Raw genomic sequence first — 236,342 nt, 5'->3', positions numbered from 1 at the left:
TGAGGACCGTGGGAGTGAGGACTCGGGGGTGAGCACTGTCAGAATGAGGACCGTGGGAGTGAGGACCCGGGTGTGAGGACTGTGGGAGTGAGGACCCGGGAGTGAGCACCGTGGGAGTGAGGACCGTGGGAGTGAGCACCGTGGGAGTGAGGACCGTGGGAGGGAGGACCGTGGGAGTGAGGACTCGGGAGTGAGCACCGTGGGAGTGAGGACCGTGGGAGTGAGGACCCGGGAGTGAGGCCCCGGGAGTGAGCACCGTGGGAGTGAGGACCGTGGGAGTGAGCACCGTGGGAGTGAGGACCGTGGGAGTGAGCACTGTGGGAGTGAGGACCGTGGGAGTGAGGACTCGGGAGTGAGGACCGTGGGAGTGAGGATCTGGGAGTGAGGACCGTGGGAGTGAGGATCTGGGAGTGAGGACCGTGGGAGTGAGGACCGTGGGAGTGAGGACTCGGGAGTGAGCACCGTGGCAGTGAGGACCGTGGGAGTGAGGACTGTGGGAGTGAGGACCGTGGGAGTGAGCACCGTGGGACTGAGGACCGTGGGAGTGAGGACTCGGGAGTGAGCACCATGGGAGTGAGTACCGTGGGAGTGAGGACTCGGGAGTGAGGACCGTGGGAGTGAGGATCTGGGAGTGAGGACCGTGGGAGTGAGGACCCGGGAGTGAGCACCGTGGGAGTGAGCACCGTGGGAGTGAGCACCGTGGGAGTGAGCACCGTGGGAGTGAGGACCGTGGGACTGAGAACCGTGGAGGGAGGACTCGGGAGTGAGCACCGTGGGAGTGAGGACCGTGGGAGTGAGGACTCGGGAGTGAGGACAGTGGGACTGAGGACAGTGGGAGTGAGCACCGTGGGAGTGAGCACTGTGTGAGTGAGGACCCGGGAGTGAGGACCCGGGAGTGAGGACCGTGGGAGTGAGGACTCGGGAGTGAGCACCGTGGGAGTGAGGATCTGGGAGTGAGGACCGTGGGAGTGAGGACCGTGGGAGTCAGCACTGTGTGAGTGAGCACCGTGGGAGGGAGGACCGTGGGAGTGAGGACCGTGGGAGTGAGGACAGTGGGACTGAGGACCGTGGGAGTGAGCACCGTGGGAGTGAGCACTGTGTGAGTGAGGACCCGGGAGTGAGGACCCGGGAGTGAGGACCGTGGGAGTGAGGACTCGGGAGTGAGCACCGTGGGAGTGAGGATCTGGGAGTGAGGACCGTGGGAGTGAGGACCGTGGGAGTCAGCACTGTGTGAGTGAGCACCGTGGGAGGGAGGACCGTGGGAGTGAGGACCGTGGGAGTGAGCACTGTGTGAGTGAGGAGCCGGGAGTGAGGACCCGGGAGTGAGCACTGTGGGAGTGAGGACCATGGGAGTGAGAACTCGGGAGTGAGCACCGTGGGAGTGAGGATCTGGGAGTGAGGACTGTGGGAGTGAGGACCGTGGGAGTGAGGACTCAGGAGTGAGCACCGTGGGAGTGAGGATCTGGGAGTGAGGACCACGGGAGTGAGGACCGTGGGAGTGAGGACTCGGGAGTGAGCACCGTGGGAGTGAGGACCGTGGGAGTGAGGACCCGGGAGTGAGCACCGTGGGAGTGAGCACCGTGGGAGTGAGGACCGTGGGAGTGAGGACTCGGGAGTGAGCACAGTGGGAGTGAGGACCGTAGGAGTGTGGACTCGGGAGTGAGGACCGTGGGACTGAGGACCGTGGGAGTGAGCACCGTGGGAGTGAGCACTGTGTGAGTGAGGACCCGGGAGTGAGGTCCCGGGAGTGAGGACCGTGGGAGTGAGGATCTGGGAGTGAGGACCGTGGGACTGAGGACTCGGGAGTGAGCACCGTGGGAGTGAGGACTCGGGAGTGAGCACCGTGGGAGTGAGGACCGTGGGAGTGAGCACTGTGTGAGTGAGGAGCCGGGAGTGAGGACCCGGGAGTGAGCACTGTGGGAGTGAGGACCGTGGGAGTGAGGACCCGGGAGTGAGGACTGTGGGAGTGAGGACCCGGGAGTGAGGACCGTGGGAGTGAGGACCCGGGAGTGAGCACCGTGGGAGTGAGGACCGTGGGAGTGAGGACCGTGGGAGTGAGGACTCGGGAGTGAGCACCGTGGGAGTGAGGACCGTGGGAGTGAGGACCGTGGGAGTGAGGACTCGGGAGTGAGCACCGTGGGAGTGAGGACCGTGGGAGTGAGGATTCGGGAGTGAGCACCGTGGGAGTGAGGATCTGGGAGTGAGGACCGTGGGAGTGAGGACCGTGGGAGTGAGGACTCGGGAGTGAGCACCGTGGGAGTGAGGACCGTGGGAGTGAGGACCGTGGGAGTGAGGACCCGGGAGTGAGGACCGTGGGAGTGAGGACCCGGGAGTGAGCACCGTGGGAGTGAGGACCGTGGGAGTGAGGACCGTGGGAGTGAGGACCGTGGGAGTGAGCACTGTGTGAGTGAGGAGCCGGGAGTGAGGCCCCGGGATTGAGCACCGTGGGAGTGAGGACCGTGGGAGTGAGCACCGTGGGAGTGAGGACCGTGGGAGTGAGCACTGTGGGAGTGAGGACCGTGGGAGTGAGGACTCGGGAGTGAGCACCATGGCAGTGAGGACCGTGGGAGTCTGTACCGTGGGAGTGAAGACCCGGGAGTGAGGACTGTGGGAGTGAGGACCGTGGGAGTGAGGACCCAGGAGTGAGGACCGTGGGAGTGAGCACCGTGGGAGTGAGGACCGTGGGAGTGAGGACTCGGGAGTGAGCACTGTGGGAGTGAGGATCTGGGAGTAAGGACCGTGGGAGTGAGGACCGTGGGAGTGAGGACCATGGGAGTGAGGACTCGGGAGTGAGCACTGTGGGAGTGAGGATCTGGGAGTAAGGACCGTGGGAGTGAGGACCGTGGGAGTGAGGACTCGGGAGTGAGCACCGTGGGAGTGAGGACCGTGGGAGTGAGGACCGTGGGAGTGAGGACCGTGGGAGTGAGCACCGTGGGAGTGAGGATCTGGGAGTGAGGACCATGGGAGTGAGCACTGTGGGAGTGAGGATCTGGGAGTGAGGACCGTGGGAGTGAGGACCGTGGGAGTGAGGACCCGGGAGTGAGGACCGTGGGAGTGAGCACCGTGGGAGTGAGGACCGTGGGAGTGAGGACTCGGGAGTGAGCACTGTGGGAGTGAGGATCTGGGAGTAAGGACCGTGGGAGTGAGGACCGTGGGAGTGAGGACCGTGGGAGTGAGGACTCGGGAGTGAGCACTGTGGGAGTGAGGACCTGGGAGTGAGGACCATGGGAGTGAGGACTCGGGAGTGAGCACCGTGGGAGTGAGGATCTGGGAGTGAGGACCGTGGGAGTGAGGACCGTGGGAGTGAGGACTCGGGAGTGAGCACCGTGGGAGTGAGGACCCGGGAGTGAGGACCTGGGAGTGAGCACAGTGGGAGTGAGGACCCTGTGAATGAGGACCGTGGGAGTTAGCACTGTGGGAGTGAGGACCCCAGGAGTAAGGACTGTGGGAGTGAAGACCTGGGAGTGAGGATCATGGGAGTGAGACCACGAACTGAGGACCATGGGAGTGAGGACCGTGGGAGTGAGGACCTGAGAGTGAGCACCGTGGGAGTGAGGACCCAGGAGTGAGGACCTGGGAGTGAGGACCGTGGGAGTGAGGACCCGGGAGTGAGGACCCAGGAGTGAGGACCGTGGGAGTGAGCACCGTGGGATTGAGGACCCAGGAGTGAGGACCTGGGAGTGAGGACCGTGGGAGTGAGGACCCGGGAGTGAGGATCCGGGAGTGAGGACCGTGGGAGTGAGGACTCAGGAGTGAGGACCGGGAGTGAGGACACGAGAGTGGGGAGCCTGCTCTCCTTCCCCTGCTGTGGGCCTCTGCGTCCCCTGTGAGGCCTCGGGGAGGTGCCTTCACTGCACCTCCCTGCAGACTCCTCAGCATGACCAGTGGGTGTTGAGCAGCCTCCCTGAGCTGAGAGAGGGGAGGAGGTGCGGGCCGCCCCTTCTGGGCCCAGCCGGGGAGGGGGCGCCAAGACCACCAAGGCCTCCCCGGTCCTCCAGGAAGGCGGGGCCACAGGCAGGCGCTGAGCCGCAGCCCTCCCCGAGGGGTCACGTCCAGGAAGCCTCCTCCTAGGCCAGGAAGGCCCAAGCCGAGGCCCCCCTCCCCGCGCCCTCCCTGCGCTAACGGGAAAGAGCCGCGGCACAGGCTTGACTCATTCCTAACATTTACAGAGGGTCACTTATTAGCCGGGGCGTCCCCGGAGGAGCTGGGGGCGTAATGGGTTCCAGCTGCGGCCGGGTGCCTGAGATGGGCCGCGGCCCAGCTGGAGCCGCTGCGGGGGTGCGAGGAGGGCCTTGGGCCGCCCCCTCTCCACCCGGCCCTCCCCCAACCCCGCTCCTCCCCTCCCCTCCCCCCACCCCAGCACAGGCAATGGGGGCGGGGAGGGGCCCGGGGTGGGAGGGGCGTCCATCCAGGGTGTGCCCCTGGGTCTGCTCTTGGCTTGGACCCCATGGTCAGCCGCCCCCTTGCCCGCGGAGGACCCCACGACTCCACCCACAGTTCTGCGGGCCGGGGCCACCTCCAGGTTTCGGTCTGTCCCAGGGGTCGGCTGTCCTCCAGTGACCTGGAGTACACTGGGAAAGCTCTAGAAGGCTCCTGGCAGCAATCTCGGCTGGTTAGAGGGGACAGCAGGGCTGGGCCTCAGCCTCCCAGAAGACCCCAGACCCGCCGTGGAGCTTGCCCGTGTCCCCAGGGCCTTCTCCCGGTCAGCTCAGCCTGCCTCTGATGACCCCGAGGAGGTCACAGCCCCCGTGTGACGCCAGCGGCGGGCCCTGCCCAGTGGGGCAGCCACCTCTTGCTTCATCACTGCCGCCCTCTGCCTGCGGCTGTATGGACGGGGAGGGCCTCCACCCTGAGGAACGTGGGCTCCCCGTCCGCCCACTCGGGGTCAGAGGGGGTCTCCCCTCTAGAGATGGGCGGGGGTCCCTGCTCTGCGGCGGCCAGCTCACTGCCCAGCCCCAGGCATGTCACCTGCCGTCATAACCTTGTGTTCTCATTTTTGAAAATGGGAGGGGGGTGTCCCAGGGACCCGGGTGCCGTGGCTCCGAGGAGGGTGGGGGTTGCTTCCCTGGGACCCCATTTTCACAGGCTTGAGGGGGCTCAGAGGCAGATGCCGCTGAAGAACAGAGAGGGAGGTCAGGCAGAGCAGGCTCACTGACCCCCTTGCTGGTGACCAGCATCGGGCCCCGAGGGGCCCCTCTGAACCAAGGGGCTGCACAGGCACGCAGGTCCACAGAGGTGGGGGCGACTTGCAAAAGGAGCCCCGCGGCTCCCGGAGGGCGGCGAGACTGCCCCACACCCAGAGCCCGGTTACGGAGACCCCTTGGGCCAAGGTGGGTCAAGAGAGGCCCAGTGGCGAGGCAGGGAGGGCGGCCAGAAGCCCTATCCAGGCACCCTGCGAGAGTGGGAGACCGGGCGGGACCTCGGCTCAGCCCGGACACAGGCCGCAGCCTCGGGAGAGGGGTGCAGGAGCCGGGTGAGTGAGAGTGTCCGACGGGTGGGGGGCCCGGCCGGCCGGGTCAGCGGTGGCGGAGCTGCAACAGTGCCACCGTGTGGCCGCGAGGGGCGCTGCAGGAGCTGTGGCTGCCCCGCTCCGGGGAGGAGGCTGGGATCCCTGCCCTGACCCAGAGGGGCAGGAACGCAGGGGCTCCCGTGTCTGTGGACAAAAGGGTGAAGCGACAAGGGCGGCGCCCCTCGAGGGTTCTCAGCACATTTATATCTGTTGTCTCGACCTGAAAGGGAAGCTCAGGGTCGTGCATCTACAGCGGCAGTAGCAGTGTCAGGACCGGACCCTGCCCTGGACCCCTGGACCCTGTCCAGTGGCCAGTGGGCAGGACTCCACCAGAGCGCTGGCCTAGGGTCTCCCCGCCTTGACGAAAGGGGTACAGCCTGGGGCCACCCCAACCCACTCTCCTTCTCCACCCCTGCCCCTCCCACCTTTCCTGCCCCGGGCACTCCTGTGGGGCCTCCTGCACCCCAGGGCTGGGCACAGCTTGATGAACACGCCCGAGGATGGGGCATCCAGTCAAATCCAGCCCCGGAGTTCTGCTTGCCCTCCTTCTGTGGCTTGGCCTGCGGCACAGAGGGCCCTGGGCCCAGGTGGCCGCCTGCCAGGCTCCATTTCCTTAGGAGAAAGAGCTTCTCTGTGTCCGGGATAACACCTGGCCCCCGCCAGGCGCGTGTCAGGGCCGCCCAGCCCAGGTCTCCGTGCGTCAGGTGAGCCCTCTGGGGCCCTGGGCGCTACCCCAGGAGCTGAGTCAGTAGTGTGGTCCTCAAGTAGTAACAAAGGAGCAGCCCTCGCCAGGCCTGAAACCAGGCATCGGGAAGGCGGGGGACAGCGTCTCGTTCATCTCTGCACCTGCACCCCCAGCCCCCAGCCCCACTGGCGCTCGGCGCATAAGCAGGCTCGTGGACACAGGTCAGCACCAGAATGACTGAAAACCAAGTCCACAGTCTGAATCACTAGCTGAAGAATGACTCGGATCAAGGACCCTGGGGAGGGCAAGCGTCCAGTCGATCTTGTTTGCTCCCGTGTCCCCAGGGCCCACTGGCTTCCTGGAGGAGGTGGTATTTGAGTTGGACCTTGAAGGGTAAGTAAGAGTCCAACAGGCAGAGGGGACACAGATCAGGTGTCTGGGCAGAGGCAGAGGCAGCGACGTGGGCTTCCAGTGTGTGTCTGTGTGGGGCTGGGGGTGGAGGATGTGGGGATACGGGAGAGGTGGCTGGTGACTCGAACTTCCACTGAGGACCGTGGGGCCCCATCCTCATTTCTGAGCCAGGAAGGGGGACGTGGCCCATCTGATGAGTGCAGGGGCCCTGGCTGCTGTCCACACAGGGCTTCGCCACACCCTGGCATTCTCAGACCCTCCCGGCTTTTGTCCCACGTATGGGCCCTCCCTCACCCACACTCTGGGAAGCCCCCAGACCACCCATCTCAGCCTCGTACAGATGGGGGCCCTGAGGCTGAGACAGCGGCATAACATGGACACCGTCAATGTGCCCACCCCCCAGGCCTCCTGCTGGCACCTCCTCCCCTCCCCTGGTGCCTTTCCCTTCCTCCCCTCCCCCTCAGGCACCCCCCAACTTTGGAATCTTAAACCAAAAATGAAAGGGAGGATGCAGGACACCGAGGGGCCCCCGGAGCCAACACTCGCTTTGCAGCAACTGGAACAGCCATTAGACTGGGACGCGCCTGCTTCTGAGCACAGAAGGGCCACGGGGGCGGTGGACGAGATGGACTGGCACTCAGCGGAGGGGGACGGTGGCGTGTCCTGCACAGGGGTGGGGCCTCTGCGTTTGCAAGGTCAGCGACAGAGCACTTTGAAGCTGCCTTGGGCTGGAACGACCCTCTGAACAGAGTCAGGTTCTCAGCTATCATCATTTTAAAAACAGTCAGGAGCCCAACAGGTCAAATACCAGGAGCAATTGTAGTAGTAAAATGTCCCAAGCCTCTCCGTGGAGAACTACATTGAGTAAAATTGGCAAAAACATAAATGGAAGAATAGATTCTGTCTGTGAATTGGAAGACTCGAGCCCCCTCAAACTGATCGATAGAGTCAATGAAATCCGAGTCCAAACTCCAGCAAGGTTTTTAGCTTGTAGAAATTAGCACACTGATTCAAAAATGCATATGGAAAAGTGTGAAAGTGTTAGTCACTCAGTTGTGTCTGACTCTTCACAATCCCATGGATTGTGAATCCGTGGGATTCACATCCGTGAGAATCCGTGGGATTCTCCAGGCAAGGATACTGGAGTGGGCTGCCATCCCCTCCTCCAGGGGACCTTCCTGACCCAGGGATCGAACCCAGGTCTCCTGCGGCTCCTGTACTGCAGTGGATTCTTTACCCTTGAGCCACCAGGGAAGCCCTGTGATATCCTTGTGTGTTCACCGTAATGGCTGAACAGGAAAACGACAGGAAATGCCAAGTGCTGGAGAGGATGGTAAGCTGCACTCAGGATCCCCACGCACTTTTGTGTGCATGCAACACTTCAACCAGAGGTAAAAAGAACATCCAGTGAGTTTTCATCTCAAAGGCCAGTTTCCACAACATGGGCCTCTGCTCTCAGCTCCACACTTTGTGGACAATGACTTTTCCAACCGGCCTCCTGTCCACCACACCCACCCACCTGCTCAACCGTCTACCACCATTTGTATGACTGTTCCTGTACAACCATCCCTTTATTCCTTCGTCTGCTAATCCTGAGCTCAGCAGACTCCATCTGCAGGCCAGATTCAGGCTTGCTACTTGTTCGTAAGTAAAGCTTTCTGGGAAAATCACCCCATCAATTTACACACACACTGTCCATGGCTGTCTTCATGCTCCAACATCAGAGGTGAGCTGTTGCTACAGAAACCTCATGATTTCCAAAGCCTAATATATAAATATGTGTACATATATATATTTACCTAGAAATTAAGTTTATTTAATTGCTGGCTAGAGAGCGGGGCGGGGGCGGGGAGAGAACTGCTGGATAAAATGCTCCTGTGCAGAGTGGAGGAAAGCGCTTGGTGCCTCCATGATGTGAGATCCAGCCCCATGGCTATCACCTGCCAGCCTTGGTCCCCCCCGAAGAAATAGGATGGAAAATTCCTACCTTGCTGGTGGTGGATTGGGGGGTGTGGATACAGGTGGTGAGGATGATATGGTCACAGGACTGGACAGGGTCAGTTTTCATTTCAATCCCAAAGAAAGGCTATGCCAAAGAATGTTCACACTACTGCACTATTGCACTCATCTCACACACTAGCAAAGTAATGCTCCAAACCCGTCGGAGGGCCGAGAGAAGTTACTCCACATTCAAGGTCAGGAGGAGCCGCCGTGAGTAGATACCCCTTGTCCAAGGTGAGGAGCAGCAGCTGCACTATGCTGGAGCAGCAGTGAAGATATACCCCACGTCTAAGGTAAGAGAAACCCAAGTAAGACGGTAGGTGTTGCGAGAGGGCGTCAGAGGGCAGACACGCTGAAAGCATAATCATAGAAAACTAGCCAATCCAATCACACAGACCACAGCCTTGTCTAACTCAATGAAACTAAGCCATGCCGTGTGGGGCCTCCCAAGATGGACGGGTCATGGTGGAGAGGTCTGACAGAATGTGGTCCACTGGAGAAGGGCATGGCAAACCACTTCAGTATTCCTGCCTTGAGAACCCCAAGAACAGCATGAAAAGGCAAAAAGATAGGACACTGAAAGATGAACTCCCCAGGTCAGTAGGTGCCCAATATGCTACTGGAGATCAGTGGAGAAATAACTCCAGAAAAAATGATGGGCTGGAGCCAAAGCAAAAACAACACCCAGTTGTGGATGTGACTGGTGATAGAAGCAAAGTCCGATGCTATAAAGAGCAATATTGCATAGGAACCTGGAATGTTAGGTCCATGAATCAAGGCAAATTGGAAGTGGTCAAAGAGGAGATGGCAAGAGTGAACGTCGACATTCTAGGAATCAGCAAATTAAGATGGACTGGAATGGGTGAATGTAACTCAGATGACCATTATTTCTACTACTGTGGGCAGGAATCCCTTAGAAGAAATGGAGTAGCCATCATAGTCAACAAAAGAGTCCGAAATACAGTACTTGGATGCAATATCAAAAACGACAGAATGATCTCTGTTCATTTCCAAGGCAAACCATTCAATATCATGGTAATCCAAGTCTATGCCCCGACCAGTAACGCTGAAGAAGCTGAACTTGAACGGTTCTATGAAGACCTACAAGACCCATTAAAACTAACACCCAAAAAAGATGCCCTTTTCATTATAGGGGACTGGAATGCAAAAGTAGGAAGTCAGGAAACACCTGGCATAACAGGAAAATTTGGCCCTGGAGTACAGAATGAAGCAGGGCAAAGGCTAATAGAGTTTTGCCAAGAGAACACACTGGTCATAGCAAACACCCTCTTCCAACAACACAAGAGAAGACTCTACACGTGGACATCACCAGATGGTCAACACCGAAATCAGGTTGATTATATTCTTTGCAGCCAAAGATGGAGAAGCTCTATACAGTCAGCAAAAACAAGACCAGGAGCAGACTGTGGCTCAGATCATGAACTCCTTACTGCCAAATTCAGACTTAAATTGAAGAAAGTAGGGAAAACCACTAGTCCATTCAGGTATGACCTAGATCAAATCCCTTATGAGTATACAGTGGAAGTGACAAATAGATTTAAGGGACTAGATCTGATAGACAGAGTGCCTGATGAACTATGGACGGAGGTTCATGACATTGTAAAGGAGACAGGGATCAAGACCATCCCCATGGAAAAGAAATGCAAAAAAGCAAAATGACTGTCTGAAGAGGCCTTACAAATAGCTGGGAAAAGAAGAGAAGTGAAAAGCAAAGGAGAAAAGGAAAGATATTCCCATCTGAAAGTAGAGTTCCAAAGAATAGCAAGGAGAGATAAGAAAGCCTTCCTCAGTGATCAGTGCAAAGAAATAGAGGAAAACAACAGAATGGGAAAGACTAGAGATCGCTTCAAGAAAATTAGAGATACCAAGGGCACATTTCATGCAAAGATGGGCTCGATAAAGGACAGAAATGGTATGGACCTAACAGAAGCAGAAGATATTAAGACGAGGTGGCAAGAATGCACAGAAGAACTGTACAAAAAAGATCTTCACGACCCAGATAATCACGATGGTGTGATCACTCACCTAGAGCCAGACATCCTGGAATGTGAAGTTAAGTGGGCCTTAGAAAGCATCACTACGAACAAAGCTAGTGGAGGTGATGGAATTCCAGTTGAGCTATTTCAAATCCTGAAAGATGACGCTGTGAAAGTGCTGCACTCAATATGCCAGCAAATCTGGAAAACTCAGCAGTGGCCACAGGACTGGAAGAGGTCAGTTTTCATTCCAATCCCAAAGAAAGGCAATGCCAAAGAATGCTCAGAAAAAGCAAGGGAATTCCAGAAAAACATCTACTGCTTCATTGACTACACTAAAGCCTTTGACTGTGTGGATCACAATAAACTGTGGAAAATTCTTGAAGAGATAGGAATACCAGACCACCTGACCTGCCTCCTGAGAAACCTGTATGCAGGTCAAGAAGCAACAGTTAGAACCGGTCATGGAAAAACAGACTGGTTCTCTATTAGGAGAGGAGTAGGTCAAGGCTGTGTATTGTCACCCTGCTTATTTAACATCTATGCAGAGTACATCATGGGAAATGCCTGACTGGATGAATCACAAGCTGGAATCAAGATTGCTGGGAGAAATATCAACAACCTTAGATATGCAGATGATACCACCCTTATAGCAGAAAACGAAGAGGAACGAAAGAGCTTCTTGATGAGGGTGAAAGAGGAGAGTGAAAAAGCTGGCTTAAAACTCAATATTCAAAAAACTAAGATCATGGCATCTGGTCCCATCACTTCATGGCAACTAGAAAGGGAAAAAGTGGAAGCAGTGACAGATTTTATATTCTTGGCTAATCACTGTAGATGGTGACTGAAGCCATAAAATTAAAAGATGCTTGCTCCTTGGAAGAAAAGTTATGACAGACCTAGACAGTGTATTAAAAAGCAGAGACATCACTTTGCCGAAAAAGCTCCATCTAGTCAAAGCTATGGTTTTTCCAGTGGTCATGTATGGATGTGAGAGTTGGACCATAAAGAAGGCTGAGCTCTGAAGAATTGATTCTTCTGAACTGTGGTGCTGGAGAAGACTCTTGAGAGTCCCTTGGACAGCAAGGAGATCAAACTAGTCAATCCTAAGGGAAATCAGTCCTGAATATTCATTGAAAGCACCGATGCTGAAGCTGAAGCTCCAATACTTTGGCCACCTGATACAAAGAGCCAACTCACTGGAAAAGACTCCGATGCTGGGAAAGATTGAAGGCAGGAAAAGCGGACGACAGAGGATGGGATGGTTGAATGGCATCATTGACTCAGTGAACATGGATTTGAGCAAACTCCAGGAGACAGTGAAGGCGAGAGGAGCCTGGCGAGCTGCAGTCCACGGGGTCACAAAGAGTTGGACGTGACTTAGTGACTGAATGACGACAACTGAGTAGCTAAACCAAACACAAAGCAACAACTATTGATGATCCCATTCATATGAGGTCCTGGAGTAGCAAAGTCTGTAGTGATAGAAAGTAGGATGGGTGCCAGGGCTGGGGGTGAGGTGGGGAGTTAGTGTTAGAAGGGTGGGTACCAGGGCTGGGGGAGGGGGTGGAGGGTTAGTGTTAAGGGGGCAGAGTTCAGTCTGGGAAGATGGAGAAACTTCTGGAAATGGTGATGGTGATGCTTGTGCACTGTCCATGTACTTAATACGGTTGAATGATGCACTCAGAGCAGTGAGAATGGTAAACTTTACGTATATATAGTTTTTACCACCATTTTTTTTTTCTGGAGAAGGCAATGGCAACCCACTCCAATATTCTTGCCTGCAAAATCCCATGGACAGAAGAGCCTGGTGGGCTGCAGTCAATGGGGTCACAGAGTTGGACATGACTGAGCATGCACACACACGTGTATATATAATTTACTACAATTTTTTTAAGGAAAAAATTTTAAAAAAAACAAAGAAGACTAAATCAATGAACTAAACATGTGTCTCAAAAATTTGAGAACAACAATCCAAAGAACTGAAAAGCAAAGGAAGAATAAATACATAAATCAATGAAACAGAAGAAATACCATACTATTTATGGTATTTGAAACAAATACCATAAATAGAATCCAGAGCCACCAGTATCATCTATGAAAACGGTGTCGTTCGGGGGTGACTGACTCATCCCAGCCTGCCGGGGACTCACTTGAACTTCACCCCAAAGTCCTGGGTCCTCGGGAACCCCCAGCACTGGGGGGTGGGAGGTTGCCCTCCCTCAGACTCTCAGACTTCAGAAAGCCAGCGAGACAACATTAGGAACACCTTCGGGCAGCAAATTTGAAAACTGACATAATAGACAAGTTCTTGGAAAAGCACCACTACTCAAGATGTAACTCAAAAGAAAGAGTCTGAACCTTCCTAAAACTTCTGACGGAATTGGGTCTAGAATCACAGATCTTCCCGCCCGGGGCTCCTCTGCCCATTGGCCGGCTTCGTCCGCCTGCTCTGGTCCAGACCCTCAGAGAGTCCAGCTCTAGGTGTGGGTGGGGGTTGGAAGGGACAGCGGCTCTGGCTGCAGCGAGCGGGGTGTCTGGAGCTCTGGGGGTGGGGGATCACCTTCAGGCCTCGTCCCACGTGAGCCTCCATCCCCAGGCCGCGCCTTGCCCAGGCCCCTTGGTTTCGGTCTGCAGCCAGAGGGCTGGAGGAGCTGTCTCTCCTGCCGCCCGTCTGGAGGCCTGTCTGGGCACCTTTGGCGCCCGCCCGCCCGTCTGCTCGCCCAGGAGTCATTGCCCTGAGATCTCAATCACCTCCGTGCAGATGACAGGTGCTGGCGGGTGGGCCGTGCACACCTGCCAGGGCTCCCCGCGGCTTTCAGGTGACAGCTTCCCGTGGGCGGCGGGAGCTGGGGGCAGCCTCGTGTGCCACGTACTACTGCCCACTGGTGGACATGGGCACCATCCTGTTTCTCCCTCAAACCAGCCTATAGCCACAGCGACTTCAACTCTCAAGCTCTACTTTCCTGGAATCCTGATGGGTGACAGGTTCCCCCTCCCAGGGAGGCGCTGCCTGGGGGACGGGGCTGGGAGCCGCCCTCCCTCCCCCGGGCCCGCCCCTGCTTGGTCGGCTGGCGCTCAGGACATCAGAGCGCTGGCCTCACGGGAGCCAGACACGGTCACCCCACCGGGGCCACCTTGTTAGCCTCGTGCGTCACCTGATTCAAATATCCTGCCGTTGTCCCTGCCCGTCTTGGGTGTGCACACAGGCGGTGACCCCACCATGTGACCTAATCACCAGCACAGCTGTGGGCAGTGACTCTTCCCCGGGACCCGTCTGCTTGTCTGGGCCGTGTCACCCCTACAGCATAGTTCTGAGCTTCTCATCAGTGGGTTAATAAACGGCTCTGAATCAGCCGGTTCCCAGGGCTTCACTGGGCTCCCCGGGGGTGAAGCAGGGTGGGGACGGCCTGGCTGTGGCAGCTGGAGCCAGGTAACCGTGATGAGGGGGTGTGGGGCTCCTAAGGGGCTGGGATGGCAGGGCTGGGCACCGGGCTGCAAGTCTGCAGTGAAGGGGGAATGTCGGGGGTGACGCCCAGTTGCTGTGGTTTTTGTCACCCAGGTGGGTGCCATAAAGGAAGACAGAACAGGACTTCTGGGACTCACGGAACAGCCCCTGGGACGGGCCACACCCACCGCTGGGCCCACAACTCTCCAGGAAGGCCCGCCGACTCCCACACTTTGCCACCAAGGCAGCAGTGAGCCAGACCCCAGAATGTTGGGGTGGGAGGGTCCTCATCTCCCCCAGCGTGCAGGCAGCAGCCCCGGGGCTTGGCGGGGGCGGGGGGCTGGCTGCCTGAGCTCACACAGCACAAGTTGGGGGGCTGGGCCTGGGTGGAGGCCCCCAGCCTCCCGTTCACCCTCCTCAGGCTCTGTCCTATTGGGGTCTGCACACGTGTGCACCTGTGTGCGCGTGTGCCTGCACTGTGTTCACGCTGACCACGTGAGCACGTGGAAAGTACCCCTTGCAGCTGGGGAGGTGTGGCCTTTCTGTGCAGGCTCCCTTCCCTCCCAAGGGGCCTTGCTAGAGGGCAGCCACAGCACTGACCTTGATCACCGCATCCAGCCCCAGCCGGGACCGCTCGGCGGAGTCCCCGTTGCCTGGCTCACTGGAGGCGGAACTCATCACGGGCTGGTGCACAGGACCCAAGAGAAAGCAGGGGCTCTGCGGCCTGTGACTCTCCTCCTGGGACCCTGGCTGGGCCGGGACTTCCGTTCGTGCACCGGCCCCACAGCCGGGCAGCACCTGGCTCCTCTGTCCTGGATGCCCAGCTGCCCCTCTGAGTTGGCAGGATAGTGTGGCTGACTGAACCCATAGGTGTTGCTGCAGCAACCGCGACGCTGAGGGCTTGGTTTCCCTGGAAACAGGAGGGCGGCTCTGTTGCCATGGGGACCAAGGAACGCTGTTGTCTGGAAGCCGATTCCCCGGAGACCTGGAGACGCCCTGGGTGAAGCTGTCTACCTGAGTGACCACACGGGGGGGAGGGGCTGGCCTGTCCCCCAGACCCCCACTTGCAGGGAAGGGCCCTAGCCCCCCGCTGGGTGGTTGCCCGGGAAGAGTTTTGTGCTTGGGGGCCACACACCAGGTGGGGGAGGCGTGCAGATCACCGGCCCCTCCTGATTGAGGATCATGAACTATGACATTTTCCAACCATCTGCAAAGGGACTTGGGTTCAGTGGTGTGATGCCTGTAACAGGTGGGCAGACTGAGCCTGCAGGGGGAACGGGGGAGCCCTTGGGTGTGCCTTCTGGAGGCTGAGTCCCCTGGAGCCCTTTCAGGGGAACCTGCCCCGGGGGTCGTGCGTGTGCTACTTGCCACGGGAAGTCCACCTCTCCCTCCCCTGAACCTTCCCGGGACCACACAAGCACGGGCAGCAGCTGACCCGTCAGGGGTGGTGATGGGTGAGGCCAGGCAAGGGGGGCTCAGGCCTGCCTCTGCCCCAGGGAGGGGGACTCGGGGGCTTGGAGGGCGTGACCCTGCTCTCCGGGGAGGGTTCCTACCTGGGGGCTCAACACGGGGTGCTCAGGCAGGGGGAGGACGGGGGCTGCAGAGGTCGGTGTGACCGTCACTGCAGACGCCTCGGACGAGTCCAAACCAGACTTCACTGGTCAGAAACGAGCCCAGGTGGTGAGCCTGGGTGGGTGGTGTTTTTCCTGCCCATGCCCAACACCCTCCCCGGCCTGTTCTGCCCCTTGAAGCCTCGTGGTGGAGCAAGCACCCAGGGGTCTGCGGTCCTCACCCCACCCAGGGTCCCCTCTGAGACGCCTCTCTGGCCCCGTGTGGCCATCCCCTCAGGGCTCTCTCAGGCCCTGTGGGCACCACCCAGGGCTTCCCTGCCCGGTGTCCATGCTGTGGCTTCTACCCAGGGCCATCAGTGGAGCAGGAGGGCCCTCAGGGCGGGGCTCAGCCTGGGGCCTGGGCATGGCCCCCAGGGAATGCTCTGGACTGAGTGGAGGGTGTCATGAAGGTGCCCACCACGTGGGCCCTGTGGGGTGGGCCGGGGGCAGCGTGGGGCCAGGGGGGACCGCGGCTGTCCTGACTCCCACCTGCGGACCCTGCGCCTCCCCCGGGTGCTTGGAGGGTGTCCCTGAACACTGAGGGCCGCACTGTGGCCTTGACCACCCCCGGCCCAGCCTGTGGCTGCCCCTGCTCTGTGCACGGGGGCTTCGGCACTGTTCCCGGCAGAAGCAGGGACCTCGCCGCATTGTCCTCGGCCTCCACTGCGTCTACAGCGACAGGTCACCTGCAGACTCCCCAGGCACAGTCCAGAGCCCCGGCTATGCTGGGCGCACGTGTGGATGGGGACCACAGGGTGAGGGGCGGGGAAGCAGAGGCAGACCTGGCTGGCCTTGCCTGGCCCCGGGGACACCAGAATTTGCCACCCTTGACCTAGACCCTCCCCAAGAGAAAGGGACCTCAAACTCTCAGCAAAGCGCTGACTCCCCTGTGCTCAGGCCACTCTGGCCCCCGGAGGGCCGTACGGACGGCGCAGGGGCGGGGAGGCCGCAGGCGCCATGCATGGCCTGGATGTGTCCTCTGAAGACGAGTCACAGGCAGCCCCAGGAAGGGCAGGCATCCCTGTCCCACCCTCGCGGCCTCCAGGCCAGCCCCGCTGTGATCGGCCTGGGATCTGACTGGCGGGGCTCCTCCGTGACCCTGTCCCCGGGCACCAGGCCTCCTCACGCCTCCAGCAGGCGTGTGTGGGATGGCCGGCGACTGCTCACAACAGGCATGGCTCCCCTGGCAGCTGGGACTCCGCCGACCCTGGTCTACGGCCTCTGGGGCTGTGTCCCCTGCAGTTGCTGGACAGAAACTGGCCTGAGAACCCTGCCGTGGCCCCAAAATGCAGCCCAGTCCTGGACACTGGGGCGCAGACTCGGGCACTGGCCGGAACAGCTGACCCTCCCGCTGCCTGGCGGCCCTGGCCGCTTTCTGTCTGTGCCTCCGGCCAGCCTGGCCCTCTGTCCACACTTGAGGCTGTGTGTAACGCTCTGGCGAGGCTGACGCTTAGGGACACTGCCTGCCAGCCTCTCGGGGTCCCCTCGAGCGGGCCCCGGGCCTGTGCGCCATGGGAGACGGGCCTCAGCCCCTCCCGTCTCTGCCCAGAGACCACCCACCAGCCCTGGTTTTCCAGGGGGTTCCAGCTGGGGGAGGTCCCGAGAGGCCCCAGGAGCAGAGCCCAGCTGTGTTCGTCCACTCAGAGGGCTGCTCGAGGGTGTTGCCGTGGGCAGGCTCGGGGGCTGGTCTTAGGGAAGGGGTGTAGGAGTGACTGTGGACCCCGCCTTCCAACACCCACTCTCGTGGGGTGGGCGCAAGGAAACATGATCGTCAGTTTTCTGCTACCTTTTGGTCACAACAAAAACATACCAAAAAGAAAAACAAGAACCCACATCTGCCTGCAGACCTGGAAGCAAGTTCTCCCCCAGCCCCTGCCAGGCACCTTCAGAAGAGAGCCGGTCGACTGTTGGGTCGGGCTGTGCAGTTGATGCCGCGTCCTGGGGGAGGGTTTGGAGGAGGAAGTGGCCCCCTGCTCCAGCACTCTGGCCTGGAGAAGCCCACAGGCAGAGAAGCCTGGCGGGCCACAGTCCACGCGGTCGCAAAGAGTCGCACAGGACTGAGCGACCACCAGGCACACGGAGGCGGGCTGCAGGCTGGCCCTGGGCTGACTGACCGGCCTGGATGGGAGCTGGGCCTCCCTGGGCCACCCCAGCGGCAGTCTGCCACTCCCTGAGCCTGAGAGGGCGTCTGCCGGGGCCCCTGTCTCACCCTCTCCTCCCCGCACCGTGACGGGGGCCTTAGGAGCCGCTCCTCTCCCCGCAGGCCTTGCCCATCCCCATCCGTCTGTGCCTGCCCGGCTCCCTTCCCGCCTCGGAAAGCTCCATGGCTCAGATGTCCACTGCCCGCTTGGTGGGAGCGGGGGTTACCTTCCTGGGGACTGTTGCTGGCCGGGCGCACGCCTGCTTCTCCTTGAGGGGTCCCAGTGTCCACAAGCACCCGGACGGCTCGCCCCCTCAGGGCTCTGCAGCCTCCATTGGACAGACGGACGGAGCCTCACACCCCAGTGCCCGCCCCCGCCCCCACCCGCATGGGCCTCTTGAGGCTGCTTCCAGACATGACAGCCGCCCTGGCTTCTCTGTGAACCTCGGGGTCGATTGGCCCGGCACCCCCTTGCACACCCAGTCCTGCGTGTTCCCTCTTGTTCACGCCAGAGCCGGATGCCCTGGGAGAAGAGGCCGCATCCAGGCGGCTGGCTGGCTCCTGGGGGCCGTTGGCCTACCCTCTGCCCACCATGCCCCTCTCGGCTGCCCATAGAGCCTCTGAGGCCGACGGGTGGTCAGGGGGACAGTGCCCGGGCTGCGGGCACCAGGGGCAGATCCAGGGACAGTGTGTGTAGGCGGAGTGCCTTCAGGAGACCAGGGGCTCAGCCCTGCGGGCAGGGCACCTCTGCACACGTCTGCTGTCTAGTCACGTGGTGGCCGGTAATACGGGGTGTGGCACGAATAGGCTGGAGCCGCGGTGATGCGGCGGAGGCAGGCCATGCCGGGTGAGGACTAGGGCCAGAGCCCGGCTCTGACCCCGGCCAATCGGAGGGTGTCCAGGGCACAACTGCCAGCAGTGTCCTTCCGGGGGCCTGGCCCCCCTCCTCTGCGAGCCCCTCGCCACCTGGACTGTCCGTCACCTGTGCTGAGGCCGCATGGGGGCCGCCGTTCAGGAGCCTGTGTGGGGGCTCATGTGCCCCTTCCAGCGCATGTGGGAATTCCTGAAATACGTGCTCCCGCGCTGAGTTACACTGAGAACTGAGAGGCGGAAGCAATACAAACACACGGGCCGACTTGCCCGGCTCCTCCCACCCGCAGGGAGCTCGTCAGACCTGCTGCGGGGCTGAGCATGCCTGCTCCCCTGGCTCCTGCGCCTCCGCGCTGTCATCTGCGGGCATGTGGTCCCGGGGTCTGCGGCTCCTCCATGGTCAGATGCTGCCCGCCGGAGCGGGCACCTGCTCCCTCTGTCCCTCGTCTCTCCCTGCAGGAAGCTCATGCCCAGCTTCCCGGGACGTCTGCCCCACATGCCCGCAATTCTTCTTGTTACCCAAGTGCCCGCTGCGTGAGCGCCTCTGGCTGCCCCGCGACTCTGAGGAGGCCCTCCCTGTCTGGGCCACGCAGAGCTTACTGTCTGCCTGGGCATTCGCCGCCCGAGTGGGGGCTCCAGGGAGAAGGGTGCGGCCTGAGCTCACCCTGTCGGGGGCCCCCCGTCCCCGCAGAGGTCTGGGAAAGTAGGGAGGCTGCCGGCAGCCGCGTGGGGCGGTACCTGGCGGGGGGGTTGTCAGGGACTGTCGGGGGACCAGCCTGCCTGAGCCGCTTGAGGGGATTGGGAGTGGTCAGGGGTCAGGCAGGCAGGGGCTGAGGCTCGGCCAGGGATGGGGGAGAAGGTTCCTGGGAGCGTGAATGCAGGGATGACAGCAGAGAGGCTCCCTGTCAGGCTTGTCTCCTGGAGGGCTGGCCCCGACAGCTCAGGGCCAGGGACCGGAGGCCTGGGGAGAGGTGGGCTGGGGTGGACAGCCTGCGGGGCGGGGGCAGATCCAGGACTCGCTGGGCAGAAGCGGGGCACCCCTGAGACTGGAGCGGGGCGGGGAGAACCCTCTGGGGGCAAGTTGGAGATGCACGTTGACTTTGCTGGGTACGCGGGGGTCTGCCAGACCCTGGGGCACATGGACCTGGTCGGGGGGTGCCGGGAGCAGGGGCACCAGCAAAGGGTGAGTATGGGCACGGGGAGGGTGAGGAGTGTGGCTGGCCAGCCTCCAGGCCTTCAGGGTCACTGGCCAGGGGCAGGGAGCCAGGGGCGGGGGAGCAGCGTTCCAGGAGGGCAGGGGCTGGTGTCCCGGGCGGGGAGGGCCCTTGCCCCAGTGTCCTCAGAGCGCAGAGCCCAAGGCGGCCTGCTGGGTATGGCATGGGCCTTCCTCGCGGCTCAAAGCTCTCGGCACTTTGGGTAGACAGGCGTCGCCAGATCTCCTGGGCGAGTTCAGGAGAGCTGTGAGGTTCATGGGAGGGTGATGCTGGAGCAACGTGAGAATCCTTGAGTCCCAGACCGTGGCACCAGACGCAGGCAGGGCCCTGTGCCGAGGGTCAAGTCGGGACAGAAGGGCCCGAGTGCCCCTCCCTGCAGGTCAGAGTCCTCCTGGCAGGTGGCGCAGGAAGCAGGCGGGATGAGCGGGGTGCCAGGAGGGCTGTGGCCCGCGTGGGCTTGGCCCCCTGGAGCTGCTGTGGGGGAGGGGCAGGCGTGCCCTGGGCTGACCCCGAGGACAGGGCCGGCCAGGGCTGAGGATTCAAATCTGTTTTCTCTTGACTATCATGAGCTGCCTCGTGAGGTGGTGAGCCCCTCCTCCCGGGAGGTGTGGAAGCGGAGAGAGCCCCATGGGGGCTGCAGCTTCTTAGAGGGGCTTCCAAGCACCAGGAATGGAGCACCTGATGCCAGTCCTGCCCACAGCATTGATATGGGCACAGCTCCTTGGGTGTCTCGGGCGGGGGCGGGCTGGGGGCTCCCCTGGAGCGCTGTAGGGACTGTGTCTCCCGATGCCTGGCCGGAGGAGGGCCCCATGTTCACTGTTTCCAGACGTTGCAGTGGCTGAAGGCAGGTGCACAGCCAGCCTGGCGGGGCCCGGGGTCGGCAGGGCAGTTCCCGATGCTGGTTGGGGTTTGTGAAGCGGCAGGCAGGGCTGGACCATGCTGGAGGAGGCGGCAGGGCGAGGCTTCCCAGGCCGGCAAGGCAGGCCCAGGGAGGCACCCTCCAGAACTGGGCTCGGTCCAGCACCAGGCCCCAGGAGTGATGGCACCTCTCGGGCCGAAGGGCAGGCAGGGGGGACGTGGGCCCTTCGAGGGTCCAAGGGCCTGGGGCTGGGCGCCAGGGGCTGGACACATGCCCTGCAGGGAGAGGAGGCAGCCGGTTTGGGCTCCCTGCTTTACGCGGGCACAGGTGCCTGAGGGGGGTGGTGTCCGGGTTGCCATGGAAACACAGCCTCGTGGCCTGGCCCTCAGAGAGAGGCTGCTGGGAGGTGGCAGCTGCAGTGGCCAGCTCCCACTGGGGGGTCCGGCGCGGCCATCAGCCTGCTCACCTCTCATTTGAGCAGCAGGGATGGCCCAGTCCCACCGGGTTCTGTGCGGAGGCCCACAAGCCCCTGTGGCTGCTGCGACGGGCATAAAGGGTGGAAACGGGGCACCCGGGACAGGACAACATGGGGAGGGGGGCCGAGCCGAGAGGGGCAAAGTCCCGAGCCTGGACGCGCCCTGGGCCTGAGCTTGGAGCCGCGGTGGCGGGAGGGAAGCCAGGCCCCGCCCGCCTGCGACATTCCTGATTGCTGATGCCTGACTCACCCTCACTTCAAAGCCTGGGCCCCATTCAGCTATTTAGCCACTGCACCCCGCCTGCCCGCCAGTCGCTGGTGGGAGCTGGCCCCACTTGCAGCAGGCACCTCCTCCCAGCCCATCCCGCGGGCTGCGCCCGTGCCATGGCCACGCAGGTGCCCCTGTGGCACCACTATTTGCAGGCCCTGCGCTCGCGGGCGGCGTCCCGGGCACAGGAGCACCAGCGTGCCGAGGACGTAGTACTCACCCTGCTGGAGCGGGTGCACGCCCTGGACCCCCGCTTCATCGTGGACTACTCCCGCGACCTGGAGGCCTTCCAGTTCGCCCTGCGCTCCTCGGAGAGCCCGCTGGACGTGGAGGTGCCCCTGTGGGTGGACGCCGAGGCCCTGGTGATTGAGGAGGTGGGGGCCGCCGAGGCGGGGGGTGGCCTGGGGTGCTGCCGCCTGGGCCTCCCCCGGGAAGCGGCCGGCCTGGAGCGCTGGAAGGCAGACGACGTCTTCGAGGCCTCCCTGGAGGGCAGCTCCAGGTGCTGCGGCCACATCGTGCCCAGCAAGGTCCTGCGGGTCCTCAAGGACCTTCTGGTGGCGGCCATCGTGTACTGCAAGCACCACCACCTCATCGCGCCAGGTAGGGGTGATCGCACTCTGCACGTGTGTGCAAGGACGTGTGACTGTTCAGTGTGTGTGTGTCTGTGTAATGTGGGGCTGTGGGATCTGAGTGTATGTGTGAGCACACGTGTGTCAGTGTGGGATGACAGGGTGGTGAGTGCATGTGTGTGTGTGTGTGTGTGTGTAGGTGCGGGACTGTGGTATCATGAGTGCATGTGTGAGCATGTGTGTGTGTGTGTAGGTGTGGGACTGCGGGATCGTAAGTGCATGTGTGAGCATGTGTGTGTGTGTGTAGGTGTGGGACTGCGGGATCGTAAGTGCATGTGTGAGCACACGGGAGGGGTGTGTGTGCCGGTGTGCACAGGCCTGTTTCTATGTACGCTGGTGTCCTGGCCCCGGGCAGGTTCTGTGGCGGGAAACTTTCCAGTGAGCTGGCTCTGGCCTCAGCGTCTCCCTGGTTGCCCCGGTGATGTGATCTGATGGGTGAGGGCCGCGAGCAGCACTCCGGACAGGCCCAGAAGTTGTGGGCCCCCTTCCAGCAGGGGCTGCCTGGACCTCAAGGGCGCTGGAAGGACAGCCCGGCAGGGCGGGGACCCTGGGTGGTTAAGTGCATCCTCCAGGGGGTCAGGGCCGAGGGGCAGGGCCTGGGAACCGAGACGGGGTGCGCTGCTTCCCCGGGAGGGGACAGGCACGAGGCACTTGTGGCTGTTACCTGGAGTCCTCTTGGCCTCACATAAGCGAGTGGGACGGCAGCCCCCCGAGGGGTGCTGACCTGCCCCGGGGCACCCAGCGTACGGAGCTCAGGTGTGACCGCACATCCAGGCTCAGGTCCTGCGGGTTCAGGGGGAGCCAGGTGTCTGTCTGCAAGCCGACGTGAAGGGGAGGTGCCCACCCGGCCCCCGCAGGCTTGCCTGCACGCTGATGGCAGACGCGCCCCCGCTGGGCAGGCGCTCCTGGGCTCAGCCCTGCCCACGTCTCATCTGGTCCCCCTCCGAGCCTCGCAGCGACCGCGGGCAGCTGGGCAGGGCTCTTCCCTTCTTCCTTTGCCCAGTGGCCAGGCCCCTCCTTCCCACCTGCTCTTCCAGCTGCGGGGAAATTCTAGGCGTTGCTTCTGACACTTGCCTTAAAAGGGAAGCGGCAGCCCGGGTGCAGGGGTTCAGGCCGCCCCCACCCTGGGAACCAGTGAGACCAGGAGGGCAGAAGTGGGGAGTGCCAGGCATGGTGGGTGCGGCTGGCTGCCTTCCAAGCCACCTTTCTGTGAACAAAGGCAGCTAAGGAAGTGAAACTGCGCAGGTGTCTGCATGACAGGGGCCTCCAACCACGCTGAATGGCGGGGGCGGGGTCCCTGAGCCCCTTCCCCGCTCACCTGGTCCGGCAACGGGCCCTGCAGGGGACGGAGTGGCCCCGGTGCAGGGCCGGGACCTGCTCTGGGTGGGGTCCCAGAAGGTGGCGCAGGAGCTGCCCCACTGGAGACTGTGGGGGAGGGGTCTTTGTTTCGGGGGTGGGGGGCATGCGGGCTCCTCCCTGAATCCCTGGGCCGCAGGAGGCCCGGGGCGGGCAGTGCCGACCGGGCTCACCAGCGCCAAGGGTGTCCTCCAAGGCACGTACTGGGGACTCCCTTTGGGACCTGATGACCTGCCCTGTGGGCCCCAGCTGGCCGACCCCTGGCCTCTGGCCTGGCACCCTCTCTGGGCAGCACTGGGAGGCCAGGGAAGACCTCTCCTCACCCAGGCCGCGCACAGAGCCCCTCCCACTGCCCTGAGAGCACCTGCTCTCTGCCGGGGGTGTGTGTTTGGGGGAAGGGACATGGAACGTCCCCTCCTGGTGGTCTGGGGCGCTTTCCAGGGCCGTGCGTGCTAAGCTGGGCCCTTGGGGTCTGGGGAGGAGGCGGGGAGTGGGAAGCAGGTTGGCTGGAACATGTGATCCATGGCAGCAGGAGGCGGGCTCCGGTGCCAGGCCTGCGTGTCTGCTGGGGTCCAGGGCCTCCGCCTGGATGAGGGTGCGCCCAGTCAGCTCCTCACCACCGAGGCTGCAGGGCCAATGGGTGCTCACCCGGGGCCTGGCCCTTCCTGGAGGGGGCTCACGGGCAGAGCCTGGAGGGGGCTCTCGGGTCACATAAGGGCACAGGGGTGGGAAGTGGGGAGCAGGCGGGTCTGATCAGGGCACGTCCAGCCACAGCCAGGCCCCTCGGGCTCTGGAGCTCGAATGCCAGAGGCTGCCCCCACCCTCCTGAGGACCCGACCTCCAGCAGCCAAGGGTGTCCTCAGCAGAGGGGCTGCTGTGACCTGCCGGCCCGAGGTTAGGGGCCCACGGGTCCAGGAAAGGGGTGCTGAGGCAACCAGGGGCTGAGGGGGCACTGGGTGTCCCGGGGCGTGGGGCGCAGCCTTAAAATCAGCCTCTTTGAGCCAAGGGTTGGCAACCTCCTCCAGACCCCAGAGACCTGGCAGCCTAAACAACAGAAGCACATTTCCTCCGTGTTCTGGAGGCTGAGGTCCCAGGTCATGGTGTCCGTGGCCTGGATTCCTGGGGGCTCCCCTGGACTAGAGATCCGCCCCCCGGCACCCTCCTGTGGGCTTTTCCGCGAGCAGATCCCCGAAGTCTGTTCCGTGAGCAGGTCTCAGTGGGTCAGGGCCCCCTCACGGCCTCCGTGTACCTCGCTGGAGGCCTGTCTCAGATGCAGGCACCGCCCGAGGCGCGGGGGTTGGGCTCCAGAGGCCGGCCTGGAAGCGGGGCTGGCTTAGCGGGTGGCCCCTTGCAGGCTCCCTGAGCGCAGACAGCCTGGCGGAGGAGCAGCACGGCCTGTCCCTGCGGGTGTCCAGCGGCTGGAGGACGCTCTGCTTCAGTGTGGTGCCCATGGTGCGGAGGAGGCTCAGGGTGCCTGCTCTGGAGGGGGCCCGGCTACTGCCGGGGTTCCCTGAGGGCGCCCTGCGACAGATCGTCCGCCAGGAGGCGGCCCTGGTCCCGGCCGGCGCGGAGCTCTGGAGGTAGGATGCGCTCCGGGTGTGCGGGGCCCCGGGGAGCCGGCGAGAAGGGGCGGCGGGTCACCCCACTACTCCCCAACTCCAGGCAGGGCGGCCTGCGGGGGTCCCCTGCCCGCCTCTGCCCCGGGCACCTGAACAGCGCTGAAGTTCCTGGGGTCTCGGGGATCCCAACAGAATGCTTGCCCCCCACTGCCGGCTCCTCGCCTGGGTGCTAGGAGACGGGGAGGCGCCCTCTGTCCCCCTGGGGAGGGGGTGCTGTCAGGCACCTGAGGGGGGACTCGGAACGTGGGGGGCTGTCCTGGGCGGCCTCCTCCACCACCCTGCCAGGCGCCTTCGCTTCAGGTGGGACAGTGGCGAGGGTTGGGGCCTGATCTGGGGCCGCAGCGCAGCTGGGCGGGCCCTCGTGGGAGGGCGGGCCCTCGTGGGAGGGCGGTCAGTGTCCAAGGAGAGGGATTGGCACTGGGCTCTGCCCTTCTCAGATGTGCTTCCCCCACCATGAGGGAGGGGACAGCCCCCACTTGGGCTGTCTAGCTGCGGGCGCCCCCCGACCCAGCCCTGGAGCTCTCACAGCCCCGCCTTGGGTTTTGGGTTCCCCCCAGGAGCCTGTCCTGCAGGGAAGGGGAGCCCCCCTCAGTGTCTCTGCGGGGATGTGGGGGCACAGGACCGAGGCTGAGCTCCCCTCAAACCCAGGGCTGGGGACTGGGTGCCGTCCTGACCTGACCCAGCCCCTGGCGTGCAAGGTTGTCGTTGCTCTGTCCACGTGACTCACCCCCAGCTCCCGGGGCAGGGGGACACTTGTAGGGATGTGACTTGGCTGCGGTAAGCAGAGCTCGCTCTCAGAGTCCAGCTGATTCTTGGAAGTGGATGACGATCGTCAGGCTGGTCGTGCCCTTCTGTGGTTCTCTGCCCTGAGGGAGTCCCAGCAGAGAGCCTGTGCGCCCCCCAACCAGGGCTCCCCAGCTGAGCCACCTTGCCCAGAACAGGGGCTGCATCCAGGCTGACCGCTGCCCACAGAGAGAAGAGAATCACTGAGCTAGGCGGAGTCACTTCTCACGAGTAAATGGGGACATGGCCTGTCCTGCGACCTACCCACCACAGATCAGGGCATGTAGGCCAATGACCATCCAGCATGGAGACCCCCCAAGAGGAGGGCTCACAGGACACCAGGTTCCACCTCTCCGGTCCACTCAGCGAGCACCTCTGGCATGTGATACCCACACTGTGGGCACTGCTGCAGGGCCAGATTCTGTGTGTGCAGCGGCCAGGGGAGGCTGGGCTTCCCAAACAGGGCCCGGAGTGGAGACATCACCTTGCCCAGCCGGGGGGCTTCACCCGGCCCCTGCCCGCCCACCCAGAGCCGCTGCTTCGCCCCCAGTGGGTCACAGTGGCATCTTCCTGTCCACACAAAGAGGGCCGGATGTGCCTGGGGGTGCCCAGCAGCCCCCCACGTCCTGGGCCTGAGCTTCTGCCTGGGAATGGGGCATTCTGCCCTGAGGGCCCATCAGGGGTGGTTCCTGAAAAGCGCAGGGGGCAGGCTGGGGGCGCCGGGCCAGTTCCCTGTGGCCTGGGCCGTCCCATGGGCTCAGAAGGCCGCAGAAGGGGGGCACCATCCTTTCTGAGGACAGGCTGGGCAGGCAGGCGCCTGGATGCCTGGGCGGCCCCCGTGCTGACCGCCTGCGGTGTGTCTGTCGGGCTCCAGGGTCTCCACTGACTACCTGCTCACCAGGCTGCTGGGGGCCCTGGGCTCGCTCCAGGGCCACCGCCTGGACAGCCTCTCCATCCTCGACCGGGTCAACCAGGAGAGCTGGCGGGACGGCGGCCGGAGTCCTGGCCTGACCTTTAGCCACCTGAAGGTTCGTGGTCCCCGTGCGGCCTCTCCCAGGCCCGTGTGAAGGGGGAGCAGCTGGGCTGGGGGCCTGGTGGGTGTGCGGCAGGGCGCCAAGCGACAGGAAGGGCCCCTGGCTGGCGGCTCGGGGTGGGGGAGGGGCAGGTGAGTCTATTCTGGTGGCTTTCAGATGGCTTCTGGCATCCTGGACTCACAGACGAGGGCAGGGACGATGTCACCGGGCAAGGCACTTTGTGTAGGGCTGCGGGGCATCAGTAGGAGTTCGTGCAGGACGGGGCATGTGGAAAAGGCCCAGAGGAGGGTGGGAGCCTCACAAGCCCCTGAACTTAACTGCAGGGAGAAGAGGGGTGTCAGGATGGGGGCAGCTGGGATGCCCGGGGAGGCACAGAGGCTGGGACAGGCGGGCAGGGCCTTCCCGGGCGTGGGCTGACCTGATGCCCCGCAGACGGTGCTGCTGTGGGCTGCCGCGCTCTTCCCCACACCCGAGGACTGGGCGGACCTTCAGGGTGCCGTGTACCGCCCGCTGGTGGTGCTGCTCTGCTGCCTGGCCACCAGGAACCTGCCGCACTTCCTGCACCCCGAGCGGAACCTGCTGCAGGACGCGGGCCTGGACCTGGGCGCCCTCTACCAGCGCGTCGAGCACTTCGCCAGCCAGCCCGAGGCTGCCCTGCGCATCCACGCCACCCACCTGGGCCGCAGCACCCTGCCGCGCGTCGGCAGCGGGCTCCGGGCGCTCCTGCAGCTGCCTGCCGGCGAGCCCGCCTACTGGGCCACTGCCTACTTCGATGTCCTGCTGGACAAGGTGGGTGCAGAGGCTGGGGGGCCGGGCAGGTGTGGGCTCACGTTGGGTAGGGAAGGAGCCCTGCTGCGCGACCCCCGAGCTGGATGGAGCCGAGGAAGGTGGAGCAGGCCAGTCCTCGCTGGGGCAGTGCAGCGGGAGCATCAAGCTGTGAATGCCCCCAGCTGCCAGGGACCTCGAGACAAGGGCCCATCTCTGGGAACCAGGCCGTCTGAGCCTGCCCACGGTGCCCCCAAACCGCCCCAAACCCACACTGGACAAATGCTCAGAGCTCTGCCTGCCCCCCCAGGCCCCGCTTCTCATAATGAAGTGCAGCTGCCCCGGGCCTCGTGGGGACAGCTTCCTGCTGCTTCCCTGGACTCGGGGGTCCCTCGGCCACGCCCACGTCCGAATGTGCCAGCCAGCTGCCCCTCCTCGAGCCCCCAGGCTCCACCGGCTCTGCTAGGTCTCCCCTCCCCCCCCCAGAGCCCCTCCGGCTCCTGCCCCCGAGACCAGTTCTCACCCCACCCTGAGAGCCCTCACAGGCTCCTCCCAGCGTGCGTGGGGGGCCAGTTCACCTGGGGGGCTTCCCTGTGTCAGGCCGTCCAGGGAAGGGCCCGGGAGAGAGGGCCCCAGGTGTGTCCACCTCAGGGAGGAGCACAGGTGAAGACCCAGAGGGAGAGACCCCGGGAGTGCCCGACGGCCCTGACGGTCCCCGACGGCCCCGACGGCCCGTGACCTGGCTGTCCCGCCCCACCCGCAGCTCCAGGTCTTCAACATCCAGGACGAGCAGCGGGTCTCAGCCATGCAGAGCGTCTTCCTGAAGACCAAGACTCTGGGTGCTGAGGATCGCTGAGCTGGGCGCCCGGCTCACTGCCCTCCGCCGGGTGGCACCACCCACGGAGGCTCCGGGAACGTTTGGAGGAGGGAATGGGCTTCACCTGGAGTGGATTTGGGGGTGGAGGGCCTTTGTCCCCAGGGACCACCTGCGCCTGTCCAGGGGATGCCCTGAGGGCGTCTGAGTGTGCTGGACAGTGGGTCTCGGAGGCCCCGGGTGAAGGTGCTGTGCGCTCCGTGTGACAGCATCAAGACCGGAAGCTGAGAGTCCTCGGGGCACCAGGAGCTCGTCCGCACCTGCGTCTGTGATGCCCCAGGTGGCGGGGTCTCTGCATCTGCCTCGCCTCCCTCACAGCACTGCTTGTGTCCAGCGGGGCGGGGACTGCCTGCTTTCTGCACATCTGCGTGGGGAACACCCCCTGGACACATAAAGAGGAAAAAGCTTGTGTGCAGACATCCTTCTCTGTCCCTGTGAACGACCCCTGCCTGCCCCCAGTCCTCGCCCGCTAATTCAAGAGGGAGCCGCAGCCCCCCGGCCAGGCCTGTGGCAGAGGCACCCTTGCTGTGTGCAGGGGCTTCTCCAGACAGCTGACGCCCCCGCCCCGCCCGTCTCAGCCCTCCCTGTTTGCCGTCAGCTCACTGCCGGCGGCCTGTGGCCCCTCACCCCGCAGGGCTGCCCACCCTCTGTGTGCCCCAGGCAGCGGGCATTCTCCAGTCTTCACTCTGCCTGGAAGCAGTGTGGCTCCTAAGTTCTGAGCCACAGTCCACGCCCCAGATCCTGAGAAGGTGGCTGCAAACCCCAGTGAGTCTGTGTAGCAGGCACCTGCCTGAACCTCCTCCGGAAAGTGGTCACACACACGCTGCGGAGAGGACACGCGGGCCTCTCTGAAGGTCGTGGGACCCAGAGCCTGAGCTGACACTAATAGGAGGGGACACGGAATGCCACCAGGCCCACCCCGCGCCCTGCCATGAGACGGGCAGCTGCAGACGGTGTTAACTTGGTGCAACCTGATTCGTGAGGGGTGCAGTGTCCAAGCCCACCCTGTGTCATTTCTCTGATGTTGAGGTGGATGTGGGGGGCGGTACTTAGCAGGAGTAAGAGCTACAGCGGCAGGAAAGGCCAAGCGGAAGCCGTTATAACCACCGACTGCCACGGCCAAGAGTCCGGCAGAATGTACCGAAGGCCAGTGTCAGGACTTAGCCCCACCGTCAGAGACCCCGGCTCACAGGGTGACCTCAGCTCAGAGGTCAAAATGAGACGCTCACAATGGGGCCCCGCACACCTGCGGGGCAGGGAGTGTTTGGGAAACCTTTGCACCTTCCTCTCACTTTTGCTGCGAACCTAAAACTGCTCTAAAAAGGGGTATGAAGATAAATTAAAAAATAAAAATTTCAGTTGGATCACGGTGACAGCAGGGGTTTACATAAACATGGCCAGGCCACACGCAGCAACCCAGGTCCTTCAGTGGGGCAGGCGGCACGGCCTCGGGGGTCGCACTGCCTACTGAGGGGGACTGCCACCTTTTCAACCCCACGTGGGAGGGAGTTCACAGCAGCTTGCGGTCACGTGGGAGAGGCACCGGTGTCTCATGGCATTGCCAGACTGGCGCTCACCCCCTGCTTGTGCCCCAACATAAGCCTGATGGAGCTTCATCGTTGGGACGACCTGTAGGAAGTCACGCGGGTTCACTGTACGGGTGGCGTCCTGGGGGCATGGGCTGGCAGTTCTGTGCATGCCCGCTAGTCACCTTCACCCCAAACCGTGGAGGAGAAGTGCCACTGAGCAAAACACTTGTGAGGCCTCTACTCTGAAAACTACATATAATTTTTAGAGACCTACATTAACGTTCATGAATGGGAATTTGTAATATTTTAATGGTTTCCTTTCATCTTGGTACATTTTTTTGTTGTTCAGTCACTCAGTCATGTCCGACTCCTTGCGACCCCATGGACTGCAGCACACCAGGCTACCCTGCCCTTCACTGTACCCCAGAGCGTGCTCAAACCCATGTCCATCGAGTCAGTGATGCCATCCAGCCATCTCATCCTCTGTCGTCCCCTTCTCCTCCTGCCCTCAGTCTTTCCCAGCATCAGGGTCTTTCCAGTGAGTCACCTCTTCACATCAGGTAGCCAAAGTATTGGAGCTTCAGCTTCAATAGATATATAGATTTAGTGCAATTCCTACCAAAATTCCAATAAGCTATTCCGAGGAAACAGACAAGATGACTCTAAAATGTATATGATTTCAAGACGTACAATAAAGCTGACTGAAGACAGTGTGGTGTGGACACAAGGAGAGATAAGCTCAATAATGCACAGGAAGAGTGGCAGACCTTCGCCTCTGGTCAATTGGAAAAGGGGCCACGCCAACCAGACAGGAAGGAAAGTCTGTTTAACAAACACTGGAACAACTGGGTGTCCTCTGGATAAAAGTGAACCTTGACCCCTTCCCCACTCCATGCACAGGATCACCAAGGTGGGTCATAAACCTCAACAGAGAACCTGACACCACGGGGTTTCTGGAAGAAAACCTGGGAAGGGGTCTTCAGGACCTCCGAGTGGACAGCACTTTCCCGGGGAGGAGCCGAACAGCACAGATGGTAGAAGACAGCCGGAAGAAAGAGGACCTCAGCTCTGGGGTTTCAGGCCCTCTGGCCTCTGGGCCCCTGTGCTCACCGCAGCCGCCCTGTGACAGGGTCTGGATCAGCGCATTAGCGCCAGCTCCCCTGGTAGCTGAGAGCGCTGCGGGCCCGCAGGCCTCAGGTCAGCTTGGGGCCCTAGCCAGGGCCCATTGTTGTGCCCAGCCCCCACCTGGCGAGCCAGGCCCAAGCCAGCCCTCCCCAAGACTCAGGGCTGTCATGGGGTGAATGCCCATCTCGACAAGAGCCAGACCCCGGAGCCTGCCTCCTGGAGGCTCTTAGGCACAGTGAGGACTGGGACGTGTGGACGTGGCCGTGTCCGACGGCAGCAGACTGTGGCCGGGCCTGGCCGGACCCTTCCCAGGAAGGACAGATGGAGGGAGCTGGACCCAAGCAGACACATAGGGAGGGGCAGGAGCTAGGGGCAGGGGGTTGGGGAGCCAGACTGAGGGGAGAGGGGGTCAGGGGAGCCAGGCAGGGACTGGGGCGGGGGATCGGGGAGCCAGGCGGGGGGGAGAGGGGGTCAGGGGAGCCAGGCAGGGGCTGGGGGGTCAGGGAGCCAGGCGGGGTAGGGGGAGGGGGTCAGGGAGCCAGGCTGGGGGGAGAGGGGGTCAGGGGAGCCAGGCTAGGGGGTAGGGGGATCAGGGAGCCAGGCAGGGGCTGGGGCAGGGGATCAGGGAGCCAGGCGGGGCAGGGGGAGGGAGTTGGGGAGCCAGGCAGGGGCTAGGGGCAGGGGGTCGGGGAGGCAGGCGGGAGGGAGAGGGGGTCAGGGGAGCCAGGCGGGGGGGAGGGGGCTGCAGTCCTGGGCCCCCCTCTGCTGCACACGTGAGCACAGAGCGGCCCAGGGCCGGCCCTCCCAGGCTCTCAGAGCCTGCAGGTCGCTGCGTGTGTGCCCGGGGCTCCTCAGGGTCCAAGTCCTGGCGGTGTGCTCCTGGGCTCTTGGTGCCCTGGCCCCTGAACCCATGGGCCGTGGGGCCTCTGTGGAGGTGGTGGGAGAGGAGATGTTTGCAGGTTCAAAATCTAGACCCAGACTGTGCAGTGACAGGGACCCCAGGCAGCTGACTGGCCCACACAACCCGTCCTCCAGCCCAGATCCTTCGGGCAACATTCTGCTCCCTGAATCCAGCCCCCCAGCTCAGGTGCAGTGAGAGGGTCCACTCCACAGTGAAGACCGATGAAGCCACTTCTTTATTGAACCTTCATAGGAGGCCAGGGACCTATGGGGGCGACAGCTCAAGGGGAGGTGCTGAGGGTCCATGCGGCCACACCCAGGATGTTCCACCGGGAGAGGACGGGCCGCCTGGGGTGGGGCAGCTGCCTGGGCTGGGCAGCAGCCGTCCGGTGCCCCCTGCAGAGTCTGTTCGCCCCGGGCCACCCGCCTGCTCCCAGGGTGGACGAGGGACAGACAGCCCGCTCACAGCTTGCTGCAGGGGCAGCGCTGCAGGGCCTCCCGCAGGGCCTGGGTCACTCGGTCCACGTTCTCCCGGGTGGCATTGCCACCCAGCAGGCCGATCCGCAGCACCTGGGGACAGGGTTGGGGGGGAGAGGTCACCCCTGGCGGGGGCCCTGGCTGCCACGACTGAGGTCGCGCAGAGCCAGCTGGGGTCCCCCAGTGCGGGAGGAGGGGCAGGAGGGTGCACTTGGGTGAGGTCACTCCCGGGTTCAGAGAAAGGTGTCCCCTCCTGCTGCCCTGGCCCTCCGTTGACCACTGGCCTAGGCCTGGGCCTGGAGCGCTCACAGCCGCAGGACCCTTACCTTCCCCGCCGAGGGCCCAAGGCCGCCCGCAATCTCGATGTCGTGGTGGTCCATGATGTACTTGACGATGTCCCTCCAGTCATAGCCCATGGGGACCACCACGCTGGTGATGGTGGGCAGCCGGAGTGCCTGCAGGATGCACGGGGCTCAGCCACCTCCTGACAGATGGCAGGCAGCGCCCCCTGCCCAGCCTCCGGAGGGGCGGCGGGGAGGGCCGGAGTATGGGGGCGGGAGAAAGGGCCCAGAGAGCGGGGTCCCACCCTCCCAGCAGCCACGCCCGTGGGCTGGTGCTCAGGGCGGGGCTTCCAGCCTCCAGGGACCCCCCGCCACCGCCCAGTGTCTGCTCTCTGGCAGGTCACACACTGAAGCTCGGGGTGTCTGGCTCATCCAGCACAATCCCCCCAACCCCTTCCAGGCTGGTGTCTGGCCGGGGCTCTGCGGGCCGAGGGGCATTTTCCAGCTCAGAGATCACCCACAACGACTCCAGGCAGGAGGCTTTGGGGGGAGTAGGGGCATCCACTTAAGTGTCCTGAGATCCAGAGGCCAGAAAACCATGACCGTGACCATGAGTATCCCCACTCCCGGACCCACATATCCAGATGGGGCTGGACAGGAGCTCTCCCTTCTCCCCACCCCCACCTGCTGCCCCCTGCCGCCCCCGCCTTCCCCCTGCCCTCTGCCCTCTGCCCTCACCCCCTGCCCCCGCTCCCTGCCCTCTGCCCCCACCCCCTACCCCCGACCCCTGGCCCCCACCCACTGCCCCCTGCCCCCATCCCCTGCCCTCTGCCCTCACCCCCTTCCCTTGCCCCCTGCTCCCCACCCGCTGCCCCCTGCCCCTGCCCTCTGCCCCGCCCTCCTCACCGGGTCCTTCACGAACAGCTGCAGGCCCAGCCCCTGCAGACACGCGTGCAGGTACTCGGAGGCCTCCTGGTGCTGCCGCCAGCTGTTCTCCAGGCCCTGGAGGGAGAGAGTGCAGGCTGGGGGGTGGGTTCCGTCCTCAGGGGCCTGAGTGGGAGAAGCTGGCTGGCATCCACAGCAGGGGAGCTCTGGCCTGGGGAGGGTCTCCTCTCCTGTCTTGGACACTGAGCCCCTTGGGAGCCCCCTTGAGTCGCAGGTTTAGGGCCCTGACTCTTCCCAAGGGCTGGGCCTGGGCCCCTCGGGGGGAGTGGGAGTAGTCTGGATGGGAAATAGCCTGGCTATTTCCCAGCCGGTGGTTGGGTCCTCCAGGCCCCGGGAGGGGGTGTGCACCTAGCCAGAGGTGGGGAGCTGGCCAGGTGCAGACAGTGCCCTCTCAGCCCCTGACCCCACAGGTGCTGTTCCAGGGGGCCCAGCCTCCCCTGCTTCCAGAGCTCACAGCCAGGGTCCCCCTCTGGAGACTCCCACCCCGAGTGTGTAGTCCCCAGCCTCTCGCGGCCACACATGCCGGCCCGAGGCTGGGACAGCCCTGCCCGCGGCTCAGCCTGAGTCTAGCCCGGCCCAGGGCGGTGGTGACGTGGGTAGACACAGGGCAGATGTGGTCGGTGGGGCACTGCAGCCTCACTGAGGCTGGCCGCGGCCCAGACCTCTCCCCGGCCACTGGGCTGGCCCCTGGGGGCTCTCCCAGTGTGTTTCTGGGCCTCTTGGGTCCCGAGAGTACGGACACTGCCCTGGTCACGGGTGCTGCCCTGGCAGCCTCATAGCCGCGGACCCGTGCAGGCACAGCCGGGCTCCTGGAGGGGGTCTCACTCCCCAGCCTCGCCCTGCGGGACCCAGCTCCAGGCTGCCTGTCTGCCCACTGCCGCACACCCCTCCCCGCACCTGCTCTGTCCAGGCTGCCTGTCTGCCCGCTGTCCCACCCCCCTCCCCCGCACCTGCTCCGCCAGGTGGGCCAGGCTCTCCCTCAGGCTATACAGGCTGACAACGGGGGTCGTGTGGTGGTACCTGGAGGGGGTACCGCAGAGGGGGCCCGGGTCAGTGGGCGGGGTGGGCAGAGCCTGGGTGTCCCCCAGCCCCGTCCCAGGGGAGCAGGGTCCAGTTTAGGGGTTATGGACTCGGAACCCGAAAGACAGGCAGATCGGGGTGGGGACAGGGCTCCGGGCAGGGGCACCGGCTGGGCTGCGGGGAGAGGTGGACGGCAGTGGAGGCCGGGCACTGGGTCCTGGCTGGAGGCAGGTGCCTTGCTGTGACCGCTGGGCAGGGCACAGTTCCTGGGGTCCCTGTCCCTGAGGGTCACATAAGGGGCTCAGGTTAAGATAAGGTCCCCTCACAGAGAAGCCTGGCTCACCCCTCCTTTTGAGAAGTGGGTGAAGCGGAGGCCCAGGACTGGGAAACCGTCAGGCCAGGTGCGAAGTGCCTGCAGGAGTGTGAGGACTTCCTGGAGGAGAGGGCCTCATGGAGGGGCTGGGGACCACACCTGGGGCCTTGAGGCCTGGGGGACCCCGGAGGGCATTTCAGGCCTGGCACTGGAGAGCCTGTGGCTCCAGCCGGGGTGTGGGGGAACGAAGCTGGGGGCCCCCTCCCTGTCAGTCCCTGTCCCCCCCACCCCCTCACTCACGTCCTGGGCTTGTCATCACAGCCCCAGAAGTTGGCCAGCCACTGGATGTCCAGGTAGAAAGAGACGGGCTTGGTCTTACGAGCATAGATCTTATTTCTGGGGAGAAAGAACCAGCAACAGTGCCCCTTCTTTCTCAGAAGTGAGCTGGGTCGGGGGGTGCTCAGGCCCCAGTGTCTGCGTTCAGGCCCCCGGGGGCCCAGCCTGTCCCTCGAGACCCAGGCTGGCACCCCCTCCCTTGACCCCTCCCATGGAGTCGCCCTTTCTGTTCTCAGGTCAGAGAGAATGGATGGGAAGGTCTGCTGGATGGTGAGTTCAAACAGAAAGATTGCGGAGGGGACCCAGGTTGAGGAAAGCATCCCAGAAACTTGTTTAGAAAACTGGGAAATGTGAAGGCTGCACTCGCCCTGGTCTCCAGGCTGCTGTTCTAACCCACAGTCCCAGGACTGCAGAGGCCACACGCCACGCTCCAGGCAGTCCGCCCATCGCAGGCCCGCCCCGCAGGCCCAGTCTGCAAGAGTGCCTTCCTTGATGTCTGTCCTTTGCTACTCTTCCTCCTGAATGCGAGGGTCTTCACACAAGGGTTGATGCTTTCCAACTGTGGTGCTGGAGAAGACTCTGAGAGTCCCTGGGACTGCAGGGAGATCTAACCAGTGAGTCCTAAAGGAAATCAACCCTGAAAATTCACTGGAAGGAATAATGCTGAAGCTCCAGTACTTTGGCCAACCTGATGGGAAGAGCTGTCTCATTGGAAAAGACCCTGACGCTGGGAAAGATGGAAGGCAAAAGGAGAAGGGGGCAGCAGAGGATGAGATGGTTGGATGGCATCAGCGACTTGATGGACATGAGTTTGAGTAAACTCTGGGAGTTGGTGATGAACAGGGAGGCCTGGCGCGCTGCAGTTCATGGGGTCGCAAAGAGTCGGACAAATCTTAGTGACCAAACAACACCAAAATGTGAGCCAGACTCCTCCGTGTGTCTCAAGCCTGAAGTCAAGGAGACACTCTCGGCAGCCAAGGGCCTATCTCCTCGGTCCTGAACAGGCTTTTCTCCCAGTTGCCTGGCCTGGCCCTATGCTAGACAGATGCCAAATGCATAAGACACATAGGTATACTGGCCCTGAGGTTTTCTCTATTTGTTCAGTACATTCTACAATGTTTGTGGCACAGTTATCTGTCTGTCCATTTATCTGTTTCAGAAATCTGAACATAGGGTCACCATATACTTATGCCCTGTGTGTAATGGTGAAATTTAAATCTGAATAATTAAAAAATAGTATACCCATAGACAATGACAGAGGGGAGACTGAGGCTGGAGGCCTCATCTCTCCCGGCGGCAAGTGCAGCCTTGGGGAAAAATTGTGAAGCTGGGGTTCACTGGAGGGGCCTAGGGGACAGCCTGGAAAGAGCCCACTGCCCCGGGCTGGGAGACCCCAGTCTCTCCGGCAGGCCTCTCCTCCCACCTGGCCTGTCCTCTCCATCCTTCCCTCCCCCCTAGGGGCCGTCTGGCCTTTGCTGCCAGTCCAGGCCTGGGTGGGGGCGGGCGGGGCTCACTCACGTGGCCTTGTCGCTGAAGGAGATGAGCGAGGTGCCTGGGGGCGCGTTCAGGACCTTCTGGGAGCCCGAGTACAGGACGTCGATGCCTGCAGGGGAGGGGTGCACGCTCAGGGGCCGAGTCCAAGGAGGGGGGGTCATGGGGGCCGCCGGGCCCAGCAGACGTCGGGGGGACCTGGGACCCACCATCCAGCTGTGCAAAATAGGGAGGACTGTGCTGTAGGACTAGACCCCTCCCCTGCCGGCCCGACACGTTCCAGGTGGGCTGAGCTAATCAGAGGGCCCCGCTCCCTCGTGTCTGTTTGGCGTGGCAGTCGCACGGGGCTGGGGTCAAAGTGCAGGCAGAGAGGGTGGGGGTGGCCGAGGCTGGAGGAAAGGTGATGCTCTCACATCTTGAGGTGCTCGTCCACGGGGCGCCCCCACAGCCTGGGGATTTTAAGATACGGGCAGCAGCAGCGGAGGGCGGTGGGCAAGCAGCCAGCTGGGAGGACAGAGGACCAGGGCCGGGATCCGAGCCCTGTCCCGCCGCCGCCTCCCTGAGGGTGGGGTCAGGGGGAAACTGAGGCCCAGCTGGATGGGGGCCCCAGGTCCCTGCCCCCACCCGCTCCTTCAGGGCTCTGACCCTCTCCAAGCGCTTGTCCTACAGCATGCCTTCCTCCCTCCCTCTCTCCCTGGGCTTGTCCCGGCCCACGGCCCAGCGAAGACAGAGGGTGTGGTCAGTATGGAGTGAGTCCTGCCCTGGGAGGAGCTGGTGCGTGCCCCACGGCCTGTGGAGACCGGGCCCCATGTGTGGCTGACGGACGTGTAGGCCCCGGCACAGGGCACAGGACACCAGTGAGGACTTCTGACCCTCACAGCCCACCGCCAGGCTGGAGTGGGGCGCGCACTCACCCTGCTGGTCCATGTAGATGGGGGCCCCGCCCAGGGAGGCCACCGAGTCCACGAGGAGCAGGCACTGGTACCTGGGGGGGGCATCAGAGAGCGGGACGGGGCTGCAGCCTGCCCCGAGGCGGGACCGCGGTCAGCCCCCGGCAGGGCGGCCGTCACACGGGGGGCTCAGGGTGGCCAGGCCCCCAGGCTAGACCTCGGGTCCCCACACAGGTACATGGGAGGGCCGGCCGGCAGTCTGCGTCCTGGGGGTCAGCTGGGTACTCTGAGCTCGCAGGCCCCAGGTCTGTGTGGGTCTAGGAACCTGGGCAGCACAAGGCTGGCCCTCTGTCTGTCCAGCAGCCCACTGGGCAGAAGTCCAGAGCGTGGGAAGGACAGAGTCTAGGAACAGGCTGAGCTGAACCTCTGACCCTCCTCCACCCCACACTTCCCGAGAAGAAAGGCACAAAGAACATTCCTTGTGGACCTCTGGGGGTCACAGCCCAGGTGACACTGCTGAGCTTGGCCCCCTGGACAGGACTCCAGGGGGCAGGTGGTCCTGGCTGGGTCTGTGTCCAGTGGCCCTGTGGCCCCATTGGAGGACAGCAGGTCTGCCAGGATGATCCTGCCTGGAGGTGGAGTTTCTCTCCTTTCACCTTGTGGTCAACTGTCCAGAGCAGGACTGCTGGTCCTGGAAGGGGACCCCGTGGAGGGGTGGGGGCCCTGGGGAAGCCAGTGGAGGGCGGGGGCTTCTCTGGGGCTCTGGGGTCAGGGCAAGGTGGGCAGGCCCTGGGCCCGAGGCTGCAGGGTCGGCCTCTAGCCCTAACCAGCATGGAGGGAGGTGGCACTCTGGGGACACCTGATCCTGCTCTCAGGCCAGAGGGCCCACCCAGCCTCTGCCCAAGGCCAGGAGGACCCCAAGAAGCCTGAACTCCACTCCACATGAGAGAGGCTGGGACAGGCCCGGCAGGATGGGGAGCTGGGCCTCCCCTATCACTTCCTGTGGGGAGGGGCCTGCAGCACCCCAGCCCACACCCGTCCTATCCCCAGCCTGGCTCTGAGCCGGGCTTGGCTCTGCCCCCAGCACTGCCACGCAGGGCCAGGCTCACCTGAGGGGCCAGGCTCACCTGTGGGGAAGGCTCACCTGTGGGGAAGGCTCACCTGAGGGGCCAGGCTCACCTGAGGGACCAGGCTCACCTGAGGGGAAGGCTCACCTGAGGGGACAGGCTCACCTGTGTGGAAGGCTCACCTGTGGGGCCAGGCTCACCTGAGGGGCCAGGCTCATCTCAGGGGCCAGGCTCACCTGAGGGACCAGCCTCACCTAAGGGACCAGGCTCACCTGTGGGGCCAGGCTCATCTCAGGGGCCAGGCTCACCTGAGGGGCCAGGCTCACCTGAGGGACCAGGCTCACCTGAGGGGAAGGCTCACCTGAGAGGAAGGCTCACCTGAGGAGCCAGGCTCACCTGAGGGACCAGGCTCACCTGAGGGGACAGGCTCACCTGTGTGGAAGGCTCACCTGAGGGGCCAGGCTCACCTGAGGGACCAGGCTCACCTGAGGGGACAGGCTCACCTGTGGGGAAGGCTCACCTGAGGGGCCAGGCTCACCTGAGGGGCCAGGCTCATCTCAGGGGCCAGGCTCACCTGAGGGACCAGGCTCACCTGAGGGGACAGGCTCACCTGTGGGACCAGGCTCACCTGAGGGGACAGGCTCACCTGTGGGACCAGGCTCACCTGAGGGGACAGGCTCACCTGTGTGGAAGGCTCACCTGTGGGGACAGGCTCACCTGAGGGACCAGGCTCACCTGTGGGGAAGGCTCACCTGAGGGGACAGGCTCACCTGAGGGACCAGGCTCACCTGTGGGGAAGGCTCACCTGTGGGGACAGGCTCACCTGAGGGACCAGGCTCACCTGTGGGGAAGGCTCACCTGAGGGGCCAGGCTCACCTGAGGGGCCAGGCTCACCTGAGGACCCAGGCTCACCTGAGGGGCCAGGCTCATCTCAGGGGCCAGGCTCACCTGAGGGGAAGGCTCACATGAGAGGAAGGCTCACCTGAGGGGCCAGGCTCACCTGAGGGGAAGGCTCACCTGAGGGGCCAGGCTCATCTCAGGGGACAGGCTCACCTGAGGGACCAGGCTCACTTGAGGGGCCAGGCTCACCTGAGGGGCCAGGCTCACCTGAGGGACCAGGCTCACCTGAGGGGCCAGGCTCATCTCAGGGGACAGGCTCACCTGAGGGGACAGGCTCACCTGTGTGGAAGGCTCACCTGTGGGGCCAGGCTCACCTGAGGGGCCAGGCTCATCTCAGGGGCCAGGCTCACCTGAGGGACCAGGCTCACCTGAGGGACCAGGCTCACCTGTGTGGAAGGCTCACCTGAGGGGCCAGGCTCACCTGAGGGGACAGGCTCACCTGAGAGGAAGGCTCACCTGAGGGACCAGGCTCACCTGAGGGACCAGGCTCACCTGAGGGGACAGGCTCACCTGAGAGGAAGGCTCACCTGAGGGGCCAGGCTAACCTGAGGGACCAGGCTCACCTGAGGGGCCAGGCTCACCTGAGGGGACAGGCTCACCTGAGAGGAAGGCTCACCTGAGGGGCCAGGCTCACCTGAGGGACCAGGCTCACCTGAGGGGCCAGGCTCACCTGAGGGGCCAGGCTCACCTGAGGGGACAGGCTCACCTGAGAGGAAGGCTCACCTGAGGGACCAGGCTCACCTGAGGGGCCAGGCTCATCTCAGGGGACAGGCTCACCTGAGGAGCCAGGCTCACCTGAGGGGACAGGCTCACCTGAGGGGCCAGGCTCACCTGTGGGGCCTGGCTCACCTGTGGGGACGGGATTACCTGTGACAGAGTTCCCCATAGCCATCAAGGGGCTGCAGCACGCCGGTAGATGACTCTCCATGGGCCAGGAACAGGAGCACCGGCTTGTGCCGGGCCAGCGCCTGGGGAAGGAGGTGACAGCCTGGGGCAGAGCCCGCAGGGGCGGGGCCTCCCCTGGTCTGCCAGCCCCTCACCTAAAGACTGTCCTGTGGGGGCGGGACGAGACCTACCCCCAGAGACTCCTGCCCCTGTACCCTGCCAAGGCCTGGGTCCTGACCTAGCTTTCTTGGGGAGCAGAACCCTCCTGGTCAAACTTCCACCTGCCCCCAGGTGAGGGAAAGCTTTCAGGGCCAGGCAGCTGGGCTCAGAAGACCCGCAGACCCGCCATGGCCCCCTCCCCGCCCTGGGCCGGCCCAGCTGACCGACCCCTCCCTGGGTCATTGCATCCCCCGTACCTCCTCCACCTCCTGCAGAGTGAAGTGGCCTCCAGGCGCCTTGATCATCGGGTACACGTGGGCTCCTGGGGGCAACGTGAGTGGTGAGCGCCCCCGCACACACGGGTGGGGACCAGCACCGGGGACGTGGCCTGCTGAGCAGCTGGGCCCTATGCGGGCCGTCCACACCAGCCCAGCCGCTGCCCAGGACAGGAGGTTGCGCTGTGCTTGGTGGGGCGTGGACGGGAGCGGGTCCCGCAGCGCTCAGTCCCCTGCTCTGGGCACCTACCCTGAGCCCAGCCAGGCGGGGGCACCCCTGTCCCCTGCAGCCCTCCCCACAGAGGAAGTACAGATCTGTGCAGGGCTGAGCTTCAGAGGGTGACAGAGGAGGGTGATAGAGGAGGGTGACATCAGATGGTGACATCAGATGGTGACAGAGGAAGGTGACATCAGACGGTGACAGAGGAAGGTGACATCAGATGGTGACATCAGACGGTGACATCGGAGGGTGACAGAGGGGGTCACAGAGGAGGGTGACAGAGGAGGGTGACATCGGATGGTGACATCAGATGGTGACAGAGAAGGGTGACTTCAGAGAGTGACAGAGGAGGGTGACATCAGACGGTGACAGAGGAAGGTGACATCAGACAGTGACATCAGACGGTGACATCGGAGGGTGACAGAGGGGGTCACAGAGGAGGGTGACAGAGGGGGTCACAGGGGAGGGTGACATCAGACGGTGACATCAGATGGTGACATCGGAGGGTGACAGAGGGGGTCACAGAGGAGGGTGACAGAGGGGGTCACCGAGGAGGGTGACATCAGATGGTGACATCGGATGGTGACATCAGATGGTGACAGAGGAGGGTGACTTCAGAGGGTGACAGAGGAGGGTGACATCAGATGGTGACAGAGGAAGGTGACTTCAGAAGGTGACAGAGGAGGGTGACAGAGGGGTGTGACATCAGGGGGTGACATCAGAGTAACCACGGCGTTTGGAGAAGGACTGAATGGATGAGGGAAACCTGAGTGGGCTTTGCCCTCTTTGGGGCCTGGGTGCTACAGGGAGGCAGTCCCTTGTCCTGCTCCCGTCTCGTCCCCCTGCACCCCATGCACAGCAGACGCCCAACCTCGTGTGCAGGAGACAGGGAGGCCCAGGACTGTCCCAGCTGCAGGGGAGAGTCCCAGCCCGGGGGTGTGGGGTGGAGGTGGGGAGCCCCAGGCCAGGAGGGCGCCCTGCCCAACCCGGGCTCCCCTTGAAGCCAGTGTGTAGACCGGAGGGGCCCCGGCGAGGGGTCAACACCCCCTCAGGATATCAGGGGTTGTGTGTTAACCTGGACCGAATGCAGCCACGTGTGGAGCTGAGCAGCCAGGAGCTTCACGATGTTTCCAAACCACGATCAATCATTAAACCCAAAGCACACTTGGGCTTCGACTTTGGTCTCTCTCTCCTGAAAATTTTACTCTGGACTGAAAACTCTGTCCATACCTCAGCATTTTGCAGCTCCAGAAACTGCTTCTGAGATTTTACGGGAGATGCAGCTTCTGGAACTTTGTCCTGTGACAGAGGGGGGGCCTGGCCCCTAGAGACCTCAGAGGTCTGGGGGATCCCCCAGATTTGGGCTGAGATCAGAGGACACCCTGCAGTCCTGGCCCCTCCATGGGCTCCGGAAATGCTGACCCCAAGTTCCAAGCGACCCGGGGATGGGGGCCCCTGGGGCATCGTGACGTCCACTTGGAGGAGGCAGCAGGCTGGCAGGACGTGAGGCATGAAGCGGGGGATGAGGGCAGCTTCCGCCTGGGGAGGGCCGGACCTGGGTGCTCCAGGCTTCACGCTGGGGTGGGAGGCCTCGGGGAAGGATGCAGCGAGGGGCCACGCTCCCTCTGCCCCATCTCTTACCGATGCGCTCCGCGATGTCCTGGGCCCGCTGCCCCCAGATGCCGCTGACCCCGACCAGGAAGGGGTCTCCGGGCTCTAGCAGGTTGAACAGGGCGGCCTCCAGGGCGCAGTGCCCTGAGCCGCTGATGGCCAGGGTGAGGGGGTTCCTGGTCTGGAACACATACTGGATGCCTTGCTTGATCTCGTCCATGATCTGGGGGTGGTGGACGCACAGGTCACAGCCTGCCCGCTTCCGCCCCCGGGAGGAGGCCACCCGGGGGACCGAGGCTGAGTCTTTGGTGACCTACCTGGTATACCTCCTGGTGCATATGTCCCAACGTCTGCAGCCTCCCGGCCGCCATGACACGGGCGGTCAGGTTGGAGGGGCCGGGCCCCAGCAGGAGCCGGCTGGGGATGGACAGCGGCTTGCTCAGGGCCACCGGGGGGGCCACCAGCAGCGAGCAGGAGGCCATAGTCCTCACCCAGCCTGCCGCCCTGTGCCCCAGGACCGCCCTGGCTGTGGTCAATGCCCAGAGCATTTCCCAGCAGCCCCTGTGCTGGATGACCGGGCACCGCAGGGCACCGGGGTGTCCAGGAGACAAGCCTGGTGGGGGGGTTTCCGCTCCACCCCCTGCCTTTGCTGTTGTCGTTGATACCTGACCGTTATCAATGTCTGTCTTGCGTGTGAAGGCCGCGCAGCAGGGGTGTTAAACTCCGAGTGTCTGGGGAGGAGCTGGCAAAGTCCAGTCAGCGAGAACAGGACAGAGCTGAGCGAGCTGGCCTCTGCCCTCCAGCCCCTCCCCCGGCTCTGTCCCCAGGGACGCCCAGCCCTGTGAGTCCGGCTGGACACAGGCTGCCCCCATGTTTTACGTATAGGACCAGAGACCCAACATTTCCAGTGTGGTGGGCCTACTGGCTGTGTTAAAAGTTGTCAGCCCCCCTGTGGTGCGGAGGGAGCGGTCACGGGGTGTGTGCCAGTGACGCTTGAGTTACAAAAGGAGCCGTGGGCCAGATTCAGCCCAGGGCCGTAGCTTGCTGACTCTCGCTTAGCTCTTGGAAAAACCCACTTTAGAAATATACATGTCCTTTCATGTCACTTCTTTTTTGATTGCACATAGAAGGGATGCCACACAAGATTTCTCCTTCTCTGTCTGTCTGACGTCACTCAGTATGACAATCTCTAGGTCTATCCGTGATGCTGCAAACAGCATTATTTCATTCTTTTTATGAAAGGAACGGCTGAGTAATTTCATGGCTGAGTAACATTCCACTGTATGTACGCACCACGGCTTCTTTGTTCGTTCATCTCTTGATGGACGTTCAGGTTGCTTCCGTGTCCTGAATTTGTGAACAATACTACGATGAACATCGGGCGCGTGCATCCTTTCAGACCATGTTTTTCTCTGGATGAAAGCCCAGGAGTGGGATTGCAGGGTCACATCATAGCTCTATTTTTAGATTTTTAGGGCACCTCCATACTGTTTTCCATAGTGGTATACCAATTTATATTCTGACCTCAGATACAGACTCACAGACTTAGAGAGCAAATCTATGGTTTCCAGAAAGGAAGGATATGGGAGGAATAGCTAGAGTTTGGGATTTACATGTGTGTGCATGCTTAGTCACTCAGTCGGGTCCAACTGTGTGAGCCCCCAGGGCCTGTAGCCCGCCAAAGTCCTCTGTCCATGGGATTCTCCAGGCAAGAATACTGGAGCAGGTAGTCATTCTCCTCTCCAGGGCAGCTTCCATCAAATCTGGGTCTCCTGCATTGCAGGCAGATTCCTTATCATCTGAGCCGCCAGGGAAGACCGGGATTTACCTGTGCACACTGCTGAGACCAGCGAGGCCCTCCTGCCGAGCACAGGGAACCCCGCTCAGTGCTCCGAGGCAGCCTGGATGCGAGGGAAGTTTGGGGAGAAGGCATACATGTATGCGGGTGGCTGAGTCCTTCGCTGCCCACCTGAAATTATCACATTGTTAATTGGCTATACTCCAGTATAAAATAAAAAGCTTTCTGAAAAGAAAAAAAGAAGTGTGTGAGTTCCACGTGCACACGTGCACACGTGCACACACGGACCGTGTGTCCTTCCTGACCCTTTGGAACAAGCATTTCCTCTGTGAGTCGACACCAAGGGTCCTGTTGCTCAGTCTCCACACACGTAACCAAGGGGTGCTTGCTGGGGAGCCTCCTCAGCCTCTGAGTCGGCAGCTGAGCAGAGTAAATGCAACCACGAGTGCCGCAGGAGGGGCCAGGCCCGGGTGAGGGCGGCCTGCCTGGCAGAGCCGCTGGTGTCCTGGGACCTCGCAGGAGCCCTGCACTGCGGGTGACCAGGCCAGGGAGGCGCTGACTGGGCGTCCTGTGAGCACACCCTGCTCCTTACAGACCGCAGAGGGCTGGATTGGAGCTTGCTGGGGGCTTCCTGTTCTGTGTTTCGGGATCTGACGCCGAGACCGCGTAACCAGGGAATCAGTCCAGCTTCCATGGAGCCTCCATGGTGGACAAGGAGGCAGCCATGCCCCCCGGGACCTGCACATGACCTTACTCCACAGGGATTCGCCTCTCAGCTCTGGGGAGACTGCATTCAGCACTTGCTGAACGTTTGTCTGCTGCCCTGGGGCAGAAGGACTCCACGAGCTTTAGCCAGGCTGGACAGTCATGGCCTGAGCCCCTGGGGGACCTTCACAGCCCTACAGGGGTGGGTGTACTGTGTCCCTCTGTTGGATGGAGGAATGGACCGAGGGGACAGGTCCTGAGTGCTGGGCAGACAGCAACTTAGGGCAGCTGCAAGGAAGTGGGCCAGGCGCCACTGCTTAGCCTGGTCCTGTCCTGCACAGGGGCATCCAGTGGGCACCCCTCCCTCCCCTGCTCACTCTCCTGACTCCTTCCCCGTTTCCTTACCAAGCCCTCTTTCTGGACTGGAACCCAGTCTGGTCGCTCCAACTGATGCAGCATCAGCAAGAAGAGAAGCAGAAGGCCCTGCTGGAACCAGCGGATGGAGTGGGTAAGGGGGGAGGGCAGAGGGCCTGGGCCGCCTCCTGGGAGCTGAGAGGCGAGACCCAACAGGCCTGAGCCCAGAGGAGGGGACACCCCCCAGGGGCTGCCAGAGGAGTTTGTGGGGGCTTCCGGGCTGGGTCTTGGAAAAGGGAGAGGTGGGTCCACCCCAGGGCCTGCCAGGAGGAGTGAACTGCGGGGCCCAGGCACAGAGGCACAAGCCCCTGAGGGAGCTGGTACTCTCAGGTCTGACCCTGCCATGGCCTCTGGGGCCTGGTGCCGGCCTGGGCCTCCGGGGTCTCAGGCGGGTCAGCCCTGCCAGGTCTAGTGCTGACCTGAGCTGCCAGACGGGGTCTCAGGCGGGTCAGCCCTGCCAGGTCTAGTGCTGACCTGAGCTGCCAGAAGGGAGGAGCCTTCTGCCTCAGGGGATCCCGGGTCACAGCTGTGTCCACCCTGGAGGTCTCCTGCCTGTTGGGAGCAGGGGGCCCCGGCCCACAGGGGAGCCCTCCTTGGCTTGGCTTCGGCCCTGGCCTCCTTGCCTGCAGTCCGTGAGGGCTTTGGGCTCTTTCTCTCGGTGACCGAACCCTGTCCCGCTCGGCCCACCCTCTGCCCACCTGGATCCACTCATTGGGCCTCCCCGACCCCTGCCTCTGGAACACTGCTGTCCTCACTGCAGTCTAACAGAGGCATCTGTGCCTTTGCATGTACTGTTCCCCTCCCTGGATGCTTGTCCCTGTGTTTGCTCAGCCCTCCTGCTCTTCTCTCCAAGCTGTGGCCAAGCCTCCCACCCAGGGAGTCTTCCTGTCTGGAGGTCCTCAGAGGCCTGTCACCTGTCGCAGGCCACGTGGTCACCCTGTCTGTGTACGGCCTCGGGTGGGACCCCTCCACGCAGTACTGTGGGTGCCCAGTGCAGCACATGGAAGCCTGGGCCTGGGGCTGCCCACCAGGCCTGGCTGGGGGTGGGTGGGTGGGTGCAGCCTGGCCAGGCCACCACCTACGTGGCAGGGGCGGGTCTCTGCCAAGAACAGGCACCCGGAGCCTGTGCAGTGGAGCAGCCCTGTGGTGACGCCACGTCCGCAGCTGTTTGTTTAGTCGTGACCTGGGAAGGGCCACAAGGCCTGGGCTCCGGAGACCATCTGTCAACTGTCCCCTGCCCCTCCCCTGGTCCAGCTATGCAGCTTCCTTGTGGTCAGGGTGCCCTGGGCAAGGATGCCAGGTCTCGAAGGGCCAGGAGCCCAGCGGAGGGCAGCGTTGGAGAAGCGGGACTGAGGGGCCCCCGGGCGCTCCATGCCCACCATGATGAAGGTGGCCAGGACACCCACGATGCCTGGTCTCGCCTGTCATCCCTGTTCTGTGGGTGCCGGGCGGGCAGCAGAGACCAGCCCCGGCCACGTGGTGACGAGGACACGTCAGTCACAACAGCAGGTGTGCGCGCAGAAAAACCATGCACTCCGCGGGCTTCCGGAGTGCCCGCCCCCTGATCCTTGGGGCCTCAGAGGGGCTCAGCCCTCTCCCGTCTGGGTCCCCGGGGCGCTGTGTCATTCATGAGGTGCTGGTGCCGACAGGACGGCTTTACCAGGAGGTAAAGAGAGACCTCGAGTAGCTCTTGTCATTCCGTGTTTGGGGCTATTTCCCACTGACATGTGGGCTGAAAACCCCGATTTGAGAGCGGGGATATGAATTCCACGGGCAGAGGAGCCTGGCGGGCCACAGTGCTTAGCACTGCAGAGTCGGACACGACTGAAGCACCTTAGCACGCTCACGTGTATGGATGGCTGAGAGTGGCTACAGGTATATGTACGGCGAGTCCCTCTGCTGTCCATGTGCAACTGACCAGCTATACACCAACATAAAATAAAAGGTTTTTAACACAGTAGAACCATGATCTAGGGTCTCCCAGGCGCCCCACCTTCTCACACCCCGGAACCCAGGAAGAGGCCCTTTGCGTGTCACACCCGCAGACCTCGGGGCATGGCGCCTGCTGGCTTCACAAAGGTCAGACGGGTGGACCCTGGCTTTGTAAATGGAGCACCGGCTCGAACCTCAGCTTCAAGCTCAGCGTGAGAGGAGGACTGTCGAAGCCCAGGACTCACAGTTTCCTGGAGGAGCACGGCAAGTCCCCCGCTGACTGGATGCGCACGCCTGGCGTTTCCTCTGAGTCACCATGGCGCTGGCTACAAGCCTCTCTGACTGTTTCCCTTTTAACTGGAAACTGCATTTTAAATGTGAGGTGAGGGGAAAGGGCTTCCCAGGTGGTACTAGTGGTAAAGAACCTACCTGCCTAATGCAGGAGACATAAGAGACATGGGTTCGATCCCTGGCTTGGGAAGATGCCCTGGAGGAGGGCATGACTACCCACTCCAGTGTTCTTGCCTGGAGAACCCCATGGACAGAGGAGCCTGGTGGGCTACAGTCCATGGGGTCGCAAAGAGTTGGACATGACGGAGGGACAAACACTACACTCCTGCTGCTCTTAGAACGATGGAGAAACACAAATAAGCAGGAACATTTACACACACGGCCTTCTCTGGTGGCTCAGGGGTAAAGAACCCATCTGCCAATGCAGGTAACAATCCCTGGTTCGGGAAGATCCCCTGCAGGAGGGCATGGCTACCCACTCCAGTGTTCTTGCCTGGAGAACCCCACGGACAGAGGAGCCTGGCGGGCTGCAGTCCATGGGGTCCCACAGAGTCAGACACGACTGAGCGACTCAGCACCCACAAGGTGAAGGGCCGCCCTGCCCGGGTGCCTGGGAGCCCAGGGACTGCACAGCCTCTCCAGCGCGTCCTCCGGAGGCCGTGAATGCAGATCCCCAGTGGGGAGGGCGCTGCCCCAGGGCGGGTGTCCCCTCGCCGTGGGCCCTGTGCCCCTGTGATCCTCCAGGCTGCGCACGGGCTGAGGGCAGCGGCCCACCGAGGCTTGAGATGTGGAGGGGCGTCTAGGACCCCAGGCTCTCCTGTCCAGGCTCCAATCCCCCGAACGCTGCCCACGCCCCTGCCCACCCCCGACCAAGCTGAGGAGGGGGGTGCTTGGGGGTACCTCCGAGGGCAACCTCCCCCGCAGTCTGGGGATGACCCCTGACCTCCGGAAAGCCTCAGAGTCAGAATCTCTGGGACTTGAGGGGATGAGTGCTGGCACTGTGGTGCCCACACCTGGCAGCAGCCCTGCAGCTGGCTGACGTGAGCTTTCCTCAGTGCTGGGGGAAGGGTTGGGGGGAGGGGTAGCACCCAGGACTACCCTCCTGGAGTCCAGTCTGAGTTCCCGGAAGAGAGAAGACCTCTGACCCCATCATCGGGACCCTGGGAACCCCACACCGGGGCTCTGAGTAGACTGAGAGGGCCCTGGAGAGGAGAGGCCTGGCCTCCTTCCTGGAGGAGGCGGCTTGGGGCGGGGCGCCTAGAGTCGCCTCCTCTGGGTGCCCTGAGCACCTGCTGGCCCCGCCTGGACCACGAATCAAGGATGCACTGGCCTCAGGGGCCACGGTGAGCAGGGAGACCAGAGCAGCCCAGCACACGGGTGCCAAGTACCCCAAGGCCCCTGGGCCAGGTCCCACCCTCTGGGCCGCAGGAGTCAGAATCTCAGGGAGTTTTGAGGCCCCCGCCACCCCCTGGGCCAGGACAGCCTCACTCTCCTTGCTGAAGCAACTGTGGGATCCAAGCAGGAAGGCTGTCCATGAGGACTTGCTGCTCAGGGCAGGACCACACGCGGCTCTGGGGGGCTGGTCCCACTCCCCGCCCTGTGCCTGCACCGCAGCTGGCATCCCTCGCCCCGGGAACCCCCGCCCTGGTGCTGGGAAACAGGCCCGGTCCACGCAGCTCCACACCCTCAGGTGCTCTCCCCCAGAGATGCGTTCGGGTCCTAACCCCAATGTCTGTGCCTCCAGCCTCCGGTCACTGCAGAGGTGCCAGGTAAGACGAGGCGGCACTTGGATGGGCCCCCTCTAGGGACAGGTGTCTTTACAAGGAGGGAGGTTCGGATACTCAGAGGCGGGGCCATGTGACCACGGAGGCAGAGGCAGCAGTGAGGCCACGAGCCGGAGGGCCGGGGAGGCCTCAGGGGAGCGTGGCCTCGGTGCTGGCCGTCCGGCCCGGCTCCGGCAGAGGGCACGCCAGGTTGCGGGGTCCGCCCCAGACGCTCAGGCGCCAGGAGCCCCCGGGCCCGGGGATCGCTCTCGGGATTTGCCGTCAACAGCTGCAGGTGCCAAGTGCCAGGGCACCGCCAGCCGCCGCCCTCAGAGCCGGGCACCCCAGCTCCCCACCGCGGGCTGTCAGTGCGGCCACTCCCTGGTCACCCCTGGCCTGGGCACAGCCCCTCCGAGGCTCATCGCGTCTCCTTCACAAGCCCTCTCCCAGCTCTACCGTCTCACACCCCCGGCTTAGCAAGCGCAGAAGTGGAGGCTGTTCTCCAGCCCCGGTGGGCTCTCAGCGGGCTGGGGAGGCTGCGGAAACATGCTGGCCCTCCCGGCAGGCCGCCAGCCCGAGCCAGCCCCGATCACAGCCCAGCTCTTATGGAAAGAGGTTGAGAAACGGCCCATGTGCCCTGGGACTCCTGCCCACAACACTTCCCCTGCCTAGTCTGACCTCACCAAGGGCTCCCTAAACTCAGTTATTTCTGGGGCCGGGTGAACCCTGTCAGGGCACCTGGGAGACCTCTGCAAACTCACGTCCTCCCAGGGTCTGGCCTCATCAGTCACCTAACCTCCCCGATCTGGACTGTCTTTGTGGCAGGGCATCTGAGTGCCCACATCTTGGGGGTTAGTGAGGCTCAAAAGACGTCATACGTGGAAGACAGTTTGCCAGCTGTTGCCGTGAATCAGCTCAGCCTGATGCGATGGAGAGCCTGGGGGACTCTGCTGTTCTCAGGAATTTTCCCAAGAAAATGAATTCAGTGCCTACCTGACACTCACGGGGTTTTTTAGATTTATTTATTCATTTTTGGCTACGCTGGGTCTTCATTGCTTTGCGGAGGCTTTCCCTAGTTGCGGAGAGCGGGGCTGCTCCCCAGTCGCAGTGGTCTGGCTTCTCACGGTGGTGGCTTCTCTTGTTGTGGGGCACGGGCTCTAGGCACGCGGGCTCAGTGGTGGTGGCCCACGGGTCCCGCAGCACGGGGGATCTTCCCGGACTGGGGATCAAACCCGTGTCCCTACACTGGCAGGCAGAGTTTTTAACACCAAGCCAATAAGAAAGCCCCCGACATTCACGTTTTAAATTGAATTTTAAAAGGTGAAAGTATTATGTGCTCACTGTAAATGATTCTTTAAAGGAATAAAATAAATTTAAAGCAAACGAAGCTTCCCTTTACGTGAAGGGAAGCCTGGCGTGCTGCAGTCCATGGGGCGCGACGGAGCGACTGGACTGAACTGAAAGCAAGTGGAACACCCTGCAGACACCCCATCGGCCCGGCTACTTTTATCCTCTCACACTCGTCTTGCCAGGCTTTTTCCTGCGTCACGGGGGTCATTTACTATACGTGGGTCTGTGAGTGGAGTTAACACGGAGAGCTCGTGGGTCCCTGATGGACGAGTCCAGAGAAGGCCAGGGCCGCCGCCGACTCTCACTCCCGAACCCGTCTGGCCATTCGGAGCGTCAGTCTCTCCTGCTCCAAGTTTCTTCTTAATGAACAGAAGAACCTTTCTTAAGTCTTTTCACAGACATGGAAGGGGCAGAGTGGATTCTCTAAATGACTGTGTGTCCAGTGAGCAGGTGTGTGTGATTCAGCAGCTAAAATCATTTACTCAGTGTTTCTAGCGTGAAGGCTTTTCGCTTCTCTCCTTGATGGGAACTGTTTTCCCCCTGCTGTGCAGTAAAGGGTTAACAGGCCTGCACCACCACCACCCCCACCTCCCGGGAGAGCCGAGAGCAGCCAGCCCGCTCCGGAGGGCAGCCTGTGAGGCGGGCCCTGGGCTGGAGTTCCCGAGGGTCCCCAGTGCCCTCGGGGAGGAGAGGGCCTTGCCGGCCCAAACGTCTCTGCAGAGTGAGGCTCCTGCCAGCCAAGCACCACTTCCTCTGGAGGTCTGGAACCTTCCCCAGGCACAGGTGCCCTTGAATCAGCCCCCCAGTAAAAACCCTGGGCGCTGCGTGTCTACTGGTCTCCCGGGAGACAGTACCTGCTGGGTGGTGGCGGGGATGGGAGGATGTCGCGTGTGGGGGGGCTCTGCAAGCTCACATCTGCTCCCCGACCCGTCCCCGCCCGCCTCTTCCTCTCACTGATGCTGCTTTGCATCCTTTCTCTGTCCTGAATCTGTGCTGAGTCCTGGGGCCCCGTAGCAAACGTAGGGGTGGTCTTGGGGACCCTGACAGAGTCATACTGATTTCTTTAAGCTCAGGCAGTCAAGTGTTCACACTGACAACTGTGCGGTTACATCCATGTTTCCGTCCTCTGTTTGGCAAACTTCAGCCTCAGTTCTTTCCCGTCCTGAGAGAGGTCCTGACGTTTTGTGCCCTTAATTCGTGTTTTTCTGTGTTCACCGTCCTTGACTGAGATCTTCTCTGTGTCAGCCGTATGAGAATAAACAACTATGAATAAGATGGTGAGGAAGCCCCCAGGCTCACGGCTCCAGCGTGCTGGCCCAGGGCAGGGGCAGGCTCGGCGGCGGGCTGTGGCCTCAGGGAAGTCCAGGGGGCAGCGGGAAGCAGGTCCAAGGTGAGGACGGGGGGCGGGCAGCTCTCTGAACCTGATGGAGAGAAAGGTTCACCAGGGCATGTGGACGGAGGGCGGAGAGGGCAGCCCCGGGAGCCGGCACCTCTGGGGTTATCCTGAAAGCCCTGCGGACGCGCAGAAGTCACCTGCAGCCCTGGCACTGTAGCGAAGAAGGTGCTCTGAGAGTCAGCCAGGGGAAGGAGGTGCTCCCCCATTACCTGTGTCTGCAGGGCAGAGGGTCCCCGTGTGAGCGAGCTTTAGGACCCCCAGACTGTCTGTGGCCAGGAACCTGCATTTGTGGCCGGAGACGCTCCGCGGCAAGCCCAAGGAAGCCAGGAGTCCCAGAGGACCCACAGGACAGGGAGGCTCAAAGCAGGTGGGCTGTGGTCAGAGGTCACCTGGCTGTGAAAGCCGGTGCTTGGGCCCTGCCCTGCGAGCCACCAGCCTGGGGCTGGGACAGCTGAGGTGAGGCGGCAGGCCTGGCCCACGGGGAACAGCGACATCAGGACCGAGGGGAGGGGACTGCAGGAAGGTCTAAAGAGGACGGGCCCCTTGCCCAAATCCCGCCCAGGGATGGGTCTGCTGCGAGGGGGTGAGCCCTGCAGAGGGGCTGGACACGCGCCCTACTTGCAGTGTAGGCACGGTCCGCAGGCCGTGCGCAGGCTGTGATGGAGACATGCGCAGGACAGTCACAGATTTAAAATATCTCCAACCTGAGTCACGGAAACCCGCCAAACTGACCCCGAAATTGGGCCCCTGGAACCTGGCTCCCACCAGCGCGCCGGCGCACTGCCGTCCATGTCTTCTCCGCCTCATTTCTCTGATCTGCACCACCACCACCCCCACGTTCTCTCATCTAATTTTCCTTGTTTCAAAGCAAATCCCAGACCTTATGTGATTTCACCCAAATCTCCCAACGTGCATGTAAAACATGGACATTTTCCTACAGAGCTCGATGCTGTTATTATATTTAATGTCACCTGTCTGGAGACAAATTTAACCTACTGTCCAAAAGATGACTTTTCAAAGGTGGTTTGTTCGAGCTGGGATTGAGACTGGCTCCTGGCGTCGCGCGCTGCTGGTTCAAGTCTGTTTTGATGGGTGAGTGCCTCTCAAGCCTCGGTGGAAAAGGCCTCAGTGGGAAGCTTGTCTACAAGGGGATCCTGACTCGGGGGGCTGGGTGCGGCCCGAGACTCTGCATGCATGAGAACTCCCTGTGTGGGGAGGGTTCTGCGTCCCCAGGCCTTGGCTGGTCGCCCCCTGTGCCCTGGCAAACTGGCCGGCCTCCTCTGCCTGAATCTCTCTCACTCACAAGCACCCCAGACCCCCCCAGGGCACAGCCTTCCTGCCCCAGGAGCCTCTGGGCAGGAAGCTCACCTTTCCCCAGGGTCTGAGGTTTGACCCCGCGAAGCGTGGGGTCACCTGGTTTCCTGCTGGGAAAGGTGAGACTGCCCTGTGCTCCAGGTCAGCAGCGGTCCCTACCGCGGGTTCCTGCCCTGGGACCCCAGCTCAGACCTTCGTCCGGGGTCCAGCTCCCAACCTGGACACCCCCTTCCTCTGCCCGGCCCTGGGGCTTCCAGGAAGGCCAGCAACTCCCTCTGTGCTACCCGGTCCCAGACCGGGAGGGTGTGAGGAGAGAAGACTGAGGTGCCGGCCTTCTGCTGACCTCCCCCTGTGCTCCTGCCCCCCAGGAAGTGAGTGTGGGGCGCCCAAGCTCCCGGGACTCCCGCCGTGGCCCGGGAGGCTGCAGACAAGGCTGGGGGAGGTGCTGGGGCAGCACTGGGACCCCGAGAGGCTGCCCACGCTCACGGTCCCTCCAGGAGCACAGGTGGTGGGGGTCCTGGGGGGACAGGGCCCCTCCTCTGCCGGGTCCATCCGGGAAGGGCTGAAACCCGAAGACCAGGCGTTGGGGGTGGGCTCTGGGGTTGCCTGTCCTCACTTCTCAGCACTTCACTCAGCCTATCCTGGCAGCCCTCAAGGAAAGCAGGCTTTTTATGAATTAGGATCCTGAGGCTTGGAGCCGGGACCTGACCTCCCCAGGGCAGTTCCATTGCAGTGGGGAATCACGCAGGGATGCGGAGGCGGCCGGGCTGACCCGGAGGAGAAACGTCCACCCGGACGCCGGCCAGGTGGGCCTGCAGAGGAGGCAAACGCTGGGGCATTCTAGGGGGGGTGTGCCATCAGAGCCGCAGCCTGGATCTCCCCTGGAGGCAGGCAGGCCCTCTGGCACCCCCACCTCTGCTGAGGCTCTGGTCCTCGTGTAGGGGGTGTGCTGAGCCAGGCCAGGGCAGCTCCTCCCAGCAGGCGGGACTGGGTGCGGCGGCTCACGTGGACGACTGGCCACCGGCGAGCTCTGCTGACCTCCCTGGCATTTCTAGGTGCGTTCTGCTCTTCCTCGCCCTGTCCCGCGCCCAGAATGTGGCTCAGACCACGAGGCCGCTGGCATCTCGCTCCCGGCCGCCCCGTCCCAGGGAGCTCACTGTCCTCCTGGAGCTGCCAGGTGCACGGCTGCCTCCGCTCACTGCCTCCCGGAGACCCCCTGCACAGGGCCCCCTCCAGGTCACCCACTTCCCCAGAGATTGCCCCTCAGGTGGGGGGTGACTGGGAGCCCACGGCCGCTCCACGAGCAGGCCTGAATGGACCGGAGACTTGGAGGCTCAGGGTGGAGGGACCCCAGCCGCAGGCCGCTCCTGGTGAGCAGCAACCAGCAGCCTTGCGGGGTGCAGGCTGGCCTCTGGCTCCCTCCCTTCTGCTCCTGAAAAACAGATGAGCAACAGATTGATCTCCAAACTCCTTCCTCCAAGGTCAGCCTCTCTCCTGCCAAGATCTAAGAAAAGATCTCATTTCAGCCACTTTGCTGCCAATTTTGTTTCTGCGATGTCATCTTCTGACCTCCGGGTGGGAGGAAACCCTCTATGAGCTGCGATTTCTCAGGCTGAAGCCCCTCTGCTGGAGTCGCCAGAATCCCATCCACAGGGTTGTCTGCACCAAAGGGGTCCCGGATGATTGATGGATTCTCTAGAAAAATAACAAGCACATCTTCATATGGAGAGACACACAAATTCAAGGGGAAAAAAACCAGACAAGAAGACACCAACAGCAGAAAGGGTGAAGATGAAGGACCGCTGAGCACTGAGACTCGGGGGCCTTCACTGAAGGGCCAGTAGAAGCGCCTGATTAGGGCAGGGGCTCCTGGGAGCCAGTGTGGAGCGTGGACGGCCACTGGCAGAAGGTCATCTGGACGAGCTCGGGGACGTGCTGGCAGTGACCCCTGCGGCCACGGAGCCGATAGAGGAAGTGGTATAGGATGGTATAAACCACACTTCAGCGGGACAGAAGCCGCTGCTGCTGCAGACACAGCCGCCCAAAGCGTGGTTCTCAGCCGGGCTGCACCCGGGAGTCAGCTGTGCGAGCCTGTCAACCGGCCTGGGCCGGACGCCTTCACGGCCACCCTGATTCAGTCAGCTCAGAGTCTCAGGCCAGCTCCTGGGGGCTCTCGTGCAGCCAGGAGGTCCACGGTTGTCAAGTGTCACCACAAAGGGTCAGGTGTCACCAGAGCTGCACCCTTGGGTCACACCCACCAGGGCTCGGTGAGAACTCGCTGCAGCTGGCTCGAGCAGAAAGAGGTGTATCGCGGGGTGCTGACCATCAGGACCTTCTCAAATTTCCAGGAATGACCCAAAGCCATGTTGCTGACCTGGGCCACCAGGAAGGGCCACCAGCCTTGGCAGTCTCTGCCTTCAAAACCCTCGTGAGCTCACAGGGTCAGCAGAACTTATATCACAGCAAGGGTTACACTGCGGGGCTCCCCTGGTGGCTCAGACGGTAAAGAATCTGCCTGCAATGTGGAAGATGAGGGTTCGATCCCTGAGTCAGGAAGATCCCCTGGAGAAGAAAAGGGCAACCCGTATTCCACTCCAGTGTTCTTGCCTGGAAAATTCCACGGACAGAGGAGCCTGGCGGGCTACAGTCCACGGGGTTGCAAAGAGTCAGACGCGACTTGGCGACTAAACAACATTATGGGTACACATACAATCTTCTGTGGCTGTTATAAGCATTTTCTTCTAGTTGGATCTTTTTTTCTTTTAATTTAACTCTGACTATGGCTAATTTTGCGACATTCAAGCTCTAGATTTTGAGGTGGCCCCATCTGTCAGGTTTGTGTGCTACGCTTTGTGGATCCCTTATGTTTTGGAAAGGTCTTCCATAGCCCAAGGAAATGAAAAACAGCATTTGTATTTTTTGTGGGACAAAAATAACCAGAAGTTGTCGTTCTTATTTTAGTTTTCGAGTCCATCTGGGATTTTGTGTGTATGTAAAGGGAGGAAGACACCTTATTTTTTTCTCCCCCAAATAGATCCTTTACTCAACAAACGTGGTTCAGAAAATAGACTGACTTTTCCCTATTTGTTTGAAGTGTGACCTTATCACAAGCTAAGTTCATTTATATCTGTTTTGTTTCATTTATCTGTCAGTTTGATTTATCTTTTGCCGGTATTGAGTTATTATCATTATTATAGCTTTAAAGTTGAGTTGCCATAAGGTAGATTAATTTCCCTTAGCATTTTTTCTTTTGCTTATTTCAATTTTTTTTTGCTGCTGCTGCTGCTGCTAAGTCGCTTCAGTCGTGTCCGACCCTGTGCGACCCCATAGACGGCAGCCCACCAGGCTCCCCGGTTCCCGGGATTCTCCAGGCAAGAACACTGGAGTGGGCTGCCATTTCCTTCTCCAGTTTTTCTTGCTATTCACTCTTATTGACTTTGCCTAGATTAACTTGAGGATGAATTTACCTTCCAAAAATACTCTTACGTTTTTAATAGAAATTACATTAAATTTGTAATACTCAGTCTTTCCATTCAGGAAAGTATTTTATCTTTCAATTACTCATATAAATTCAATATCTTCAATAACCTTTTTCGTTTTTTTTAAATAAAGAACTTGTCCATTTATTAATTTCTTCTTAGGAACTGATAAGTTTTTGTTGCTGTCGTGACTGGAACCTGTCTTCCATTACATGTTTATGTTTTTAAATGTTTTGAGAGGCTTCAAAACCCTTGTGCCCACCACTAGATTTAACAAATGTTAACATTTTCCTCCTTTGGCTTCAGATCCTGTTTTTTAAAACAATAAAATGTACTGATGCCTACAGTAATCAAGCAAGTGTGGTGCTGGAAAAAGAAGAGACCAATTAATCAGTGCAGCACAACAGAGTGTCTAAAAACGGACCCAAAACACACGGCCAGCGGTTCCTGTCGGGGGCCCGCGTGGCTGACCAGGGAGGGGGGCTCAGTGAGCATTGCTCGGACCACTGGGTATCATTTCAGGCTGCGTCATGAACCTAAAGGTAAAAGCAAAAACAACAAACGGGTAAAAGCTAGGAGGAAACATTCACAGACTTCATAGGCTGACTACACACGCACAAAAGATAAAGAGAACCTCATAAAGGTTAAATGCTTCTCCTCATCAAAAACGTCACCAAGAAAATAAATGGGCAAACCTCAAACTGGGAGGAAATAGTCGAGGTGCACAGGGTTGACAAATGAGTTACATCCATGTTACGTAAAGAATCTTGCAACTTAATAATACAGAAATATCCTGCTGTTGTTAATGGGCAAAGACTTGAACCAACTTCTCACACACACGCACGAAAACATACAAGTGGTCAATAAACGCATGAAAAGTTCTTATCGTTAGTCATCAAGGAGCGATCAAGGAAGATAGGATGGCTAAAATTAAAGAGGCTGACACTACCAAATGTCGACAAGGCTGTGAGGTAAGTGGAACCTCCTACACTACTGATGGGAGTGAAAATTTTACTGCAGTTTCTTGGAAAGTATATATATATACACACACACACATATTTTTATCTATGACTCAGCATTTCCCCTTTAGTTTCAAGAGAAACTAAAAATATATGTCCTCTCCAAAGCCTTGTACAAGAATGTTCAAGCTTTATTAATAATAGTCAGAGACTAGAAACCCATCAGCGGACTCTGGCAAACAACTTCCGCATAGCTATGGATGGCATCCCTACTCAACAGTGACGAGAGAGAGGCTGCTGATAGCTTAATAGCGTGCGTGAAGCTCAGAAATACTGTGCTGGAACCATCCAGACATGGAAGAGTACGATTCCATTTAGTGAGATTCTCGAATCAGCAAAGGAACCTCTGACACTAGGTATCAGCTCCAAGGTTGCATCTGGGGCGGGGAATGGACTGGGGAGGGACTATGTGTGAGAACCTTGGGAGTGGTGGGAAGGGGCCTGGCTTGCTCAGGGGAAACCAGCTGGCACACATGTGAGCATCCACCGTGTGTAACTCACACCTCGTTAACGGCCAAGCCATGAGTATCTCACGGACAGTCGGACAGTCGGAGCTTCTGATGACCCTTCCCTAGTCCCCTTCTCCTTCCTCCATTCCCAGAGGAACTCAACCCCAAGGTCAGTCAAACTAAACGCACGCCTCCGTAATCTTACTATACCTGTACGGATGGTAAAAAACAGGTAAAAGTCTCGTGTAGACAAACGCGCTTGGTAAACACTGGCTGTTTGCCTCTTTGACCCAGAGTGTTTGGGGGTTGATCCACGCAACTGTGAGCAGATCTGATCCATTCATCCTGACTGCAGTAGCACTTACTATGGGAGCACAGCACACTTCATTTATCCACTTGTCCACTGGTGGACTCGGGGGCTTCTCATTTCGGGGTGTTGAGCAATCCTGGGATGATCTGGCCTTGTGCTGGGGTAACACCCCGGGTGTCATCACTCACCTTCCAAACCATGGCCCCTGGCCCCTGGGGGTGCACAGACTGGGCGCTCGTAGATCTGAAGGCCGTGGGTGCTGTCGTTACTGCTGTAACTGTGAGTTTTGGTTGAGCACCTTTTCAAGTGTTTGCTGTGTCTGCTGGTCATCTGGCTTTCTCCCTGAGACTCCTTCTCACCCCTGCGTTCGCTCACACTTACAGCTGGAACTTTTTCTGGTTGATTTGCCATTTGGCCACCTTACTAAATTCCTTGTTTGTTTTCTTAAATTTTCTAAGTAGTGAAAATATCTCATCTGAAAAGTACACCTTTCTTGTTTTTCACACTTAGATCTGGCATTTGTTTTCTCTTATCTTTACACGAAATAGAAGAATCATAATAATACTGAACTTGAACAGCAACACCATCCATCCTTGTTTGATTTTTAACCTTTTTGGAAATATGTTGAGTTGTTCCTCCCAATATTTATTTATTCATTTATTCAGCCATTCATCAAATATTTTTTGGCCTGTACTTCATGCCAGCCACTGTTCTTGATTCTGGGTGCACAACCATGCCCAAGGCAAGCGAGACCCTCGACCATGGGAGCAGAGAGGAAGCAGACAAGAAAGCTGCAATGCAGAAAGGAACTGTGTGTGCCTTTGTTCTGTATTTCCCAAGGCTCCTGTAAACGTGTTATTATATTTTCATAATTTAAAAAAGAAAAAAATAAAGAAAACAAGTTCAGGGCCATGTAAATATCACATTGAAACCAGACGAGGTACCATGTTTGAGGTGCTTCCCGGGTGGCCCAGTGGTAGAGAATCTGCCTGCTAATGCGGGAGATGCAAGAGACATGGGTTTGATCCTGGGCTGGGAAGATCCCCAGGAGTAGGAAATGGCATCCCACTCCAGTATTCTTGCCTGGGGAATCCTGTGGACAGAGGAGCCTGGGGGGCTGCAGTCCGTGGGGTCACAGAGAGGTGGACGCGACCGAGTAACTGAGCATGCGTGCCCCGGGTGCGAGCGTTACGGAGGCTACGTAACTGAGCATGCGTGCCCCGGGTGCGAGCGTTACGGAGGCCACGTGTGATGTTAAGGTGTGATTTCTTCCTTCTTGAAGTTAGGAAGATTCATGCTATTCTGAGGTTAAGAGTGTATATCAGGAGTAACTGTTGAATTTTATCAAATGTATTTTTAGCATTGATCAATGTAACATGATTTTTCCTATTCTATACTATTAAGGCAATGAATTTCACTGTAAGTTTTCCGAATATTGAACCATCCTTTCATTCTTGGAACAAATTCTCCATGGTCAAGACCATTGTACGGTTCAACCCCACTTAGGATTTCTGCGTTTACGTTAGAAGGTGCGATCAGCCTTTAGTTCCCCTTTCATGCTGCTGTTGGCGTCAATCTCAGGACTCTGTTACCTTCGGAGAACAAACCAGTGATCGTGCCCTGTTTTTTTCTGCCTTAGATTATTATAAATAACACATGTGATGCTCCTGGAGGAGCTGGGAGGACTGGCCCGTGGAACAGTCCCTGACGTCCGACCCCGTGGGAGGGAAGTCAGACCGTTTACCGCGTCTGCCCTCCGACCCTATGACTGCACCGTCCAGGGCTTCTCCCCGTGCCTCAGTCCGCCCCGGCTGCTGTAACAGGGCACCGTAGGCTGGGAGCTTTAAACGGCAGGCACTCGCTTCTCATGGTTCTGGAGGCTAGAAGTCCACGACCAAAGTGCCGGCAGATCTGGAGTCCGGCTCTCAGACGCCCGACCGCTCCCGTGTCCTCACGTGCTGGGAGGTGAGAGGGGCTCCCTGGGGCCTCTCTTCTAAGGGCACTGACCCCCTTTGTGAGGGCTCCACCCTCGGGCCACAATCGCTTGCCCAAGGCCCCACCTCCTAATGCCACCGCATGTGTTGGTTACAATTTCAACATATGAATTTGGGGGGCATAAACATCCAATCTATATGCCTTATGAGAAAGTCTTGGTGGTTAATATTTTCTTAGAAAGCTATCAATTTTATTTCGATTTTCACTTTTTATATAAAGTGCATTTTAAACATTTTTTTCTGTAGTTATATTTTCTTCTCATTTTCAAAGAACCAATCATTTTTTTCTTTCTAAAAATTATTTATTTTCTATTTCATAACTTCAAGTTTTACCTTAATTTCTTTCTAGTGCTCTCTGCTGAATTCTGTTGTTGTTACTCATTATCTGGGCTTCCCCAGTGACTCAGAGGTAAACAAATTCACCTCCAATGCAGGAGATGCAGCCTTGATCCCTGGGTTGGGAAGATCTCCTGGAGAAGGAAATGGTAACCCACTCTAGTATTCTTGCCTGGAGAACTCCATGGACAGAGGATCCTGGCGGGCTACAGTCCGTGGGGTCACAGAGTCGGACACGATTGAGCCACCAAGCACCGCGCCGCACAGCCCGGACTAGTGAGGGTTCCCACAGAAAACGCTCTGGGGCAGCTGAGGCAGACAGTTCATGAAAGGCTATTTACTCTGGGCAGGGCAGAGCTAAGGACCCCCCGAGGGAGTGAATTCCAGGAGTCAGTGACGTTGGGAGTCTTTGCCAGTCCTGGAGGGTACAGGAAGGTTCCACACCAGAACCTGGGGAGGAAATCAGAGTCCTCAGCACGGGTGGCAGCCCATGTCCCACTTGAGGTTCTGAAAAGGAGACCCTGGGGAAACTGCCGCCCCTCGGCCCACCCTCTCCTCCTGTGCTTTCACCTCCTGTGGGACCCTCCCACTGGCTGGAACCAAAGCAGAGCCCAGAGCCGTCAGCCTCCAGGGACAGAGTGGGGAAGCAGGGGTTCAGGGTGCCCTGTACGCCCCTGGGCTTTGCCACGGCAGCCCTTCCCACTTGGAAGAGAGTTCCTGGGGATGGCCGTCTTCTCTAAGACTGCAAAGTTGCCCTGGGCAGGACAGTGTCTCCCCGCCCCCGCCGGCATTCAGCAGCAGGCGGGACACCCTCCTTGTCTGAACCCCAGAGCCCCTGCTCTAGCCCCCAGCCCTCCCCAGCTTTAGGAGCAGGCTGACAGAATCCTTGCCGTGCCACTGGGGAGTCCCAGCCTTCCCACCCCTGGCCTGCGGTGGGCAGTAGGAGACCCTGAGGACCAGCCCTCCTAACGAGCAACATGTCCAGGACATGGGGAGGGATACCCTTCCTGTGCCCTTGCCCCAAAAGCCCAGACATAGCTCAGAGCCTGAGGGGTCTTTGCAGATGTGGAGACGAGGGGAAACAGTGGAGGGGCCAGAAGGGGGGTGGTGGGGGTTTTGATTGACCTTTAAAAGGTCAGCATTTCCTCCTGCTCTGGGTCACGGAGGGAGTGGCTGGCAGCAGCTGGCCTGTGGACATGGTCCCCCACAATGGGCTCTGGCCCAGCCCAGCCGCCCGGGTGCCAGCTGCTGCAGGCCAGACACTGAGTCAGCAGCTTGCCGTCAGCGCACCACGCACAGCGCCCACAGAGCTGTCCACACGCAGGGCAGGTCCCCCCCGGGCCTCTCAAGCCTAAAGTCCAGGGCCTCGCCTGCCTCCTCTCCCATGGGGTGCGGGTCCCCCAGCTCTGCTCCGGGTTCAAGGTCTGGGACTCAGCACCGCCTCTCTCTTGCAGGTCGGTTCCCTTCTCCATAAAGTCTGACGACGCTGAGCCCTCCTCCCCATGCTCTGCAGTGACACGGGGTTCAGGGTGCAGGCTGCAGGTGCATTCCTGCAGATTCAGACCCCTGGGCTGCACCCCAGCCCTGCCCAGTGCCCAGGGAGGAGATCGTGGGTCCGGCTAAGCAATGCCGGACATAGGCGGTCACCCTATGAGCCTGCTTCCTACCACCCCCTCAGGGGCTGCCTGGCCCTCAAGAAGCTACTGCAGTCATGGAAAGAGTGTTCAGTCAGGGGTCTGGCTCAGGCTGACCCCAGGCACCCGGAATCCTCAGGGCCTTTCCAAGTCTCTCAGCCTCCATTTCTTCATCTGCAAAATGGGGCCGTCAATTGTGCCTCCCTGTGCAAAGGGGCCTGTGTGGAAGGAGCTCAGACGTGCACAGATATTCACAAAGACGCACTCTGCAAGTTCTGCATCGTAACATGAAGGCTGGCCGGGCCCAGGCCACTTGCACACTGAGTGGTGTCGGAACGTGGGCCTGAGACGCTGCCTGGCTGGCCATCCGTGTTTGCGGGTGCTCAGCCTCGGGCCGCCCTGGGGTCAGCCTGATGGCGAGTCCAGCCCCGGGCCTGAGACGCTGCCTGGCTGCCCGTCCGAGTCCGCGGGTGCTCAGCCTCGGGCCGCCCTGGGGTCGGTCTGCTGGGGAGTCCAGCCCTGGGCCTGACGCTCTGCCTGGCTGCCCGTCCGTGTCCGCGGGTGCTCAGCCTCGGGCCGCCCTGGGGTCGGTCTGCTGGGGAGTCCAGCCCTGGGCCTGAGACGCTGCCTGGCTGCCCGTCCGTGTCCGCGGGTGCTCAGCCTCGGGCCGCCCTGGGGTCGGTCTGCTGGGGAGTCCAGCCCTGGGCCTGAGACGCTGCCTGGCTGCCTGTCCGTGTCCGCGGGTGCTCAGCCTCGGGCCGCCCTGGGGTCGGTCTGCTGGGGAGTCCAGCCCTGGGCCTGGAGTCTCCGGCAGTTCTGGACCCCAGCCCCCTGTCTGTGCTGAGTGTGCGACGGGGTCTCTGCTGGGTCTATCCCGGCACCGAGGCCAGTGGCCAGTGTCTGGTCTCTACTCCATCCCCGCAGCCCTGCGGGTCACGTGGGAGTCCTGTCTGCACCGTTGCTGAGGTCCCTGGGTGCTGGCACAGGTGTTGCCACCAGCCTGAGGGTCTGTCGTGTTCTCCTGCCAGGGATGCATCAGACAGCCTGGTTCTCAGACGGTTTACACACTTGAGTGTGGACACACTGGCTTTGCTCTTCCCCGAATCCCAAGGAGGGCAATGGGTCCACTTTAAACACAACCACACGGGCTCGATAAAGGATAGAAATGGTAGGGACCTAACAGAAGCAGACGATATTAAGAAGAGGTGGCAAGAATACACAGAAGAACTGTACAAAAAAGATCTTCACGACCCAGATAATCACAATGGTGTGATCACTCACCTAGAGCCAGACATCCTGGAATGTGAAGTCAAGTGGGCCTTAGGAAGCATCACGACGAACAAAGCTAGTGGAGGTGATGGAATTCCAGTTGAGCTATTTCAAATCCTCAAAGGTGATGCTGTGAAAGTGCTGCACTCAATATGCCAGCAAATCTGGAAAACTCATCAGTGGCCACAGGACTGGAAAAGTTCAGTTTTCGTTCCAATCCCAAAGAAAGGCAAAGCCAAAGAATGCTCGAACTACTGCACAATTGCACTCATCTCACATGCTAATAAAGTAATGCTTAAAATTCTCCAAGCCAGGCTTCAGCAAAACGTGAACTGTGAACTTCCAGATGTTCAAGCCGGTTTTAGAAAAGGCAGAGGAACGAGAGATCAAATTGCCAACATCCGCTGGATCATCGAAAAAGCAAGAGAGCTTCAGAAAAACATCTATTTCTGCTTTATTGACTATGCCAAAGCCTTTGACTGCATGGATCACTATAAACTGTGGAAAATTCTGACAGAGATGGGCATACCAGACCATCTGACCTGTCTCTTGAGAAACCGGTATGCAGGTCAGGAAGCAATAGTTAGAACTGGACATGGAACAACAGACTGGTTCCAAATAGGAAAAGGAGTGTGTCAAGGCTGTATATTGTCACCCTGCTTATTTAACTTATATGCAGAGTACACATCACGAGAAACGCTGGGCTGGAAGAAGCACAAGCTAGAATCAAGATTGCTGGGAGAAATATCAATAACCTCAGATATGCAGAGGACACCACCTTTATGGCAGAAAGCAAAGAAGAACTAAAGAGCCTCTTGATGAAAGTGAAAGAGGAGAGTGAAAAAGTTGGCTTAAAGCTCAACACTCAGAAAATTAAGATCATGGCATCTGGTCCCATCACTTCATGGGAAATAGATGGGGAAACAGTGGAAACAGTGGCAGACTTTATTTTTGTGGGCTCCAAAATCACTGCAGATGGTGACTGCAGCCATGAAATTAAAAGACGCTTACTCCTTGGAAGGAAAGTTATGAACAACCTAGATAGCATATTTAAAAGCAGAGACATTACTTTGCCAACAAAGGTCCGTCTAGTCAAGGCTATGATTTTTCCAGTAGTCGTGTATGGATGTGAGAGTTGGACAGTGAAGAAAACTGAGCGCTGAAGAATTGATGTTTTTGAACTGTGGTGTTGGAGAAGACTTTTGAGAGTCCCTTGGACTGCAAGGAGATCCAATCAATCCATCCTAAAGGAGATCAGTCCTGGGTGTTCATTGGAAGGACTGATGTTGAAGCTGAAACTCCAATACTTTGGCCACCTCCTGCAAGGAGTTGACTCATTGGAAAAGACCCTAATGCTGGGAAGGATTGGGGGCGGGAGGAGAAGGGGACGACAGAGGATGAGATAGCTGGATGGCATCACCGACTCGATGGACATGGGTTTGGGTAAACTCCAGGAGTTGGTGATGGACAGGGAGGCCTGGCATGCTGCGATTCATGGGGTCACAAAGAGTCGGACACGACTGAGTGACTGAACTGAACTGAACATGAGACCCTCAGAGGATGAAGCGAGTGAGAGCTCAGAGCAGCGCGGGGTGGGCGGGGGGAGCGGCGGAAGGCTGCGTGGAGGGGCTTCCAGATGGGACTCTGGAGGATGGGAAGGCTGCAGAAACTGAGGGGAGAGCGTGACTTTGGGTGGGCCGTGGTGGAGCGGGGCAGAGGCCTCCAGGGGATCCACGGGGGCCATGTGGCCTTCCGCCGGAGAGGAGCACTCTGTGGACACAAGATGCACGGTCCAGATCGGGGAAACTGACACACAGGCCACCCTGGGGCCTGGACGCGCTGGAGCCAAAGCTGGGAAGAAAACGGTCTTGGCTGAACTGGCAGGATCCTGCCTGGGCACCAGCGTGTTGACTTGGAGCAAGTCTTTCCCTTTCTGGCCTCAGTTGCCTCTCACTGACTCCATGGACATGAGTTTGGGTAGGCTCCGGGAGTTGGGGATGGACAGGGAGGCCTGGCGTGCTGCGGCCCATGGGGTCGCAAAGAGTCGGACAGGATTGAGCGACTGAACTGAACTGAACTGAAAATGCCGTCTGGAACCCCACCGCGACGCAGCTGGAGCCCACAGAGCTCCCCACGAACGGGACTCACTTCCGCGTCTGGCTCGGTACCCCGAGGGCCCTGTCCTCTCAGGAGCAACAGCACCTGCATCCGCTGGGATGCTCGCTCCGCTCCCAGTGCCAGGCCTGACACGCCCCACCGTTGCTGTGGCAACCGCGTTCCCCTGCGGCACGCAAAGCCCGGAACTCGGCCTCCGGGGGTTGCCAAGGCAACCAGACAGCACCTCCAATGAGCGGGCCTCCAGTGAGCAGGGCCTCCAGTGGGGCGGGGTCTCCAGGGCCTGCGCCGTAAGAACAGCAGATGCTCTGTGGTCCTCGCCAGGCGGAGGGCTTGGGTAGACGAGGCCCAGGTTAAGACAGTGCAGCAGTTCAAATTCCACGTGTCCCCTCAAACTCCTCCAGGGCTCCCACCTAGCTCCATAGCGGCACATCCCACCACCCGCCCCTCGACTTGGCTTCTATTCAGGCAACTTGTCTTTTGACTCCATCATTCATTCATTCATTGTCTCTGGTTTCTGCAGATTTGGTCTTCTTTTTCCTATGGCAGAAAGTGAAGAAGAACTAAAGAGCCTCTTGATGAAGGTGAAGGAGGAGAGTGAAAAAGTTGGCTTAAAGCTCAACGTTCAGAAAACTAAGATCATGGCATCTGGTCCCATCACTCCATGGGAAATAGATGGGGAAACAGTGGAAACAGTGTCAGACTTTACTTTTTTGGGCTCCAGAATCACTGCTGATGGTGACTGCAGCCATGAAATTAAAAGACGCTTACTACTTGGAAGGAAGGTTATGGCCAACCTAGATAGCATGTTTAAAAGCAGAGACATTACTTTGCCAACAAAAGTCCGTCTAGTCAAGACTATGGTTTTTCCAGTGGTCATGTATGGATGTGAGAGTTGGACGGTGAAGAAAGCTGAGCGCCGCAGAATTGATGCTTTCGAACTGTGGTGTTGGAGAAGACTCTTGAGAGTCCCTTGGACTGCAAGGAGATCCAATCAATCCATCCTAAAAGAGATCAATCCTGGGTGTTCATTGGAAGGTCTGATGTTGAAGCTGAAGCTCCAATACTTTGGCCACCTCATGCGAAGGGTTGACTCATTGGAAAAGACCCTAATGCTGGGTAGGATTGGGGGTGGGAGGAGAAGGGGACGACAGAGGATGAGATGGTTGGATGGCATCACCGACTCGATGAACATGGGTTTGGGTAGACTCCGGGAGTTGGTGATGGACAGAGAGGCCTGGCGTGCTGCAATTCATGGGGTCGCAGAGAGTCGGACACGACTGAGCGACTGAACTGAACTGATTCCTCACTAAGAACTTCTCTCTACAATTCTGGAAAAGTCTAAGCCAGTACTTATGCAAATATTGTTTCAATACTCTATTCCTCCTTCTGAAATTTCAGGGATCCTTCTCAAGCACAGGTCACAGGCTGCGCCTCCTCCCTCTTCCCCAACCCCATTACCGACCCTTGGCTTTTCTGCTGAGCCACGACTTCACCTAGATTTTGGTTGCCCGCCAGGCAGGAGCCCCGGCCCAACCCTTTTCTTCCCAACTTTGCTCAGAGGACTCAATCAAGTAGGTTCAGGCCCCAAGGATGACCCGTGTTGGACAGTCGTTTTTCTGACCTTCCATCCTGCCCACAGAGTTCCTTCAGCTGGACTCCTTATCCACCTGAGTCACCTGGCCCCCTCTGCACCTGCCCAGTTGCTGCCCAGACATTACCATCCCCACCCGCTGTAGCAGCTCACCTTGATGTAGCCAACACCACAGTTTGTAGTTCCCTTTTGGTTTGTGTCACCTGGGTTGTTTTTCTTTCCTCTTTGCAAGGACTTGGTTTGTGTATTTTGAATTTTGTGATATACTTTTTTCTACAACATTCTTATGAGGCTAAACTATTTAAAATGACTATTTTTCATAATCAAAAATAGTTAAGCATCAGCAATTTTATATAACTTAATGTAGTATTTGGATGGACTGGGGCCTTTCTATGTTTCTCAGCCTTATGGAAGTCTACAGCTTTGATAAGATTTTTAAAACTTAAATGATTTAATGTAGTATTTATTAGTATTGCAAATGGTACCCAAAAAAGTGAAAAATGAAAATGGGTCTTAATGCCTACTCTTAGGTAGTGCCATTGACCTACAAAAATATGCCTGAATATGATGAGATCATTCAAACTACATACACAGGAATATATATATGAATGTACCCTTGGCTTCCCTCCCCAACAGTAGCCTCTGCCATGGCAAACACTGCTAACAGTTTCTTATGATTGGTGGGGTATATTATGCACACTCTCCTGTGCTCCTTTTAAATAATTTAGCAAACATCTTGCTGATGTTTCCACATCAGTGCATAACTTTTAAGACTCATTCTTTTCAGTAGCATCAGAGAAATCGCTCCTGTTCACCCTGATGCACTTAGCCAGTGCCCATGGGTGAACCCCTTGCTTATTTTGTTTCTTGGGGGAAATTTTCATATGTAGATACCTTAGGCAAATTTCTAGCCATGGGATTACTGAATCAAGGAGAGGGGCACCTTAAACGCAGACACATTTAGGGAACTTACACAGCTGGTGCCAACTGCAGCCTCAGTGCAGAGGGCTCATCTCCCCACTCCCTCACCACACAAGTGTCACCCAACATTTACGTTTCAGACAGTCCGCTAGGTCAGAAAAAATATCGCACGGTTTTGACCTGCATTTCTTTAAGTATGACTCTCTTCGCTTATTGAGCAATTTTCTTTCTGTAGCATCCCTTCATCCCTTCATAGTTCCTGGCCATTTCTCTGGTGGTTACTTACAATTTTTGCTATTAGTTTATAAAAGCTTTTTACTCCTTTAGGAAGTTCCTTTCATCGTCATATGTTTTGAAATATTTTTCCAGGGTGGGGTTGGTCTCTCGGCTTTGTTTATGATGTTTTGGCCATGTAGATGTTTGTTTTTTTAAATTATTGTTTTTATTAGTTGATGCTTAATTTTTATGTAGTCCTTCTGTCTTCTTTGGGGCAATCAGCTTATGCATCCTGATTTCTGCACACTGAGATGCTGAGTGCATCCATTCACACTGCATTCTGGTCTCCTAAAATGTCATTGTTACAGATAAATATTTACCTCGTTGGAAATTTATCTTGATGTTGTGTCAAGGGGGATCCAACTTTATATATTTCCCATATTATCCTGCACCAGTTATAAAAATCATCTATTTTCTTCAAACTTTTTGAAATGATGACTTTATCATAAACTTTTGATCTATTTCCTTTAATACTGTAATCTTTTTAATTATTAGAGTTTCATGATATGTTTTAATATCTAATTGGGCAAATCCTCTTCACTCTTTTTCTAACAAACTTCCTCCCTAGTCTTTCACGTCTGTCTTTTCTTTAACTTGAGATGGCAAGTCGTGTCCGACTCTGTGTGACCCCATAGACGGCAGCCTGCCAGGCTCCCCCGTCCCTGGGATTCTCCAGGCAAGAACACTTGAGACGGCGACAAATGTGTAGCTTTAATTTAGGAAAACTGACCTGCCCTCTTAGCGCAGAAGGCAGCGCAGCAGTCTCATAATTTAGGGAAAACTGGACCTTAAGCAATATAATTCTTCCTTTCCAAGAGTATACAATGCTTTTCCACTAATTGATCTCTTTTCATGGATTTTCGAAGTTTTCCTATGTACTTTCTTTATAAACAGGAAGCCTGTACATTTCCTGTTATTTCCGGGCGTTTTACCTTCCTTGGTGCTGCTGTGATTGGATCCCTCCATCATTTCCTGTTATTTCCGGGCGTTTTGCCTCCCTCGGTGCTGTGATTGGATTCCTCCATTATAAGCTCTAATTGGTTATGGTTTGTTTTTATGGAAACTGTTGTCTTCTTGGTAATAATTTTTCTTACCTTCCCATTAACATACTGTTTCCCATAGCTTTCCACTCGTCCCTGAAATTTTCTTGGTAGAGAATTACATCATCTGCAAATATTGATAATTTTGTTTCTTTTTTGCTTCAATGTTTTAACCTTTTTTCCCTCTTTATAATTGCACTGGCTGATACTTCTAAATAAACCAGAGACAACAGTGCACATCCCTCTTTAAATGGGAATGCTTTTGCTGCTTCACCATTACAGCTACTGTTTGGACTGGGCTTGCTGTGTGCCCAGCCCCGGACCCAGCACTGCACACACGAATCCTCATCACTGCCTTTTGAGGTTGGCACTGTTCTTATCCCACCTGCAGGAGAGGTGACAGACACAGGTGCTGGTGAACTTACCTAGAGTCGCACAGCTGATGAAGAATGAAGCCAGACACTAATCCTGGCTAGACTCTCATCCTCCAAGACCCTGAAGGGCTGCTTTTCCTCAAGTGAAAGAAGGCATCTTTTCCCCAAAGGGTGTAATTACTTGCTTTTTAACCAAAAAGTGGGTGGCCCTTTGGTCAAAAGCCTTTCAACATCTACTAAAATAATCCTATTTCTTTTTATCCTTTGACTTACTACAATGGTAGATATACTGATGGAGTCCTTAATACTGAACCATCCTTGCATTCCAGAAAATTTAGTCAAGGTATGGGATCATTTTAATGTTATTTAGATTGCAAGCTGTGTGTGGCTCCCAGTCTCTGAGGGTGGCCTCCTTTCCATAATGCAATGAGGTGAAAGCAAGGAGGTTTGTTATGCTGTGGACATTTCTGATACACAGGTCTGATGATTGCAGAACCTGTCTGCAGGAAGGAAGAAGGGCAGCAACCTCCAGCCAGAAACAGGGAGACTCCTTGACCTTCATTCTGAACCTGTCAAATTTACCTGATGCAGCCAAATGAATAAATATTTTAAAAAGAAATATTCAGATCTGAAGGAAATGAAAACATTGCTTATCCAAATTTTGTGAGACTCTGCTAAGGCAGTGCTGTGGAAGGAATTTTGTGGCTTTAAAAGGGTCAGAAATTTAAAAGGTTTACAAATGGTTTAAAGGTTCAAAGCAGTAGATATAAGAATAGTCTAAAATCTCAGTGAAATGGATTAATTCCTAGAAACATGCCACATTTGGCTCAAGAAATAGAGCACTTGACCAGAGGAATAAGTATGAAACAGAGGGAACGATAAAAGATCCTTCTCCTTGGGGCCCACATAGTTCTGCTGTTTCCACCAAAAATTTGGAGGAACAATAATTCCTCTTTTATGCAGGTAGTTCCAGGAAGCAGAGGCTCTCTGGGGCTTTGGAGGTTAGGGTGGTTGTATGTGCCTGCGTCCTCGCCACTTTCAAGGCCCAGGCCCCACAGAGGCTGCACGTGGAGGTGAAGCATCTCCCTTACGCGCCGGGTGAGGATTAAATGGTTAACTGAGCAAACCCTTGGGGTAGCGCCTGGCACCTGCTGGACGCTGCAGAGGCTTGGCCCTGGGGATGAAGGATACAGGCGCCAGGGGCTGCGTGGGAAGGGGGCGGCATGACGTCGCCGCAGTTCCGGTGGGTGAGCTGGCCGGAGGCTTTGTCAAAATTGCCCAGCGGCGGGGCTGCGAATGGAGGTCGGTGGCACGCGGAGATGCCAGTCTGTCCCCGATGACCTGCTTTCCGGCCGGGGGGCTGACGAAGGCTGGGGTTTGCCGTTGTGGACCAAGGGCCACCAGTGACTTGGTCTCAGCGAGCTGAGCTGCAGAAACAGGGTGTGGGGACGGGGGCGTGGGGGCGAGAGGATGGTGGGGGTCTCCACCCAAGGCATGACGGGAGGAGAGGCGGCAGGCCCGCTGGCCGGCCGGTTGCATCATCCCCGCGCTGAGGGCTGTCTGCGATGCTCTGGCCAAACGCCAGGAGCGATCGAAAAACCCACCTGTTACACCTAGGAGTCCGTGTCCCCACACCCCTCACACCCCCACGCCCCCTCCCCGAGCGAGGAGCCCACCCGAGTTTGTCTCTCTGCGTCGATGCGTTTGTGCTGCCGGCATCGCGGGTGGGGCAGGTGGAGATTTAGTGGTTTCACTCGAAAGGGGTCCGAGCTGGGGAAGGCCAGGCGCGCTGGGTACGCGGGCAAATGCAGGTGGGTGGTAGCGGGGCCTCGGGGTTGCCCCGTGAGCTGGGGGTGCGTTAGAGGAGGGGGCGGCGCGTCCGGGCTGGGCTGCGGGGCTCCCACCTCCCCACCAGGGCGCCGCCCGTCAGCGGTGATGTCACACCCAGGCCCCAGCCTTCTCCGGCCCCAGCCCCCTCCGGCCCCGCGGCGGCCGCGACGCCCGTCCCTCTCCCCGCGCGACAAACCAGCTGGCGGCTGGGGCTCGGGCGCCGCGCGCAGCCAACCAGCGCGGCGGGAGGGGCGCGGGGCGGGCCAGGCCGGGGGCCCGCAGCCGTCACGCGGTGCCGCCGTCAGAGCGCCCAGCGCAGCCGGGGAGCAGCAGCCGCTCTGCGCTCGCTCGGGACCCGCGCCCCTGCCGGTGCTCATGCCGCGCCGCCGCCGCCAGTGACGCCGGAGAGGTAGGGCCGCGGCTCGCCGGGCCTCCAGGGCCGCATCCCGCACCTGCGTCCAGCGCTCCCCGGGCGGGGAGCTCGCGTCCGGAGCCCCCGGCGCGGCCCCTTCCCTTCCCCAGACCCTCCCCCGCCCCTGCGGAGAACAATGGGGCAAATTCAGGGGTGTCCGCCCTTCTTGCGCAGCGAGGCACTGCCCTCTGGAGAGGCGCTTTGGTTGCGGCCCCGGCTGCAGGGCGACGCTGGTCTGGCGCGGGCGGGGTCGCTCCGGGGAGGGCGCAGGCAACTGGCAGCATCTCGATAAACCCTCCCGCTTCCCCGATCTTCCACTCGCTCGGGCTGGAGCCCAAACCCGGGATGCGGCCCGGGCTGGGTCTGCACCGGCGGGGGAGGGGATGGATGGAGCAAAGGGGAGAGAGGCGGAAGGGGCACCCGGGAGGGGGCGCGGCTGGCGCGGCCCGGCCGGAGGGGAGGGTGTCCCGGGCGGCGGGGCGCAGGCAGGGGCCCTGGTCCCCGGGGTGGGGGAGGGCGGATGCTGGAGCGGAGAGCAAAACGGGCGGGCGGGGGCTGCGGCGAGAGGGCTGGCCGCCGGCTTGGTGCGCGCCACTGGGACTGCCCAGGGCCCAACCTAGGTCGCGTCCTCCTCCCAAGAGACCCCTTCTCCCTTCCTGAAAGCCCCACGGTTTGGGAGGGCCCGCCTGCGGACACGGCTTGCATCCACGCAGCCGGCGCCCCAGTAACAGGTGTGGCCCGGCGGCAGGAGGGGAGGGGGCTGCGGGGCCGCGACGTCTCGGCTGGAGGCGCTCCCCGGGCGCCGGGGCTCGGGTGACAGGGGCGCCGCCGCGGAGCCCATTTGGCTCGTCCTTTAAGCCGCCTCTCGCCCTCGCTCTCCCGCAGACCCAGCAGGCATCTCTCGCGCTCGGGGAGGGGCCCGGACAGCATCCCGGCGGGGAGGGAGGGTCCGCCGTCTGCCCGGAGCTGGGTGGGCGGGGGGACCGCGGGCCGCAGGGCGGGGAGGGGGAGGGAAGGAGGGAATGCCGAGTCATGGGGCCCGCCGGGCGCGGGCGCGACGCGCGCCCACGTTCCCGGGAATGGGGGCTCTCCCGCCGAGACCCGCGGACCCCGCCCCAGGCGGCCGCCCCTCCCGGGGATGCCAGCGTTGCTGGGGTAGAAGCCCGTTAAGGCAAAGGGGAGGCGGTGGTGCGGGGAGGCCCGTGCGCGCAGGGCTGTCTGCGTCCTGACCCCGGGGAGTCGGCGCGACGCCCAGCGCGCTTCTGCAGCACCGCCGCCTCCGACCCCCGCCCCGCCCCCCGCTCTCGGGTTGTAAGGGGTCCTTTACGCGTGCCCAGCCCCCTGAGCGAGCCGCTGGGGTCTGGAGTGGGGGCGGGGGCCGTACCTGCGGCGGCCATTTTGCAGGTGTGGTTGGCCACCCGCCCCGGCTTTGGCCGCGGGGCGCGGGGTCAGGAATGAGGCGGGCGCGGCGCCTGCAGCGTCTGCGGTGTAGGGTGGAGGATGCTGCGGGCCGGGCCGGGTCTCAGGTCTGCACTTAACTGCGGTCAAGGCTCAGGAACCTTCTGGGGCTGACCGTTGCAAAGAGGCCACTGACTGGGAGCGGGAGATGGAGTGAACGAGGACAGTCCGTTTCCTGGGCTGTGAAGGCTGGTGAGGGGGCCGGGTCCCAGCCAGGGAGGGGCTCGAAGCTCATCGCGTGCTGCGCCTGGAGCTGAGGGTGGTGGAGGGCTGTCTGCGGGATGTGGTCCACAGGGAGACGGAGTCTCCGATGTGGAGTCAGGGTCCTCAGCCCCAGGGCTCCCAGGAGGCCCTCCTGAGGAGTCTCCGATGTGGAGTCAGGGTCCTCAGCCCCAGGGCTCCCAGGAGGCCCCCTGAGGAGGGCTTGCGGGTGCCCGCCACAGGCGCTGCCCTCCTGCGTGTCTTTCCTTCCGCCCACCCCTGCCCACAGACTGCCCTCCTGCGACCTCCCGCGGGGCCGGCCACACACAGCCAGGTGGAGGCTGGTGCATGGCCAAGCTGGGACTCAGCGGACGCACCGGGCAGAGGGGCCCCGGCCACCAACCTCGGCCCCCTTCAGTCCCTGGGTGTCACCGCTGCTGACCCAGGGCTGACCGCAGCCTTCGGAAGCAGAGCAGGGAGGTGGGATGGGGTTGGGGGAGGGACCAGGAATGGGGGACAGACCTGAGTCTGTGGAGGTGGAGGGGGAGGTGGAGATGGGGGTCCCCAGCCTCAGGAGCAGGCCCCCTCAGCTCAAATAGGCCAGCCAAGGTGGGTGAGCAGGGCGCAGGTCCTGCTGTCAGGGGACCGGGAACCCCACCCTGGCCTTTAGGACTGACTGACCAGTCCTTCAGTCCTTACCAGCCTGGAGGGGCCTGGCCTGCCTCCCCTGGGATGGAGAGCAGCTGGCTGGGGTCACCCTCGTGCCCAGTCCTGGGTGCTCCTCAGAGCGCTCTCCACTCAGTATTCTTAGGCCCAAAGGCCCGGGCTGCCCACCCCTACCCGGTGTGCCACCCGCACCGTCTCCCCTGCCCCACAACCGGGCGCCCCTCCGAGAACTCTGAGGGCCGTGCCCTCCCTCAAGCTCTCTGCGCGGCTGGGGTGCCCAGGCACACGGGCAGGCCGCTGGGCCTGTCCCCTTCGCTGAGGGGACCTTTCCCGCCTGGCGTCACCCGCACAGGCAGCCCAGGGTGGGGGGCGGCGAGATGGCAGATGGGTGATTGGCAGGCACGTGCTTCCTGCCCCACCTGCTCCAGCAGGTTTGTGTTGTAAGCCAGGACCGGAGCACCGCCAGGACCCTGGCTTCTGGTCCAGGGGTGACCCCAGGCTCCCCTAGCGCCCCCGGCCTAGAGCCTCAGGACCTCGGTGAAGGGGTCGCTGTGTTTGAGACGTTGGACAGGGGAGGGCACCATCAAGGTCAGCGGTCAGCGGAGGCCGAACCTCCTGAGCCCTCTGCGTTTTCCCCTAGCCCCGCTGCGGGCTTTGGCTCTCCCACCCACACCACCCGAGCTGGCTCCCCACCCCCGCCGCCCCCCTCCCCCGCCCCTGGCAGCCTGGCAGGTGCCACCCGGATGGAGGGGGACACACCGTCCGCTCCTCTCTAAAGCCTCCCGGGATTTACTCTCCTAATCCTGGCTCAGCTCTGGGCCGAGCCCCGCCCCCGGCCACGCCCCTCCACGCCACGCCCCCGCGCGGGCGCCGGTGGGCGGGGTGGCTCCTTCGGGGTCAGGGCTCCTGGGGGTCTGGGGGGGACGAGGGGCCTGGCCGCCTCTTCTCACTCCTCACTCTGCTCCGCATCGCCCTTGGGCAGACTGGAGCGCTACCCGGAGACACACTCAGTCACTTTCACACAGTCACACACACACACATTCTCTCACACAAACACCCCTTCACACACCCCCCCCACACACACTCTTACACTCACACCCACCCATCCTCTCACACACACTCTTACACTCACACCCACACTCACACACACTCTTACACTCACACCCACACCCACACACACTCTTACACTCACACCCACACCCACACACACTCACACCCCCACACACTCTTACACTCACACCCACACCCCCACACACTCTTACACTCACACCTACCCACTCTCTCACACACACACTCCCTCACACACACTCGCACACACTCACACTCTGACACACACCCCTCACACATGCGTGCACACACACATACACCGTCTTTCACACACACACACTCTGACACCCACACACACACTCACACTGTCTCTCACATACTCACACATACACACCCTCTCGCGCACACACTCACATACTCACACACACAGACTGCAGCCCTTACCCGGCTTGTTCCTCCCTGGTCCTCTTTCTCCCCAGGAGCCTCCACACCCACACCGGCTCCCCCCACTGCCCCGCTCCCGGGCTCCAGCCCCCTGAAGCCTGCGGTAAGCACCAGGAGGGCCACCCCAGCCCCTGTGGGTAGGTCACACGGATCAGGGAGGAGGACGTGAACACGGATGCGGGGCGGGCTGCACTGTACACCTCTGTGCGCCCCCTCGGCCTGTGCTCCCAACACCCAGACGGGCAGGCAGCGTCGCCCGCATTTTCCAGATTCCGAGGCTGAGGCTCCTGGGAAGGCCGGTGACCTGGGAACCTACCCCAGCTGCTTCTGACTCCAAAGACGGGGCTCTTGTAGTGCGTTCTGCCCCTCATTGCCACCCGCCCCCAGCCAGCGCGGTGCCAGCACGGAGCCTCACCAGCAGCTGGCAGGTGCTCAGTAGGTGCCGCTTTCTCGCTGGGCCAGTCGCTGCTGCCGGAGGATCCATTTCCTGTGGGCCCGGGGCAGCAGCAGCCACCGCTCTATGGGTGGTGGGGGTGGTCTCTGCGGCTCCCCTTCGGGCGGCCTGCGGTCCTGAGACGCTGCTCCAGGACGGGGGTGGGGCGTCGCCCAGGCCCAGCCCCCTGCAGACCCCTGCCCCGCCCAGCCCTCGTCCTGGCCTGGGAGGCGCCGATGATGCGCAGGGTGTCAGGAGTCCTGTGCCCCCCTCCAGGCCCAGCCCTGCCAGTAACGCTCAGTGGGCCTCAGCTCCCTTCTCCATCTGTCATTAGCTCAAGCCAGGAGGGTGAGGGGCAGGGCTCGACCATCGAGGCCCAAGATCTGTGGGTCAGTGGGGACCATGCTTCTGGGAGGCCTTTGTGGGGCTGGAGCACGCGGTTTCCCAGCAGCTCGTGTCACCGGTCCTCACGTCCACCTGCTTCTGGGGCCAGGGCTGTACCCTGGCCGAGGCCCCGCTGCCCGGGAGGATGGCAGCTCCAGACTGAGCGGTGATGTGGGGGCCAGGCCCAGATCAGGGCAGAGCTCAGCTCTCCCTAGTTACTGAATGCATTTCCTTTGTCCTCACCCTCCCCCAGCTTCTCAGTCACTCCCTCTCTTCTGCTGAGTGCCCTCTTTCCTGGCATCCTCGCCCCGGAAACCGCCTCCCTCCTGCTGCTCTCTGCATCCCCTGGGCTGGAGTCTCGGTTTGATGGGCCCCAGAGCGGCTGCTTTCTTGGCTTCCTGTATTGCTTTTGCTGGAGCACATCCTTGTGTGACTTCCTGAAAAGGGTGATGAGCCCTTGGCTGCTTGAGAGCTTCTTTGCTCTGTCCTCCCGCTGGGTCGCTGCTCCCTCTGGGGCCCTTCTTGTCAGTAACTCATGCTGAAGGCTTTGTCATCCTCACCTGCATCCTTTCGCTCAAGAGAAGTCTTCGTCAGCAACTTGGCTTTCCTCCCTGGATCTCTGAGCATCCTCTCTTCATCTGTGGATTCCTGACCAGCCACGTGGACGAGTTTGGTGTGGGTTTATGTGTTTATGGGTGTTCAGTGGGGCCTTTCAATGGAAGACAGTCTTTATTCTTCTGTCTGTTCACATTTCTCCCCTTTCATTTTTTCTGTTTTCTTCCTCGAGTTCATGCATTGGTCTTCAGTGTTCTGGTCTTCTCTCGTTCTGTGTCCTTTGTGTTTTATGTCCTATTTTCTGGACAATTTTTGGACTTCATTTTGGAGTTCTCTGGGGGAATTGTGTGTTTCAGCATTTACAGTATTTATCACTAGGAGCCCCATCTTCCCTGTCTCTGGGAGCCCCCGTTTCATAGCACCCTGTTCTTGCTTGGAGAAACATTCTGAGTAAGCTCAGAGAGGTTCTTTGTTTGTTTAGGTGTTTCTCTTTCTCGCAGGGCCTGTTCTCCGCTGCTTTATTTTATGCTGAAGCTGTTCCTCCCCTCATGCGTGTGGAAGGCCTTGGGCCATTCATGTTAGGGGCCCTGTTGGGGAGTCGATGTGTTCCCACTGTCTTGCAGGGGGGTGGGGTGCCGCTAGCAGGTCTGCTTTAGGTGAAAGGTTGGCAGCTGTGAGCCAAGCTGTGCCCCAGTGCCAGAGTCTGGAGGGCCGCGCCCACACAGAAGGCCTCGTCCTTCCTGGGTGTTTTCTCCCATTTCTGCAGAGGAGAACCTGCCGCTGTTCGCCCCCAGTGTTGGCAGCCCTGGGCCTCTGTGGGTGGGGGCAGGGAGGGGGGTGAGGGTCTCCCCACTGGTGTGGAGGTTCTGCAGGCAGACTTGCACCCAGGGCCCCTCTTCAGCCTCACTCCCCACTCCTGGGCCCATGATCCTCACGAGGGGAGGAGGAGGGCCTGTCCTAGCCACCCTGCAGACGGGCCCACAGAGACGGGCAGGGCTCTGTCCCCAGTGCTGACATGCTGGGGCTTCACGCCGAGGCCTCAGCATCAGTCGGTTGGACCCCTGACCTGGGGCGTCCCCACCACCCTGAATTTGGTGTCAGCGTTCTCGGAGCTCCGTTGTTTCCCCTGCTCTCAGCAGGGTGCCGGTCGTGGTCTCTGTGGGCTGACCTCACGGTGCACATTTGTCTGCTCCTCTCTGAATCAAGTTGTCGATTCCCCAGGATGCTTCATCCACTTTCACGTCTGGACAGCGCTCCTGTGTGACTGAGCGGTCTCCGGTCTGGGGTCAGTTAGGCACCTCCGTTCCCTCCCTCCCACCTCCTGCGCTCATGCACATCTCCAGTTGTACAGCTGCTGGCCACGGGGTCTGCAGCCTTACAGGAAATCGCCCTGTTGTTCTGAAAGTGGTTGAACCAACAAACTTTTCCCCCATGATCCCTAAGATCCTATTGTTATATCCTCACAACAGCTGGGGTTGCAGATGTTTTAATGTTGACCTGATGGCTGTAGTTTTAAACAATACTTTCTTAATTACTGTTGTGGTTGAGTATCTTGTCCTGTAAGGCAAGATGTTAGGTCCATGAATCAAGGCAAATTGGAAGTGGTCAAACGGGAGATGGCAAGAGTGAATGTCGACATTCTAGGAATCAGCAAACTAAGATGGACTGGAATGGGTGAATTTAACTCAGATGACCATTATATCTACTACTGTGGACAAGAATCCCTTAGAAGAAATGGAGTAGCCATCATGGTCAACAAGAGTCCAAAATGCAGTACTTGGATGCAATCTCAAAAATGATAGAATGATCTCTGTTCGTTTCCAAGGCAAACCATTCAATATCACAGTAATCCAAGCCTATGCCCCAACCAGTAACGCCGAAGAAGCTGAAGTTGAATGGTTCTATGAAGACCTACAAGACCTTCTAGAACTAACATCCAAAAAAGATGTCCTTTTCATTATAGGGGACTGGAATGCAAAAGTAGGAAGTCAAGAAACACCTGGTGTAACAGGCAAATTTGGCCTTGGAGTACAGAATGAAGCAGGGCAAAGGCTAATAGAGTTTTGCCAAGAGAACACACAGGTCATAGCAAACACCCTCTTCCAACAACACAAGAGAAGACTCTACACGTGGACATCACCAGATGGTCAACACCGAAATCGGATTGATTATATTCTTTGCAGCCAAAGATGGAGAAGCTCTATATAGTCAGCAAAAATAAGACTGGGAGCTGACTGTGGCTCAGATCATGAACTGCTTACTGCCAAATTCAGACTTAAATTGAAGAAAGTAGGGAAAACCACTAGTCCATTCAGGTATGACCTAGATCAAATCCCTTATGAGTATACAGTGGAAGTGACAAATAGATTTAAGGGACTAGATCTGATAGACAGAGTGCCTGATGAACTATAGACAGAGGTTCGTGACATTATACAGGAGACAGGGATCAAGACCATCCCCATGGAAAAGAAATGCAAAAAAGCAAAATGGCTGTCTGAGGAGGCCTTACAGATAGCTGGGAAGAGAAGAGAAGCGAAAAGCAAAGGAGAAAAGGAAAGATATTCCCATCTGAATGTAGAGTTCCAAAGAATAGCAAGGAGAGATAAGAAAGCCTTCTTCAGTGATCAATGCAAAGAAATAGAGGAAAACAACAGATTGGGAAAAACTAGAGATCTCTTCAAGAAAATTAGAGATACCAAGGGCACATTTCATGCAAAGATGGGCTCGATAAAGGACAGAAATGGTATGGACCTAACAGAAGCAGAAGATATTACGAAGAGGTGGCAAGAATACACAGAAGAACTGTACAAAAAAGATCTTCACGACCCAGATAATCACGATGGTGTGATCACTCACCTAGAGCCAGACATCCTGGAATGTGAAGTCAAGTGGGCCTTAGAAAGCATCACTACGAACAAAGCTAGTGGAGGTGATGGAATTCCAGTTGAGCTCTTTCAAATCCTCAAAGGTGATGCTGTGAAAGTGCTGCACTCGATATGCCAGCAAATTTGGAAAACTCAGCAGTGGCCACAGGACTGGAAAAGGTCAGTTTTCATTCCAATCCCAAAGAAAGGCAATGCCAAAGAATGCTCGAACTACTGCACAATTGCACTCATCTCACATGCTAGTAAAGTAATGCTCAAAATTCTCCAAGCCAGGCTTCAGCAATATGTGAACCGTGAAATTCCAGATGTTCAAGCTGGTTTTAGAAAAGGCAGAGGAACCAGAGATCAAATTGCCAATATACTCTGGATCATCAAAAAAGCAAGAGAGTTCCAGAAAAACACCTATTTCTGCTTTATTGACTATGCCAAAGCCTTTTACTGTGTGGATCACAATAAACTGTGGAAAATTCTGAAAGAGATGGGCATACCAGACCATCTGACCTGTCTCTTGAGAAACCTGTATGCAGGTCAGGAAGCAACAGTTAGAACTGGACATGGAACAACAGACTGGTTCCAAATAGGAAAAGGAGTACGTCAAGGCTGTATATTGTCACCCTGCTTATTTAACTTATATGCAGAGTACATCATGAGAAACGCTGGGCTGGAAGAAACACAAGCTGAAATCAAGATTGCCGGGAGAAATACCAATAACCTCAGATATACAGATGACACCACCCTTATGGCAGAAAGTGAAAAAGAACTAAAGAGCCTCTTGATGAAAGTGAAAGAGGAGAGTGAAAAAGTTGGCTTAAAGTTCCACGTTCAGAAAACTAAGATCATGGCATGTGGTCCCATCACTTCATGGGAAATAGATGGGGAAACAGTGGAAACAGTGTCAGACTTTATTTTTGGGGGCTCCAAAATCACTGCTGATGGTGACTGCAGCCATGAAATTAAAAGACACTTACTCCTTGGAAGGAAGGTTATGGCCAACCTAGCTGGCATATTTAAAAGCAGAAACATTACTTTGCCAACAAAAGTCCGTCTGGTCAAGGCTATGGTTTTTCCAGTAGTCATGTATGGATGTGAGAGTTGGACAGTGAAGAAAGCTGAGTGCTGCAGAATTGATGCTTTTGAACTGTGGTGTTGGAGAAGACTCTTGAGAGTCCCTTGGACTGCAAGGAGATCCAATCAATCCATCCTAAAAGAGATCAGTCCTGGGTGTTCATTGGAAGGACTGATGTTGAAGCTGAAACTCCAATACTTTGGCCACCTCATGCAAAGAGTTGACTCATTGGAAAAGACCCTAATGCTGGGTAGGATTGAGGGCAGGAGGAGAAGGGGACGACAGAGGATGAGATGGTTGGATGTCATCACCGACTCGATGAACATGGGTTTGGGTGGACTCCGGGAGTTGGTGATGGACAGGGAGGCCTGGCATGCTGCAATCATGGGGTCGCAAAGAGTCGGACACGACTGAGCGACTGAACTGAACTGAAGGCAAGATAAGGATCTTGCCTGTTCATATCTTTTTGCCTATTTTTTCCTTTTTTGTCTCTTTTCTTCGAGTTTGTCTGTTCTCTGCATGTTCTGCTCGTGAGTCCTTGTTGATCATATGGCTGGGTGGATGGACGTCTCCTTTTAATGGTATCTTGATGCCTGGACTTTTCCTTTTGGCATCTTCCATGGGCTTAGAAGTCCTTCTTAAAGGCGAGCATGTTTTTTTCCGAAACTGTATTATTCACATTTAAATCTTCAGTCAACGTGGACTCTGGGTATAAAAGGGGATCTCATTGTGTATTTTTCCATATGGCTGGCCAGTTGTCTTAGTCTGTCCAGGCTGCTGTAACGGAACAGCAGCACAGGCTGGGGGCTTACAAACCACAGAATCTACTTTCTCACGGTTCTGAAGCTGGAAGTCCAGGATCAGGGCACCAGCGCGCTCAGGGTACAGCATGGCCAGGTTCTGGTGAGAGCCCTCTTCTGGGCTGCAGATGGCTGACTCACTGTGCCTTCACAGGGCTGAGAGCACAGACAGGAAGCAAGTCCCGCTGGAACTTTCTAAGGTCACGAGCTATAACCTCCCATGAACTGTAACCTCCCAAGCGCCCCGCCTCCTAATGCCATCACCCAGAGGGTAGGATTTCGACATAGGACTTTTGGGGGACACAGGCATTCAGTCCATGACACCAGTTTTCTCGACTCCCCTTTCTCTTCTCATCAGCCTGCAAAGCCTCCTTTATCTGATGTTAGAAGGCTGTGTGTGCGGGTCTGCTTCTGGTGTCCCCTCCGTTACAATTGTGGTGACTTACTTGTCCCCATCACCTTGTGTTAACTCCTTCAGCTTTATATGAAGTCTTGTTGTCAGTGGGACCTGTTGCTCTCTGCCTCCTTGTGTTTCTTCAAGCTTGTTATTGGTATTTGCAGTATTTTACTATTTAGAAATTCTTAGAAGCAACCGGTTCAGTTTCACACCAAAAAAAACCCACCTGATTTTGTTTGAAGTTACATTTGAATGTTTTGATTCATCTGGGTGAAAATACACATTTTTAAGATATTGAAATTTCCTTTTTATGAACAAATTATAGCTCTTCATTTATTTAGATTTTCTATACCATATGATGTCTCCTTTGTTACATTTATTCCCATAAACATTTTTTGTACTTTTGGTTGTTCTTTAAATGATACCTTAAAAAATACTTTTTAAACTCTTTGTCTCTAGTGCATACCAACATGACTGGTTCCTAGCAATTTTGCTGACCCTTCCCACTAATTCAAATAATTTGTCTATGGATCCTCTTGATTTCCATATAGATAAGCAGATGGTCTGCATATAATGACAGTTTGTTTTATTCTATTCCAGCCCATCTTTTGCCACTGTTATTCTGTCTTCCCGCCTTATCACTCTGGCAAGAACCTCTGCTACAGTGTTAAACAAAAGTGGTGATAGTAGGTATCCTGAACTTGTTCCTGAATTTAAAGAAAATGTCCCCAATATTTCAGCATTAAGTATGGTATTTGGGTAGATTTTTAGTAGATACGTATTATGAGACTGGCTTCCCCAGTGGCTCAGTAGTAAAGAACCCACCTGCCAGTACAGGAGACCCAAGTTCAATCCCTGGGTCGGGAAGATCCCCTGGAGGAGAACATGTCAACCCACTCCAGTATTCTTGCCTGGAGAATCCCTTGGACAGAGGACTGGTGGGCTACAGTCCATGGGGTCGCATAGTCAGACACAACTGAAGCAACTTAGCACACACACATTATGAGATTAAAGTTTTCTTTTATCCTCACATTGCCAAGAGTTTTATCATAAATGGGTTTTGAAAATTATTGAGTACTTCTTCAGTATCTATGGAGAACTTCACTTAACCTATTTTTCCCTTTAATCTGACATGTGGTGAATTTTATTAATAGCTATCCTAGTGTTAAGCCATTATATTACCATACTGGTATTCCTGAAATAAACCTATCACATTATCCTTTTTATTTTCTGTTTGACTTTCTTGCTAGATTTTGAACTTTTGTATCTTATGTTTATCAGGGACATTGGTCTAAATCTTAATTTCTCAAATTTTCTTTATCTGATTTGATACCAAGGTCATTTTAGCCTCAGTGAATGAGTTAGGGATATAACCTTTTTCCCGCTGTTTTCCTCCCTCCTTCTTGTTCTCTTACATAGTTTGTATAAGATTGGAAATATCTGGGTGTTTTTGTATGTATGGTAGAACTCACTTATAAAAAGTGTCTGAGTCTTCTGATTTTCTTTTGGTGGTTAGAATTTTAAACTATTGAATCTATTTCTTTAATGGTTATAGGAAAATTCAGGTTCCTACTGAGTTTTTCTCCTAGTTACAGATCATCTTGTCCTCCATCTTGCTGTGTATAGTCATCGCCTGCAACTTGGCACATGTGTAGTCATTTTAAAAATTGAATTCGAGCCATTTCTACATTGTGGAGCATCTGAGTTATGCTTTCTTCTAAGAAAAATGTTGGCTTTGTTTTGTTAGGCAGTTAAATTGTTTGAAGACTTATTTGATCCTTCAAGGCCTGGTTTTCAGCTTTTCTAGAACTACTCTAGGGTAGATGTCACTCCAGGGATAGTTAAGCCCACGATAAACTTGATTTATTTGGGGTCTCTACTGAGTGGCTGGGCATCTGGGATGGAGGGATCAAAAGAATTGTATTCTGACTGGTAGAAGCACAGATGTCTGCTGACTTTGAGCTTTGGGAATTATTCAGCCTTCTTTGCCTGGACCACATGGGCATGGACTAGTAATCTACAAGTTTCCCTCGTGGCTCAGTGGTAATAAATCTGCCTGCCAATGCAGAAGATGCAGGTTCAATCCTTGGGTTGGAAAGATCCCCTGGAGAAGGAAATGGCAAACCTCTCCTGGGAAATCCCATGGACAGAGCAGCCTGGCAGGCTACAGTCCATGGGTCAAAAAGAGTTGGACGGAACTGAGTGACCAAACAACAATAGTAAGACTCAAGTGAGTCCCTAGCGGATTTCTGGAGCTCTGTTACCAGTTAATGCTTCCCCTTCCGGACTCTGAGCCACACATTCCAGCTGCTGCCACCTACCCAGACTCTGACCTTCATCTCCTCAACTCATCAAAGTTGACAAGCTGGTCAAGAGCCCCCTGCCAGTGCCTGAGGTCTGTAGATCACCTCCAGGCAGACCTGGCGATGGTAGGGCTCATGCCCCTGTGTTTCCTTGCTGTCAGAGCCTTTGGGTCATGTCTAAAAACAGTTATTCACACCTGCTTTGTCCAGCTCACTGGCTGTTGTTTACCATGGGAGGTTGAGTGCGGTCCTTCGTGGCTCGGCGGGGAAGTGCTGTCAGTTTTGCTGGTAGTATCTTCATGATCATATACGACTACGTTTATTTGTAACTCTGCAAATAAAAAACTCTGTGGTTTTTTCTTTTGTGTGTTGGTTATTTGGATGTTGGGACTTCCCTGGTGGTTCACTGGTTAAGACTTGACTCTTCCACTGCAGGAGGCATGGGTTTGATTCCTGGTCAGTAAACTAAGATCTGGCACGTCTTGTGTCATGGCCAGAAACATCTTTTTTAAAAAAGTTTACTTTTGAAAATTTCTAAACATATGGATTTGTAATGATCTTTTATTGATTTCTTGATTTAATTGTATTCAAATTACATGATCCATTTGATACAGAGTCTACATGGTAAAATATTGTAAATGTTCCCTATGTTTTAGAAAAGAATGTGTTTCTCTAATTTTTGAGGGCAAGAGAGAGCACATGTGTTCATTAGTTCATGATTATTATGTTGTTCAAACGGTCTCCATCCTTGTTAATTATGTGTCTGCTTGGTCTGTCAGTTAGTGAGAGGTGTATTAAACCTCCTGCCATGATGAATTAATGAACTGTTCCATGTGGCATGGCCCCTAACCTTGGCTTTCTGGTTTCATCATTTTGTCTCTTTGGGACCATTCTGGGTAATTTTTTCCTGACATTTTCCAGTTCATTAATTCCCTGTTCAGCTCCATTTAATTTGCTGATTAACGTCTGCTAAACTTTAAAATTTAAAGGATTACATTTTTTAAAGTTCTGCATGGTTTATCCCCCATATTTTACTGCATTCTTTTCCACTCCTGCTTATTTCTGTAAACAGTTTGAGTGCACTTATTTTGTGATCCGAATCTGACGACTGAGGTTCTTGAGCGTCTAATTCCGGTTTTCTTTACCTTTTCCTCTTGACTCTCATGGTGAATTTCATCTCGGGTGCTGGGTAGTGTGTCACCGTGAGCACCCATTTGATTGATCTTCATCTCTGGGAATGTTGGGGCCCCTAGGGAGGAAGCTCTTCTTGAGGAGGGTTTGTATGTGCTTTTGTGAGATACTTTGGCTGCAAACACCTGAGACTATTCTGAGCTAATGTCTCGGCCTTGGGCTTCCCTGATCACATGGGCTTTGTGAATTTTAGATCCAAACCTGCGTGAGGTCAGGTCTGTGGCCTCAAATTCTCAGAAGCACTGGCTTTCTCACCACAAGGGGCTGAGGGCCATTCAGACCAATTTCCATGTCCCTTTGATGGCCGATGGCTTTTCCTCACTTCCAGAGAATCCAGCTTTTTGTGACACTTGGTTCCAGTTCTGACTGCCTGTCTTTGAGGACACACCTTCCATCCCCCACTCAGCAGGTGAAACCCACTTGTCTGCATTTCTGGTGCAGCTTCCTCCCGGGTGGGCTGGTGGGTGGGCTCCCCACTTCCAGCCCCTTCCTTTCTCCTCTTTTCCAGAATTCCATTCTTTATTCTGATGCTTGTTATATATCCCAGATTTCATGGTGATTTCTAATGGGAAGATATCTCATCCATCATACTGCCAGAAATGGGAATCTTTCATTCACCCTGTTCCCCCATTATTTTGAAATAATTACTTAATGAACAAAACCAATTTTTGTTTTCATGCACCTGGTACTTGCCAACCAAGGTGAGCTAGCTTTCTCTCTCTCCTACTTTCCCTGAACCTCTTGATTATTTTAAAAATAATTTTTAGGTTAAATATGAACGTCATTTAGAAGAGTCAAATATATCTACAAGATCCATTTAGAAAATCAGCATTTTTGCTCTCTGTGCCCAACCACTTTCAACTCCCTTTAGCCGTTTTGTTCTTACTGTTGCTATTTAGCTCTTATTGCTAAATAACGTGCTTATTCCACTCATTTTTGGCCTGTTTTAGAAGTTACATAAATAGAATTATATAGAATTTAGTGTTTGGTTTGTCGTTTCTAATTTATCTTCTCTTCCTCCTGAAATGCCACTGAAATAACTGTTGTTGTTCAGTCGCTAAGTCATGTCTGACTGTGACCCCATGGACTGCAGCATGCAAGGCTCCCCTGTCTTCCACCATCTCCTGAGTTTGCCCAGATTCATTCATTTCCAATGAGATGCTGATGCTATCTAACCATCTTATCCTCTGCCAACCCCTTGCTCTTTTGCCTTCAATGTTTCCCGGCATCAGAGTCTTTTCCAATGAGTCAGTTCCTTGCATCAGGTGCCGAAACATTGGAGCTTTAGCTTCAGTATCAGTACTTCCAATGAATATTCAAGGTTGATTTCTTTTAGGTTTGATTGGTTTGATCTCCTTGCAGTCCAAGGGACTCTCAAGGGTCTTCTCCAACACCACAATTTGAAAGCATCAATTCTTCAGTGCTTAGCCTTCCTTATGGTTAGTTCAGCTCTCACATCTGTACATGACTACTGGAAAAACCATGGCTTTGACTACGTGGAACTTTGTCAGCAAAGTGATGTCTCTGCTTTTTAATACACTATCTAGAGATAAACTAGGAAGAACTATGGACGGAGATTAGCAACATTGTACAGGAGGCAGTGACCAAAACTATCCCAAAGAAAAAGAAAAGTAAGAAGGCAGAATGTTGTCTGAGGAGGCCTTACAAATCGTTGAGAAAAGAAGAGAAGCAAGCACAAAGGAGAAAGGGAAAGATACACCCAACTGAACACAGAGTTCCAGAGGACAGCGAGAGGGGATAGGAAAGCCTTCCTAAGTGAACAACACACACACAGACACACACACACACACACAAATAGAGGACACAACAGAAGGGGAAAGACGAGAGATCTCTTCAAGAAAATTGGAGATACCAAGGGAGCATTTCATGCAAAGATGGGCTCGATAAAGGACAGAAACAGCAAGGACCTAACAGAAGCAGAAGATATTAAGAAGAGTTGGCCAGAATACACAGAAGAACTGTACAAAAAAGGTCTTAATAATCTGGGTAACCACTATGGTGTGGTCACTCACCTAGAGCCAGACATCCTGGAGTGTGAGTCAAGTGGGCCTTAGGAAGCATCACTACAAACAAAGCTAGGGAGGTGATGGAGTTCTGGCTGAGCTATTTCAAATCCTAAAACATGATGCTGTGAAAATGCTGTACTCAATATGCTAGCAAATTTGGAAAACTCAGCAATGGCCACAGAACTAGAAAAGATCAGTTTTCATTCCAATCCCAAAGAAAGGCAATGCCAAAGAATATTCAAATTACGGTACAATTGTGCTCATTTCATATGTTAGCAAGGTAATGCTCAAAATCCTTCAAGGTAGGCTTCAACAGTTTTTGAACTGAGAACTTCCAGATGTATAAGCTAGATTTAGAAAAGGCAGAGGAGCCAGAGATCAAATTACCAGTATCCGATGGTTTGTGGAAAAAGCAAGGGAATTTTAAGAAAACATCTACTTCTGCTTTATTGACTACACTAAAGTCTTTGACTGTGTGGATCACAACAAACTGGAAAATTCTTAAAGAGATGGGAATATCAGATCACCTTACCTGCCTCCTGAGAAACATGTATGCAGATCAAGAAGCAACAATTAGAACCAGTCATAGAACAACAGACTGGTTCTCAATTAGGAAAGGAGTATGTCAAGGCTGTATATTGTCACCTTGCTTATTTAATTTCTATGCAGAGTACATCACAGGAAATGCCAGGCTGGATAATCACAAGTTGGAATCAAGACTGCCAGGAGAAACATCAACAACCTCAGATATGCAGATGACACCACCCTCATGGCAGAAAGTGAAGAGAAGCTAAAGAGCTGCTTGATGAGGGTGGAAGAGGAGAGTGAAAAAGCTGGCTTAAAACTCAACATTCAAGAAACTAAGATCATGGCATCCAGTCCCATCACTTAATAGCAAATAGATGGAGAAAAGGTGGAAACAGTGACAGATTTTATTTTCTTGAGCTCCAAAACCACTGAGGATGGTGACTGCAGCCACAAAATTAAAAGACGCTTCCTCCTTTAAAGAAAAGCTCTGACCAACCTAGACAGCATATTAAAAAGCAGAGACATCACTTTGTCAACAAAGGTCCGTCTAGTCGAGGCTATGGTTTTTCCAGTGGTCATGTATGCATGTGAGAGTTGGACTATAAAGAAAGCTGATCCCCGAAGAATTGACGCTTTTGAACTGTGGTGTTGGAGAAGGCTCTTGAGAATCCCTTGGACTGCAAGAAGATCCAACCAGTCAGTCCTAAAGGAAATCAGTCCTTGATATTCATTAGAAGGACTGTTGCTGAAGCTGAAACTCCAATACTTTGGCCACCTGATGTGAAGAGTCTATTCATTGGAAAAGACCCTGATGCTGGGAAAGACTGAGGGCAGGAGGAGAAGGGGACGACAGAGGATGAGATGGCTGGATGGCATCACCGACTCAGTGGACATGAGTTTGAGCACGCTCTGGAAGACGGTGGAGGACAGGGAAGCCTGGTGCACCGCAGTCCATGGAGTGGACACAAGGATCCCGACACAAGTCAGCAACTGAACAACAGCAGCAGTCCTACGTGTGCTTCTGCCCTGCGTTCACAGTCTGTGCCTGTCAGGGTTTCCAGATCAGGTCCTGGTGTGGTTGCTGAGGCCCGTTCTCCCAGGGGCCCGAACGCTGTCTCCTTGGCACCTGAGACCATGGGAGAATTCTCTTTGATTTCCAGAGGCTTTCTGCTTGAGTTCGAAACTTCCGCCCTTCCTGCCTTTGGAGTTTGGCAAATGTCTTAAGGGGAGAACTGACCATTTGTTCCATTTAAGTCTCTGCTTCTTTCTCCTGGGATCTTGGCCTCTTAAGTGTTGTTTTTCTCCACCAAAAAGCTCTGCAGGTTCTCCATCCCTCAGCAACGGCTCTCTGCATGGGAAGACTCTGGACTCGCAGCCTCGTGCCTGTGACCGGAATGCAAAGCGCTGGGGGAGAATGTGCTGGGGAAGTCATCCCCTACCCCACAGCAGCCCCCTGGAATCTCCGCCCGCCAGTCTGCATGGCTGCTGTAGCTCTTAGATTCCTTCAAGCAGATTTAAAGACCGTGCGCAGCTCCTCCCATTGTGAATGCCGGGGCGGGCGGGCGGGGCGGGGGAGACGGAAGCTGGCGTCTTCCGCCAGCGTCCCCCACCTGGACGCACAAGCCCTCCTTTGTTTTTCCTGTTAGGTGCCAGTGCTCGGTCTCCCCCCAGGGCCAGGAGCAGCGTCTGCTGTGTGTTCTTGTAAATGCTTTCCCAGACTAAGCTCTGGCTCTTCTTTCTTTAGCCGGTGGTCCAATACCAACCCTATCCCATCCTGCGACCCTGCTTTATCACTGCTGGGTTTTGGGTGTGTCTGTTTGCGTGTGTCTGTGGCCCAGCTTCATGTTCTCCACTTTCCTCTGTTCTCGCGTCACCCCTAGGCTCTGGGAGCTGCTGCCTTTAGAGTAAATACGTAGCCGGTAGGTGTGCTCCCCTCTTTCTCCTTCTTTTTCGAAACTCTTGCCAAATTTCACTGAAAATCCTGTTGGAATATTTTGCTTATTGGAATTGCACTGAATGAATATAGCTAAATCTGGGGAGAATTTTGCAATATCAAATTGAACACCTTTCATGAATATTTTCTTTGTTTCTAATTATCACCTGTTTTAGGACTTGGGATCACGTATTCAAAGGACACAGCCTTTACGTTTAAGGCATAGGGCCTATTGCTGAAAGTGTATTAGAATCCTCATCCTAGTTTGCATTCTCACTAGGAATTCACCACCTTGTTCTACTCTTCCCAGTCCAGCCAGAATGTCCTAAGACTTTTCTCAGTTTCAAAAGTGCAAAGATTTTCCCGCATAAGGCAACATGCATTCTCAGAGAGGCGCGCCCTCCGGCCCACGCTGGATGGCCGTTCATGGATGTAAGAAGGTGAGAGAGTTGAAGAAACATCTGTGGGGTGTGGATGGAGGCGCGCGCGTGGCTGGAAGGGGCTGCGGGGTGGGGCTGGCGTGAGTCCAGCCCCCGAATTCAGCCCCCACCGCCTGGGCTTTCGCTCGCATCCCGAGCTTTTGGCCTCGGGTGTTGGCCGGCCTGGTGCTTTCTCGTCTCCCTGTAGCCTTGGATGAGCTATGTTGCCTGAGAGGACAGACCTGCTCCTGTCCAGCCTGTTCTGGGGAGTCCTGGGCACCGAGGAGCTGGCCCTGGGAGTTTGCGGGATTGACCCCAGCCCTGCCCATGCCCTCTGCTGTCAGTAGAGAGAGGGGCACCTGGGTCTCGCAGCCCCTCCTGCTCTTGGTCCTGGGTCTGTGCACAGAGGTGCCCCCCCCACCGCCATCCTGGAAGGGGGTCTTTTGGTCAGACTCTCCAGAGGGCGATGATTGCAGGGGAGGCTGAAGCAGATCTTTTCAGAAGGGGCGGTGTCATGGGCCCTCAGTGTGGGAGGGTCTCAAAGAGGCCCCAGGCCTCTGCTCTACTTGGATGCCTCTGGTGACAGGGGGCTCAGGCCTTAACGGGCATCAAGTTCATTTCAGACAGTAGTAGGGGAGCCCCGGCAAGTGAACGACTGAACCACGGCGGCGAGCAGGAGCCCCCAGAACTCCGGGCTGCCTGTTTCCTGGAGCTCCCGGCCGTTGCTGCGACCAGCAGCTCGCTGTCCTTAGCCTGCTGTCCCCCCTTTCCTGGGAGCCCCTCCTCAGCCCCGAGTCCCCGCGGGGGAGCAGCGATGCCGGCCACCACTGGCCTACAGCCCTGGGGAAGCCACTTTCCCCGGAGGTCTGGGACCCCAGGGTGAAATCACTTTGGGATCAACCTCCTCAAACCGGTCATGGAGCAGATGGGTAAACCGAGGCCCAGGGGCTGAGTCACACAGCTGAGATAAGGGCGGGGCCGACCCTGGCTGGGCCCTGCCCCACTCCCTGGGGTGCTGGCCCCGAGCCCGGCCTCTCTGTGGGTCTCCAGGCCTCCGTCTCCTTCCTGGCCTTTCTCTTCGGTTTGTTCCTGAAATATCACCAAAGTCACACATTGCGGACGCGGCATCAAGCTCCGTGGGGGCTGGGGGGTCTCTGTGAGAAGCAGCCCTGCCAGTGCCCCGGCCCCGGAGTCCCCGTGTCCTGGTTTGTCTGCTCCATTTACTCCCCCGGGACGGTCAGCTTGTCCGCGCCGTCAGTGGCCCCTCGGCACTCAACGCCTCTCCCGTCTTCCTGCCGTGCCTCCTGTGTGTTGATTAGTGTAGCGTGTTGTTTACACAGCGGGACTGGTGAACAGTCTCTCCTGCGGCTCGAGTGCACTCTGCTTGTGTTTGCCTGTAACATTTGTTTATCCGGCTGGGCTGGGCCTTGGGTGCTGTCTGTGGGCCTTCGTTCATCACGCGCATCTTTCATTGGGGCCATGGAGCCTCGAGTTGTGGCGCTCGGGCTTAGTTGCCATGTGGCGTCTGAGATCTTAGTTCTCTGACCAGGGATCAAACCCTCATCCCCTGCACTGGAAAGCGGATTCTTTCCCTGTGTACCATCAGGGAAGTCCCTACATTTTCCTTCTTGTAGAAGATTTTATCAGAAATAATTGACAGCTGAGGCCTGGGTTCATCACTGATCTCTGATCAAACCCTCTGAAGGACGCTTCTCTGCATGTGAGAGCACCTCCGGCCTTGCAGCGTCGTCTTGCCCCTGGGTGGGTCCCCTCCACTGCCCTCTGATCAGGGGTGTCCCCCTCCAGGCGGCCCCAGGGCCCTCCTGGGACCCCTTCACCCCAGCCACGTCTTCCTCACCTGTGGAGCACAGGTTCCCACCTCTTGCAGAGTCTTCCTGGGTCTCCCTTCCACGCTCCCCCGGCTGTGGTTTGCCTGAGCTCAGAGCTCTGGGCTGAGCATTGCTGCCGTTCCTCCACAATCTGACAGTGTTCCTTCCTGCAGGGGCCATGAGAGGACGGTGCCGTTCTGAGTCTCCCTCCTCTGTGGCCTGCCTTGCTCTCTGCTATCTTCCCTTTAGCCCGGAACTCTTCAAAGTTCACCATTCGCTGCAGTTTGTGACTTCTTATAGCAGGTGGGGTAAGGGAAACCTCTGAATTTGGAAACTCATGACTGGCAATGCTGGAAAGCTTTCTTGAATTATTTCTTTAATAGTTTCTTTTCATTGATCCTCAAATTTTATTTCTCTTCTTGCATGGAAAATTACTTAATTTCCAAGCTTTTCGTTTACTTTTAAAGGTTCTGTTTTCGTATTCTTAATTTCCAAGAACTCTTTCTTACTCATTAAAAGTTCCTTTTAAAAATAGTATCCTTCACTTGCTCATGGATGAGTAACTTTTCTTCCTGAGAATATGAATTACAAAGTGTTTAAAATCTGTGGCTCAGAAGGTAAAGACTCTGCCTGCAATGCAGGAGACCTGGGTTCCATCCCTGGGTTGGGACGATCCCCTGGAGGAGGAAATGGCAACCCACTCCAGTGTTCTTGCCTGGAGGACTCGACGGATGGAGGAGCCTGGTGGGCTGCGGTCCGCGGAGAGTCGGACGTGACTGAATCTCCCTATTGTGCTCCTTCTCGTTGTCTTAGTTTTCGTGTGTGCTCACTTCCCTGGTGGCTCAGACAGTAGAGCATCTGCCCGCAACGCGGGAGACCCCGGGTTTGATACCTGGGTCAGGAAGATCTCCTGAAGGGAATGGCAGCCCACTCCACAACTATTGCCTGGAAAATTCCATGGATGGAGGAGCCTGATGGGCTACAGTCCATGGGGTTGCAAAGAAGGGTGTGATCCTGCTCAGTCTCCCCTGGCGGCCAGCACGCTAGGGGCCCCGCAGCAGGAGCAGGAGGCTGGGGTCCCCCTGCCGGCCATCTCACTGGGCTCTTCACACCCACCCTCAGCTGGTCCTCAGAGCCCCAGGCTGCACAGAGCCTCAGTCTCCCCGAGGGTAGCCTCTGGCCTCCTGCCTGGTGGTGGCGGTGGGGTTGGGGGGCACGTCCTGGATGTTCACTGGTAGGGGTGGGGGTCTCAGAGTCTTCATTACTCTGCTGGAGCTAACAGCTGCTGTCACAAAGTAGCACAGACTGAGGGCTTAGACAACAGAAGTGTATTGTCTCCGAGTCTGGAGGCTGGATGTCCCGGACCAAGGGGTCAGCAGGCTGGTTCCCTCTGAGGCTGTGGGAGAGAACATTGCCTGTGGTCTCCTGGCTTCAAAAAAATTTTTTCTTGATTTATTTTTGGTTGTGCTGTGTCTTTGTTGCTGTGTGGGCTTTTCCCTAGTTGTGGCAAGCAGGGGTTACACTCCAGCTGTGTTGCGCGGGCCTCTCTCTGCAGGGCACGGGCTCTAGGGCACGTGAGCTCAGTAGTGGTGGTGCGTGGGCTGACTTGGTCTGCCATGTGGGACCTTCCTGGACCAGTGATCAAACCGGTGTTTCCTGCACTGGCAGCTGCCGTCTCCTGCACCCCTGAGCCACCAGGGAAGCCCTGTCTTCTGCCTCTGGGTGGTTTTCGCCCGGTCCTCAGCTGGCCGGCCCCGTCTTTTCTTCACATGGTGCCCCCTCACGTGCATTTCTCTGTTTAAGTCGCCTTGGACAGTCCCACTCAGTCAGTGAGCTCCAGAGGCACCTGCAGTCTTTGCAGGTCCCGGAGTGAATTAGCTGCTTCTTGTCAGGCTGCCGCTTTCTCAGGCTCCTCTCATCCCTTTGACTGTCTTTCCTAAAACTCGGGGCCTTTCTCGCCCACAGCCGCCCCCTCCGTGTCTCCTCCTCGTGGACTGGTCATCCCAGTAGGTGTCACCGGGGCTGGACCAGAGGGGGTTCCATTGCCAGAAACGCCTGCTCCGCCTTTCTGGAAACTGTTTCTAACTCACATCTCCCTCTTCCCCAAGGTGTCTCCCTTGCTTGCCGGGGCTCCCACCGCTGCCAGGAGTGACCCACAGAGGCCGCAGAGATGGCCGGGGCCTCGGTGAAGGTGGCGGTGCGCGTCCGCCCCTTCAACTCCCGGGAGATGAGCCGCGAGTCCAAGTGCATCATCCAGATGTCAGGGAGCACCACCAGTGAGTACCGTGCGCGGCCCCAGGGCTCCCTCGTCCATTCCATGCATGGTTTCCTGAGGCTGCAGGAACAGAGGCCACAAATTGGGTGGCTTAAAACCACAGAAGTATATTCTCTCGCAGTCGTGGGGGCCAGAGTTCAAACCCGAGGTGCTGACAGGGTGGGACTCCGGGTGGCAGTGGCGGAGGAGCACTCTTCCTGCCTCTCGCAGCCTCCGGCCACGGCACGCCTGCACGCCCCTCCCCTGCTCCGTCGTCACGGGGCTTCTCCCCTGGGTGTCTGCGTCTTTGGATGGCCTCGTACGGACACTGACCGCTGGATGGAGCAACCCGGATCCAGTGGGACCTCATTTCAACAGCTATGTACATCTTCAGAGACCCTGTTTCTCCCACTGTGAGGTTCGGGGGAGACGTGAATTTGGGGAGGGTACTTTTCAGCCTAGGACACGAGGTTCTTGATTTCTCATCTTGTGTCTGCTCGTTCGTTTTATTTCTAATTGTAAGTCATCTCAAACCTTTCTGAGAAGTAGGAGGCATGGGGTCAACAGGAAGGTGTAGTGAGAGAGAGGATGGCAGTGCTGAGAGGGTCAGCGTGGCCTCCGGGCCCCTCTAGTGCACACACCCGGCTGCCGGAGCCACAGAGGACTCAGCCCCGCACCCCCGCACTCTGGGGCCTCTCTGCTGATTTGGGGCTTGTTGGCAGAAGAGTGGACAGAGAGTGTGCTCCCGGGGAGAGGGGACAGAGCATGTGCTCTCAGGGAGAGGGGACAGGGCGCGTGCTCCCGGGGAGAGGGGACAAAGAGCGTGCTCCCGGGGAGAGGGGACAGGGCGTGTGCTCCCGGGGAGAGGGGACAGGGCGTGTGCTCCCGGGGAGAGTGGAAAGGGCATGTGCTCCCGGGGAGAGGGGACAGAGAGTGTGCTCCCGGGGAGAGGGGACAGAGAATGTGCTCTCAGGGAGAGGGGACAGGGCGCGTGCTCCCGGGGAGAGGGGACAGAGAGTGTGCTCCCGGGGAGAGGGGACAGGGCGCGTGCTCCCAGGAAGAGGGGACAAAGAGTGTGCTCCCGAGGAGAGAGGACAGGGCGCATGCTCCCGGGGAGAGGGGACAAAGAGTGTGCTCCCGGGGAGAGGGGACAGGGCGCGTGCTCCCGGGGAGAGGGGACAGGGCGCGTGCTCCCAGGAAGAGGGGACAAAGAGTGTGCTCCCGAGGAGAGAGGACAGGGTGCATGCTCCCGGGGAGAGGGGACAAAGAGTGTGCTCCCGGGGAGAGGGGACAGGGCGCGTGCTCCCGGGGAGAGGGGACAGGGCGCGTGCTCCCGGGGAGAGGGGACAGGGCGCGTGCTCCCGGGGAGAGGACACAGGGCGCGTGCTCCCGGGGAGAGGGGACAGAGAGTGTGCTCCCAGGGAGAGGGGACAGGGCGTGTGCTCCTGGGGAGAGTGGAAAGGGCGTGCGCTCCCGGGGAGAGGGGACAAAGAGTGTGCTCCCGGGGAGAGGGGACAAAGAGTGTGCTCCCGGGGAGAGGGGACAGGGCGCATGCTCCCGGGGAGAGGGGACAGGGCGCGTGCTCCCGGGGAGAGGGGACAAAGAGTGTGCTCCCGGGGAGAGGGGACAGGGCGCGTGCTCCCGGGGAGAGGGGACAAAGAGTGTGCTCCCGGGGAGAGGGGACAGAGAATGTGCTCTCGGGCAGAGAGGACAGGGCGCGTGCTCCCGGGGAGAGGGGACAAAGAGTGTGCTCCCGGGGAGAGTGGACAGAGAATGTGCTCCCGGGGAGAGGGGACAGGGCGCGTACTCCCAGGGAGAGGGGACAAAGAGTGTGCTCCTGGGGCGAGGGGACAGGGCGTGTGCTCCCGGGGAGAGTGGAAAGGGCGTGCGCTCCCGGGGAGAGTGGACAGGGCGCGTGCTCCCGGGGAGAGGGGACAAAGAGTGTGCTCCCGGGGAGAGGGGACAGGGCGCGTGCTCCCGGGGAGAGGGGACAGAGAGCGTGCTCCCGGGGACAGGGGACAGGGCGCGTGCTCCCGGGGAGAGGGGACAGAGAGCGTGCTCCCGGGGATAGGGGACAGGGCGTGTGCTCCCGGGGAGAGGGGACAGGGCGCGTGCTCCCAGGGAGAGGGGACAGAAAGCGTGCTCCCGGGGAGAGGGGACAGGGCGCGTGCTCCCGGGGAGAGGGGACAGGGCGCGTGCTCCCGGGGAGAGGGGACAAAGAGTGTGCTCCCGGGGAGAGTGGGGAGAGAATGTGCTCCCGGGGAGAGTGGAAAGGGCGCGTGCTCCCGGGGAGAGGGGACAGAGAGCGTGCTCCCGGGGATAGGGGACAGGGCGCGTGCTCCCGGGGAGAGGAGACAAAGAGTGTGCTCCCGGGGAGAGGGGACAGGGCACGTGCTCCCGGGGAGAGGGGACAAAGAGTGTGCTCCTGGGGAGAGGGGACAGGGTGCGTGCTCCCGGGGAGAGGGGACAGGGTGCGTGCTCCCGGGGAGAGTGGACGGGGCATGTGCTTCCGGGGAGAGGGGACAGAGCACGTGCTTCTGGGGAGCACTCAGCTGCACCCAGACCGAGAAGCAGGGTGTTGCTGACACCTGGAGGCCCCCCTGCCCTGACCCACCCTCACCCACCCCAGAGCAGGCATCTTTGCTTCTCACACTGGGGACCAGCGGGCTCGTTTGGGGCCCCGGAAGTGGAACCAGTGTTTGGGTCCCCTCCTGCTGATCAGGAGCCCAGCCCCACGCTTAGTGTCAGGTGGGAGGGAATTCGTGGTCCTCCCCCGGCTGCGTGGTTGGCGGGGCTCGGCGGGCAGCTTGCACCCAGAGCTGTCGCCCGCAGCTCTGTGGTGGAACCTGCAGCCAGTGGTCCTCAGGTTGCAGGAGGAGGATGGGGAGCCCTGGGGGTGGGAGGTGGGGTGGGGGACAACTTCTGTTGTCCACAGGGTTGGAGGGAGGGTCTGCCCCAGGGGAGGGGCACTCGGGGCGGATGCTGGCTGCCTCCCAGGGCTGAGAGGGCTGAGGATTCGGGCATGGCTGGGGGTATCTTGGGGCACCCCTAGGCTCTGTGGAAGGGGGTTCTGGGCTGGGGGTCTTTGCAGGAGCCCTGGGGCATGTTGTAGAGGCCCCAGTAGGAGCCTGGGAGGGGGCAGTGTTGAGCATGGCACCCAGGTACGTCAGGGGCTCGTAGCGACTCTCATGAATGGTGTTGTCTCCACTGGGTCCCCAGAAGCAGACCTGAGGTGAGGGTTCAGGTGCTCTGGTCACACGGTGGGGTCACAGACGCTTCGAAGGGGCGTTGCTGAGCAGGTGGCTGCCACGGGCGGTAGGAACAGGGCCCAGCTTGCTGGGACCTGTTAATACAGGACGCACTTCTGGGTGTCCTGCCCAGGAAGCTGAGGTCTTGTCCAGCTACTGCCCCCATGCGGGCAGAGGGTCTGTCCAGGACCTGGCTCTCTTATATCTCCAGCCTGGCCCCCATGTGGGTCGGGGTCTGTCCAGTCTGGCCCCCTTGAGGCTGGAGAAGGTGCTACAGCAGGGACCCTATTTCTGTAAGGTCATAGGTCACATTCTAAGGTTCCGGTGGACATGAATTTGGGGAGGACGCTGTTCAACCCAGGCCACTGCCTGTGGCAGGGTGGACGCCTTCAAGGCCAGGCCCTCCAGCCTGCCAGGCCCCACAGGCCCTCACCCAGCCTGGCCTTCCTGCCTGCAAGGCTGGACCCTGGCTAGCTGGGCCTGCTGTGTGTTTCAGGGAATGGACTGCTGTTCTGGAAGGTCCACCAGGACCCTCCTGACGGTCTTCTCTGCCCACACATTCCCTGCTAGTTGCACAAAGGCTCTTGTTGACCAGCAGCTCATGTACATTCTCAACACCCAAGTCCTCAGAGAAGTTGGCCCACTTTCCATCACTATTCTAGAATGTTCTGGGCTCCAAAGAGAGTGAGACTGGGCCTGGGAGACCACAGACAGGAGCATGGCTGTGGCCAGGAGGTGGTGACCTGGCTGCGGGCTTGGGTATTGGAGGAATGGCTCGGACACATGGTGTCAGAGGCAGGGCCCTGGTCAGCAGCCGTGGCGAGGAGCTGGGGGCCCACTGTCACTGGCCGGCCCCAGGCCAGGATGCCCTGGACGCTCCCTGCCTTGAGCTGCCTCTCCCCGGGGCCCACCTGGGAGGTCGAGACGGGCTGTCCACTTGCAGGGCCACACGGCCTCCTTTTCTGCCTTGAGCCCCTCAGGGCTGAGGATGCTCCCGTAGCACAGGGAGGGAAAGGAGGCTGGGCGGGGTCCGGTCAACACCCCTCAGCACCCGGGAGGAGAAGGTGGGGGGTCCCTTCACACTCATGTTGGAGTGGACATCACTGAGCCCCAGCCTGCCCCAGGCTCCACTCCCAGCGTCAGGCCTGGGGAGCAGGACCGAGGCCCTCACTGCCCTGGGGGTGACATTCCAGTGGGGACACAGACATGGAGCTAGACGGGCCAGGGACAGGGGCCATGGCTGGCGGAGCGTCGTGGGGGCCTTGCTGGGCAGGACGACTCCTCCTGCTACCCGGAGGGCCCTCCTGACATGAGCCCGATGCTGAGAGAAAGTCCCCCAGACCCCTGACACTGATGTTTCTGTCTCCGTCTCAACGAGGCCGCTTCCTAAATCTCACAGGTGGTGAGCAGTGGCCTGTCACTAAACTAGCCCCTCACTTGCTCCAGCACACACACACACACACATGCACGGGCATACACACACACCCTCTGTTTGCCCATTTCCGTGGTGTAAATACTGTCCTTGCATCAGTTCCAAGCCCCCCAGGGTTTAACCACAGGCTCACGGAACTCCTCAGCGTTGAGCACACGCTCCTAGAAGGAGCAGAGGCGGCTCCCGGCGTTTGGGGTCTTCAGACTCTGAGAGAGCGGCTCATCCTGGTTCAGCCCCTGCCCTGCTGTTCCTGCCCTCACGGCGCCTGTCTTTGTCCCCCTGTGTGCCCACGGCAGGGGCGGGGGCGCTGAGTCCCCCACTCGACAAGCCGAGGTCCCAGCCCCTCCTCGGACCCTCAGGAGGAGGAGACATGAGGCTACACGGGAAGCCCCCCTCCCTCCACCAAATCGCCTCGGTGCTGGGGGGTGGGTGCTGCCACGTCCCCCTGGCCCAGGGAGGTCTCCCTGGTGAGGGCTCAGAGGCGTCGGTGGAGAGCAGGCCTGGGCTGGACCCTGGGGAAGGCCGTCCTGTCTGGAGCCCAGGACTGTCTGTGGTGGGGACACCACAGGACCCCGGGGTCAGAGCATGGTGGGGTCACAGTCACACCACAGACCCTGTGCCAGCGGGAGGAGGGGCAGGTGACAGCAGATCCACAGCCAGAGCAACTCTGCCCGGTGGTCTCCCTGGCGGGCTCCCCACTCACTGACCCTGGCAGCGGGCTGTCCCCTGCCCACCCAAGGTTCCTTGAGCACATCTGTGCCCTGGGTGGGCTGGGGGCTCCAGTGCGGGCAGACACCCCAGTGCCCGGACAACGTCAGCACCGGGGGGGCAGGGGTTGTGGCTGGCAAAGGAGAGGGGACTGGGTGGGGTGGGGAGACAGGGTGGGCTGAGCTGGGGTGCTGGTGGGTGCCAGGGCCTGTGTGCGCTCGGGGGGCGCTGTGATTGTTGTTTCCACGGCGCCGGCATTGTCTGTGCCGAGGTTCCGGCGGCCGCGTCCCCACGTCCAGCAGGAGTTGAAACCCGGGCAGCCAGGTCTCCTCTCAGCCTCGCTCCTGGAGGCGGCATGGATGACGTGACCCCCTTTCGGCTCCAAAGAAAGGGCTGTGATGGTCAGTCACCTGCTCCCTCCTGCCGGCCTCCCAGGGGTGCCGAGTCGTCACCTAGAACTCCTCAAACCTGAGGCCTGGGGCCCGGAGCTGGGTCAGCCCTGGGTACCGGGATTCTGGTAACACCCAGGCCGTGAGCAAGACCTTCTGGAGAGCACCGTGAGGGGCCTGCCTGCCGAGCCGGTCAAGGCCAGGGTGGCCAGGGCTGGGACGCAGGTCCCAGTGTCCCAGGGCTCCAGAGCAGAGTGCCGCAGACGGGGCGGCTTAGACACAGGTCCCGAGGCTGTTGAGTCCCGGATCAAGGTGTCACCAGCTTGGACATCAAGGTGTTCCTTCTGAGGGGAGGGGAATCGACTCCCCACCTCTCTCACCTCTTTTTATTGCTGTTCAGTCGCTCAGTCGTGTCCGACTCTTTGCGACCCCATGGACTGCAGCACACCAGGCTTCCCCATCCTTCACCATCTCCCAGAGTTACTCAAACTCACGTCCATTGAGTCAGTCATGCCATCCAACCGTCTCATCCTCTGTGGTCCCCTTCTCCTCCTGCCTTCAATCTTTCCCAGCATCAGGGTCTTTTCCAGTGAGTCAGCTCTTCACATCAGGTGGCCAAAGTGTTGGAGCTTCAGCATCAGTCCTTCCAAGGAGTATTCAGGGTTGATTTCCTTTAGGATGGACTGGTTGGATCTCCTTGGAGTTCAGGGGACTCTCAAGAGTCTTCTCCAACACCACAGTTCAAAACCATCAATTCTTTGGCGCTCAGCCTTCTTTATGGCTCTCGCCTCTAGTTCAGCTCAGTTCAGTCGCTCAGTCGTGTCCGACTCTCTGCGACCCCCTGAATTGCAGCACGCCAGGCCTCCCTGTCCATCACCAACTCCCGGAGTTTACCCAAACCCATGTCCATCGAGTCGGTGATGCCATCCAACCATCTCATCCTCTGTCGTCCCCTTCCCCTCCTGCCCCCAATCCTTCCCAGCATTAGGGTCTTTTCCAATGAGTCAGCTCTTCGCATCAGGTGGCCAAAGTATTGGAGTTTCAGCTTCAGCATCAGTCCTTCCAATGAACACCCAGGACTGATCTCCTTTAGGATGGACTGGTTGGATCTCCTTGCAATCCAAGGGACTCTAGTGGTTTCTGGAAATGCTGGTGTCTCCCGGCCTGGAGAAGCGCTGCCCCGGTCTCCACCTCCGTCTTCACACGGCCTCCCCCACGTGTGTCTGTCATGTTCCCCTGTTGTAAGAACACCAGTCCCGTGGGATCAGGGCCCATCCAACTCCAGTGCAACCTCCTCCTTAACCACTGTCACCTGCCAGCACTGCTTCCAAATAAGGTCACATCCCGAGTCCTGGGGTCCGGACTCCATGTGTGAATTCTGAGGGGGGTCAGGACTCGGTGATGTGTGAATTCTGCCGCAGGGGTGGGGTCTGCTTTCTCAGTGAGAGTTACAGATCACCCAGGACACGGGCTGGTAGGGCAGGGGGTGGGGTCCTGGAGCTCAGGAAGGCGAGGGCCCCAGGCGCTGGCAGCTGAGGAAAGCCAGTCCGAGGGGTGGGCAGCATGGCCTGCACCTCCAAGTACAGGGAGGAGGGTGCCGCGCTCCTCAGATGGGATGCCGTGGTGGGGAGCGGTCTGGAGCCCTCGCCCACTGGGACGGCCCGAGTTCCTGGTGGAGGTGAAGCCCCAGGGAGGCGTCTGTCCCTGGCCAGGTGGGCCCTCAGGGGTCCTCGGGGTCCTCTATCAACACAGGCATCGGGGGTTCAGACAGTGTCCCAGGGGGCAGGGGCCTCAGTCCCTGCTTCCCGGCCACGGCAGACACGCTGCCAGCTGAGCCCAGGCCTCCGGGAGCCAAGGCCCGTCCAGGGTGTGGGAATCCTGGGGGGCTCCCGGCTCACGTGGCAGGCCTGCGAGCGGTATTGCTTGTCCCTTGATGAAACAATATTTCATGAGAGCTGCCTCCTGCCAGCCCAGGTGTGGCTGGTGGAGGAGGGGAGTGGGGGGTGACCTGAGCAGAAGACAGCCCCACAGACCCCGAGAGCGGACACGCAGGCCCTGAAGGAGCAGGGTTACGTGGTGTCCCCGCGGAGGGACAGCCTGCACGCCCTGGACACGGACGAGCACACGAGGGTGACGGGCCCCAAAGCAGCGGGGACGCGGCTGTGACTGATGGTCTTCCGGGCCTCCTAGGGCATGTGTGTGCAGAACAGACGTGAGAGAGCAGGGCTGGGGAGGCGGACAGAGTGTGGACCCGAGGGGAGGGGAGGGGCCGCGGGCTTGCACTCTGACCCAGTGTCTGCACAGAGGGACCGCTCTGCACTGCCTTGGTGACGGACACAGGGTGGGCAGAGATGGCTTATCTGCCTCGTCCCCGCCCATTTCAGGGAGGGTGGGGGCTGGATTTTCTGGGGCTAGAGGCCTCTGAAGACCCTGCCTCCCTGCTCTGGGGTTCCTGTCAGGCATGTCCAGGGTCAGTGTGTCCTTTCAGGGCAGCGCTAAACATTATGTTTGTCTCCCTCCCCGCAGCCATCGTTAACCCCAAACAGCCCAAGGAGACGCCCAAAAGCTTCAGCTTTGACTACTCCTACTGGTCACACACCTCGGTAAGCCCAGGGCTGGGGTTCCGGCGGGGTGGATGCCAGCTCCGCCCTGCTCGCTGTGTGACCCTTGGCCAGTCCTTTGACCTCTCTGAGCCAGTGGGGCGAGGGACCCACCTGCTCCCTGCAGGGCCGATGTGGGAGGTGTGGGCCTAGGTGGAGGCCCGTGGGGAGGGCCTGCTTTCCTCAGTTGCCTTGTGCATGAAAGGTCACTCTGAGCTGCCACATGCACTGTCCCCTGCTGCAACAGGGACCAAGGGGCTGTCAGGCCACCAGGGGCAGTTTCCCAGGGTCTGAGATGTACGTCCACTTGCCCACCGGCCTTTGCTCTTCCCCAGACATCCCAAGCTCAGTGTCCGAAGCTGAGCCTGCCCACCTGACAGCAGCCTGCCCACGCCCTCCACTGCACTTCCCCTGGGAGCCTGGGAGACCTCTGGGCTTTTCACCCCTCCCACCTCCTCCATCCGGTCCACACCCAGTCCTGCCATCCCCCAGCCCCCTCCATCCTAGAAGGCATCCAGGCCCTCCATCCCTGGGCCAAGGCCCCCTTGGATCACATCGGAGAGCCTGGTCCCAGGGCTCCCCATTTCACCTTCCAGCCCCTCCTCGCCCACAGTCAGGGTACCCCCGGTCCTGCCTAAAGTGACCGCTGTCTTCAGGACAGGGTCCAGGGGCGATAGCCCAGCCCATGGGCCCCTACCCTGCCGCCTCTCCAGCCCCACCTTGTCACTCCACGACGCCACACCAAGGTTGGTATCAGGCACCACGTCATGTACTCCCACCTCCCATCCTTTGCACATGCTGTTCCCTCTGCTGAAACGCTGAAAGGCCCTAGCCTGACGGCTCCTCCTACCGCTCCCTCTGGAAGCCGCCCCCACCCCCACCGCGAAGTTATTTCCCCTCTCCAGGTGTCCTGTGAGGGGGTGGGTGGGCAGGCGTCCTCCCCACCGCACTGGCCCTGGCCCCCAGAGGCCCCTGGTGCGATGCGGGCGCTCGGTGAACCTGGCGGGCGGAAGGCTCGGCACCCCAGCCTCCTGCAGCTGCTTCCCTCTCGTCCTGCAGCCGGAAGACATCAACTACGCCTCGCAGAAGCAGGTGTACCGCGACATCGGCGAAGAGATGCTGCAGCACGCCTTCGAAGGCTACAACGTTTGCATCTTCGCCTACGGACAGACTGGGGCTGGCAAGTCCTACACCATGATGGGCAAGCAGGAGAAGGACCAGCAGGGCATCATCCCGCAGGCACGAGACGGGTGGGGCGGGGCGGGGGCGGGGCGGGGGCCGGGGGCGGGGCCTGGGGCGGGGCTGGGAAGGGCAGAACAGGTACCCCGGAGAGCAGGGACCAGGAGGGAAGGTAAATCAGGAGGAAGGTAGGGCCTAAGCTGGAGGCAGCATGGGGCAGATTGGCTGTGAAGAGGCTGGAGACCCAGATCCATGGATGGGGAGCTGCGGGAGGGGCCCAGCCCTGGTCAGCACCCGCCATGGTCACACCCATGACAGGAAGGCTGGGACGGCTGCTGGTGGGGGCAGCCTTTCCCGGGGAGACCTGTGAGGGCTGGTGATCCAGGCAGAGAGAGCTGCTCAGGACAGGGGGTGCCCGCTAGGCAGGCAAATCTGAGCTGGTCAGTACTGGACTTGGTCAGGGAGGGGAGAACTCCAGGTGGTCTACAGCATGGTAGGTCCTCCACCTCACACAGGTGAGGATGGCGGGAGGAGCAGGAGAGGATCAGACATCAGCCGGGGGACCCCTGAGTTATCAGAAGACAGTGGCTGCATGGCTGCAGGCCTTCTCAGTGCCTTTAAGGTGGCCTGTGAGGGTGTGGGAGGGGCTTGGGGGGCAGCGTCCTCGCTGGGGTGCAGGGGCTCAGCACCTCGAGAAGCAGGGCTCTGGAGACAGCCCGGCCTCACGTCTGCCCGTGTCCTGTCCCGGCAGCTCTGCGAGGACCTCTTTTCCAGAATCAACGACACCACCAATGACAACATGTCCTACTCCGTGGAGGTAGGGCTCCCCACCGCCTGTCCCTTGGAGTATGGCTTTTCGGACCTAAAGCCACTCCCCCCGCTGGTCTGTGCCCTTATCTTGTCATTCTCGCATGTATGTTGCAAATATGCCCGCCGCACGCTGGACACTAGAAGGGGCAGTGTTATCTCCATGGTGTTTATTGAGCAGCTACTCGGAGCTGCATGGCTTGGGCTGGGCTGTGGCCCAGGTGGCCCCAGTGTGACCTCCCTGGGCCAGCCCCCAGCATGGCCGTGGGTGGGCAGGGCCAGGCAGCTGGGAGTGGGCTGATACCTCTACTTACACAGTCCAGCAGGGGCCCTGGTCCCAGCGGGTGACTTGAGCACATGGTGTACCCTGTTTCCCCCACCTCGGGGGTCCCTGATGTCAGCTCTGTCCTGCAGGTCAGCTACATGGAGATTTACTGCGAGCGTGTCCGTGACCTCCTGAACCCCAAGAACAAGGGCAACCTGCGTGTGCGGGAGCACCCACTGCTGGGCCCCTATGTGGAGGACCTGTCCAAGCTGGCAGTCACCTCCTACAATGACATCCAAGACCTCATGGACTCAGGGAACAAGGCCCGGTGTGTGTGGGTCACGCGCCCACTGTCCCTGCCCACCCCATCACAAGTGCAGCCTCAAGTCTCTCCGAGGGAGACGGGGCCTTGGGTCGCCTGTTGGTGTCCTCATGGGGCTTGTCTGGGGCCCCCATTGGGCCTAAGGTCATTTAGGGCACATGCCAGCCTGCGAGGGACCTCCAGCTCACCCAGTGCAGGGGACACCGTCCCCTCCATGGGGTCTGCTCCTCCTAGAGGGTCTGGCTGTGGCTGCCTCAGTGGGACCAGGCTGTGAGGCCCAGCTCTGCCTGCTCCGGGCGTGTGGAGAGGGTCAGCCGCAAGGCACTGCCAGCCACAAGCTATTGGTCGCCATGGCTGCAATGCTCTGGACCTCCCAGCCCAGAAAGGTCTGCCCTGGTTGTCATGGCAACAGCTGCCCGTCTGCTACCCAGGGGCTCCTGGGAGGGTGAGGAAGCCTGGGTCGGCAGCCAACACCGGCACTCGGTCATGGGCCTGTGGGGGCCTCTCTGTGCAGAGAGCTGTCAGGCAGTAGCCCAGCCTAGGGGCTTCCCCGGGGGCTCTGCATGTCAGTGGCATTGGATCCAACACTGGCCTCTGGTCAGGCAGCCTCAGGCCTTCTCCTGTAGCAACTGGCGTGGGATGTGACAGTGGACCCCTCTTTCCCTTCCTGGGGGGCCTTTCCACATCACTGCCCACAGACCACTGCCCCAGGCATTGAGTGAGCAACAGCTGGGCTCTGCTGAACCCCTGGAAGCCGAGAGACCCCCCCAGTCAAGACTCCCCGAGTGCCAGGCTCGAGCTGGGGGCTGCAGGAGCCACCGTGGACGGGGTGGGCAGATGGCGTGGGCCCTGCCCGAGCTCTGACGAGACGGCCCCGGCAGATGTCTCGTGTCCTCGCCAAGCAGGCTGGCACCCCCAGCGGCCCTCACGCCCGACTGTGGGCGCCAGGTGACCGTGTGTGGCTTCTGTTCCCCAGGACGGTGGCGGCCACGAACATGAACGAGACCAGCAGCCGCTCCCACGCTGTCTTCAACATCATCTTCACGCAGAAGCGCCATGACGCAGAGACCAACATCACCACGGAGAAGGTGAGCCGGCTGTGAGGCGGGGGCGGGGCGGGGCGGCCGGTCAGGCGGATGTTAACCTCAAGCTGGAGGCCAAGCTGGGTATCAGCCGCAAGGTGCAGGCGGCGCCTTCATGGGGCGCTGACTGTCCACCGCCCAGCTTGGGCCTTGGTGAGAGGCCGGCCAGGCCTGAGAGGCCACCTCATCTCGGCCTTTGGTGCCACCTGGGTGTGGATGGGACTCAGCTGAGAGGCCGTGACCTTAGATCAGCCTCCTGCCAGGCAGTTATGGCGGAGACCACGGGGCCCGGGAAGAGTGTCCCCTGGGCTGCACAGCAGGACAGCCCCACTGCCGGGGGACACCTCAGGGCCCTCACAGGGCGGAGGTGAAGGCCTCGGGTTGAGTGAGTGCCCGTCACAGGCTGACCGTGGGCCACGGTGCAGGCTGGGGGCACCCCCCCAGCTGTGGGCACCAGCATCTGTGAGCACAAAGGAGAGGTTGTGCTGAGCACTCCGCCGTGCCCCCTCACCCCAGATGCCTCTCCCACACGCCCTGGCCTTGTGAGTGGACCAGGACAGGGGCCTTGTCTCCTGGGGCCTTTATCCAGACACACTGACCAAGGGTGCTGGATGCGGCGGCAGGGCGGGCGCCCTCCGTGGCCCTGACTCTAAGCGTCCTGTTTTCTCTGACTGCCCCCACCCCCTGCCATCCAGGCCCTGTTCCCTGGACACCTCGGCTGCCTCCTCTGGACAGGGTTCTCTCAGGCAGCTCCCTGGGGTCTGCAGAGGGGCCCCTCGGTCCCTCATGATGCCAGGGTCACCTTGGCCTGGCACCATCCTCCCGGGAGCCTGGGCGGGCAGGAGTGCAGAACTGGGCCTGAGCCAGCCTGGCTGCGGGCTGCCTGCTGCTCCTGCCCCTCAGGCTCTGGGCACTGGGCGAGTCCTGCCTGCAGCCTCCGTGACTCCAAAGGGCGTGGGCCCCCCCAGGAGCATGTGGCAGCCCATCCAGGCTGGGCGAGTGCAGGGGTCCCTACCCATCGCTGGGGCAGCTCTGGGGGCAGCTGAACAGTGGGGGAGGGGCTCCTGGAACTGGGTTCAAATCCCAGTGAACCTGGCCTGCGGAGTGGGTGACAGTGATGGTGGCGGGCGGGGGAAGAACAGCCGGCACGCAGGGAGTAGCAGGGCGCTGGGTGCAGGGGGTGGGGCGCAGCCTCCCAGGGGAGGTGGCCTTGCACGGCAGAGCAGGAAGAGCTGACGGTGGAGGACACTGGATCGGGAGGCTGGGCCCTGCAGGCCGCACCCAGGGGAGACGGGCCCCATTGGGCATTGCAGCTCCCACGTGTGACACCTGTGTCCTCACAGGTGAGCAAAATCAGCCTGGTGGACCTGGCTGGGAGTGAGCGGGCCGACTCCACGGGGGCCAAGGGCACGCGCCTGAAGGTAGGGCCAGCCCCACAAGGGTCTGCACCTACCACCACCGACTGGCCAGCGGGGCCTGACGCCCGGGTGGTCTGAGGGAGGGGGAGACCGCAGCTCAGGGGACAATGGACCGACATCCAGTGGGGGCGGCCACAAAGGGTGGCGGGACAGGGAGTTGATTTCCTGAGCCCCCTTTGGTCCTGCCATCGTGGGGTGGGGAGGGTGGGAGGGTTCAAAGTCCCCCAGGCCAGGGGGCTGGGCGCTGGGCCTCCATCAGGGCAGCTCAGCTCAGGCCACCTGACACCCAGCTGCATCATCCCTGTGCAGGAGGGAGCCAACATCAACAAGTCCCTGACCACCCTGGGCAAGGTCATCTCTGCGCTGGCCGAGATGGTGAGTGGGCCCTGGGTGCTGCGACCTGGTGGACGGGGTGGGGAAGGGGGACGCGGGAGTGGCCACTTGTGCAGGCCCTGTCCGTGCTGTGGGGCTGGGCTCACGGAAAAGCCGCAGAGTGTGGGGGACAGAGTCCCCAGCTGGAGGCAGAGCGGGACCCTGTCATTCCCCGGAGCCTGTGAGACTGGGACAGGCCATCTCCCTCACGGGCCCTGAGGGTGACCTTGGGCTGTGGGTGCTGTGACCCTGGGTGCCCCCCAGGCTGCCCGTCAGGAGGAGCTGAGACCCTCTAGTGAGGGCTCGGCCCGGTGGAGGATGTGGGGGGTGTGTGAACTCAGATTCCCCTCCTTCCTGCTCTGAGGGCTGAGGGCAGAGCAAGGGCCGGCGGCCATGACGGGCAGCAGTGGGGTGTGGGTGGGTATGGGCAGAGCTGGGGCCTTCACCCCAGGCCCAGAGCTCTGTCCTCAGACTCTGTCTTTGCTTTTGCAGGATTCTGGGCCCAACAAGGTAAGCAGCGCTTCCCCTCTTCTGGGGGAAGGTCTCAGCGCTTGGTGGGGAAGGGGCAGGCCGTGGGAGCCCAGGACACAGCAGCCCTGCTCGGAGCTGGGCCGGGGTCCGTGAGCAGAGAGCGGGGCAGATGAGAGATGGCAGGAGACTAGGAGATCGTCGTGAACTACTAGGGACAAGCCCAGGGATGAGCCTCATAAAGGGTAGGACTGGGCTGTGAGGGTGACCCAAGTGGGAGCCTCTTGGCACGGCCGGGGGGCGTCACCGGAGAGGCGGCCCCAGGGCTGGGGCCTGGGGGTCGTGGAGGAGCCGGGCGGGCAGGCAGTGCCACCGTGCGGTGGAGAAGCCCTGAGTCCTGAAGCGTGAGGTGGGAAGAGCTCGGTATGGTGAGGGGAAGTGAGAGGACACGGGCGTTAGGACTGTGAGAAGGCAGGAGAGGCACCACAGGAGGATCTGAGAGGAACTAGCCCAGCTGTGTGGGTACCGTGTGGATGTGTGAGAGGAGCTGTGAGAGGAAGTGCGTGCCTTAGCAGGGGGTCCCGAAGTGGGTTGTGAGGAGCTCTGTGAGGAGGGGGAGCGAGCAGGAAACCGGGACGCTGTGTGTACACCTGTGAGGAGCCGTGAGCGGCTCTGGGGCAGGTGTCAGGCCCTGTGGAGAAGTGTGAGGAGATGCAAGCACGACTGTTGAAGAGCTGTGAGTGAGTGCGGATCGTGTTGGGGGAGGAGACGGAGGGACTCTGGGAATCGTACGGAGCTGTGTGAAGACTGAGAAACTACGCGTGGAGGGTGTGGGAATTGTGTGCAGAGCTGGAAGTCTGACACGGTGTCTGTGGAACCGTGTGAGGAAGCGTGTGAAGCTGCAGCTCAGTGGGAACTGTTGCGAAGGGTCTCTGAGAACCATGGAGAACCCGTGAGAGGAAACAGATAAGGACCCGCTGTGTGAGGAGATGTGTGAGGAGAGGTGAGGGGATGCGTGAGGAGGGGTGAGCCTGTGTGTGAGACGGTGAGAGAGCCCTGAGGAGCTCAGACCGCTAGGAACAGGGGGGACGGTGTTGGGAGTGTGAGGAGGTGTGAGGAGATACGTGAGGAGGGGTGAGGAGATGCGTGAGGAGGGGTGAGGAGATGCGTGAGGAGGGGTGAGGAGATGCGTGAGGAGGGGTGAGGAGATGCGTGAGGAGGGGTGAGGAGATGCGTGTGGAGGGGGTGAGGAGATGCGTGAGGAGGGGTGAGGAATGTGTGAGGAGGGGTGAGGAATGTGTGAGGAGGGGTGAGGAGATGCGTGTGGAGGGGGTGAGGAGATGCGTGAGGAGGGGGTGAGGAGATGCGTGAGGAGGGGGTGAGGAGATGCGTGAGGAGGGGTGAGGAGATGCGTGAGGAGGGGTGAGGAGATGCGTGAGGAGGGGTGAGGAGATGCGTGAGGAGGGGTGAGGAGATGCGTGAGGAGGGGTGAGGAGATGCGTGAGGAGGGGTGAGGAGATGCGTGAGGAGGCGTGAGGAGATGCGTGAGGAGGGGGTGAGGAGATGCGTGAGGAGGGGGTGAGGAGATGCGTGAGGAGGGGTGAGGAGATGCGTGAGGAGGGGTGAGGAGATGCGTGAGGAGGGGTGAGGAGATGCGTGAGGAGGGGTGAGGAGATGCGTGAGGAGGCGTGAGGAGATGCGTGAGGAGGGGGTGAGGAGATGCGTGAGGAGGGGGTGAGGAGATGCGTGAGGAGGGGTGAGGAGATGCGTGAGGAGGGGTGAGGAGATGCGTGAGGAGGGGTGAGGAGATGCGTGAGGAGGGGTGAGGAGATGCGTGAGGAGGGGTGAGGAGATGCGTGTGGAGGGGGTGAGGAGATGCGTGAGGAGGGGTGAGGAATGTGTGAGGAGGGGTGAGGAGATGCGTGTGGAGGGGGTGAGGAGATGCGTGAGGAGGGGGTGAGGAGATGCGTGAGGAGGGGGTGAGGAGATGCGTGAGGAGGGGTGAGGAGATACGTGAGGAGGGGTGAGGAGATGCGTGAGGAGGGGTGAGGAGATGCGTGAGGAGGGGTGAGGAGATGCGTGTGGAGGGGGTGAGGAGATGCGTGTGGAGGGGGTGAGGAGATGCGTGTGGAGGGGTGAGGAGATGCGTGAGGAGGGGTGAGGAGATGCGTGAGGAGGGGTGAGGAGATGCGTGAGGAGGGATGAGGAGATATGTGAGGAGGGGTGAGGAGATGCGTGAGGAGGTGTGAGGCTGTGTGAGACAGTAAGAGAGCCTTGAGGAGCTCAGACTGCTAGGAACAGGAGAGACGGTGTTGGGAGCATGAGAAGGTGTGAGGAGATACGTGAGGAGGGGTGAGGAGATACGTGAGGAGCTCAGACCGCTAGGAACAGGCTGGGACGGTGCTGGGAGCAGCAGCATGTGTCTCTGTGGCTCCTGAGGGGCCTGGACAGACAAGGGGGAGGCTGAGGAACGTGCTGGCAGCTCCCCGATTCCAGTCTGAGCAGGGGGGCCCAGGGTCTGGGGGGAGAGGCCGTGACGGCAGACCCAGCCCTGAGCCCTGGGCAGCCAGCCCCCGTGCCCCGTGCGTGCCCCCCGACCCCACCTCAGGTGGGCTCGGGGCTGACCTTGGACATCTATCTCCCGCAGAACAAGAAGAAGAAGAAGACAGACTTCATTCCCTACAGAGACTCGGTGCTGACCTGGCTCCTCCGGGAAAACCTAGGTGAGGACTCGCCCGGCCTGGGATCTGACACCCCCCCGGGTGCCACCTTCGCCCCCGCTCTGTCCCGGAGGGCGTCCATCCTTTCCTGGCTGAGCGGCGGGTCCGGGGGCTCCTCCTGGGGGACCAGGGAGGTGTCAGCGGTGGGTTTACGCCACCAGGCTGGGGGCAGGTGGCCCTCGGGGCTGCAGACCTGTAGCCCCTGTGTCGGTGCCCCCGGCTCAGGGCGGTGGTGCCCTGACTGCCACAGGGACTTAACTTCCCCCCGTCTGGTGACCCCTGGGAGCCCTGCTGGCTGTCCGGAGCTGCCTTGCTTCCCTGGCCTCCGCTCCAGCTGAGCTCTGAGCCAGTGAGATGGAGATGGAGCCTGAAACACCCCAACACCCATGTGTTCCACCCAAAATGGCCTTGGGGTCCTCCTCGCCTACACTTACAGCAGGGTGCGGGGGTCTGGGGGACTGACGTCCAGAAGGGTAAACTGGGTCCCAGGTGGCTGTGGACAGCTGGGGCTCTGGGGCCTTCCTCGGCTGCATGGCTACCAAGGGGCGTGACCCTGACCCCCAGAAGCAGCCTGGCTGGTCTCTGGTGTGGGCCACAGTGGGTGCAGTGCCAGGCCTCCTGGTGCAGAAGAGGGGAGTGGGAGACGGGGGGAAAGTGCCCCCCAGTGGGGGAACACGAGAGTCACAGGAGTATGTGCCCCTTCGCCTGGCCTCTCCCCCGGGGCCACACCCAGGTCCCTCCCCAAGGTGGGCGTTACACCCCTAGTCCTTCACACTATCAGCCTGCAGTCCCTCGGGGGGCTGCACCCTGAGAACGCGGCCCCGGGACACAGGTCCCTGAGGTCGGTGTGTCCAGAGCTCCAGCAAGGGCAGGACAGACAGCAGTCCTGGGGCTGCCCCGGCCCTGGCCCGACAGGACCCGCTGCCCAGAGGAGAACGGAGTCAGATGGTTGGTTTCCTCACACCCTGCGTGTCCTGACGCTGCATCTGGGAGACCCGGGCCGGGAATCTGATGGGAAACACACTCCAGATGACAGGGACCAAAGTGAAATCTTTAATGGACAGAAATGGTCCTTATCCACTAGTAAATGCCGTCAAACCCCACAACGTGCCTCTTTATCATAGGGATGGGGGTGGCTGCTTGTTGTAACGTGACCCCAAACGTGAGAAAAACATTTTTTTGTGTAGAAGACAAGCCAGCCAGGTGCCCGGCTCTGAGATCTGAGAGGGAGGCCGGCCCCCTGCCGTCTGCTCCCTCCCAGTGGCCCGAGGAGGGGGCCTGGGGGAGGTGGGGGATGGGACGGGTGGGCGGGGCTGACCCTCGGCGGGGACCACCGGGTCTCTTCCCACAGGCGGGAACTCCAGGACTGCGATGGTGGCGGCGCTGAGCCCCGCGGACATCAACTACGACGAGACGCTGAGCACCCTGAGGTGTGTCCCGAGGGGGCTGCGCTGGGCGGGAGCGGACCCTCCAGGGCCTCCACGGGGGGCCAGCTCCGCCGGGCCCCTCGAGGCTCCCAGGACTTCACGGGCCTCTTTCTGTGTCCCACCACTTGTGGCCTCGAGTGACCCCGGACCCTCGAAATGAGGCCGGGAGAGCAGTGCTCTGGGCTGAGTGGTTCACCCCGACCTGCGGGCCATGGAGCCACCAGGGGTCTTGAATGAGCCCCTGGGGACAGGCGTGTCTGCAGGTCCCGCTGGCCGGGGTACTGCTCAGCGGCCTGGCTGGGCACTCTCACCTCCTAGCCAGGAACACGTAGGGCTGGGGTGCAGGTTAGACTGCTCCGTGCACCCCGGGGCCACAGGGCCAAGTGGGAAGGGCTCCCCATGGGGAGAAGATCCCCCCATCCCTTCCCCTCCTGGGGCCTTGGTTTCCCCAAGTGCTGAGCCCCTATAAGTCAGTGCCCCTGCAGGTGGGTGCAGGCGGGGCTCCTGGTACCCTCGGCCGCCAGGCGCACAGCCCCCAGCCTCCCTTGCCCCCCCCAGGTACGCCGACCGGGCCAAGCAGATCCGCTGTAACGCCGTCATCAATGAGGACCCCAACAACAAGCTGATCCGAGAGCTGAAGGACGAGGTGACGCGGCTGCGGGACCTGCTCTACGCCCAGGGTCTGGGCGACATCACAGACAGTGAGTGTCTGTGCCCACCTGTCCCCGCCGGGCAGTGGGGCTGCGGGCCCCGGCTCCTTCCTGGGACCACCACCCGCTGACGGCGGCCCTTCTGGCTCGAGGCCCAGGCTCTGCTGTGGGTTCTAGGGCTGAGTGGCCTCTGGGTGGGGGGCCAGGGTCCTGGCGGGGCCTGCGGGGCTGCGTGTTCGGGTTTGTGGCTGGCCTGAGCAGGCCAGCAATGGCTTTCCCGGAAGCCGCATGGGCAGGCGGTGCCGGGCCATCCCCACGCCCGCCGAGGACCACCGCCCTGCCTGAGGCCTGGCCTGGGACACGCCCTCTGGAGACAAACCTGCTCTTCTGTTTCTGTCTCTCCCACGCCTGCCCCGTAGCCAGCACTGTGCCCGGAGGACGCAGATGTGTGTATCCCCTGCTCTCTGCGCTCCCCGCTTCCGCCAGCCTGCGGGCGTAGGCAGCACGGGGCAGGCGCACCCCCTCCACGGCCTTCCCCTCCTCAGGCCTGGAGGACCAGCGTCCTCTCGCTCACGCGCCCTGCGGCCGTGCTCCTGGCTCACCCCCGTGTGTGCTGGGCGACTGAGGCAATGGGGAGGCCCGGGGCAGCCAAGGCCTCTTGAGGCTGAGCGTGGCCGAGGTCAGGCTCTGACCCCCGTGTTCCTAGAGGCCTGGGAAATGCTAACCGTCAGCAGAGGCCAGGGCAGCTCGGTGGCTGTCTCCGTCCCGGCCTCCCGGCTTTGGCCTCCCTTGACCTCGCCCAGCCCAAGCCCCCTCCCTTGGAAATGCCAGGAGTCTGACTGCTGCCAGGCCCCTCTGGGCTGCATCTCCCACTGGCCCTGGGCAGGGGCAGGAGCTGGGTGCCCCCTCCCCACCCAGGAGCCGCAGGCCACCCTTGGCTTCCCGGGCACCCCGTGCTGCCTTACGTTCGCCGCTGCTCTGCTGTATGTCTGCTTCTGCCAGGAGGGTCCCGGGCACCTCCCGCCCCAGGGGGTGTCACAGCCCCGCTCCCCAGCCGTGGGGGTCTCAGAGCAGCGTGTGGGGTGGAGGAGCAGGGGCCCCCTCAGAGGTCCCACAGCTCACTCTCTGCCAGGGCGCTCAGTGGGGTGGACAGTGCAGCCCGGCCCCCACAGCTCAGGGTCGCAGTGGGTGTGTGGGGTGGTGGAGAGGGTGAGGATGAGCGTCAGGGCCTGGGTTCAGGGGGCCGCCGGGTGGGGGCAGCAGAGGGCGGTGGGCAGGAGGGCGGGGCGGCGGGTGAGGCCAGGCTTGGTGAGCGGGTAGAGGAGCGGGGGCCCCAGGTGGGGGTGGGGCGGGCAGCCTTGCATGCGCTCGCCCGGGCGCCCGGCTCCTGGTCCCTGTGTGCTGCCTTCCCCTCACCCATCTGCTTTTTCCCAACTTGGTCTTTCTTTTCTCTCCTCCCGTCTGTCTGCCCCTCTTCCTCCCATAGACGTGTCCGACCTTGAGAACAATAACCGTAACCGTGGCGGGGTGGAGCTGAACCCAGCCCCTGACAATCTCTCCACAGTGACCAACGCCCTGGTGGCCCTGAGCCCCTCGTCCTCACTCTCGGCCCTGTCCAGCCGCGCCGCCTCCGTGTCCAGCCTGCACGAGCGCATCTTGTTTGCCCCGGGCAGCGAGGAGGCCATCGAAAGGCTGAAGGTGAGGCAGGGCCGGGCTCAGGCGGTGGGCACAGGGCCGAGACCCCTCCTCTCAGACCGTCGCAGGCAGAGGGTCAGAGGCGGTTTGAGCAGGGCCAGGGGACGTGGCTGCATCCTGGCCCCGGGCCCGCTGGTGCCCGCCCAGGGACCCAGGGCTCCCTGCCCAGGATCGCGGGGCCCATCTGCTGACCGGGGCGGGCAGGCGTCCCAGGGCCTCTGCGCCCCCTCCCGGGTCTCCGTGCTCGCACCCGCCCCGGCGTGGCGGCCCACCCCCGGCTGGCCACAGGCGAGCTGCTTGTAGGGTTTTGATTACTGGCTTCCTTCAGCAGATGGGCACTCGGTGCCGGCTGTGAGCAGTGGACAGTGAGCCCGGACTGTGGAGCCTGAGGGGACTGAGGGGACAAAGGCACAGGGGCCCGACCCGGGCTGATGAAGGGGCGTGCGGTCACCTGGGGCGTGGGGCCTCCGTACGCTGTGGGGACCCAGCGGAATGTGGGTTCCAACTGGGGTGTGGGATTCCACCAAGGACGTGGGGGTCCCACCGGGGCTGGGGCGCCGGGACGGGAGCGGGAGACGGGGCGGGAACGGGAAGCATCGTCCGTCTCAGCATGGTTGGGGACACCTGAGCCTCGGAAGCAGTGTCTGGACATCTTGGCGCGCTCGTTCCTCTCCCAGGTGGAGTCGGCCCTCCCCTCTGTCCTCTGTCCTCTGTCCGCAGGATAGACGTGCCTCCTTTGCACATGTGACCCTCAGCCCTTCACCCTCATCTTTTAGACTTCGTGCTGCCTAGATGGACCGGAATTGGGGTGTTGGGCCCCGCAGACCTGGCTACTCATCTCCCCTTTGCCTGGCACCCAAGCCTCTGTCCACTGCCTGCCCCCTGCCCTGACCTCACTCGTTTCTGTCTCCCTCCCCAGGAGACAGAAAAGATCATCGCTGAGCTCAACGAGACCTGGGAGGAGAAACTGCGGCGCACGGAGGCCATCCGGATGGAGAGGTGGGGGGAGGGGGCTGGGGGCCAGGCCGTCTGATGGAGAGGAGGGGGCTGGGGACCAGGCTGTCTGATGGAGAGGTGGGAGGAGGGGGCTGGGATTGGCCCGTCTGATGGAGAGGAGGGAGGTGGGGGCTGGGGGCCAGATCGTCTGATGGAGAGGTGGGGGCTGGGACTGGCCCCCCCGATGGAGAGGTGGGGACTGGGGACTGGGGGCTGGGGACCAGACCGTCTGATGGAGAGGTGGGAGGTGGGGGCTGGGGACCAGGCCGTCTGATGGAAAGGAGGGGGCTGGGGACCAGGCCGTCTGATGGAGAGGAGGGGGCTGGGGACCAGACCATGTGATGGAGAGGAGGGGACTGGGGACCAGACCGTCTGATGGAGAGGTGGGGGGAGGGGGCTGGGACCATCTGATGGAGAGGAGGGGGCTGGGGACCAGACTGTCTGAAGGAGAGGAGGGGGCTGGGGACCAGACTGTCTGAAGGAGAGGAGGGGGCTGGGGACCAGACTGTCTGATGGAGAGGAGGGGGCTGGGGACCAGACCATGTGATGGAGAGGAGGGGGCTGGGGACCAGACCGTCTGATGGAGAGGTGGGAGGAGGGGGCTGGGATTGGCCCGTCTGATGGAGAGGAGGGAGGTGGGGGCTGGGGGCCAGATCGTCTGATGGAGAGGTGGGGGCTGGGACTGGCCCCCCCGATGGAGAGGTGGGGGCTAGGGACTGGGGGCTGGGGACCAGACCGTCTGATGGAGAGGTGGGAGGTGGGGGCTGGGGACCAGGCCGTCTGATGGAAAGGAGGGGGCTGGGGACCAGGCCGTCTGATGGAGAGGAGGGGGCTGGGGACCAGACCATGTGATGGAGAGGAGGGGGCTGGGGACCAGACCGTCTGATGGAGAGGTGGGGGGAGGGGGCTGGGACCGTCTGATGGAGAGGAGGGGGCTGGGGACCAGACTGTCTGAAGGAGAGGAGGGGGCTGGGGACCAGACTGTCTGAAGGAGAGGAGGGGGCTGGGGACCAGACTGTCTGATGGAGAGGTGGGGGGAGGGGGCTGGGACCGTCTGATGGAGAGGAGGGGGCTGGGGACCAGGCCGTCTGATGGAGAGGTGGGGGGAGGGGGCTGGGACCGTCTGATGGAGAGGAGGGGGGTGGGGGCTGGGGGCCAGGCCGTCTGATGGAGAGGAGGGGGCTGGGGACCAGACTGTCTGATGGAGAGGAGGGGGCTGGGGACCAGACCATGTGATGGAGAGGTGGGAGGTGGGAGCTGAGATTGGGCCCCCCGATGGAGGGGTGGGTGGAGGGGGCTGGGATTCTGTGCCCGCTCTGGGGTCTTGCACCCAGGGGTGGCCATGTCCAGTGCAGGACATATCTGTCCCCTCTCATCCAGTGACCCCGCCCCTGTCACCAATGGCCCCACTGACCTGATCCCCCATCAGGGGACCAGCCCCTCCAAGGGGCACCTGAACTCATAGACCAGATGAAACCCTGTGGGTGCTGACCCCCTCACTCTGTCCCCAGGGAAGCGCTGCTGGCCGAGATGGGCGTGGCCATGAGGGAGGACGGTGGCACGCTGGGGGTGTTCTCTCCCAAAAAGGTAGGAGCCGATCCGTTCCCTTGGCCGCCCCAGCGTGGACAGGGATGGGGGGCCTGCAGCCCTGGGCAGCTGTCAGCTCCTGGGAGCAGGGAAGCAGGCTCCGGGACCTGGCCGCGTTCACCTGCAGCCTTTCCTTCCCTGTGTGGCCCCTCGCCCTACCCCCTGTTCACCGTGAGATGTCTTTGTGGCCAAAGGACATCAGAAGGTCACTTAGCTGCCTGAGGAGTGGGCTGGGCCCCTTAGGTTGGGGTGAGACCGGGCTCCTGAAACAGGGGGAGCCAGCACCACCCCCAGGAGCCTGCAGGGCAGGGCTGGGGGACATGAGCCAGGAGCCAGCTGTCCTCTTGGAGATTAAGCTAAAGTGAGTCTAGCCTTCCCAGCAGGGACTCCTCTTCTGCACCTAGCCCGGCTTGTCTGTGGCCTAGGACCTCACATGGAACCAAGCCCCAGCCCCTGTTCCATAGCTCAGGTGGGGCAGAGCGCGAGCACTCAGGAAAAGTCTCTGTGATTCTAGGACCTAGACCCACCCTCCCCTGCCAAAGACTGCCAGACCCTCAGAGCCCTTAGGAGCCGCGCTTCAAGCACGGAAGTCTTCCTGGAGGCAGTGGCAGTCCGCGCCGGCCCCAGCACAGGATTCCTCAGGCCCTGGCCCTGCCACTTTGCTAGCGACAGAGTGCCTGGCAGACTTTTTATCCCACAAAAGCGCTTCTGTGTCTGCCTGTCTTAGAGCTGGTGGCACGTGAAGCCAGTGCTGTGCCGTTGGGGCCCCAAGGGAAGAGAGCACGGGGCACCCATGTGAGGGCTTATCCCTCAGGGTGGCTGCTCCCTGGGGACAGGGCCGGGCCCCTCAGGCTGCGTCTGCGCCCCGCCTGCTAGCTGGGGAGCAGCATGTGCAGAGGCCCAGAGGCAGGAGGGAGGGTGCCTGGGGAGCAGTGGCGCCCTGGAGGTGCTTCACATCTGTCCAGATGGACCTTTCGTTTTGTTTGGGATTCACTGCCCGTGGCGGGGGCGCCCCGTCCATGAGAGAGATGCCCTGTTCATGAGAGGGGTGCCCTGTCCCTGGGGGGCGTCCTGTTCATGAGAGGGGCACCCTGTCCCTGGAGGGAGGTGCCCTGTCCCTGGGGGGCTGCCCCATCCCTGGGGGGCTGCCCTGGGAAGTGTGCAGAGCTGGGGTGCACCTGCCCTCAGGGCACCACTTGCACAGTCTTTTGGCTTTGTTGGTGGCAGAGGGATTTGCTGGTGGCCCAGGCCTGGACACTGCCCAGGAGGGGGCTGGCCCTGGAGACCCCCACAGACGTCTCCTCTGGAGACGTGCAGGACACCCTCCTGGGAACAGGGTGGCTGGAGATGGCCTGTCCTGTGTCTGATGATCAGGTCTCCCCGACCTTGCGCTGAGTACTGGGGGCCCCAGGGCTCTGTAGTGAGGGTGTGGACAGCTGGCCCCAAGGAGCCAGATGGGAAGCAGGAAGCTGTCCAGCCTTGCCTTGCTGTGGAGTCCTTGCCGGGACGGGCTGGAGGTTGGAAAGCGTTGGGGCCCAGAGACCCTGAGGGAGAGCAGAGGAGGAGGGTGAGGTGGGGCAGAGCCCGCTGCGGCTGCTCTGGGCATGGGTGGGGGGGGCAGTGCTTAGGCAGGACCGTGGCGGAGGCGCTCACCCTGGCCGTGACTCGCGCTCTGGTAGACCCCTGGTCAAGACAGGCGGGGGGCGTCCGAGCCGGCTGGCTCACAGCCTCTCTGCTCCTCGGCCTCCAGGGCCCGAGCCTCCCTGCCGGGCTCCTGGGGCCCCCTGGGGCCTCAGCCCCGGGGTTGGGATGGGGACCTGCGGTCCTGTTTTACGGGAGGATCGGGCCCGGGCCCCACAGAGCCCAGGCCCGCCCTGCACGTCCAAGCCCGCGTGCCCTCAAGTGCTCAGAGCTGGACTCCCAGCCCCTCTGGAGATCCAGCGCCCCTGAGTGCTGCCCCCAAGAATCTGGGGTCCCCATCAGAGTCTCCTCCTCCTGTCCTCGGCCAGGCTGGGGGACACTGTGTCCCCTGCGAGGCCGGGCCTAGGGCTGGCGGTGGTCTGGTCCCTGGGAGAGAGAGGGCAGCGGGCGGCCAGGGCCAGGCTCCTGCCCTCCCTAAGAGAGGTGACCCCCTGTCTCCCCAGACGCCACATCTGGTCAACCTGAACGAGGACCCGCTCATGTCCGAGTGCCTGCTCTACTACATCAAGGATGGGATCACCAGGTGGGGGCCGGCGGGGCACGGCGAGGGCCGCGGAGCCCGGCCATCTGCTGGTGGCGATGCCACGGGCCCCTCTGGGCGGTGCGGCTCCCGTGGCCGGGCCGTGTCGGGGGCGTCCCTTGCACCCCTGCTCATGTGCTCTCCAGCCGTCCCCTGTAAGGGCTGGGCATCCAGGAGGCTGTGGGGGGCGGGGGGCCCGGCAGGTGGCGTCGCGGGTGCGCTGGGCCGTGGTGCTGACGGCCTGCTGCACGCAGGGTGGGCCGGGAGGACGCGGAGAAGCGGCAGGACATTGTTCTGAGCGGACACTTCATCAAGGAGGAGCACTGTGTCTTCCGGAGTGACTCCCGTGGCGGAAGTGAAGGTACCGCCCTGCCCCGCTCCCACTGGGTGCTGCTGGGCATCTGCCCCGGGGGCCCTGCTTGGTCAGTGCCCCCCCCAGCTTCCTAGCCAGTCCTGGGAACCACCCCTATTCTAAAGGTGCTTAGACAGTTGGGCTGGGGACCCGGGGCTCCCTCCTCAGATGGGGGGCCAGTTGGTGGGTTCACGGGCGGGAGAGCACTGGGCCCAGATCAAGGGGACCACCGTCCTCAGGCCGCAGCTTCCCGCGGGCTGGGAGTGGCCATCTGTCCATCGCCCCGGCCGGCCTGCCCTTGGGTCTCCGTCACCACTGCCGGTCTTGAGCACGATCCTTCCTTTGCGGGGAGGCACCTGCTGTCACAGTGGCCACGGCCCCCAAGCTCAGTGCATGCTCCCTGGTGGGCGTCCAGCCAGCCTCAGGGCTGCAGACTAGTGATCTCTCCATGATCAGGCCACCTCGGGGTGGTGGCCGTAAGCTGTGTTGAGGACATTGGTTCTCCCAGAATTCTGTCCCCAAAGCTCTCCCTGCCCTCGGGGGGTGGACACAAAGCCAGGAGGGGCTCTGGGACTCCAGGACCGTCCCTCCTGGAGACACCGCAGGGCGGGGTGGGCGCCTGGCACGGCCTCCCTGGCTCTGACTCGAGGCAGAAGAGCCTCCCTGCTGGGTGTCACCTCCCTCGCCTGGGAGGGGCTGAGATGCCCCTCCGGCTTCTTTGAGGCCCAATCGAGGTGCTACAGGGAGGAGGCGCCTGGTGGGGCCACACTTGGGTGCCAGGTGGCCATGTGGGTCGAGCCCCCCACCCCCCACCCTGAGAGCTTGCTGGACTTAGGGAAACAGCCAGGGTGACAGCCCCTCACGGTCCTCCTCTCTGCCCCTTGCCTGTCCTGTAGCTGTGGTGACCCTAGAACCCTGTGAAGGGGCGGACACCTATGTCAACGGCAAGAAAGTCACAGAGCCCAGCGTCCTGCGGTCAGGTACAGTGGGGGCGGGGGTCGCCCCACTCCCCATGCCTGTGCACCCCTGCTCCCAGACTGTGCAGCTGCAGGCACCTGGCCAGCTCGCAGGCGCCCCGGCAGCACCGTAGGGTCGGAGGCGGTGGGGCAAAGGCTGTTCTCGGCAGCACTGAGGCGGAACTCCACGAGGGGCCCTATCCCAGAGCCCCGGCAGGATGGAGGGGAGCCTTGGTAGGGCAGCCAGCGGGGCATGGGCTGCACGACCCCCGCACCCCGGCCTCCTGACTGGGCCTCGTGCCCTGGTGTTATAAAACATGCAGGAGGAAGATGTATGTACATAGACACACACGTGTATGTACTGCTATATCTGTCCGTCCATCTACCGAGAGACTTATTCTATGTAATTGGCTCGGGAGGTGGTGGGGGCTGGACAGATGGGTCTGAAATCTGCAGGTGGAACTTTCTCCTCAGGGACATCTCTGTTCAGCTCTTAAGGCCTTTTCCCGAGGGGCAAGGCCCTGGTGGGTGGTCTCCTTTCCTGAGGTCACGTGATTGGAGGTGCCACCCCAGCTACAGATGTCCCCGCCCCAGCAGCGCCTACATCAGTGCCTGAGCGCACCGCTGGGCTCTGTACCCCAGCCGAGCTGACACGTGGACAGACCGCCATGTCACTGTGTCTGATGACTCTGCTGAGAACGAGGGCACTCTCCCTCTGCCCCAGCTGGGGATGCAGAGGGGACACCCCCAGCCTGACGTCCAGACCTCTCTCACTGCTCCAAACGGCCCTCTCTGCCTTTGTGGTCCTGGGATGCTTTGAGGGGGGACGCACCACACATCCTGGACTCAGGGGCCTTGTGGGGCCGCCCATGGCTGGCGTTCTTGCTCGATTGAGCCAGGCAAGGACAGGTCCAGAGAGCAGTTTCTGTCTCCCTTGTCGCTTCAGGATCGGTGCCTGCAGGCTCAGGACAGGGCCTGGGCTGGGAGGGGAGCGGAACTCGGGGGCTGGAGGAGCTGCCTGCAGGCTGGGGGCCTCTTGTGGGGAGTGGGACTGACCCGGGTTTGCAGGCCCCAGAGTAGAGCTGTGATTCCTGGAAAAATTCAGAAGGAAACGAGGCGGTTCATAGAGACCCCTGCCTCCAGGCAGGACAATTCTGGGACAGCCAGCACTGCCCTGGGGGCACTTGTGTGCCGGGGAGGGTCCTGCCAACGGGTGGACCCTGGCTCTGGAAACATGCCGGCCCCTGCTCTGCTGCCATCCAGGGCACAGCTGGGAAGGGAAGTGCCAGCAGAGGGGCCACACCCAGCCCTCAGATGGGGGGGTGCCAGGGCATGGGGCAGGAGGCCAGGCTGGCCTGGGGGTGGCACTTGCGGGGTTGTGGAGAGGAGGGATGGTGGAGACAGCCCACGACTGTTAGCCAACATCACTGCTGCTGGGAGGGGTGGGGCCCAGGAGAGGATCCGGTTAGCATGAGGAGGCGCGTTCAGGTCCTGGTGGGGGAGGAGGCCATCCCGCGGGGGGCAGGTGAGGGGGACGCTGGGCAGAGGAGGCAGTGGGCTGGCTCCAGACAGCTGGGGGCCCCCTGGGGAGGGTGACGCTGGGACCCCGGGTGGATTCCTCCCCTTTCCCCTCCCCTCCTCCGAGGCCCCCCAGACCAAAGGTTCTCCAGCTCCGGCCTTGGCCCTGTCCCCCAGGAAACCGCATCATCATGGGCAAGAGCCATGTGTTCCGGTTCAACCACCCCGAGCAGGCACGGCAGGAGCGCGAGCGCACGCCCTGCGCAGAGACACCGGCCGAGCCCGTGGACTGGGCCTTCGCCCAGCGCGAGCTGCTGGAGAAGCAGGGCATCGACATGAAGCAGGAGATGGAGCAGAGGTGGGCAGGCTGCCCCTCCCGGCCCCCACGCCGGCGCCTGCCCACCAGCACTCATCTGCCACTCTTGCAGGCTCCAGGAGCTGGAGGACCAGTACCGCCGGGAGCGCGAGGAGGCCACCTACCTGCTGGAGCAGCAGCGGCTGGTGAGGCGCCCCCCACCCCGGGTCCCCGCTCCCCACCAGCCCTTCGCTCAGCCTCAGGAGCTGGAGCTGGTGGGGCCGCGTCCGGCGGGGAGGGCCGCAGGGGGCTGGTCTCCGCATGGAGCCACAGGTGCCACTTCTGTGCCCAGGACTACGAGAGCAAGCTGGAGGCCCTGCAGAAGCAGATGGACTCCAGGTACTACCCCGAGGTGAACGAGGAGGAGGAGGAGCCAGAGGATGAAGGTGAGGGGTCGAGTCCGGCGCCGGGTCGGGCCGGGCCAGCCCGGGCCAGCCCGGGCCAGCCTGGGGCTGGGGAGGGGTCTCCCTGCGGAGATGGACCTGGACCTGCAGGGGACTCCCTGCAGGTCGGCTGGTCCGCACCTTCGCCCCGGGACCCCCGGTCTGCAGGCAGGATTTAGGAGGCTGTGCTGCAGCAGGAAGGCACCTGTGCACACGCACACACACACGCGCAGTTCTGGGGCAGGCAGCCTGGAGCATGAGGAGGACGGTTCAGGGTCCCGTGCGGGCACCTTGCGTCCATCTGGCCGGTCCTGCCCGACGGCAGCTAGTGCTCCTCCCGGGACAAGGTTTCTGCTCCATCTCGGAGCGTTTCATTGGGCGGCCCACCGCTGACCGCAGCTGCCAGGGCCAAGGACCGCCCGCAGGCAGGGTTCACATCCAGCTCGGTCTCCAGTCAGCTGGTTGGCCCTTTGCGCGGATGAGACCGGACCGCCCTTGTCTGGACTCGTCTACCGGTGGGGGGGGTCGGGGGGGAGGTGCCAGGCCGCAGCCCATTCTCCTGACCCCGCCCCACTGCTGGGGCTCCAGGCTGACCCTCAGGCCCTCACGCTCACTCTGGGGGCGCAGCGGCCGCCGTGGGGCCCGAGGGCCCCTCCCTGAGGCAGGTCGCCCTGCCCGGCCCCTTCCGAGCACCCCAGTTGGTGCGACCCTGGGGACCTGAGACCCCGCCCCCCATCGACCGGACGTGCCTCTCCGCACAGTCCAGTGGACCGAGCGGGAGTGCGAGCTGGCGCTGTGGGCCTTCCGGAAGTGGAAGTGGTACCAGTTCACGTCGCTGCGGGACCTGCTGTGGGGCAACGCCATCTTCCTCAAGGAGGCCAACGCCATCAGCGTGGAGCTCAAGAAGAAGGTGGGCCGGCCCCACCCCGCGCCGCTGCTGCAACACCACGCCCCCGCCATGCCCTGCCATGCCCCCGCAACACCACGCCCATACCACGCCCCACCATGCCCATGCAGCCATGCTGATGCCACGCCCCACAACGCCACGCCCCCGCCACGCCCATGCAGCCACGCTGATGCCACGCCCTGCTACGCCACGCCCCCACAGCGCCACGCCCCACCATGCCCATGCAGCCACGCTGATGACACTTCCCCACTATGCCACGCCCCCGCCACGCCATGCCCCACTGTGCCACGCAACACCACGCCATGCCATGCCCCCGCCACGCCCCAGGCAGCCACGCTGATGCCACGCCCCGCTACGCCACGCCCCACAACACTACGCCCATACCACGCCCCTGCCACGCCCCATGCAGCCACGTTGATGCCACGCCCGCTACGCCACGCCCCATGCAGCCACGCTGGTGCCACGCCCCTGCAACACCACGCCCATGCAGCCACGCTGCAGCCACGCTGATGCCACGCCATGCTATGCCACGCCCACACACCCCAGCCATGCACGCCACACATGCCACGCCCATGCACGCCACGCTCATGCCACGCCCTCGCCACGCCCCCAGCACACCAGCCAGGCCCCTGCTACGCCACGCCCCCACCGTGCTGTCTGCACCTCGAGGGTACCCTTCAAGCCCAGTAGGACTCCCAGCTGAGCGGCTCTACCTCCCTACCAGGGGGGCGGGACTCCCCTGACCTGTACCCCTAGGTGGGCGGGTGGCTGAAGGGAGGCCAGCACTGACCAAGGGGAGCGCGTAGGCAGGCCGGAGCGGGGCGGGGGGTGGGGGGGTGGCGGGGTAGTGGAGCTTCCTCTCCAGCCGTGGGAAGGCTATTCCAGGGCCGGGCTCCACCTTCGAGGGGCTGACGGGTGTCATCTTCATCGCGCACAGGTCCAGTTCCAGTTTGTCCTCCTCACGGACACACTCTACTCCCCGCTGCCACCTGACCTGCTGCCCCCGGAGGCCGCCAAAGACCGAGAGACTCGCCCCTTCCCGCGCACCATCGTGGCTGTGGAAGTCCAAGACCAGAAGAACGGGGCCACCCACTACTGGACGCTGGAGAAACTCAGGTGCGCGGGAAACGGGGTGAACGGGGATGTCCTGCAGCTAGTTTTCCTGTTCCCGTTCCTTTTTAAATCAGAAGAAAGTGCATAGGATTCAGGCTTATTAAAGAATCTGTGTGCTACTCTGTCAAAGCTGGGCTGAAGTTGGAGGAAGGGGCAGGTGAAGTGCTGGGGGGAGGAAGGCAGGGGCTCCTCCGCCTTGGGCGGAGCCTGGGGTGGCGGAGGGCAGGGCGGGGCCCCGGAGGACAGCCAGTCCGCTCTCCCCTCTGCCTCCAGGGCCCCGCGTGCCCACTCTGCCGCGTGCACCTGACTCCTCCTGGGTGAAGGTGACTGGGCAGAGTTTTGCCACGGGAGAAAAGTTTACTGTTGCTCAGCTTCCTCTAGAAGGAGGGACACCGCACACAGGGGAGGCGCAGGGCCGTTGGGGACGAAGGGGGGTCTCACTACGGCCTCTTGGAGGTGTTTGTGGGCACAGCTGGACAAGGTGAACAGTGAAGACCGGCTGGGTAGAACAGCGCTGGAGGCTTGGGCCAGGGCCTGCCTCGTGGCCTGGCCCTGCACCTGGAGATCAGGGCAGGGGAACTGGCTGGTTGAGTGGGCATGGGCCGGGTAAGGGGGTCTTCACTGTCGGGGAAGGGTCTCCCCAGGCAGCGAGGCCCCAGAGACGTCAGAACACTGTGAGACACAGAAAACGGAGAACGCAGACGCACTCACACGTGCAGCCACGCACGTCCACACACGTGATCCCGCTCACCCTCAAACACAGGCCCAGCAGCACGTGCACACCAACCATGTGCATTCACAGGCACACCTGCCCCTTCCCTGTCCTCCGGGCGCGGCCCCTCCTGGGAGATGAATGTCCCCCCGGGGCTTTCCTATGGCACCTGGGCCCCCGAGTGAAATATCCCTTGGGGGCGTTTCTCCCACAGCCTGCTGGTTTTCCAGGGTGATAACTTGGGAAATGCCTTGTTTCTCGTGTCCTGTCACAACTTGCCCTTCGCTCACCAGCTCCCAGGGCTCCATGCCCAAGTCTGGGTCCCCCCCACTCTGGCTGGTCCCAGCCCTGTCCTCCGCTGACACCCTGCAGCTGTCACTGGGGTTAAGAGAAGTGTGTGGTGAACGCGTGTTGAACCGCAAGCCCCTTGCTCACGGTCAGCCGATTCTGAGGACCGTAGAGGGTCTGTCCGGCAAACCCGCTTGAGCCGAGGGCAGCCCTGAGCATGACGCTCCGCCTGGGCCCATGCTGACCTCTGCCCCGCAGGCAGCGGCTAGACCTGATGCGGGAGATGTACGACCGGGCAGCCGAGGTGCCCTCCAGCGTCATCGAAGACTGTGACAATGTGGTGACTGGAGGAGACCCCTTCTACGACCGCTTCCCCTGGTTCCGGCTGGTGGGCAGGTGGGTGTCTGCCTCCGGACCGGGCTGAGAGTTTGGGAGAAGACTGGTGGGTGACTGGGAGACTGGTGGGTGGCGAGGGCCTGGGCCCTGGCCCGACACGAGGCGGGTGCTGGCCCTTCTCCATCCCGAATTCCCCTCCCTGGTGCTCCCTGGTCTGACTACCCCTGTCATCCTCTCCACACACCAGCGGGTCCTGATGGGGAGGGGGTCTCCGCATTGCCACCCACCCCCGCTTCGGGGCCATAGCCCTCAGGCGACACCTGTCCACGGGTGAGAATGTAAGGCTTGGTCAGGCCTTCTGGGCCGCTGGTGACGTGAGGGCTCCCAGAGCCCAGAGTCCATGCCTGCTGTTCCCTGCCTCCTGGGCTGGGGGACCCCCACGGGGCGTGATTTCTGAGGCTTCAATACGACCACGACCTTGGCCACACCTGGCCAGGACCACACCTGCCGGGACCTTCTGGAACCTTCCGGGGCTGCACACCGTCCCCATGGGCGGGTGTGTGTGTCCACGCCTGGGGACGGCGCGCCCCCTGGGCAACCTTGTCTTTGGAGGCGGTGCCCTCGGTGGCCCGCCCCGCCCCGCCGCCCCCGAGGAGCTGGTGTTAACTTCTCTCTGTCTTGTCGCACTAACCCCAGTTCAGTCGTCTCTGGCTGCAACAGCTACCCTCTTCTCAACACATGCATGAGCGAGCGCATGGCTGCTCTCACCCCCTCCCCCACCTTCTCGAGCCCCGACTCCGACGCCACCGAGCCTGCCGAGGAGCAGAGCGTGGGGGAGGAGGAGGAGGAGGAGGAGGAGGAGGAGGAGGACCTGGAGGACGACGTCTTTCCGGAGCACGTGCTGTGCGACGGCCGGGACCCGTTTTACGACCGGCCCCCCCTGTTCAGTTTAGTAGGAAGGTTGGTGAGGTTGAGGACGGCATGCTGGGAAGGAACCAGCTCTTTTGCACAGGAGCACTGCTGTGGGCACGGTGGAGCACCGGCAGGGTGCCGCCCCGGCGCGGGGGGGCAGGCAGGGGCTGGCCTCCCCCGGGGAGCCTGTGAGGCAGTGAGAGCGCCCTTGGCCGTCCTGGGGAGGCCTAGCCGGGGAGGGCATCCCAGTGACGGAGGAGGCAGGACGCCCCGGGCATGGGCTCCATGCAGGGAGGCCTGTCTCCACAGAGAGGCCTCTGGAACCCCAAGGAGAGCCCCCACCCCCGTGCAGGGGCCTCGGGAAAAGTGGGGGCAGGCATCCTTGCGCCCCCTCGCCCACCAGCGGAGGCCGCTGTCCCTCCCTCTGCTGTTTTTCCAAAAGAGACAGAGGGTCCGGGTCTGCTCCCAGTGCTGCCCCTGCCCCGCATCGTGGGAAGAGGAGCAGAACCTGGAGGAGGCTGTCGGGGGGCGGGGGGGGTGGGGAAGGAAGGGCAGAGCCTGGCAGTGGGAGGGCCTCCCTCTGAAGCCCTGGGCAGCCTGGCCTAGCCTGGCCTCACTCTGAGCCAGTCTCCGTCTAAGGTCGAGAACACCCCATCCCTCCTGACCTTCCGGCCACCAGTCCTGGAGACGGCGCCCTTGGCCTTGTGCCCTCCAGGGAGGTGCCCTTTGTGGAGAGGAGGCAGTGATGAAGGGTTCTAGACAGGAGAGAGACCAGGCCCAGGAGGGGGTGCGGGGCTCGCCCTGCAGGCAGATGGGGCAAGTACAGTCAGGCTGTGTTTTTATCACCATGGAACAGAAGCAGGAAGGAGAGATCTAGAAATGTAGCTGTAGCAGTAGAAACCTCGGCTCCCAGAGACTGAATTTACACATTCTGTGTGTCTGCAAAGGTGGAAGATAGTTTTAACGGCAACCCTTGTAGGAGTCTGGGATTGCTTCCTGGGCTAGTCTGAGGGAAGGTTTTTGGAAGTCTTGACCTTGGAGCACCAGTGCTGGAAGTGGTGCCGAGGCTGGCCCCCAGATAACGGGGTTTGTTCTGGGAGCCCTTGGGTGCAGCTGCTGGAGTGGAAGCCCCTCTGGTTCCTCTGGGAAGGAAGCAGGCTCTCTCTAGGGGATCGCGGGTTTATTCTGACTTGGTCTCCCTGAGTAGGGGCTGCTAGACCCCTGGCTCTCTCCTGAGATGCCTCAGCCCAGCTTCCTGACCCACCTACCCAAGTGAAGCTGTGACCCCCGGGGCTGGTCCCACGCAGGCCTCTCAGAAAACCCGGCCATGCGGGCCAGGGCTGCTGGGTGTCAGGCAGGTGTGGGGTCACTGGGAGAAGCGGGGTGGGCTCTTGCAGTCTCAGCCAGAAAGAGCTGGGTCCTTCCGACATTCCCCCTGTGATCTGGGATGTTATGAAACAACCAAAACCAAAGCTGCTCGAGAGGCCAGCTCCCCACGCGGCCGTCTGCGAGGGGCTTCATTTGGAAACGTCCTGATTTTTCTGGTTTGGCAAGAATTGGCTTTTCCCGCGCAGCAGCTGTGCAGGCCCAGCCCTGAGGAGGACCCGTGTGTGGTTCCCTTTATCCTTCTGGTAGCCGCTGGCTCTCTCTCCAAAGCTTAAGCAAAATTGGGGCGCCCACTCTTGCCTCCCTCCGGAAAGGCTTCCGTGGCCCCAGCATGCGTCTGCACCTCACCAATCTCGTGGTTAGCGCTGCCTCCTCCGCTCCCCCACGCTCCGCCCCGGCCCCCGCCTCTGCCGCCCCCTCTGTCTCCGGCGGGTCTCAGCCTGCTTCAAGGTGCCCTCGCTTCCGAGAACGGGGTCCCGGCAGGGGCCTCCCCTGAGTCCAGGGTCAGCCTGCGTGCCGCTGCGCTGGGAGTGGGGTGGGCCGGCCCAGGGGGTGGAGGTGGGCCTGTGGGCTCAGTCTCCCCCGTGATCCTCCCCGCCTGGACCTTTGCTCTCAGAAGGTGGGTGGGCAGGGGAGCTGCAGAGAGAGGAGGGCGAGGGGCTGACTGTCTGGGATGGATGGTCCCGGGGGAGGAGGACAGGTGCCCCCCCAAGTGTAGGATCCAGGACTCCAGGTGGAAAAGCACTGACCCGCCGTGTCCGCCCTGTGCCGGCGACGCCAAGCTGCCAGCCCCCAGCCGGTGTGCTCTGTGGCCCGAGCCGCTCAGCCCGAGTCATCACCAGCACGGCGCCAGGCCGCCGTGTGCGGGTGGGCGCGCCATGGCCAGCGGAGTCCTCCTGGCAGGGCTGGGCTGCTCCAGCCCCCGGGGTGGTGGGCGCTGCTGTCCGGTGGGCCCAGCCTCTACCCCTTGGGCCCTTTCTCTCCTGCCCCTGTTAGTTGGGGGGGGGCTGGGGTCTTCCCACCCCTGGCCCCTTGCCCTCGAGGCTGGTGCTGCCACCAGGGGCAGCGGCTGCCAGGCCCAGGGGTCCCTTCGGGGTGAAGGCTGGCGTCATCGTCCTGGGGCTAGGGGCAGCGAGGAGAAGAGAGGGTCCCACCAGGCCCCCTTGCCCTCTGGAAGCCCTTGCCCAGGGCTGTGTCTGATCCGTGTGCGAACCTGCCTAGTGCCCCAGGGACCAGCCCTTCCACGGCTGGCAGTGAGGCTCAGAGAGGGCAAGCGTGGCCGTGGACTCCAGGCGTCTTTCTCTGTAAAACCCCAACCTCCAACCAAGGGGGCCCTCGAAGCCCCCAGCCCTGCCGTTTCCGATACCCTAAGCATCTGGGTTTTCTTTCCTTTTCAACGTGAGGAAATCCGGTGAGATCGGGAAAGACTTGATTTACCTAACGAACCTTAAGTAAGCCGGTGGGCCATGGGGCGCGGGGTCCACAGCCGGGAGCTGTCCCGGAGCCAGCCTGGGGTCCCGCCCCAGCCGAGTGTCTGCCCCCAGACTTGCTGTTCTCGGGCCTCCGTCTCCACCTGCGAGACGGGGCGCGGAAGCCGTAGCTCGCCAGCCCCAGCACCCCAGCTTAGACCTCCGGTGCTGTGTTTGAGCCCCTAGAAGGACGGTGCCCTCAGTCCAGCTGAGGCATGCCGTTGGGGAGGGAGCCCCAGTGTCTGTGTTGAGGTGTGAGTAGAAGAGACCCCGGCCCCCTGCCACGCGGTGCTGGGGGCTCCAATGCCGGCCCCAGTGGGCCTGGGGGGGCTGTCACGCACGGTTTGTCCCCTGGAGCTTTCGGTGCCAGTGGGGTGGTTTGAGCCTTAGGACTCACGGGGTACGGCCCCCTTTGATGGGTGGGTCCTGTGGCAGGAGGCGCCCCTGGGAGACCACAGCGGGTGTGTGCAGCCACGGGGCCCTGGGGGATTGGGGATGCCTGCCTGCTGCGGGCCTGCTGGGACCGGGTCGGCCGGCCCCGTGCACTGCCTCGGACTCCCTAGGGCTGACCTCCTTCCCCTCCCTCACCGCCCCTGGGGTGGTCCCGGGTCCCCGGAAGGGTCTGCAAGAGGCCATCAGGGAGCCGGGAGCCAGTGCCCGGGGACTGCCCCCTGAGCCTTCCAGGAAGCGGCCCCGAGCCTGGCGGGCCCTCCTGGCTGGTGGCCCTGGGACAGCCTGACACTCTGCCTCGGGAAGGCATTGTGCCCTCACTAGCCCACAACCCGAGGTGGCGTGCCCTCCCAGTGGGTCCTCCTGTGGGTCCCTGCAGGGTGCAGGGGGGTGGGCAGGCCTCCTGCCCCGCCCAGCACCTGGGGCTCCCGGAAGTCTCCAGAGCCTCCTTTCTGCAGCCGGCCGTGCCCAGGGGCGGGCAGGGCTGGAGGGCAGTGCTGACTGGGCCCTGCAGCTGGGGGCTGCCCCACCCAGCCCCCTCAGCCCCCTGGGGCAGGGCAGGGCGGGGCGGCTGGGCCTTGGGGGAGCAGAGCCGGGTCTGTGCCTGTCCCCATAACCCGAGTCCTGCCCCTGGGCTTCCCCTTCGGGACCCCGTGACCTGGCTCATTTCACGGTCACCCCCCCAACCCCAGTTTCCATCAGAGAAGCTGGGCCAGGAGCCCAGGTGCTGGGGAGGGGGGCCCCACCGTCCCGTCCGAGGTGGAGGGCCTTGCCCTCTGCGACTTGGGCAAGGCCGTCCGTTCTCCGGGCTCCAGCGACTCTTGCTGGCTTCTGCTTGCCTGTGTGGTGGCCGGGGGCAGTGGGCCTTAGCGCCCGCGCGCCCCCAGTCCGGCAGAGGTGCCCCCCATCCAGACAGCGTACTGAAGGGAGGGACCGTGGGGCATCCTCAGAGAGGTGCTGTGCTGGGGAGGGGGCTTCCGCCTGCCCGGGGGATGGGGGGCCGCGGTGGCAGGCCCTGGGAGGCCCCACCCTGGGGCGCCTGGGGCCTGGCTCAGCCTTCAGGGGCCCGGAAAGCAAAACCAGTGAACAGAGGTTGGACATACTGGTAAATTCAGGCCAACGGGGAGAGCTGTGCAGAAAGCAGCCTGGAAGCTGAGACATGGGTGGCCTTGCACAGAGGTGGGAGCAGACAGACGGGCCGTGAGGCCAGAACGGGGCAGGGCCCAAGGCAGGGGCTGGGGCACCTATTGGTTGCAGAGAGCTTGGAGGCCGCGGCGGGTGGGGTCTGCTCGGGTCTCAGGTCCCCTCTGGCAGCCGTGGAGGCCGTGGGGGAGGAGGGAGGCCAGGGCTGATGGGCCGGGTGATGGGTTTCAGAGAGACGCGAGGCAGAGTTGAGGGACCAGCTAGGATGGCACCCCGAGTTCTGACCTCCGGTGAGAGAAGGCCGGCGGTGGCCAGGCCAGGAGCCCACTGGTGAGGGAACCGCAGGGCCTGGTGTCAGGGCCCTGGGGACGGCTCCGCCCCCCGCCTGCTGCCACCGGGTGTCCAGAGCAGGGACCCCCAGCCTGGATGAGGGGCGGGGTGACGGACGACGCACCTCTCCTCCTGTCCCCCAGCGCCCCCACTCCACCCGACCAGTGCCCAGACTCCCACCTCCACTGCCCGCACCTCTGTCCCCACCTGGGCCCCCACAGCCCGTCTGCACTCCCTCCCCAGCACCTCCCACCATCCAGCGTCCAAATCCTGCCCCTCCCCCAGGACCACACCCAGAACTACCCCCACCCGGAGCTCACGGTTGCCAGGTCTGTGCTTTTGGGCTGGAGTGGAAGGCAGAGCAGGGCTGGAAGCCAGGGTGCTTCCTCAAGGAGGGGTCCCCCAAGGGGGACACACCCCAAGGGCATCCCTCAAAGAGGAGTCCCCCTCAAGAAGGGCATACCCCAAGGAGGACATCCCTCAAAGGGGGTCCCCCCAAGGAGGGCATCCCTCAAAGGGGGGCCCCCCGAGGAGGACACACCTCAAGGAGGGCACATCCCCAAGGAGGGTGTTCCCCCCAAGGAGGGGGGTGTCCCCCCAAGGTGGGTGCCCTGAACGGAAGGGAGTTGTGCTCATGCTAGCCTGCCCACCCGCGGGGCAGCACAGGCTCCATCCTCCACTGCCCGTGAGATCCCACAGGTCGGCCGGCTCAGGGAGGGGGCGCCACGGGGTGACGTGGCCTCTGGCCCACCTGTCTTGGCACTAGCTGGGTGCACAGCTGAGCTGCCAGGAGAGGGGGGTTCTGGGCCCTGGGGCTGCTACAGTGTCTGGGCATCCTTGGGGCTCCGTTCAGCCCTCCTCCCGGGCCCTGGCTGACGTCATGGAGCCCTCACCCCTTGTGCTCCTGGAGAGGCTCACAGGGAGCCGGGAGCCGTTTTTCGCCATCTGAGGCCCTCTGTGGGGTCCGCCAGTGTCAGAGGCCCCCGGGAAATGGGCAGGGGAGACGGAGGGCATCAGCACCAGCGTGAGGGTCGTAGGTCAGCGAGGCGGTCCCTGGTCGTCCTCCTTGAAGCAGGCTGAACCCTCCTCCTCGCTGTCCTCTGCTCAGACCGCCCCCTCACCTCCACGTCCTCCCGCCCCTCTGCCCTGTCCGCTCCTGCCCCCTCCCCGCCCTGTGCAGCCCCTGCCTGCCCCCCCGGCCCCCGGCTGCCCCCGCCTGGCTGCCCCCTCCCCTTGGCTTCGCAGTGTTGTGTTGTGGGCCTGCCCTGCCGCCTCTGCCGCCGCCCGGCGCGGTGCCCGGCGGGGGCCCTGACTGCGGCCTCCCCCCCCAGGGCCTTCGTGTACCTCAGCAACCTGCTCTACCCCGTCCCGCTGGTGCACCGTGTGGCCATCGTCAGCGAGAAGGGCGAGGTGAAGGGCTTCCTGCGCGTGGCCGTGCAGGCCATCTCAGGTGCGTGCGGGAGGCCTGGGCGGGCTCTGTCCCTCCTCTGATGGGTCCCCGGGAGGGGGGAGGCCTCCGCGGCCCTCGCGTGGTGGTCTGCGTGCAGCTGGCCTCCCCCACAGCCCCGGCCTCCTCCATCTCTCCCTGCGAGAGAAGCCCTGCTGCCCGGTGCTCGGCTCGGGCCCCCGGGGCTCTTCCTGGTTGGCTGGGGCCTCCAGGACCGCGCAGGCCGAGCCCGGGGCTGTCCGAGGCCCCTCTGGCTCGGGCCCCCCACCAGGCGGCCTGCAGACGCAGCCTGGTGCAGAAGTGCCCCCCACGCGCCCACCGCTGTCTCAGCCCCAGGAGGGGAGCACAGACTCCAGCCCTCGGTCCCCCAGCCTTCCCGACACCCCAGCACGGCCCCCTTCGGAGCGCATGGCCGCTCGGGTACTGACCTGTGCCCCCAGAGGCCGTGAGCCCCTCCCCACCGCGGGCCAGCTGGTCCAGCCCCCAATAAGAGGCATACGCCCCTCACTGCCCAGTTCCCTCCTGGCTGCCCCTCCAGGCCGGGGCAGCCACCCCAAGGAGGGCATCGGGTTTGCTGGGTTTGCCCCTCTGAAAGCGGGTGCTCTGTGAAGCTTCTTAGAAAGGAGTGTGGAGAGAGGCTTGGAGGACGCGTGGGGGACTGCTGGGCCAGAGGGTCCTCCTACTGCGATGGCTGGCATTCCCTTCCGCGCTTCCAGCCCCCGGTGCCGCCTCGGGCCTCCTCCCCTCCCCAAGGCTTGGCCCGGGCACGCTGGCTGCCCGTGTGCGGCTGCAGAGGGCCCAGCCGGGACAGGGAGGCGCAGAGCGTGAGCAGTGCTGGGGGCCCGTGTGTGTGCACTCTGGGTGTCTGGACCCCTGGGCGGGTTCTTGCTTCCCCACGATCCCAAGCGCTCTTTCCAGCTCCTCCAGCTGTGTGACCATGGTGCTCAGGCCCCTGGGGACGCGGCTGAGAAGGGGGAGCCCAGGGGTGGCTGGCTTTAACGACAAGCCAGGTGATGGCGATGCTGGGGCATCCAGTGCCACCCTCCTCCCTCGAGGGGGACCCTGGCCCTCTGGGCGCTTCGTCCTCCCCGGGCTCTTCCTGGCCCCTCCTGACCCCTCAGCCCCTGTAGAGCGGGTCCCACCTGGCCCGCCGCTTTATAAACAGACAGGTTGGTGCTGTCTGTGCTTGGGCCACACCCAGCGTTCCCCGTGTGGTGGCTGAAGTGGAGGAGATGGTCACCCCTGCCCCTGCCCCCCACTGTGGCAGGAGCCCCCCTGTGCACTTGCCCTGGGCTGCCCTGGGCAGTGGTGGGTTAGAGCCCTGGGCCCTTGGGCAGCCAGGGTGGACACCCTAGTGGTGTTTGCACTCCCACAGAGCCCCAGAACAGAGGGTTGGAGCCCCCTGGCGTCTGTGAAGTCTCCTGTAGCGGCATCTAGCCAGAGTGGCTGGAGTTGGGGGGTAGGGGGCCTGGAGGGGCCAGAACTGGGGGCCTTCAGGCGGCAGGAGAAGGGTTTGGGTTTTGTCCCAGACAGTAGGGAACCCTGCACACCGGGAAGAAGGGGGTGTGAGAGCGTGTAGGGTGTTGAGTGTCCAGCTGCGTGACAGGAGAGGGGGAAGGTGGGGTCCGGAGGAGCCTGGGTTCTGCTGCAGCGGCTGAGTCTGAGGGCAGGACTTGGCGGGGGGAGCAGAGGTGGAAAGCTTGGCTCTGACAAGGTGGAGTTCATGGCCCCATCAGTGTGGCCGTGCCAACGACGTGGCTGCCGCTGGGCCCTGGGGCAGCGGAGGCGGGCGGTCAGGGTGCCCGGGACACGCTCTGGTTGTTCAGGACTAATCAGCCGTGTCTGGGATGCCCCACGCGGGTCGGAGCCCCACCTGGTTCCCACGTCCCCCCTGCCAGCGTCTCGGCCAGGATGTCTCCCACCTGGGGACAAGCTGGGCTTGACCCTCTGTTCGGTCCTGTTTCAGCCGACGAGGAGGCCCCTGACTATGGCTCCGGCGTCCGCCAGTCGGGAACAGCCAAAATCTCCTTTGACGACCAGCATTTCGAGAAGGTAGTGTTGAGGCCACAGACGCCACCAGAGGGGCCGCCAGCCCTGCGGGGCCTCAGGGGGGAGGTCGGAGTCTTTCTCGCAGCCGCCCTTCCTGCCCTCGGGTGAGAGGCCCAAGCGGGGAGCTCTCAGCCCGGTGGCTGCCCCCTGTCCCCTCAGGCCCTGCCTGAACCTCGGTGCTCTGAGGCCTTGGGCCCAGGGCCCCCCAGCCCCTCTCAGAGGGGTCATCAGTGCTGGGCCTCACAGGAGGGGCACGGGGTGTCAGGCAGAGCAGGGAGGGCCCGGGGTGGGGGCAGTGGGGGCTACGTGGGCACCTGGTGGGGGGCCTGGCCAGGGCCTGAAAGCTGCTGGGAGAGTCTGCGTCCTGCCCAGGGCCGGGGGGGGCGGAGCTGAGGGAGGGGGCGGAGCTGAGGGAGGGGCGGAGCTGAGGCAGGGGGCGGAGCTGAGGCAGGGGTCCTGGCTGGGATGAGGGCAGAGCTGAAGCCCAGAGACTTTTCCCACCTTCCTTTCCCGCTCCATAGACTAACATAGGCGCTGAGAGCCTGGGGAACCGAGGCCTAGGGAGGGGTCCGCCCACGGCAGGGGCGGGCCTGGTGGGCGCTCAGGGTCCCCGGCAGTGCTCTGTCTGACCCCGCCCCTGCCTGCACAGTTCCAGGCTGAGTCCTGCCCCGGGGCGGGGATGTCCCGCTCAGGGACCTCCCAGGAGGAGCTGCGGATTGTGGAAGGCCAGGGCCAGGCCGCAGACTCGGGGCCCTCAGCCGACGAGGTCAACAACAACACCTGCTCAGGTGGGTCCCCGCGGCCCGCCTCTTGGCCGGCACGAGTGATGCAGGCCAGTCCCCGAGCCCGGGCTCAGCGCCTCGGGTCTCTCCACGCCCCTCTGCCCTTGGCTCCCAGCAGCGGTGACCCCGGAGGGCCTCCTGGATAGCCCTGAGAAAGCCGCCCTGGACGGGCCCCTGGACGCCGCCCTGGACCACCTTGGCCTGGGCAGCACCTTCACCTTCCGTGTGACCGTCCTGCAGGCGTCCAGCATCTCCGCTGAATATGCCGACATTTTCTGCCAGTTCAAGTGAGCCTCGTGCCCAGGCTGTGTGGGTGGGCCTTGGCAAGGCGCAGTGGGGGGGGGGTGCACCTGGTGGCCCCCTGGAGGCTGAGGTGCCTATGCCCAGGGCCCCCACCCACCGAGCGTCTCCTCCCGGTTCTCAGCTTCATCCATCGCCATGACGAGGCCTTCTCTACGGAACCCCTGAAGAACACGGGGAGGGGGCCCCCGCTCGGCTTCTACCACGTCCAAAATGTACGTCCTCGGGGCCCCTGTCCCCCCGCCGTGACCCGCCCCTCCCAGGGCTCCGGCTCTGCGGGCCTCCCTGAAACCCCAGAGCTGCTTTCACTCGGTCGCAGCTTCTCCCCCTCCTGAGCAGCAGCCCTGGGCTGGGCTTGAGGACACAGGGCCTCGGGCACCAGGTGGGGGCCTTGTGGGGCTTAAGACTGGGGTGGGGGCAGCCCAGAGCCCCCGAGGGCCCTGCGGCGAGCCTCGGCCAGTTGTGGATGTGAAGGGTCTGGGGGCCCAGCGAGGCCGCCCTGGCTTGGTCCTGGGGATGAGGCAGAGCAGGGCCCACAGAGGGCCGCAGGGTGCTCAGGCAGAAGCCGGAGAGGCCAGAGAACCCCCAGCCTGGAAGAACTGGCAGACAGGGGAACACGGTTCAACCCGCAGCTCGAGCCGGGCTGTCAGGAGAGCAGGGGACTGTCTGCTGTGAGGCAGGGAAACGGCCCTGACCGAAGCCTCTGGGTCACCAGGCCTCAGGGGCCCGGCTGGCCGGTGTGAGTTGAACCTGAGCTGTGAGTGTGCCCTGAGCAGTCACCCCAGCCTGGCTCAGAAGGGCCCTGTGCACTGTGGCCCGTCCTGCCCCTCAGGGACCAGGGGCTCTGGTGGTTTCTAAGCCAGGGAGGCGGGGCCAGGTCTGCCAGGGCGCTGCATGGGCTCCTTCCCTGGTGGCCCAGCAGGGCCCCTCAGCCCAGGGGCTCCAACCAGGGACTGCCCGCCTCTCAGCCGCAGAGTCTTAAGCCCGAGAGCCCGGTGGGCTCCGCGCTCCCTCTGAGGCCGTGACGAGAACCAGTTGCCACCTCTCTCCCTGGCTCGTAGCCGGCCGCCTTCCCTAGTATCCTCACATCATGTCCCATGCAGGCCGGTGCCTGTGTCCCCTTCCTCCGAGAACACTGGGCCTGTGGGGTCCCCAGCGACCTCATTCTAGCTCGATCGCCTCTGTGGAGACCCCTCTCCGACACACATGCTGGGGGTCAGGCTTCAACACGTGGGAGGCGGGTGGTGGAGGGTGGGTGGGAGGAGGGGGACACAGTTCAACCACAGCGCCGGGCGAGTGAACAAGAGCCCGAGAGGGGTCAGACCAGGTCACAGAGGCCTGTCCTTGGGCTCTGTGTTCTGGAAGAGCAGCTGAGCCCAGTGGCCCTCAGCCCGTCTGTCCTGGGGGGAGAGCCCTCGGGCCGGCCCCCAGGGGCCGGTCCACAGGGTGTGTGGACAGACCAGGCGAGGTCAGCCCCGGGCTCTCCGGTCCGGGCCTCGGGTACTGGGGGCTCCAGGGAGGCCGAGCTCTGCCCGCCCAGATTCCCTGTCCCGCCCCCCGACCAGATCGCGGTGGAGGTGACCAGGTCCTTCATCGAGTACATCAAGAGCCAGCCCCTGGTGTTCGAGGTCTTCGGGCATTACCAGCAGCACCCGTTCCCGCCCCTCTGCAAGGATGTGCTCAGGTCAGCGGGCCAGGCCAGGCCGGGCTGGGGCAGGGCGTCGGGGCCTCTTGCCCCCCGGCCGGCAGGCTTGACCTGCGCCCTGGCTGGGCCCGGTGTGCTGGCTGTGGAGCCGTGTGCGGCCAGACACAGGGTGGTCAGAGACGGCCCCGCGGGGCAGAGGAGGGATCTTAGAGGGTCACTGTCAGAACCTCAGCTTGGCTTGGGCCTGGCCGTGTCCCGGGCCCAGTGAAGCCACGCGGGGCTGGCGAGGGCAACCCCCTCCCCTGCTCCCAAGTCCTCTGCCCCCCTAGGCAGAACGGGGGCGACTGGCCCTGCTCTCTCCCCTGCCTGGGGCTCTCAGGGTGGGTCCCCACTGAGACCCCCCACTTGTAGGGAGAACATAGCCCACAGGCGTCGGGGGCAGTGGGGCCCCTTGTTGCTGCCTCCGGGCGCCCTCTGCACTGAGATGAGGGACCCAGGGAGAGTGTCGGCAGAGCAGGTGGCAAGGGGCTGGTTCCAGGGCTTACCTGTCCTGGGGACGGGAGGGGCCTGCCTGGATCCCCGGGGCCTCGTGGGGGGTCTCCAGTTCTAGGGTGCCCCCTCCGCAGCTGGCAGAGGCCTGAGGTCAAGACTTTCCCAGGCCCCGTGGCGGGGCTGCGGCTCCCACTCAGGCTCCGCAGGCACAAGCCTCCGGTCCCTCACGGTCACTCTCTCAACCTCTGTCCCCACAGCCCCCTGAGGCCCTCACGCCGCCACTTCCCACGGGTCATGCCGCTGTCCAAGCCAGGTAGGTGGGGCTCTCCTGGGTGCAGGGGTGCCTGTGTGGGTTGGCTGCCCTCGGTGGAGTGCAGTCTTGCGGGGGTGTCCCTACCCCCTAGCCTCCTGGCATCACCCTGCCCCCCCGCTGGCCCTCCCGGGGCCCCACGGATTCGGGGCTCTGTACCAGAGTGGGGGCCACAGAGGGACATCCGGGAGGCTGCCTGTGGCTGGGGATGAGGGCTGGGGGCTCCCGGGGGGCTGGACCCTATGAACTGAACCTTCGGGATGGACACAGTCTAAGAGGAAAGGCAGGCCCGGAAGCTGCTTCCCCGGGGGGGAGGCTGGAGGTGGGCGAGCGTGGGAGGTCCTCCGAGGAAGGGCCCTGGGAGGTCAGCCCACACCTGGCACGCAGAGCGGAGGGGCTGTGGGCTGAGGTGGCTGGGCACACGGGGCACGGAGCCTGTGTGTTGGGAGCAGCCACGCGTGTAGGGCAGTGGGGCCCAGGGCCGGGGCCTCTCTGTGCTGGAAGCAGGTGCTTGGTGTGGCCGAGGGGTCCTGGTCAGGTTGTGGGGCCTCAGAGCAGGTGTGGCTCCAGCCACTGCCTGCGCCCAGGTGCGTGGGGCTGCCGGCTCCTCCCGCCTGGCACGAAGGAGCCCGCAGTCAGGCCTGCCCCCCGGGGTGGCGGCCGAGGCCTGTCTGTGCCCCGGGGTGGAGCCCGCCGGTTGTTCCTTGGAGGGAGCTGTCCTCGCCACTGCTGGGGGTCTGCTCCCCGCCTCCTCCCTGCGTGCCCTCAGCCGCGAGCGGTCAGTTTGCACCTGCGCGCTCCTCCCTGTCCCCCCAGTGCCGGCCACCAAGCTCAGCACGCTAACGCGGCCCTGCCCCGGGCCCTGCCACTGCAAGTACGACCTGCTGGTCTACTTCGAGATCTGCGAGCTGGAGGCCAATGGCGAGTGAGTCCCAAGCCTGTGCTCCCTGCGTGGGGCTGGGCGGCGTCCGCGGGCCGGGCGGGCCGGGAGGGACCTGGGGCAGCGGGTGGTGTTCCCCTGCCCTCTGCCCCGCTCCGGGGGGCGGCCCTCTGTGCTGCGGGCATGGGGCCGGCCGGGCACACCCTCACCGTGCTGCTGTCTCTCAGCTACATCCCGGCAGTGGTGGACCACCGCGGCGGGATGCCGTGCATGGGGACCTTCCTGCTTCACCAGGTGCGGAGACCTCGCCACCCCGCCCACCCCGCGCCCGCCCCCCCCCCCCCCCCGCCCGGCCTTCGGCCGTCTGACCGTGTGGTCTCCCCTCACGCCTGGCAGGGCATCCAGAGACGGATCACGGTGACCCTGCTGCACGAGAGTGGCAGCCACATCCGCTGGAAGGAAGTGCGGGAGCTGGTGGTGGGTGAGTGAGGGCTGGATGGGTGGGAGCAACACAGGCCGCCCGCTCAGCCCCAGACCCGGCTCTGCCCCTGTTGCTGTGTGGTTTTGGCTGAGTCACTTAACCTCTCTGTGCCTCAGCCCCTCACCTGAAAAGGAGCACTGGGACTCAGGTGATGATTCCAGACTTCTATTTAATCACCGCAGTAGCTTGCGAGGGCTTTCGTAACGAAGTCCCACGCACTGGATGCCTTGAAACCCCCGAACTTGGTCCTGTTGCAGTTGTGGATAAGTCCTGTGATGAAGAGTGTCAGCGGCTCAGCCATGCTTCCCTGAAGCCCCAGGGGAGGTCCTTCATCCCCTCCTCCAGCTTCTGGTGGTTTGTGGGGAGCCCTTAGCTTGTGGACAGGTCACCCCAATCCTCTGTCTTTATGGGGCCTAGATACTTAGATGAGGGCCCACCTGGTCCAGCGTGACAGCGTCTTACCTCCTCACATCTGCCAAGAGCCTATTTGCACACGAGGTCTTGTTCTGAGGTTCTGTGGGTCAGGACCACGGCACATCATTTTGAGGGGACCCAATTCAGCTCACAGAGAGTGCCAGGGGCTTACATGCGTTCCGTCTGTAACTTCCTGCCCTGAACTCTTCCGTCTTGGAAATGTTCCCTTTGCTGACTCTTTGCAAAGAATCTGTCTTCCCATTTTCCGTTCAAAGACCGGGACCGCCATCCCTCCCAGGACAGACTGCCATCCGTCCTCAGCTTGAAGCCGCCTCCCCACCCCACGGCCCTGGAGCTGAGGGACTTCCGAGGCCTCGCCCCAGGTGTTGCTGTGGCCACGGGCATCAGCTCAAGGGCAGTGTCCTTGGGGCTGGGGAGTGGCTCTGAGGGTGTAGGAGCAAGGATGTGATGGGGGCCCGTCGTCCTGCGTCACCAGGTCAGGATCGTAGACCGGGAAGTTCTGGGGGCCCCAGGACAAATGTTCCATTTTAGCTGTTCTGTGTCTTATTTCCACACAATCAGAAGAACAGCGGAACAGGCGCACATACCCCTGTTCCAGGTGTGGTCTGGGGGAGAGGCCCAGCGATTGCTTTCTGACTTAACAAAGAAAACTCAGGACTACTTGTCTATTCCTCGAGGAGGCAGAGTGATCAAATCAACCATCTTTGTAAGAGTGAGGAGATCCCTGGAGGAGGGCATGGCGACCGACTCCAGGATGCTTGCTGGGAGAGTCCCATGGACAGAGGAGCCCGGTGGACTGCAGCCCATGGGGTCGCAAAGAGTCGGACACGACCGTCTGACTAAACACACGCACTCGGGGCGAGAAATGGGTAACGGAGGCCCCAGGTGGGAGTCCTGACTCTCGGCGGTTCTGGTGCCTTTTACAGAGTCACCCCCTACCCCCAGCATGAGTGCAGGCGTCTTAGAAGGTTTGCTGAAAATAGCCCTTGCAGGGAGGCATTTTTGACTCAGATAGTGTTTCTCTTCTGTTTTTTAAGTATAAAAAGAGAGAAAATATTTTTTCCTTCTCAACGAGTAGGAGGCCCTGTGGGTTCCAGGCTGGGTGACTGGAACCTATCAACTGGGGTGGGGAGATATTGCAAGAGTTACTTATGGCTGAGAAACTAACAAGCTCAGAACTTGGGCTGTGGGAGGACGTCCACCGATAGGCAGCGCCGTGGGCAGCTGCAGGCCCTGTGGTGGGTGTTCAGTCGCTCAGTCGTGTCCGACTCTTTCCGACCCTGTGGACTGCAGCACGCCAGGCCTGCCTGTCCTTCACTGTCTCCCTGAGTTTGCTCAAACTCATGTCCATCGAGTCAGCGATGCCATCCAACCACTCATCCTCCCCTGGGCCCTTCTCCTCCCGCCTTCAATCTTTCCCAGCATCAGGGTCTGTTCCAATGAGTCGGCTCTTCATATCAGGTGACCAAAGTGTTGGAGCTTCAGCTTTAGTATCAGTCCTTCCAATGAATATTCAGAGATGATTTCCTTTAGAACTGGTTTGTTCTCCATGCTGTCAAAGGGACTCTCAAGAGTCTTATCCAGCACCACAATTCAGCAACATCAATTCTTTGGTGCTCAGCCTTCTTTATGGTCCAGCTTTCACGTCCACACGTGACTGCTGGAAAAACCGTAGCTTTGACCGTACAGACCTTTGTCAGCAAAGTGATGTCTCTGCTCTTTAATATGCTGTCTAGGTTTGTCATAACTTTTCTTCCAAGGAGCAAGCGTCTTTTAATCTCACGGCTGCAGTCACCCTCCACAGTGATTTTAGAGCCCAGAAGATAAAGTCTGCATTGTTTCCACTTTTTCTCCACGTATTTGCCACGAAGTGAGGGAACCAGTTGCCATGATCTTGAGTTTTTTGAATGCTGAGTTTCAAGCCAGCTTTTTCACTCTCCTCTTCCACCCTCATGAAGAGGCTTTTTAGTTCCTCACTTTCTGCCATTAGGGTGGTGTCACCTGCGTGTCTGAGGTGGTTGGTATTTCTCCCAGCAGTCTGGGTTCCAGCTGCAGACCCTGTGTGGGCCTCCCTGCCCCTCTCGGTGTTGCCTTTGGCTGGGTGCCCCTGTGGCCGTTGGGGAGCCCCTGTGGCCGTTGGGGAGCCCCTGTGGCCGTGTGGGGAGCCCTGTGGTGCGGCCTCGTGGCCGGAAGCTCCGCCCGGCAGAGGCGAGAGCAGGGACCAGGCGCCCACCTGCCCTCCTGGGAAGTGACGTGCGGCCCCCCTCCCCGCAGGTCGCATCCGAAACACCCCAGAAACAGACGAGTCCCTGATCGACCCTAACATCTTGTCCCTCAGCATCCTCTCATCCGGATACATCTGCCCGGCCCAGGACGACCGGTGAGTCCCCGCGGGGTCGGCACTCTCTGGAGGAGGGCCAGGGTCGGGGCCCGGGCTGTGTTGTCAGCCCCCCACCTGGCCTGCCTGGCCGCGCAGGGCCCTGAGCGCTCCAGACCCTTCCTCCCAGCCCTCCAGGCAGTGGTGCAGGGAGGGGCCCGTGGCTGTGTGGCCCCCTGGCGCAGCTCTTGCTCAGTCGCCTGGCAGAGGGAACACACGGGCGTTGCCGGCAGAGGAGCTGGGTCCTGTCCTCGGGACTCGTGGGCGGGCAGCACGGGGCAGCGGGTGGATGAACGGGCCAGATTTCCAGACGCGCTGCCGCGGGCAAGTGTCCCCTTTGGCAGGCATCCTCCCTGCGGCCCAGGGTCCTGGAGGAGCTCAGGGTCGAGCCAGCCAGTGGTCTGGCATCCCGGGGTGGGGGTGTGCCCAATGGCATGGCTTGGCACACGCTCCTCCTTACTGGGTTTGCCAGGCTCAGGGGAGTGTGGAGGAGAGGCCTCTGGGGGCCAGGCTGGGGCAGACAGCCCCCTGCCAGAGCCACCCTCCTGTGGGGATGTGGGTAGGCTTGGCTCTGTCTGAGACGCTGCTTCCTGGGGGCGTGGGGACGTGGGAAGGGGGCTCCCGAGTCCTGAGGGCTCGACCTGGCCCAAGAGGCAGAAGCAGAGAGCTGACCCCGAGCTCCAGCCGGGGGCGTCTCCACGGGCTCCCGTGCCATGTTTGCGGGAAGTGTCTTGAGGGCTGGGTGCGCTGGAGCGGGCGGGCCCCTCCTTGCCAGGGGAGCTGGATCCATAAGCGAGGGTCTTGGTCCACTCAGAGCTGGGAGCTGGGCTTCCTCGCAGACTCCCCAGAGAGTGGGCAGCAACCTGCAGGGGCAGGCATGGCTCTGGAACTTTCCGGAGGAAAGGCCGCCTGCACTCGTGTCCAAAGGAGGGAGGGGTGGATGAGGATGCTGGGGGTGTTCTCTCGAGGGTGGGGGCACCATGACAGGCAGGCCGGGCTTACGGGGAAGGGGGTGCAGCACGTGCGGGTAGGCCGGACGCCGTGGGGACACGCCCTGGGGGTGCGGCACAGGGCCTGGTGCCCTCTCACAGGCTGCCTGCGGGGACACGGGCCACTGTACCAGGGCCTCTGAGACCAGGACCCTGGGGGTGGGGCCAAGGGGCCTATGCCACCAGGGAGGGCTCTGCCAAGTGAGTGTCCCTGGGGACCTGGAGGCTGACCTCAGCGTTCCCCAACGCCTGACCATCGCTTTGTCCCAGCAGCTCCTCCATTCTTGGGCTAGAAGGGGCATGGACCGGGCAGAGGAGGAGGGTGTGGGTGCCTCTGGGACCGTGCTTCTGGGCTCCCGTCCTCCGGCTGGCACAGTGGCTGCGGGACACGTGGCCGGCCCCGTCCTAGGGAGCTTAGGGGGCTGGGCCTCGGGTCAGTGGGGCATTGGCTGAAAGGTTCGCCCTGCTCCTGGAAGTCAGGGCATCCGTCGCTGGTGGACTGGGGACAGGAGGCCAGCTCGAGTGCAGGAGGTCAGGGCCACCAGGGCTCCAGGAAGCCCCCGGACCAGAGTCCCTGCCCACAGCTGCTTTGGCCCCTGCTTGGCTCCCCCTCTTCCTTGCTGTCTGGCCCCAGCATGGCCCTGACCTGAGGCCCACCCCTGGGAGAGTCTCGGGGACCCCCTCAGCAGGCAGCCCTGGGCAGGAGGTGTTCAGAGGCTTGGCTGGCCAGCCAGCAGGCCCCCCCAAGGGCCTTCCTGTTCCCTGGACCCCCGGCTGACGCCTCAGAGCTCCACAGGTGGCAGGGCAGGCCCTCTTCCCACCGGGAGACCCGGGCCAGGCTGGGGCCCCGCGCCTCAGCTGCCCACCCGCTCTGCCTCGGCCCCCGAGCCCCCGACCCCCGCTCAGGGTCCCCACGCTGTGCTGCCTCCCGGCTCCGATGGGTGCCGCCGGCCGCGGACGCTCCTCCGCGCTGCCCCCGCCTGCTGCTCCGCGCTGCCCCCCGGCCCCGCCCCCACTAACCTGTGATTGTTTGTGTTTTGCAGGCAGTTTCTTGATTCGGACATGCCTAGGTACCATCCGTGCCCCTGGTTTCTTTCAGCCTGCCCCCACTCCACAGCCCCGAGATCTCATTCCAGCTTTCGGCCCCTCCACACCCGCTCACCTCCCCGTCTGTCTCTGCTGTCTTCTCCTCCCGTTTTATCTCCTTTTTCCTCTCCCCGTCCCACTGCTTCCTCCCCATCACCCTCCCGTGGCTGAGCCCGCCCCCCCGCCCTCCACTCTTGATCTTGGCTGCTTCGGTAGTTTCTGCCCTCATAGATGCTGGCTGGCCTCCCGCTCACCCCCCAGCCTGGCCCATGCCCCCCCCAGCAGGAGCAGGCACCCGCATGCAGGCTGGCCGGCCCCCTCCCCGCACACTGAGAGAGCAAAGGGGGTGCGTGGTGGGCGCAGGACGGGGGGCGGACAGACGCAGCCTGGCCGGCTCCAGGTGCGAGCCCCTTGCCAGGCCAGGCTCCTGGTGAGGCCACCACAAGCCCTTCTGGAAGCGGGTGGGTGGTGAGGGACAAAGGGCCCGGGCTCCAGACTCGCCCGGGTGGTCCCAGCCCCTGAGTCATGGGCTCCTGGGCCGGGCACAGAGATCCCTCTCCACGTGAGCTCTGGCCTTGGTGACCGGGTGCAGGGTCCCGGAGGCCCCGGGGTGGACGGCCTTGCAGTCCCCGTTAAGGACCCTGCCCCTGACGTCGCGGTCCCCGTTATGGACCCTGCCCCCGACGTCGCGGTCCCCGTTACGGACCCTGCCCCTCACGTCGTGGTCCCCGTTACGGACCCTGCCCCTGACGTCGTGGTCCCCGTGGACTGTGCTCGGTGCCCTGGAGTCTCTGTTCTGGAAGAGGAAGGGGGCAGAGGAAAGCCTCCAGTGAGGATGCCTGGTCCTTGAAGGGGCATGGGGTGCGGGGCGGTGTGTGCCCTTTCTCAGGGTGGGGCCCAGGGCAGAGGGTGGGGCCCTTGTCAGGTCTGGTGCCATGTGTTGGGACGGATGATCACTCTGAATGTGCCCCAGGCAGTTCCAGCTGAGGCCCCAAGGGGTGGCCAGCAGGCTGTGGTTCCTGTCAGTGTGTCCCCAGGGCATGTGCATCCAAGGCAGGATCAGGCCCTCCCTGGGGACAGGCGGCTGGGTGTGGCGGGGACTCTGTCAAGGAAGACCACTGGTGAGGCTGCACTAGAGGAGGGTCACATCCCTGCGGGGTCCAGAGAGCAGGGACCTGCCCTTCTTGGGCAGCCTGGAGGGCTTCCTGGAGGTGGTAGCCTGCCAGCTGGTCCTGGAAGCAAACTGGGCCCACCGTGGTGGCTGCGGCCTGCAGTCCGCCTGTTCTCAGAGAACTCTGGGGTTCATCCCCGGAGGGGGCCCGACTTTGGGGCTGTTTCCCTGATGAGTCCATCAGTACGATCACCAGGGGTGTGGGCATTTTGTTCCAGTTTGTGTGTCCACAACCAGCCTGGTGTGATAGAGGCGTGCCCAGGCTGGTCCAGGACACCCCCTGCAGATACATTACAAAATAGAAAGTTCCCCGTGGCCAGGAGGAGACAGCCCCTGGAAAGCTGCGAGGGTGGGGAGATGGGCTCCTACTCAGCAGGGCCTCACCCCAACCCCCAGGTGCGGAACTCAGCTCATGGGCCCCCAGTGGACTTGGCCTGCAAGAGAAGGCCCACAGTGCTGGGGAGGGCGAGGGGTCAGAGCCCAGAGCCTTGGGCTAGGGTCTGCTTCACTCAGCAGGAAACTGCTGTGGTGGGAGGTTCTAGGGACGAGCAGAGGGTCCCGCCCCGGTGACTGGGGTGGGGCCTGGAGGCTGCACCAGCTGGCCGGGCTGGCTGTGTGAACGTGCACGCGTGGCAGGGTCTTCTGGAGCCTGCGGTCCGTGCCCTCAGGACGGGGACTCAGTGAGGGCTGCCTCAGCATGTGAGACTACGTGAGATGAGTGGGACAAGCTCCAAGGAGGGGCCTTGCACGCGGAGCTTCATTGACGTGTGTAGGGTGGTGATTTCCACTGCTGCCTTGCTGTTGTCCAGTCGCTCAGTCGTGTCTGACTCTTTGCGACCCCATGGACGGCAGCACGCCAGGCCTCCCTGTCCATCACCAACTCCTGGAGCTTGCTCAAACTCTTGTCCATGGAGTCAGTGATGCCATCCAACCATCTCATCCTCTGTCGTCCCCTTCTCCTGCCCTCAATCTTTCCCAGCATCAGGGTCTTTTCCAATGAGTTGGCTCTTCCCATCAGGTGGCCAAAGTATTGGAGCTTCAGCTTCAGCACCAGTCCTTCCAATGAATATTCAGGACTGATTTCCTTTAGGATGGACTGGTTTGATCTCCTTGCAGTCCAGGGGACTCTTTAGAGTCTCGGCATTTACTTTGAAATACTCCTAAAGCACAAACCTCATCAGCAAAGAGCCTAGTTTTTAAAAAGCTAACCACACCCATTTCCAGAGGAGCCCTGCTGAGAGGCGGGGGTCTCACTCTCACTGGTCAGCAAGGAGGAGAGCTGCTGACCCAGCCTGAACCACGAGGAGCGGGTCAGACCTTCCACCTTCCACCCTGTCCGTGCATCTTACCCGGGCTCACTCTCCTGCCCCGGGATCCTGGTGCCCAGGGCAGAAAGGGGCCACGAGACCCTCTAAAGTAAGGCGGTGTTGAGGCTGGGGAGGACGTTGGTCCATGGTGACCCTCACCCCTCCCACCAGGCACAGGATCGGATTTCTCCAGATAGGCGGCTCAGGTGCCCCAAGGGCTGCCCCAGCCTCCTGGGACGGGCCCAGGTTGGAAACTTGGCGGAGTCTCCCCTCTGTCCTGTTTGCTGCACCATTGACAGGACACGACCCCCACTCATTCATTCATTCATCCGTCACACGGGACATGACCCCACTCACTCATTCATTCATCTGTCACACCGGACAGACCCCCACTCACTCATTCATTCATCCGTGATCTGGACACGACCCCACTCACTAATTCATCACACGGGACACAACCCCCACTCACTCACTCATTCATTCATCTGTCACACTGGACAGACCCCACTCACTCATTCATTCATCTGTCACACCGGACAGACCCCCACTCACTCACTCATTCATCACACGGGACACAACCCCCACTCACTCACTCATCACACGGGACACAACCCCCACTCACTCACTCATCACACGGGACACAACCCCCACTCACTCATTCATTCATCCGTCACACCGGACAGACCCCCCACTCACTCATTCGTTCATCCGTGATCTGGACACGACCCCACTCACTAATTCATCACACGGGACACAACCCCCACTCACTCATTCATTCATTACATGGGACATGACCCCACTCATTCATTCATTCATCTGTCACATGTGAGCCACGTTCTGTGATTGTTCGAAAGGGGGATTTTAGACTAAACAGGAGGAGTCTGTCTCCAGGAAGCTCAGATCCTGGCGAGGAGCTCATCTGTTCCCTCACTCGTTGATCCTCCCTTCTGTCCATCCCTCTGGTCAGAGTGCTCGCTCTGTGTGGCAGGAGACACTGCTCAGCTGTGCGCATGTCACGTGCAGACACAGAGCTGAGTCTCTGAGGTTCAAGGCCGTTCCCCTGCTCTTAGCCGCGTGACTGCACCCTGGGATCGTAGTCCCCCTGGACAGGAGGGCTGCCTTGGCTGCAATTCAGGGGGCTCAGATCACCTTCCCTGAGTTCCTAGGCCACTTCTAAACGTGACACTTTTTCAAGAAACGTACTTCCCAGAGCCTAAGGTGTTTCTGGTTGACACCTCGAGGGAAGGGCTTCATTTGCAGATTCTCAGCAGACCCTTTCGCACCAGGCTGCCCACCGTGCCTGCTGTGGGCGCCCGTGGCTGTGACCCTTGTCAGAAGTTGCCTGAATGAGCCCTGTCAGGCCATCACAGCAGGGGAAGTGCGCACACGGAGTGCCCAGGGGCTTGTGCTGGGAGCCCTGAGCACATCAGCCAGGCAGCCCCTGGGCCTCTGAGCACCCCAGGGCCTCCTGCAGCCCAAGAGGACGCAGTTCAGTTCAGTCGCTCAATCATGTCCGACTCTGTGACGCCATGGACTGCAGCACGCCAGGCTTCCCTGTCCATCACCAACTTCTGGAGCTTACTCAAACTCATGTCCATTGAGTCGGTGATGCCATCCAACCATCTCATCCTCTGTGGTCCCCTTCTCCTCCCGCCTTCAATCTTTCCCAGCATTGGGGTCTTTTCCAATGAGTCAGCTCTTCACATCAGGTGGCCAAACTATTGGAGCTTCAGCTTCAGCATCAATCCTTCCAATGAATACTCAGGGTTGATTTCCTTTAGGATGGACTGGTTTGATCTCCTTGCTGTCCACGGGACTCTCAAGAGTCTTCTACAATACCACAGTTCAAAAGCATCAGTTCTTCAGTGCTCAGCTTTCTTTATAGTCCAACTCTCACATCCACACATGACTACTGGAAAAACCATAGCTTTGACTAGATGGACTTTTGTTGGCAAAGTAATGTCTCTGCTTTTTAATATGCTGAGAGGGTGCAGAGGCAGGACTAACTCGGGCTCCCATGACACAGACCCAGGAGAATGGGACCCTGTCTGGCAGGACCCTTGCCTGGCCATGAAGTCACGCTGTTTGAACAAGAAATGAGATGGAGAAGATGTTTTGCAACACATGACATTTTCTTTGTCAACAAAGTTTTTTTTTTTTTTTAACTTTTTAATCATTTATAGTTTTTCAGTTCAGTCACTCAGTCGTGTCCGACTCTTTGCGACCCCATGAATCACAGCATGCCAGGCCTCCCTGTCCATCACCAACTCCCGGAGTTTGCCCAAACCCATGTCCATTGAGTCGGTGATGCCATCCAACCATCTCATCCTCTGTCGTCCCCTTCTCCTCCCGCCCCTAATCCTTCCCAGCATTAGGGTCTTTTCCAATGAGTCAACTCTTCGCATGAGGTGGCCAAAGTATTGGAGTTTCAGCTTCAACATCAGCCCTTCCAATGAACACCCAGGACTGATCTCCTTTAGGATGGACTGGTTGGATCTCCTTGCAGTCCAAGGGACTCTCAAGAGTCTTCTCCAACACCACAGTTCAAAAGCATCAATTCTTCGGTGCTCAGCTTTCTTCACCATCCAACTCTCACATCCATACATGACCACTGGAAAAACCATAGCCTTGACTAGATGGACTTTTGTTGGCAAAGTAATGTCACTGCTTTTAAATATGCTATCTAGGTTGGCCATAACCTTCCTTCCAAGGAGTAAGCGTCTTTTAATTTCATGGCTACAATCACCATCAGCAGTGATTTTGGAGCCCAAAAAAATCAAGTCTGACACTGTTTCCACTGTTTCCCCATCTATTTCCCATGAAGTGATGGGACCAGATGCCATGATCTTAGTTTTCTGAACGTGGAACTTGAAGCCAACTTTTTCACTCTCCTCTTTCACTTTCATCAAGAGGCTCTTTAGTTCTTCTTCACTTTCTGCCATAAGGGTGTTGTCATCTGCATATCTGAGGTTATTGTTATTTCTCCCGGCAGTCTTGGTTCCAGCTTGTGTTTCTATCAGCCCAGTGTTTCTCATGATGAACTCTGCATGGCCCCACCTTATGGCATGTGGGATCTTAGTTCCCTGACCAGGGTCAAGCCGGTGTCCCCTGCAGTGGAAACTCAGAGTCTTAACCACTGGACTGCCAGGGAAGTCCCAGCAAAACTTCTGAGTTTCCAGTGTTCCCCATGTGGGTCCTTGCTTGTTTGAGCCTCACACGGTCTGTCCCGGAATTGACCCCGGGGTGGTCCTGTCTCCAGGCCCCTGCTGCCCAACCCCTTAGGCCACCAGGCAGGGCCCCTCATCCAGGCAGGACCTCCTCCCCGCCTGGAGGGCTCACTTGGAGTCAGGAAGTCAGTCGAGCCTCCTGGACGTGGACAGAGGAGTGTGAGGGCTGCAGGAGTGTGCTGATGGGGAGTTTGCGCGCGGCCCTGCCGGAACCCTTGGGGGCTCTGCTCTGGGTGCAGCCTGGGCGCCTGCCCCTTTTTAAGCGGGATCCAGAGCGCGGCGCATGGCTGGCAGGGCAGACTAGGCCCTGCGGCCTCGCCGGGGGAGCAGCTGGGCTGGCCCTTCTGTGGCCCATTTCCCCAGGATGGCCTGGGTGCAGAGGGTCCGCGGGATGACGGGCCGAGCTGACCGTGAAGCACCGATTCTCTGCCCTCGGGGCGCCCCGCCCAGCATCTCTGCCTCCGTGGGTGTGAGGGCCCCGGAATCTGCATTCCTGACCAGTTCTCCGTGAAGCGGACACCGCGGCTCCAGAGACCCCATGTCTGGACCACCCGTCCCCCTTAAAGTGGCACCAGGGTCTGGCTGAGTGTCGCTCAGACAGAGGGAGCAGCGCTCCGGGGGGTGGGAGGAGCCAGTTCCTGGGTGACCTGATGCCTGCTCGGGTGTGGGGTCCGGGGGGCCCCCCGCCTCCCAATCGCCGCCTGAGTACACCGTGGCTCCCTCTGAGCCCGCTGGGTCTGAGTTTCCTGCCATGTCTCAAGGGGGCACGAGTCAGCGCCTCCCACACCCTGTCCAGCAAGCTCAGGGGCCCCCGCGTGACCGCCTGGGTCCCACGCGGGCAGGTGGCCGCTCTCCCGTCCGGCTGGGGTGGGCTGGGCCCTCGCACCCCAGCACTTGCGAGGGAAGGAAGCCAGCAGTGTCCTTCCGCGAAATTTGAGGCAGGCCGACAGGGGGCAGCACTGAGCCCGGTGCCGGGCCGGCGGGAGCGTCTGGGGTGAGGACCAGTCATGACCCACGCCGGCCAGGCGCTGTCCTCCGCTCCACAGCGGCTCACTTAACCGGCAGGACAGTGACCGCCACCACCCGCCCAGCAGGCAGGGCGTGGCGTGTCTGCTGGCAGCCCGAGGTCGCGTGCTGTGGAGTGGCATCTTGCTCCGAGCTGGGCTGCAGTGGGCCTCTGGGGGCCCCCAGGACAGAGGGCATCCCTCTGGGTCTCGGTGGCAGTCCAGGCATGCCCAGCTGGTCCTGCTGGGGACGGACCCAAGGACACGGGGAAGGGGGTGTCTGCAGTACCCCCGCTGGGGGCTCACAGTGGGCCCCCTACCCCCAGGGGCTCAGAGAGGCCCCCGCCCCCGTGTGCTCAGAGCGGCCCCCACCCCCGGTTGTGTCTGGGCCCGGGGACGGCGGTCGGCAGCCCCGTGTCAGCGTGTGCCCGGCCGGGTGACGGTGCGCGTTCTGACCTGTGGTCTCTTCTGTGTGTGTACGTGTGTCCTGGCTGCCTCCGCCTTTAGCGTTGCGTTTGGAAGTGACACTAGGTACAGCTCCCTTTTCTCTTCCGCGCCCGCTGGTCCGTCCGCTCCGGTTTGCAGTCCCCTCTCCCCTCTGATGTCCGCCCCGCTCCCCGCCCGCCCTCCGGTCCCCCCGCTGTCCTCACGTCCTTCCCGTGGGTCTGTGTCGGGCGCCGGCCCTGCCCCGTCCCGCTGCTTCTCCCGTGCCCCTGGACGGCGCCACGGAGAAGGGGCGGCCTCGCCGCCCTGCCGTCCACACCCCTGGGCGGGGCTGGCCGTGCGGGGCGTGCGCGGCCCCCAGCTTGCGCTGTCGTGTTCTCTGCCGTGTCTTCGTGGGGATGCTTGGTGGAAACCGGTGAAGCTGGGGCTGCCAGGGCTCGCAGAGCGGCCACGCTAGGGCTTGAGGCACATTCCCAGCTCATGAGTGACGGTCCTCGACTCTTCGGCCGGGACTGAGGCAGCGGTTAGGACGATTGAGAACAGAAACTGTCTGGTGACAGGAAAGCCGGCCAGGAGTGGAGGCCGCCACTCGTCTGGCCTTGGGGCTGCCCCGAGCCGCCCGCAGCGGGGGTTCCTGGCCGCTCGCGCGCGCTCTGGTCTTTGCTTTCTGACTCAGAGCCGGGGCGGAAAGGAGCACGCGCCGCTCTGTGCTCTGCGGGGCCGGCCCGGCGGCGGGGGCTGTGTCGTCTTCCGGAGCCCGCCCCGGTTTCCACCCCCAGCATCATCCCCGAGGGCGGTCAGTTGGGGAGGAGAGGCCGCGGAGAGCTCTGACAGACCCGCAGGCTCCCTTCGGGTCCAGGGAGAGGCCGGGCGCCTCCTTACTCAGGCTCAGGGGGCCCCTCTCCCCTCCACCGTCCCATTCCCGCCTCGGCTACAGAGCCCTGGACTGAAACCTCCCATTCCCCAGGGTGGCGCTGAGAGCGCTCCAGGGCTCCCCCTGGTGGGGTGTCCTGCGCCCCCAACCCAGCCCGGTCCTGAGTAAGGAGGGGTCTGTCCTCCCTGGACCCTGGCCCCAGCGGCTTGCCCTGCAGGTGGCCCACATGTCCGTCTGTCTCTGTGTGTCCGTCTGCATGTCCCCGTCCCTGCCAAAAGCACACCACGCTCTGTCATCTTTGTACCTCGTCTCTGCTTCCTTCTAGAACCTTTTACCAGTTTGAGGCTGCGTGGGACAGCTCCATGCACAACTCCCTCCTGCTGAACCGGGTCACCCCTTACCGAGAGAAGATCTACATGACCCTCTCTGCTTATATCGAGGCAAGAAACCTGTGCCCATGGCCTCCTCCCAAATCACCTGTCCCCCCAGCCTGAGTTGCCGGCCAAGGGACAATAAGGGTGCTTATTAGTCCCCCACAACCCTGGTCAACCCTGTTGTCTTCTCAGAGGGCTTCTTGAGTCCTTGAGTTAAATCTGTGTACTTTTAATGGGAATGCTCAGAATTAGTCAATTCCTCTATCTTTAGTGTGTGGGTTTGTCCTTGAGGTTGCAAGATGGCTGCAGCACCACCAAACACTGCATCTGTGTTCCAGACAGCACAAAAACAGAAGCCTCCTTTTCCCCATCCTAAGGGTCTCTGGCTGTGACTCCCTTGGAAGCAGAGGAGGAGGCTGGGGGTGTTGGCATTTCTCGCTGGTGCAGCAGCCAGCCGGGTGGTAGAGACAGAAGTACCCACCCTCCCTACCCCCAGAGTCTAATTACTGTGGCTGTAACATGGGGACCAGTGTGACCGCCCCATGGGGTGAGGTTTGCTCAGGCTTAGAACACACTGGCAGGGTTTCGCCCAAGCAAGACCCTAGAACACGTCTGCTTTGTCAGTTGTCACCCTGGAGCTTCAGGAAAACAAAAGAACCTGCTGTTTGAGATAGCAGCTTGCTGGTCGTGCAGTGATCTCCTTGACCTTTAGGGTTGACCTGTGGGTACACAGACAGGGTCCGGTCAGATCCTCACAAACATTTGGGGGAGTATGTCATCCCAGTTTCATGGTGAGGAGGCTGAGGCCCGTGTCTGGGATGTCAGGGTGTCCTGCAGAGACATCTGGCCCCCTGACCCCGGCAGCTCCAGCGGGAGTTGGTTCAAGGCGGGGGCAGAGACTCTCACCTGGGCTGCGGCTGCCCGGGGATGGGGGAGAGGGGAGGGTCTGAAGCTGCGGGCGGTGCGGCTCTTGGGGAGAGGGATGGGGCGGGGGGGTGGAGAGGCTGGGTTGGCCGGGCGAGCCTGCTCTGAGCCCCGGGGAGGACAGGGCTGGAGGTCTGGGTGGCCCGGGCGAGCCTGCGCTGAGCGTGCCCTCCGCAGATGGAGAACTGCACGCAGCCGGCCGTCATCACCAAGGACTTCTGCATGGTCTTCTACTCGCGCGACGCCAAGCTGCCCGCCTCGCGCTCCATCCGCAACCTGTTCGGCAGTGGGAGCCTGCGGGCCTCGGAGAGGTGAGCTGCCAACAGTGCCCTGGGCCAGCGCCGCTCAGAGAGCTCCGGGCAGGCTGGCCCTGCCCGTGGCCTGGCTGGACCTCAGCTCTCCGGTCGGTCTCGCTTGGACCACCGGGGGAGGCCTCTGCGCACTTGTGGGGACCCAGATGTTGTGTTGAGGGCGGGAGAGAGCTGGGGTCTGCCTGCCAGGTGCAGCAGGAAGGCCTGTGTGTCCTCTCTGGGGCTCCCATGGGTGGTCCTGGGTGACCTTCCTCCCCAGCGGCCGCGGGGCCCTGTCACTGGGCGGGGTGAACACTGGGCCCCGGGGGAGGTGGGGACAGAGGGACCCTGAACGGCAGGCCCAGCGTCCTCTTCTGCGTTCTTGGGGGAGGGGAGGAAGGCAGTGGAGGGACCCCACCGCAGGAGTGGGGACACCCACGGTGCCAGGTCCCTGCTGGTCACTTTCACTGAAAGTGTTGTGGGCGGCCGCACCTGGGGGCATAGCCGGGAGGAAAGAGCATGGGGGTCCCGGATGGCCATGACCCTGTGACCCTGTCATCCTGGAGGTCACCTTGGGACTGCGGGCCCCTCTCCATGAGCGGGTTAGTGGGGTGCCCTAGGCAGAGTCAGCGGCCCCAAGAAAATGGGGGCCCAGCGGGGGTCTGGGACAGGGACCCTGACCCCCAAGCCCCCACTGCTTGGCGTGCGGGCCGTGGGGCTCGTGCCCAGACTGCGTGTGATGGGGAACAGGCATCCGGCCGTTGCCACTCGGGTAACAACGCCCCCCTCCATAGCAACCGCGTGACAGGTGTGTACGAGCTGAGCCTGTGCCACGTGGCTGATGCGGGCAGCCCAGGTAGGCGTCTGGCCTGCGCCCTCTGGCCCGGGGGTGGGGGGGGCACCGACGGAGGGCAGCGAGAGGGGTCCGCGGGGGACACTCAGGTGACCTCGGCTACGCTGCCGTGCGGGGAACCCCTCACCCGGAGACCCTGGGGGCCGGAGGATGGTGGGAGCGGGCGCAGCCCCCGCGGGGATACGCCACGTCCGCGGCCTGTGCAGGCATGCAGCGGCGGCGCCGGCGGGTGCTGGACACGTCGGTGGCCTACGTCCGCGGCGAGGAGAACCTGGCCGGCTGGAGGCCGCGCAGCGACAGCCTCATCCTGGACCACCAGTGGGAGCTGGAGAAGCTGAGTCTCCTGCAGGAGGTGAGGGCCGGGCCCCCGCCCCCCGGACCCCGCTCCCCAGGACCCCGCCCCCCATGCCCTGGGACCCCGGACCGGGACCCCTGCCCCCGCCCCAACCGCGCTCGCAAGCCCGCCCGCCTGTCTCAGGGCTCAGGGCCTCACGACGGCCCCCAGCTTCTAGCAGAACGTTCTTCCTTGGTCCGGCCGCAGACTGGGGGGCGTGTAGCGGAGACGAGAAACACACTGGGAAGAGAACTGGGGGGCGGCGAGGCCCTTCTGTGGCTCTGGTCAGGACAGCCCATGTCCAGCGGCGGGCACTGACCGCCGGCCGGGGCAGCGGGTGGAAAGAGAGCGTCAGGGTCCGCGTCCATCCACACTCTGGGCCCTTCCTGAGGCTGCGCCCACGGAGTTTGTCCATCCGCTCGCGCTGGGGCGCCGGCAGGTCTGCGGGCTCCACGTCGCCCACCATGGCCGCGGGAGCGGCGGGCTCTCCCGGGCCTGCCCAGGGCCAGGGACTCGGCGTGGCCGCAGCCTCCCCGCCCAGCGGGCGCAGAGGTGAGGCTGCGCTCGCGCTCCTCGCAGGTGGAGAAGACCCGGCACTACCTGCTGCTGCGGGAAAAGCTGGAGACAGCCCAGCGGCCTGGCCCCGAGGCATTGTCCCCCGCCTCCAGCGAGGACTCCGAGGCCCACGGCTCGTCCAGCGCCTCCTCCCCACTCACAGCTGAGGCCCGGCCGGCGTCCCTGGAGGCGCCCAGTGAGAGGCAGCGGGAGCTGGCTGTCAAGGTGGGCGGCCGGCCGGCAGGCGGCCACCCTCCCGGCCCTTCCTGGTGCTGGCGACCACTGGGACCTGGGACAATGAGGGTCCTGGAGTCACCTTGACCCCATCCCCACCCCGCCCCACAGTGGGACTCGGAGACCCTTTACAGCCTGCTCCCCCAAGCGGTGACCTGCCTCCCCCTTGAATACTTGCACTGACAGGGATCTCACCACCTCCACCAGAGCCGGCCCTTTCTGCCGCTGGGCGGGTCATGGGGAAGGCCTCCTGCACTTCGCGTGCCTCCACCTCCTCCTTTGCCCAGGCTCCGGCCTGCCACAGGAGGACTCCTCAGATAGCCCCATCCCCTGGGAGAGGTGGGGTGCTGCCCACCTCCTCCTGGGGTCCCCAGCCCCTCGGCCAGTCGCCCGTGTCCATGTCCGAGCCAGGCCCCGGGGGTTCCTGACCGGGCGTTTGCTCTCCCCGCAGTGCTTACGGCTCCTCACCCACTCCTTCAACAGAGAGTACACCCACAGCCACGTCTGCATCAGCGCCAGCGAGAGCAAGGTGGGCAGGGGGCGGGGGCGCCCGCGGGGCTGTTGGTGCCAAGAGAGGGAACTTGGGTTTTCTTAGGGACACCCCTCTCCCAGCCCAGAGGGGTGCGTCCGAGCTCAGGGCTGGAGGACGGGGCTGCGCAGGGCAGGAGCGAGGTGCCCTCCTCTGCCCACTGTCCCCAGTACCAGCCCCGTCCGACCTGGCCTCACCAGGCTGCCCCTGTCCTGGGTGAGTCCAGCCCCTCCTTGGCTTCCGTTCTCACCTGGGGGCCCAGGTGGGGCCGGCAGCCTCGGGCCTGTCCCCCCAGCTCCTGTGCTGCCCACCACAGAGCCCCCGGAGGGGGTCCTGCCTGCGCCCTCACTCGGCCCTGCGGGTGGCCTGCCCTATGCCCTCTGCCCTCTCGCTGGCCTCTCCCTCTGCCCAGAGCTCCTCTCGCCGTGGCCGCGGGGCTACACGTGCTGATGTTGGGACTCAGAGGCTATGACTTCCTCGGTCCTCGCCCAGGGGTCCTCTGGTTTCCCCGAAGTAGAGCCCGAAGCCCTGGGTGGGGTGGGCAGAGAGGGTCTGGCCTGCACTTGGGGTGAGGGGTGTCCCCCCACGGGGGCCCCGCACTGGCCCAGAGAACGCCGTCTCCTCCGCAGCTCTCCGAGATGTCGGTCACGCTGCTGCGGGACCCGTCCATGTCCCCGCTGGGGGCCGCCACGCTCACCCCCTCCTCCACCTGCCCCTCCCTGGTTGAGGGTCGGTACGGGGCCGCAGACCTGAGGTAGGTACACGCTGGGCCTGGCACAGCCTGCGCCTGCGCGAGCTGACGGCGGGGGGCGCCGGCGTCCTGGCTCATGCTGCCTGCCCCTGGCTACTTTCTGCTAAAGTGTGAATTTAAAACGCGCTCTTCCATAAGGCTGGGAACAGGTCAAAACACTGAACGAGAGCCCTTTCCAGTGGCAAATGGAATAGTGGGAGAAGCGGTAACAAAGCAGACTCGGGGCCCTTTGGGTCCACTGACTTCTGCTGACGTGGGGGGCCCCCTGCCGACCCCACTCGTGTCTGACCCCAGACCTTGTAGCTCCTTGGGGTCTCCTTCCTCTGACTGAGAAAGGCGTGAACCCTCTGGGCCCCATCCTGAGACAGGCCTCTTCGGCCAGCACGTCGGTCCCTCCACACAGATGGTCCCTGAGGAAGCCGAGTCAGCCTCAGTCTAACTTTAGAGACACAAGGAGCTGCTTTCCCGGGGTGGGGGTAGGGGGCCAGGGCGCCTCTGGAGAAGGAACCAGCAGCGGGCGGACCCAGGCGGGTGCTCTGGCAGCCCCGGGGGGTGACACTGGCCCCAGGGAGCCTGTCGAGGTTCCCGGGCCCTCCAGGTGCCTCCTGGCACTGCAGCTGCTTCACTTTGCTCCCCCAGGACCCCACAGCCCTGCTCCCGACCAGCCAGCCCAGAGCCTGAGCCCCTGCCCGAGGTGGATGCCAAGAAGCCCCCCTCCCCTGCCCGGGCAGCAGAAGCCAACAAGGAGCCCCAGCGCCTGCTGGTGCCCGACATCCAGGAAATCCGCGTCAGGTGTGTGGGGGCCCTGCCCAGCCGGCTCCTGAGGACCCCAGCTCTGCCTCTGCAGGGATGGGCAGCCTCCCCGACCTGGGCAGTGCTGGGGGCAGGAGACGACCCCCCGATGTGGGGTAGGGGCAGCTTTGTGCTGTAGTCAGGAGACCAAGCCCCATCCCAGACTTAGGGCAGGGGTGGAAATCAAGCAGACATAGAGGACAAGAGGGTGACCCAGAGCCTGGGCAGGGGCGGGGCCTGGAGGGAGGCGGTGGACGGGGCGGGGCCTGGAGGAGGCTGTGGACGGGGCGGGGCCTGGAGGAGGCTGTGGACGGGGCGGGGCCTGGAGGAGGCTGTGGACGGGGCGGGGCCCGGAGGGAGGCTGTGAACGGGGCGGGGCCCGGAGGGAGGCTGTGGACGGGTGGGGGCCTGGAGGAGGCTGTGGACGGGGCGGGCCCCGGAGGGAGGCTGTGGACGGGGCGGAGCCCGGAGGGAGGCTGTGGACGGGGCGGGGCCCGGAGGCAAGCTGTGGACGGGACGGGGCCCGGAGGGAGGCTGTGGATGGGGCGGGGCCTGGAGGAGACTGTGGACGGGGCGGGGCCTGGAGGGAGGCTGCCAGAGGTAGTTTTGACGCGTCCCGCCCTGCAGCCCCATCGTCTCCAAGAAGGGCTATCTGCACTTCCTGGAGCCGCACACGGCCGGCTGGGCCAAGCGCTTCGTGGTGGTGCGGCGCCCCTACGCCTACATGTACAACAGCGACAAGGACGCCGTGGAGCGGTTCGTGCTCAACCTGTCCACCGCCCAGGTGGAGTACAGCGAGGACCAGCAGGCCATGCTGAAGGTGCGCCGCGGCCGTGGGCTGGCAGGGAGGGCGGGAGCGGGGCCCAGTTCTCCGCGGGCCGCGTCCCCCCACCGCCCGGCCGAAGCAGTGTGACTGGACGTCACGAGGGGGGGTGTCAGGTTCAGCCTCTCGCAATCCAGGGTCACTCTGCCCACCCGTGGGGCTCACCGTCCTGGTGAGACCAGCAGTGAGGGGTGGGGCAAGCATTGATCCCAAGGACGCCCTTTTTGATGTCTAACGACACAGTCCCTCCTCCAGAGACACCCACAGGGGGTGTCAGGAGCCCTGCAGGCCCAGCAGGGCACGGGGCCCAGAAGTGCAGCCTCCTGCCCCCCGGCTTTGCCCCGGCCCTCTCCAAGCAGGCAGTGGCCTGGGCCTGTGTATGAGGAGCTCTGAGTCCTCCCGGCTGGGGGCCCAGGTTCCCCGAGGTGGGGGGTGTGAGCTCAGCCTGACCCGCACGCCCACCCCGCTGAGGGCTCGCGCTTGAGAGAAGAGGCGGGATTAACGGGCCCGGAGGACGCAGCTGAGCCGGGGGCCCGGGGAGGGGACCTTGGGGACGCGGGACGGTGACAGGGCCGCCTGGGGCGTGGACACGGGACGAGCAGTGCAGGGTGTCCCGCCTTCAAGGGTGTCGGGACGGGCGGTCAGGACGGCGCTGACCCTCCCGCGGGTCTCCTCCTCTGCCCCTTCTCTGACCCCCGAGGAGCGCGGCCACCCCAGGCTGAGTGGGGAGGCCTGGCGCCCCTCACGGTGGCCCCCTCTGCAGACCCCCAACACGTTCGCGGTGTGCACGGAGCACCGGGGCATCTTGCTGCAGGCCAGCAGCGACAAGGACATGCACGACTGGCTGTATGCCTTCAACCCCCTGCTGGCCGGGACTATACGGTACGGCCGCGCGGAGGGCCGGGCGGAGGGCCGGGCGGGTCCTTGCGGCCCACCCTGCGTGTAGTCCCCGAGGCTTCCAGAGCCCACAGTCGGCCGGCGGGAGGGAGCCTCTATGTCAGGACCACCAGGCCCTGGGTGAACAAGCCTCGCCCCCAGTGGGTGACACTTTAAAGGAGGCTGTGGAGGCAGGGGCTGCTCCCACCGAGTCCCAGGGGCAGGAGGCAGAGGGTACGTCTCCTGGGCGGTCGGGGAAGCAGGGGCGTGCCCGCGATGCCCCTCATGCCAGCCTCGGGGCGCCCACGGCCCCCTGACCACCGCTCCTCTCGGCCCGCAGGTCCAAGCTGTCCAGAAGGAGGTCTGCACAGATGCGGGTCTGAGCCCAGCCCTCCGCAGGCCCGGCCCCGCGCCCTCCTCACCGTCTGTCACCGCCGCCCAGCCCCACCCGCCTCCTTGGGCGCCGGGGACCTGCCACACGACCTGTCCCAGCAGAGGCCCTGTGTGTCGTCCTTTCTTTCTGCAGGAGGCGCCCTGGGTGGGAGGAGCTGGGAGGCGCCGGAAAGGCGGGCGGCAGGAGTCACGGGGCGTCACCACCATTCTAATATTTTTTTAAGCATAGACAGACTTATAATTAATATACACTAGTTAGTGACGTTGAGACAGTTCCCTCAGACATTAACGATAAGACTGTGTTCTATTTATAAGTATTTATTTCTAATGCCTTCACGTAGACCTGTAGGATTCAGACGGACCCGCCCGCTTGTTCCCACACACACCTCCCCAGCCTCTCGGGGACAGACGGGTCGGGGCAGCCCCCTGGGAACCACGGGGATGCACTGCCCCGGCCGGAGCTGAGGCCTCTCCGCACGCAGGGCCGGCCTGGTCCCGGGGCCTGCGTGTGCGTGTGTGTGCGTGTGTCGGGGTGTGATGCCTGGAGGCCGAGCAGCACAGGTGTGTTCCTTCCAGCAGGAGGAGGACACGTGTCTCACCTGCATGGCAGCCCCCTGAGCCGTGACCGTCGGGGGACGCTGGCAGCATGTCCCTGGGAGCGGGTGGGTGGGGGCAGCAGGTGCCCGGTCTGGGGTGAGAGGGTCAGGGTGGTGCCCAGTGTCCAGGCCGGCCGGGCTGGGACTGGGTCTACAAGCAGTCCAGGCAGTGAGGGGCTATGGGCAGCACGACCAGGGGCGAGAGGTGGGGTGAGCCCCAAGTCGCCGTGGGGAGGAAGCGTAGACCCCTCTTTTACCAGAAGAGGAGTGATCGGGGGTCGCAGTGGGGAGACTCCAGGCGGTCGGTGGGGGTGGCCAGTGCCAGCACTGGGTCACCCATCTCCCAGGGGCCTTTTCCTGTGTCCGAGGGTGTCGCCAGGTCTGGTTCCAGCTTCTCGTGGCGATACCCGTCTTGTCCCCTCTTCAGACTCTGTGCCCGAGGGTCGCCCGGGACCGCGTAGGGTTGGCCCGGGCTAAGGGTCTGGTCAGGGAACCCACCGGCCCGGGGTCTTCGGAGCTGTTCCTCCTCCCAGAGACATGGCCGGCCCCTCTTCAGCTCAAGGGAGAGCAGCCACAGCAGGAGGCCCGTCCATTCCGTGGCGCCCGGAGCAGGTGGCAGAGGTTGAGGGTCTAGACTAGGACCGAACGCCGTCCAGAAAGCGGAGGCCCGAGCCCCCCAGGGTCCTGGCAGGTGGAGCGCAGAGAGCAGAGAGCAGGATCACGGCCGCTCCGGAACCAGCACGGAGTGCGGCCTCGCGGGCAGGGGAGGACATGTGGGTGAGCTCTGGGGTCAGTTCTGAGCGTCCTGCGGGGACGCTGGGGCGCAGGGCCTGGGCCTCGGCCCCTCAGGTCAGCCAGCCTGAGGCCGCGGCCTCGCCAGGGTCCAAGGCCCTGTCCCCGGGGCAGGGTGCCTGGGGCCAGCCAGCCCACAGAGCCTCTGCCACGCGGGGCAGGCCTGAGGGACGCCCCCGTGTCTGGGCCCCCACGGCCACGGGGGCCCCCACGGCCGCTGCGTCCTGGCCTCCTGCCGTCCCGGCGGGGACTTGGCGCTCAGGGCGTCCCCTGCCCGTCACCACCTCCTGCTCTCGGCCTGGGCCCAAGAACTCCGTCTGCGCATCGGGAAAGCCGCTCTCCTGGGCCGGGTGCCGTGGGAGCCAGGGAGAGGTGGTCCAGGACCCCATCCCGTCTGTGACACAGGGGGCCGGTCTGGAGACCCTGGGGGTCTTCGCGGTGGGCACAGATGGGAAGGTCAGGTGTGGGGTTGTGCCGTGTCTCCAAGGGGAGGGAAGGATGCCGGAAGCCACCTCTCTCGGACGGGCTTTGTTTCGGCGCTTGAGGCTGCTCGGGCTGCAGCTGCCATAGGTTTGGGGGCGGCCCTGCGTCCCCTCCAGGGAGGGGGGAACGCCTTCCATGGTGGCCCTGGGCGGAGCCCCGGGAGGGAGAGTCCGGACTCCGGTGACTGGGCTGGGGACCAGGGGCGGATGTTGAGAGATGCGTAAGTTTCGAGGCCTCTGTGCTCTGAGTGACTGTTCATAAGATGCCAGCGTTTCCTTCTCTGACAATGCACACACGCGTGTGCACACGCACACACACGCACACACGCACACACACAGCAGGGTGACTGCACTGATCTCCCGTCAGTCCTCGTCCCCCTCGGCGCCTCTGGGCCGGATGAGGCAAGACCCCCGAGGAGGGTTCCTGAATGTCACCGATGTTACGGCCCACACGGGCTGCCACGCCGGTCCCCGTCAGCTCTCCCCAGCGCGGGGACCCCAGAGGCACCCTCCTTCATCCCCTGGGAAAGACACGAGGCTGCAGCTTCTCCCCAGACCCGGGCTTCCTGCAGCCGGCCGGCCCCCGAGTCCCCCGTGGCTTGTACATACGTGCTTGTGTGGCCCCTGCACCGTGACTGCTGTCCTGATGTAACGACTAGTCCCCTGGTGTCCTAAACCCGAGTGTCAGGCTCTCAGCTCCTGTCCTGTGTGTGTGCACTTAAGCTCTGTCCAGTTAAGAAATAAAATGGCTCTTTATGCAACACCAGACCCGTGGGTCCCCGCTTGGCTTTATTCGTGCGTTGGTCTGTTTGCTGGGGCCTTACGTAGCCGCAGGGCCAGCTGACCAGCACTGTCTGGAGGTAGCACGCGCCTCCCAGTGGCCAGGCAGAGAGGGGAGAGCACCTTGAGGGTGGGGGGTGCAAGATGGTGTCTGTCGCGGGAGCCTCCACCTGCTTCCCTCAGCACTGGCTGCACCTGTCTCAGCAGCTCCAGGTGCCCTTGGGGACGCCAGACCTGCACCACCAGCCTCACGCCCAGGCGACTTCACGTCCTTTCACATGGGCAGGGTTACCTCACACTAAAACCAGACAGACATTCCGTGAAACCGTAGACCAATGTCCTTCAACATAGGAACAAATACCCTCAGTGATATTTCACTAAGGGCACGGCAACCCACTCGAGTATTCTTGCCTGGAGAATCCCATGGACAGAGGAGCCCGGTGGCCTACAGCCCATGAGGTCACAGAGACTCAGACACAACTGAAGCGATATAGCGCGCAACGCACACTACATCTCACCAAGTCGAATGTAGAGGTACACAGAAAGGCTAACACCCCACGACCTAGTTGGGTTTATCCTGGGAATGCAAGCTTGATTCAAGAGCTGATCACTGCAATTCACTATATTAAGCTAACAAAGGAGAAATCACATTATCATCTCTATAGACGCAGAAAAAGCATTTGATGAAAATCCAATATCCATTGCTAATCAAAACTTGAAATAGAAGATAACTTCCTTAACGTGGTAAAGTGTGTCCACACTAAGTCTATAGCTGACATCGTGTATGTGTGTGTGCGCGCGTGTGTGCGTGTGTGTGCATGCGTGTGTATGCGTGTGTGTGCGTGCGTGCGTGTGCGTGTGTGTGCGTGCGTGTGTGTGTGTGTGTGTGCGCGCGTGCGCGCTCAGTCACTCAGTTGTGTCCGACTCTCTGGGACCCCATGGACTGTAGCCCACCAGGCTCCTCTGTCCATGGGATTCTCCAGGCAAGAATACTCGCATGGGTTGCCATGCCCTCCTCCAGGGGATCTTCCTGACCCAGGGATCGAACCCAAGTTTCTTATGTCTCCTGCACTGGCGAGTGGGTTCTTTACCACTAGCACCCCCTGGGAAGCCCAAGCTAGCATCACACTTAACAGCAAAAAACGAAGACTTAACGCTTAAGACTGGGCACAAGACAAGGATGCCCTCTCTCATCACCCCTATTCAACAAGGTAGTGGAGCTCCTAACCAGGGCAGTAAGGCAAAATGAAGAAAGAAAAGGGGCACAGATCAGAATAGGAGAATGGCACAAAAGGCAGAAGGTTCTAAAGGAACAGGCCAAAAATCCACTATCATTAGTACATGGGTTAAGCGAGGCTGCAGAATGCAATGTTAATATACAAACACTCATTTTACTTATGTTTTATTAAAGTACAGTTGACTATGTTTCAGTTGTACATCAATGTGACTCTGTTATGTATACATATATATATGAACACACACACATACGTATATTCGTTTTCAGATTCTTTTCCATTATATGTTATTACAAGCTACAGAATTATAAGCAAATTTTATTTTTATATACTAGCAATAAACTGTTGAAACTTTGAATTTAAAAGATAGCACCGTTTATACTGGTGGCTTCCCTGGTGGCTCGGGTGGAAAGAATCCGCCTGCAATGCAGACTCCTGGGTTGAGAAGATCCCCTGAAGAAGGAAATGGCTACACTCCAGTCTTCTTGCCTGGAGAATCCCATGGACAGAGGAGCCTGGCGGGCTGCAGTTCATGGGGCCGCAAAGAGTCGGACAGGACTGAGGGACTAAGCACATATTTATAACAGCAGCAAAAATGTGAACGACACGTGTATAATCCTAACAGAACATAAAAATCAAAATCAATATGCCAGAAACTGTAAAACACTGATGAGATAAATCAAAGGCCTAAGTGAAATGAAGAATTATATTCATAATTAGAAGATTCAATATTTATTAAGATGTCATCTCTCCCCAAATTGACTTTTAAATTCAACATGATCTCAGTCAAAATTCCTGTAGATATCAACCACCTGATTCTAAATGTTATGTGAGAAGTAAAGGCACTAGAATAGCTGACACAAATTTGGCACAGAAGAATCAAGTTAGAAAAGTCACAGTATCCACTTTGACCTACGAAGCTACAGGGATTAGGACAGTGTAGTGTTTCTTTAAATCGGAGTTTCGTTGCTTTACGATGCTGTGCTAGTTTCTGGTGTACAGCAAAGTGGATCAGCCATGTGCACACATACCCTCTCTCCTGGGCCTCCCCCCACTCCACGCCCCCCACCCCATCCTTCTAGGGGCATCGCTGAGCCCCGAGCTGAGCGCCCTGGCCACACCGCCGCTCCCTGCTCGCACTCCGCTGTACAGCCGGTGGTGTGTGTACCTCAGTCCTAACGTCCCGGCTCATCCCACACTCCACTTCCCCCGGCCACGTCCACACACCTGTTCTCTGTGTCTGCATCTCTATTCCTGAGCCGCCAAAATGTCAGTTGTGCCATTTTTCTAGATTCCAGGACGGTGTGGTACTGATGAAGGAACAGACGCATAGATCAGTGCAACACATGGGAGGATCCAGAAGTGGATGCGCACAAACGGAACCAGCTGACGCTTTTTACAAAGATGCAGAAGCGATCAATGGAGGAAGGATGGACTTTTCAACAAATGATGTTGGAGCAGAGGAACTCTGATACGTCTTTTAAAATGAATGTAAACTTAACATCTTATACAAAAAGTAACTCAAAATGTTATGTAAAATCTACATCTATAAAATTTCCAGAAGAAAATAATATTACAAGGAAACCTTCAGGATACAAAGCTAGGCATGGTGGTGTTGGACGTGACACCAAAAGCTCTATTCACAAAGAAAGAAATGCAAGGTTGGACTTTATGACGGTGAAGAAGCTTTTGCTCTGCGAAGGAGAATGAAAAGACGAGCTACAGATGTGGAGAAGATATTCACAAATCATGCCTCTGGCCCAAGACTTGTCTCCAGAAGACATGCAGAATCCTCCAAAGTCTCTGATAGGAAAAAAAAACCAACTTAAAAATGCTAAACTATATCACTACTCGCATATTCAAAGGGCTGGAATCAAAAACAAAAACCTGACAATATCAAGTGTTGATGAGAAGCAGCAACTGGAGCGCTCCACTACTGTTTGTGAAACGGCAAAAGCTGCAGTCACTCTGGACACGGGTTCGGGACTTTCTTAGTTAAGTGGACACTTTCGTATGACTCACCAGTCCCACTGCTGGGCGTCTACCCTAGAGAAACGAAAACCGTGCCTTAGAGAAATGGACACACAGATGTTTAAAGCAACTACTCGTCATTGCCCCCAAGTGGGGCAACATAGAATCGGAATTAAAAGCGGATGGCCTGCCTGTGTACCAGCAACAGACAGCTGCAATTTGAAATGTTAAAATCACCATTTATAGTAGTGCCAAAAAAAAAAAAGAGAAATAAAGTTTCTAAAAAAAAGATAGGTAAAAATTAAAACATGCTCAGGATCTGATGTAGAAAACAACAAAATTCTGATGAATCAATGGTGTAAGTAGATAGACATTCTGTGTTCACTGCCGAAAGACTCGCTGCTGTGAAGATGTGAGCTTTGCTGGTTGGCCCTATAGACCCAGTGAGGCTTCCCAAGTGGTGCTAGTGGTGGAGAACCTGCTTGCCAATGCAGGAGATGCAGGTTCAATCCCAGAGTTGGGAAAATCCCCTGGAGGAGGGCATGGCAACCCACCGTAGTATGCTTGCCTCCCACAGACAGAAGAGCCTGGCAGGCTACAGCCCATAGGTCTGCAAAGAGCTGGACACCACTGAAGCAACTTAGGACACACACAGACTCAATGCCTCCCCAGTCACGCTGTCGGGGTGCCAAACTGAATTCAAAATGTGTATATCAGGGCCAAAGACCCCAAAGAGCCAACACAGTACCGAAGAAGAGCCAGTTTGTAGGACTCACACCACCCAGCTTCAAGACTTACCATAAGCTTTCAAAACTCAGGCTAGGGACTTCCCTGGTGGTCTGGCAGCTAAGACTCACCCTTCCAATGCAGGGGTCCCGGGTTCGATCCGTGGTCAGGGAACCAGATCCCACGTGCCGCAACTAAGATAGACGATCCCGCATGCCCCAGTCAAATAAATAAAAATAAATGCTTAACAAATCAAGGCAGTGACGCTGGTGATTGAGCAGAGAAGTAGACCAAAGGTGCAGGAGAGCCAGAAATAGACGCACGCAGAGCTGACTCTGACAAAGGAACACAGGTTGTTCAAGGGCAACGGGACAACACGCCCAGCACGTGCGGCTGGGGCAAAGGGATGCCCACGAGCAAAGAGCATTTTAAAGAATCTGGCCACGATCTTACACTTCTCACAAGCATTCAGATGCTAAGTCAAAATGGATCTCGGACCTAAGGGCAAAACACAAAACTAAAACTTCTACAAGTACTTATCAGTGTTAAGAAATGACTAGGACCTGGACTTGCCGGGTGGCTCAGACGGTAAAGAAGTGAAGTGTTAGTCACTCAGTCATGTCCAACCTTTTGTGACCCCGTGGACTGGGTCTTGCCAGGCTCCTCTGTCCATGGGATTCTCCAGGCGAGCCATTTCTTTCTCCAGGAGATCTTCCCAACCCAGGGATCGAACCTGGGTCTCCTGCTTTAGGGGCAGACTCTACCATCTGAGCCAGAATCAGCCTGCAGTGCAGGAGTTCCAGGTTCAATCCCTGGGTCAGGAAGATCTCCTGGAGGAGGGCATAGCAACCCACTCCAGTATTCTTGGCTGGAGAATTCCATGGACAGAGGAGCCTGGTGGGCTACAGTCCTTGGTGTCGCAAAGAGTCGGACACGACTGAGCGACTACGCACAGTACAACAGGCCCTGGGAGGAAATACTTGGAAAACAATTATAGGACAAAAGCCTTGTCTTCAGAACATGTGAAGAGTTATTATAACTCAATAATAAAAAAGATACATAACTCAGTAAAACACAAAAAGCATTTGAATGACCAATAGGTAGGCTCCTGACAATGTGGCTCACATCACCTGTCATCAGGGGAATGCGGCTTCCCACCACAGAGACGGCAGACACCAGGAGGAGAGCCTGTGCGGGAGTCTTCACAGCATCGCGTTTGTGGACACCAAGGTCTGCCACCCTGCTCCTACTGTTGTTGTTGAGTCTGACCCCATGGACTACATCAAGCCAGGCCTCCCTGCCCATCACCAGCTCCCGAAGTTTACTCAAACTCATGTCCATCGAGTCGGTGATGCCGTCCAACCATCTCATCTTCTGTCGTCCCCTTCTCCTCCCACCTTCAATCTTTCCCGGCATCAGCGTCTTTCCAGTGGGTCAGTTCTTTGCGGCCAAAGTATTGGAGCTTCAGCTTCAGAGCTTCCAATGAATATTCAATGTTGATTTCCTTTGAGATGGACTGGTTGGATCTCCTTGCAGTCCAAGGGACTCTCAAGAGTCTTCTCCAACACCACAGCTCAGAAGCATCAGTTTTTCAGTGCTCAGTCTTCTTGATGCTCCGACTGTCACACCCATACATGACTACTGGGAAAACCACAGCTTTGACTGTATGGAACTTTGTTGGTAAAGTAATGTCTCTGCTTTTTAATATGCTGTCTAGTTTTGTCATAGCTTTTCTCCCAAGGAGTAAGCGTCTTTTAATTTCATGGCTGCAGTCACCATCTGCAGTGATTCTGGAGCCCCCCAAAAAATCGGCCATTGTTTCCACCTTTTCTCCATCTGCTTGCCATGACGTGATGGGACCGGATGCCGTGATCTTCGCTTTTTGAATGTTGAACTTTAAGCCAACTTTTTCACTCTTCTCTTTCATCCTCATCAAGAGGCTCTTAAGTTCTTCTCTTTCTTCCATTAGAATGCTCCTGGGGACGTAAATGCTACAACCACGTTGTGGGAAGTAGCAACAGAATCTCACAGAATTAAGCATTGTCCTGCCCTTGATTTAGAAAGATTCTTTAGCTACTTATCATCCAAAACCAAAACCATTGGTCTACAAAGACTTATATGATCTTACTGAGAGCAGCTTTATTTGTGTCGTTGGGAAAAAATGGAAGAAAACCTAAACGTTCGTTCGTTATCAGAAAGATGGGTTAACAACCTGTGGTTCAGCCATGAAATGGAATTCCATTCGGCATTATGTAGGAACAAGACTCTAACACTGCAAGGAACACCAGCCCACCTCCCTGCCGGCCTGCGAAGACGCTGGACTCAGCAGTGTGAACGCAGGACTCGGGTTACACGGGAGGGTCCCCAGGCCTCTGATTACGCACGCACAGCAGGAAGCCGGATGCCTCTGTGTGGGGCAGGCCCACGGGAAGGGCCGGGGCTTCCCGGGTGAGAGCTCACTCTCCAGACAGGTGCGTTTCACACCATTGCAGTTTTATCTAAAAGTATCAACTCTGGAAATACAGCCAGTTCGGGCTGATGACTCAGTGTGTGTCACCATCACACCCCAGGGCGTCTGTAGGTCACATATTCTGTGTGTCCGACCCCGGCAGACCCCAGCCGCCTGGAGACCTGGCCCCACGGGGGAGCCGCGGGTGCCCAACGGGTCAGGCGGAGGCCCAGTGGCTCCGCGGTGGATGGGAGGTCCCCGCAGGCACTCATGCCCTGTGCGAGCCTGAGGGAAACCCGGGGTCCACGAAGACAGTTGATCATCTGCAACAGGAAGAGGAGCATTTTACTGAACCCCAAGTGAAGACTATCGTCCGGGAAAGAGCTTCCCAGATGGCTCCGAGGGAGTGCTCCAGGGCAGTTCTTTAACTCGTCGGGACAGAGAACATCGAACAAGTCAGGGACGCATCCCTTCATACCCACCCGGCTCCTCTGTCCACGGGATTCTCCAGGCAAGGATAGTGGAGCGGGCTGCCGTGCCCTCCTCCAGGAGATCTTCCCGATCCCGGGATTGAACTCGCATCTCTTGCTTCTCCTGCACTGGCAGTAGGTTCTTTACCACTGGTGCCTCCTGAGAAGCCCCGCATCCCTTCAAGTTTTCAAAAAACAGACCAGCATGTACACAGCGGGTCCGTGTGGCCTCGGCACCTGAGAGGGAGTCTTATTGTTAAAGAAGCGCCAGGAAGGGAAGCGTTTAACCTTTATTTTTAACATGGACATTCTTTGTTTTCAGTTCAGTTCAGCCGCTCAGTCGTGTCTGACTCTTTGCGACCCCATGAACCGCAGCACGCAGGCCGCCCTGTCTGTCACCAGCTCCCGGAGCCGCTCACACCCATGCCCATCGCGTCGGTGATGCCATCCAGCCGTCTCATCCTCTGGTTTTATTCATCCGTCTATTTTTGGTTGTGCTGAGCCTTCACTGCTGCCCAGGCTGCTCTGGTGGTGCTGGGGCTTCCCATCGCGGCGTCTTCTCTTGCCGTGGACCACGGGCTCTCGAGCGCACGGGCTTCGGCAGCTGTGGCTCCCGGCCCTAGAGGGCAGGCTCAGCAGTCATGAGGTGCAGGCTTAGCTGCTCCAAGGCACGTGGGGTCTCCCCCACACAGGGATCAGCCTCGCGTCTCCTGTATCGGCAGGTGGATTCTTCACCCCTGAGCACCAGGGAAGCCCCGGACAGTCTTCATTTCCAGGCAGTGCTCCCTTGCCTTTAATAATTAAAGCAGACACAGCACGTATGTTTGCTGCGCCACAAACAGGCTATTCCAGTTAGCATCAAGTTCAAGTTAACTCAGGGGGATATGTGCGGATGTATAGCTGATTCAGTGTGCTGTACATAGAAATTAACATTGCAAAGCAACCATACTCCAGTAAAAATCAACTTTAAGCCAAGTTAACTCAGGTGAAAGCCAGAATGACTTCCCAGCTCCCCAGTCCGTGAGCATTTCTTTTATCACCGGCTTCAGTGCACCAGGTCGCTGTGGCTTCCAAAAGGCTCCCTGCTCCTTGGAGAGGGTGGGGGCCTGGCACAAGGGAAAGACAGACACCCCACCCCCAGGCTGGAGTCTGGGGGCATGTCCGCCTCCTGGGTGAGGTCGGGGCCCTAGGGACCTTCCTGCTTGGTAAGCCCCCCCCTCTCCTGGGCATGGGAGTGGGGAGATGGTGGGACCAGACGCCTTCCCACCTCTGGGAGAGTTCTGAACCCCGAGATCGTCTGCCAGGACAGTCGAAACCGTCAGCTCCTGTCCCTAAGCTGCAGGTCTCATCCCCGCCCCGGGGCCTGGGCTCAGCGCTGAGTGGGGAAAAGACAACAGACCACCTGTGAGGGGGCGGGGATGGGGCCGTCAGATGGCAGGGCCCCTCTGCGTAGCAGGAGTGCTTGTGGGCGCAGAACAGAAGCCTCGGCTGGTCTGAGCCCCACCCATTAGAAGCGCAGTGACCTGCTCGCGGAGACGCGTCCCCAGCTGGGGCGCCGGGAGCAGGGCGTCAGGGGAGGCAGGTTCGCGTGGGCGCGGCCAGTGGCGAAGGCGTCCAGGCCCGGCGCTCACCCTCCCACACGCAGCTCCCCGCAGCCCTGGGCCCAGCCAAGCTCCTCAGGAGGAAACTCACTCTTATTTGGAGGGCAGTTCTTTCATCCTGGTGGCTCAGCTGTTAAAGACTCCGCCCGCAATGCGGGAGACCTGGGCTCGATCCCTGGGTGGGGAAGAACCCCTGGAGAAGGGAAAGCCTACCCACTCCAGTATTCTGGCCTGGAGAATTCCATGGGCTGTGTAGTCCACGGGGTCACACAGAGCTGGACATGACTGAGCGACTTTCAGTTTCATCTTTGGAGCCAAGCCCCTGGGAAGGAGGGAGGGGGCTGGCGGGGATATGAGGGACAGAGCAGCGGGGGTGGGGGGCCGGGGGCCTCCAGGTGGGCTTGAGGGGGCGTCACCTGGGCCCCTGCCCCAGCAGTGGTGGCCGGACGTGAGGCCTCTGCCTGCAGAGACCCTGGCTCTTGTGCTTGGGCCCCCTACCCCTTCTGCAGGGCCAGGCTGGGGCCAGCCGCCTGTCTCTCCTGGGGCCCTTGCCCAGTGACCCCTCCGCCGCCCTGTGCCCGCTGCCTTGGCCCCTGCGGGCTGTGGCTGTGTCCTGGAGACCTTGACTTTAACCTTCAACAGCAGTGCCCACGGCCCCTGGCTCAGTCCGCCTCCCCTGGAAGCCTCCACAGCTGGCTCCCGCTCTCTGCTCCAGCTCAGGCCTGCTTGCGGGCAGGGGTGCAGCGCACCTCCAGGGCCCCCTGCCCGGCTCGGGCCTCCCCTCCGCGTCCTCTGAGCCTCGCTCAGCCTGTTCCCTTGGCCTGGAGTGACCGCTGGGCCAGGGGCGGCCTGGCAGGTCCAGCGCCCCCGCTCCTTCAGGTCCTGAGGTCACCGCGGAGTGTCCGTGGCCACGACCCGGGCTGTCTGTCCTTGCAGCAAGGCCGGTGTCCAGCACAGAGTCACGGGCAGAGCACCGGACTTCTGGTCCCTCCAACTTGGGAGCCAGGGCCCAGCGATGTCTTTGGGGCAGGCGCTCACTTGGACTCAAGTGGGGTGTGGAGAGGGGTTCACAGGGGGCACCGCTGGAACAGACCCTCTCCTCTGAGTTCACCACCTGCTGGGGCCTGCAGGAAGCCCCCGAAGCCCCCAAGCAGCCGTTTTGCTCAAGACTAACTCACAGTTTTCCTAGAAACGCAAGTCACATGCCCACCCTCCAGGCAGAAGACCCAGGGCAGTAAGTCTCCTTCTCGGGAAACTTCAAGCTGCAGATGTCTGCTCTGTCAGCATCAGGCGTGAGCCAAGCGGCAGCTTACCCTCCATCTCCTGTTGCTGACGACCCTACCATCTCCCCCTCCTCTCTCTCCTCCGGTCAGTAACCCTTGCCTGTTCACTCCATGCCAGCCCGTGTGCCCGCTGTGGATACGCACTGCACTCTTCACGGTGCTGTGTGTACTGTAAGGTTCAAATGGTTTTGTTTGTTTGTTGTTTATATATTATTTGTGTAGAGGGTATTATAGAGGGCTTCCCTGATGGCTCAGTTGGTAAAGAATCTGCCTGCAATGCAGGAGACCCCAGTTCGATCCCTGGGTCGGAAAGATCCTCTGGAAAAGGGATAGGCTGCCCACTCCAGTATTCTTGGGCTTCCCTTGTGGCTCAGCTGGTAAAGAATCCGCTTGCAGCACAGGAGACCCGGGTTCAATCCCTGGTTTGGGAAGATCCCCTGGAGAAGGAAATGGCAACCCGCTCCACTATCCTTGCCTGGAAAATCTCATGGACAGAGGAGCCCGGTGGGCTGCAGTTCATGGGGTCGCAAAGAGTCAGGCATGACTGAGCAACTAACACTTAGAGACTCTATATTTGTGTAAAGAGTGTGATAAGCCCATCACAGTACAAAACTATGTAGCCATTGTGTGGACTGCAGACATGCTCTCGGAACCTGCTCGTGTGTAGGGGACTTACTGTATGAGGTGAGGTGGGTCCGCCTCTGCAGGCTCAGCTTCCAAGGTGCCCAGTGCAGCCCTGCCAGGGTGCCCCCGGCTCCCTGTGAGGGGCTCCTGACCCAGCACAGGGCCGCCCTCCCGAGGGAGCTGGTGCCCGGGGACCATCCCCTGGGCGGGAATGGCACAGGTGCCTGCCGGGGGCTGCCCGGTGGAGCCAGGGGCCCGGGCTGAGTCATGGAGCCCCGACGGATTTTGGGGAGCAGCACCCGGAGTGGACGAGGGGGGCTGGGTGTCCCGGGAGGACGCCCGACTAAGGGGTGGGCCGCGGGCAGGAGGCTGGGGCCCGGGAGGCGGCTGTGGGCGGCGCAGGTGTGAGGCTCCCACGGCCCCCTCCCCGCCCGACACGTCAGCTCAGGCGCCTGCTGACCCGTCCTCCCAGAGCCTCCAGGCCAATGGCCAGTCTGAACGTGTCCCTCTGCTTCTTCCTCGCCACCTTCGCCCTCTGCCAGGCGGCCAGGAAGGCAGCCAAGGCCCTGCTCCCCAGGGGCGCCTACGCCCACTTTGCCCGGGAGGCAGTGGGTGCGGCCCAGCTGGGGGCCTGCTGCCTGGAGATGCGGATGCTGGTGGACCTCGGGCCCTGGGCAGGCGGCTTCGGCCCCGACCTGCTGCTGACCCTGGTCTTCCTGCTCCTCCTGGTGCACGGGGCCCTCCTGGACGGGGCCTCGGCCAACCCCACGGTGTCCCTGCAGCGGTTCCTCCTGGCCGAGGCCTCTCTGCCCGGCATGCTGCTGGAGCTGGCAGCGCAGGCACTGGGCGTGCAGGCGGCCGGCGTCCTGACACGGCTCTACTGGGCCTGGGGGCTCAGCGACCTGCACGTGCTGCAGAGCCTCATGGACCCGCACTGCAGCTCGGCGCTGCGCACGGCCGTGCCCCTCGGCACCCTGCTCGAGGGCTCCTGCGCCTTCCTGCTGCACCTGGCACTCCTCCGCCTCCAGGGCAGCCGTGCCGTCCACAGGGCGCCAGCCATGGCCCTGCTGCTCACCGCCGCGGCCGGCACAGGTGAGACCGGCCGCCCGTCCCTGGCGCCACGTGGCTGCCCAGGAGAGGGGCTGCAGGCCGGCACGGGGCCAGGGGGCCTGGGATGCCCACTGCCTGGGCACCTGCTGGGGGTGTGGCCAGCCAGGCGGGACTCAACGTGCTGGGCAGGGACCCGACCCCGGTCCGGCAGTCCTTCCCGGCTGGGTCTTTCTGCACCCCGAGCTGCTCCTGTTCATCCCGGGAGGCCGACGCCTGAAGCAGAAAGGGGGGGCGGGCTGCCGCTTCTTCGGGTCACCCCTCCTGGAGGCCCAGGGCTGCCATTTTCTCCTCGCCCCCCGCCCGCTGCCTGCTGGGCCCACCTGTCACTGAGAGGCGGCCCCCCAGCTCTCCCCTCCTCCCCACCCCCCGTCTGGGGTCTGCCCCCCGACCCAGGCCGAGCCTCCTGACCCAGCTCTCGTGGGGCCCTGAGCCCCCGTGGAAGCTGCCCTGGCTCCCCCAAGGCGCAGGCCTGGCCCTGGCCCTGCCCAGGGGAGTCCTGGCCCCCCGGGCCTGTTGCTGGCCCTGGGGCTAGGGGACGCTGGCGCTGCTCCGCGGGGCCCCGGCGCAGCCCTCTCCGCGGCTGTTCCTTTGTTCGGCCAAGGCTCTCCTTCTCGCTGTCCCTGTCTCTCCACCTGTGTCTCCCCGCCTCTCTCTCTCTAAGACGCCCTCCTGCGGGCGTGGGGTGTGCAGAAAACGGCTGGGGAGCTGAGTCCACGGAGGGGTGAGAGGTCGGGAGACACTCGTCTGGGTTGCTGCCTGACCCCTGACCCCTGGCCTGGGCTGGGCCGTGGGCACGGGGGGGTGGAGCCGGGCTGCGCTCCTCCCCAGGCCTGCCTGGGAGGCCCGTCTGCGGGGACCGGGGCCGTCCGGTGGGGAGGCGGCGCAGGCGGGCCAGGATGGACGTCTGCACTTCCCCGCAGCCGGGCCCCTCACATCCGCCTTCCTGAACCCCGCACTGGCCGCCTCGGTCACCTTCCGCTGCTCGGGGCACAGCGTGCTGGAGTACGTCCAGGTGTACTGGCTGGGCCCCGTGACAGGTGAGGGGCGCCGGGGGTCCCGGGGGCGGGGCTGGCCGGCCCGGTCTGTCCTCTGGGGACAGGGGCGGCCCACAGGGCGTCCAGCTCGCTGGCCGGGAGTCGAGGTGGGGGCTGCTTCTGGGGCCTCCTCCAGGGTCCCCAGGGGTTCCTCGCAGGGAAGCTGGAAACACGGGCGTTTGGAATAGAGCGTTTTGGCCCCGACCCACTCAGTTGCTGGCTGGATGGGGCTGGGGCTGTCCTTCGGAGCTCTGGGCCTGGCCCGGGGACCACAGCGAAGCGACAGGCTGGGGACAGTGGGGCTGCTCACCCGAACCCAGGTGGGCACGGGAGGCCGGCGCGGGAAGCTGGCCTCCCCGCCCCCTGGGTGTCCGGGCTTGTGGGCACATCCGTCCCATCTCAGCCCGTCCTCCGAGTCCTCCGCGTGTCCCCCGAGAAGGGCATCAGTCACACTGTGTTAGGGTCCACTCTGCTCCAGGGTGGCCTCGTCCTAATGTAACTACTTACACCTGCCAGGACCCTATTTCAGGTGAAGTCCCGCCGTGAGGCTGGGGAGCGACCTGAATCCGGGCAACACCGGTCCAGTCTTTGACCCCAGAGCTGCCATGGCGACACTGGAGCCGTCAGGACCCCCTTGGGCGCCGCGAGAGGCGGAGGCTGGGGGGCCAGGAGGCGTGTGCACACGCCGGCTTGGTTCAGGCCGGGGGCCTCCTGCCCTTGGGGGACAAGAGGCGGCCAGGTGGGGGTCCAGGGTCCTCCACTCCGGAGGCTTCGGGCAGAACGTGGGGGCGAGGGGTCAGCCAGGCCCCCCCTCGGCCCCCAGGCCTCTCAGTGCCACCTCCATGCTCGCCACCCCCGTGGACAACATGCCGGCTTCAGGAGATGGCCCGGGGAGGAAGGGGCACTTGTGCCCGGAACACGGGGCCCAGAGCGCGGTCTGTATGTGCACACGGTTCCTGGTGCCTGGATCGACCTCCGGGGGGTCGGCCCCCAGGGGAGCAGATGCTCGCAGGACCTGGGCCAGGGCTGAGACCCGGGCGCCCTGGCCCCGTCTGCAGGGCCCTGTCCGCGGAGGGCCCGGGGTGCCGCGTCGGGCGGTCTCGGGGAGCCCCCAGCCTCCCTGTGACCCTCGCCCCCCCACAGGCATGCTCCTGGCCGTCCTGCTGTATCACGGCCGCCTCCCTCGCCTTTTCCAGAGGAACCTGCTCTACAGTCAGAAGAGCAAGTACCGGGTCCCCAGAGGGAGGCCTGTCCCGGGGCCTGGAGGCAGCCAGACGCCTGAAGAGGGGAGCAGAGGACGGGGCCCCCGGTAGTGGGGGTTGGGGGGCAGCCGCTGAGTTCCAGCTGAGCCGGCTCTGTCTCCGTGAGCAGGGAGCTAGGGCCTGACCATGGCTGGATCCGGGGGCTCCCTGGGCTGAGGGCGGGGGGCAGACCTCCAGCCCCTTCCCCCCCAGAAACCACATGTCAATAAACCATCCCTAAGACCTGCCGTGTCCCTGGGCCTGACAGGCTGGCGAAGGGCAGGCCGGGTGAGGCAGGGGCACAGTGCCGTCCGCCCTCCCCTTCGCAGGGGCCCTCTGGTGCCTCTTCTCTGCAGCTGTTGTTGTTCAGTCGCTCAGTCGCATCCGACTCTCTGCGACCCCATGGACCGCAGCACACCCGGCCTCCCTGTCCATCACCAACTCCCGGAGTTTCCCCAAACTCATGTCCATAGAGTCGGTGATGCCATCCAACCTCTCCTCCTCTGTCATCCCCTTCTCCTCCTGCCCCCAATCTTTCCCAACCAAAATCAAAGGTAAGACCTAGGAGGAAAGGCCACGGTCCAAGGTGAGCACACCCGGCCTTGAGGAGACCAAAGCTGGACTGTCCCACTGCTGGTGACTGGCTGGCCCAGACACACTGCAGCGGCTCCCGCACCGAGGCCTGCTGGGGACGCTCAGGGTGGTGGCTGGAGCCCGCGGCTGCAGGGGACACGGGACGCCCAGCCCCACCATCCCCCAGGACCCTGCCGCCCTGAAGGCCCTCGCGGCCAGGCACACACAGCAGGGCCGTCACTGCAGACCCCGGGTTCCCCCAGGCTCGGAGGAGCCTCCAGCCATTTTCTCCCCAAAGACAGAGCTCACCTGGAATTTCCCACCCCCAGAGAACACAGCCCCTCAGCTGGGGATTCCTGCAGCCCCGTCCAGAGAGCGAGGCTGGTAGGGACCCCAGCCCAGGGCCCCACCCTCTCCTCGGGTGAGATGGACAAGAGGGAGAAGCCAAGCAGAGGCCCTGGGTGAGCCCACCCACCCAGGGGATGCCGCGTGGAGGCGGCGTCTGCCTGCACCAGCCTCCAGTGCGGGGGGCAGGGAAGGGAGAATCCTCCCACTTCCTATGGCTGTTCCCCCTTCAGGACCCGCTCCCCCACCCGCCCGGGCAGCGAGGCTGCCCCCTGTGGGCTCCAGTCTCCTCTCCACCCTGCAGTGGCCGCCTGGAATGGGGAGCGGGCCTGGGTCTCTGAAGGCCCCCCCGGGAGAGAGCCTGAGAGCCAGACCCCCGTGGGCGGCTTCCAGAGAGACGCAGGCGCGGCGATGCGATGGGGCTCCTCCCCTGGGGGCCCCTGGAACCCCGTCCCCCAGGGGGTCAGCACTGGGAGGACGGTCACTGCAGCAGCCGCAGGGGTGGGAGGTCGTCACCCTGGGCGGAGGGAGGGGTCCTCACTGGCAGCACCAGGGCCGGTGCGGGGGCAGGTGCTCAGCTGTCCCCACAGAAAGGCCCTACAGCCCCTGCACAAGGGCTTCCAGGTCAGGGACCCCAGGCACTCGGGCTGTGAGCTGTTCAGTGAGTTAGTTCAGGAAAAGCACAAACGTGGGCATTGCAGTACACGATGGCAGCGGGTTATTAGAATTATTCCAGGAGTTTGGAATCTCTCTTTTGAAAAACGTCAACACTGCAAAGCAAAATCCACAGGCTTGGGAACAAAAATAAATTTAAGGACCACGTTATTACACAGAAAAGAACACAATGTTCATATGAACCTTTGATGAACCAGTTACTACATGGACGACAACTTAAAATTAACTTTGGACGACAACTTAAAATTAGCTTTTCAATAAAATTGAAGATAGGATGATAAAACTGCACAAAGAGCTATTTGAAATTACATACAAATCATGAATCAGTTTCCTCATGCTCTCCGAAAGCTATAGGAAATACGAAAGTGACACCACAAAGATTTACATTTAAATTCAAACTTTCACAAAACTGACTTGTATGAAGGGTTAAATCTTTTCAGGAAAATTGCTCTGAAAGAATTGTTGTTCAGTTGTGTCCAACTAAGCTGTGTCCAACCCTTTGCAACTCAATAGACTGCAGCATGCCAGGCTTCCCCATCCTTCACCATCTCCCGGAGTTTGCTCAAACTCATGTCCATTGAATCAGTGATGCCATCCAGCCATCTCATCCTCTGTCATCCCCTTCTCCTCTGCCCTCAATCTTCCCCAGCATCAGGGTCTTTTCCAGTGAATTTGCTCTTTGCATCAAGAGGCCAAGGTATTGGAGCTTCAGCTTCAACATCAGTCCTTCCAATGAATATTCAAGGTTGACTTCCTTTAGGATTGACTGGTTTGATCCCTTGGACACAAGGGACTCTCAAGAGTCTTCTCCAGAGTCTTCTCTTCTGAAAGAATCATCACCTCTAAATGTCCTAGAACTTGCATTTCAAAATAATTAGAAAATATCCCCATGGTGTCACAGCCTAGTCACACTCTGAACAGTCCCAGCAATGGTTCCATCAGCAGAAAGATCCTTCTCAAAGCTGAAAATCATCAGAAATGATTGCAATCCTATATTTGTCCAGAGTGACTGATACTGCTTTCAACTCTATTAACAGAAGATGAAGTTACCAGATGTATACATCTTAATTAGCTAATCAATAAATTTACAGAAAAGGGAGACAGGAAAATTGGACAATCAATCAAAGTCTCTTGTTAATGAAGTGTAGTAAGTCCCCTACATGCGAGCAGGTTCTAAGAGCGTGTTCATAAGTCCAACGAAGCCAGCCTCGGTCCGCAACTAACACAGCCTGCTGTGTAGTGAGTGCCGCACTGCAGTGGGGCTTCCCTTGGGGCTCAGACGGTAAAGAATCCGCCCGTCACCTGGCTACAGGTGAGAGGGGCCGCCCTCCGCTGAGGTCCCAGGGGCAGCCCTGGAGCCTTCTCTGCACCCCTTTCTCTCCCGCTCCCTGTGCTGGTCTGAGCGGTCCGTGCTGAAGGCGGGGAGAGATCAGGGCGGTGTTGGGAAGGGCTCTTGGACGGCTCTCATGGGGGGCGCTCTGGTGGGCGGGGCCTCCCTGCGTCCACCTGTGGCTTCCTGGGCTGCAGATGCCAGGCCCCACGTCCAGGCCGGCTCCAGAAGGGGCTCTCGTCTCTGGACCGCTGCCCCCTCCCTCGCCCTGGCCCACCCCCAACCCGTCCCAGCTGCCGCGATGGAGGGGTCCTCTGGAGAGGAGTCCTGTGTCTGCAGAGAGGACCCCAGAGCAACCTCACCCCAGCAGCGCTGCAGCCCCCAGAGCTGGTCTCTCCAGCACTTCTAGGAGAAACGGCTGCTTCTGGAGCTGGGGCTGGAGAGGCTCGGGGTGAGCCTGGAGCGTCCGCCTCCCTGCCCTCCCCCCAAAACACAGCCACACTGGCGAGGGTGTGTCAAAAAGACAAAGACCCAACCGACAAGGTTCCTCAGTGGTCAAGACTGGGACAAGCTGGGCAGCAACAGCAGCAAACTCCTCACAGAAAACAAACGTCAGGTCACCGAAGGGGAAAGGTTGGGGGTTTGGGGTTAACGTACTCACACTACTGTACATAAAAGAGATGACAACAGGGACCTACCGTCGAGCGCAAGGAACTCTGCTCCGTATCCTGCGATAACCCAAGTGGGAGAAGAAGCTGAGAAAGAAGAGATGTGTGTACATGTATAACCAAGCGCTTGCATCTCCCACCGGACCCCCAGGGCCAAGGCCAGAGTCAGCATCTGCTCCTGGCGGGACCTGTTTGTAGTCTATGGGGCTACGGGCCATCAGTCTGACTTGTCAGCCTTGTGGGGTCCTACCCTGGGGAGCCTGCCCCCAGCTGTCCAGGTGCAGAAGGCCATGTCTGGACTCAGCCCATCTCTGCGTGGCTACAGAGCCCCCATGCCCACTCATGCCATGAGCCCGGGGGCCACCTTACCCTCAGAGTCCCCTGCACCTGTCCTGTTCGTGAACATACCTGGGAGACACACCTGTCCTGTTCGTGAACATACTTGGGAGACACACCTGTCCTGTTCATGGACATCCCCTGGAAGCGTGCACCTGTATAAATAGGTAAATAAAATTCCCATCTCATTCAGGAACTCTTCCGGTCACTAACCTCCCCACTGGTGGGTCTTTGGCATCACCTGGGCCGTTCCATAATTACTCTGTGTCCCTGGGTCGGGGAGGGGTCTCTGTCAAATGTGATGCCGGCTAGTGGGCCCGCTGTCTCAAACGGAAACCTTCCGGTCCAGCACCCCAGCGGTGACCACTGGGGGGCGCTCACTGACTCCTGCCCTAAGGTCCTTCCTGGGCTCCACACAGGGCGATAGCTCCTGTCGCTTTATAGTTCATTTTATCCTTCCTGCGCTCCAGCCTCTAACGGGACATAGTGAACCTGCAGATCCCCTTTTGTCCATCAGGCCTCCTATTCGCCTTCATATCAATGACGTCTGTGGGCTGGACCACCTCACCGACCCCCGTTTGGAATGCTCCATCAACGCTGGCCAAAGGCTGGGTTTCCAGGCCTCCTGTTGTACAGGATTAGGTAGGGGACGCGCCCCCAGTCACATACAGAACGTCTTCCCAGAATACGTTCAGCTACAGCAGGTGCAAACACTGCCCATGAAGTCTGTTCAAACTTGACAATTTTCATCCAAACGTTCACCCCAGTCTCATCAGCTCTCGCCTCCCTGTCTCCTCCAGTCTAACGTTCACTTCTGTTGGGGTGTCACCCACAGCTGTTGGACCCGCAGGGCACAGCGCTGCAGTCAAGGAGTCCAAGAAGTGACCCATCTCCGAGGTGACACCCCCCACCGCAAGCTTCTGAAGATTCAGGGCCAAGACACACATTTTTCTCCAATAAAACAGTTTTGATTTTCTCTTAGGAGGTAAATGCTTCAATATTATTCCATTTGTGGGAAGAGTAATTACAGTATCTTGTTGCAAAAAAGGGTAATAAAATAATGCGGACCCACAGCAAGAATTCTGTCTTCTAAAATCATTTTGATGTTTTTCTCTTTCAGTTTTATTGCTGTTGTTTAAGTGATCAAACGACATCTCAAATGCAGACCTGATAGAATTATAATTCTTAGGGTAATGAAAGAGGAGAATGAAAAAGGTGGCGTAAAATTCAATATTCAGAAAACTAAGATCATGTCATCCAGTCCCATCACTTCATGGCAAATAAATGGGGAAACAATGGAAACAGTGACAGACTTTATTTCTTGGGCTCCAAAATCAATGCAGATGGTGACTGCAGCCATGAAATTAAAAGACGCTTGTTCCTTGGAACAAAATCTATGACAAACCTAGACAGTGTATTACAAAGCAGAGACATCACTTTGCCCACAGAGGTTCGTCTAGTCAAAGCTGTGGTTTTCTGAGTAGCCATGTACGGATGTGAGCGTTGGACCATAAAGAAGGCTGAGCGCCAAAGAAATGATGCTTTTGAACTGGATGCTGGAGAAGTTGGCAGACAGGTTCTTTGCCAGTAGCGCCACCTGAGAAACCCACTGGCAGTGATATTAGGGCACAAATAGAGGGACCAAGGCCAGCAGTGTCTGGACCCACAGGGCCACGCAGCAAGTCCAGGGAACGAGATAGGAGGAGCGCTGAAAGCCACTGCTGAGTCGTTCAGGGGAAGCGAGCAGGTTGGACAGGCCCTTCCCTATCCTCTGCTCAGGGGGCAGTTTGGGGGGGGTGGTCCTCGCAATTTCATGTCTGAAAAGGAGTGCCTGAGGAAGGCCACCCTGACCCCCATCACTCCCAGCCAAGGAGTCACTCTCAGGAGTCCCGGCCGTGCCCCAAAGGTGGGGATATGGCTCAGGCTCCCGGGGGGCCTGCCAGGGATGGGGCAGCTCCCCAGCCTCTGGGCCCCTGTGTTCTCCAGGGGTGGGGATCTGGCTGGGAAATAAGGCCAGACTCCGAGGGTACGGGTTCAATACTCGAATGAGCCTGGGGCTCACCCCTACTCTGGTTCTCAGCCCCACCAATGTTAGGGGTCACCCTGAACCCGAGGATCCCAGGATATAGGCGGGAACACTGCGGCCCGGGAGGAAGCCACCTGAATCTGCGCTCGGGCAGCCGGAACGCAGGAACACTCTCTGGACTGCGGGACAGCGGGCGATCGCACGGGGAGGTCAGTGCCTGCGGGCCCTGGCACACTGGGCCACAGCAGGGAGGGGTCCAGAGGCCACAGCAGCCTGGGGACAGGGCCGCTGAGGGGTAATAGTCAGAGGTGGTGGGAGACCAGAGGGCAGACAGGCGCTCCTGCTCCTGGGACGGCAGGGGCCCGGGTCTCAGGTTTGTTTCTCTTGAGGGGCACGTCTCTGGAGGAGGCAGGGACGGGCAGCTCACTATCAGAGTAGTCCTCACGCAGGGGCTTAGAAGCCCCTAACGGATGCCAGCACTGGTGATGCTGACTAGGTCCTGGGTTCAGGCTGGGCGATCACCTCAGTCAGATCCGTTGCTGCGGTCACAGTGTCTGTGTGTCCCCAAACTTCCAAAGTTGGAATCCTAATCTAGCCCAGCCGGATGTGACGGTCTCAGGAGGTGATGAGGTCTCGAGGGTGGAGCCCTCAGGAACGGGATTGGCGCCCTTGGGAAAGAGACGCCAGGGGGCTCCCACATCCCTTCCACCAGGGAGGACCCAGCAGCAGACAGTGGTCTGTGAACCACGAAGTGGCCGTGCTGGCACCTGGACCAGGCAGGTACCCAGAGGTCCACTTCCAGCCTCGGGACTCGCTCGTTTGAAAGCCACCCCGCCTGTGGTGTTCTAACAGTCCCCCTCCCAGACAGGGGCAGTCCTGCACCCAGGACCCAGGCCGGCGGGACGGACCCCCGACCTGAGCTGCCCGCTTGCCCTGGCTGGGTCTCTGCCGAGCAGGCTACTTTCACCCTGTGGTCTGGGTCACAGTGAGAATTCACATTCCCTCCATAAATTAACTGAAATTTCAATCACAGCTGGATACAGCTGCGCGGTGAGAGGCACGTATGCTGGGAGGCAAAGCCCGGGCCTCCGCCCCTCGCCGCCAGCGGGGAGCCTGGGGAGGGGAGGGTGGGACCAGCCAAGCCCAGCCCCACCGAGTGAGCACCTCCCGGGAAAGAAGCTCTGGGGCGGGGCCAAGGGGCGGGGCCTATTCCTGGGCAGGGAGGGGGCGGGGCCTATTCCTGGGCAGGGAGGGGGCGGGGCCAGAGGGGCGGAGCCTAGAGCAGAGGCGGGGCGAAGTGGGCGGCTCCCGCGGCCTGGCCTTCCGCCTCCGCACCGAGGCTCCGACCTCACCTGCCCTCGAGTACTGGCCTGTCCAGCCTGTCCCTGACACATGCTGGACGCCGGGCCGGGCCCAGCAAGCTGAGCAGCGCCGAGCTCAGTGACTCTGGCCTCCGCCCCAGCATGCGAGGCGCAGTGTGCGAGGTAGGGCTGGGTCGGGCGGTGTCCTTGAGACAGGACACAGCGTGACCGCTCAGGCAGTCCCGCCCCGCTGTTCTCCAGAGAGCACCCTCCTGGTTACAGGGTCACTCAGCTGCCTCCGCCTCCTTGCTGCCGGGTCTCCCTGCTTCCTTCTGGCCCTCACACGCCTCCACACTGGAGCCTGGGCACCCTCTCTGTTGGAGGCCCTCTTGCTTCCTCCTTAGCCACGCCCCCTAGAGTGTCCCTCGGAGTCCCGCTGTCACCCCGCAGCACGTTCAGAGTCCCTATCCTGGCCTACACCTGCCATTGCTGTCCTGACCACCCCCCCCCCGTGCCACCCTGGCCTTGGTCATGTCCCCCTTGGACCCCCCAGAGCAGCTCCCTGTCCTGACCCTCATCCAGCGTCCAGCCAGCAGCACAAGGCGGGGCCCAAGTGCAGGGCGCCTCCCGCTCCTCTGATACATACCCTTCCCCACCTTCAGAGCAGCCCCACCATCTTACCTGACCCACTTCCCAGCCTCTCTCCTCTCCATTCCTCCATGGGGGACCCCAGAGTGCGGCCCCGTGAGGGGCTGAGTGCACATTTCCGGGTCCAGTGCCAAGCACAATTCAGGTTTTATCTGTGCGTGCTGATAAACAAGTCAGCTCCAGGGGCTTGTGTCCATCCTCAGGATGCAGCCTCGGGCCGGTCAAGAGGCTCTAGTCAGCTCCCTGGGTGGACGGTGGCCCCTCCCGGCTGTGTGGTCTGACACGCAGCCTCCCATCGCCTGCTGAGCCCCAGCGTTGCCTCCAGGGGGCAGAGGCCTCTGGACCTGGTAGGAGGGCCTGGTCTCTGGCGCCTGATTCCCCAAGGGGACCAGCCCTGAAAGGTGACTTTGGGGGCCTCTGAGGCAGGGGTAAGGATGCAGCAGGCCAATGAGCCTGCCCTCCTCCAGGGAGTGTGCCACCAGCCTGAGCCCCGGACCTCGTCTGTCCCTGGGCCTCTGTGAGGGGAGGTGCCCACGGCCAGCAGCACACATCCTCCCGGGGTCAGAGCTGGGCCTCCGTGGCTGAGGGCAGAGGGCAGAGGGGCAGCACCAGCTGGGGAGGGTGGCTGGACCAGCTGTGCTGGGATGCTTTTCACTGCACATGGAGTGCGCTGGGACGGGGAGGCGGAGGGTCTGGCCCTCCCAGTTCACTTGCAGATCAAGGTTGTCTTCCAAGGTGGTGCCCCCCTTCAGGAGCCCCTTCCTGAGGGACTGGTGGTCAGGACTGAACCTGGTGGGACAGACATTGTACTTTGCAGTTTCCGGGGTTTGGGGGCATGGAGGGCCAAGGCCCCACTTCTTCCTGCTGGCCAGCTGCCGCTCTGGCCAGCAGAGAGCCCCAGGAGGAAATGGGGGCAGGGGCTGTGGCCGTGCTCTTGGCCTGCTGAGAAGCTCTGTGCTTGAGCCACAGACAGGACAGCTACGCTTGATCTCCTTGGCACCAGAGCAGTGGTCAAGGGCACTGATGCCACCAGCAGCCTTGGCCACATAAACAGCTTCTCTAGTGGGCCATCCAAAGCGCCCCTGTGCCTGGCCCCAGAACAGTGTGCCCGGTTCTAGAGGTGCAGTGGGGGGACGGGTAGGCCTGTGCCTCCTGGCAGGAGAAGACCCTAGGGCCCGGCCGTGAGTGGGGCACCTGCACAGGCAGAGGGGTTCCCACCAGCCAGGCTGACCGCTGTGCGGGTCCAGGGCCCTGCTGCTGTGTCACAGCCGGGACGTCGATCTCCCTCAGGTCGGGGCTGGTGGCCCGGCAGGAAGGTGGGTTTGGCCTGGGGCTCTGCCCTGCCCGAAGCCTGTCTGCCCTCATTCTGCCCGAACAAATCTCCCTGTGTGTCCTGGGAGGCTGAGGTGGGGCCTGGTCCCCTGAGGCTGTCAGGAGCACCCACCCTGCTGCCCTGAGCCAGCACGGGCCCCCAGGGTGGTCTCCTGCCTGGACTTCACAGTGCAGGTTTGTGTTGGTGCTGATCCAGCCCCTCGATTCCCCGCCAGACCCTCTGACCCCAGTGGAGTGGACACGTCCTGAGATCCATGGAGGTCTGGGCATGGCAGGGGTCCCGGAGCTTCCTCTCAAGCCGTGCTGACCAGGTGTTGGCCTAGTGGACGCTCTGCAGGACCCCTTGCCGGGGGCCCTCCTGGCCCAACTGCCTCACCTCTCAGGCAGGATGCAGCCGGCTCAGCAGCAGTGGGCGGTGGCTGCTGCCTGGTTGACCACAGGACGCAGGTTTCTGTCCACCCACGCCAGTCACGGCAGACCCAGAGCCACAAGGAGGCAGACGGAGACATTGGTCACCACCTACGACAGGACATTGCTGCCCACGCTGCGGCCACTGTGATTGTTCCCCAGGCAGCAGCTGCAGACACTGAGGTCGACAGCCTGGGAGGGGGTGGAATGATGTGGAAGCCTCAGCGGGCTCAGGGCTGGAGCACCCTGCTGGGTGGACTTCACCTGGACCACAGCAGGGGCTGCGCCATTCTCTCCCCCCACCATGGTCCTCTCCCCTTCCCCCGTCATCTTCCTCTCCCCCTCCCCCACCTCCATCTTCCTCTCCCCCTCCCCCTCCCCATCTTCCTCTCCCCCCTCCCCCTCCATCTTCCTCTCCCCCTCCCCCTCCATCTTCTTCTCCCCCTCCCCCTCCATCTTCCTCCCCCTCCCCCTTCATCTTCCCCCTCCATCTCCCCCTCCCCCACCTCCATCTTCCCCTCCCCCTCCATCTTCCTCTCCCCATCCCCCACCTCCATCTTCCTCTCCCCCTCCCCCACCTCCATCTTCCTCTCCCCCTCCCCCACCTCCATCTTCCTCTCCCCCTCCCCCACCTCCATCTTCCTCTCCCCCTCCCCCACCGCCATCTTCCTCTCCCCCTCCCCCACCGCCATCTTCCTCTCCCCCTCCCCCACCTCCATCTTCCTCTCCCCCTCCCCCACCTCCATCTTCCTCTCCCCCTCCCCCTCCATCTTCCTCTCCCCCCCTCCATCTTCCTCTCCCCCTCCCCCTCCATCTTCCTCTCCCCTCCCCCACCTCCATCTTCCTCTCCCCTTCCCGATTTCAGGTGCCAGCCTGGGGCTCCCACACAACTTGGGTCAGGGTGCCTCCTCCCCTCACCTCAGCGGTTCCACCAAGGGCCCCTCCAGACTGTGGACCTGCTGCATCCCCTGCCCAGTGGGATGAGGGGCCCCAGCTCTGGAGCAGTGGCACCCTGCCAGGCAGGGGGTCTGTGGGGGCCTTTCCTGAGCCTCTCCACCCAGAGCTTCATCGGATCAGCTCAGGCCCTTTGCCGGCCCACCCCTCGCCTCTGTTATCCCATCCGCCCCAGACCATGTGACCCCTGGAAGGTCCCTCCTCCTGTGGCCCTGGGTGTGGGGTCCCAAACTCCTCTGGCCGGAAGAGCTGGTCCTTCCTCGAGAACCCCTGACTTCTACCCGCTCTCAGGGACCCTCTGAGGGGCCAGAAGGGTCCCAGGCTGGCCCTTGGGGGTCCTGGGTGGCGGGAGAGCAGGAGGGGCCTGGGCCTGGGGGAGAGCAGGCTGAGCCATCGTCTGTCTGTCTGCCAGTCTCTCTGCCCTAGTGCGCTCTGCTTGTCTCCTCGGAGGCTCCTTGTCTCTCACTCTCAGCGTCTTCCTCACTCTCGTCCTGTCTCTGTCACTGTCCCCCCTTTCTTCCCTCCACACTACCCACCCCCAATCTCTCACCCCCGTTCCCTCTCGCTTTCTCCCTGTCTGTCTTTCCTGTTCTCCCATCTCTCACTTTTTCTCTGTCCCAGGGACTGTCTCTGTCTACAGCAGCTCCTAGCACCCAGGCTGAGGCCCAAGACGGCTCCTGGGGCTCCTCCACTTCTGGCCCTTGTAGACGCCCATGTCACCTGCTGACACAGATGTTAACTGCCCCCCCCACCTCTCCCTACACCTGGACTTGGAGCTCAGGACCCGCCGCCCACACTCAGGCCTGGGCCGGGCCTGGGACCGACAAGGCAGCTGAGGACCAGCCCTCCCTGGCGGCAGCCCCCAAGATGATGGGGAGTGGGCCAGGGTGGGAAGCAGCTGGCAGGGCCCGTGGAGAGCCCCCAAGTGGAAAGCCCTGGAAAGCCACCTAGAAGACGCCCCAGGCGCTCCACCTCCCACTACGCGGCTGTGGGTGGCACAGAGCCCCAGTGGAGAGCTTTATTCTGGCCCCTGCAGGGCAGCAGCAGAGGCTAGCCCTCAGAGCCTCAGGCACCCCGCAGACACCTGCCTCCCAGTGCCCCAGGTGTGCCAGGCTCTGGGTGCAGCAGGGCCCCTGGGGTTGGCCCCGCTCAGGCCCCACTCCTCCTGTCCTCCTCCTTGTCCCTCTTCTGCCCCAGGGGTGGGGCTGTTGCCTTCCCAGGCTCCATGCCCAGGTTGTCCTGCTGAGTTGAGCCTCCTGAGAGTGCCCACAGCGCAGGGCCCACAGCGAGTTCAGGGCAGGTCGTGGGGCTCCTTGTCTCTGGTCACCGATCTCCCCAGCAAGGGAGCCCACGGCTCATCTCCTAGGTCAGGGTCACAGTCAGAGTGTCCTTGCTCTTGCGAGCCTTGGCTCTGGGGGATATGGTTGACACAGACACCTCCTGGAACTCCTTGGCCATGAAGTAGTAGCAGATGGCGTCCAGGCAGCAGTTGGCGTCTGAGAGTCTGCTAGTGACCTGGATGGCCATTTTAATGGCACAGGTGTGCAGGCCCAGGGCCACGCGCAAGGTCAGCACCACGTGGAAGGGCAGGAAGCAGACCACGAAGACGGCCAGGTTCGCCAGGACCATGCGAGAGGCTTTCCGCGTGGCTTCCGCCTGGCCCGCGTTAGCCTTGGGCCTCTGGGTCAGGGCGGTCACCACCTGCAGAGAGCAGAAGACCAGCACAGCCAGCGGCAGGTAGAAGCCCAGCAGTGAGAAGACCCTGGTGTAGGTGTTCCGCCCGGGGCGGACGGCGAAGCAGAAGCCGCCGGCCTGCGCGTCCAGGAACCAGCGGAGCCCCAGGGAGCCGAGGACCACCGCCCAGAGCGCGGCGCACACGGCCGCGGCCCGGCCCGGGGAGCGGAGCCCGCGGGCGCGCAGGGGGTGCCGCACGGCCACGTAGCGGTCCACGGCGATGGCCATGACCAGGCTGATGCTCATGTATCTGTTGAGCAGGAAGAAGGCCTGGGAGAGCTGGCAGAGCGGCGTGTCCTCCGAGGCGGCCTCCTTCTGGGAGTACAGGAAGACGGGCAGGGCGCAGAGCAGGCAGAGGTCGGCCACGGCCAGGTTGGCCATGTAGATGCGGGTCTCCGTCCACCGCGGCAGGCGCCAGCACAGCACCCAGAGCGCCAGGCCGTTGAGCAGCAGGCCGAGCGCCAGGAGCCCGCCCACGTAGGTGAGGAAGACTCGCTTGCCCACTGGGGACTCAGCGGGCTCCCAGGAGCTGCAGCTGCTGTTGTTCATGATCCCGGGGCTGCAGACGGTGAGCAGGGTGTGAGGCGGGTAGGCCAGCGGTGGGAGCCTGGCCCCCCCACCTCAGGAACCCCAAGTTCACCTGCCCAAGGAAGACACCCCCAGAAGCCCTGAGGCACCCTCCAGGCCACCTGTGGCAAACCAAGGCCTTCAGAGGCCCATGGGCCTGAGATGGCTCAGGGAGCCAGCCTGGGGCTGGACCCAGGTCCCGCGCTTGAGCCTGCCTCTGCAGGGACCTGCCTGCCGCTGGGCAGAGAGGACAGCGGGAGGGCATGGTCCACCCCCAGCCCCAGCCACGCCGGCTCCACCCGCTCTCAGACCCCAGGGCCCCCCACTCCACCAGCTCTCAGGACGGGGACCCCAGTGCCATTCTCACCAGGGGGGCCTCAGAGGCAACTGCAAGACAGGGACGCCAGGAGCCCTGGAGTCTGAAAGCTGGTAGACTGAGGGGCCCGTGGGGTCTCAGGGCGGCTAACTGCCCCCTCCACGTCCTCCGCCAACCTGGCTGCAGGAGGCACCCACGTCCAACGCACTCTTGCATAGGCGTCTCCTGACGGGGCCCTTCCTGGCTACTGAGGTCCAGGGCAGCAGGGGCCTTGGCTCAGCCCTCCGGGAAAGTCCAGCCCCTCTCTCCCTCCTGCGCTTTGCCCTCTTGCTGAGCGGATGGTGGCTGGGTGCCCCGGTTCCCAGCCTCCCTCCCTCCTCCCCTCCGAGAGCCTCCCCAGCTGCCCTTAGGCCCACCTACACTGGCCTGACACCGCATCTGGCTTAGGAGTCCCCTCGAGCTCCCCGTGGTCAGGGCCGCCCTGTGGTTCTGGTGGCCTCAGGGTGTTGCTGGGTGACCTCCACCCGGTCATCGTCAGAAGCTCCTACATGGCCTCACCCTCCACACCTCTGGCTCCCCTGCACACGCTCCACGACAGCCCAGGCCTGCCAGGACCAGCTCACCAGGGAGGGGATGGACTTGGTCAGTGGTCTGACGTTCCCGGTGTGGCCGATGGTGCAGAGGTCAGTCTCTGGGTGCACCCTGAGCTGGGCAGCACCCAGAGGTGTGGGTGTCAGCCGTGTGGGCCCATGGAGCACGGCTCTGTGAGTGGCAGGCGCCCTCTGGACCCCCTCCCACCCCCTGCCTTGGTTCCTCTGGCTGGAAGGGCCTGGAGGGGTCGGGGGTGGGGGGGAGCGGCCTTCTTCCCTCCATGAGCACCAGGACCCTAGGGGCTCCCTGACCTTCAGGGGGGTTGAGAAGGCGGTTCAGTCCGTCAGGGGTGGGAGCACCACGATCAGGCGGGGTGGAGTCTGCTCCCCTGCCCCCGCTCACACACAGGAAGGGAAGAAATACCCAGAGGCGGCAGTATCAGGTTCATGGGTGCTGGGGGTGGAAGTGGGGCGCTCATTTCCTGAGCCACAGCCCCCTGGGAACATCCAGGCCACAGTCCATTAGGGGAGCTGGCGCAGAGACCGCAGCGAGTAGGAACGGAAATATTCCACCCAATTCTCCCGTTGAATCTCTTCTGAATTTTAAGTGCACATTTGCAAGCAATTCAAGTTTCACAAACGCTTCCACTGTGTGTGAAACCTGTCTCCTCATTTTTGAAGGAATCCACTTGTTCGCTCTTTGTTCTATGACCCCAGACCCACGCAGGCAGGCTCCCCAGACTCCAGAACCCACTGGGACAACTGCTGGGGTCCCCCCTGACTGCCCTGCCGGCCGCAGCCCGGCCGGCTCCGTGCTGTGCCCTCGGCCCAGAACCCTCGAGCCTGCTGGGAGCAGCCCGTGATTCTGCCACAAGCATGCCTCCAGGCCATCTGCCCACCCAAGCTGGGTCCAGGGATGGCCCCTCGCTACTCTGGGCAGCGAGGCCTGCAGCAGCGGACGGTCACCCGAAGCCCAGGGCCCTGCCCAGGATGGCAGGGGAGGCAGGCCTGCCCCTCACCAGATGCCCTCCACCTCGACGGCTATCTGGGGGCTGTGTCCTGCTCCACATTCGTGGGGGTGTTAACTTTCAGTCTAGGGAGAAGGACACCAACGCTGAAAGATTATCAGGGTGCACATGAGACTTGGAGGAAATGCCCTGTTCGTGGGGCCTCTCCCGTGGGGTGAAAAAGGTTTGGGGGCTCAAGTCCCAAGGTCCAGCTCAAACAGCATGGGGTTCCCAGAAGCCATGGCGACCCACTCAGGTCCTGCCTGCCCCAGGCAAGGGCGCGGGGCCCCTGGGCAGGGGTGGGGGCGGCCAGGGCTCAGAGCGCTCAGCTGTGGAGGCACCGCCACTTCCTGCTGGGGGGGGCGGCCCTGGGTGGGGGCAGCGCCCCAGAGGCTCCGCTTCCTGCTCCCACAGCGGTGGCAGGTCACTCCGCTCCCCCAGCGGGGGGGAGGCCACCCTCGGTGCGGCGCTGAGGTGCCTTTGTCAGTCCCATGCCCTAAGCGGGATCTGGGGCAGAGAGTGGAGCGCTGACCCCCCGTTGTCCGGGCACTGTAGAGACCCCTGGAGCCGGGACTCCAACTTAGAAACAGCCCAGGACCCGGGATGAGTTTTACAAAGTCGCGTTCGCTGTGCTAGAGCCCCCCTCAGACCCCTGCCCTTCTAGCTTCAGATGCTGGTCTCAGCCCACGAGAGACTTCAGAGACTCCAGTGAGGGGATCCCAGGCCCCAGGAGTCACCCTAAGTTCCTCTGCGTTGCTGCCCATGAATGACGTCCCGGTGCCAGACCATCAGCCCCCACAGGGCTGCTCCTACAGGTTACCTGTCTAAGGTTCAGAACCCCGGCATAGCCCTCACCCCTCTGAGACCCCTTGTCTTCACCCCTCTGAGACCCTGTCAGAGCCCTCACCCCTCTGAGACCCCGTCAGAGCCCTCACCCCTCTGAGACCCCCTCGCCCTCACCCCTCTGAGACTCCATCAGAGCCCTCACCCCTCTGAGATGCTCTCGCCCTCACCCCTCTGAGACGCTCTCACCCTCACCCCTCTGAGACGCTCTCACCCTCACCCCTCTGAGATGCCCTCTCCCTCACCCCTCTGAGATGCCCTCGCCCTCACCCTCTGAGACCCCCTCGCCCTCACCCCTCTGAGACCCCCCTCTCCCTCACCCCTCTGAGACCCCCTCTCCCTCACCCCTCTGAGACCCCCTCTCCCTCACCCCTCTGAGACCCCCTCTCCCTCACCCCTCTGAGACCCTCTCGCCCTCACCCCTCTGAGACGCTCTCACCCTCACCCCTCTGAGACGCTCTCTCCCTCACCCCTCTGAGACTCCATCAGAGCCCTCACCCCTCTGAGACGCTCTCACCCTCACCCCTCTGAGACGCTCTCTCCCTCACCCCTCTGAGACCCCCTCTCCCTCACCCTCTGAGACCCCCTCTCCCTCACCCCTCTGAGACCCTCTCGCCCTCACCCCTCTGAGACGCTCTCACCCTCACCCCTCTGAGACGCTCTCTCCCTCACCCCTCTGAGACTCCATCAGAGCCCTCACCCCTCTGAGACGCTCTCACCCTCACCCCTCTGAGACGCTCTCTCCCTCACCCCTCTGAGACCCCCTCTCCCTCACCCTCTGAGACCCCCTCTCCCTCACCCCTCTGAGACCCTCTCGCCCTCACCCCTCTGAGACGCTCTCACCCTCACCCCTCTGAGACGCTCTCTCCCTCACCCCTCTGAGACTCCATCAGAGCCCTCACCCCTCTGAGACGCTCTCACCCTCACCCCTCTGAGACGCTCTCTCCCTCACCCCTCTGAGACCCCCTCGCCCTCACCCCTCTGAGACCCCGTCACAGCCCTCACCCCTCTGAGACCCCCTCGCCCTCACCCCTCTGAGACCCCGTCACAGCCCTCACCCTCTGAGACCCCCTCGCCCTCACCCCTCTGAGACCCCCTCGCCCTCACCCCTCTGAGACCCCCTCGCCCTCACCCCTCTGAGACCCTCTCTCCCTCACCCCTCTGAGACCCCCTCGCCTTCACCCCTCTGAGACGCCCTCGCCCTCACCCTCTGAGACCCCGTCACAGCCCTCACCCCTCTGAGACCCCGTCACAGCCCTCACCCTCTGAGACCCCCTCTCCTTCACCCCTCTGAGACCCCCTCTCCCTCACCCCTCTGAGATGCCCTTGCCCTCACCCTCTGAGACCCCCTTGCCCTCACCCTCTGAGACGCCCTCGCCCTCACCCTCTGAGACCCCGTCAGAGCCCTCACCCCTCTGAGACGCTCTCACCCTCACCCCTCTGAGACCCCCTCTCCCTCACCCCTCTGAGATGCCCTTGCCCTCACCCTCTGAGACCCCCTTGCCCTCACCCTCTGAGACGCTCTCACCCTCACCCCTCTGAGACCCCCTCTCCCTCACCCCTCTGAGATGCCCTCGCCCTCACCCTCTGAGACCCCGTCACAGCCCTCACCCCTCTGAGACCCCGTCACAGCCCTCACCCCTCTGAGACCCCTCCTCTCCCTCACCCCTCTGAGACACCCTTGCCCTCACCCTCTGAGACCACCGTCCCTGCGGGCACTGACCTGACTCACTGGTTCCCTCCTGAGCTGCTGTCGCCTCTACAGGTCCTGCTGAAGGGGTGGTAGGGAAGCAGGGCTGAGTGAGCTGGGCCCCCACGCTGTCCTGACCGCACCCCTCCTTAGCGCCGGCAGGCAGTGGGCGGGCTGATGACAGTGACAGCGTGCAGGGCTCCCCACCGCCTGTGCTGGCCCAGACCGGGGCTGCCTGGGGGATTCCTGGGAGAGGAAGTGGGGTGCCAGCGGCTGCCTCTGTTGACACCCCAGAGAAGCAGTGGTCTTTCTGGAGACAGCGGAGCCGGTGTTCCAGACCTCCCGCGGTGCAGAGGCACCTTCCCTGTCATCTCCCGGGCGGGACCCCCATGTCTGCGGTCAGTGCCCCCACCCACCCCCCCGTCCTGGCAGGAAAGCCCTGCACCTTCGCACGCACAGCACCACAGCACAGCCCACTCCGGGTGGGCTTCCTGCTGCTCTGCTCCAGTACCCGACTTCCCCCGCCCCTCCACCAGCTAGCCCCCTCACCACCCCTCCTCAGAAGCCATCCTTCCAGACCACCCCCTCCCCATCTAGAATGTTCTCTCTGCGGCTCCTCCAGGCCCTCCTGGAGTTCTGTTCCCCACGCCCTGAGCTCAGGGCCCCAGACCCTGCTCAGAGGGAGCGCTCTGCCCTCCCCCTGAACCTGACCTCAGCACCTCTCCCTGCATGGCCTGCGAGGGGCTGGGGTGAGTTCGACCCCACCCTGCCCGTTTCCACAGGCAGAACCTGGGACTGGCTGGCCTTCTGACTCGGGAACCAGGGACCCTGCTCTGAGGAGGGACCTGGGCTCACCCTGCAGACCAGGCTGGAGGGTCCCACTGTGGGCTCCTCCCCTGCCATCCCTCCTCTCTGACCACCCCCTCCCCACCAGCCCCCAGCCTCCACAGCCCTCTGCGCCCCTCTGCAACCTGGCGTTCAGCCATAGAACTTCTGAATTTTTCCCGTGTCCTTGTCCTTGCCTGTGTCTGGGACCCCACCTGCTCCTGCACAGAGTAGGGCCTCAACAAGTCCCATTCACGGGTCAGCAGGGCCCAACGGGAGAATCCCACCGGGTGGCCAGCACCCGGGAACAAGCAGTCTTGGCTCAGAGCAGGCGCATGTAAACATGAGTGGCCGCGCCTGGAGCGGGGTGCAGCCCCCCCGCCTACCCGCCCCACAGCCCTTCCCTCTACTGGCCTTGCAGCTGACTCACCGTCCCCCCACCGTGAAGGGAGGGCAGGCCTGGGTCCCTTCCTCCAGGTCCCCTGGGTCCCCGGGGGTCCAAGAGGCCTGGCCCCACTAGACAGGCTTCAAAGTCCAGACCAGACCCATTCTCGCTGCCGGGCGGGCTCAGAACCCTAAGGCACCCTCTGCAGAGGAGGACGGGGCAGGGCCGCATGGCCCCGCTGCTGCTCCAGGGCTCAGGCTCAGAAAGAGCTCCGTCTCTGAGGCCCCCCACCCTCACTGCTCAGCGCCCCTGGCCCCAGCACCCGCCTCTCCTGCTTCACACCTCCCCGAGAGCCCACGTGCAGCCTGTGGGGGCAGGAGTCCAAATGCAGCGCTGAAAGCAGGGGGCTCCTCCTGCCCCCGGGTCCTGGCCCTTCACCCCTTGGAACAGTTGGAGTTTGAGAGAAAAGATTGCCAGCAATGCTGCAGCGGGGGGACACACTCTTGAGATTGGAGGTTGGCGTCACTGCCCTGTCCAGATGAAACCTCTTCCAGGGAAGTGCCCGGGAGGCAGAGTCACTCCCAAGGAGGCTGCCAGGTGTGCCCAGGGCCCCCATCCCCACCCCCACCCTCACCCTCACCCCCGGGAACCTCACTGTCTCCGGGACCCCCTGTCCTCCACCACCCCCACCCCCGGCCTCCTCACCTGGGGTGGGAGTGATGTCCCCGCCATCAGGGGCCAGGAGGGAACAAGGCCCTGGAAGTGGGGTACTCAGGACCCGGCCTAGAAAGAGGGCAAAGGGCCCTGAGGACACCCGGGTGGGATGTCACGAGCCGGGCAGTGCGGCCATTGGCCGAGGGCCTTGACGCCCCCAGTCATCCTCCCCAGGGCTCCGTGACTCTGTGCCCACTCTGGCCCTGCTCTACACTGGTCTGCCCCCTTCCATGCCCACCTAGCCACCTCACTCGTGGGCACCACGCTGGACACGGCTGGCAGGGCGTTGGAGAGATGGCCCAGGGGGACGCGCCCAGCCCAGGGGGAGCCTACACTCACCTCATGTGGTTCACGGAGGGCAGGTCAGGACCGGGAGGCTTCCAAAAGGAGGCAGCCGTGAAGCTGGACCTGCGAGGTGGGCGGAGCGGAGTGGGGAGGGGCTTCCTGGAAGATGGAAGCGCGGGAGCCGCGGTGCCTCCGCGCTGGAAGGCGAGGCTGGAGGAGGGGCGGGCTGGCCTCGCTTTCACAATCTGGGCGCAGCTGGGCAGAGGGGAGCAGCACTGTCCGCGGGGAAACGTGGCCACTGGTGTGGGCGCCGGGCTCCCGTCACCGCCGACCCCAGCCTGAGGCAAAGGAGCTCTGGTCCCACCACGCGCCTTTGTCTAACACCGCTTCCTCGTCCTTCCTGGGCCTTGCCTTACCTCCGGTGTATTGCCCAGGACAGTCCGCCCTGATTACTGAGCGCGGGCCCTTAGATGTGTGTGGGGGTGGGGTGGGGGTAGCACTTCACTTGCCTCGCCCTGGCCCCAGCCCTGCCCTGGGCACCTGGGGGAGGGCACCGAGGGCACCCCGGGGGCCGGCCTCTGGGCCCTGGGCTCAGCCTTCTGTCGCTGACAGCACTTTCTGTTCCCCTCTTCTCAAAACCAGGTCTGAGAAACACCCCCCCCATCACCACTGGTCTGGTCCCAAACCGGCTTGGGGCCTGTTATTTGCCGCACTCTCACTGTAGCAGGCAAGGCAGGGGTGACCATGGGACACCACGCGGGGGGTGGAGGAAGGGGGGACACCCGCGGAAACTGAGGGGGGATGGAGACACTACTGGGGGAGGGGGAGGAGAGAGGTGGATCTGCAGGTCGTCCCACCACCGGCATCATAAGTCCCCCCACCCTGGGCTCACCGCTCATCCCTGGGGACCATCCCCACCCCACCCCGGGCTCACCGCTCACCCCTGGGGACCATCCCCACCCCCAACCCGGGCTCACCGCTCACCCCTGGGGACCATCCCCACCCCACCCTGGGCTCACCGCTCACCCCTGGGACCATCCCCACCCCCACCCCCACCCCGGGCTCACCGCTCACCCCTGGGACCATCCCCACCCCACCCCGGGCTCACGGCTCAACCCTGGGACCATCCTCACCCCCAACTCGGGCTCACCGCTCACCCCTGGGGACCATCCTCACCCCCAACCTGGGCTCACCGCTCACCCCTGGGGACCATCCCCACCCCCACCCCGGGCTCACCGCTCACCCTTGGGGACCATCCTCACCCCACCCCGGGCTCACCGCTCACCCCTGGGACCATCCCCACCCCACACCGGGCTCACCGCTCACCCCTGGGACCACCCCCACCCCCACCCCCACCCCGGGCTCACCGCTCACCCCTGGGACCATCCTCACCCCACCCTGGGCTCACCGCTCACCCCTGGGACCATCCCCACCCCACCCCAGGCTCACCGCTCAACCCTGGGACCATCCTCACCCCCACCCCGGGCTCACCGCTCACCCCTGGGGACCATCCCCACCCCCACCCTGGGCTCACCGCTCACCCGTGGGGACCATCCCCACCCCACCCCGGGCTCACCGCTCACCCCTAGGGACCATCCCCACCCCACCCCGGGCTCACCGCTCATCCCTGGGACCATCCTCACCCCACCCCGGGCTCACCGCTCACCCCTGGGGACCATCCCCACCCCCACCCCGGGCTCACCGCTCACCCCTAGGGACCATCCCCACCCCACCCCGGGCTCACCGCTCACCCCTGGGGACCATCCCCACCCCCACCCCGGGCTCACCGCTCACCCCTGGGACCATCCCCACCCCACCCCGGGCTCACCGCTCACCCCTGGGGACCATCCCCACCCCCACCCAGGGCTCACCGCTCACCCCTGGGGACCATCCCCACCCCCACCCCGGGCTCACCGCTCACCCCTGGGACCATCCCCACCCCCACCCCGGGCTCACCGCTCACCCCTGGGACCATGACCATCCCCACCCCCACCCCGGGCTCACCGCTCATCCCTGGGACCATCCTCACCCCACCCCGGGCTCACCGCTCACCCCTGGGGACCATCCCCACCCCCACCCCGGGCTCACCACTCACCCCTGGGGACCATCCCCACCCCACCCCGGGCTCACCGCTCACCCCTGGGGACCATCCCCATTCCCACCCCGGGCTCACCGCTCACCCCTGGGGACCATCCCCACCCCCACCCCGGGCTCACCGCTCACCCCTGGGACCATCCCCACCCCCACCCCGGGCTCACCGCTCACCCCTGGGACCATGACCATCCCCACCCCCACCCCGGGCTCACCGCTCATCCCTGGGACCATCCCCACCCCCACCCCGGGCTCACCGCTCATCCCTGGGACCATCCTCACCCCACCCCGGGCTCACCGCTCACCCCTGGGGACCATCCCCACCCCACCCCGGGCTCACCGCTCACCCCTGGGGACCATCCCCATTCCCACCCCGGGCTCACCGCTCACCCCTGGGGACCATCCCCACCCCCACCCCGGGCTCACCGCTCACCCCTGGGGACCATCCTCACCCCACCCCGGGCTCACCGCTCACCCCTGGGACCATCCCCACCCCCACCCCGGGCTCACCGCTCACCCCTGGGACCATCCCCACCCCCACCCCGGGCTCACCGCTCACCCCTGGGGACCATCCCCACCCCCACCCCGGGCTCACCGCTCACCCCTGGGGACCATCCCCACCCCCACCCCGGGCTCACCGCTCACCCCTGGGGACCATCCTCACCCCACCCCGGGCTCACCGCTCACCCCTGGGACCATCCCCACCCCCACCCCGGGCTCACCGCTCACCCCTGGGGACCATCCCCACCCCTACCCCGGGCTCACCGCTCACCCCTGGGGACCATCCCCACCCCTACCCCGGGCTCACCGCTCAGCCTACAGGCCATCCTCCCCACCATCTCACAGGAAAACGAGGCCTCATCTTGAACTCCACCCCAGGCCTGAAGACCGCAGGCCCTGTTCAACTGGGCGGTCTGCTCCTCCCTCCCTCCCACCCCATGCTTTCCAGAGGCCCTGGACTCAGGTGTCCCCTGAGCCGTCAGACTGGTCTCAGGGCCCCAGAGGAAGGCAGGAGAGGGAGGGGACTGGACCCTTCCTGGCCAGGCTGTCCCCTCGCCCCTCCTCCCTGGGGTTTCCCCACCGCGGCCGCTCCACCTCCAGGCGCGTCTCTCTGGGGGTCTGGGCCTCCCCACACACCAGCTATTTCTTCCTGGACTCGCACCCTCTGTCTCCCTGCAGGCCGGTCCCTCGTGAAGGGGCAGTTGGATGAGCCCAGGCCCCAGCTCTGCCCCCAGCCCCCTGAGGGACCCAGAGGCCTGGACTGCCAAGAGCCACCTGGGATGGCGCCCTCTGTGAGCGGACGGTGTGGGCAGGGACCAGGGTCCGGCTTCCGTTCTCGGGCGCATCGCCATGCCCTGGCTGGACTCCTGCCTGCTGGGCGCTCACTCAGGTGTCACCGGCCGAGGTGACGTGTGGACGGGACTTTGCCGTAACAGCAGGCGGCTGTAATGCGGTTGATGTAACAGGCGTCGGGGGCTCGGTCCTCGTGGGGCAGGCAGCCCGGGCATCTCTGTACTAGACCCCCTACTTTGATATACAGTTGAACTTTTCCATAAAACAAGTTTATAAAAATAGAGAAACGGGTGTATGGCTGGGGAATGGTCTGCAGCGGGTGGGCAGTGAGCTGGCCCCTCAGCCCCGGACGTGGGCGCGGGGCTGGCTGTCTGGATGCAGCTTTTTGGCGTGAGACACCCTCCACTCAAGACTTGTCCTGTGCGAGGCTCACCCCGCCGTTACCGCAGGCCCTCGGATGTGACCCGTGACTCATCTCCGCGCACCGACCACCGGCCTATCAGACAGGGGACTGCCGGGGAAGTGGTTGATGGGCAGGGAGACCCAAGGCCCCAACCCGACCCGCATGGGTGGAGGGCAGGGGACGGGCACACGGCCCCAGCGGCTCTGCCCCCCACCTCCTAGGGTGAGAAGCGCCAGGCCACAGGGACCCCGCCTCCTGCCCCGTCCCCACCGGGCTCGGCGGCAGGGACCCCCGTGGCCACCAGGGGCCCACCTGGGAACCCTCCAACGCCTGCAGCTGCCACCTTCATCACTCCAGGAAGCAGCTCTGTGCCTGCTCACCCACCGGCCCCCAGGTGACCTTCACTCAGCACCTGTGGCTGAGCGGGGAGGGGGTTGGTGGCCGCAGAGCAGGGCTTGCGGGAGTGCCCAGCAGCCCACATTCGGGGCCCAGCCACCCGCTGTCCCCACACAGGCTCATGTTCCCGCTCCAGTGACGGAGTCCGGGGGACACAGCCAGGCCCAGGGGAGCAGCCGGGCTTGGAAGTGCCGTGGAGGATGCCGTGGCCACGCTGCCTGCCCGCCCTCGGCCTCTGGCTTGCGCTGTCCCCTGGACCCTCCTGCTGGCGAACCCTCAAGGGACGGGTGCTGAGGGGCCCAAGGACGACCGCTCTGTTTCCAGAAAGGAGCCGGCTCACCCGGGCAGCGGAGCCCACGGTCCTCGGGTCAGACGACCAGCGCACCAGACGCCCTCCAGGCTCTGGACTCCTGCTCCGTCTGTGACTGCCACTCAGCCCAGGGGCCCAGTGGCCAAAGGGTACACGTCCAGGGCGCACACTCCCACCCCGGCCCCACTCCGTCTGTGACTGCCACTCAGCCCAGGGGCCCGGTGGCCAAAGGGCACACGTCCAGGGCGCACACTCCCACCCCGGCCCCAGGGCGGGTAGCCCCGCTGTCCAGCCATCACGGTGCCCCTGCGCTCGCACCACATGCCTCTGCAAAGTCTCCCCCAAACCCCTCGTGCTCCCAGACAGATCCCCTGCACTGTCCTCTGCAGCCCCTTCCACAGCCCTTTGCCCTGGGACCCCAGGGTGCCCGACAGAGGCTGAGCCAGGCATGTCCAGCCGTTTCCCAGCCGGGGGTGCTGCACCAGGGAGAGAAACCGCACAGGGCAGCGAGGGACGCTGGAGCCCCTGAGGGATTGTGAGGCTCTGCTGGCGTGGCCAGGCTGCCCCCAGGGTCACCTCTGGGTCCCCCTTTGGGAGTGGTCGGGCCTGAGAGGTGGACCTGTTGTCCTGGCCCACAGAGTTGGACCCACAGGCCGGGCAGGGGGCCCCGGGCTTCCCAGTCCCTGGTCCTGACACCCCACCCCACCAACAGTAGCCTTACTCAGGGACCAGGGCCAGGGGCAGCTCCCCTCCTGCAAACCCACCTCAGACGCCACGAGCAGGCAGAGCCCAGGACGGGGACGCGTGAGCACCGCCCTGCCTCCCTGGCCTGGCTGGGCTGGGGGCAGGGGTGCCCGGTGGCTCATGGGGCCTCCTCCAGGGTGGCCGCTGGGCTGCCCGCTCTGCCTCCTGCTCTGAACCCTGGGACCCTCCCCGCCCCCCACAGTGGTGAGGAGCTGGTACGGCTGGCCGCAGGTTCCTGCCTCCCCCAGGGCCTGCTTCCCCTTTCTCTGCCCAGGGTTTGTCTGCCTGGAAGGACCACTGCACCACACCAGCCCCACTTCTGGGGACACCAGCGCCCCCTGGTCTCGGGTCTCCCTTCCCAGCAGAGATGGCCATCTGGGCCCGCTCCATCCGGGCAGCCCCTGCCCCACTCTCTGCCCCCCTTCCTCTCCAGGCGTCCACTCCCTGCAGGGGCCCCTGCAGCCTGCCAGCAGCTCCCAGGCTCTGCTCCCCTGGGGCGACCTCGGGCTGGGGAGTCTGGTGGGCAGAGAGCAGGCGTGTGCCCAGCCACGTCATCCTCACCTTAAAGTCAGCACCCAAGTTTGGAGCAGCACGTGGTTCTGTCTCTCCACGAGGGCTTCCTCCGCCCCCGCCCCTGCCCCCACCCCCGCAGGCCGGCGGCCTCCAGCTCAGGCTGGTACGAGCCAGTCTGTCTGAGAGGAGCCCAACTTGATCAGTACCCCAGAGACGCTGAGGCAGGAGGCCCTCTGGAGGGTGGGCCAGATGCCAACCGATAGAGCGACAACCGACGGTTCAGAGAAGGAGACGTAAACAGCTGGAAAGGGGGCCCTCAGCTTACAGGGCATGGCAAGCCCCGCTCCCGACAGATGGGCCAAAGCCAAGCCTGACAACCATCTGCGGGGGTGGGACACCCTCAGACGCTCTCCTCTGACATCTAACGCCCCAGAGGGGCACTGGGCAGCATCCAGCAGGGCCCTGTGACCCCGTTACCCCACCTCTGGGAATCCCTCCACGGGTGGATGGCGAAACTATGGCGAAGGTACTGGAGGGGCTGAGCCTGCGGCGCTGTGGGGCCGCGACAGCCCGGACCCTGCTCAGACATCTGTCCACGGGCCCTGCTGACGTGGACGACGTGGAGTCTGGGCAATTGCAAAAAGGGAAGGCAAATGTCTTTGTACACGAGTATATGGTTATCTCCAGGATATACAGCTAAGTGAAAAAAAAGGGTGTTGATGCTCATGTATTTATGTAGGAGCAGAAGGTTATATTTTTACAAATGGAAGAATAAACCATAACATTTGTTTAAAATTAAATTGTTACCTATAGGGACTAGGTAGAAAACAGGTGAAGGGAGAGAGGGATCAAAACTAGACTCTGGTGAATATGCTTTCGTTTGTAGATTTGGCTTTGGAACCAGGTAAATGTTTACACAATTACTAAATTAAATTACATTATATTTTAAAACAGATTCTTGAACTTGAAAGCAAGGTGAAAACAATTAATTTGCAAGATCAGTTGGTAGCATAACCCTACCAAATTCTTCCAAGTGATTTTAAAATCCAGTATTTTGATTGTATATCCATACAGCCCAAGGACAAAGAGAATGGCCAAAACGTTCCACTGTCTGTAATCACCTTCCAAATATTTTAAAAACACTGTTTTGCCTGTACATCTGTGAACTCAATGATTTTTTTGAAAGTGCATCTTAAATTATTTTCAGTAACCATGTTGTTGATAGTAGTGTGAGGTTTTTATTTTGAGATTGTTGTGCTATGGGATAAAGCAAGCGAATAATTGTGTCGGGCATTGTTGAGACCTCTGCTGTAGGATAAAGGTGTATCATCAATAAAACTTAGTAAAAATGAAGCAGATCTGGGGCTTCCCTGGTGGCCTAGTGGTAGAGAGTCCACCTGCCAATGCAGGAGACATGGGTTCGATCCCTGATCTGGGAGGATCCCAAGTGCCTCGGAGCAACTGAGCCTGTGTGCTGCACCCATTGAGCCTGATCTCTAGACCGGGGAGCCACAGCTACCGAAGCCCATGCACCCCAGAGCCCGTGCTCTGCAAAAACAAACCGTCGTAACAAGAGGCCTTCGCTCCATACTAGAGAGGAGACCCGCTCACCACAGCTAGAGAAAATCCTGTAGCTATAATGACCCTGCACAGCCAAAAAGAAACAAGGAAACAAAAATCTTCTTGAAAAAAAGCAAGCAGTGCTTGCTTTGAGTGAAGAGTATCAGTTTGTACTCATACTGTGTCTTGTCTTAAAAATAAAGCTTCTTAGTTCCGACTGCTGATAAGGCTTAGAAACCAACATGCCTAACAGCCAGATTGTGGTCGCTGGCTAGTGTTTCTCATGAAGAGGAAGGGGGCCCGCAGAGAGAAGTAGATGCTTTTAGGTCTGGGTTGGGGAACAGATAAGATGCACCCAGAATTGCTTTTCATACCAGAGAGCAAAGCAGATCAAGATGGTCGGCCAACATCAAAGGGACTCGAGAGCCAAAGCAAGCTCACCCCCAGTGGCCAAAGACAGGCTCATCTAATATCCATAAGGAGAATAATTTTTAACAGATTGAAACACAGTGTTTACCTCCATGAATTTTCAACTGTACCTTAAAAAAAAACAAAAAGTTGCTTCATGAAGTGGTCCCGCCAAACCCCCAAAATCACGCCTGAACCTGATCTAAGCTCTGGAGCTGGTCACCAGTGACAGGCGCTGCAGCGGGCACAGAACACAGTTGGCGACACCCCAGGGGTGCCCACGGTGAACCCTGGTCTGGGGGCCGCTCTACAGGGCCAGGCCCTGAAGACAAGAGTCAAGAGGGGAGGTGAAGGGAGGTGGGGGAGGGTGGACTGGGAGGCTGGGCTTAGCAGATGTAAACTCTTGTAACAGGACTGATAAACAGCAAGATCTTCCTGTAGAACACAGGGAACTATTTTTGGTATTCTGTGATAAACCATAATGGAAAAGAATATGCAAACGACTGTATATATACATATATATGTATACACACACACATACTGGGAAAGATTGAGGGCAGGAGAAGGGGACGACAGAGGACGAGATGGCTGGATGGCATCACCGACGCGATGGACATGAGTTTGAGCAGACTCTGGGAGTTGGTGATGGACAGGGAGGCCTGGCGTGCTGCGGCCCGTGGGGTCACAGAGAGTCGGCCATGACTGAGTGACAGAATAACAACACGCCTACACGTGTGTGCATGTGTGACTGAGTCACTTTCTGTACAGCAGAGATTCACACACATTGTGAACCAGCTGTGAGAAGACAGAAGTGAAAATGTTAGTCTCTCAGTCGTGTGTGAACCCTTTGCGACCTCATGGACTGTTGCTCACCAGGCTGCTCTGTCCATGGGGTTCTCCAGACGAGAATACTGGAGTGGGTAGCTGTGCCCTTCTCCAGGGGATCTTCCCGACCCGGAGATCAAGCCAGGGTCTCCTGCATTGCAGGCGGATTCTTAACTGTCTAAGACGCCAGGGAAGCCCAAACTACACTTTAACTTTTTTACAAAAGGGGAGGTGAAGCGTGGGGGACACTTGGTGCTGCGCCCGCAGGGGAGGACGTGGACTTTGGGCCCTGCCGCGCTGCTGGTGGGGCGGTCAGGACGCGGAGCGAAGCGCCACGTCACAATCCGGCTTTACTCACGCCGTGCAGGGGCACAGACAGGAGCGGGGAGAACGGTCAGGGCTTCTCGGAGCTCCACTCTGCCCCACGGGGCCGCGGGTGAGTCAGCCCACACGGGGGATCTTCTCTACTGAGGAGCCCCAGGTGTGGACCTGGGGGTGCGGGGGACGGAGGGGACAGGCTGAGCCAGGAAGTGGTGTCGGGGCGGAAGCACCTCAACCAAGTCCCCCCACGGAGGCCTGGATGGTGATGCCCGGGGTTGAGAAGGCAGGGGGCGTGAAGAGCGCGGCCAACGCGGCAGGGCTGACTGCGCTTTTGGAGAAGCCGGCCGGCGAGGCCTCGCCGTCACACACGGGATTCGGGATTCGGGATTCGGGCCTGCAGCCAGAGCCCTCAGATCCCAGTGCACCCAGATAAACAGTTTTAAAGGTGCACGAGACAGTGGGGGATGCGAACGCTGGCTGCTTGCCTGATTCCGGGTGGTAATGACTTCGCAGCGTGTATTTTAAAAGCCCTTATCTTGAATCGGTTCTACTGAGATGGATGAAACTGGAGCCTATTATACAGAGTGAAGTAAGCCAGAAAGAAAAACAACAATACAGTATACTAATGCATATATATGGAATTTGAAAGATGGTAACGATAACCCTATATGCGAGACAGAATAAGAGACACAGACGCATGGAACAATTTTATGGACTCTGAGGGAGAAGGTGAGGGTGGGACGTTCTGGGAGAATAGCATTGAAACATGTATATTATCATATGTGAAACAGAACACCATTCCATGTTCGATGCATGTGACAAGGGCTCAGGGCCAGGGCAATGGGATGACCCAGAGGGATGGGATGGGGAGGGAGGTGGGTGGGGGGTCCAGGAAGGGGAACACATGTAAACCCATGGCTAATTCATGTCAATGTATGGCAAAAACTATTACAATATTGTAAAGTAATTAGCCCCCAACTAAAATAAATTTATAAAAAAAATAAAAAATAAAAAAAAATAAAAGCCCTTATCTTTTATTTATGCTGAAGTTTTCGTTGATGATCTGATATGATGTCTGGTGTTTGTTTTAAAACCTCCCCGCTGGTGGAGCTAGGGCAGATAAAACTGTGTGAATCATTTGATCACTGTTGAAGTTGGGGGTGGTGGGCACTTGGAGTTCATCATAGCCTTCTATTATGAAAATTATGTCTACTGGAGATTTTCTAAAATAGAAAGTTTTAAAAAAGATGGCCAGCACCCTGCTAAAAATCCACAGACAGTATGGAAAGTACATTTGGGACTTTTGACTCCAAAGTGGTGTAGGAGATGGGGTTCTCTCAGCAGTCCTGAAAAGATGAGAAATCCCTGAGTGTCAGAGGCTTGAGGGGCCGATGGCAGAGGGAAACCCTGCGCCAACCTGTGCCCGGGAGAGGACTCCTGCCCAACAGAGAGTGGACGGGCTGTCTGAGCAGGGGCGGGGGCAGGGCAGACGGGGGAGCTGCACTTGGCTGACTTTCACATGTGGTTGGTGCAGTACAAACCCCACGACCTGTCCACACGTGTGTGCATGCAGGTATGCACACACACACACATACATGTGCAGACACCAAACACAGAGGCACAATCACAGGTACACATACATGTATGCACAGGTAGGTGTACAGGCACACATGCATGTACATACACAGCAATTTGGAGCCAATTCACGGGCCCCACCCTCGCACTGGCTCATGCTCACCCTGAGCTCTCGCCTTCCCCACCCGCCTGTCCCAGGCCCCTCGTCGCAGGCCCCCCCATTTGCTCCCTTCCCCGGGTCTGCTGAGCCCCCTCCTGCAGGCCCCAAGCCGCGCGGCTGGTCTCCTGCTCGAGGTCAGAGTCAGGCTGTGCAGCATGAGGTGGGGCTGCACTTCCAAGAAGTCAGCATCCGGGCAGGTCGTCAGATGGCAGGGCTGCGGAAAGCCGGTGGGTTGGGTGCTGCTCTGATTAGCGTCAGGACAGGGTGGGGCCCGGGGAATCTGCTGCCCGGGGGCTGCGGGCTGCCTGAGAGGGCTCAGGGGACCAGTCCCCAGGGAAGCCTGCAGGCCAAGAGCACGGGCCCCTCGTCCTCCCTGGTCCTGCAACGCACCCGCGTACTTCACCCTCTGGGGAAGACTGGCCTGGGTCTGCTCGCTGCCTGCCCGCCCCCCCAGGCGTAGCTGTCTGCAGGGCCCAGCTAGGGGGTTTACAGTGCCACAGGCCCACCAGGCCCAAGTTCTCCCAAGGACATCCACATGCACAAAGTCTGCTTCCTCAATCCCTCCACCGCCACCACTGTGTGGGACCCCTGGGACCAGGGGACTCTCCACGGTTAGCGCCCAGAAACATCCTCCCTGAGGGCCTCTGGCTGCCGCGCCACAGACCCCTGCAGACACCCAGTACACCACCTTACTCTACCTCCCAGCAGCATTTGGCAGAGGTGAACCATCCCCAGTTTTTTATTTTAAAAGTGTTTTAATACAACATGGACCAGATCTAAATGCACACGAGGTACATGCACGGTCAGGAGGAGGTGCTCAGATGAACTTCGAGGCCCCCTGCACGCTGCCCAGACTCAGGACCATCTGGAGGCAGCGCCTGGGGGTACTTGCCAGGCCGCCTCCCCCTTGGCGCTGAGATGGCACGCGTGCCTTGCTTTGCCCCTCCTACCTGGCCTTTCCTCTCACACCCCTGTTGTTCTCCATGTGGGTCCCTAACTTGGTTCACTGGGGCTTGGTCCTTGGTCTTTGGGCTGAGTTTCACTGGGGCCTTTTCTCACCCGATCACACACTCTTCGTAAGAGATTCACCCAGTCCTATTGACTCAAGAATCACCTCATGCCCATGACCCTGCCACCAGCTCCAGATCAGACCTCTGGACTACACATGGACTGCCCACCAGGCGTCTTCTCTTGCATATATAACAAGCAGTTTAAGTGCAACTTGACCAAAACTGACCACATCATCAAGCCCCTTATCACCCCCTGACAGTGTAATCTTCCTTCAAATTTCCCTATTTCAGAAAATGAACCAAAACTGATCACATCTTCAAGCCCTTTGTCATCTCCCACACTGTAATCTTCCTTCAGAGTTCCCTGTTTCAGAGAATGATCCCTCTTGTTGCCCAGGCCAGATACTTGAGTGTCATTTTTAACACACATATTTCCCCTCTCTCTTACATCCAATCAGTCATCAATAAGTTAAATATGCATATTGAAAACCCAATAGCAATGACTGAAAAGATAAAACAAAGAGGTATAATAAATAAAACAACAGAGGAGATAAATGGAATATGAAACAAATTATTCCAGTTAATCCAAACGTGAGAGGAAAAGGAGCAAAGAATAGATGAGATAAATAAAGAACAGCAAGATGGTAGCTTTAACCCAACCATATCAGCAATTACATTGCATATAATGGTCTAAATACTTCAATTAAAATGCAAAGATTATCAAACTGGATTTAAAAAGCAAGAAGTGAAACTGCACTATGTAAATGATATATACTTTACAAAAAGACAGATTAAAATTAAAAAGTGATAACAAAGTGAAAGGATGGAAAAGATAAAAAATGAAACACTAATCATAAGAATCATAAGGGCTTCCCTTGTGGCTCAGCTGGTAAAGAATCCACCTGCAATGCAGGAGACCTGGGTTCAATCCCTGGGTTGGGAAGATCCCCTGGAGAAGGGAAAGGCTACCCACTCCAGTGTTCTGGCCTGGAGAATTCCGTGGACTGTATAGTCCACGGGGTCGCAAAGAGTCGGACACGACTGAGCAACTTTCACTGTCACTGTCACTAATCATAAGAAAGTTGGGTTGGGTATATTGATATCTGTGTGTGTTAGCCGCTCAGTCATGTTTGGCTCTTTGTGACCCCATGGACTGTAGCCCGCCAGGCTCCTCTGTCCATGGAATTCTCCAGGCAAGAATACTGGAGTGGGCTGCCATTCCCTTCTCCAATATTGATCTCTAAGTAGACTTCAATACAGGGCATCTTACTGGAGATAAAAGGTGAAGCTTCATGATAATAAAAAGATCAACTCAGAAGAATAAATAGACAAATCCACAATTATAATAAGTTATTTCAACACTCCTTTCTCAGTAACTAAGAAAAAATTATTAAGAATATGGTAGATGTGAACAGTGTGAATCAACTTGCCCACACAAATGTCCATAGGGCAGCATAGCCACCAGGAGCGGGATACATATCCTTTTCAGGTGCACATGAACAGCCTCAAAATAGGCCATATGCTAGGCCATAAAGCAAGCCTCAGTACAGCTAAGAGGATTCAAATCATATGCAACACGTCCTTCAAGTGCAACACAACTAAATGAAAAATAAGCAACAAAAAATTAAGCTACCTAAAGAATGCCCAAATATTTGGAAATTAAATAACATAACTATAATAAATTCAAGGGCTAAATAAGTAATCAAAGGGAAATTAGAAAATATTGTGAACTAATTAATAATGAAAACACAACTTATCAATATCTGTGAGATAAAGCTAATTCAGAGGTTAAAGAAAAATTTGTAGCTTTAAGTGATTATTCTGGGAAAGGAGTAAAGGCCAAAAATCATTCATCTAAGACTTCTCTTTGGGAAGTAAACAACAATAACAACAAACTAACCCAAGTAAGAAGAAAGGACATAAAATAAGGTAAAAATTTAATATAATAGAAAAATAACAATAGAGAAAAATCAATAACATGGAAGCTGGTTCTTTGAAAAGATCAATGAAGTTGATAAACCTCTCGCTAAACTGATCAAGAGAAAAAGTCCATAAATGACTAACATCAAGCAGGATGGTTTGCAGCCAATTAAGTCAATGGTGCTTTTATCCCCATGGTTGGAGGGCAGGGGCGCTGTGTGCAATGGCTGCAAACGCTCGCCTTCTGGGCAGGGTATGCGGCCTGCTGCCTGTTCGGGCTGCTCTAAGGGACCCGGGAGACAGTCCTTCCCAGTGGACACTCATGACTGGCATGCTGTCCCCACTCTAGGCTCCAGACAGGTACACACGGTGCCTTTGGAAGCTCCAGGGCACAGTGGCCAGGATCCACATTGGCCGAGTCACGATGTCCATCTGTACCAAGGTGCAGAACAAGGAGTGTGTAACTGAAGCCCTCCAGAGGGCCAAGTCCAAGTTTTTCCTGCCAGAAGGTCCACATCTCCAAGGAGTGGGTATTTACTAAGTTTAATGTGGATGAATTTGAAGACATGGTGGCAGAAAAGCAGCTCGTCTTAGATCCCTAATCGTGGCTCCTGGGACAACTGGCGGGCCCTTGCACTCATGAGAGCCTTGGCTCTGTCCCTTCCTTACTCACGCCCACCAGTAAATCAACTTTCCCGCCGAAAACAAAAGAATGAAGGACATGCCACTTAGATCTACAGACATTAGAATAATAAAGGAAAGTTATTAATAACTTCATGCAAAGACATTTGACAACTCAGTTAAGAATCACAATTTCTTGAACGTCACAACTTGCCAGAATTTGTACAAGAAATAAAAAATTTGAATAGCTTATATCTATTAAAGCTGTTGAATTCATAGTTGAAAATTTTTCCACTAAGAAAGCTCCTGACCCAGATGGTGTCACTGGTGAATTCTATCAAACACTTACCGATGAAATACTGGCAATCTTAATCACTTCCTGAAAATAAATAAGGATGAATACTGTTAAGGAGCATTTAACAGGAGGCTTCCTGTGTGCTGTTTTTTGATCTGTCATGATTTCTCTGTTCCTTATTAATCCTTGAATATTCAAGGATTAAGAGGAGCTGGCAAGCCGCTCTGGGGACTGAGGAATGCATGTATTTCCTTCCTCAGTTTTTCCATACGGCGAAAAGTAACTGTTTACGACCCTCTTCCTTTCTGATATGGAAAGTGCTAGCCTTATGTTTCCTTGATAATTTGTAAGATTTTTGATCCTTATCTTTGCTGAAAAAGCTACCTTGTAAGACAGTATATACACCCACACTATGTTGAATAAAACACCCTTGTTCCATCAGAGCCTGGGTCCCCGTGTCTTTCTTCATCTCTCTCTCTCTCTCTCTCCCCTTCAGGCTAGGTCTTTGGAGCGCAGAGGCCCGCCGAAGCTTACGTACTTGCCCGGGCTTTCAAGACCTCCTCGAGAGGGTACCCTGAGCCTACGTAAGCAGTGCAAACTCTTTGCCCTAGAGTTTTATCAGTTTTCTGCGTAAACCAGAGACTATCAGCCTCTTTCTTTCTTTCACTTTCTCATCATCGACTCCGTACCACCAGGTCTGGCCCATTAAAGGGCCCCAACAGAACACCTCCCAACGCACTTTCAAACACAAGTTTTACCCTCTTACTAAAACTAGACAAAGACGGGGACTTCCCTGGTGGCCCAGCGGTTAAGACTCTGTGTCCCAGGGCAGGGGACCTGGCTCTGATTCCTGGTCAGGGAACTAGGCCCCACAGGCCACAACTAAAAATCCCATGTGCCACCGCTAACACCCAGTGCAGCCAAATACATAGATAAATGTTTGTTAAAAAAATTAGACAAAGATATTATTACAAGAAAACTATAGATCAACATCATACCTGAACATAGACACAGAAATCCTTAATAAAATATTAGTTTGGGACTTCCCTGGTGGTCCAGTGGTTAAGAATGCACCTTTCAATGCAGCGGATTCGAGTTCAATCCCTGGCTGGTGAGGTAGAGCCCAAGTGCTTTGGGGCAGCTAAGCCCACGAATCACGACTAGGGAAGCCTGAGTGCTGCAGCGAAGAACCAGCACGGCCCAAGCACAAGAGTTAGCTGACGGAATCCAGCAGCACAGAAAACAAACAGTCCCCCATGGACAGGCATCCCAGGGTCACAAAACCCATTTTAACATGAGATGTCAGTCTGTGTAATTCACCATATTAATGAAATAAAAGAGGACACATGATCCTCTCAAGAGAAGCATGAAAATTATTCTACAAAATTCAACACTCATTTATGATGGAAACTGTCAGTGAAGTAGGGCTGGAAACCAGTATGCTCAAACCTCAAAACATTTTTGAGAGAAATAAAGAAGATCTCAGAAATGGAGAGCTACACCATGCTCCTGGATTGGAGGGTCCCAGTTCTCCTCGTGGCGGTCTGGACAGCCAGACCTACTGAGCAGCAAGCGTCATTGTGTGAGCTTTGCTTCCCGAGGAACCGTAGCTCAGCCCCCTCCCTCGGCCCCCAGCCCTCGCCGGCTGCCAGCAGGACACCTCCCTTGGAGGAACCGCAGCCTTCTGGCCGGGCCCTCCCCCTAGTCCGTTCCTGAGACTTCAACCAGACGTGTGTCAGACAGGCACACACCTAGCTCTGCTCAAAGCTGGGCCCCAGCAGGAGACCAAGCTCCTCCAGCGGCCTGAGGCCCCACCTCCGGCCTCAGCTCTCACCACGCACCCCCAGGCCACTCCCCGCAGGCACAGAGAGCTCCAAGGGTGCCCGATCCTCCCAGCCCTGACCTGCAGCTGGCTTACCCCAGGTGGGTGGAAGACCACCCACCCCACCCCCACCCCCCGCATCATCTGTCACCCCACTGTCAGGCCTCTCCAGTGACCTTGTGCAGACGGTCCTGCCTGCCTGGAGGGTAGGGATGCCCAAGGCCACATCCTCACGTGCTCACAGAGCAGCTTCAGAATGAACGGGCCAGGGGAGCAAGGTGGTGGACAGGGCTGTGTTAACACTGGCGGGTCCCCTCCATGGGGCTGGGGCTGAGGGGTGAGCCCACAGGACATACGCATGCATGCCTCAGCACCCCCGCATCACTCCTGCCCAGGCCCTGGATCCAGCAGGGGACCCTCAGGGGTCCTGACGGCACAGCACCTGCTCTGCCCAAGCCAGTGCTGGAGCCTCGCCCAGCAGCCTCACCTTCTGGGTGGTTTGTGAAAGACCAGGAGTCCCAGGCATCTGAGGATGGGCCCTGGCCCGCACCTTTGTGTAGGGCATGTGGGGCAGTTAGGAAATTGTGCACAGACGTGCTCCTTAGTATACCTCCACGGCCAGTGGTCTTAGGGACCCCGAGCAAGCTGGCTCCCACATTCTCAGGGCTGTGCTGTCTGGGCACATGCAGCCTGCACTTGCTGGGAATCAGAGGAATGGCCTGAAGGTCACTGCACAGACTGGACCTGCCCCGGGCTGCAGCCAGAACCCACGGCCGCCTCTGAGCTCCCCTGGGGCCCCTGGGAACAGATAGGACCCTGGGGCTGCAGAGCTGAGCACTCTGGGGACTGGTGGGCCCCTCCCGCCCTCAAAGTTTGTCCTCAAAACTAGAAAAGACTTCGTCTGATGGAGCAGCCACGTCCAAGGCCAAGTGTTTGGGTCATAAAAACCCAGAGGGTCCTCGGGAACAAAGTGACTTCTCCCTTCATTTCAAAAGGCAGTAAAAGCCAGGATGAATCTGTTAAATATTAGGGAAGAAAACAAATTCAGTAGAACCAAATGAGGCAGACATGACACTGAGCCAGGCATGCTTATGAAGGAGAGAGCGAGAGAGACACAGACAGAAGGAAGTGCCCGGAGCGTCTGAGAGCCTTGGCCCTGGCCTGGCTGGCACCGTGCACTCAGTCTGACCCCGTCCTGCCTCCTGCCCAGGACGTCCTGCCCCGACACCTGCTTTCAGGGCGCTAGGACCTCGATACTCACCCTAGAAGCTCTGCCTCCCCCAAGGCTGACCTGGCCCGGGGAGGGAGGGAGGGTGGGGAGGGAGGAGCTCCAGGATCGGGATGGGAGGGCTAAGCTCCCACCGAGAAGGTGCTGCCGGCTGAGTCTGGAGCAGGAAGTGGAGACCACAAGGAAACTCAGGCAGGCGTTCGGGGCAAAGTCTGCTGGGAAAGCCCGAGAAAGGAGGTGCCCTCACCTGCACACACCTGACCCGCCCACCTGGGTCAGCCAGGGAACGTGCCCTGGAGGGAGGCGGTCTTTACCCACCAGCATGCCCACAGAACGGGGACCCCAGGTGGGCCCTGGCCTTGGACACAGCCCTGGGCTCCGTGCAGGGCCCTCAGCTTGGCGTGGGTTCCGTGGAGCCCAGAGCGGGCCCTGGGTCCGTGTCAGTCAGTGTGGTGGAGGGTGTGGGCAGCAGTGGGCCTGCCCAGGGCCCAAGGCCCTCCCAGAGCCTGGGGTCCTGCCTTCTGCAGCCCCACTCAGCCTGGGAACTCTGCGCTGGGCCTGGGGGTGGGAGTCAGATGTGACATTAGATGGGCCTGAGGATTCTAATGCATCAGGACCTCCACCCCGGGCAGCAGGGGATGGGCTCAGATGGTGGGGACCTCGGGCAGCAGGTCCCTGTCCCTCGTCAGCAGACCTGGAGCTACCCCAGCAGACGGATCCAGGCCGAGGACTCCAGGGCAAACCAAAGAGGAAGAGTCTGGACAGGGGACAGGCCAGAGCCTGCCCACACTTTCAGCAAGGACACTGGAGCCCAGAGAACATGAGCTGCTCTGTGACGGCTCAGCTAGGAGGTGGCTGCCCCGGCTGGAACCGGCCTGTCCGGCACAGAGACTGGCCTGGGGAAGGAAAGGCCCCCTCAGCTCAGCGAGTTGGTGCCTCTTGCGAAGGGATGGTGTAACAGCCGGGGCAGGCCCAGGGGCTGACGGCGGGAGGGGGCCTGGTGCGAGGGGCACGGAGACCACCCCCGACGGCGCCCTGCCTCTCCGCACCCAGACACCGCTTCCTCTGGCTCAGGGGCAAGGCCGGTACCCGCTGCCCCAGGCAGTGGCCGCCTTTCCATCTGTGGTGGCCATGGTCCTGGCCTTCACCCGACCCCGCTGTGAGACCCGGCCGGCCCAAGGGGAACCGTGGGTCACCCCTCGGGCTCCTGGGGAAAAGTCGGCAGCGTTCCGCCCTCCTTCTGGGGAAGGGAAGGGGATGATGGATGACAGGGCTGAGACGCAGTGGCTGGCTCACAGGCATCCCCCATGGCCCCTCTAATGGCCCGGGAGGAGCGGTGTCTGGCATGCAGCTGGCTCGCAGTGACACTGGTCATCTGGGCAGGGCCGTCGGGCAGGAGTGAGCTGGCCAACTGCAGAGGCCTCAGAGGCTGGGGGGACCTGCAGCTCTGGAGAGACTCCCTGCCCCCCCGCCCCCCGGGCCTCTCCCCCACTGATCTCAGGACGAGTTCTTCATCAGCAGCAGCTGCAAACAGCACACCCCGTGGAGGCTTAGAGGGAAGTTCCACCCCAGGGAAGCCCTCGGCCGAGGCCTGGGAACCAAGAGAAAACCCCGCAGGCTTGGGGGCTTAACCACAGATGCTGACTTCTCCAACTCTGGGAGCTGGACATCCGCAGTCGAGGCACAGGCCGGTCTGGCTCCTGGCGAAGGCCCCGTCCCGGCTTGCAGGCGGCCTTCTGTGTCCTCACAGGAAGCTCTGTTCTTTCTAAGGACGCCTGAGGTTAACACTTGCCCAGGAGACCTGCGTTTAAGCCCCATGCAGGCCCCTGGGTGCACACGTCAGATCTTATGTTGTAAACATCCTGCACCCCAAGCTTGTTTCAGTGTCGGCCTCTGCGGTCTAGCTGGGTCACCCACTGGCCCTGGGGGCAGGGAGATGGTGGCCCTGGCACAGGAGTGGTCTCGTCCTGTCCAGGCGCTGTTTGACTGGGTGGATTGGGGAGAGGACGGTGGGTTTGAGATGCAGAACAGGAGCAGCTCCAGGGGATGGACCAGGGGTGAGGCCGCCGCTGGCCACGAGGGGAGCAGCTCAAGAGCAGGGCAGGAGCAGGCCTGGGCCCGCCGACTGCAGAGGTGGTCGGGCCCCAGAGGAAGGCCGCCTTCCGCAGCGAGTGTGCTCGACAGACTCCCCACGTGCCGCCACCAGGCCCGCAGGCCCTCCCTCCTTGGGCGTGCTCAGGGAGGGGAGGGGAGGACCAGGCCACAGGCACTCAGGCCCACAGCTGACGCTGCCCTGCCGGCCAGGACCGCTCACGGTGGGCGATGGGATCGCTTCCCCGTCTCCAAGCAGGAAACTGGGACTGCCACGTGCAGATGTCCAACTTCCTCTCTGGGGTCAAAGGCCAGTCAGGAAGGCCAAAGGTGAGACTGACGCCTGTGCCCCGCCCCCCAGACGACAAATCACAGGGAGGAGGGGAGGGTGGGGATGGGGACCCCGGGGAGGGTGGGGATGGGGACCCCCTCGAGGTGCTGAAGGTGCAGTGTGGTCCCCTCAGGGGCAGTGGTCCCACCCTATCTCCCCCTGACTCAGAACCAGGGTTTCCCGAGGACGCCGCCTGCTCCCAAGGAGCTGCAGGCTCGCAGTACGCAGCGAAGGTGCAAATCAGGAACGGGCGGGAAGACCTCCCACATGCCCGGGACCAGAGGCCCTGCAGTGCCTCCCAGGAAACGATGCTGTAACTCGGGACAAGGAGCCCAACAGGCCAGGCACCCAATCACGGTGACAACACGGTGCCGAGTCGGGGGACACGCGGGGACAGGAGACACACCAGGCCAAGCTCAGGGCCCCCCATTCCCAAGTGGTTAGGGGTTTAGGGGCCCGGGGTCGAGGCCTGCAGGGGCACCCCCGAGTCACGAGCAGAGGACTGCACCCTGCACCTCCGACCTGGCCACTGGGGCCCCTGGGGAGGGTCCACCCCTGAGCACCATCGGCCGGGAGACCAGATGGCTGGGGGGGACCTGGTGTGGAGAGACACCCCCCCTGCTCGGGCGCCCGCTGGGGCCTCGTGTGGACAGGTGCCCCCCACCCCTCGGCTCGGGCACCCGCCGGGGCTTCGTGTGGACAGGCACCCCCACCCCGCTCGGGCGCCCGCTGGGGCCCAGTGTGGACAGGTGCCCCCCACCCCCCGGCTTGGGCGCCCGCCGGGGCCCGGTGTGGACAGGTGCCCCCTCCCCCCGCTCAGGCGCCCGCCGAGGCCTCATGTGGACAGGAACCCCCCACCCTGCTCAGGCGCCCACCGGGGCCCAGTGTGGACAAGCGCCCCCTCCCTCTGCTCAGGCGCCCGCCGGGGCCTCGTGTGGACAGGCACCTCCCCATCTCCTGGCTCGGGCGCCCGCTGGGGCCTCGTGTGGACAGGCACCCCCGCCCCGCTTGGGCGCCTGCCGGGGCCCAGTGTGGACAGGCACCCCCTGCTTGGGCGCCCGCTGGGGCGCAGTGTGGACAGGCGCACCCCCTTGGCTCGGGCGCCCGCGGGGGCCTTGAGTGGACAGGCACCCCCCACCCTACTCAGGCGTCCCTCCTGCTCCCGCCCAAGACCTGTCGCGTGCCTGCCTTCTCACCACCCGCCACCTCCTCCCCTCAGCCAGTCCTGCCCCGCTGGGGCCCCTGATCACCCCGAGTGTCAGCAGCCGGTGGGAGCCCCCACTTGAACCAGCTGGACGGTGCTCAGTGCTCATGTTTATTTATAAACTTGATCCTAAAAACGTTTCTAATAAATAGTTCAAACAAGATCCGTCCCAACGTGTTCCGTCCGCTGTATGGCCTGTCTCCAAGGCAGCGGAGAGACCACGAGGAGGATTCTGGGAGGCTCAGCCACAAGGACCCCGGTGCTCGCCTCGGCTCCTCCCGCGACTCCCGCTGGACCCCAGGGCTGCTGCTCCCGGGCGCGCGCAGGCCGGCGCCGTGGGTCACCAGAGCCCACACGCAGGGTCACCCGCTTAGGCTTTCATCACCGCCATGAAGGAGGCCTACGGGAGGAGGGGGTGTGGGCTGGGAGGCGCTGCCCCGGCTGGCGGGTGAAGACCAGCCTCCTCACTTACCCCAGGGCCATCACCACCCCGAGAATCTCTGCCTGGGGCTCCCGGGGGGATGAGGGCCCCTCCTGTCCCAGGGCCCAGCCCAGCCTGTGGGGTGGCTGCTGGGAGGGGCTAGGAAGCAGCGAAGACCCCAGGGCAGTAAGAAGGCCCTCCCCTCTGGGCCCCACACACACCTCCTGGAGGGGCTGCCCCAGCATCTCCCGGCTGTGAATGGAGCGCCTGCGGGAGAGGATGCCAGTCACCCCGGGCCTCCCCGCACCCCAGGGGTGGGGGACAGTGAGCTCCAGGCCCCTCACTCCGGGTCTCCCCGCACCCCGGGGGTGGGGTGTGGGGGGCAGCGAGCTCCAGACCCCTCACCCTGGGCCTCCCCGCACCCCGGGGGTGGGGCGTGGGGGGCAGCGATCTCCAGGCCCCTCACCCCGGGCCTCCCCGCACCCCGGGGGTGGGCGTGGGGGGCAGCGAGCTCCAGGCCCCTCACCCCGGGTCTCCCTGCACCCCAGGGGTGGGGGGCAGTGAGCTCCAGACCCCTCACCCCTGGGGAGGGTGTGGGGGGCAGCGAGCCCCAGGCCCCTCATCCTGGGCCTCCCCGCGCCCTGGGGGTGGGTGTGGGGGGCAGCGAGCCCCAGGGCCGTTGGCTCTCCCCCACAGGCCTCGTGCTCTCTAGACAGGTGTGAGTCGGGGTGTGCGAGTGACTGGGGGAGAACCAGGGGCGGGAGTGCTGGGAACATGCCCCACGCCTGCACACAGCCACGTGCACAGGTGCACACGCAGAGCCGCGGCGCCCACCTGTCGATCCTGGTCTCCACGGTCACCGTGAAGGCGCCCTCTGTGTCCGGCAGGTAGGTGGAGGGCACGATCCGGTAGGCGCCGGCGGGCAGGTGGCAGAGCCGGCTCACCTCCTGGGCGTAGCAGTGCGGCACGCAGCTCAGCAGAGGCTCCTGCAGCAGCAGGGAGGGCGCGTCCTGGCCCCCGCCGTCCGCCGGAACCTGGGGGAGGCCGGGGCTCAGATGGGGGGCCCGCCTGTGGGTGACCAAACCGGCTGCGGCCACCAGGACCACAAAGGCCTGTCCCCTTCCCGCAGCCTTGACCTGGCTTCCTTCCCGGCGGGGCCGTCCTGGTTGGGGACAGCCGGCAGTCTGCCTGGCCCTCGTCACACGCCAGGCCCCTCACTGGGCTCCACCACCCACGTGGCCCCATGTCCGGGGTCCTGCAGAAGCGCCTCCGTGCTGCCCCCCCTGGGCGGGCATCTCACTGTCCCTGCACTGGCCCTTCTCTCGAAGCCCCCGGGGACCCGCCCCAGGTGGCCTGGGTGGAGCACAGCCACAGTGTGGTGCCCAGGGCTGTCGGGACCCCAAGGGCACAGGAGCTTCTCAGAGAAGAGCCGCCCCCACCAAGGCCCCACGACGACGGCAGGGCTCTGGGCCACCTTCCGGCCCACACCCTCCTCGGGCCCCCAGAAGGGGTGGGGAGTTTGCGACCTCTGGCACTTTACCTCCCCCCCAGTACTGCAACTGCAGGTCTGCAAAGCATGTCGTGCCTGCATTTCAGAAGGGCAGACTGAGGCCGGAAGGCACTCTGGTGACACTGTGACTCCCTGGGTGACCCCCGGGACCCAGGGGCAGTCAGTCTCCCCTTTGGGGAGCCGGCTCCCGGCCGCGCGGGGCTGGGGAAATAGCACTCTCTCCCAAGAGCCTCCCTTCTCTCCTGTCTGGGATTTGGCCGGTCTTGAGCTGCTGGGCTCTGAGCACCTTGGGGCCCCCGCTCTACATTTCCTTTCTAATCTAGAAGCCCTCACTGGGCAGGTAGAGCATCCATCTGTCCTGTCTGAGGTGGTGTGGGCCGGCCCTCCCTCCCTCTGTCCCTGCTTGTCCCCACAAGCGCAGGCCCCCACTGGTCCAGGCACTGGGTTGGGGGGGGGAGGCTGGGGATTCATGTGGCTTTAGGGAGGCTCCTGCTCAACCCTGTGCCCAGCGCGCCCTGTGGGGGCTCCTGCCTGGAGGCACAGCTCTGGGGGCAGCTCAGGACTCAGGTGGGCTTCCCTGGTGGCTCAGCTGGTGAAGAATCCGCCTGCAGTGAGGGAGACCTGGGTTCCATCCCTGGGTTGGGAAGATGCCCTGGAGAAGGGAAAGGCTACCCACTCCAGTGGAGAATCCCATGGACACAGTCCATGGGTCACAAAAAGTCAGACATGCCTGAGCCACTCACACCTCACACAGGACCCAGGTGTCCAGCTGTTCCGAGCCAGGTGAGTGGACAGGGCTGCCTGAGCTGACCAGTGACCCCCGTGGGCTACAGACTCCAGAACAGCAGGACATGAGTCTCGCAGGTGCTGGATGATGCAGACAGACCCCAGGGACCCGCCCCCCACCCGACCGGGGCGGAGCGGCGCGCATCGCCTGCCTGGAAGACGTGGAAGCCGATGGGGAGGCACTGGCGGTCCCGGCAGTGCTGGCGCAGGGAGATGCGCACGCAGCGCGGGCCCGCGCCCTCCGGCACCGACAGGGGGAAGCGCGGGTTGCTGGGGTAGGAGGCGAAGTTGCGGCTGCCCCCCGCGGTCCGGCCGACTCTCCAGGAGCCCCGCAGCCGCACGGTGTCCCACTCGCCCGCCGGCGGGACCTCCCGGGGGGCGGGGCTCGGGGCCGCCGGCGGGACGGCGCTGCGGAGACAAGCAGGAGGCCTGGTGAGCCAGCCCGGGGGCGCGCAGGCACCGCCCAGCCGCGCCCCCTGCCCGCCCCTCACCTGAGGGCGACTCTCCCGGTGGAGAAGACCCGCAGCAGGAACTGCCCCGGCACGTCCTTCAGGAAGGTGCTGGGCACGGCCAGGTAGAAGCCCGGGGCCAGCTCACAGCGCAGGTGCACCTCGCGGTCGTAGGCGTGGCACGCGGTGCCCGCCACGGGGGGCGCGGAGAGGGCCCTGGGCAGGTTGACCCGCCGCTTCTCCACCTGCAGGGGAGGCCCCGGAGCACCCGTCAGAGTCGGGCGGCCCTGCCCCGCCCCGCCCCAGCAGAGGGCCCCCTCCGAGTATCCAGGCCTTCCGGTCCCTCCCTGAGAACCTGGGCCTTCCCCTCGGCCCCCGGGGTCAGCGGCTCCGTCTCACAAGAGACAGATGTGCCAGTAAAGACAAGTGGCTGATGCCACCTGGGCCTGCCAGGCTTGCCAGCAACGCTGTGACCCAAGACACTGGGACCTCCCATCCGCTTTGGAGGGAGGGGGCTGAAGGAGCGGACAGGACCTCTCAGGGGCACGTGGGGAGCGGCAGAGCCAGGTGCTGGCCGGACGCCCCCTGGAGCCCTCCCAGCAGCTCTGCTCACGGGAGGCGACCGGCCAGCTCTGCAAACGCTGCTGCTTCTGTGCTGTTTGCCTTTGGCCAGAAGACACGGCCAGGCCAGGGGAGGGAGGTGAGTCCTGTGGACTCAGATCTGCCCGGGTGGGGAGGAAAGGGGACGCAGGGGGCTCCGGGGGCTCAGGCCTCCACGTCCCACAGGGTGCGGTGCCAGGCCCGGGCAGGCTACCTTCCAGAGGTGCAGGCCCACGGCCTGGTAGTCTCTGCCCGGGCGGCCGGCTGCGCGCACCCGGGGCCTCTGCAGGACGCCCACATACACCTCGCTAGGCTCGCAGACCCGCAGCCAGAACTTGGGGTTGCTGGGGAAGCCGCTGTTGTTCCGGCAGCCTCCTGCCGACTGGCCCTTGACCCAGGCCCCGGGCAGCTCCTGAGTGTGGCACAGCACCTTTCCTGGGTGGGAATGCACCGCTCAGCCATGGGGACAGGGTCCCCCTCACGCCCCCAGCCCCACCTTGGCGTCAGGACCCCTGCACCGCGAGGATATCCCACCCGGCTACCTGTCCCCCCGGGCAGTGGGGATGGGACCAGCGCTCTGCCCTCGAGAGAAGCCGGGCGAAGGGGGGGGCGAGAGTGGAGCCGGGTGGCCCGCCCCACTTCAGAGGGCAGGAGGTCTGTCGGTGCCTCCCTCACCTGAGTGCAGGCTCTGCAGGTGGCCAGCCTCTGTGCTGGGGAAGCCGATGGTGACCTCATCAAACTCCCGCAGAAACTCGTCCTCCTCCACCCAGAACTCCCCGTCCTGCAGCTGTGACAGCAGCTCCGCCCGGGCCGCCGGCTCCACCCGGCTCCACCCTTCGCCCCTGCAAGGAACCCCCTTCAGCGGAGGGAGGCCCGGGGGCGAGCGCCCACCTGCAGCCCAGGGGCACCCTCCATCCACGGGCGCCCTCAGGACAGGCCCCGACCCTCAGCGTTGCGGGGTCCCGGGGCCCAGCACAGAGCAGGGGGCCCACGAGCAGGTGCCAGGTGGGCCTTGCGGAGACCAAGGAAACACTGTCCTGACCACGGTCGGGCCCGCGGCCCACCAGCAACAGAGGGAGACCCGGAGCACCCCGCCCACACGCACCCCTCTTTCCAGGGCCCCTGCCAGCACCGCCGGCCCCAGGGGTTCTGAATCCGCAGCAGCAGGACGCTCTGGCCGGCCCGATCCTGGAGCTCTCGCAGATCCGACACGATGAAAGCATGAAACTCGCCCAGCTCCCTGGTCCCTGGGGGAGGAACAGCCGCAAAGTCCACACACTGAGCGGACACAGGCCCGCCTCCTTGCCCGGGACACACAGCCCACCAGCTGCACCACAAGGGCACTGGATCCTGACCACGCCGGGCAAGTCAACTGGGGCATGACCTGGCCCAGCGTGGGGCCACTGGGAGGGCCTGGCCTTGGATTTGGGCTCGGCTGCCACCAGGCCTGCAAACCATCGCCCTCTCTGGGCCTCGGTCCTCGCCCGGATGACACTTTGGACAAAAGTCCCATTACAAAAATAATCTTAAATATGAAAGCAGTTGTGCACAAAGATGCTCACTGTGATGTCATCTGTAACAGCAGGAAACTGTATAGACCTTAAACATTGGGAGCTCGGGGATGGACTCAGAAAAACATGGCAGATACACGGATAAGGTAGGATCCTGACAAAGTCCACGCAGTGCACAGAGAGAGATACGTAACACAGAACACGTGCGTCTCGCAAAGAAAACAGCTGAGAAAGGGCACTAAGAAGTCAGAGTAGTCAAGTTTGGGTGACTTTTTCTTTCAACAGACGTGCTCTGTGAGCATGTCAATCACTAATGTGGAAACCTGAGTGCTGGTTTTGCCCGGTCACCAGCCGGGCCAGAGATGATGCCTGCACCTGCGTCCCAGGGACCCCGGTGTAGATGCCCGTCTCGCCCTGCAGCCCAGTCCTGGTCAAGGGAAGGTGGGACACTGCCCTCCGGAAAAGGCTGGTCAGGAGGGAGGGTCATACCCAGGACACCAGCTCTGAGGACAAAGGTCCTCTCTCGACTCAGTCCCAACAGGACCTGAGTACAAAGCTCCAGCAGGAGGCAGTGAGGGCTCAGGCGTGCAGGCCCGCGAAGCCGCCGCCCGCTCCACCCTACCTGTCCTGGGGCCGAGCACCGAGCAGCTCAGCAGACAGCGGTCCTTCAAGCTGAGCAGCTGCCGGCAAGTCCTGCGTTCCGCGCCGTGGGGCCTGTCCTGCTGCCCACTGGTTCTGGCCACGTCCTTCAGGTTCCACCTTTCGGCCAGGCCGCCAGTGAGGTCCACCAGGGCGTCTGCCACCTGCCCTGCCCACAGCTGTTCATAGGACCCGTGGACCCTGGGGAGACAGCCGGGCGGCGTGAGGCCCCCACCCCTCCTGTCCCCCGTGGTCTGTCTCTGACCCACCTCGATCACCTCTCTTTCCACCCCGCCCTGTCCCCACCAGGTCCAGGCACAAGCTCGCCTCCAGGGCAGAAGGCTCATGCGGACACCAGCAGGAGCGGGCACAGCGGCCGTGAGCACCCACCCCTGCACCTCTCACAATCAAGGCCCTAGGCCTGACATGAGGTCGACGGAGGGGCTCACTCCTGCTATGAAGGCCCGCCTCCCGACCCAGCCTCCTTCAGCATGACCACCAGTGCCCAGGGAGGATGTCCGTGGTCTCAGGACCACGACAGACAAGCCTGACGCCTCGGATGCCTCACTCCTTCCCAGCGACCTGCAGAGAGGCCGTCCGTCCCCAAGGTGAGAACCAGGTGGACGGAGAGACTTCTCTTGCTTGGGTTTGAGGCAAGAGAGAGGACAACATGCACCCTCTCTCTAGAGGCGATGCCCCCACGCCTGACTGTGACGTGAGGGCAGGGAGAGGGGGCGCAGGCCGAGGGGACAGCAGCCCATGGGTCAAGCCTCAGCACTTCAGTCTCTGGATGGGTCAGCCCACCCAGGAGGCCCTCAGTGCCCACAAGGGCACTGCGGTCTGGGACCCCCATCGGCCCGGCCCAGCCCCTCCACGCCGGCCCGCGTACTTGGCGTAGACCTTCTCCAGTAAGGGAAGCCAGAACACATCCTCTCTCTGGCACCGGGAGAAGCAGAGTCTCCCTGCAAGACAAGGCAGACGGTCATCTACGGTCACCTCCACCCAGCGTCCAAACTGCCAGACTCGACAGGTGAAGGAGCCCTGGTACGTCTGGTCGAGCCAGCTCGGCTGTCCCGGAGGGAAGACCTAGCGTGCGTCGGGGGAGGCAAAAGGAGACAGTGAGAGAAGGCCCAGGCAGCGCATCCTGCGCCCAGGCCAGAGCGCGACCGCGCTGGACGCTGCCCCCCCCGGCACACGCGCGAGGCCCTGCACCTGGCTGTCGGGCTCGTGCGAACGCCACTTGGGGGACAGAAGGTCACACACCTTCCAGTGAAAGGTGCCAGGGCTGCTCTGAGGGACTGGCACCTCCCAAAGCTCAAGCCAGCCACCGTGAGCTCGCGTCCCCAGAGAGCACGGGCTCTGAGTCCACAACAAAGGTGACTTCAGAGGCTTGCATGGCGGAGGCGGCAGCTACCCTGGCTGGAGCCTGGGCACTCAGCTCTGCCAGCGCCCGGCCCATGCTCATGGCTGGAGCTGTGATTCTGGCCCAGGGCTGAGACAGGAGGAGGTCTGCACCCAGACGGCCCCATTGCGTCCCGGCTCTGCCCTTGTCAGCTGGGACATGACCACTGTTTCAGCGCCTCGTTTGTAAGAGGGGGTCCAGGCCAGCAAGGCCTGTGCGAATGAAAGCTGGCAACTGTGGTGGGCTTGGCGCAGCACTGGGAACATGGGAGCCGCTGGGAAAGGGGTCAACACTGCTGCTTTCACCGGTCACACTCAGCCAGGCCGCAAGTGCTCCTGGGGAAGGAGTCCGAGCGGCCTCCTGTTCCTGTGGGGTCCACCTACATCTGAAACAGTTCTAACCACCTTTTGCCAATTTACAGTGGTAGTTTAGGCACTCAATCGTGTCTTACTCTTGCAGCCCCATGGACTGTAGCCTGCCAGGCTCCTCTGTCCATGGGATTCTCTAGGCAAGAATACTGCAGTGGACTGCTATTTTCTTCTCCAATTTATATTCAAAACCTATAAGAAAAGAGAACCACCACCCCAACTAGCCAGGAAACTTACTCCAAAGCAGCATAGGATCCCTCAACCAACCCTCTCCTACTTTGGGCTGGCATGTTTGCCTTTTTCTTTCAAATGCCTGCCTGGGACTTCCCTGGTGGTTGGGGGCTAAGACTTCGTGCTCGCAATGCAGGGGGCTTGGGTTTGATCCCTGGTCAAGGAACTAGATCTCACATGCTGCAACTAAAACCCAATGCTGTTAAATTAAAACATATATACGTCTGTGTGTGTATATATCACAAATACACGGCTGACCCAGGGCCCAGGAGATGGTGGAGCAGCTGCAGCAGAAAGCACCCTGCCCGCCCCTGAGGGAGAGGGGGCCGCTGGGCCTGATGGCGGAGGCCCCCCGCCCCGCCCGCTTCCTTCCTCCGTGGTCAGACAGGAAGGGAGAGGAGAGGAGAGGAGGAGAGGAGGCCGCGGGCGGCGGGCAGACACCTGGTCCAGGAGGCGGTGGCTCTTCTGCAGGGCGGCACAGGCGCACAGGAACCAACAGTCCCCCAGCAGCCCTTGCTTCACCTGCCCTTCCTGCGGGCTACCTGCAAACAGCCGGGGCGTGGCGCAGATTTCCTGAAATAAAGAGAATCGTCCAGAGTGACGTGGTGCTCGGGGGCAGCCATGAAACCAAGAGCAGAGGCCCCGGGTGACAGGGTCAGGGGAGGAGCTTTTCCGGTCATCCACGTTGCCCAAGAGGGCACGGGAAATGGCTGGCCTCTTGCAGCCGGTACCCGTCAGCCCCTCCAGGCTGCACATCACCCCGTCCAGCTTGGAATCTGGGGTCCCTGTCTCTGCCCACCTTCCTTGAATGGAAACGCCCCCCCAACTCTGGACGAATGCCACCACCCTCTTTGTGCAACAGTGAAATGTTGGTCTAGAAAACGGTTTCCCTTTAAATTCACAAAGGCGGGTCTCAAGGGGTCTTCCGTACTGCTTCTCTACAAGGCTCAGTTCTCCACACCCCAGATGAGTTGACCTTCCTCCTGCTCTCCTTAAAACAGGTCCCTCTGAGCAGCGGCCTTGCCCAGGGCTCCACCAGAAGCCCCCTGACCTGACCCCCACTGCTCTTGGTGCCTGAGTCCATACACGGCCCTCCTCCCCCAGCTCTGCAGGCAGGATCCCACCCGCACAGGCCTGGGAGAGGAGGTCCGCCTCCTCTGAGATACTGTCCCTGGGCACTGCTTTCCCTCCCGGTGCTTCACCGACCATCTCCTCCGAGAGCTGCTCCCTCCACTTCCTCCCTCCTGTTTCTTACAGCACCCCCTTGCTTCAGAGCAGGTTCACAGCCCCAAAACCGCTTTGCATCAGTGTCACCTTCGTGTCGTCACCTCCCACGGGCATCCTCTGTGCTCCTCTTTCCTGACACAGTGGCATCAGAACTGCGGCTCCCCCGTGCCCAACAGCCCCCCTCCTGGCATCCACGACTCCACGTGCTCTGACTGTTCTTTCCCCTCACCGCCTGCCGCTTCTCAAGTCTTCTTGTCAAGGCACCTGCGGTTCCTTAAGGCTCGGTTCCAAGCTGTCTCTTCTTCTCTGCCCCTACTTTCTCCGAGATGCCCTCCCAGACTCCAGACAGGAAGCCATCTGTTGGGTCCCTGTTCCCAGGACCACCATCTAGCCCCGCTCCTCCTGAGCTCCTGGCTCTCACACCCACTTGTCTACTGTCAGCTCCGTTTGAACCTATGACAGCAAAACCCAAGCCTACACTTCAGCCCACCTCCTCCTTCTGCAGCATGTCAACCAGGACCCCCATCCCCCCAGGTGCTCAGGCTAGAAATCTAGAAGTTCTTGATCCCCCCTTCATCCTCACCCTGTACTTCCAGTTGGTCACTAAGACCTATGAATCCTGCCTGGGACATCTCCCTTAAATCCACCCAGGCCAGAGCCCCAGCCTGAGGGCTGTCACACTAATCTGAGCCCCTGCCTCTTTCTCCAGGACCACTGAAGTGGCCACCTGCACTCTTGCCCATTGCACACCTGGCTGAAGAGTGAGCTTCTTAAAACATGAATCCAACCGAATTACTCCTTCACCAAAAACACCCCAATGGCCTCTCATTGCACCTAGAGTCCACTGGCCCAGCCGATCAGGCTCTTTGCCCCTTGGCACCTCCGTAACAAACAGGCCCTCGGTGCTGTCCAAGGAAAGCTAGTTCTGGCTCTCTTCCAGGGCGGGTGCATGCCGAGGTCTCCACGAAGGCTGCGTGCGCTCTGGGAGAACAAGGTTGCTCCAGGGACAGCCTTATTCAGCGGATACGCTGTTTCTAAAGCTATCAGCACAGCACTGGGTGACAGCGTGCCTCTAAACTGCCACCTTGAGATGTTTACACCTGAAAGGGCATGAAGTTCACCACACGAGCGTGCAGAACAAAACGGCCCGTGGCTTTGCAGGCTCAGTCTGGTCCTTCCAGAGGAGCAGGAGAAACAGAGCAAGACCGCTTGTGGTCAGAGAGCCCGCAGACCAGAAGCCCTTCACAGAAGACCCAAGTGGGGCTGAGTTTGCAGTGTGCTGAAGCGCCCCGCTCGCGGGGCCGTGAATCCCCTGCAGAAGGGAGCGCTCTCGGGTGGGGGCTGTGAGCTCGGGTCCAGCACACTCGGAGCGGGCTACGGGTGTGGGCCGGGGAGCCCTCTCCTGAGGACAGCGGGAAGCGGGCCTGGAGACGCGGCGCGAGACCCCCGAGAGCCCCGCGCGCCCCCCTCCCGGCCCCCGCCCGCCCCACCTGGGGCCGCCTCCAGGTGATCTCTTCCCGGAACTGGGCCAGCGGCGTGGAGAAGCTGGAGAAGAGCGAGGAGTCCGAGGCCGGGAAGGCGGCGTCGCGGAAGAGCTCCTTGGCCGGCGCCCGCATCTTGGGCACCCCGGGCGCCCATCTGCAGCCCGCGACCCGGTGCCGAGCGCAGCCGAGCGGGCGCGCGGACCCGGAGGGAAGGGCGAACCGGCCGCGCGCGGTCCCACTTGCCCGCGCCCCCTCGCCCGGCCCAGCTCGAACCCCCGGCCCCCCAGCCCCCCAGCCCCCCAGCCCCCCAGCCCCGCGGCACCCACAGCGCCCCCTGGCCCGGGTGCCCGCCCGCCCCGTCGCCCCGGTAACCGTCGTCCCAGCAACCAACCAGGCGCGGCGCTCCTGGTCACGTGGCAGGACGGCCCCTCCCTCCGGGCGCCGGAAGTCGCGTCTCGAGCCGTGTGGCCGTGTCGCCTGTGCCTCTTCTTCCAGGGCTTGGGGGCGGGGGGCTCTTGGAGGTGCCTCAGCCGAGACTCACGCCTGGGAAGCCGGCGCCGGCGTCTCCTCGGGCCGGTGTGGTTCGGGCCGGGGCGTGGGGACGGCTTCCTGAGGCTGAAGGGACCGGCGAGGCCGCCTTGGACGACGTCGAGCCGCGGACTACAGGTCCCAGCATGCCACGCTGCCTCCCACAATGCACTTCTCCCGGCCCCGCAGCGGAGGTGGCTGGGAGCCAACGGGACGCGCTCGGGAAGGCCGGCTGTGGACGGTCCGGTGTCCGCCGCCGCCGCGGCTGTGTGCTGGGGTCCGGGGAAGTGTGGCAGCCCCGGGACGGCCGTCCCAGGCCTGGGAGGCCGGCTGCGGTTAGACGCCCTGGGCCGTGAGTCGGCAGGCGATGAAGCTGGAGCGCAGTGCTGGTCCCCAGACGGCCGGCCATCTAGATGGTCCTAGCGGGCTGGACAGTGACCCGCTGGGCTTGCGGTTGCAGCTTATGGCCGCTCAGCGCTGCGGGTTGGTGAGGACGCCGACTTCTGGATCTGCGCGAGGAACCTGCCCTTTCCCGGGAAAGAGGGCAGGCAGCCACCCTGACGCTTGTTCTCCGGCTGCCTCTCCAGGCCTGCTTCCTGCGGCTGGACCGTTCACAGAGGGCCGCGCGGGGGCAGGTGGGGGGGCAGAGTCCTCGGACAGCTCTCTGCTACCACCTGGAGCTCAGATGTTGCGTTCCCAGGCCGTCTTCGCCCAGCCCCCACATAGGCAGGGTGGTCAGATCAGATCCCCACAGGCCCTCCTGCTGATGAGACACTGAGCCTGATCCACAAGCACCACCGACCTTGCCCCAAAGCTTCCAGTGTGAGGCTGTGACAGCTGCGGCTCCTCCCTCTGAGGCCCCCATGGGGCCTGCATGAGGAGCAGCTGCTAGTGGTGGCGTGACCTGGGCTACCTCGACCCCACCAGGCCCCAACCCCTTGGTTTGGGGGCCTAGGGTCCTCATCTCTGCTGAGGTTCTGGAACCTCAGCATCATCTGACATCTCCCCCCTGCAAAGCTTACTTCATGGCGATTTACCCTGCAGCACTGACACTTAACAGTTTATGGTAGCTGGAGGGAGTCAGCAATGGCCCAGGAGCTGCCTCATGTGGGTGTCCTAAAGGAGTAGGGGGGACAGATGTCGCTGCCCTGGGGTGTGGGGCAAGTGCTCTGCTCCAGGTAACACATAGGGGTGGTTAGCAGACGAGCTGGGGCCAGCCCAAGAACTCGACTCCAAGTGGGGGCCTCTGTTGGGCCTCTTAACCCCGGCTTGCAAGCTCTGGAGAGCAGGCAGTTTCCTGTGGGCACATCAGTGTCCAGGGCTGGGCTCATGCCCAGAGAAGGGGCCAGGAGACAGTTGATTTGGGGCAGGGAGCAGCTCACGACCGTAGGGACGAGTTTGTGACCAGCACTGAGATGGCTGAAGGCAGCTCTCCTGTCGGCCTGCCTGGCACAGCTCCTGGGCCACACTTACCCCATGAGCCCTTCAGGGTCCCATTCCCCACCCCTGGGTGCGGAGATGATACACTGGCCAGTTAGCAGTATCCTCCTCTCCCTCCTGGGCCCACCCCACCCACCCCGGCACCCCGGCCCCCTGGCCTTGTGCAGAGTGGAGCCTCTGGCCCATGGGTAGAAGGAGGAGTTGGAAGCAGCCTGGACTGGGGAGATGACCCAGTTCTCAACCCGTCTCCACAACTGCAGGCCCTGAGATGGGCAGTTACTTAGTCTGACCTCAGGGTCCTCACTGAGGTGGGAACACCAGCTCCACGTCACAGCGATGTTTGACGGGCATAAATGAGATAGCGGGAAGCCCCGTGGAGCTGGAAGGACTGGCCGTGGCCCCTCAGGTGAGGAAGCTTTGCTGGACTTGCAGCAGAGGGACAGTGTTTGTTTGAGAACAACGCTTCGAGGCGGACTTGGGTTAGACGTGTTCTCAGTTTCACTGGTGCATCTGAATTGCAGGGCAGTTTCAGGCATGTGCCCCACCACAGGCAGCCAGAGAATCTGCCCCATGTCCTGGGCCTGTGGGTGGCTGGGTGCCTGTCCCTCTGAACAGGGCCTTCTCTCTGGGACTCTCCTCCTGAGGGGACGGGACAGGTGAGTGGTCCCCCACCTGAGCAAGGCCTGGGCCCACGGGACCAGCCCCACCACGTGTACCGCAGCAGGGCCGGAAGTCACCTAAGCAGGATCACTGGAGGCCATGCCCCGCTGGGCCGGTGTCCAGGCTGCGCTCCGGGCCTGTTTGTAACTACAAACCCCGTGGTGCAAGGGCCCAGGCTAGGCTGAAGCTTGTGAAAAACCACCCTCGGCCCAGGCCCAGTGGGCCAGTTGGCAGGGGTCATGGCCCTAGGCTGCGGGGAGCAGTCGTGAGCACCGGGGCGTGGGCTGCTCCCCTTTGGGGGGGTTGTTAGCTGGTGGAGAGGAGGGGTTCTGGAAGCTTGGGTCTCTCCCCTGCCTGTCTGGAGGGTCCAGCTGAGGAACTGTCCCAGGAGGGCCAGAACAAAGGCAGCTGTGCCCCGTCAGTTCACAGAGGTGAGGAGGAGCCCGCCCCGAGGGCCAGAGGGTCAGGCTCGTTTCACAGTGATGAGACGTGGAGTCTGCATGGTCCTCACGCACCTCGGCGGTAGGTGTCACTGTCCCTTCTTACGACAAGGAACCTGGACTTCAACAGGAGGCGGCGGCAGCCCCGGACCCCACAGCTATAGGTGGGCAGAGCCAGCATTCCAAGGCCAGGCAGGCCCCGGTCACTCTGCTCACCGAGAGGAACGGGTGCTTGCGGGGTGGTGTTTTAGATCAACGTTGGGGTTTTTTAACCTCGTTACCAACACTCGATGTTCTTAGAGGAATTTCCCCGTTGCTCCACAATAGTCACGTGTCCTTAAATTTTGTTACTGACACAACACAGATAATTTCCTCTGTTGATTTTCGTCCCCTGGGATGACCATTTTTCCAAAGCGGGATGTTTTCTGCAGCGTGGGCGAGGCGTCACATTCACTTCAGGTCGTGGAGTCTGTGCCTCGCCGCTTGCTCATGCGTTTTTGAACAAGGGAGGTTTATCCAGGCCTGGCTGGTGGGCGGCAGCCCTCTCAGCACCCTGCCTGTGCCTCAGAGCCCCTCTCAGATCCTGGGCTGGCCCCGGCAGCAGCCTTGCCATGGCCGCCCCCCCCCCCCCCCGACTGCTCTGCCTTGGCCTTCATCCTCCCAGGGTCTGGTCAGGGATTATTTAGAGAGAAAGTGGAAAAAAAAAACCTTAAGAGCTGACTTCTGATTGCTCTTGGTGAAACAACAGCCTGTGTCAGGGAACACAGCCGCCAGGTGGGTTAGGGAGGCTGCCCCCAGGTGCGGTGGCCTCAGGTGGCTTGGTCTGGCCATGGAGGGCTGACAGGTGGCCGGGGGGTGATGGCTAAGGAAAGGAGGGTGGCGGCCCGACACGTGGAGGACGGGGATGCCTCCATCAGTTTGTGCGTCTCTGTGGGGCCAGGTCATGACCCAAGGTCTGGGGTGAGTCCCACTTCTTTTCCTGCGTACTTTCCCTTCGTGGGTTCGTTTGCTGATGCTCAGAGTGCTCTTTGCTATTCCAGTCCATGAGCCCCATCTTCTCTGTGACCATTCTTCCTAGTTTTCATCTTTTAAGAGTTGTCCCTTTAAAAAACTTCCAGGTCTTTGAGGGGTTCTTTGGCCCAAGTCCCAGTCATTTCACAAGTGCCTGTTCCTGGTTTATTTCAGCGTGCGCCACCTCTGTGCGCGTGGCTGAGACGGCAGCGCCAGGGTCGAGGCTCCTCTGGTTGCTCTGTTAGCTCTGCTCCCTTGGGGTCAGCTCGCTGAGTGTTGGCCCCGGTGCGCGCGTTCGGTGAGCTTTGGCCCCGGTGCGCTCGTTCGGTGAGCGTTGGCCCCGGTGCGCGTGTTCGGTGAGCGTTGGCCCCGGTGCGCGTGGCCCCGGTGCTCGCGTTCGGTGAGCGTTGGCCCCGGTGCGCGTGGCCCCGGTGCGCGCGTTCGGTGGGCGTTGGCCCCGGTGCTCGCGTTCGGTGGGCGTTGGCCCCGGTGCGCGCGTTCGGTGGGCGTTGGCCCCGGTGCGCGCGTTCGTTGAGCGTTGGCCCCGGTGCGCGCGTTCGGTGGGCGTTGGCCCCGGTGCTCGTGTTTGTACTCCCCTGGGCGGGTGCTCAATTGGGTGGGCCTTGTCTTTTACATCTGACATTCCACCCAAGGCACCTGGCCTGAGAGGGGACTGGCCACCAGGAAGGCCCAGTAAGATGGGGGAGGGGAGAGAAGGCCTCCCAGGGCAAGGGTGGACCCCCCAGGACGAGCCCGGAGGGGGTCCCGGTCCCTGGACTGGAAGCTCCAGGCCGAGTGGGCTCTCCACACACCGTCCCCCCTTCCTGACCCCAGCAGGCCCCATGCTCACGGCACCCCCTTGGCTCCACTCCCCCGTCTGACTGCTCCCTTCTCTGCCCCTAAAATTCTGTCTCCGAGCACCGTGCCCTCAGCCCCTATGGTGGTCATTACTGCCGCTGGCGGAAACCGCCCACCTCCACGCGCCTGCTGGGAGTAGCCGTATGGGGCCAGCGTGGATGCTACGGACAGACGTGGCACGTGGCCCCAGTGCGTCCGAGTGCCGGCCTGAGCCCCCCCACCTTCCCCTTATCTCTGCCAAGGCGCTCTTCTCCATTAGCCAGGGGCCCTGAGGAACCAGTGACAGGAAGCCCACCCCCCACCTGGCCTGAAGTGGACCCGTGCCACAAATGAGAAATAAACCTTCGCTGTTTAAGACGCTGGTGTCTTAAAAGTGTTCTTGCTTGTTGCCGGGGCACAGACGTCAGCCCCAGAAGAGACGTGCGGCTCTATCAGGACACAGGACACAGGCCTGCGGCGGAGTGGGGGTGCCGCTGGCGGGGGCCCACCCCTGGAAGCCGTGGTATGCAGCCTCGAAACATCTGGTAAGACTCAACCGTGATGACTCACGGGGCAAATGACGTCCAAAATAAGTCGCAGGTCCGGTGGAAGGGCTTGGGAAACCTTGGCAGCGTGCGTTGGTCACAGGCTGTGTTTGGCAAGATACCACGTGGAAGAAGATGGGCTGAGAAAAACATTCC

The 236,342-nt window shown here is 61.1% G+C and overlaps 6 protein-coding genes, 6 long non-coding RNA genes and 1 pseudogene across 48 annotated transcripts; 6 read left to right on the top strand and 7 right to left on the bottom strand.

Annotated features, from left to right (window-relative positions):
• The first annotated feature begins 21,322 nt into the window (after positions 1-21,322).
• MAB21L4 (mab-21 like 4) lies at positions 21,323-28,962 on the top strand. The gene is made up of 5 exons (XM_081492185.1): positions 21,323-22,087; positions 24,827-25,052; positions 26,749-26,902; positions 27,341-27,697; positions 28,437-28,962. The coding sequence occupies exons 1-5, from the start codon at positions 21,457-21,459 to the stop codon at positions 28,527-28,529; spliced, it is 1,461 nt and encodes a 486-aa protein (XP_081348311.1). The 5' UTR covers positions 21,323-21,456; the 3' UTR covers positions 28,530-28,962.
• Positions 28,963-32,316: 3,354 nt separating this feature from the next.
• AGXT (alanine--glyoxylate aminotransferase) lies at positions 32,317-43,632 on the bottom strand. Its single transcript, XM_081493315.1, has 11 exons — positions 43,289-43,632; positions 43,002-43,194; positions 41,123-41,187; positions 40,689-40,789; positions 37,879-37,949; positions 36,992-37,076; positions 35,438-35,533; positions 34,755-34,824; positions 33,766-33,861; positions 32,905-33,033; positions 32,317-32,671 (listed from the first exon to the last, which is right to left on the bottom strand). Exons 1-11 carry the CDS (start codon positions 43,517-43,519, stop codon positions 32,564-32,566), a joined length of 1,245 nt encoding a protein of 414 aa, XP_081349441.1. The 5' UTR covers positions 43,520-43,632; the 3' UTR covers positions 32,317-32,563.
• Positions 43,633-53,563: 9,931 nt separating this feature from the next.
• Positions 53,564-66,704, bottom strand: LOC145504969 (uncharacterized). Its single transcript, XR_014052664.1, has 3 exons — positions 66,573-66,704; positions 55,504-55,629; positions 53,564-55,366 (listed from the first exon to the last, which is right to left on the bottom strand). It is a non-coding gene; the product is annotated as an uncharacterized LOC145504969 (long non-coding RNA).
• Positions 60,407-61,419, top strand: LOC145504968 (uncharacterized). The gene is made up of 3 exons (XR_014052663.1): positions 60,407-60,450; positions 60,596-60,720; positions 60,831-61,419. It is a non-coding gene; the product is annotated as an uncharacterized LOC145504968 (long non-coding RNA).
• A 6,027-nt stretch (positions 66,705-72,731) lies between the features above and the next one.
• On the top strand, positions 72,732-163,133 carry KIF1A (kinesin family member 1A). 4 transcript variants are annotated; one of them, XM_081493311.1, is made up of 50 exons: positions 72,739-72,983; positions 76,838-76,905; positions 95,661-95,828; positions 104,110-104,186; positions 105,243-105,422; positions 106,114-106,179; positions 106,584-106,762; positions 107,733-107,844; positions 109,182-109,259; positions 109,566-109,631; positions 110,121-110,138; positions 112,744-112,819; positions 114,168-114,246; positions 114,802-114,944; positions 115,313-115,339; positions 116,380-116,591; positions 117,508-117,587; positions 119,096-119,171; positions 121,316-121,395; positions 121,647-121,753; positions 122,641-122,724; positions 124,396-124,576; positions 124,647-124,719; positions 124,866-124,959; positions 125,718-125,866; positions 126,801-126,979; positions 128,235-128,372; positions 129,009-129,272; positions 135,334-135,452; positions 137,416-137,501; positions 138,148-138,286; positions 138,399-138,567; positions 138,705-138,795; positions 140,146-140,264; positions 140,975-141,030; positions 141,844-141,952; positions 142,135-142,201; positions 142,304-142,388; positions 145,098-145,203; positions 155,628-155,742; positions 156,778-156,911; positions 157,685-157,746; positions 157,950-158,095; positions 158,657-158,857; positions 159,318-159,395; positions 160,025-160,149; positions 160,786-160,938; positions 161,566-161,758; positions 162,525-162,643; positions 162,978-163,133. In XM_081493311.1, the coding sequence occupies exons 3-50, from the start codon at positions 95,723-95,725 to the stop codon at positions 163,018-163,020; spliced, it is 5,439 nt and encodes a 1,812-aa protein (XP_081349437.1). In that variant the 5' UTR covers positions 72,739-72,983; positions 76,838-76,905; positions 95,661-95,722; the 3' UTR covers positions 163,021-163,133. The 4 variants fall into 4 exon arrangements, with proteins under 4 accessions (XP_081349439.1, XP_081349437.1, XP_081349438.1 ...); XM_081493313.1 differs by lacking the exons at positions 110,121-110,138; positions 115,313-115,339; positions 129,009-129,272 and having other exon boundaries at positions 72,732-72,983; positions 109,566-109,646; positions 116,458-116,591; XM_081493312.1 differs by lacking the exons at positions 76,838-76,905; positions 110,121-110,138; positions 115,313-115,339; positions 129,009-129,272 and having other exon boundaries at positions 72,760-72,983; positions 109,566-109,646; positions 116,458-116,591.
• Positions 133,623-136,980, bottom strand: LOC145507233 (uncharacterized). The gene is made up of 4 exons (XR_014054714.1): positions 135,347-136,980; positions 134,896-134,957; positions 134,323-134,369; positions 133,623-133,999 (listed from the first exon to the last, which is right to left on the bottom strand). It is a non-coding gene; the product is annotated as an uncharacterized LOC145507233 (long non-coding RNA).
• LOC145507232 (uncharacterized) lies at positions 137,266-138,700 on the bottom strand. Its single transcript, XR_014054713.1, has 2 exons — positions 138,499-138,700; positions 137,266-137,592 (listed from the first exon to the last, which is right to left on the bottom strand). It is a non-coding gene; the product is annotated as an uncharacterized LOC145507232 (long non-coding RNA).
• Positions 163,134-176,524: 13,391 nt separating the features above from the next.
• Positions 176,525-179,496, top strand: LOC145505318 (aquaporin-12-like). Its single transcript, XM_081487030.1, has 3 exons — positions 176,525-177,131; positions 178,070-178,186; positions 179,327-179,496. Exons 1-3 carry the CDS (start codon positions 176,525-176,527, stop codon positions 179,494-179,496), a joined length of 894 nt encoding a protein of 297 aa, XP_081343156.1.
• Positions 179,497-181,134: 1,638 nt separating this feature from the next.
• Positions 181,135-187,637, bottom strand: LOC145506788 (uncharacterized). The gene is made up of 4 exons (XR_014054335.1): positions 187,360-187,637; positions 183,424-183,506; positions 183,046-183,102; positions 181,135-182,044 (listed from the first exon to the last, which is right to left on the bottom strand). It is a non-coding gene; the product is annotated as an uncharacterized LOC145506788 (long non-coding RNA).
• A 3,372-nt stretch (positions 187,638-191,009) lies between these two features.
• GPR35 (G protein-coupled receptor 35) lies at positions 191,010-201,909 on the bottom strand. Of its 29 annotated transcripts, none has more exons than XM_081492158.1 (6): positions 201,865-201,909; positions 199,031-199,314; positions 198,683-198,760; positions 196,801-196,848; positions 193,058-193,339; positions 191,010-192,313 (listed from the first exon to the last, which is right to left on the bottom strand). In XM_081492158.1, exon 6 carries the CDS (start codon positions 192,301-192,303, stop codon positions 191,383-191,385), a length of 921 nt encoding a protein of 306 aa, XP_081348284.1. In that variant the 5' UTR covers positions 192,304-192,313; positions 193,058-193,339; positions 196,801-196,848; positions 198,683-198,760; positions 199,031-199,314; positions 201,865-201,909; the 3' UTR covers positions 191,010-191,382. The 29 variants fall into 29 exon arrangements, with proteins under 29 accessions (XP_081348284.1, XP_081348285.1, XP_081348287.1 ...); XM_081492159.1 differs by having other exon boundaries at positions 199,031-199,099; XM_081492161.1 differs by having other exon boundaries at positions 198,683-198,781; positions 201,876-201,909.
• LOC145506787 (uncharacterized) lies at positions 196,995-202,639 on the top strand. Its single transcript, XR_014054334.1, has 4 exons — positions 196,995-197,165; positions 198,282-198,492; positions 199,619-199,703; positions 202,247-202,639. It is a non-coding gene; the product is annotated as an uncharacterized LOC145506787 (long non-coding RNA).
• A 10,025-nt stretch (positions 202,640-212,664) lies between these two features.
• On the top strand, positions 212,665-212,810 carry LOC145508103 (small nucleolar RNA SNORA70; annotated as a pseudogene).
• A 7,385-nt stretch (positions 212,811-220,195) lies between these two features.
• On the bottom strand, positions 220,196-231,066 carry CAPN10 (calpain 10). 6 transcript variants are annotated; one of them, XM_081492127.1, is made up of 12 exons: positions 230,732-231,066; positions 228,456-228,587; positions 226,903-227,099; positions 225,997-226,214; positions 224,969-225,110; positions 224,539-224,705; positions 224,078-224,298; positions 223,306-223,508; positions 222,967-223,222; positions 221,353-221,552; positions 220,740-220,785; positions 220,196-220,497 (listed from the first exon to the last, which is right to left on the bottom strand). In XM_081492127.1, the coding sequence occupies exons 1-12, from the start codon at positions 230,855-230,857 to the stop codon at positions 220,468-220,470; spliced, it is 1,938 nt and encodes a 645-aa protein (XP_081348253.1). In that variant the 5' UTR covers positions 230,858-231,066; the 3' UTR covers positions 220,196-220,467. The 6 variants fall into 6 exon arrangements, with proteins under 6 accessions (XP_081348253.1, XP_081348257.1, XP_081348256.1 ...); XM_081492131.1 differs by having other exon boundaries at positions 226,914-227,099; XM_081492130.1 differs by having other exon boundaries at positions 226,914-226,975.
• Positions 231,067-236,342: the final 5,276 nt, after the last annotated feature.

Source organism: Giraffa tippelskirchi, chromosome 5 (assembly GCF_054371585.1).
Source record: "Giraffa tippelskirchi isolate mGirTip1 chromosome 5, T2T-mGirTip1v1.2.pri, whole genome shotgun sequence".
In the NCBI taxonomy this organism is placed as follows: Eukaryota; Metazoa; Chordata; class Mammalia; order Artiodactyla; family Giraffidae; genus Giraffa; species Giraffa tippelskirchi.
This window is presented reverse-complemented; position numbering and strand designations above follow the sequence as displayed.

Bases quoted from the DNA above. Each gene is read 5' to 3' on its own strand.
- LOC145505318 (XM_081487030.1), top strand. From the start codon at position 176,525: ATGGCCAGTCTGAACGTGTCCCTCTGCTTCTTCCTCGCCACCTTCGCC. The intron at 177,132-178,069 runs GTGAGACCGGCC...ACTTCCCCGCAG, and splicing joins CACCGCCGCGGCCGGCACAG to CCGGGCCCCTCACATCCGCC. The intron at 178,187-179,326 runs GTGAGGGGCGCC...GCCCCCCCACAG, and splicing joins CTGGCTGGGCCCCGTGACAG to GCATGCTCCTGGCCGTCCTG.
- MAB21L4 (XM_081492185.1), top strand. From the start codon at position 21,457: ATGCCTGACTCACCCTCACTTCAAAGCCTGGGCCCCATTCAGCTATTT. The intron at 22,088-24,826 runs GTAGGGGTGATC...GGCCCCTTGCAG, and splicing joins CCACCACCTCATCGCGCCAG to GCTCCCTGAGCGCAGACAGC. The intron at 27,698-28,436 runs GTGGGTGCAGAG...CCCCACCCGCAG, and splicing joins TCGATGTCCTGCTGGACAAG to CTCCAGGTCTTCAACATCCA.
- KIF1A (XM_081493311.1), top strand. From the start codon at position 95,723: ATGGCCGGGGCCTCGGTGAAGGTGGCGGTGCGCGTCCGCCCCTTCAAC. The intron at 115,340-116,379 runs GTGTGTATCCCC...TTCCTCCCATAG, and splicing joins TGTGCCCGGAGGACGCAGAT to ACGTGTCCGACCTTGAGAAC. The intron at 160,150-160,785 runs GTAGGTACACGC...TTGCTCCCCCAG, and splicing joins TACGGGGCCGCAGACCTGAG to GACCCCACAGCCCTGCTCCC.
- GPR35 (XM_081492138.1), bottom strand. From the start codon at position 201,906: ATGGTGGGGAGGATGGCCTGTAGGCTGAGCGGTGAGCCCGGG. The intron at 199,315-201,864 runs GTAGGGGTGGGG...CCTTTGCCTCAG, and splicing joins GGCTGAGCGGTGAGCCCGGG to GCTGGGGTCGGCGGTGACGG. The intron at 192,314-199,030 runs GTGAGTGTAGGC...CACCGTCTGCAG, and splicing joins CCCTCCGTGAACCACATGAG to CCCCGGGATCATGAACAACA.
- CAPN10 (XM_081492126.1), bottom strand. From the start codon at position 229,098: ATGGACTCAGGCACCAAGAGCAGTGGGGGTCAGGTCAGGGGGCTTCTG. The intron at 224,299-224,538 runs GTGAGGGAGGCA...ATTCCCACCCAG, and splicing joins CCTGCAGAGCCTGCACTCAG to GAAAGGTGCTGTGCCACACT. The intron at 223,223-223,305 runs GTGAGGGGCGGG...TTGTCTCCGCAG, and splicing joins ACCGGGAGAGTCGCCCTCAG to CGCCGTCCCGCCGGCGGCCC.
- AGXT (XM_081493315.1), bottom strand. From the start codon at position 43,519: ATGCTCTGGGCATTGACCACAGCCAGGGCGGTCCTGGGGCACAGGGCG. The intron at 43,195-43,288 runs GTAGGTCACCAA...CACCACCCCCAG, and splicing joins TGCACCAGGAGGTATACCAG to ATCATGGACGAGATCAAGCA. The intron at 37,950-40,688 runs GTAATCCCGTCC...TGCCCCCCCCAG, and splicing joins TATGGGGAACTCTGTCACAG to GTACCAGTGCCTGCTCCTCG.